General features: G+C 44.0%; 2 protein-coding genes across 4 annotated transcripts; both read left to right on the plus strand.

Annotated features, from left to right (window-relative positions):
* Positions 1–47,695: 47,695 nt before the first annotated feature.
* Positions 47,696–52,318, plus strand: LOC136328823 (ral guanine nucleotide dissociation stimulator-like). Its single transcript, XM_066264814.1, has 6 exons — positions 47,696–47,905; positions 48,677–48,892; positions 49,224–49,327; positions 51,430–51,498; positions 51,906–51,974; positions 52,285–52,318. The coding sequence occupies exons 1-4, from the start codon at positions 47,897–47,899 to the stop codon at positions 51,455–51,457; spliced, it is 357 nt and encodes a 118-aa protein (XP_066120911.1). The 5' UTR covers positions 47,696–47,896; the 3' UTR covers positions 51,458–51,498; positions 51,906–51,974; positions 52,285–52,318.
* Positions 52,319–54,770: 2,452 nt separating this feature from the next.
* On the plus strand, positions 54,771–182,982 carry MERTK (MER proto-oncogene, tyrosine kinase). 3 transcript variants are annotated; one of them, XM_066267665.1, is made up of 20 exons: positions 54,771–55,441; positions 65,573–65,700; positions 85,609–85,969; positions 96,527–96,627; positions 98,451–98,624; positions 117,946–118,032; positions 120,845–120,960; positions 127,989–128,172; positions 134,347–134,498; positions 147,001–147,154; positions 150,359–150,512; positions 154,053–154,138; positions 156,069–156,164; positions 156,832–156,912; positions 168,253–168,345; positions 169,368–169,486; positions 172,209–172,318; positions 173,734–173,893; positions 174,550–174,686; positions 181,936–182,982. In XM_066267665.1, exons 1-20 carry the CDS (start codon positions 54,780–54,782, stop codon positions 182,447–182,449), a joined length of 3,669 nt encoding a protein of 1,222 aa, XP_066123762.1. In that variant the 5' UTR covers positions 54,771–54,779; the 3' UTR covers positions 182,450–182,982. The 3 variants fall into 3 exon arrangements, with proteins under 3 accessions (XP_066123762.1, XP_066123763.1, XP_066123764.1); XM_066267666.1 differs by lacking the exon at positions 65,573–65,700 and having other exon boundaries at positions 55,167–55,441; positions 181,936–182,981; XM_066267667.1 differs by lacking the exons at positions 54,771–55,441; positions 65,573–65,700 and adding an exon at positions 59,070–59,182 and having other exon boundaries at positions 181,936–182,981.
* Positions 182,983–209,135: the final 26,153 nt, after the last annotated feature.

Consider the following 209,135-nt stretch of genomic DNA (forward strand, 5'->3'; position numbering starts at 1 on the left):
TGCAAGACTCTGCATGTGGGTGACCATGGCTTACCACCAGCAATATTTGATCTGTGGCAGGTACAAACATGATGCCTATTAGTGTGTCCTTGTATTTCTTTTAAAAATTGTGTTTTTTATTATGATAATAGGTACATAAATAAAACTTACCATGTAGCCATTTTTAAGTGTACAGTTCGATGGCATTAAGTACATTCTCATTGTGGCTGGAGCCATCACCACTGTCATTGCCAGAACTCTTCCATCATCCCAAACGAAAACTCCTTGCTCATGAAATACTTAAGTCCCCATCCTTCTCCCCAGCTCCTGGTACCCTCTATTCTATGTTCTTTTCTACCTTCACCTTGAGATAGTTTGGTGGGATACAGAATTCAAAAGGAAAATAATTTCCTGTTGTCCCTGGAAATCATTGATAACTTCCTTTTCACTCCCAGGTCTGTTCTTGTGGAATCCAGTGCTCTTCTGACTCATGGGGAGCGACCTGCTTTTCTTCCCTCTGGAAGTTCTGGGTGTCCACTTTGTCTCAGAGTTGTGCTTTCCCTGGGGAAGCCCCTGAGTGGGTCTTCTCTCTCCCACTGTGCTGCCCACTGAGTGGCTCCGTGAGAGAAGACCTTCGTCTCCAGGACTAGGAATTTTCTTGAATCAATGCTCCTCCCTTCTGTGTCTTTTCTGGAGCTGTTTCTCAGTTGTGGGAAGCTTCCATTGCTACTCTGAGCTCAGCTTTTTCTGTTGAGCCTGCATGGAGACTGCCTGCTGCTTCTGCTGGGGACAGGGAGGTCGTCAGGGACAGCAATCCTCCTCAGCCCACCTGACCCTGCCTTCAGCGAGGGAGTCTTTCTTTGGATGTCTAGAAACAACACACAGTATTATTTGTGAAAAATATGTCCTGTGCTTTAGGTACAATGGATGTGGACTTGCTAATTAATGCTGGCATGCAGTCCTTCTCCCCAGACCACAGCTAAGCTCTTCCTGATGTGAATATGTCAACAAAAGAAATGTCCAGACTTGTAGAGAAATTTTTTTAAACTTTAAATAAACTTTTTCTTTTTCAATTATAGTTGACATACAGTATTATTTTAGTTTCAGGTCTTTAAGCCGGTGATCAGACATTATATAACTTCCTAAGTGATCACCCTGATAAATCTACTAGTACCCATCTGACAACCATACACAGTTATTATAATACATATTATGGGCTATATCCCCTCTGCTGTACTTTACATCCTGTGACTGTTCTGTAACTAACAATTTGTATGTCTTCATTCCTTCCCCTTTTTCACCTATCCCATCAACCCTCCTCCCATCTGGCAACCATCAAAATGTTCTCTGTATCTGTGAGTCTGTTTCTGTTCTGCTTGTTTGTTTACTTTGTTTTTTAGATTCCACATACAAGTGAGATCAAATGACATTTGTCTTCCTGTGTCTGACTTATTTCGTTTAGCATAATACCCTTAAGTCCATCCATGTTGTTGCAGATGGCAAGGTCTCATTCTTTCTCATGGCTGAGTCACATTCCACTGAATGTAAGCCCCACTTCTTCTTTATCCTTTCATCCATTGCTGGACACTTAGGTCACGTCCATAGCTTGGTTATTGTACATATGCTGCAGTGAACATACAGGTGTATGTCTTTTTGATTTAGTGTTTTGGGTTTCTTCAGATAAATACCTGGAAGTGAAATTGCTGGGTCTGTCTTTGTCTCTAGTTATAGCCTTGGTTTTAAAGTCTACTTTGCCTGCCTGGGTCAAGTATTGTTACCCCACCTTTTTGTCTGTTTGTTATCATTTTCTTTTTTTAATTTTTTAAAAAAAATTTTTGATTTTAGTGAAAGAGGAAGGGAGAGAGAGAGAGACAGGAACATCGATCTATTCCTGTATGTCCTCTGACTGGGGATCGAACTAGCAACTTCTGCGCTTCAGGATGATGCTGTAACCAACTGAGCTATGCAGCCAGGGCTGTTTGTTATCATTTTCATGAAATATCTTTTTCCATCCCTTTACTTTCGGTCTTTGTGTCTTTCAATCTGAAGCAAGTCTCTTGTAGACAGCATGTGTAGGGGTCTTCTTTTGTTATCCTTTCAGTCACCTTTTATCTTTTGGTTGGGACATTTTAATCTGTTTGCATTTAAAGTAATTATTGATAAATCTGTATTTATTGCCATTTTATTATTCATATTCTTTTTAAGTGAGAGGAGAGGAGATAGAGAGATAGACTCCCTCATGTGACCCAAACCACGATTCACCTGGCAACCCCCATCTGGGGCCATGCTCACCATCAAGCTATTTTTAGTGTCTGAGGCGGAGGCTCCATGGAGCCATCCTCAGTGCCCAGAGCCAATGTACTCCAATCAGTCGAGCCACGGTAGTGGGAAAGAAAGAGAGAAAGTGAGAGAGAGAGAGAAGGGGGAAGAGGAGGGTGGGAGAAGCATATGGTCACCTTTCCTGTGTGTCCTGACCAGGAATCAAACATGGGACTTCCACATGCCAGTTGACACTCTACCACTGAGACAGCCGGCCAGGGCCTGTTATTCATATTTTTAATCTTTTTTTTTTCCTTTTTAAAGGAAAGGCATTTAAACATTTGACATTTCTTATAATGCTGGTTTGGTGGTGATGAACTCCTTTAGCTTTTTCTTGTCTGGGAGGCTCTTTATATGTCTTTTGATTCTAAATGATAGCTTTGCTGGGTAGAATAGTATTGGTGGTAGTTCCTTGCTTTTCATCATTGAATATTTCAAGCAAATCCCTTCTGGCCTGTAAAGTTTCTGTTGAAAAATCAGCTGACTGCCTTTTGGGCATTCCCTTATAGTCAACTAACTGCTTTTCTCTTACTGTCTTCTCTTTCTTAAATCAATAGAAAAATTTTTTAAAAAATTTCTGTCTGTAACCTTTTGTATATTAGTTATGATATGTCTTGGTGTGGGCCTCTTTGCATTCATCTTGTTTGGGACTTTCTGTGCATCCTGGACTTCTATGTCTATTTCCTTCAACAAGTGAGGGAAGTTTTCCATCATTATTTTTTCAAATGAGTTTTTAATCACTTTCTCTCTTCCCCTTCTGGTACCCCATGATGTGAATATTGGTACACTTGAAATTGTCTTAGAGACTCCTTATCCTATCCTCATTTTTTTGGTCTCCTTTTTTCTTTCTGCTATTCCGACTGAGTGTTTTCTGTTTCCTTATTTTCCAAATCTCTGATTTCATCCCCTGCTTCATCAACTCTACTGTTTGTTCCCTGTAATGTGTTTGTCATTTCAGTTAGTATACCCTCCATTTATGACTACTTTTTTTTTTTAATGGTATTGAAGTTCTCACCAAGTTGCTTGAGAATCCTTATAAGCATTGTTTTGAATTGTGTGTCTATTTGCCTCCCATTTCATTTCATTCTTGTCCTGGAGATTTCTTTTGTTCTTTTATTTGGGCTTTGTTTCTCTGTCTCCTCATTTTGCTTGCTTCCCTGTGTTTGTTTCATGTATTAGATAGAACTACTAAGTCTTCAGTCTTAAGAGACTGGCTTATGTAATAGGTGTCCTGTAGGGCTTGGTGGCCAGCATCTATACTAACCTGAGCTGGGGGGCTCTAGATGCGTCTCCTTCCCCCTGTGTGTGCTGTGCACACCCTCCTGTTGTAGTTTAGCCTTGATTACTGTTGTCACATCACTGGGAGAGGATTGACCACCAGGCTGATTCCCTGCAAGGACTGGCTGGGACTCTAGCGGAGGAGCTGCTGTGCAGGGGCCAACCTCACAAAGCAGAACTTGCTTTAGTGGGGCTTTGGTGCTCATCAGATCTATCCCTTGAGTGAGTCACTTGTGGAGCTGATTGAGTTGTAATCCGGTGTGGTCCGAAGCTGTCCACTGGGTGCACTGTCTCTGGAGCAATCCAGGAGGCGTACAGGCCACAGTTTCCCACTGAGTGTAGCCTGCACAGGATCGTCCAGCAAAAGTTATACAGCTATCTGCAGATGGCTGCTACTAGGGCTGGGCTTAGAGGTGCCTGGGTGAGGCTAACTGACAAACAGACACCAGCTGCCATTAGTGCCAGATGTGGGGCTGCTTAGCAAGAGGTACGGGGCACACAGAGGCCAGAAGCTGCTGGCTTGAGAGATTTTAGGGAAGTTTCAAGCATGAGCTGTGAGAGGTCATTTATATGGAAAAGACAGCAGAAATGGCTTAGGTGGGTCCCAAGTTGGGTGGAGTGGGGTCTCAGGGAATCACCTGGGCAGGGAGAACAGTGTGAGCCAGGTTGATGGAGACTCAGATATGGTGCCTGCCTGCTGGCTCTGTGGAGGGGGGGCCCGGAAAAGAAGGAATGGCCTCTGCCAGCACTTGTGTCTGGGAGAAAGCCATCCTTTCAGCTCTCATCTTGATGCCAGACAATTCCCATATATGTCCCTGCTGTACCAGCGCTGGAACTCAGAGCAAGTGAGTCTCAGTAAGTTGTGTGTGGGCCGTTTTTAAGAGGAATGCCTGGGACCCCAACAGCCTCCATCTCACTCGGCAGCAACCCCCTCTGGTTTTTACATTGAGAAGTTATGAGGACTTCTCTTCCCAGCACTGGAACCATGGGCTTGGGAGCCTGGTGTGGGGCTGGGACCCCTTCCTCCTCATGGGGGACCTCCACAACCTGGGCATCCCTCCTAACTTTTATCTGCCACGCGTGGGTGTGGGGCCAGCTCGTTCCATGTCTCTGCCCCTCCAGCCAGTCTCCAAGTGGCTTCCTCTTTATTTCACTAGTTGTAGGACGTCTGTTCAGCTAGATTTCAGGCACTCCTGCCTGATGGTCGTTCTGTAGTTCATTTGTAATTTTTATACGGTTGTGGGAGGAGTCGAATACTTCATTTATCTATGCCACCATCTTGACCAGAATTGTGAGAATTTTTATAAGAATTTACTTGAGTGAAACTGACAACATTCTGGGGAGCAAAATCTCAGATGCTGCGCAAAATAAAACTGTTACAGCTTCTTTTAGGCACTTAAGATTAAGGGGGGAACGGAAAGAAGATCACATGAAGGAAGGAAGATTACAGGAAGGCAGAGAAATTGAGGAGGGATTGGATTACAGGGTAGTTAAGAAGATTATGTTCTGTCTTAGGGGTGGGTACAATTTATTTCAAAGGTGTGTTAACCTAGGTGCACAGAAACAATGGACATTGCTTTCTTAAGGCAAAGATAAAGCTTTAACTAAAAAGTTGTATGCCTGGGGTGTGACTACCCACCATGACACACCAGTTAGGAATTTAGAATTAGGTCATTTTGTGAGGTCACGTTCCATAGAAACCCTTTTTTCATCCACAAATGACTGAAGACAGTTTTGATCACATTCCCTCAGGGTCCCCTTTCTGGTCCTGGCCTGAGTTTTCCTCGCTGTTTGGCTGCAGGTCCTCCTGCACTTTCTGTGCAGTCTGACTTCTGCAGCCCAAGGTGTTCTGCTAACCTGTCATTTGTGCCCGATGGTTTCCTGGGCTCCCTGCACCTCGGTCTGCCTCCTGGGCCCGTACACAGCATCCGTCTTTGGCTGTCATGTTTTCCGTGGTTGCTGGCCCCATGAGTCATCTGTCAAATGTGCTGCATCGCTGGGCTCCCAGGCCCAGAGCCAGGTCTTCCAAAGCACAGGGTGTCCTCAGTTTGTCAGATCTTGTCTTCCACTTTGTGGAATACCGGGCCTTGCCTGAAAAAAGTGTCACCTCTTCTTACGTGATCTTGTGAACTGCATGGAAAAGACCCCCTTTACAGTAACTATGACCTGGTTTCCCTTGGAAATGTGAAGTAGCCCAGACTGAGTAGTCAGCCAGCTGAGTTTTTAGGAGCTGCTGAAACGGGGGCGCACCAATCAGCTGCTCATTCCTGCTCACGGTGGGCAGGACACCACTCCAGACAGAGCTTCTCTGCCTGTTACTTCAGCTCCTTGTCAGCATAACGTCCAGAGAGATGATTGGAGGAGGGTCTGCCCCTGATATGGAGATATGCGTCCTATGAGGTCTCTTTCTGTCTTTTCCTGTTTTCCTGGTGACTTCTAGGCACTGTGACATTCAGCTCCTGCCCTAAAGCATAGAGAGATCTGGCCTTTCCTTGGCCCTGGGTCCTCCCCAGGTCTAATGTTCATTCATTAGATGCGCTCCAGATTTCATTTTCTCCAACACGGCAACGATGAGAAGGGAAGACAGAGTATCCTCAGTCAGTGGGGAACCGCTTGGATGGGCACATCAGGAAATGCAGGTGACAGATGACTGTCACACTCCTGGATCCTAGAAGTACATGGAAATGATGTTAAAACCCAAGCAGCCTGGTCCCCTAGTTCTGACTGACATGGAATGTAGTTGCTCTGTTTAGCATGGGCTAATTAATAGGGGTTTGCAAAATGATGCTGGAAAGATATATTTTAAATGTCCTGTGTTTGTCCTGAAAACTGTGTTTCAACGCCTGGGGGGTTCACTTCCTACCTGTCATTCTGTACCCCTGGTGGCTGCCAACTGTTGCCAAGGTCAACGGGGCCCCCTTTGACCTCGTCATTTTTCCTGCCTCTTTTGAGCCTTAAGCCTCAGCACTTGGTAGGTTGAGGGGTGGGTTTTATGTTGCTTTGGATAAATAAGTTATATCAGGGTGCAGGTTGATAGGTAGGTGGACCCCTCCAGGTTTTTCTTCCTTCTCTTTTTTCTCCAGTCATGGTCTTCTTTGCTGGGTCTGATGAGGCTCCATCTGTGAGAGAGCATCTGAGAGACAAAGTGTCCCTCCTCCCCATCCCTTCCCGCCCCAGCTAAGTACAGGTTTCCCATATGTTGGCTGATTCCTGTTTGTAAACAGCTGGGAAGGTGGAAAGCAGGGTTCTCAGCCTGTTAGAGACAAGGCCATCTTTTAATATCAGATACTTTGTGACATAATATCCAAATGTAATACAAGAAAAACAAAAGGGAAGCAATTTATAATAGAATAATATGAATGTGAATGCATTAATGTGGGGCATGGCCAAACCAGCTATACAGCGACCTGCCTCCCACCCCCCATACACACACACCTGGCAGCTGCAAATGCAGCCTTGATGTCAGTGATCCCTTTTCCAAATGGTGACCGAGTCCCTGCAAAGTTTCTAACAGGCCAAAGAGCCAGTACCACCCCCTCTCCCTGCCGTTTTCATGGTAACTGCAGTCCTGGGAAATTCGGGGGAGGTTAAAACCGGGCAAAATACTTTGTGTGTTTGTAAAATGGAATGGATTCTGCTCACAGAAGGTCATTTGGAATGTGGAACCATTCCGTCTGGTGCTCCCTAGTTATTGTGACCACCCAAAACAACCCTACAAATTTGCCAAAATGCCCTGAGGGGTCAGTCCTCCAATGTAGAATCTACCACAGAAAGCAAGACAAATACCAGCATAGGGATTAGTCAGTCATTTGTTTTAAAGAATTGGCCAGTGTGACTATAAGTGCGAGCCAGTTTGAAATCTGCAGGTATCAGCTGGATGTCCAGGGAAGAGCTGATACTGCAGTCTTGGATCCCAAGGCAGTTTGGAAGCAGAATTCCTCTTCCTCAGAGGACCTCAGTCTTTGCTCGTAGGCTTTCACCTGGCTGGATGAGGCCCACCCATGTTGTAGAGGGTCATCTGCTTTACTCAGAATCTACTGATTTAAATTTAACATCATCTGAAAAATACCTTCCCAGAAGCATTTGAAGTGGTGTAAGACCAAATACCTGGGCACTGTGACCTGGCCATTGTGATCTGTAAAATTAACATCACAGCATATGACAAGGAAGTTGAAGAATGTTCTGTTTCAATAATAGGAGCTTGAAGGGTAGTCACCGTAAATATCTTTATGTGTTTTCTCTGAAGCATAATCAGTGTGCAGCGCTCAGACAGTGGGTCATATATCTGTAAGACGAAAATAAACAATGAAGAGATCGTGTCTGACCACATCTACCTCGAGGTGCAAGGTAAGTGCAGAAGCCACAGAGCAACCGGGATTACCTACTTTGCTTATAACACTCTACAGTTGGCGGCCCTTTATAACTGTGCAAACCTTGCAGATCCATTAGCACTGAGATTTTACAAGTCCATCATCTCTTTAGTCTTTAGGTAATAATGAATTCAATTCTTAAAGATGTAGCTGCATCCTAGGCACTTAGGACTGAGATAAAAGAGACTATGGACTTTGTCCTTAGGTTATTTACAAGAAAAAAGTTACTAACATTTTTTTAGAGAGCACATGCATTCCATTATCCAGCTCTCAGTCCTGGTCAGGTGGCAATTTGCTTGTTGTTCTGCACCTTTTCCTGCCTGTGTAAATGGATGATGAGACCAGGGAGGGCCAGTGGTTTTCCTGGGCAGGGTGAGCAGCTTGTTCAGGGCCCTAGGATTTGTCAGGTGTATGGTTCAGTGCAGTTCCATGGCATGACAGGAGATGGGTTCAGTGGAGGTGACGAGTGAGTGATGAGGAGAAGGCAATCTCTGCCCTGCAGGATCTCGAACTCCAGCTGATGCACAGGTGAGCCCAGGTATCGAGGTCTCTGGGTTTGCATGCCTAGTACCTGTCAAGAAAGAAACCACCCTGGTGCCTGGGTGGAGGGCCTTCCCCACCACCCAGGTGTTGCCCTCAGGATCCCTGCCTCTTAGTTCCTGAGATTCCCATCAGCACACCATTGGAACAGTTTTCTTTTCTACTTTCTCCTGACCCTCCTCATCACAGGCTATAGAGCAGGTGAAATGCGTTTCAGGGAAGTTCAATTGGAAACCTCTTGTAGTAAAAAAAAGGCTCCTCTGCTACCTGTTCTTTTGCAAAGGTGAACCTGATACACACTAATGCTGCAGGAGGCCTGAGGGCGGCGGGCCTGAGGGGGTCTGTTTTAGAGCTTCTTTCGTGGCCCACCCCAGACTGGACAGTTAGTGTTATGTCAGCATTGTGGGTAGAGCGGTGGGTCCTACATTTTGCTGTTTATCTGGGGAAAACATTTAGAAGACACTTGACTTGTCAGAATCTCAGAAAAATGCCCAGGGCAGGGACATGTTAAGGCCAAATGGAGTTTTTCAAACTTTGAAGCAGGAAAAATGTTTTCCCATTTTTTAGGCACCAGGTCTGTGATTTCTCAGTCCCAGAAGAACACAACTTAAATGTGTGACAACAGCTAGTTTAACCTGATAAATTTTTGGCACGTGCCCCACATTAGTGAGCTGTTTGGGTTACCATGACACATTCCCAAAGTGCCCTTGTTTTCTGGCCTTAATCCTGGAATTCGAGTCCGAGAGCTCAGGACTGAGACTGTGCAGCTGTGTCTACCATGTTTCCATGAGACTGTGCTTTAAAAGCATTCAGCCCAATACACACGCACAGATTTTATAACTCATGTCACTCATTTCAAAGCCTCACACACAACAGATTGTCCTCAAAAGCAGGCAGACATTGCGTGGCTTGGTTTTTACTGTTTATTTTGATGAGGAATCCTGAAAAGCTGCCAACCTGCCCTAGAGTGTAAGCAACGCCTGATTTCGAAACGGCCAGGCTTTCCTTCTGGTAAAACCAGTCTAGAGTCACCATTACAGCCCCTTTGGGAACGTGTCCTAGAGGGTCAGCTGGAGCTAGACTGGTAGAAATTAGCCTGTTTTTCTTCTCACCCAGCTTTGAAGTGAGGACGGGCATTTCAGACCTGAGATGGTATAGAAAGACATCTCCTGTAGCCAAGTTCTGGTAGATTCGATCCTCCTTAGGGATCTGGCTTTGCTTGTGGATTTGAAACAATCCTTCTCTGAACTTTCCCTGCAGGACTTCCTCACTTCACCAGGCAGCCCGAGAGCATGAACGTCACCAAAAACACTGCCTTCAACCTCACTTGTCAGGCCGTGGGCCCGCCAGAGGCCGCAACATTTTCTGGGTACAAATGAATGGCCAGAAGAATCCCCGTCTGTGCTAACTGTTCCTGGTGAGTTGTGCTGGTTTCTGTATTTCCTTTTGAGCAGTGGAAGGGAGCACCAGCTTGCTGAGCACTGTTGTGCGCCAGGAGGATGAAAACAGGTGGCAGTTGAGGTGAAGGACCAGTACGTGGGGTGATAGGCAGGCATTTTGTGCATGAGAGTTCCCAGGTCCGGGTTGGGAAGTGGCTGAGGGCACTCCAGGGGTGCCCGTGGGTCAGGTGGGGAAGCCACCAGGAATGCCCCAGCAGAGGCAGTGGAGCCCATTCCCACCTCCCATCACTGCTGGGACCTACCTGACAGGCCTGGCAGATCTGATACTCCAAGAACCACTGATGTTAGAGAGCATTGAGGTTTGACAGCAAGGCAGGTGCATGGGTTCTGAGGCCTTTGTGGCTAGTGAGTCATCGTGGGATTGTGGCTGCTTTGCTGGTCATTTCCATGCAAATAGAAGAGCCCTGATGTTCTCATTGCTCTGGCTGCGTTCTAGCACCAACACCATTGGTGTTCCTGTGCCACGAGAGCTGGTGGCTCCTCTTTGCTCTTCCCTCTGCACCTTTCAGCAACATCTGGCCAGGGTACCACCACTGTGGGGGAGAAGGAACCTTTCCTCTGTCCTCAAGTTCTTCCTGCTGGTCTCATAATCAAATAGACATGAGGCAGATTAGTAAGAGAAAATGACCAAATTTAATGCATACATATGTATAGGGACCCTACATCTGTGAGAGAGTCAGAGGCACCACATGCAGGAGAGATCAGAGACAGAAAGGGAACAATGGAGTAAATAAGACTTATTGAATTAGGGATGAGGTCAGGGGTCTCGGGGGCTTCAGAAGGTTATTGCTGGAAGCTGGAAGAGCCAGATATTCAGAAAATAGAAATTTGTCCTTGCATATGGATAACTCAAAAGAGGTTATCTCTGGTAATCTCTTCTTATGGGCAGGGCCCCTAATTCAAGTTACCTGGGTAGCGAAGGGAGGGGCTAAAATTTCTTTTTATCCCAAGGCTAAAGTTGCTTTTGGCTCAGAACAGTCCACCTACCCCAGAAGCCCGTCTTGGAGTGACTAGTTGTGAACCCACATCCCCAATCCTTCCTTTTCCCTGCATTCTGGACCTCCTCCATATGCAGAGTGTGTCTTGGGCACTAAGAAAGTAGTGGGGGCTCCTGGAAAGGGGCTTTTTACTTCTCCGCACCTCACTGCTCCATCTCTGCCTGTGGCAGTTCTGAGTGTGTGGCGTCCCGGGCTCAGTCTTGGACCCACTTCTGCTTCCTCTGAGACACGTTTTCGGGAAAGTTCTTCTGGGCCGCTGACTTCAGCACCATCTGTGTGAAGTTGACCTCAGACTGCTCCTGCAGACGGACCTCTCTCCTGAGCTTCACGCTCATGTAGCCAACTGTCTCCTTGGCATTTCCATTTGCTGGGTACGCAGGCGTCTTAAAATGAAACTCTTGATCTTCCTCTAGACTTGTTTTGCCCTAAATTCCTCATCTTAGTGTTATCACCATTTGCCTGTCCTTCCTTTTTCTCATTGTTCACGTGAATGCCTCCACAAGTTTCATCAGGTTTGCTTGTACAGTACATACATCCAAAATCTGTCTTTTTCTGTCTCTGCTGCAGTGTCCTGGTGCATGTCACTCCTAGCCCTTGTCAACACCACTGCAGTAGTTTCTAGCTGCTCTTGTTGCTTTCAGCCTTGTCCTCACTCTAATCCTTCCTCCTCATGGCAGATCGTGTCACTTGCCTGCTGGAAACCCTTCAGTGACTTCCTGTTATCTTAAATTGTCACTCAAGGGTCCTTCCTGCTTCCTCCTAACTTTCCAGCCCTGGCTCATCTGCTTACTAAGCACCAGTCGCACTGGTTGTCCTTCATTTCCTCATGCACATCGCCCTCCTTCCTGCCTCAGCACCTTTGCACTCTCTCCTTTGTCTGCCTACAGTGTTCTTCCATCTGCCCTTTGTTACATGACACAACTCAAATATTATTTTTTCAGTGAAGCCTTCTCTGGTCACTCCTAACTATTATAGGTTTTCCCCACCTTTTGATTGATTCTGAGTCACGAACTCTTGTGGACTTCCTTATTGCACTTTTCGGTACAGTGACCTGTTTATATCTTTTCTTAGAGAGAAGGTGCTCAGTAAGGACAAGGATTTGGTCTCTCCCAAGGCACTGCCTGACTCATGGTACTAGTCACTAAATGTTTATGGAAAGAATGGAACAGCCATAAATGCCAGCCCCTAGGTTTTGTCTTTGAATTGCTTTTCTAACTCCTGATTCCCTCAGTAATATTATGGGTTTTTTTCTGCCTTCATCTGAGCTTTCTTTCAGTTTCTCCAAGGAGCTGATCATCAGTGACTTCGAAGTCAATTTTAAAATCACACTTCATCCTTTCTAGGATGGTTGCTCTCAAGTCCCATAAAGAAAATTTATTTTCATTGAGGTAAAATCAACATACAAGGAAATGCATAGAACTTAAGTACACAACTCAGTAGTTTGAAACATGTAAACAGCCCTGTAAGCACTCGTCAATCAAGATATATCACCTCAGAAGGTTCTCATCCTCCCTTCTGCTCAGTCCCCACTTCCCACAGGCAACACTGTTCAAATGTCTGTCATCAGATTAGTGTTGCCTCAATCCATACTTCAAATAAAAGGAATTGTAAAGTATTCTTTTGTGGCCCTGGCCAGTTGGCTCAGCTGTAGAGCATTGGCCCAGTGGAACTCCTGGGTTCAATTCCCGGTCAGGGCACACGGGAGAAGTAACCACCTACTTCTCCGCCCTTCCCCCTTATCTCTTTTCTGTCTCTCCTCCTCCCACAGCCATGGCTCAAATGGTTTAAGCAATTTGGCCCTAAGTACTGAGGATGGCTCCGTGGCCTCAGTGCAGGCATTAAAGTAGCTTGGTTGCTGAGCAATGGAGCAGTGGCCCCAGATGGGCAGAGCATCCCACAGTAGGGGGCTTGTCAGGTGGATCCCAGTTGGGGCACATGCAGGAGTCTGTCTCTGCCTCCCCACCTCTCACTTAATAAAAAAAGAAAAAAAAATTCTTTTGTGTTGTCAGGTTTCTTTGGTCCAGTGTTTGAAATTCATCCATGTTATTGTGTCAGTAGTGCCTTATGTGTTATTGCCAATAGTGCTCATTGGTATGAAGGTGCTATATTTTGTCATCCATTTTTTTGTTGAACATTTGGAATGTTTAGACTGTTGGCTACTGTGAATAAAGCAGCTATGAATATTTATGTGCAAGTATCTTGGGAGAGATATATTTTTACTTCCCGTGAATAAATAGCTAGCTGGAAGAGCAACATTTAAGTCATGTGTTTAACTTTTAAAGACACCAGGAATCTGTTTCCCAAAAGGGTTGTGGCACAGTGCATTTCCTACGGCCGTGGAGGAGTGTTCCAGGTGCTCCATCCACAGCCTTGCCAACACTTGATGTGGTTCATCTTTGTAATTTTAGACATTCTGAGAGATATGGAATGGTAAATTATTGTGGTTTTAATTTGAATTTCATTTCCCTGATATCTAATTTTGAATTAGATTTGGAAAGCATTTTTGTCCTTATTGATCAATTATATATCCTTTTTGGTCAAATGTCACTTTGGGTCTTTTACCTGCTTCTGTATAAATCTTAGAAACAGCTTGACATTTTTTACAAAAATTCTGCTGTGATTTTGTTTGTAGTTGTATTGAATTTATAGATCAATGCAGGCGTCCCCAAACTACGGCCCACTGGACTCATGTGGCCCCCTGAGGCTATTTATCCGGCCCCCCCACCGCACTTCCAGAAGGGGCACCTCTTTCATTGGTGGTCAGTGAGAGGAGCACTGTATGTGGTGGCCCTCCAACGGTCTGAAGGACAGTGAACTGGGCCCCTGTCTAAAAAGTTTGGGGAACCCTGAAGAGGGAAATGAGACTTCCAATCCATGAACATGGTCTGTTCATTTATTTAGGTCTTCTTTAATTGCCGTTGGTAATTTTTTATAGTTTTCCAGGTAAAGATCTTATGTATCATTTGTGAAATTTATTTTTAAATATTTTGTTTTTGATCCTGATAAATATCATTGATTTCATTTCCCATTTGTTCACTATTAATATATAGAAAATAAATGAATTTTTGTGTGTTGATCTTACATTCTATATCCTTGCTATGTTCACTTATTAGTTCTGAATTTTTTGTTGTACATTCCTTGGATTTTCTATGTAGACAATGATATCACCTGCCAGTAGAGACAGTTTTACTGTTACCCTTTATCTCTGGAGCTTGTTCCCTGTCTCCCGGCCAGGACCAATCCTGCATATGCTACATGGACATGGTGACAGTGGATACCTGCTCCCTGTCACAGAGAGGGATGTTAACTGCGGGCTCTTGTAAGGGCCCTTCATTGGGGTGAAGCAGTTTCCTCATATTCCCATTTGGCTGAAAATTTTATTTTTATTATAAGGGGTGTCAGATTTTATCAACTTTGTTTTCTGCATCTACTGAGATGTTCTTTTGGTTTTTCTTTGTTATTTTCTCAGTGTAGTAAATTACATTGATTTGTTTTTCAAATGCTAAGTCAGTTTTTACAGTGTGTCCCCAGGCCACCTGCAGTTTTTACTGTAAATGTGGAGGTTCCAGTGACCACCGACAGTTAGGTAACGTGCTAGAACAGCTAAGAGAAGTCAGGAAAGTGCTAAACTTACCCTTACAGTTTTATTGCAAAGAAGTTTTTTATTTAAAAGTAAATTGCACACGGGGAAGACAGCTGTCAGCCCTTTCCTTACTTTAAACTTCTGTGCACAGAAAGCTCTCTTTGCCAGCTGACACGTAGACAGAGGAGCAGCTCCTCAGTCCAGGAAGGGGCCAGTGTCTGAGATGCTCTGTACATTGCTGGCAGGGGCATTGAGTGCCCTGAACGAGATCAGATCCACCTGGAACCACCGTCCCAGGTGGGTCTTCCTCCCTGCAGCTGACTTGGCTGCTGAGCCTGGCAGCTGCTGCAGGGCATGCAACTAGTAAGTGGCAGTTGTTAAGCCTGGTTTTGTAAATTGCTTTAGGAGGCACAACGGGCCACATCAAGCCTCTGTTTGTCCTGGAACAATAATTACTAAGGCAATGGCTTTGATCTCAGCCGTGTCACCAAATAAAAGAATACCTTAGTGACAGGAGTATGAGCTGGACTACCTTGGAGTGGCTTTCACAGCGCCCTGGATTCTGCAGCCTGCTTTCGGTCTGAGCAGCTGAGAAGGAGCCAGAGAGGAGTCCAAGGCCTTTTCTCCCTTCCCCATGCCCTCCAGTCCACCCCGCTCCAAGCTGTGGCCCGTCCATGCTGCCCTTCTAGTATGAGTGACAGCAACACAGAACGCCTCTCTTCCTTGCCTCTGGCAAATACCTATCCTCCCAAACTCAACCCAAACAACAGAGCTTAGAGGCACCAGGTCAGAGGTTCTCAAACCTTTCACTGCCCAAACCCCTTTTATTAGTTCATTTCCTGGGCCTTGTGTTTTGAAAGAATTTTGTCTTTCAGAGGAATAGCATTTACCAAGTAATAGTAAGATCATTAATAAGATAAAAAAAAGTTAATTGCACACAGGGAGGGTCCTGAGCATAGAGTTTCCATGCCCTCACCTCATGGAACTAAGGTGTGTCACCCTCCTGGTACATCTGCGTGTTCACTGAACAGGAGGAACCTGATGTGTTTCCTTTGTTATTTTTCCTATAAGTATATGTGTGTGTATATAAGCGACTTTCCTTCTGGTAGAAATAACCATTGATATGTGAACACATATTCACTGTAAATTGAAACCGTAGACATAACAAAGCAGATTGTTATGACCCCCTTTTTTCTCTATACTTTCACTGCCCTGTGCAGCAGAGTCCACCATCAACCTTTGGTTCACCTCCGTTCAGGCCCTTCCCAGTTCTTAAAATGTCCTCATATATGTGAGTGTGCATGCACGCACATACACACGCAGGTGGCCAAGCCATATACCTCTTTCCAAATGTCAGTACTCATGGGCCTGTCTCATTGTTTGTGAGAGTTGTCATGAGTGGATGGACCATAATTTACTTAACCATTCTGTTGTTGATGAACAGTTAGGTTATTTTAACTTTTTTGCTGTTGCTTATGCAGACGTATTTGTACCTTTATGTGTTACTTCTCTGAAAACCTCGCTGGACACCCTGCCCTTGTCTGTGCACCCAGGGTGCCTCTTCCACGACTCTAGTGCCGCCCCGACACCTGGGGCAGAGCCATTTGCTTGTCTGTCCCTCAGTTGTTAATCAGTGTGATTACCAGCCATTAATTATTAATTAGCTTAGCTCCATCACCCAGCACAGTGCTTGGAATAAGAGAACTGTCTGACTGAATGAAGGAACTGATGCCCAAACGGATGACAAACAGCCCCATCCATGTCTTAGGTCCTTTCCCTGGAACAAAGGGACACAGTGACTTGCATTTGTACCGTAACTTGCATTCTTGTCGTTATCTTTACACTTCAAGTCTTATTTCTTTTTCTCATTTATATCACTATCCAGTTCTGTGAAATCAATAGAACGGGGGTTTTACATCCATTTTGCAGACAGAGAGGGAGATCTGGACCCAAGTGCGGCTTCTGACATAGGACTTGTGCTGGCTGTCAGTCAGACCCAACCAGCCACTGTGGGCTGTGCCCAAGCACCTGAATTTTGTAATGTCACAAAAGAATGACATAAAACAGTATCCTTACTTATACTTGTTTCTAATTTTGAGGACCTCCCCCCGTGTGATTCTTGAGCCCTGTCAGTAATTCGAGTTTGAGGATCTAAGTGCCGAGGCCACTGTGACCTGAGGTGCCTTTTGGTGGGAGTGGGGGGTTACATGCAGATGTACAGCTGGGATCTTTGCAGGAAGGCACAGTTCTGTCTTGAAATTAAGCCCCAAGTAAACCTTGCTGACCCCTGACTGAGTGAATGCGACCTAAAGAAGCCTCTGAAGAGCCCTGTTTGTGGGGGCTGCTCTGAGCAAACAGGGCTTTTTGCAGGAAGGTCACACACTTCGTCCCTTTGATACCAGGTTTTCCTCTATTGGTTTAAGAGCTATTTTTAAGAGACACAAACCAAGAGGTCCTTTGTCTAAGGGACATTATTCTGAGTCAACAAACCAATCTCAAAGGTTCCATGCTGTAAGATTCCATTTATATAACAGCTTCAAAATGACACCGTTACAGTGGTGGTGGACAGGCCAGCTCTGGCGGGCTTTGGTTGGAGGAAGATGTTCCTAAAAGGGGTAGCAGGAATGAGCTTCTTCTGGGTAAAGGAACAGCTCCCTTTCTGTACACAACCTGTAATAAAATTTCATAGAGCTACACCCCCCCCCCCCTCCTCAAACATAACGAAACAGAAACTGATGAAATCTGAAACAGGTCTTTATTTTAGTTGATGGTATTGTTTGTTAGGTCACCAAAGGAGGGACCCACAGGCCTGATAAGTTTTATAAGAAATTTCTTTATGCATCTGTGAACAGATGGGCTGAGACCCTAGCGGCATCAGCCCAATGGGTCTGGGGATTTAAGCTTTTATACGGTTAGTGAGCAAGGTTTAACCAGGTTAGTTTTGGTGTGAAATTTTGGGGTGAGGTCAGTGGTATATGCTTAATTTTGGGGGTAGGGTGAGGGGATCCCTTCCTGAGGAGGTTGTCTCAGTGGGGGGTGGGGTGAGGGGATCCCTTCCTGAGGAGGTTGTCTCAGTGGGGGGTAGGGTGAGGGGATCCCTTCCTGAGGAGGTTGTCTCAGTGGGGGGTTAGATGAGGGGATGTGGGTTATCAGTTAAGTTTGCTCACGTGAAGAGTTACCAAAACTGTTCTGGTGCCAGATTACTTAAAGTTTAACCTCCTTAGTAGAGGTGTTTTGGTAAGAGGCCCAGGAGGCCCTAACATTGTTTAGGCTCGCCAAAGGAGCGATGCAAAAGGCCTGACCAAGACGTAGCGCAGTGGATAGAGCATTGGACTGGGATGCGGAGGACGCAGGTCCGAAACCCCGAGGTCACCAGCTTGAGCACAGGCTCATCAAGTTTGAGCGAGGCTCACCAGTTTGAGCCCAAGGTCACTGGCTTGAGCAAGGGATCACTCAGTCTGCTGTAGCCTCCCCACATCAAGGCACATAAGAGAAAGCAATCCATGAACAACTAAGATGTTACAACAAAGAATTGATGCTTCTCATATCTCTCTCTTCCTGTCTTTCTGTCTCTGTCACAAAACAAAACAAAAACTTGGAAATGATGCTGAAGTTACCTACTTGAAATACTTTGACTTGTGACCTTTGTCTTATAAACATTTATTCTAATTTTTTCATATTTTTATGTACATTATGTTAAAGACCTAAAGTAGAAAGAAAAGTCATTTTTTTAAAATCTATCAAACAGAATCTTTCTTGTAGATAGAAAATAATCTATTTTAAATTGTGTGTATTTGAGAATGACTTCCATTAATTCATGTTGATTTATAGAAAGTTTTTGTTTTTCTTAATCTCCTATTTGTTCTCTTCAATGATGATGAGGACAGTGCTGATGTTAAGTTGACTTTTTAGGTAATTTTATTCCCATTTTGATATTATGTCTACTATTTTATTTCATCTTTACAAAAATCTAACCTATAATCCTCCTACTATCACTTACAAGGTTGTTGGGCTTTCTGATGAAAGGGTTCATAGAGCTGTTTGACTTTCCTGAGGTTACTATTAATCCAGCCTCCAGCCATTAATCTTGCTTGTTCAGAAGTGATTTTACAAATTTATTGTGGAAAATTATCACAGTCATTATAATAAGCTAGTTGAAAACAACTATTTACACTGTGAGATTTTGTTTCTATTATAAAGAACAAGCTGGCATTTAAATGTGCAATGGAAGTATTGAGGAAAGTCATCGATAATAGCAAGAAGTAAATTCATTTAAATATACTTTTGATTAAGGGAAACTTCATATTGCCCTAATATGTTGGGAAAAAACAGTTTTGTATTGTTTTTTTCAAGCCTAGATTTCTAGGTGTTCAATATGGAAATATAGAGCATCATTTCTTTATTAAAATGTATCAATAAAATTTCTAATAGCTAATATACTCACTTGCTTCACAATGAAAAGATACAAAACAAATATCCAAATAGTAAAATAACACGTTCCCTGGCTAGAACATAAGCTCCATGAAGTTGGCAATCTCTGTTTTGTTTATTAATGATTCTCAAGTGCTTTAAAGAGTGCTTGACATATACAGTGGTACCTTGAAATATGAATTTAATTTGTTCTGTAACTGAGCTCGTAAGTCAGTCAAATCGTATATCAAACTGCCAATACTGGACCCAAGTGCCAATGAGCCAACTAGCGGCAGCTTCCTGAATCATGACTTGTATCTCGGAATTTTGCTCAGGTCTCGAACAAAAATACGACCAAGTCGCAGCTCGTATCTTTAAAAAATCGTATGTTGGTCTGTTTGTATCACAAGGTACCACTGTATATATTAGTTCATGCTCAATATATGCTTGTTTATGACTAAAACAACAACAAAAAAGTAATATATGTAAGAAATAGTACCACCACTTCACTCCTGTATCCCCAGCCATCCAGTTCCCTTTCCCAGAAGCAACCAATGTTATCAGTTTCTAATGTACTTTTCTGAGAGATTGTATACATATGCAAATAGTGTAAATATAGATACCCACACAGTTTGTCCTTTTACCTTTATGCCAGTGATAGCATACTATAGTCACTCTTCTGATTACTCAATTTAAAAGATGTAACAATATACTCTGGATAGAGAGCTCAGTTGATTGTAGCCTTGTCCAAAAGTGCAGAGGTTGCCGGTTCGATGTGTGGTCAAGGCACATACAGGAACAGATTGATGTTCCTGTCTCTCTCTTTCTTCCTCTTTTACTAAAGTAAATAGAAATTTTTTGCAAATCAAAACTGCAATGAGATACCACCTCACACCTGTTAGATTAGCTATTATTAACAAGACAGGTAATAGCAAATGTTGGAGAGGCTGTGGAGAAAAAGGAACCCTCATTCACTGTTGGGGGGAATGTAAAGTAGTACAACCATTATGGAAGAAAGTATGGTGGTTCCTCAAAAAACTGAAAATAGAACTACCTTATGACCCAGCAATCCCTCGACTGGGTATATACCCCCAAAACTCAGAAACATTGATACATAAAGACACATGCAGCCCCATGTTCATTGCAGCATTGTTCACAGTGGCCAGGACATGGAAACAACCAAAAAGCCCATCAATAGATGACTGGATAAAGAAGATGTGGCACATATACACTATGGAATACTACTCAGCCATAAGAAATGATGACATTGGATCATCGACAGCAAAATGGTGGGATCTTGATAACATTATACGGAGTGAAATAAGTAAATCAGAAAAAACCAGGAACTGCATTATTCCATACGTAGGTGGGACATAAAAGTGAGACTAAGAGACATTGATAAGAGTGTGGTGGTTACGGGTGGAGGGGGGGAGGTAGAGGGAAAATGGTAGGGGAGGGGTAGGGGCATATAGAAAACTAGATAGAAGGTGACAGAGGACAATCTGACTTTGGGTGATGGGTATGCAACATAATTGGATGACAAGATAACCTGGACATGTTTTCCTTGAATATATGTATCCTGATTTATTGATGTCACCCCATTAAAAAAATAAAATTATAAAAAAAAGTAAATAAAAAATAAATAGAAATTTTTAAAGATTAACAATACCTTTTAGATATTGTTCTATGTGACTATGTGAGGAGTTTAATTCTTTTGCCATGGCAAAATGCATATTAATGGTTAGTTATTCTATGAGAATAATAAAATCATTTTATTAATTATAGTATTCAACATTTGATGCCATAAAACTTCACAAAAAATGCCTTTAATTAGACATCATAAAAGCTTATTTCTTGGCCCTGGCCAATTGGCTCAGCGGTAGAGCGTTGTCCCAGCATGTGGAAGTCCCGGGTTCAATTCATGGTCAGAGCACACAGGAGAAGTGCCCATCTGCTTCTCCACCCTCCTCCTTTCCTTCCTCTCTGTCTCTCTCTTCCTCTCCTGCAGCCATGGCTCCATCGGAGCAAAGTAGGCTCAGGCACTGAGGACGTCTCCATGGCCTCTGCCTCAGGCGCTAGAATGGCTCTGGCAGCAATGGAGCAATGCCCCAGATGGACAGAGCATCGCCCCCTGGTGGGCATGTCAGGTGGCTCCTAGTCTGGTGTATGTGGGAGTCTGTCTGACTGCCTCCCCACTTTTTTTGGGGGGGGGATTTTTCTGAAGCTGGAAATGGGGAGGAAGTCAGACAGACTCCCGCATGCGCCCGACCGGGATCCACGCGGCATGCCCACCAGGGGGTGATTTTCTGCCCATTTGGGGCGTCGCTCTGTTGCAACCAGAGCCAGTCTAGCGCCTGAGGCAGAGGCCACAGAGCCATCCTCAGCACCCGGGCCATCCTTGCTCCAATGGAGCCTCGGCTGCGGGAGGGGAAGAGAGAGACAAAGAGGAAGGAGAGGGGGAGGGGTGGAGAAGCAAATGGGCGCTTCTCCTGTGTGCCCTGGCCGGGAATCAAACCTGGGACTTCCGCACGCCAGGCCGACGCTCTGCCACTGAGCCAACCACCTCCCCACTTTTAACTTTGAAAAAATACAACAACAACAAAAAGTTTATTTCTTGCTCCTGAAAAAAATAGTCCAGTAGGGTGCCTGGACTGCATTCTGATTAGTGGCTTAGGCACACACACCCTCTCTGACTAATGACATCCCGTTAAGTCGCCCTGGATTCCCAGTATTGAGCCAGCTGGTGAGTCAAGAGAAAGGACGAAGAAGACACATTCGTCACCTGCTGTGGGGCAGGCATGGCATACCTCCCTTGAAGTCAGCCATCGATTTTGTGTCTACTGTATGCTCAGCACTGTACTAGGTTCTTTGGAGAATTAAAGGAAATATGGGATAAAATTTCTCCTCTTGCCTGACCAGACAGTGGCGCAGTGGATAGAGCGTCGGACTGGGATGCAGAGGACCCAGGTTCGAGACCCCGAGGTCGCCAGCTTGAGCGTGGGCTCATCTGGTTTGAGCAAAAGCCCACCAGCTTGAACCCAAGGTCGCTGGCTCCAGCAAGGTGCTATTCGGTCTGCTGAAGGCCGCCGGTCAAGGCACATATGAGAAAACAATCAATGAACAACTAAGGTGTTGCAGCGCGCAATGAAAAACTAATGATTGATACTTCTCATCTCTCTCCGTTCCCGTCTGTCTGTTCCTGTCTATCCCTCTCTCTGTAAAAAAATAAATAAAATAAAATAAAATAAAATAATTTAAAAAAAAATTTCTCCTCTTAAAATAGTTCTAATTCTTGAAAAGTGTAGCTGAATACCACATTTCATATCAATCTTTGTTCTTCACATATTTTAATGCTATTAATACTTTTAAACTAATTGGTTATGAAAAATAGCTTGTGGGTATAACAGTCCAGATAATTGTACACACATATTGAGCTGGGAGAGGCGAGTCGGGTCACAAAACCGAGGTGGAACCGCTGCCGGGTCGCCTAGCCTGGCTCCGCCATAGCGGCCGCCATGAGGGGAGGAGGCCTTGACCGCAGGAACCAGAGCAGTTGAGAAAGCTGCGTATTGGCTGCCTGAGCTTAGAAACTAAAGATGAGAGTTTAAGAGAACATTTTGAGACAGGGGGCACAATCACAGACTGGGTGGCGAGGAGAGCCCCCACACCAAGCGTCCCCGGGCTCCGGTCTGTGACTTCCGGTCGTGTTGAAGCGGTGGCGCGGGGCGCCGACCGCTCGGGGTTGGCGGCGGGCAGCGGGAGTGAGAGCTGCTTCTGGAGAGGATTCTGGAAAGCTGGTGCCAATCTGACAGTGAGGGCATTTCTGTTGGTGGTATTAAAGAAGATACAGAAGAATACAACTTGAGAGACTACTTTGAAAAGTACGGCAAGATTGAAACTAGAGGGGTTAAGGAAGACAGGCAGAGTGGGGGGGAAAGAGGATTTGCTTTTTTAACATTTGATGATCGCGATACAGTTGATAACATTGTTCAGAAATACAATATTTTGAGTGGGCATAATTGTGAAGTGAAACGTACTTTCAGAACAAGAAACGCGGTCTGCTGAATTGCAAAGAGGCCTTGAAGGTAGATCTGGCTACTTTGTGGGTTGTGGAGGAAACTCAGGAAGTGGTGGTATAACTGGTCGTGGTGGAAAGTGTGGTGGAGGCCACTATGGTGGTAAAGGTGGCATCAGAGCTAGTTATGGAGGAGGTGATGGTGGATCTAGCAGGCGTCCCCAAACTACGGCCCGCGGGCCGCATGCAGCCCCCTGAGGCCATTTATCCGGCCCCCTACCGCACTTCCGGAAGGGCCACCTCTTTCATTGGTGGTCAGTGAGAGGAGCACTGTATGTGGCGGCCCTCTAACGGTCTGAGGGACAGTGAACTGGCCCTCTGTGTAAAAAGTTTGGGGACCCCTGATTGGAGGTAATGGAGGCAACTCTGGCGGTAGTCCTGGGTATAGTAGTGGAGGAGGCTGTGCTGATGGCGATGGACCAGGGTATGGAAACCAAGGAAGTGGTATGGTGGCAGTGGTGGAAAATATCATGGTTACAATGAAGGGGGGAATTTTGGTGGTAGCTGTGGTGGTGGTGGGAACAATAATGATTTTGGAAATTACAGTGGACAACAGGAATCAAATTATGGACCTATGAAAAAAGGCAGTTTTGTTGAAGAAGCTCAGGCAGTCCCTATGGTGCTGGGTATGGATCTGGTGGTGGCAGTGGTGGAGATGGTGGTAGAAGGTTCTAAAAACTCAGCAGAGAAGGGCTACAGTTCTTAGCAGGAGAGTGAGGAATTGTCAGGAAAGCTGCAGGTGACTTTGAGACAGTCGTCCCAAATGCGTTAGAGGAACAATAGAAATATGTCACAGAAGGAACAATGACCGATAGTCAGAAAAGTTACCGCAGCTTACACAGAACACCCTTCTTGTTTATGGCTGTCATAGCCACAAACTGCAGCTATTGATTAATGTGATGTAGTGTCAATTAGATGTACATTCCTGAGATCTTTTATGTGTTGTAGCTTTGTCTTTTTCTTTTCATCACAATAGTTATATTGCCCTGTAAGTTGTGGTAGTGGTACCAGGAATAAAAAGTTAAGGAATTTTTAACTTTTCAAAAAAAAGATAATTGTGTATATTTGATCTCTAATGGTTTGTGGCTTAGTTTTAGCTGACCAGAGCCCTGTCTTAACACTGTTTGCTTGTTCCTTTGGCTTTGTCCTTCAACTGTGTCTTTTACTTTTTCCTCCTAAATACAATATTTCATATATTTTTTTAGGTTGTATTTGTTAATCATGTGTTTCAAGTTTTCTATATCATTACTCTTTTGCACCTCTTGGCCATCTGTTTGTCTTTGTCTATTTACATACTCTGCCCATTTTTTAATCAGATTGTTTATTTTCTTTTGCAATTGAAGTAGCTGTATGGGTTCTTTATATATTTTGTATATTAACCCCTTATCAGATACATGATTTGCAAATATTGTCTTTCATTTGATGGGCTGACTTTTCATTTTGTTGATGGATACACTTTCTTGATAATATCCTCTCATGCACAAAAGTTTTAGATGTTGATGAAATATAATTTATCTGTTTTTTTCTTCATTGCTTGTGCTTTTAATTTTGCATCTAAGAATGCGTTGCCAAAACCAAGATTATGAAGATTCCCCACTGCTTTTTTCTGTTACTTTTGTTCTAAACCATATATACATATGCTACGTTTTTTGTTTCACACTGTCTTAATCATTGCAACAAGTTTTGCTATCTGGTAGTTTAAGTCCTCCAAATGTCATTAATGGAACTGTTGCTGCTGTGGCTGCTGCTGCTACTACTAGTGTTAGTACTTCATCATTTTCTTCTTCAAAATTGTTTTGGCTTTTCTGAACCTTTTACACTTCTATTTCGATTTTAGATTCAACTTGTCAGTTCTCCACCTCAATATACACACACTCCTGCTGGAATTGTGATTGGAATTGTGTTGATTTATACACTGGAGATAATATTCACCATTTCAATACCACCTTCTATTACATGAACATGGTATCATAATCCTGAATGTTTGAATTCATGAAGATGATATATGTCCTAGGCAGTATTCAGTTTCTTTGGGTAATGTTTCTTAAATTTTTGTATAAAGATCTTGCTTATCTTCCTTAAGTATGTTCCTAGGCATTTTATGTTTTTTGATGCTATTGTGAGTAACATAATGTTTATTCATTTTCTAATTGCATACTGTTGGCATATACATATAAAGTTACTTCTTTTTTATATTGACTTTGTATCTTGAAATCTTGTTAAAACAATTTTTCATCCTGTTAGTTAATTTTTGTGTGCTTTTGGGTTTTCTCCCTTTACAATCATGTCATTTGTTCATAATGACACCTTCGTTTTTTTCTTTTCCATTCTTAATGCTTTTTATTTTTTTTCTTCCTCTTGCATTGACCAAAACATTCAAAACGATAGAAGTTGTGCCTGCCAGTGAACATTTTTAACTCATTTCCAATATTGTGGGGAAGATGAACTAATAATAACTAAAAAAGGACTTGAAAACTTTCTCTAAATGGCATATAAAGAACAATACACTGAACCCAGTTCTGACATATATTCTGTCAACTTCATCTTTTAATAGAAATAGTCTTTTTACAGGTAATGTAAATAATCATTTGGGTTAATTTGTCATGTGATTTTTATTTTTCAGTTTGTTCTCTTATTTTCATATTTATTTTTCTCTTCTTCCTTACCTTATTTTTTTTTATGCACATACATGCAAAAGAGAAACTGACAGGGACAGACAGATAGAAATGGAGAGAGGTGAGAAGCATCAATTCTTCATTGTGGCACCTTAGTTGTTCATTGATTGTTTTCTCGTATTGACTTCACTGGGAGAGGGGGCTATCGCTGAGCCAGTGACCTGTTGCTCAAGCAATGACCTTGGAGCTCAACTCAGCGACCATGGGGTCATGTCTATGGTCCCCACACTCAAGTTGGCAACTTTGGGGTTACCGAACCTGGGTCCTCAGTATCCCGGGCTGATGCTCTAGCCACTGTGCCACTGCCTGGTCAGGCTTTCTTGCCTTATTTTTGATTAATTTTTTATATTCCTCTTTACTGGCTTGTTTTACAATTTCTGTAGAGATTACAGTATGCTTTGTTGATTTACTGAAGGCCAGTATAATTAGTCTGTTTTCAACTTTCAGGACAGCAGATTCAGGGTTCTAAGGAGCCTTAGAATACTTTGATTCCCTTTATTTCCTGATGATTTTCATGTTCTTGTTCACACAGGACCATTGTCATTGTTATTTTATGCAATTAATATTTATTTAGGTTTACCTACGTATTTGACTCTTTTTCTTGTTTGTCAGACCTTTCAGTCTATGTGATGATTTCATTTCTACCCAAATAATTAAAATAGTATTTCTTTTAGTGTGGGTTGCTGCTAGTGATTTCTTTATTTTTGTTTGTCTGAAAGTATGTTTATTTTGCCTTCATGTTTTGATGGATATTTGTAGTGGAATAACCCATTGCATGGCCTTGGATGGGAACACAGCCAACAAGAAAAGAATGTTTTGCCAAGAAAATTGTTTTGTGACTTGAAGGCAGATCACTGAAACAGGTCTATGTGACTGAAGGCAGTTGCTGGGCTTTTCTCAGTAAAACATTCTCATAAGATTTCTGTACTTTCCAAGGTTATCCCTTAAGATAAGGAGAGGAATGTTATGGGATCCATAGAAGCAATAGCAATTAATGCCTTCTGATATTATGTTGTTACTAAGCTATCTTGCAGGTGCACTCCATGTTTCTTTAAGTAAAAGTTACACTTAATGTTATGCCAATTTCTCAGTAAACGAGCTTTTTGAAGTCTTGTGAATAAAATTAGGACACAGTGTGAACTCGGGGCCATTTGCCTGAGCGAGGGGTGGTCCTTTGCTAGTCCTTGATGATTTCATCTGCTGATCTCTCTCTCTGCGCCCCCGACTCACAACAACAGATATTATTTCCAGATTTAGAATTCTAGACTGATATATTTCTTCCCCTCCATAATTCTTATATGTGCTGCTGAAGTGAGCACGTTCCACTCCGTGATTTAAACATATTATCCCATTAGCATTTTTTAAATCATTTCTCTTGAAGTCTGGTTCCTTTGCAGGTTTTCTGTCTTTATGTTATGAATGCTTTTAATTCTTTCTATTTTGAGTTGGTTTCTAATTTTATTATAATGTGTCTGGGTGTGTTTTTCTTTATATTTATCCAAACTTGGGGCTTGTAGCTCTTCTTGAATGGAGAGAATTTATTTGTCTTGCATAAGTTTTAAATAATTTGCAGCAAATTAACTAAAACAAAGTTGATTCACGTTAGTCTTATGTGTGAAGCGATAGTGTACCCACGGCTACTGATAAAGTTCATTTATGCCACTGTAATTTTTACGAATTGCAACAAGGAAGAAATGCTACAGAAGCATGTCTGTCACATCCACCATATTCCCTGGACTTAGCACCCTTTGACTATCACTTCTTTTTGTCCTTACAAAATTTTTTGAAGGGCAAAAAATTCAAAAATGAAGAAGATATCAAACAAGCACTGGTTCAATTTTTTACATCAAAAGATAAAACATTTTTCAAAAATGGGATATACAAATTGCCCTCACGCTGGCAAAAATTTATTAATAATAATGGCAATTATATTATTTAATAAAGTTTATTGACGGTAAGAAAAATTTGTATTTTGTTTCATTCCAAAAACAGACAGAACTTTCTGGTAGAACTTATATTTCCTCTCTGATCTTCATTATTTCCTTCTTTCTACTGCGTCTGGGGTTTACTTGCTGTTCTTTTTCTAGTTCTTTTAGATACAAAGTTAAGTTGTTTATTTGAGCTTTTCTAGCTTCTTAAGGTATGCCTGTAATGCTATGAACTTCTCTCTCAGTACTGCTTTTGCTGTGTCCCATAAATTTTGAGTTGTTGTATGCTCATTATCAGTCATTTCTAGGAATTTTTTAAAATTTCTTCTTTGATCTCATTGTTAACCCATTCATTATTTAATAACATGCTATTTAGTTTCCAAATGTTTGAGCATTTTTCAGTTTTTCTGTTGTGGTTGATTTCTAGTTTCATGCCATTGTGATCGGAGAAGGTGCTTGATATGATTTCTATCTTCTTAAATTTGTGGAGACCGCTTTTGTGCCCTAATATGTGGTCTATGCTAGAGAATGTACCATGAGCACTTGAAAAGAATGTATATTCTGCTGCTTTAGGGTGAAAGGTTGTGAAGATATCTATTGATATGAAATCCAGTTGATCTAGTGTGTCTTTTAAGTGTGCTGTTTCTTTGTTAATTTTCTTTCTTGAGAATCTATCTAGTGATGTTAGTGGAATATTGAAATCCCCTACTATTATAGTATTGCTGTTGATCTCGCCCTTTGTATTTATCAAAGTCTGTTTTATATATTTAGGTGCTTCTATATTAGGTGTGTAGATGTTTATAATGGTTATATGTTCCTGTTGGATTGCTCCCTTTATCATTATGTAGTGACCTTCTTTATCTCTTACTATAGCCTTTGTTTTAAAGTCCATTTTGTCTGATATAAGTATTGCTTCCTCACCTTTTTTTTCCATTTGCATGAACTATTTTTTCTATTGTTTTACCTTCAGTCTGTGTGATCTTTTGTATTAAGATATGTCTCTTGTAGACAGCATATGCATGGGTCCTATTTTCTTATCCACGCAGCTACCTTATGTCTTTTGATTGGATCATTTAAACCATTTACATTTAAGGTTATTATTGATATGTAGTTGTTTCTTGCCATTTTATTCTTTAAATCTGTATTCTTCTTTTGCTGTATTCTCTTCCCCCTTTGATCTGTTTACAACAGGGTCCTTAACATTTCCTGCAGCATTGGTTTGGTTGAAATGAATTCCTTGAGGGGTTTTTTATGTTGTTGTTTTTTTATCTAGGAAGGTTTTTATTTCTCCTCCAATTTTAAATGATAGCCTTGCTGGATAAAGTAGTCTTGGTTGTAGGCTCTTGTCTGCATTACTTTGAATATTTCTTGCCATTCCCTTCTGGCCTCGAGTGTTTCTGCTGAGAAGTCGGATGTCATCCTTATGGGGACTCCTTTGTAGGTGATAGCTTTTTGATCTCTAGCAGCTTTTAATATTTTCTCTTTATCTCTAAGCTTTGGTAGCTTAATTATGATGTGTCTTGGTGTAAATTTCTTTGGGTTTCTCTTTAAAGGAATTCTCAATGCTTCTTGAATTTTTGTGACTTTTTCCTGCATCAGTTTAGGGAAGTTTTCAGCTATGATTTGAATGAACAAATTCTTTATCCCTTGTTCTTTCTCTTCTTCTTCAGGAATCCCTATGATGCAGATTATATTTCTCTTCATGTTGTCACAGAGCTGTCTTAAAGTTTCCTCAGACTTTATGAGTCTCTTTTCTTTTTGCTGCTCTGCTTCCATGCCTTCATCTATCTTGTCCTCTAACTTGCTGATTCAATCCTCAGCTTCATCTATCCTGCTTTTAATTCCTTCCATTGTGATCTTCATTTTGATATTGTATTTGTCATTTCTGATTCTTTTTTATTATTTCAATGTCCTTTTTTAAACTCACAAATCTCTTTATTTAGGTGTTTGTTATGTCCATGTATTGTTGTTCTTAGATCTTTGAGCATCCTAACATCATTATTTGAAACTCTGCATCTGGTAATTTGGTTATTTCTGACTCATTCAAGTCATTTTCTGGGGATGTCTCTTGGTTCATATGAGTTGTATTTCTCTGCCTTCCCATTCTGTCTGTGTATAATAAGTGTGTGGCTACTGGACTCCAATGGGTGTGGCCTCTGTGTTCCCTAGGTGTGGTTTATCTACAGGCCTGCCACTCCTTCTTCTGCTGCCTTGGGCATTAGGGTATGGGCTTTCTGGTGCCAGCCCACTGAGGCAGTCACTCTGGATTCCACCTCTCTGTGTTCATGTTTCCAGCCTACAAGCCTCGCAGGTTCGGCTTTCACCCCGCCCCCGTGGGTAGGGCTGCAAACCTTGGCACCACAGTTGGGGCCTCATGTACCTATGCTCAGCTGCAGGTTTCTACCTGTTTCCAGGCTTTTGTCCTGCCCACACAGAACTGAGCTCGTGCATAGGCTGCAAGTCCTACAGGCTGGGCTGTGCTCTGCATCTGCACTCAGCTGGCAGGTCTCTGCAGTGCCTTGGCTTTTGCCTTTCCCCTGTTGGTGGGATTGCAGGCAGGACCACTCTTGCTCATCCGACCTACAGCCCGGTTGGACCACTTTCATACACCCCTTCTGCCCTAGCTAGGTGAGAGTGAGCTCATGCCAGGCCTCAGTTGTAGCTGGCCCGGTTTCGGCCCCTGCCGATGGGACTGCGTTTCCACATCCCACCACCATCCACCCTCCTGTGAGGTCTGAGCAGTTTGGAAGGGAGTGCTGCTGCTCAGACCTTAGCACTCAATTCTGTATTCCTGAAGGCTTCCTATTTCTAAGCAACTCTGCTCTGAGTGCCATGAGAGAGCTTGTTTGGCTGGTGTCCTTCTTCCCTTTGCTGGTATTGCTGGTTCCAGGGGAAATATTCTCTTTACATTTCGGGGGTGACTCATCCCAGGGGTTAGGGTAGCTGTCCCTCAAAGTTAGTGGTTGTGAAAGAGGTTTTCTGCACAGTCCCTTTAAGAAGAATCTTGGGCCGTGGCTGGTTGGCTCAGCGGTAGAGCGTCGGCCTGGCGTGTGGGGGACCCAGGTTCGATTCCCGGCCAGGGCACATAGGAGAAGCGCCCATTTGCTTCTCCACCCCCCCTCCTTACTCTCTGTCTCTCTCTTCCCCTCCCGCAGCCAAGGCTCCATTGGAGCAGAGATGGCCCCGGGCGCTGGGGATGGCTCCTTGGCCTCTGCCCCAGGCGCTGGAGTGGCTCTGGTCGCAGCAGAGCGATGCCCCGGAGGGGCAGAGCATCACCCCCTGGTGGGCAGAGCGTCGCCCCTGGTGGGCGTGCCGGGTGGATCCCGGTCGGGCGCATGCAGGAGTCTGTCTGACTGTCTCTCCTGGTTTCCAGCTTCGGAAAAATACAAAAAAAAAAAAAAAAAAGAATCTTGGTTCTGAAAAATCTGTCTCCCTCTCACAAACAGTATCCTGACTTGTTTCACAGCTAAATACTGTCCATACGCTTTTTCTAGGCTCTGAGGCTACAGGCCGGAGCTTTGTTCCTGGGGCCCAGAACCCTCCCCTCTCTGCTTTCCGCCATGCGAGTCACTCTGGGTTGCTGTTTGCTCTGGGAGCTGGGCAGCCCTCTCCACATTTCCACTTTTCCTACCAGTCTCAGTGTGGCTTCTTCAGTGTTCCTTGGTTAAAGGGTCCTCTTAGTTTAGTCCAAAGTTGGTTTTCCCAGATGATGGCTTTTAAAATTAAGTTGTAATCCACTTTGCTTCTGGGAGGTGGAAGTTGGTAGGTCCACCTACTCCATCACCATCTTGCCGCCCCCTTTAATCTTCTCTTAAGCCCATGTATTGAATTGGTAATTGCACTTATATATTTTAATTTGATCATTTCCTTATTTTTATTATAGCTTTTATTACCTTTCCAGAATTCTGTATCTTGTCATTTCATCCTTGAACATCTTTAATTATGTTCAAGTTTGTTTGTTAGCTTCATTATCTAGATTTCCTGGGCTTTTTTCTCCCTTGATTTTGGTCGTCTTGTCTTGTACATATTATTTTTTATTTTTTTGGAATCTTTCTGAAGTGAGAAGCGGCGAGGCAGAGAGACAGACCTCACATACGCCTGACCATCATGTATCCAGCAAGCCCACTAGGGGGTGATTCTCTGCCCATCTGGAGTGTTGCTTTGTTGCCACCAGAGACATTCTAGGGTCTGAGGCAGAGGCCATGGAGCTATTCTCAGTGCCTGGTCCAACTTTGCTCCAGTGGAGCCTTGGCTGTGGGAGGGAAAGAGAGAGATAGAGAGAAGGGAGAGGGGCAAGGGTGGAGAAGCAGATGAGCACTTCTCCTGTGTGCCCTGGCTGGGAATTGAACCTGAGACTTCCACATGCCAGGTTGATGCTCTACCACTGAGCCAACCGCCCAGGACTTCACATGTTATTTTTCATTGAGTCATTGACTTTGTGTACTGAACATTGTAGAAATCACTTGAAGCTCTGGATAATTTTATAATCTTCCATAATAGATTTATTTCCATCTCTGACAGGCAGGCAGCTGAGCTATTGTTAGATCACCTTCCTCCTACAAAGAATGCATTGATTGGAAGCTGGGCTTCAGTTTTTGACAAGCTGATTTTTTTTCTGGTCACCTTTATGTCCAAGGTGTGTTTGTTTGTGTTCATCAGAAAGGCTAGTGTGTTTAATAAGAGTCCTACTCCTTATTGGGTCCAGCCTGTGGCAGGGATGAAGGCTTTGCTCAGCCTCTCAGCCTCTTCCACTGTCAGAGTCAGCTCTAGTGTGTATGAGAAAAGCAGCCAAACACCCAGCTCAAATCTGATTTCTCTCTCCTTTTGAAACTTTGCCTGTTCTTACAGCTTTGGTAGCTCTTTATTGCCTTCACACTGATGTTTTAAAAATACTTTGTCCAGCCTTTCTGTTTGTTCCAATGAGAAGTTAGGTCCAAGACAACCTAGTTGGTTCTCATCAAAAACAGAACTCACTTTCACCTCTTTTAACTTCAAAATTCAGGGTTGTTTTGTTGTTGTTGTTGTTATGTTTGATATGTACAAAGGAATATATGTACTCATGAACTGTTATCTCCTGGTTTTTACTCACCAAACATTTTTTCTACTTTCTTTCCTGCCTATGTCACCTCTTGTTGAATTTTGGATTTATTATTCCTGAACTAAAGCAGAACTCCACATATATCTCTCTAAACAGCATACTTGTTTAGTTTTGCTTATTCTTGAGGTTCATAAGGGTTACATCACACCATATATCTTCTTGGGTGGCTTGTTTTTATCATTACACATTTGTTTCTTAGAATAATCCTTTCATTAAATCTAGCTATCATTCATTCATTACTTTGTTTTATATCATTGTCCAAAATAACTCATTGTTTATTCTCTTAGTGGACATTTGGAATATTTTCATTTCTTCTCTCTTTTGAACAGTGCTCCTGTAAATATTCTTATAGAGGCATCCTGATTCATAGTAGCAAGAATTTCTCTAGGTTATATTCATGGAGTGAAATTAATGAGTCACAGTGTATACTCATATTTAACTTTTAATTTTACTGTCAAATTATTTTCCAAAATGGCTGTTAAAGCTTATTTTTCTATCAGTAGTATACATATTTAACATCAATTATTGTCCGATTTCTTAAATTTTCCCATCTGATTGATATAAATAATGTCTTATTACAGTTTTAATTTGCATTTCTCTGCTTACTAATTAAGTTTACATGTCTAGTCACCATTCATGTTGCCTCTTTCTTGAAATTCCTTGAGATGTCTTTTGCCCTGTTTCTACATTTTTTCTGTTTTTTATTTCCTCAGAGGCAATCTTGACATGCATTCATATTTTTTTTCAGTTACATTTGCAGTGTCTTCATACAATGCATGAAATCTCATTTATGTTGTGTTCTCTTACTCCCTTTATGATGTCCTTTGAACAAAAGTTCAAGTTAATGTAGCCAAATTTATTATTCTTTTGTATTTAATGCTTTCTAGACCTCACTTAAGAAATCCTTTCCTACTTCAATGTTCAAAAAATCATCTCCCATAAGTTCCTCTAAAGCAGTTTCCCAACCTTTTTTGTGCCATGCCCCACCTTAACCTTTCTAAAATTTTTATGTCCCCCCCTATGTAACATACATAATTTTTAACATTAAAAAATTGATTTGTTCACTTAATAAACATAAATGATAGGTTCTAGGAAGAAATCACTATGAAATTGTTAACAAAACACAGTAAGTAAAATTTCAAAACATATAATGAAAAACAGAAATTTAAATTCCAAATAATTTTAATACAGATTTTTCTATATTAATTTATTATTTTAATTTAGTGTGATCCTTGCGCTTGATGCTTGCTGCACAGAGATTTTATATTAGGTTCCAATTTGGTTAGCTTTAGTCTCAAGTCTCCACGTTGTGTTATATCCAGCCGATTTCTTTTTTTTACCAGTAAATCATTTACAGCACTAAATCCACATTCAGCTAAAAATGAAGATGGAAACGGTAGCAATAGTTTTCTTGTACATTTGGTTGAATTTGGGTATTTGATTTCTGTTTCCTCACAAAGCCATGCCATCGCTCCTTTGATATTAAATAAAGCTTTAACTGACTCATCATTTTGCAATTCTGCGAGTTCTTCTTGATACTGCATATTTGATATATCAGACAAATCCACTAACATTGGCTGCATCATCCATGTTGGGAAATCAATTTGTTTTAAATCAGAAAATCTTTCTTTTAAATCAGCCAATAGAATATTCAAATGATTGACAATAACAAGTAAAGCGGTATCAGTTACTTCACATTTTTGGAGCCAATGAAACTGTTTAAAGTTTTTGTTGTTAATATGTTTCTGACATAACTCAATATTGGTAATGAAACCAAATATCTTTGCTTTTGCATCTGCAAGAGTTTTATTTGTTCCTTGAAGTTGCTTATTTAATATATTTAGTTTGTCAAAGATATCGGCTAAATAACTCACAAGTGCTTTACCATCTATTGTTAACAGATACTTCATTTCAGGTTTGTCGCTTAAAAAATCACTAAGAGTATCAAACAGTTCCATAAATCTTTTCAAACAGTTTCCTTTAGATAGCCATCTTACTTCAGGATGAAGTAAAAGTCTCACATGGTCTTCATTTTGTTCTTCACAAAATAGCTTGAAAAGACGCTCACATTTGGCACTAGCTTTAATAGCATTAACACACTTTATTACTGTATGTAATACTTCATTCAGAACAGGCGAGATGTTTTTAGCTACCAAGTTTTCCCTATGAATAACACAATGCACAAGAATCATTTCTGGATTCGCATCTTTCATCAATTTTAAGCAGCCATTTTTCTTGCCCATCATATTGGGAGCACCATCTGCAGCACAAGATGTTATATTTTTCATTGGTATATCATTGACATCTAAGTAGTTTTTTAGCTTATTATATATATCTTTGGAGGTAGTGGTGCTTTCTAATCTTTTACAGAACAACATTTCTTCAGCAAAATGTCCTTTATCAATATATCTTACTTAAGTTATCAATACTGCCTCACTGTCTCTCAAAGTTGATTCATCCATTTGCAAGGAGAATTTTCTTGTTTTCAGCTTTTCAATAAGTTGTTTTTCAATATCCTCACTCATTTTGTCTATTCTTCTGCTAACAGAATTGTTACTGAGTGGCATAGCTTTTACATCTTTGTCATCTTTTTCAAGAACCGTTTTAAGAAATGCTGATATTGACGGTTTTATTAAATTCTCTTCTATAGTGTGATTTTCTCCAGTTTTAGCGATGAATAAAGAAATTTGATAACTAGCCTCAAGAACACGATTATTAGTTGAAGTATGAGCAGTAAATAGAGACTTTAATGTTCTTTTTTCAAAATTTTTCTTTAAAGTTTTAAAGTAACTCAAATCTGAATTAATATGAGCACTATGTTTTGCCTTCAAATGCGCCTCAAGACGACCTCGTTTCATTGATTCGTTGGTCAAGCATTGCTGGCATAAAAGACAAAAAGGAATCCGCTCATCGTGAACAGCGGGTATGAACCCAAATTTTAAATATTCCTCTGAATATTGACGAGTTTTTTTCTTGCTTGCACCACTCATTTTACTATGGGCCATAATAAAAATAAGATCAAGTAAAAACTAATATTAAAATATGTGTTAAAATATATTCAATGTGACATAGAGTAAACGTATACTAAAAATTCATATTTATTTAAATGTATATAACACATTTACTACACTACCACCGCAAATCAAAAGGTATCTATATTTTTTCCACTTGACAAAATTTTCTGGAAAGTTATGCTTCTAAAATTAAAATTGTCGTGCAATTTAAATTTAAAATGTCTTTAAAGAAAAATTTTGAAAAAAGAACATTAAAGTCTCTATTTACTGCTCATACTTCAACTAATAATCGTGTTCTTGAGGCTAGTTATCAAATTTCTTTATTCATCGCTAAAACTGGAGAAAATCACACTATAGAAGAGAATTTAATAAAACCGTCAATAATATTTTATTTATAAAATATTATTGCTTTCTAGCCCCGATGCAAGAAGTACTTAATAAAGAGTTTAATATTGATAAAAATAAAATCAAATACTTACCAATTATATCTATGCAATATATATATGTATATTTATTAAATCAACGAGCTTTTACAACAGTTTTGACTGACACTTATTTCAAATTAACACCAACTGAATGATGTGAAACACTACAGAAGTTGCAATGGGCCAATTAGGTGAGAATAACTGTGTTGTTTAGTGAGTTTTTAAAACGTCCGGGGTTCCCCGCGGCAGATGGCACACCCCAAGTGAACCCAGGACAAAGTTTACTTGACGACGCCAATCACCCAGTTGATATTTTGGTCTCGTCAAACGAAATAATACTTAATAATTATTTACCGCAATTATTTAAGAATTGCATTTTTTGTTAAATTTGGCACCAATATCTAGCATTGCATTTAAATGGCCTGGGGATAAAGAGTTAAAGTGTCGAGTCCATTTTCAAATTGCCCCCCTTAACTATCGAATTGCCCCCCTGTGGGGTGTGGGCCCCACGTTGGGAAACACTGCTCTAAAGGCTTAAAGGTTTTCTTTTCCCCCATAATTTACTTTTTATCACCTGGAATTGATCTGTTTGTTTCCTTTGTGTGCCGTGACTCGGGAATTCCACACCTTCACTCCCTGTCAGGACAGGCCCTCCTCTCCGTCGCCTGCCGCGCTCCCACTCATCACATATCAGCTCTGTTCTTCCCTATTGCGTATCCACAAGACGGCTTGCACTAAAGTTTTATCATTTTCTTGTAAAGAAATTTTAAAAAAAACTTTGTATAACTTTGTTAAGTATTTAGGTTGTTAAAATTAAGTTTTATGTTTGTGGTTGATTTGGAAAATTATTCTGTAGTTTTGGTGTTATATTCATCCTTCTTGCTAAACTCTTTTATCTTTATTTTAAATCATATTTATGAAGATACCAGTTTTGCCCTGACCAGGTAGCTCAGTTGGTTACCACATCATCCCGATATGCCAAGGTTGCTGGTTCAATCCCCAGCCAGGGCACATACAAGAACCAAATGTAATGTGCAGGTGGTTAGACAGACATGAGAAGGGCAAGGACTATAGGCCAGACATAGAAGTCCACCAGGGCAGAAATACCCAAAGGCCTAGCAATGGACAAAACTAGGAAAACAAGGACCTTGCTTCCAGGGTGACCTTTCCTCCCTTAGCTGGTCGTGCAGTTTAGATCCCCTGATTTCCTATCAGCTGGTGGTGGAATTCGGATCCTCCCCTGACCTTTTCTGCCCTGGCATATCACTGGCATGTGGTTTTAGACCCCTTAGAGGTAGAACAAACAAGAAAGCTGGAGAATAACGCTTAAGCATCAACCCTTAGAGGTAACATCTAAGCATCAGTTGTGTTTGAGCTCCAGGCCCAGAAATACAGCAAAACCAAAGGAAAGCCACAGCTGACTTCAGGACCAGCTGCATGGACTAATGACCCTCTGCTCTGGCACCAACCAATCAGTGAAGAATGCAACCCTAAAAGCCACGCCCGGAGAGCTGATGTATGTTCCATTGAGATCCTCCTCTGGGACCTCCCCTAAAATCTCCCTTGAAGTCCCTTAGGACTCAGGTCAGTGTATTCTCCCTTCTGGGATCATGCTGGCCTGTCCCTTTCCCCTCCTTTTTCTTCTCTTCTTCCCCACCAGGCACATTTCCCATGCTCCTCTCTTTCTCCTAAGCTTGAAGGGACCCCAGAAGACTTGGGACCAGGGGAGCAGTGGACAGCGGTAGGTCATCCTGGGCTAACGCTTGAATCTGCCTCCGAGGCCCCCTTTTCTCTGATTTTCTCCCTGTGCGACCAATAAGTCTCCCTTTTCTTGCTGCACTTTGTCCCTTGATTGAACTCTTTCTCTCAAGAAGACAAGAATTCAGGTATGGTCCCTCCCCCTGTAGCACACCAATGAATAACTAAATAAGTGGCTCAACAAATCATTGTTTGTGTCTTTCTGTCTCTCTCTAAAATGAATCAATAAAAAACAAATATTTAAAAAAGAATTCCAGTTTTGATTATTTTCTAATTCTTTAATGTTTTATCTTGATACATTCCTTATATTTCTACATGTATTTCTTATACTTAACCTTTTTCTCATTTCAACTTGATCAGTTTTTGAAAGGTATATAGTCAAGTCTTCTGATGTGATGATGAACTTTTTGATCTTTTTTCAAATATTTTTATTTCGGTTTATTTTGATATTATTCTGCTAGTTGTATAAATGTTCATTGGTTTTACATCTTATTGTGTAAAATTTTTGGGTAGTTCACAAATATTCTGTTTATATCAGTTCCCATTCTGCTTTGCCTTCTCGTGTTTACTGCGACCTCCACGATTGTCTTGTCTTGTCTTGATGTGTGGTTGTCCTCTCTCGGTCCTGGGGTGCACCTCTGATGCTCTTACAGAGCTCATTAGTCACCTCTGATTAGCCTGTGATCTCCTTGCTTTTGGTTCTGGCGCCATCTGGAGTGCTGAGTCATACACAACTCCAGGTAAGAGACACCTGCTGTCTCATTGGGACACATACACACCCACACTGCAAAATTCTGGAACTAATGACGGAAAGGTCTAAATAATGTGCCATATATAAGCCTTTCTCTCAAGTTTAAAACTGTCTGAAAAATATACCACTTAAGGTAAAGCTAATTCTGCTGTCAGGAATGGCTAGAACGAGAGGTTGTGTTATTTGATTGCTTCTTCAGAATATTCTTTATGTAAAGGACACCTTAGAAATCATATGTTCAAATCCTCTGATTTCATAGGTCAGGAAGGTAAGACCTATGAAAGTGTGTGTCTTCCCATGGTCCTTCATGGTCACTACGCCTTCAGCCACCTTGAGAACATGGATGGTATCATTTCCACATAGTACCTCCAGGTTCTAGGCTGGAGCTTTTGAAACAGAAGGTTTTGAATAAATCATGCAAAGTAGAACTGGACTGTTTAAACTTTTAGTAATGTGTTGAGATTTCCTTACTAATACTTGTAGGCTTACCTTAATTTTTGCATGCATTATGTCATAATAAAATTTCTAGAGCACAGTTATGGAAATAAACAAGTTTTGTTTTCTGAAAATGAGCAGAGAAGAAGTGCACTGACAGGTCCAATTAGGTTTCTGTGATCTCTCTCAAAAGCTGTGCCCTCAAATCCCCGTGGCTGTGTGTAGGCAGCCCCAACTGGAATATCACATGCCAGTGAATTAGAGTCATGAATCAGGCTCTCTGCCTGGTCCATCCACCAGCAGTACTCACAGTGCCTTTACCTATCTCCAGGATGGTAAACCCAAATAAGCACGAAGCTCCTTTTTTCTGATGGTCAGTTTGAAATATGACATTACAGAATACTGTATTAAAGAACTTCAAATGACTATGAGAAGGTAGATTTTTCAGAGTATTCAATCCATGGAACTAAAGCGTCATCAAAGAAACTTAATATACACGGCAACAATGAAATGGGTAAAGAAACCTTTACAAGCCTGGATCTTAGTTGTGTTTCATGGAACGATTTATTGTAAACTGATAGCCTAAGACAAGTATGTTTTTTGATCAAATGAACATGCGTGGTGAATTGTGCCGTTTCTCTGAGGATGCTCTAAAAGACTCGGTACACTGCCAAAGTACATAAATTCTATCACTGTCATGCAAGGTAGAATGACAGATAAATTCTGAAAACTTCTATTAATTAGTTTTGTAATAATAATTAAGAAACACATGGGGTTAATACTGGCTTTTCAGAGTTTCTTTTACTAGAGGTGTGATTATTGATCATAAGGTGAGTCTTGTGTTGCTTCAGAGAAAAACTGCCAAATTATATTCCAAAGTAGCTGTACTTGCATCCTCCAGGCGAGGAATGAGAATTTCTATTGTTCCTCATTCTCCAGAAATTGTCATTGTCATTGTTTTAGAGTTTAGCAGGTTCAGTAGGTATACAGTGCTGTCTCATTGTTGTGTTACTTTTGAAGTATCCCAATGATAGAGAGTAGGGCGAGAGGGAGGGGAAAAGAACAGGTGGTTGCCTCTCATGGTGCCCTGACTAGGGATGGAACCTGAAAGATCCACACACCAGGCTGATGCTCTATCCACTGAACTGACTGGGAACTGACAGAAGCTGAGAGTTCTCCTGGAGAGACTGGGTATACCTCAGCATGGTGTCAACCCAATGGTCAACTTTGAAACTTTGAGCAAGTTTAGTAACCCCACTGAGGCTCACATGTGACTCTTGTTACAAGGAGGACATTCAATTCTATTGTAAAGAGTTGTAGCTCTACGCTTTAAACAGTGTTAGCATTCAAAAAGTTATTTTCTATAGACCGTCTGCACAAATATCAGTACTCATAAGACAACACATCACTTCAGGGTCTTAGCACATAACAGCGTTCGGCTGCCTGTCTTACTTTGAGTAGGGCTCCATGGCGAGAGAGCCTAGGAGCCGTGCCAGACTTGCCCAGACTTGGTGGGAACCGCAGAACCACCTCTCACGCAGTCTGTGACTTTGGATAAGTCCCCAGACATCTGGGAACCTGTCTCCTGAGCTATATATTAAGTGTGCAGGAGGTGGGCAGGGATGATGGATGCTAGACCCACAGCCCGGGACCAGGCAGGGATTCCACCCCTGCACAATGATCACTTGTATTATTCTCATTATTCCAGAAAATATCTTGTAAATAGTTTGCTTGGTGATGGAAACTCTGTTTCTTTTTAATAAAATCTCAATTTTACAAAGGCTTATAGGTGCCTCTGTTTTCTTTATTCCACAGAACAGGGAAGTAGTGAGGATAATATTTAGATAATCGGCAAATCTCTTATGCCAACATTCATTGCCACGTTTTCTTTTTCCTCCTTTCAACTTTCCCTTTTTCTTCCAATGTTTAGGTAAAATAAGAGTTTTGAGGCTTCAAACACATCTGCAGCCTTCTTGTCGCAGATTGAAGACTAAGATGAACCCAGGCCGGCTCTGAACTTTTATAGGGCTCAGTAGAATGAAAGCCAGGTCAGAAAAGAAAGAGTGAGTGCTCCCTGGGATCCCTGGGGCTGCCTGGGGCAGCGGATCCATAGGGGAGCCTGGGGAGGACCACAGGGAAGGGTGTAACCCATGCCCCTGCTGCCATGTGGAGGGCCTGGCTAGAGCAGGCCTAGCTCAGTGGGAAGAGCGGAGGTACATTACCCTGGTGGGACCCTCCTGCTCAGCAAGGTCATTCTCATGAGCCCTGAGGGGACTGGCCCTGGGATCCCTCCCAAGAAGGAGCTGAGACTACCAAGCCTAGAAGACCAGAGACCACAGTAAGCCTGGTTCCCAAAAGAAGTAGAGATGAGTCCTGTGGGCCCTGAGCAGGAGTGAAATGTTTGCTGATGAGGGACAGGATTGAGGAGCGGCTTGTGCTAAACAAGGGGGACAGTGACATTGCTCTGCTAAAGGCCCATGCAGTTGGACCAGACCGAAGTGGCCACTTCATTTTAATTCAAAACCCTCAGCACCAGCCCTGTCCACCTAGTGACCACATAATCATCTGGCTGCAGACATGGATGGAACGTGCCGGTATGGGTGAGAAGCATCTGCACTGGGAGAGTGGGTTTTCTCCAAGCAGCTGGGGGCACCGGGGTGGGAGTCAGCAACGTGCAGAGTCAGCAAAGTTCCCTCCTGCTCAGTGTTGCCTGGATGCTGAGCTTACATGCCCACCACTAGATGGAGCCAGTTCCACAGAGCCCAGGACCTCACTCTGGCACCATGCCCCTTTCCACAAGGTTACCCTCAAGCAGAATGCAGCAGAGAGAGGCTCCTGCATATGTGGGCTCTCACCCTCCGACCAGGAACATGGCTTCCCTAAGGGTGTACTGACCTCAGGGAGCTCTGCTCTGCAAATTCCCAAAGGCCTCGAAATCAAAGGCAGGCTTGGGAAGGGGGAGGTGTCTGGTCTGGAAGGGATAGGATGATGAAAACATTAGCTGCAGACACAAAAGATCGAGCAAATTACCTTCATTTCTCAGCTACTTTTATTCAGGCATGACAGGATTTTAGTCCATGCTCGGCTTTGAATAACCCAGCCAGTGTTAGAGATGTGATGCAAAGCCTAGACTTGGAAGAGCCAGGATCCAAGCCCTGGGGCACCTGTACCGAGAGTGGTTCCCAGAACACCAGAGGACCGTCTCTGTGATCGCAGTGACTCGGTGCTCGGGGATGTGGTTCGCAGAGCACTCCTCGGAGGTTAGAGGACCTGAGTGTGATTCCTGCAGTTTCCCTGAGAGACGCCAACTCATTATGTTTCTGAGTCTTCATCTTTCCAACTATAAAATGGGATGGATAATATAATACCAGCCTCATTTAATCATTCATTCACCAAATATTTATTAAGCTCCTGGCACAGGTGAGCATGAGTCTACTGGGATTGAGAGATGAAAATAAATAAGATGATTGAATGTACAATAAGTTGTCAGGTAGTGATGAATGCCAAGTTATTGTCTGGGGTGACTTCAAGTGCCTGTGCGAATCTCTGAGGGTCTCGACTTGTTTTCTGGGCCCTTAGGTACCTATAGGGTGGGGGGAAGACTGGTGACTGCTGAATGTGGCTGTCCTGAAAGCTGGGCCACCAGCAGAACCTGGTTTCGGTTCAAATGGAAGGTAATGTGAGCATCTGTAAGGAAACTGAGTTTTCCAAAGAGCAGAAGTTCCAGAGGTCTGACCTCAGCTCTGTCCTCAAAGCTGGGGACCTGGTACGTTCCCAGGGAGCTGTGGGGAGGGCTGTGTTGGATCTCGGTGTAGAGGTATAGAGATGACATGGGCAAGGTGGATGAGCGGTCAGCAGCCCACCATGGGCTTTGGGTGGTTCTGATTGGAGGAAGGGGCCCAGGTAATGGAAACTTGAGGGGCGACCTCATTTCCTTGGTGACAGGCCCCAACAGAATTTAGAATCTAGTAACCAGGCACCCCTGTCCAGCTCACTTGACTGGCGACGGTCAAGAGAGCAGGATGTTTTGTGGCTGTCTACCGCATTTCCGAGGCTCTGGGCTGAGGAAAGCCCCGAGTGAGGGGTGTTTCTCCTGCCGTAGATATCGGCACAAACCTTGGCTCCGATGCTTCTGGCCATTTGGCATGAGGCAACCTCAGGTAATAGAGGGCAGCCCGGGGCAGGCCAGGCCAGTCCAGGCCCCAACTGGGATCCTCTCTGGGCAGCCCCACACCATAGCCCTTATCCTGGTGTGTGTGCTGGAGGTGGTGAGGGAAAGGGTGGGCTGAGGGGCCAGTCCTGGGCAGCAGCAGGTCATTGGGCGTCCAAAGCCTGGCAGGTCTGTCATGTTCATTGCCCAGGTCATGGCTGGCAGGAAGGGAGGCTGAGTGCTGGGGACTGAGCTCCTCTACTCACTTGTTAATTATTTCCCTCGAGGTGTCTGTCATTTCGTGCCTCCCCCGGCTGGAAATCTTTGCGGAGGCCCCTGTGTGTCTGATGTGAACAGCAGAATCTGTGGTGGGTGTCCCCCAGTGGGAATGCCCAGACAGCTCCTGACCCCTCTGGCCCGGAACCGGGCTCTGTCTTTGTAGAGCTCAACCGAGGAGGAGAGCGTGGAGGAGCTGACTGATGGGTTCACCTACGCCAAATCCTGGTACCAGGTGCAGAAGCACCATGCCCCCAATACCAACCATTACTGGTCTGAGGTGAGAGCAGGCCCAGGAGGTCTCCACACCAGAACCCCAAGATGACCAGGGAGGACCCCAGACTCAAATCTGAGGACTTCCCTGGGGAACCCCGGGGCTTTCCCATTGCCCCATGCACAAAGGAATCTGGGACTCCCCTTCTCCCACCAACAACATGGGAGAGTAGGAAGACACTCTCACATGTTGTGGGAACGTTAGAGGAAAAAAGGATGTTGTTTCACTTCACCGTAGAACACGAGCACATCTGCATTTTGCTGTTTTGTTGTTCTCACTACCTGCCCCAGGTATTCTGTGGGGCAGTCAGCTCCACGATCCTTGCAGACCTTCGCCCAGTCTACACATCAGCACACATATAAAGGGTGCGAATGGAATAAGCTATTCCCTATGTTTCTCAGAACAGATCCCGGGGCCCTGCCAGGTCAGGAGCTGTGGCTTCACTTGTGTTCATAATATTCCATAAGGAAGGACGTTTATCACAGCCTCTCAAAGCCACCGGACTTTGACATAATTCAGCTGAGGTGCCATTTCAGCAGTGCTGCTGGAAATACTTCAGTGTGTCCTAACGGCCTGTGTGAGTTTGCTCAGGCTGCCATAGCACAGGGCCCCATCAGGTGGCGTAAACACCAGACATTCTTGTTCTCACCATTCTGGAGACTGGAAGTTCAGATGAGGGTGTCAGCAGGGCTGTTTCTCCTGAGGGGTCTCTCCTTGGCTTGTAGATGGCCATCTTCTCTCTCTGTGTCACATGGACTGCCCCTCCTCTTCAAAAGACACCAGTCGTATTGGATTAGGACCCACCCAAGTGAACTCACTTAAACTTAATTACTTCTTAAAAGATTGTAAATCCAAATACAGGCATGGTCTGAAATTTGAGGGGTTACGACAGCTTGGAATTTGGATGACACAATTCAGCCCAAAATATATACTGTCCCCAGGTGGAGATATCTGCCCAGGTTTGGAACTGCTCTTGGAAGGACATGACATGTAAAATTTTCACAGCTGCAAACAGCTGCCAAATCAAAAAGGCACTAGCAATAACACTGCCAACGGCAGTTTTTGATGACAGCTGCTGCCTTGCTCCCAGCCTGGCCCAGGGATTTCCCCTCCTTTTACATGTTCACCTGTCTGACGTCAAGCTGTCTGAGGCAATCACAGTGTCCCTTGATTTTCAGTTGCCTCATGGGTACTTTGAGGCACCTCTGCTTCTCAGCCGCCACCTGGGTTTTCTCCTTCCTGAGTCACGGGCTCTGATTCCTGTCTGGTCATCGGCTTTCTCCAGTCTGGACTCTCCAGGCATTTGCTTCTTTGTGGAATCTGGGATCTCGATGATGAGGGTCTCAGGATACCTTTTAGTGTAAAAGGAGGAGAAGTAAATGTCTTTTCTGGAGGCAGTGGTTTTCATAGGCTGTGTCTTTCCTGTACACGCTCTCTAAACTAGGGCGGGACAAGGTTCCCCACACCCTTTCTGTCCCTGTCAGCAGAGATAAGTCTCAGGTAGCTGAGAGGGAACATCCTGCAGGACAGCCCTCACTTCTGACCTGCATGACCCTGAGCAGACTTTCTACATCCCTAAGCCTCTGTGTTCTCATCTCCATAATGGAGATGTCTGTTGAGGACTTGTGGGGACAATGTTTTCCATACATACTATCAATACAAGGAGGTCTGATGTTTCTCGGCTAAAAAGGTGCCTAGAAGGTCACACCAAACTTAAATGGTACTTTTAAAACCCAGAACCTTGTTCCATGTGGGCACTCCTGTCCCTCCTCTTACAAATGTCCCCGAGGCCTGGGAGTTACTGGGTGAGCTCCAGCCTCAGTCCTGCTGGTGATTCAAAGGGATGCCACTGACTGGATGTCCCTCCTCGCCCCTCCACCCCCAGTGTGCAGAAGAAGAATTAACTCTTAACCTACGTGAGTGCTGCAGGATGCGGGCCCTCCAGGAGGGCACTGTGGAGATGGTGGTGGCATCCGTACCAGCTTACCCAGGGGGAGACGTCGACCACATCTCCACCTTCATGTCCATCCACCCGGCCTTCTCCAGAGCCCAGCAGTTCCTGGACCAGCTGTTTACTAGGTGAGCACACGCCCCCTTCTTTGGCACAGTGGTGACTCTGCCCACTGCTAGCTCTGTGTCTTGAAAATGTCACCACATGTGTCTGAGTTTCAGTGTGCTCCTCTGAAAAGTGGGGTGGTAGAGGACGAACCTCATAGGGTTCCTGTAGGGGCCACTGTGGGGACAAGCCATGGCAGGTGCTACCTGCTGTCTGGCTCCGCAGAGAGGGCTGCTGGACGTGCTGTGGTTCTGTGGCCGTTCTTTCTCTCCCCTGAGAACAGTCACCTGTCTCACCCGTCAGTGGCCTGTGGCATCTGAGTTTGGAAAAGTCCATGGGAAACAACCTGTTAAGCAGTTCGACACTTCACCTAGCCGGTCTTGTCCTGGTCCTTGGTGTAGCCAGATTAAGGATCTCTGGGGATCGCAAGGGCCCCGGGCCACTCAGATACCTGGGAGGGCCCTGGCTGGAGTTCACTTCCTCGGCAATGTGTGGTAAGCTCTTACTATCACCAGGCACTTTGGTCGACACTTAGCACAACTCAGTGAATAAGCAGACACAATCCCTGGGCCTCAGTGCTAGTCAGTGAGTCGGACAGTCACAATAGACGTCATTCGCAGGTCCTGTCCACCATCCTTCAGATCTGATGCCATGAGGCTCTTCTATACATCTGGAGGCATACCTCCTTATAATGACCGGGGTGACATACCACAGGACCAAATGAAAAAGTGAGTGGTCCTTGGGTCCAGAAGGAGGCCTCCTGTGACAACAGAGCGAGGACTGGGAGGGGGGTGTGCCTGGCAGAACGGTGATCTTACACACCTGCTGATTCCCAAGGGAGGACTGAGGTCTGGTAGCTGCCACTCCAGGAAGACAAGGGTCAAAGGGAATTGTGAATGAGGCCAAGGCCCCCAGAACCAGAGGGGAGGCTAGGATGAGTTGTCCCCTAAAGTCCCATGCCCACCACAGACCCATCCCGCTCTGCCAGTTCCTCCACATCCATCACCTGACCACCCTCGCCAGGCTCAGAACAGAACTGAGGTGAGCAGCCTGCTCACAGCTGTCTCAATCCTCAGTCCCGATGCCCACATGCAGAGAGGGCTGGGGTGGGCAGTGTACTGGACCTTCAGAACTGGCAGTGGGAGAAAGAGACTACTCACACAGACTCTGTGTTAAACCTGTGGGATCAGTAGGCCTGCTGCTCCCAGGACAGCCACAGGGTTGGGGTGGCACTGGGCTGTCCCCTGGAGAGGCCACCACAGGCTTACAGAAGGGCCCGGTTCCAAGGAAGGGTGCATGGGAGAGCAGTGTGGAAGGACAGACCAGGTATCTGACTCTGCTGCCCACCTGCCTCCCCCCAGGGCCATTGCTTCTGTGATGGGAACCTGGCCGGACCAGCTACAACATTTTGGCCAGCCCCTGCTTGCACCCTGGTTCCAGGTGAAGCAGGCCTTCGTGGAGGTCATCTGCCCTGTCTCACAGCGTGAGGGCCATGTCCGAATTCTTTGCATAGAGCTGGAACATCTAGAGCCCTCGAAGGCAGAGCTGGAAGGTGAGGGGACTGCAGTCTGGGAAGATGGTGGGGTGGGGTGGAGGAGGGCAATGCGGCGGGCTCATGGGCGAGCTCCCCTAAAGGTAAGGGCATCTTTCCTGTCTCTAGAAAAGCACGGGAAAGTCAAGTGTGTGTATGAACCTGTCTCTTTACCCTGCTCCAGAATCACCTCCAGAGTTCCAGAACACAGAGCCAGAGGAAGGGCCTGCTCCAAGGCTAGAGCCTGGTCCAGCTGTGCTAGGGCTGAAGTCAGTGTCACTTCTACCACCCCCTCCAGATCTGGAGCACGCACTGACCTCATCTTCAGCCCCCGGGCCAGCTCTCCAGCTGGGGCCTTCGGGACCAGAAGCTCTGATCCCAGTTCTAACAATAGAGCCAGCTCCATCCCCAGCACCAGAAGACCGCTGTGCTGTGACCACTGAGCAGCTAAGGGAGGAGAAGTGTGACATCCTGACCTTCCCTCCAAGACTGGTGGCAGAGCAACTGACAGCGATGGACGTGGTGAGCACCTGGGCTCTCAGGGTGGGGCGGGACAGGCCTCCCTCTGCAGTCTGCTGCCGAGCCACCTTGTTCTGATGCAGTCTCCTACGATCTGGAAACAAATCGCAGCTCCACCACTCACCACCCATGGGTCCTGGGCAACTTTCTCCACCCCCACGCCTCCACTGTTCACCTGCGGACAGTGGAAGTGGACATTCACAGGATCCATGGGTGCAGAGGGGCTGAGCAGATGAGAGGAGGCAGATCACACAGGAAGCTGGGGGTGGGTCCTGTTCTGCTGGGTGGGGAGGGGAGCTCACTGTGTGCAGCCAGGTCCATGGGTCTCCCAGCCATCTGCCAGGAGACTCAACAGCCTCGGCACTTATTAGGCACCTGATGTGTACCACACTTAACTACAAGGGAGACAGACAAAGCCTGTGGTTGTAGCCACCACAGGGGAGTGTGAACTGACTGGGGATTCAGACCAGAGGAGCCATCGGGATGCTGGAGGGTGGGCCCTTGGGATGAGCAGACTGAAGCTGCATCCTGGAGCTTGGAGCTAGTGAAGATGGGCTGGGGGAAGACACTCCTGTTTCTTTCCAACCTGTCTTGTGACCTGGGTCACACAGTGCTGGTGCCCTTGGTGAACAGAAAATAAATCCCAGGCACTCCAAGGCTCAGGCCTCTTCCTCAGCTTCCTGAGCTTCAGTGTTGACCAGTGGCCCCTGCAGGGGACTGGGGACAGTGAGCTGGGGTGTGGCAGGGTTGGGTGACACTCCCCTTTCTCCCCAGGAGCTGTTCAAGAAGGTAGTGCCCCACCAGTGCCGGGCATCTATGTGGTCCCAGAGGAACAAGCCTGGCAAGGAGCACCTGACATCCACTGTGTGCGCCACTGTTAAACATTTTAATTGTGTGGTCACCTGTGTGATCACCACCTGCCTTGGGGACCCAAGCATGAAGGCCCGGGACAGGGCCAAAGTGGTGGAGCACTGGATTAAGGTGGCCAAGGTATGTGGTGGGTGGCCCAGCGGAGACCCCATCTGGAGCCTTGAGCAACGCCGCTGCTGCTTCCCCAGTGCCCAGGGCTGAAGTCTGAGCTCTGAGCGCCCGGTCCTTTCTGCCAGGGGCATGCTGACCTTGACCCACAGGTCCCATTCGTGGGAATTTCAGTTCCTACTGGCTTTGCCCTTTGGTTGAGCTAAAATCCTCCTGTCTGTGAGTGTTGGTCTTTGGGTCTGAAATGAGCCCACCCTGAGCATCCGTCCACCCAGCAGGCGGTGTGTCAACTGAGGGGGGACGGAAGCGAGAGCTCCCTCCCAGCTTATCTCCCCTCCCCCAGGAGTGCAGAGCCCTCAGGAACTTCTCCTCCCTCCACGCCATTCTCTCAGCCCTGCGGAGCACGTCCGTCCATCGTCTACAGAAGACGTGGAAGAAGGTTTCCAGGTGAGTAGGCCTCTCCCCATAGGAGGATGGGGGTGAGGAACCCCCATATGTCTCCCAGTGTCCCCGCAACAGCTGGCACCTACTGGGGAGCAGCCAGCTCTGGGGACAAGGACTGGGTGGTGGGTGGGGTCGCTCAGCCTCCCTGGGACCTCAGGGTTCCAGTTCTGCTGCAGAAATCAGTTTCCTAAAATGTCGGAGACTGCACTGAGCCAAACTGAAGATCTTCAAGTGTCTATAGCACCAGAACCCTGTGCCCAGTGAACCCCAAACTGGTCAAAACAGAGCTTCCCCATGAGATGGGAATGGAGGCCCAGGTGTCCAACATCAGAGCCCGCCCAGTCCCACGGAGACATTCCTCTCAGAGGAACCCAGTGAAAACCCTCACCTCTGCGGTTTGAAACATTAGACTGCCAAAAGGAATTTACCCTTAAACACTGCCTTCCCGCACGCAGTATTCCTAACTGTCTTTCCCTCAACCCCCCCCCCCCCCCAGGAGGAACAGCTATACAATGCAAAAGCTGTGTAAGGAAGAAGACCGCTTAGGGATCAGGGGACTGCTCATAGAGGTAGAGCAGAGGCTGGAGGTCTGGAAAGAGAGGAGGGTGGGAGGGACGGGGGACTTGCAGGATGTGGCTTTGATAGTTTGTTACTTGAGGATTCTCTGAGAATTTTCACCCTGTCTGTCCCGATTAACAGGTAGAGGGATCTGTTTGGTCTGTGGGCAGGTGGGAGGCAGTTCGACGGGCAGGAGGCCCTGGTCGTGGCGTGAAGCGGTGGTGGCTGAGCTGTCCCAGGTCGGGGAGCACAGCCGGCAGGCTGAGTGGGTCTCTGGCTCCCAAGCTGGGCCCTCCCACTGGCACTTAGCTTCTTCCAGGCTGCTGGGTGGGTGGGGTGGGCGGGGTACTTTTCTTCCCTAAAGCAGCCAGCCTGTCCTCAGGAAGCCAGGCCCCTGTGGCTCCTTCTGTCTTCACCACACCTCCAAGGGCTGGGCCCCCTGCTTGCCCAGGGTTGGGCACTGTGGGGGATTCCCGCGGGCCAGGTGAACAAAAAGACTGCTTGGCCTCAGGCCCCAGTTGCTGGCCCAGAGACAGAGAGTGTGCGGCCTGTGACTTCCCACTGCCCTTCTTGCCCTCTCTGCGTCAGTCCCAGTCAGAATTCTCACCTGGCCCAGTGGGCAATAACACGCCCCAGGTGGCTTCTGAGAGGTATCCAGGGAATATGCATTGTTAGTAGGTCCTCCCTGAACAGACCTCAGAAGCTTCACATCAACATGGAGACCAAGGATCCTGTCACCTCCCACCCGGACAGTCAGATGGGGCACCTTGGGGGTCCCGTCCCTGAGTGGGTGAAGAAAGACTGCTGGGCAGGGGAAGGTCCTGAGGCATTCCTTGGGGAGGTGAAGGCTTGGCATGGCCCGGGGTCCAAACTGGTGGGCAGAGACCCCAGTGGGGTAGGGTGAGCAGCAGATGCTCAGTCAGACTCCTAAGACATCTGTCCATCCACGGTTTGGCCCAGATGGGCGCCTGGCCACAACCAGAGAGCCCAGAGGACAAGGCTCTGGTCGGTGGGGCTGGGAGTGAGGTGAGGTCACATGGGACTGAGCCTCTGCCCCTCTGGCTGGAAGGGGCCGGTGGCCTCTCCTCTGCGGGCCCTGCGCCAGTCACTGTCCCTTGATGGCTTCTGTCTCCTCCTGTGGGAAATGGAGGAATGACCATCCTATGCTGCCGACCTCACAGAGTGATCATGAGGTTCAGGGAGGAAAAGACTGCAGGGCTTTCTTCCCTGTTCCACCTGGACAGTGAGGGCGAGGACAATGATGACAGTAATGGGACACTGAGTCCTCACGAGAACCTGTGAGCTAGGTGGCAGCCTCTCACTTTCCAGAGGAGGAAACGGGTTGGGGAGGCCAGGGCCCAGGCCTAGGGTCCCAGGCCGAGTGAGTGTTGGAGCTGGGAGTGTTTCAGTATGAGTGCATGCTGGAGTCAGAGTGGCACTGGTGTCAGCTGGCTGGGTCAGATGTCCGGGGTCTGAGGTCAGGGCTGGTGTTGGGAAATGGGGTGAGGGGAGTACACCCTCAGTGACCCTGTCCTGGACCCTGGCAGGAGCAGCCCTCCAGGCTTGCCACTCTGATCCTGAGACTCAGGGGAGCTCAGAGGAAGCTGCCAAAAAAGGTGAGCGAGCCTGTCTGCCTGCGGGGGCGGGGGAGGGGGGGGAGGGCTCCCAGCTGGAGGCTCCTCCCTCCTGCAGGCCCACCTCCTGTTCCCACAGAACCTAAAGCCCTTTATTGGAAGTGACCAAGAGGAGGGCCTGGAAGGCCTGGGGCAGGATGGATAAGGAGGTGGGGCTGGGCCCAGGACCACAGACCCTGTCATTTGCATAGAGTAGGCCCTGGGAGGTGATTCTGTGGAGTCCTTGGAGAGTGAGGGCAAGGACAATTGAGGGCAGGGTCAAGGGTCCTGGGCTGCTCCATGTGGGAACCCAGGGGTGGGCCAGGAGGCTGAGGGGGGGAGGCTTTCAGGGAAGGTCTGCGGGGGCAACTGGAGCAGGGGCTCATCCCACCCTCACCTATTTGGCCTAGTGTGTCCCCTTCCTTGGCACGTTTTTGTCTGACCTGGATAAGCTGGGCACTGCCATGGATTGTGTGAAGGTTGGTGACCTGGGCCTGGGCTGGGGTCATCAGCATTGGCATTTGGGGAGAGATAGCCCCTATACTGAGCCCTGAGTTCCCAGCACAGCCGCCCTGGGTGCTGCGGTGTTGTGTCCATTATAAGGGTTTATGTCCCCACACCCTCTGGAGCCCAGAGCCTGGCCTGGGTCCAGGTCCTGTCTTTCTGTATTCCCGCCCCCTCCTGGAACCTGGTGGGAGTGCAACACAAGAAGGGGTGGCATGGAGGCTAGTCATGACCAGGGCGCTCCTGCTGATGGAATTTGGCCATCTGTCTTCGTCTGTCTTCCAGGGGACTCACGTCAGCTTGGAAATAGAGAAGGAGGTGAGAGCTGGGGCCCTTCCTGCAGGCAGGGAGGGGAGGGAAGTCAGAGACCCCCTGGCCAGTACTCTCCTGGGCTCCATCCCCAGCCTCTTACACTTATTGGGAGAGTTGGGTAACAGAGTGGGAGGCCCCTCAAACTGGTGGCAAACGGGAGGGGACAGCATCAGGATAATTTCCTGGAGGAAGCGCTGAGGATGCTCATCTCTGAGCACAGGTAGGGCTTGGATGGAACTAGGGGGATAGGAGGGTGCCCATGTGTGCCAAGTCCCAGGATAAATCCCCTACCCACTCCCGACCCCCACTCAGGCCATAACTGTATCCTCTCTGGTTCCCTCCCACCCCAGGAACAAAATGTCCTGGAGGAGATAGTCCTACGGCAGGAGGTGGCCGAAAAATACAAATTCGAGCCCAAGGAGCAATTCGGGGTCTGGTTCCAAGCCCAGGAGCAGCTCAGCGAGACTGAGAGGTGAGGCCCAGCAGGAGCTGGGCGTGAGCAGGGGTGGACTCCCCCTGTTGACCAGTCCAGAAAACCTGTGTCCATGGTTCCCTGGCCAGCCCCACACCTTGTTGTGTAACAAGTCCTGGGGCACCTGCCACTGGGAGGGACACCTGAGCTGTGCCTCCTGGGTGGGTGGTCACGGGTGTCATTCTGTCCTGTAGTTACATCCTGTCCTGCCGGCTGGAGCCTCGGTCCTAGCCGGCAGCAGAACACTCCAGGCCAAGAACTCTAAAGGGCTTTGAGCTTCATTCTGAGAAGAAAAGAAGTCATCAGAAGATTGAAAGCACAATTGCAAATGATTCTTTTTTCTTTAAACTTACCTATTTATTTTTATTTAATATTTACATTTTAGATATTTAAAGTATTTATTTACCAATAATTTTTTACAGAGAAAAGAGCATGGCAAATTAATATAGAATGCTCCCATGTACCTTTTTACCCCAGACATTTAATGTAATATCACTGAGAGTGATAACATAGTCATTGAACCAATAAATTAACCCTAGGACAATACTATTAAACAAACTATAGAACTTATTTGAATTTCACCAGTCTTTCCAGTAAAACAACACAACTATAAAAAGCTGAAAAATATCAGTGAATATCAAACCTCATGATATATGTTTCTATGTACAAAATAATAGGAGACATTAAGAAGGAAAAATGTTCCATTTTATTTAAAAGGATTTAAGACTGCATATGTCAAAAACATCATAGACATGAACAGAAAGAAAACAGGGAAATTTCTTGAAATTCAGTTTATTGGGGTGTTATTGGTTAACAAGTCCATATAGATTTCAAGAGTACATTTCTATAGTACATGAACTGTGTATTGCATTGTGTGTCTACCACCAACACTCAAACCATCTTAGGTAATCGTATGTTGGAAAAGATTCTTCAAATAATCTCATTGACGGCCCTTGCATTTTTATGAACTTTATCCTCATGGAAAACATGCTTGGTTACAAAATTGTCCTCATGGAAACTCTTAGCTTTTAGGTAAGAGTTTATTAAACTAAGAATCTTCAAAATATTAAGAGTAGCAAAATAAATACCATACTTTTGCTGGGTATGCATACATTTCCACAGAAAGAGTAGGAATACCTTTAATGCTTGTTTAAATGATGAGAAACTAGAAAGATAGTAATGGTAGAACTAGCTCCCTCGGGTCCCCACTTCCAAGATGACCAAGGAGAGAAGGAACAACTGTCATGCCAAAAAAGGCTGTGGCCACGTGCAGCCTATTCTTTGCACCAGCTTAAGGACAAGGCCATTAAGAAGTTCTTCATTCAAAACATAGTAGAGGCCGCAGCTGTTAGGGGCATTTCCAAGGCAAGTGTCTTCAATGCTTGTGCGCATCTCAAGCTGTACGTGAAACATGGCCCTGGCGGAGAAAGGGGGCTCATCCTGTACTCCTGTTATTGTTGGACACGATCTTCTGTGCTTGGACAGTGTCTAGGTTTATTCCAGCTTTGCCAGGGGTGCACACAGGCATTCTGATGTAGACGCTGGCTGGATGAGCGCTCTGTGGATAGAGCAACGGCCAGGGTATGGACGTCTGGGTTTAATTTCCGGTCAGGGCACACAGGAGAAATGACCATCTGTTTCTCACCCCTTCCCTCTGCCTCTCCTCTCTCTCTCTCCTTCTCACAGTCAGTGGCTTCATTGGTTCAAGGGTTCCCACCGCAGCCCAGGGAGATAGCTCGATTGGAGCACATCAGCCTCAGGTGCTAAAAATAGCTGGGTACTAGGTAGAGCATCAGCCCCAGATGCGGGTTGCCAGATGGATCCCTGTTGGGGTGCATGTCGGAGTGGGCCTCACTATCTTCTCTCCTTTCCTAAAAAAGAATACACATATTTTAAATTTTGTATGTATGAGTTTTGAATCTTTTTATCAAGTTCCTTTGGAATTTGGGGAACTCCTTCACTTGCTCCTTTAACAGCTATGTATTGCGCGCCTCCTATGGGCCAAGTACTAGAAGCGCAGTGGACTACCCAAAGAGTTTGTAAGGTGGCAGATTTGCATCCAAGTGTCAAACCACAAGATATAAAACGTGAAGTCAGGACCTACCTACTCTTTTACACTCCCGCTTTGCACTTTTCATTGATGTTCTTTTTCCACACAAGCGTCCAGCTCTGTCTCCCGGGCGAACACGGGTCACTCGCTTTCTCAGGCTGGGGGGGCACTGCACCTTTGGCCGGTGCCCTGGACGCTCCGCGGGGTTGGCGAGAGACTGGCCCCTTTCTCCTCCCCGCCTTGGCCGCGCCTCCCAGCTGTCGGCCTCCATTCCCGCCCCTCTCTTACTCCCTCCCTTCCTCTCGGCTCTCCGCCCGCAGGTCCCCTTTTTTCCCCGGGTCCGCCCCTTCCAGTGTTCCGCGCCTCCCAGCTGCATTCCGCGCTCGGTCTGCCCGAGAGCCGGGCTGTGTAGCTCCGCTGGCGGCGCCGCCCGCCGGTCGGGAAAGATTTCCAGGCCCGCGGCCCCGGGATGGTGCGGGCTCCGCTGCTGCTGCTGATGCTGCTGCTGCTGCTGCCGCTGCTGCTGCTGCTGCCGCTGCCGCTGCCGCCGCCGCCGCCGCCGCCGCCGCCTCTGCCGTGGTTTTCCGTCTCCGGACTTCGGAGAGGGAGTGAGTCCGCGGGACCAGGGATTTGGAGAGGGGGCGGGAGCATCAGCAGTCGCCGTGTGTGTTTGTCTGGGGGGGGGGGGGGGCGGGAGGGGGTGCGGACCGCTGCTGGGCAGCTTTACAGCACCCTCTGCTCCCTAGCCTTTGCCACCAGTCGTAAGGGGAGCAGAGCGCAGGGCGCACACAACCCGGGGTCAGGGCGCCGGGACTGGCGGTGTAGGTGTGTCCCGTGAAGTGGGCGGGGGTCACCAAGGGCCCCAACTCTGCGGTCAGGAAGTCGCGCTCGCGGGCGCTCTTTGAGTCCCCAAGATTTCGGCCGAATGGTTGTAGGTCTAAGCGGGAGTGCGTGGAAAACTTCCCTGGACCCCTCTGCGCGGCTGGACCCGTTCTGGCGGGCGATCTGGAGGCCGCACACCCATCTCCGGAGGGACCGGCGCGAGCAGACGTGTAGGTTGCCAGAGTTAGGGTGGTTGAACCAAGGCCGGAGCCAGGGAGTGGCGTCTCTGCTCCCACCCGGCCCTCGTGAGCAGTACTAGCGCCCCTCTGCGGGACACCTTTTGGCGGTCGTGCAAGGCCAGGAGAAAGGGGCCTCATCCCATACTCCTGTTATTTTCGGACAGGATCTTCGGTGCTTGGACAGTGCCTAGGTTTATCGCAGCTTTGCCCGGGGTGCACACAAGCATTCCCATGTAGACGCTGGATGGACGAGCGCCCGCCGGTCAGTGGGCCGGTTCTGCACCCATAGCTGTTTTGCTAAGGAGGCATACACAGATTAGAAGTCCTATTGCCTATCCGCTTCTCCTGGAAGCAGGGAGAAACTTAACCAGGCTTTACCAAAAAGACAAAGAAAGGGGTGGGGGTGGGGAAAGGTATGCTAAAATAAACACATCCCAGGCTTTGTCCTTGGCTAAACTATTTCCATCCAGAGTGTGGTTTTTTGACCCTCAATATGGCTAAGGAGCTTTCACCCATTCGAGTTAAAAAGATGTTTGTAAAAAAATACCTGCAAAGTTCAAGTTACAGTTAAGCATTTTACTTAAAACTTTTCCTTTTGAGGTTTTCCTTTGGAAGCTCAGTTGGTCAAATGAAAAAGTCTTAAGCAGTGCCTCTTTTTGCTCATGAAATTACATATAAGCAAATTGTAATTTGGGGCAACACAGCAATTTGAAACAAACGTCAAAAGCCAAAACCAGTCAGAGAACTAAAACAATCCTGTTCTTCACCCCCAAGCCCTCAAATATTCCTCAGCATTTCTGCCAAATCCATTTTTTATAATCTGCCAATCTGTTTTTGTTTATTTGTTTTTTTACTAATGAGGGCTGGCCATAAATAGCCTTGGAGGTAGTGAATGTGGTGAAAAGTATAGGAAAACTAATGGAAACAATATTTTTGGTATAAGATATTAAAATATAGCATGTTTTTCTTTTTCTAAAGTAAAAAAAAAACTTTGTAATTGATCATCAAAAGGTGTGCTAAAATTCACCCAGCAGGGAAAATGAGAAATTTCTCCAATTTTTCGATTTTCATAGTGCGTATGGTGAGTCCAAGTGGTTTCCTTTTGAGACAGGAGAGGGAACATGAAGGATTGGTGGGTATGTAGACTCTACACTCCACACTGTAGAGAATGGATAATTAACATTTACCCAACAACCCCCCCGCCCCCCCAGCAGCATCTCACAAAAGTCACAGACAGGCAGAAGTTAAACTGCTGACCCAGGGACATTGTAACCCTTCCTGTGCTCTCAGTCTCTGCTGGGGGTGCTAGTGAGCAGGAAAAACAGGCAAAGGGGTGCTGCTCTTGAGCACTCAGAGAGGATAGAGGAGAAAGAAATATGAAAGTGGGTAACAGTGAAGGTATTGCCAGGACCTGATCCATGATGAAGACCTAGTCCATGACAAGGCTATGTGTGTAGCTAAACTCAACCTTTACGACAATTGGGCTTGAAAAAAAACTTTTTTTTAAGGATTTTATTTATTGATTTTTAGAGAAAGAGGGAAAGAAGCATAAACGCATATGATTGCTTCTGGTATAGCCTTGACCAGGCAGCCTGGTGTTTTGAGCCAGTAACCTCACCATCCAGGTTGACGCTCCATTCACTGCGGCACCACAGGTCAGGCATAAATGTTGTTCCTGGCTGGATAACTCGGTTGGAGTATTGTCCCAATACAGGAAGGTTGCTGCTTTGATCCCCAGCCAGGGCACAGACAAGAATCAACCATGGAATGCATAAGTAAGTGGAACAACAAATTGATGTTTTTCTCTTTTTCTCTAAAAACAAAACAAACAAACAAATGGCCTCAAGTGCTTTTTGGAAGTAAGCTGGGCATATGTCACAACTAATTTTTAGAAAGTTATTCTGATCTGCTTTCTTAAAGTGCTGAATGGAACAAAGATTTTTTATATTAACAATAATGATGTTTTTCAGTCATATTTTAATAAATAATACCTAGATAATCTTAGGAGCAGGGTCAGAGAGTTAGCAACCAGAGTAGGTTCTGAAAGGGCTGACTCTTTTGATGCCTGCGAATTAGAAACCTGTTGCTAGGTGGCGGAGGGCCTTGATAAACTGGTCCCCTCACCTGCAAATGGACACAGGCCTAATGGCCACTTCCCACGTAATAGCCAGAATGAGATTTGAGGATGAGTCTGTGTTGTTCCCTGTTAAGAATCCTCAGGTGGCTTTTCGTTCCTCCCCAGGTTTAAAAGGCGTCACAGGGCCTCTCACTCCTGTTGACTCACTGCAAGTTCCTCTTTGATTTCATGGGGCTTCAGCCACATCTGCTGTGGACGTGCCCTCTGGCTGAATCTTTCCCCTGCCTGCTGCTCCTTCTGGTTTGGCCTTCAGCTCAGATATCCTGAAGGAGCCTTTCCTCACGCCCTCCCCAGCCAGTCATATACCTCTCTCTCTCTCTTCATTGTACATTTCCTAATGAGGCTTCTCAGCATTTGATGGTGGATGGCACAGTCTGAGCCCATCTCAGGTGCTCAGCGGGTGACTGTCTGAATAACATTAGGGCCAGGCCTCCGCAGCCTCACATGTGCTCCTCCTGGTCTCTCTCCCTATGGACTTTTCCAGAAACAAAATCGCTGCAGCTCCTGTGCTCTTTTTCAGGGGCAGGGGGTCGGAGGGTCTTGCTTAATAGAAAAATCAACTCTCATTTCACATGATGTCAAAGTGATTTCATTACTAGCAAAGTTAGAACATTGAGAGAAGTTATAATTTTGGATTCTATCAACCCCAATATAGCAATGTTAGCCTATTTTATATTCTCTTAACTTTTTCAACTGGAAAGAAAGTCAAAAGCTGACTTTTTAATGTTGAAAACACAGATTTAGCTGCTCCTTGCTGGGGGAGGGCAGTTTTTCCTGATGCTTAGAGGCTCAGGTGGTGGCCCTGAGTGCTTAACTTTTCCCATTGTCCCAGAGCACAGGGCTGTGCTGGCATGCATCTCAGCAGGAGGTTAATTATTATAAAAACTGAAAAAAAGTGGTTCATCTGGAATAAAGTGCTTCCAGGGGCTTGGCGCAAGGTCTGGGTAGCCAGAAAGCTCGCTCCTGTCCTGTGTGGCTGGCCTCAGTTTCCTCTCTGGTCAGTGGGATTCTCAGTTATTCATAGAATTGTGGGGAGAATGAAATGGCATGTAGTAAGTGCTCCAGAATATTAGCTCTTAATACCAATGGTTTCCTCCATTGTTCTGAGCTCAAATTTTGGGTTGTTTTTCCTGGACAAACGGTATTGGAAGGTAAGGTTCTTCTCCCCCTAAACTGTTTCCTAAATTGTACCTTGAACTGTGAGGATGGTACTGTGGGCCAAGCTCCTCTGTTTTTAACCTGTGGGGCAGGGCGGTGGGGTGTCCATCCTGAGTTTGAGTCCTGGCTGTGCTCTTTAGTACTTTGTTTCCTGGTAGCATCCGGACCCACACTTGTCTGGATGGGACAGGGCCTGCCCTGACTGCCCTTGCCCAGCCGCCCCCTTACGTTCACTTGCTGGATTCAGACTTAACTTGGTCCAGGAATAGCTTCCTGTCATGTGCTTCTCTGGAAGGTTAAGAATGAAGGCCAATTCCTGCTCAACTCTCCCATTGAACTGTGCCAACATGGGTGTGGTTTGGTTTTGGTTTTGGTTTTTGAGTGTAAACATCCTAATTATGCCTTCTTGTTTTTACCAGCCAATACCAGTTTTTTTTCAAATGAAGTCTTCTGGCTGTAGTAGATGGAAAATGTGGCTTTGTTTCTTAATCAGCCTCTGAGCACCTGCCAGTTTGCACATGCTTGAAATCTTCGTTCTTGGCGTGCAATTACCCGGTGTGTATGTGCTTGGTGTCTGTGTGCTTGGAGTGCATGTGCCTGCTATGTACCTGCAAGGTGTTCTTGTGCCTGGTTTGCATGTGCCTGTGTATATGTGTCCGTGAACCTGTGCCTGGTGTTTTTGTGCCCAGTGTTTGTGCCTGGTATGCACATGCCCACTGTGCGTGTGCCGGTTGGTGTGTGTGTATGCCCGGTGTTCATGAGCCCAGGCGCTCTCTTGCCCGTATACTTTCTGTTGGTTGCAGGTGTGAGCCAGCTTCCATATGTGCCTGAGGAAGCCCTGACCCTCCCTCTCGCACTCTGGGCATTTGCTGACCCCTGACCAGAAGGGAACCTGTTCCCTCTCTTTACCCCTTCTTTGTTTCAGTCTCCTTACCTCCGGCCTGGCAAGGGTTGGGAATCCTATTAGGATCTTGGGCTGGAGTCCTGAGGGGACCCGCTAACCCCCACTTTGTCCCTCCAAGGAGGCCTGACCTGGCTTTGCTGGAACCATGGCTGTGGAACTTCACATGTGGAAGATTCTTGACTGCAGCCAAGACCCTAGTCTTCCCACTTCAGTGAGACTGCACAGCTGGGTAGCCCCTCCTTCTGGCGGCTGTGTCATTCCCTCTCTCAGTCTCTGCTACACTGCATGACTCGGTGGGCCCGATCTCAGGTCCCGAGTTAGAAAGTGATAAAGAATGGGTGACTGTGTCCTCAACGTGTCAATGAGAAAAACCTACACTTAATTCTAAAGCATTTTATTTCACCTTTTGCCATTTTATCCACTGTCAGTTTGGCTTTCTTCACTCTGTGGTAAAATGAATTATCTGTGAATCTTGGGGTGGCAGGGGTGGGGGGCGAGAAATGGAAAGAAACAGATGTTGACATTATGTTTGGATAAAGTCATATAAGAAAGTTTTTACACCAAAAGCTAAAACCATTTGAGAGACTTACCTTAGAGGAAACCTGTTTCATATCTCAGTGTGTAGGGTTTTTATGGTGTTGTGTTTCTCCTTGTACTCAGTCACTAGTCTTATTCTTTGGGTGTTTCTTAGTCTTTTCAAAGGTGCTCCATAGCATCTGTGGAGCCATCTAAGGCTCCAGCAAGGTGTGGTCACGGGTAGTGCCTGCACTGGCTCCCTCCAGGAGGGGCCCATGCTCAGGACTGTGGTCTCAGGTTGGCACTTGGCAGTCAGCAAATGGGACCGATCCCCTCTGAGGGGGTTTCTAGTTACCTCACGTTCAGAAACAGTAAACACCTCAGACTTTGCCTTAGCTGCAGTCTTGCCTCTGTGAGACACAAGAGAAGAAAGCCTGGTTTATTGCAGAGAAGGGATTGCTTTGTTGTTTTAAGCCTTAGGACTTGTTAAAGATTCTAGTAGACTGGACTCGTGGTTTTAGAAAATGACCATTGTTATAAGTCAGAACAGGCTGTGTTGGTTCAGAATGTTAGAACAGGGACCCAGACTCATTGACAAGGGTTTCCTGTCAGGAGTGACCACTGACCGCATACACAGCCCTCCGGTCCATATTCACAGCTCCCACTGTGACCGCTCCTGCAGATGGGTTTCCACTTGGGTTTCCTACACAGGAAGGGGAGACAGCCTGTAAACCTTTCACAGCGCTGGCACATAATTTGCAGATTTGTGATGAAAACAATGTTCTTTGAAAGTTTAGAGCAAACAAAGAAACAAAAAGAAGCTTATTACGTTATCAGAAAGGGGACCTGGTGGTCCTTTGGATAGGCCAGTTCTTGACTTCATGCAAGAACGATTTCACAACACGAATCCAGGTGATTTTGAGAGTACATGTATTAATCTGGGGACAGTGAAATAAGGAAGGGCCTAGAATAGAAGAAGCAGCAAGAGAGAGACTAGGTGGGGCTGGTTTGGCTCCATAGAAAACTTAAGGGAAAGAAATGAGCCTCCACTGGGAAGTCAGAGGAAAGGGCGCCTTGGAGACTAGTTCAGGGGATTAGCCCTGACCGAGCTGCTGCTGCCCATTTCTCCCCTGGCTGCAAATCTATGGGGACCCTTGAAGTTTAGGAGATGCACACCTGTGGGGGAAGGAGGGAGGAGAGGGAAAGGCACGAGGCATTCCCCACCTGCTTTTACTGCTTCTCTGGGCCTGGAGCTGAACTATAAGTGAGGCCTAGATGTTATTTCTAGGGAGGTGGCCTCCTGTATCATATTGTAAATTGCTTGGCCTCTCTGTTCAGCTTTCTGTCTCAGGTCCTCCATTCCACTTCCCAAGGAGTTTTTCTAGCTTTTTACTATCCTGCTTCAATTAGGATTAGCATTAAGTCTGAAGCATTAGTTTGAAAAAGTGGCCTGACATGTGGTGGCACAGAGGATAAAGTGTTGACCTGGAACACTGAGGTCACCGGTTCAAAACCTTGGGCTTGCCTGGTCCAGGCACGTACAGGAAACAACTAGTACGAGTGGTGCTTGCTACATCTTCCCTCCTTTCTCTCTCTCTCTCTCTCCCTCCCTCTAAAAATTAATAAATCAAATTTAAAAAAGTAACCACTGGCCCTGGCTGGTTGGCTCAGGAGGTAGAAGCGTATGGATGTTTCAGGTTTGATTCCCTGTCAGGGCAACAGGAGAAGTGACCATCTGCTTCTCTTCCCTTCCCTCTCCTCCTCTCCCTTTTTCTTTCTGAAGGCAGTGGCACAGTTGGTTCAAGGGTTTGCCCCGGGTGCTTAAATAGCTCGATTGGTCCGAGCATCAGTCTCAGGTGCTGATGATAGTTCACTTGATTCAAGCATCGGCCCTAGACAGGAGTTGCCAAGTGTTTCCCAGTTGGGGTAGATGCAGGGGTCTGTCTCATTATCTCCCCTCCTCTCAAAAAAATCAAAAAAGATAACCACTTTTGGAGCTGTAGGGAAAACAGCTGTGTTAGGCTTGTTCCCTTGGACTTTGCATGATTAGTATACGAGCATGTGGCAGAAAGATACGTGTGTGTGTGTGTGTGTGTGTGTGTGTGTGGCCTGTATAAGGCTACAGATACTTTTCCTAGAGGTGGATCACTTCTTGGACACTATGAGAAGGGGTTTTCCACTGCCTGTTTGCTCGCCCACCATTGCGAGTATCTAATAAAAGGGAAAACTCAAAGCTTTCTGGCTCTGTAGTACCTCTACTATCTGCCTGAATCCAACGTAAACCTGCCTGGCCTCGACCACCAGCATTACAGTGTAGTGGGCAGGATTCGGATCAGATCGGTATGGAGCCACCAACACCCTTAAGGAGTGGGATAGAGGAGTTCTTGAGCATGTGGTTTTCTTGGCTACCCTGTTGAGAATGTAAGCTGGGTGTTTTTTACAGCCCAGCGAGAATAAACTGAAAGCTCTGTGAGAGGCTGTGTGAGTTCAAGAGCTCCAGTGGAAGCCAGAGACTGAGCAGGAACAGTGGCAGGAGCCAGAACAGTAGCTGCAAGGCTAGTATTCCAGTTTGCTCTAGAAGCTGAATGCTGGCAGCACAGTTAGAGAAACAGCTGTGAGTTCAAGAGCTCCAGTTTCAGTTTCAGGCTGAGAGCCGGCAGCCTCAGCAGCTGAAGCGGTTGCTGAAGCAGGGCTGCATTTGTGCCGGCGGAGTGGCTCTGAGTTGGCGGTAGTAGTTGTTTCCAAATCCTCTGAGGAGAAGGAGGAGGAGGTTTGGACTGAGACTGCCATCAGCAGTCAGAAACCAGCTGATGGTCACCCAGCAGCAGAAAGTGCCTTAGGGGCAGGCACAAACGCCCTCTGCAAGTAGTGGAGCACTCTGTGGTCCAGTCCTATGCCTGGACAAAGTTGACGGTGTTAGGGATAAAATTCAGGCAAAATCTCACCGAGTCTCTGGCAGCTTGGTTGTTGCGGTTGTGAGACATAGGGGTGGATGGTATTGTGCTTCCAGAGCAGAGATACAGAAATTAGCCACATTACCACTTGAGGCAGCATCTTCAGTATTGCCATGACAACCCAAGAAATCATACCCTATTAGAATGGGTGAGGGCTGCCATATGTATGATCTGGCAGGATGCTGGAGACTTGCCAGGGGCTGGGGGTCGATGGCAGTCATATACTGAGTTGCAGTAGGTCCTCTGGGAACTAGGTATGAAGAATGCTGCTTTCAACCTGAGGTCCTGTGGGCCAGATGAGGCAGTATTTACGGCAAGGATGAGGGATCTTATCCTCTAGAACTCCATTGGTCCTTTTTGGGTTAGCAGGGGCTATCTTGAGCCCCTATGTGGGGCAGCCCATCAACACTGTTACCTGGACGGTGTCAGATTTGGGGGAGGTGGAAGCAGCATGGCACCATATTGGTGTACTGGCTGCTCCCTGGGCTGCCCGCCCAACTAGGAGAAGAAATAGGCCGGTAAAGTTTACCTGAACATAGATGTGGGTAGATTGGATTACAGCCAGAGCAGATAAAGAGAAATTAGATGGCAGGTGCAATAGAGTCCTATAAGAGCTTTGGTGGCAGTTTAAGCCAGAACAGAGGTTCCAGACGCTGAAAATGCAGGGAAGGCAGACAGCCCCGGCAACGCCAAGAAAATGGCTGACAATTGCACACCATGGCTGCAAGATTAAGTGGTGGAGACAGTTGAGGGAGAGGAGGATCCCCAAGATCTATTGTTTCAGTTTGAGTAGGGGGATGGCTGAGAGATCTGTCTAATGCAGGCTGGCAGGGGCCCCATGTGAAATTGGCAATCCACTGCTCCCCTTCTTTTTATTTTATTTTATTTTTACTTACTCATTTAAGAGAGGAGAGGGAGAGACAGAAAGAGAGAGAGAGAGAGGAGAGACAGAGAGAGAGAAGGGGGGTGAGCTGGAAGCATCAACTCCCATATGTGCCTTGACCAGGCAAGCCCAGTGTTTCGAACCGGCAACCTCAGCATTTCCAGGTCGTTGCTTTATCCACTGCGCCACGACAGGTCAGGCCACTGCTCCCCTTCTAATATGTAGCAGGTGTTGGCCTTAGTAGATAATATGTTCCTATGGCAACAGGTAAGGGAACAAACCTTGAATGTATTTAACCCCTCTAGGCCCTGTGAGCTTGCTGAGGGTTTGGATGGGGTTTGTGGCAACAGACAAGAGTGCTTATGGAAAGGTGCTGAGGTCTGTTAATAAAGAGCTGTATGGCCAGTGGCCTGTAATGAACCTTCAGCTTTGGTGATTTGCACAGATAGCTGGGCTGTCTATCGTGGACTGATCACTGAAGAGTATAATGAATGGTTAAAGCAGGATCTGTGACAAGATAGGGGCATCGGCTCCCTTGCTTGATGGACACGCTGCTTGTGGACAGAATGAGAGACCGTGATAGGGGCGCGTGCCACCTATGGAGCAACGTCCTGCTCCAGGCAGCTGCTCTCATCTAGTTGCAGAGATGCACCAAGGACACTTTTTTCAATGGACGTGGCCCTGGACTGTACAGGCCCCCCACCTGTGATGGTTGGCCTTGTTGACATTGTGGGGTAGGGAGTTAGAGGTAGGCCTCCAATTGATTCCCTGGGCGGAGTGCTCAGGGAGACATTGTGAAAGGCACCATTATAATTATTGTATACATTTTTGGTATAGCTTGTGCTGTTGCTATAGTTTCTGTTTATGTAATGTACCTTACTCCTCTCACAGGGACCATGTGGAAGGTATCTGTTGCATAGATTGTCAGGGGAGCAACCCTAAAGGGGGGAATGTAGGGAAAATGGCTGTGTTAGGCTTGCTTGCTTGTACTTTGCATGATTAGTATGTGAGCACGTGGCAAAAAGCTGTGTGTGTGTATGTAGCCCGTGTAGGGCTACAAGTACTTTCCCTAGAGGCCGATCGCTTGCCCAGCACGGTGAAGGGTGCTTTTCCTATTTGCTTACAGAGGGAGCTGCCACAAGAAGAGGTTTTCCTCCGCCTGTTTGCTTGCCCGCCTTTGTGAGAATCTAATAAACAGGAATGACCTGAGGCTTTCCGGCTCCGCAGTTCCTTTACTGTCTGCCCAAATCCAAGGTGAACCTGCCTTACAGGAGTCTAGAGATGTATGTTCTCATTCTGGGTGGTTTTTTTGTTTGTTTGTTTGTTTTTTTGTATTTTACTGAAGCTGGAAACGGGGAGAGACAGTCAGACAGACTCCCGCATGCGCCTGACCGGGATCCACCCGGCACGCCCACCAGGGGGGCGATGCTATGCCCACCAGGGGGCGATGCTCTGTGCCTCTGGGGTGTCTCTCTGTTATGACCAGAGCCACTCTAGCTCCTGGGGCAGAGCCAAGGAGCCATCCCCAGCGCCCGGGCCATCTCTGCTCCAATGGAGCCTCGGCTGTGGGAGGGGAAGCGAGAGACAGAGAGGAAGGAGAGAAGGAGCGGTGGAGAAGCAGATGGGCGCTTCTCCTGTGTGTCCTGGCCGGGAATCGAACCCGGGACTTCTGCACGCCAGGCCGACGCTCTACCACTGAGCCAACCGGCCAGGGCCTCATTCTGTTTTTGACGTTAGCCCATTTTGATGTTAGCTTGGAGGATGGGGAGAAAGTCAGTCAGAAGCTTTTTCACCACACAGGTGAGCCGTCCCACCCAAGGCCTGTGGATCAGCCTTTGTGGTTCACATGTCGTCACTCACCACAGACCCAGTGCATTGATTCCTGGGGGAGGTGGAGGCCTCACAGACCTTCCCCCTCAGCACTTGGCACCGAGGATTGGAATAATATAGTTACATTTATCCAGGGAGGGTGGCAAGTCTTGGACAAGGGTGTCAACTGCAGGCTGGACGGTTTCTCTAGCCAAGTGTCCTTATGATTTTAGGACCAACAGGTAGAAGAAAGGTGGAGATCTCTCATGGGAGCCACTCGGAGGGATCCTACTCTTGGTATCTGGTGTACCAACCAGTAAACATAGAGGCCTGACTTTTTCTTTTTACTCTTATGTTTTGTCTTTCTCACCTACCCTTTTTCTTTATACTCAAATATTGTTATAAAATACTTAGATAACATTCATGCTGTCTTGCATCCAAGAACTCACCAGGGCTGACCCTGCTTAGCTTCTGAGATCATGCGAGGTTGGGCGCTCTCTGGGTGTTACGGATTTAGATACCTGACAGTGGGCTCCCAGCGGCCCAAGAAGAAATGTCCGCTCTCCAGGACCCTCACCTCTAAGCCCTTTTGCTGCCTGTGAGCGCCAGTCCCCTATTAGGCATCTTCTCTCGCACAGATTACCGAGAATCACAATGTCACCTCCACCGGTTGCAGCGGGCTGCGAAAAGCTGCTCCTGAGCGTCTGGGCATTTCATCTGAGGGCCAAACAGGGGCCCCACCAAGCCTGTTGGGAAATGCTGGAGCAAGGGTCAGGGTTCTCCTTAGCACAGCACTTCTATGGGCGGAGTTGGGGCTGGAGGTTAGTGGGGCTGGGTTCTGTTGCCTAGGCAGCAGCTCAGTGTACAGCCAGACCCTGTGAGGTTACCATGACCACCTCAAAGAGGTGTGACCCCAGCTTGTGTGAGGACACTGGAGTCTATGGCAAGGGTAAAAAAATAAAAATAAAAAAGAAATAAGGGAGGCAAAATTCAACAGCACTGGGCATTCAGAGGCAGTCTCCCAATCTAAGTTGTAACCAGGGCCGACCCTGCTTTGCTTCCCAGATCAGACCAGATCGGGCTCTATCACAGTGGGATGGCTTTAGATGTCTGTCACCATCCTTCAGTGGCCCAAGAACAAATGTCTGCCCTCCAGGTACCTCATTGCACAGGTCCCTTGATGCTGGGCAAGCCATCCCCCTCGTTAGGTATTTTGCCCAGATTCAGAGTGCGACCTGTCACAGCTTCACATTCTCAGGTTCCCTGGGCTGCAATTAACCCCTCCTGAACATGCTGGCATTTTCTTGGATGCCAAAAGTGGTGCCCAACAAGCAATATCATGGAAGCTGGAGCGAGGGTCAAGTGAATTCTTAGCACAACAGCTTAAAGTGTGAGGGAGGGGCCTGGGGCAAATGCGTCTAGGTTCAGCTGCCTATGGGCAGCTTGATGCAAATCCATGCCTTAGAGCAGGGCTAGTCAACCTTTTTATACCTACAGCCCACTTTTGTATCTCTGTTAGTAGTAAAATTTTCTAACTGCCCACCAGTTCCACAGTAATGGTGATTTATAAAGTAGGGAAGTAACTTTACTTTATAAAATTTATAAAGCAGTTACAGCAAGTTAAAGCATATAATAATAATTACTTACCAAGTACTTTATGTTGGATTTTTGCTAAGTTTGGCAGAATAAATCTTTATAAAACAACTTACTATATTTAAATCTCTCCTTTTATTTATACTTTGGTTGCTCTGCTACCACCCACCATGAAAACTGGAACGCCCACTAGTGGGTGGTAGGGACCAGGTTGACTACCACTGCCTTAGAGAGTGATCTTAACTACCCAGAAATTTTGTGAACCTGGCATGTGTGAGTGCACGCAAGCCTGTGGTGAGGGCAAAGAATGAGGGAAGCAAAATATTACAGCACACCTCATCGGCATGTTCTCAAATGTATTCCAAGGGGGCTCATTATAAATAAGAAAGGACATTTCTATCACTCGGGAAATTTCAAGGGTTTTAGGAGCTTTATGCCAGGAACTGGGGTCAAAAAACAAATATACACATTTTTATTACACCACAATCTGTGTATATCACATGGAGGAGAATTGATGACTTTACTATATTGAGTTTTTCAATTTATGAACACAGTATATCTCCATTTATTTACTGTATATCCCCATGTATATGACTCACCATTTTTCAAAAAATTTGGAGTCTAAAAACTGAGTGTGTCTTATACAGTGGTTGTAGATTTTTTTACTTGCATTCACACCTTTTCATGCTTGTTTTTGTGCTCACTGTAGATTTTTTAACTTGAATTTCCCGCTTTTTCAAGCTTGTCCTTGTGCTCACTGTTGCGCACTTGTTACCGGTACATTACGGTAGGTTACATTTTGCCATGTTTTGCCCAGAAATGGATCAGAAAAGATTTTTGTACAGTGTTAAATTCAAGTTAAAAGTGATGCAGAGTCAAAAGTGAATGGAAATTGTGCTGTTGAACATAAGTTTGGTCCTCCTCCAACTGAGAAATCAATCTGAGTCTGGCTACGAGGAAGAAGAAATCCTACTGAAAAGGCCACATCAGAAGATGGCCAGGGCCATGGCCAGTTGGCTCGGTGGTAGAGCGTCGGCCTGGTGTGCAGAGGTCCCGGGTTCGATTCCCGGCCAGGGCACACAGGAGAAGCACCCATCTGCTTCTCCACCCCTCCCCCTCTCCTTGCTCTCTTTCTCCCTCTTCCCCTCCCGCAGCCGAGGCTCCATTGGAGCAAAAGATGGCCCGGGCGCTGGGGATGGCTCCTTGGCCTCAGCCCCAGGCGCTAGAGTGGCTCTGTTCTCGACAGAGCGATGCCCCAGATGGGCAGAGCATCGCCCCCTGGTGGGTGTGACGGGTGGATCCTGGTCGGGCGAATGCGGGAGTCTGCCTGACTGCCTCCCCGTTTCCAGCTTCAGAAAAATACAAAAAAAAAAAAAAAAAAAGAAAGAAGATGGCCAGGGAAGCAAGTCAGCAAAATGGCCTGATTTAGAGAGAGAATTGAAGATACGGATTGAAGAGCAAAGGACAATTGGAATTTCTGTGTCCACAAAAATGGTTCAGTATGAGGCAAGAAGAATTGCTGATGAAAGAGAAGTTACTGATTTCAAAGGAGGACAAAATTGGTGCTTCAGGTTCATGAAACGGAATGGACTAAGCATGCGTACACGCACCAGACTTGCCCAAAAGATGCCTGAAAGCTGTGAGTAGAAGGTCCTTGAATGGCTTTGTTTTGTCATTCAATGTGGGAAGATACATCAGTTTGAGTTGGGACAGATTGCAAATATGAACAAAGTCTCCCTTCAATTTGATGTCCCAAGTACCAGAACTATTGATAAGAAGGGAGTGAAAACTGTAACTGTAAAGACAAGTGGACATGAAAAGAGCCATTATACAGTTGTTCTAGCTTGTTGTGCTGATAGAACCAGCTGCCTCCTTTGCTGATTTTCAAACACAAAACAATGTCAAAAGAAGACATTCCTAGAGCAGTGATTGTCCACGTTCATGACAAGGGTTGGATGGATCAGGATTGGATGAAGATATGGTTTGAGAAAGTTTGGAGAAGGAGACCAGGTGGGTTCGTATGCAAACCTGCACTAATTGTGCTTGATCTGTTCAGGGCACACATAAAAAAAACAGAGAAGATTGCTGCAGAGCAAAAAACAAAACTTGCCATCCTACCTGGAGGCTTGACATCCCAGCTCCAACCATTTGATATCAGCATTAACAAACCCTTCAAAGCTGCCCTGAGAGAAGAATGGAACCAGTGGATGAAGTCTTCTGGGGACAATTTGACACCATCAGGAAGAGCAAAGAAACCAACTATAGGAGAATTTTTTACCTGGGTGAAAAGACACTGGGATAATATCAAGATTGAGATCGTTGTCAAGTCACTTAAGAAGTATGTCGTTTCAGATGCCATAGATGGAATTGAGAACTAGGTAATATAGGAAGACAGTGATTCGTCATCAGACACAGATGAGGACAAGCTAATGGATGGAAGTTTTGACAGTGATGAGGAGTTGTATAAATTTTATGATGAATTAAACTTGAGTTCAATAACTGTATGTAATAAACTTTTTTTTCAAATTTCTGGCCCCCAAATTAAGGTGCATCTTATACGTGGGAGCATCTTATACATGAGGAAATACGGTAGATCTTATTTCATTTCTCCTATAAGTGCTTTGAAGATTTCAGGATGAGTTCTGTGTGTGCTTTGTTAAATCAATACCTAATTGTTTTATTATTTGTGAGTGACTGTAAATGGTATTGGCGTATTCAACTTTGATGTCTTATCTATTTATTGCTTAGTATATAGAAGTTAAGTAATTTTTGTTTGTTTATCTTGTATCCTGTGACCTTGATGAAATTATTTATTAGTTCTAAGGAATATTATTTTTGTCAATTCTGTGGAGTTTTCTGTGCAGATAATCTACAGTGACTTTTATTTTTATTTCTATTTCTTTTCTTTTTATTGTTTCCAATGCTTTAAGCTTTTCTTGCTTTATTGCATTGGGTAGAACTTTCAGCACTATGTTCCCCTAATTAAAGGGGGAAAGAATTTAGTTTTTCATCATAATATATGATGGCAGCTGTTGGTATGTGTAGATGCACTTTATCAAGTTGAAGAAGTTCTAATTTATTCCTATTTTTCTTAGAGTCTTCTTCCTAAATCATGAATGTTGAATTTTGTTTTATAACCAATATGGTCATGGTTTCTTTTTTCTTTAGCCTGTATAATATAGTGGATGACACTGATTGATTTTCAGATATTAAAACAACTTTGTATACATGGAATAAATTCCACTTAGTCTTGACATACAGTTCTTCTTGTATGTTGCCATATTCTATTTTCTAATGATTTGTTAAGGATTTATTTTTTAGATAGATAGAGAGAGAGAGGCAGGGAAGGAGAGTGAGAGTGAGAGGCATCAAATCATAGTTGCTTTCACTTGAGTTGTGCATTGAGCTTCTCTTATGTGCTTTGACCGGAGCTGTGCCAGTGTCCCCTTGTTCGACCACTGACTTGGGCTCAAGCTGGTGAGCTTTGGGATCATGTGGATGATTCCCCACTCAAGCCAGCGACCCTGTGCTGAGGAGCCTGTTCTCAGAGCCAGTGGCCTTGGGGTTTTAAACTGCTGGCCTCAGCATTCTGGGTCAACACTTTATTCACTGTACCCCCACTGATCAGACAAGGATTTTTTTTTCTTCTTTGCATCAGTAATCATGAAGGATGTTGATCTGTAGTTTTCTTTGCCTGTACTGTGTTTGTGTAGTTTTAGTATCAGGTCAAACTAGCTTTATAAAATATATTGGGAAAAGACCTCCTCTTTTTGTTTCTAGAAGAGATTTTGTGGAATTTATATTAATTCTTCTTTTTGTGTAATTCTCCAATGAAACCTTTTGACCTGGAAATTTGTTTTTGGGAGTTCTTTAAATTATGAATTAAATTTCCTTAATAGCTACTGGGCTATTCAAATGATCGATTTCATACTTGGTGAGTTGTGGTGCTTTGTGTATTTTGAGGAATTAGTCCATTTCTTTGTTGTCAAGTTTATGTTTAGAGTTGTTCATGGTATCTAATTATTATTCTTTTGAAGTCTACAGAGTATATATATTGATATTCCCTGTTTCACTCTCAATATTAGTATTTTGTGTCTTCTATTTTTTTATCTGTTTCATTAGTGATTTATTGATCTTTTCAAACAACCAGCTCTTTATTTCATTGAGTTTTTCTATTTGTGTCTTTTTAATTTCATTTCTTACATTTTTTTCTCTCATCTGCTTACTTTGGGTTTGTTTTGCTCATCTTTCCTCGTGTCCTGAGTTTAGATTACAGAATACATTTTCTTCTCGGCACTGGGTTAACTGTGTCCCACAAAGTTTGATTCAGTTCAGCGTTTTGTTTTGTTTTGTTTTTCATTTCCCTTGAGACTTCCTCTTTGAGCTGTAGATTATTTAGAAGTTTAGTTTGCTGAGATTTGGAGAATTTTCTGTTACCTTTCTGTTATTAAGTTCTTATTATTTTCATTGTGGTAAAAAACACAAAATGTATGATTTCAATTCTTTTAAGTTTGTTGAAATGTGCTTTATGTCCCAGAAGTAGTTTATCGTGGTTTATATTTCATTATCATTTAGAAAGAATGTGTATTCTACTGTTGTTGGACTGAATGTCCCAACTGTCCATGTGGCCCTCTGATACCACAGTGTAACTGTTGACGCTTCTTTCAAGCCTGGTAAGAGTGAGGTCCAGGCTCCTCACTGTACCTTTGCCGGCCTTGGTGGGGATGGGGCCATAGGTGTTTTGCCGGGAGGACAGCATTTATTGTCTGGAAGTCTTTTGTCTTGTTGAGCTGCCCCCTTCCTGGTCTAGTGAGAACAGACTTGTTTTTTGTTTGTTTGCTTGCTTGCTTGCTTGCTTGTTAGTAAGATTTTTGGGTTTTGCCCATTACCATTTCCATATTGGGACGCCAGGGGAAAGGGGAACCCAGGGAAATTATCTTTATGGTGTTCTTGGCTTCTGAGGTTCTTAGTCAGTCTGCCTTCTCTCTATTTGTTAGGGTTTTTTAAAAAGTGTTTGTTTTATATATAATGTCCGATGTTTTTGTGGGAGGAACTGGGAAAAATACATCTGTTTTCTTTGTCCTCTGTTACTTAGGAAGGACAAACTATTCTCTTTTTTTTTTTTTGTATTTTTCTGAAGCTGGAAACAGGGAGAGACAGTCAGACAGACTCCCACATGCGCCCGACCGGGATCCACCCAGCACGCCCACCAGGGGCGACGCTCTGCCCACCAGGGGGCGATGCTCTGCCCCTCCGGGGCGTCGTTCTGTTGTGACCAGAGCCACTTTAGCGCCTGGGGCAGAGGCCAAGGAGCCATCCCCAGCGCCTGAGACAGAGAGGAGGGGGGGTAGAGAAGCAAATGGGCGCTTCTCCTATGTGCCCTGGCCGGGAATCGAACCCGGGTCGCCCGCACGCCAGGCCGACACTCTACCGCTGAGCCAACCGGCCAGGGCCAAACTATTCTTGCTAAGGTGTCCAGTCTTCTAGAGATAGTCACATTTTATTTTTATTTTTTCTATTTTTATTTATTTATTTATTTATTTATTTTTAAAGATTTTATTTATTCATTATAGAGAAGGGATAGAGAGAGAGAGAGAAGGGGGGAGGAGCAGGAAGCATCAACTCCCATCTGTACCTTGACCAGGCAAGCCCAGGGTTTTGAACCGGCAACCTCAGCGTTTCCAGGTTGACACTTTATCCACTGCGCCACCACAGGTCAAGCCGAGATAGTCACATTTTAAAAACAAGTATTTTTTTCTTTAAAAGAATGATATTTTAGCCCTGGCCAGTTAACTCTATTGGTTAGAGTGTCGTCCTGAAACACCAAGGTGGCAGGTTTGATCCCTGGTCAGGGCACATACAGGAAGCAACCAATGAATGCACAGCGTAGTTGGAACTGCAAGTGAATGGTTGGTTCTCCGTCTCTCCCTCTCTCTCTGTCTCTCTAAGGTTGATCAACTTAAAATAAAGAAAAAATAGGGTCATCGGACCTTCCAGAGTGCTATAATCAGATGATTGAATTCATTGTCTAGAGCAGGGGATGAATTTAGTTATTGGTGAGATGGGGGATATGTGTTTGAGGATGGTTGTGGAGAAAATAAACTTGGAGTCTGAGAGTTGTTCCTGGGTCTTGGGAAAGCCTTGTCTGGCCCTCGAGGAGAGCCAGTCTCAGACATTCAGTGGGGTAGCTGCTGCAGGACCTTGGCCAGAAAGTATTCCTCCAGTGCCTTTCTCTGACACTTGGTGTGCTGCCAAAGGAGAAAGAGAAGGGAAGCCCTTGGCTAAGGAAACATATATTCCAGTTTCACTGCAAGGGACTGAATAGTAAGGCATAATTGGTTCCATATGGTTGGCATTGATGGTTCATGCATGACTAGTGGCACCTTTGAAATAAGACAGATGGGTGTTTCACGTTATGAAATAGTAACTGCCATTTTTGCGTGACAAGCGCTGTGCACAGTGTTTTGTGTGCAGTCTTCTGCTCTCACCTGAGACAAGTAGGTGTCACCTGTCTGACTATAATGAGGAGACTGAAAGTCAGATGAACAGGTGGCTGTACAAGGTCCTCGGTCTCAGTGGGGCTGAGCTGGGGCTACACCTCGCCCCTCTGCCCCCAAGTTCTTGTACTCACACATTCCCAGGCTAGCTGCATTCCAACCTGGGTCTTCTGCATGGGGAATCTTGGGCCGGACCCTCAGGAGCACTGTAATCAAGGTGATTCGATTTATTCTGTAGAGCAGGATATCTGGTCCTGGTGACATGTGAGAGTCACTAGAAGAGATTTCCTAAAATCCTGATACCCAGCTGTACCCCTGGCTAATGAACTCCAGCTGTGGGTGAAGCCCAGGCTTCCGAGCTTTGAAACCTTCCCTGGAGACACTGGTGTTCTGTTGGTTTGAGAGCGTGGTAGAGTGTGGAGGTGGGTGTTGATCAAGTTCTAGAACTCTGCTCTGGTTGTGTTGGTGCCCCTATGGAAAGAATGGGGCTGCGGCCTGCTTGGGTGCTTTTTCTGCAACATAATTCTACGAAGAAAACGTCAAATGCTCATCAAAATGGGGGTCTAGGCTGAAAGTTATGATAAGGGACTGCCTAAAGCCTTTGGGAGCCTTTGGGGCTCCCACTGCTGAAATGTATGCACGAGGCCCAAGGAGAAACCCAGGTGAGACTTTGCTCTCTTTTTTGAGCTAGTGTGTGTCTACTTGGGAATTGGGAGAGCACCCCCAGATCCATACTTCCTCTGCCTGTGCACTCACTCCCCGGGAGCTATTTCTGCAAAGAGTCGTTGTTTATCTGAAATGCAGACGAGACTGGGGCATCCTGATTTTTATCTGGCTGCCCTGAGCCTGCTGGGGCTTGTGTGGAGACTTCTGATGCCGGGACCGTGTTTTATCTCCAGCTCACTGCCGCACTGTGCAGATCTTAGCAGCTCTCACGGGCAGCCCCCACCTGACAGCTGTGACCCCACAGGCACATGCAGCCCACCATTCCTTTCCCACTAACTCTAGGTGGCTGAGTGCAGTCACTTCAGAAGTTGTTTGCCGTTTACTACTTGGTCATGGGATTTCAGGATAAAGTTATTTTTTTGTTTTCAAGTTTCTTCCCGTTCATTATTGTTTCTGCTCTTTATCGGTGGAGAATTCTTGGCTTCCGTGTAAAGTGAAACAATACTACAAGAAACTTTCTGTTTGTTCTGGGTTTGGCTTCAGTGATCTGGGTGGGGGAGAGTCCTTAAACTGTGACAGAGAAGTGGCCTAGGGACAGGATGCAATAGCAAATATGGGCCAGAATGAAGGGCACCAGTCCAGGCGCGTCCTCTCTCCTGGGGGTAGGAGTGGGGACATAAACTGTACTCTGGAGGCTATAGCCTTACTGTAAACCATGTTTCCACTCCAGAAGGGACCTCTTCTTCACTGCAGGGGCAGCTGGATTGCAACATCTGGCAGGCAGTGGGCTCCGGGAGCACTGGGCAGCGCCTACCTCCAGGTCATCTTCCGCTTCCTGCCCACATATGCTCCACGGGCGGAAGCAGCGAAACCTCGGGAATTCAAGGACACTCCTTCCTCACCCTGCGGGACCCACTCTTTCCCGCCCCAGCCTGCTGATGTTGGAGCTGAGTTCAACTACTGGGCTCATGTCCCTGCCCATCTGGGAACAGGCAGAAAGAGCAGGGCAGAGGTCCCACAGGCTGGTGCTTCAGTGCCGCCCTTCTCCCCCCACTCCCTAGATGTTAACATAAAGCAGGCTGAGGGCACCTACACCTGAGGGCAGGGGAACCTGCTGGGCTGCCAGCCAGCGCTCTCCAGCTGCCCAGTCCTCCAGGGCCAGGAGGGATTTTAGTGCAGCCACTGCATCTGCTACTCTGGGACCCACGGGTTCAGCAGCTGCCGCTTCTTGTATTCTCCCTGAGATCCAAGTCCTCAGGAGAACCTAAGGAGCTCATGCTGGGTGAGAGTGTAGATGCCAGACCTAGAGCTGTCTCTCAGAGTCCAGAGCCCTTTGGTCACAGGCTAGAAGTCTATTTTTTTTCCTCTCATTTGTGGCTGGCAGCTGTCCTGCTCCAGTGTTGCCGTTCCCTGTGCCTTGTCTAAAACAAACCTCCTTGGTGACACCACACTATCTCCCACATCAGCCAGGACCTGCACAGTGTGCTGGGAGGGCGACCTGTATGTCCCATCACTTCCATCCACCGAGGACGTATCATCCTGGTCAGGGATCAAGCAGGTTAAAGTACTTTCCCTGAGGGCACCTCTCAGTGTGAATGACAAGGGGGTCAAAATGCAAAGCTATAGGCCAACCACCAGCCAACACTGCCCCAACCCACCTGCCAGCATGCGTGCTCAGCAGACATTCATGGATTTGGGATATGAGAGTTCATCACTACGAATAGTTTCTTTACCAGCAGCCTCTAATTGACCAGTGTTGAGTCTAACAGACCAAGTTCCTAAACATCTGACACACTGTGGCTGTTGGTGGTTGGTGGAAGTGCTGCTGCTTCAGAGGCAGTCCCAGCACAGTCCCCGAGCAGTGTCGTTGCCTGGACCACCTTTCTTCCCAGGCACACCGTTCTGAACACCACCCACTTCACTCCCAATTATTGCACAGACGTTCCCTGTATGTCAGCTCCATTCCATGCACAATGCTGATTCAGAGGATGCCACCTCCAGCTTTCAGGAAAGCTACAAATCTGTTCAGAAGAACAAGGCAAAGCCAAGTGAAACAGTGGGTAGTATATGTAACTGATTTTTTTGTTGTATGAATAAACATTTGCTACTCATGCCACATGGGCGGAAGGAATGTGATGGAGATGCAATCTGTCTTTAAGAAGCTGGCGTCGGAATTTGGTCAAGGGCTCAGAGATGAGTGGGAACCCAAAAGAACGAGGCAGGGCGCTCTGTCATGTTACTCCAGGACTGGATGGGCATGGTCCCTTAGAGTTGGCCTCCAGCTACTGGAAGACCTGAACAGCTGCCATTGGACCTGGAGGGATGCCCCTTATCCAAGGTTGCTTCTAAGTTAAAGTTTCTACTTTATCTGCTATTCAGGTCACACAAGGAAACACCCTTGGCAGAAGGTGAGAGGGGAAAGGGGAAGGTCTCTTGTGAATGCCAGAGGCAGCCCACTTTTCCACGTGCTTTGTAGAAAGGAGCAAATTCTCACAGAGTCTCTGATGGTGGGTTTTCGTGCATTTTGCACACTGACTAAACGTTATCAGCACAATGGCGGCTGTCACCAAATTTGTTCTTGTCACCTTGAAGATGAGTTAACAAGAACAAGTTAATGAAAATGGAAAGTTGTTAGATTTTTGGTCTGACCTCCTCCTACTTTACTCCCCCTGAAGTAATGTTAAGGTATTCCTCTGCTGGAAGGAAAAGTAAGGGGGAGGGCTACCTACAATTGAAGTAGTCCGAACAGTGAAGAAATGGCAGTTTAAGATGAAATTCCTAATCAATCATTGCCCTTGGTTCCAAAACTTTAGAATTGACTTTCGTTTTCCTTTTTTTCATATGATCCATACTCATTCAACTCTCAAGGACCCTTCACACAGGTGACCATGTGGACAGTAACCCCCCACACACACACACACACATACATGGAACTCCAGTGTGAACTTCACCAACCCTGCAGATCAGCAGTTCTCATGGACTCCGCCATGGCAGGTTTTTTACTGATTAATAATAAGAAGAGAAAACAATGGCAAACAATAACTATGCACTTACTATGACCCAGACATAGCAATAACTTCTTTTATTTCTAATGGCAGCCCTGGGGGGCCCAGTTATTCCATCCCTACCTTCACTATGACCAGACGACCTGAAGCAGCCTCACACCCTGTATTCTCAAGCAGCAACCAGGATAGAGCTGCCAAATGACCATTCCTGAGAATTCCCCTGTACTCTTAGAACACATCCCTCTTCAGGGTTTGGGTCAGACTGACCTGTCTTGTGTGAGATTGTGACAGTGGAGAGAAGGCTGATGTGGTCAGCCCTTCTTCTCTCTCCTGCAACCTTGCCTCTTTTTGACTATTCTCGAAGTTAGATCTTCAGGGTCTTCCCAGCGGGTTTTCCGCTTCCTGGTCTCCTCCTTCCTGGGCCCTGATCCAGCACAGCTCTGACTTCCTCCCCACCTGCAAAAAACTTTTAGGAGTCATGCCTCTGCCACGACTCAGGGCTCACAGCAGCACCATCTGACAGCTGAATTGGTATTCCCCACCTGAGGACCTCTTCTTTCTCTCCATTGTCCTGCCACATCTGGCCCTTGGAACCCCTCATTCATGCCTTTGCTTATTCAACACTTATAGTTTGAGCCCCTGCTTAAACTGGGTGTGGTGTGTGAGAGAAAGTTCATAGGGCTTTCAGTGGGTCCAGCAGGGAGAAGGAACTGAATGGTGATCACAGGTGTTACAAAGGGGGGGTGCTCAGCACCCCCTTGGGAGGGTTGGCAAATCTGGGATGGAGAGGGATCTGAGAAGCCTCCCCCCAGTTAGCCATGTTGTTTCCCTTTTAATCCTGGGGCCCTCTGCCCCTCTTGCCTGGGCAGGTGCCTTTCTGTGGCCCATTAGACTCTCATGGCAACACTGAGTCCCAGGAGGTGCACCATAAATATTTGTTGCCAATTAAATCATTCTACAGTTTGGCAGATCAAATTGTGGAGACTAGGTATCTTTTAAACTGTTCATAGTGATTACAGGGTGGGTGTAGCTGCTCCCCAACTTCAGTGACTCCATCTGAATGGGGGCCTTGCTCAATTTGTTCAGTTCTCTCAGCTTGTAGAATATGAAAGTTTCCCCGAGTGCTGGTGGTGCTGTGGATAGTGTCAACATGGGACACTGAGGACCCAGGTTCAAAACCCCAAGGTTGCTGGCTTGAGCGCAGACTCACCAGCTTGAGCATGGATCATCTACATGATCCGATGATCACTGGCTTGAGCAAGGTGGTCACTGGCTCTCAGGAGAGGGGGGGGGGGGTGGACCCAGTGCCTATCTACAGACCCTGGTCAAGGCCAGTCCAGTATGAGAAGCAATCAATGAAAGGAAGGAAGGGAGGGAGGGAAAGAAAGAAAAAAGAAAAACAGAAGAGAAAGGGAGGGAAGGATAGAGGGAGGGAGGGGAGAAAATAAAATAAAATAATAAAATAAAATAAAATATAAAATAAAATAGAAGTTATGCTTTCAGTGTAGGGATTACAAAACAGGTTTCATTTTACACTTTCCATGCTTCTAAAAATATTAGAATTTTCCACAACAGACTGTTTTATCTTTGTAATTAGAGAGGTCAAATGTTTTCAAGTAAAGTAAACCAAAGAAAGTATTTGCTGGCTCTCTTTGCTCCACTTTTTGCCTCCTGTAAAAGGGACATAGTTATTAAAGAAGAAGAAATAGTGATTTGATTACAACCCATCTTCCTAGGCCATGGAGCTTAGTGAATTAGCAGGACAGAAGTCAGTTTGCCAGTGAAGAGGCAGAGGTGGGCTGGGAGGGCTGCAAAGCCTGCAGAAAAAGAGTGTATAAGGCAAAACTGACAGCCAGAGCATTTTTTACTGCAGAAAGCACCTCAGATCAGAGACATGGGAGCTGGATGGGACCCAGGTACTGGGTTCGCCTCCCCTTCCTACAAGCACAGGCCCACACTTGTGCATCAGGCTGGCTTGGTGAGTCAAGTCACCCTGACCCCCTCTCTCTGGAACAAGCATGCCAGCCCTAATACACTCATCTGTCCGGATGACTGATCAGGGCTGACCCACATAGCCCTCCACCGAAGCATGCAGTGGGCCCTGTATCCTGCAGCCACTGAGACCTCAGTGTAAGGACAAGCAGTGAGTTTTTCCTGGCTCCTTCCAGTGAAATCTCTTCTCCTCCACCATGGCATTCAGCCTGAGGCATTTCCAAATGCAACAGCCATGAGAATGGACTTGGTGTGGGAGAAAGTCATGTGGACAGGACCCAGTGACCAGAGTTGTGGCCTTCAGTTGAAGCATGTGTGCAGTCCAGAGGAGGCAGAGAGGAGGCCAGAGGAATAAAATACATATTCAGGTCCATCCTTCTGTGCCCAGATCTGCTTGTAGCTCCATTAGCCAAATAAGTGCTTAGCTGGATACTTATGCTAAAAATTACTTGCCATCAATCTGAAATTCAAGTTCAGGTGGGTGTCATGGATTTTTTTAATTTTGTTTGTCCTATTAGTTTTTTTTCATTTTTTTTCTTTTTATTCTTTTTCCAAGAGAGAGGAGGGAAGATAGAGAGACAGACTCCAGCATGTGCCCTGACCTGGATCCACGTGGAAACCCCTGCCTGGGGCGGATGCTCTGCCCATCTCAGGGCATGCTCACAACTGAGCTATTTTTAGCATCTGAGGTGGAGGCTCCACGGAGCCATCCTCAGCGTCCAGACCAATGAGCTGGCTGCAACCAATCGAGCCATGGCTACATGAGGGGAAGAGAGAGAGAGAGAGAGAGAGAGAGAGAGAGAGAGAGAAGGGGGAGAGATGGAGAAGCAGATGGTTGCTTTTCCTGTGTTCCCTGACTGGGAATCAAACCTGGGACATCTACATGCCAGGCTGATGTTCTACCACTGAGCCAATCGCCCAGGACGGTTTTATTTCTTAATTTTTTTACTGAATTTATTGAAGCAACATTGGTTAATAAAATTATATAGTTTTTAAGTGTACAATTCTATAATACATCATCTGTATATTATATATATTGTGTGTTCATGTCCCAAAGTTGTGTCTGGTGTCGTGCATTCTTATTTACTAAATCTGGCACAACTCTAGGCAGAGACCACCCTACGCTGCACATTTCGGGAACCCAGGAGGCTATGACAGCTTGAAGATAACAGGAAGCACAGCCCTCAAGCAGGGATGGGGGCCTCGGTGCACTCCCAGTCACTACCTGCAGAATGCCAGGCCTGTGTCTCTCCTACCTGCCTGTCTCACCAGAATCATGGTCAACATGTTAAATACATAGCAATCAGCATAGAACACATGCTCCAAAAGTGCCATTAAAAAGCTAAAAGTACAACCATTGGGAACATACATTTTTTGAAATACTTGAGAGGCAGAGTAAGTGAAAATTTTTCTAGGTCCTTTGCAGCTGGTGAACATTTTGCTAGATGCTTCAAGTCATTCTGTAGCTGGTGACATACGTGCACTTGGATCCTCCGCCCCATACCTAGGGATGGGTCTCTTTGTGACCAGTAGCAGTCATCCATGCTGGTGGCCATATTTGTGGCACATTCTTGTGACCGGGCAGATAGAAAATGCTCTCAGGTGCCATCATCTTCCCACCATGCTGTTGAGTTGGGTATGAAGGACGTGGAATGAGTCACAAAAAACTCTTTTTTGATGGGAGTGTGCAGTTCAGAATGAGTCATCCCAAGATGTGCCTCTGTGGTATGTGGATTATTTGAAGCTAAAGGCAACTTTAGCTCCCTTTAGACTTCAGTTTCTCTCCCTTAACTACCTCGAAGAACTTGAATTAAGGGGCCTTGCCCATAATAATAATAGATTCTTGGCCACAACCTTTTTTAACCTGTTTGTTGTGCAGGACACATCGCTATTTACTAAACATGTGTTCTGCTTGCTTATCACCCTGCAATGGCCCTTGGAAGCCCCCAAGGCACCTTATCTTATCCCTAGCTCAAGTTACCTTACATGTCCATGTTCCCTTTCTGTCTTTGAACCTCTTGTGCATGTGGGGTCCCTGACTCTCTCAGGTAGGTGGGTTTCCATACATACATATATATGTGTCAAATTTGGTTATTGTCTGGTTATTCTGCCTCGGGTCTATTTGATTATTAGCCTAAACCAGTGTTTCCCAACGTGGGGCCCACGCCCCACAGAGGGGCAATTCAATAGTTAAGGGGGGCAATTTGAAAATGAACTCGACAGGACTTTAACTCTTTCGCCCTGGGCCATTTAAATGCAATGCTAGATATCGGTGCCAAATTTATCAAAAAATGCAATTCTTAAATAATTGCGGTAAATAATTATTAAGTATAATTTTGTTTGACGAAACCAAAATATCAACTGGGTGATTGGCGTCGTCAAGTAAACTTCGTCCTTGGTTCACTGCGGAGCGTGCAGTCTGCCGCGGGGAACCCCGGACGTTTTAAAAACTGGCTAAACAACGCAGTTATTCTCACCTAATTGGCCCATTGCAACTTCTGTAGTGTTTCACATCATTTAGTTGGTGTTAATTTGAAATAAGTGTCAGTCAAAACTGTTGTAAAAGCTCGTTGATTTCATAAATATACATATATATTGCATAGATGTAATTGGTAAGTATTTGATTTTATTTTTATCAATATGAAACTCTTTATTAAGTACTTCTTGCATCGGGGCTAGAAAGCAATATTTTATAAATATTATTGGGGCTATAATAGTGCATGCACGACAATTTTAATTTTAGAAGCATAACTTTCCAGAAAATTTTGTCAAGTGGAAGAAATATAGATACCTTTTGATTTGCGGTGGTAGTGTAGTAAATGTGTTATATACATTTAAATAAATATGAATTTTTAGTATATGTTTACTCTATGTCACATTGAATATATTTTAACACATATTTTAATATTAGTTTTTACTTGATCTTATTTTTATTATAGCCCATAGTAAAATGAGTGGTGCAAGCAAGAAAAAAACTCGTCAATATTCGGAGGAATATTTAAAATTTGGGTTCATACCCGCTGTTCACGATGAACGGATTCCTTTTTGCCTTTTATGCCAGCAATGCTTGACCAACGAATCAATGAAACGAGGTCGTCTTGAAGCGCATTTGAAGGCGAAACATAGTGCTCATATTAATTCAGATTTGAGTTACTTTAAAACTTTAAAGAAAAATTTTGAAAAAAGAACATTAAAGTCTCTATTTACTGCTCATACTTCAACTAATAATCGTGTTCTTGAGGCTAGTTATCAAATTTCTTTATTCATCGCTAAAACTGGAGAAAATCACACTATAGGAGAGAATTTAATAAAACCGTCAATATCAGCATTTCTTAAAACGGTTCTTGAAAAAGATGACAAAGATGTAAAAGCTATGCCACTCAGTAACAATTCTGTTAGCAGAAGAATAGACGAAATGAGTGAGGATATTGAAAAACAACTTATTGAAAAGCTGAAAACAAGAAAATTCTCCTTGCAAATGGATGAATCAACTTTGAGAGACAGTGAGGCAGTATTGATAACTTAAGTAAGATATATTGATAAAGGACATTTTGCTGAAGAAATGTTGTTCTGTAAAAGATTAGAAAGCACCACTACCTCCAAAGATATATATAATAAGCTAAAAAACTACTTAGATGTCAATGATATACCAATGAAAAATATAACATCTTGTGCTGCAGATGGTGCTCCCAATATGATGGGCAAGAAAAATGGCTGCTTAAAATTGATGAAAGATGCGAATCCAGAAATGATTCTTGTGCATTGTGTTATTCATAGGGAAAACTTGGTAGCTAAAAACATCTCGCCTGTTCTGAATGAAGTATTACATACAGTAATAAAGTGTGTTAATGCTATTAAAGCTAGTGCCAAATGTGAGCTTCTTTTCAAGCTATTTTGTGAAGAACAAAATGAAGACCATGTGAGACTTTTACTTCATCCTGAAGTAAGATGGCTATCTAAAGGAAACTGTTTGAAAAGATTTATGGAACTGTTTGATACTCTTAGTGATTTTTTAAGCGACAAACCTGAAATGAAGTATCTGTTAACAATGGTAAAGCACTTGTGAGTTATTTAGCCGATATCTTTGACAAACTAAATATATTAAATAAGCAACTTCAAGGAACAAATAAAACTCTTGCAGATGCAAAAGCAAAGATATTTGGTTTCATTACCAATATTGAGTTATGTCAGAAACATATTAACAACAAAAACTTTAAACAGTTTCATTGGCTCCAAAAATGTGAAGTAACTGATACCGCTTTACTTGTTATTGTCAATCATTTGAATATTCTATTGGCTGATTTAAAAGAAAGATTTTCTGATTTAAAACAAATTGATTTCCCAACATGGATGATGCAGCTAATGTTAGTGGATTTGTCTGATATATCAAATATGCAGTATCAAGAAGAACTCGCAGAATTGCAAAATGATGAGTCAGTTAAAGCTTTATTTAATATCAAAGGAGCGATGGCATGGCTTTGTGAGGAAACAGAAATCAAATACCCAAATTCAACCAAATGTACAAGAAAACTATTGCTACCGTTTCCATCTTCATTTTTAGCTGAATGTGGATTTAGTGCTGTAAATGATTTACTGGTAAAAAAAAGAAATCGGCTGGATATAACCCAACGTGGAGACTTGAGACTAAAGCTAACCAAATTGGAACCTAATATAAAATCTCTGTGCAGCAAGTATCAAGTGCAAGGATCACACTAAATTAAAATAATAAATTAATATAGAAAAATCTGTATTAAAATTATTTGGAATTTAAATTTCTGTTTTTCATTATATGTTTTGAAATTTTACTTACTGTGTTTTGTTAACAATTTCATAGTGATTTCTTCCTAGAACCTATCATTTATGTTTATTAAGTGAACAAATCAATTTTTTAATGTTAAAAATTATGTATGTTACATAGGGGGGGACATAAAAATTTTAGAAAGGTTAAGGTGGGGCATGGCACAAAAAAGGTTGGGAAACACTGGCCTAAACTGAAAGAATCTATATCAGTGGTAGTCAACCTGGTCCCTCTACCCATTAGTGGGCATTCCAGCTTTCATGGTGGGCGGTAGCAGAGCAACCAAAGTATAAATAAAAAGAGAGATTTAACTATAGTAAGTTGTTTTATAAAGATTTATTCTGCCAAATGTAGCGAAAATTCGATAAAGTACTTGGTAAGTAATTATTATTATATGCTTTAACTTTCTGTAACAGCTTTATAAATATTATAAAGTAAAGTTACTTCCCTACTTTATAAATCACCATTACTGTGGAACTGGTGGGCATTTAGAAAATTTTACTACTAGCAGAGATTCAAAAGTGGGCTGTAGGAATAAAAAGTTTGACTACTCCTGGGCCAGAGGATAGAGGACATCTTCTTGTGCCCCACTGGGGGAATTTTATTTCTTAGGGTTCTTTAGAAGTTGTTGAATGAACACGTGAATGAGTTTGTGAATGAGACATGTTTGTTAAAATTTTCTCTTGTGTTCTGAGGATGCGGAGGATGCCCCACTTCTCCCTGGTTGTGCCCTCATAAATTGAGAACCTATTTGGAAATTTCTAGTATTTAAAAGGCTAATAATCACTGTTCTGTTTTGCAGCTTTTGCCGTGGTGAAGGAAAAAACCTGGTCTAGGCTGCCATTCCCAGGCGGCCTCGCTGACCCTGTGCTGACCTCACCAGGCCCACCTGGAAGACCCCGCAGAGAAATTGCAGCACTTAGCAGCGTGACCTTGGCCAGGTCCAAGATCAAACCACCTCTTGCATTTAATCACACGGTTGGCCACATAATACTTTCTGAACACAAGGATGTCAAGTTTAATTGTTCCATCAGTATACCTAACACGTACCAGGACACTCATATTTCTTGGTGGAAAGATGGGAAGGAACTGCTTGGGGCACATCACGCAGTGACTCACTTTTACCCTGATGATGAAGTTACTGCAGTGATTGCATCCTTCAGGTAGGTGTTCTTCTTCTCTATTATTAATTTTTTTTTTAATTTTTCTTAAGTGAGAAACAGAGAGGCAGAGAGACAGACTCCTGCATGTGCCCCGACTGGAATTCACCCAGCAAGCCGCCTACCAGGGCAATGCTCTGTCCATCTGGTGCTGTTGCTCCGTTGCTCAGCAACCAAGCTATTTTAGCACCTGAGTTGAGGCCATGGAACCATCCTCAGTGCCCAGGGCCAATTTGCTCCACCAAGCCATGGCTGTGGGAAGAGAATTGAGAGGTGGGGGGGGGGGGCGGAAAGGAGGAGGGGTGGAGTAGCAGATGGTCACTTCTCCTGCGTGCCCTGACTGGAATCAAATCCAGGATGTATATACGCCACGCCAAAGCTCTACCACTGAGCTAACCAGCCAGGGCGCTTCCTCTCTATTTAAATGTTATGCTGTCGATGATGCAAAAGCAAATGTGACCTAATATAAAACAGCCTTTTTTTTTTCTGCGTTTGCATCTCCACGGGTTCATTCAGAGTGTAGATTAATTTCGGAAGGTCTGCACGGTGGATCTTTCTCAGCTGATAGTAGCTGCACTAGAATATAATTAGCTCTCAGGTCTTGTGTAATAGTGACAGCTCTTCAGCTGAGCTGGGAACATTCTGTCCCAGGGAAAGTGTCCAAGGGGTAGAGGAGTGGGGGGATACCTGTCTAGGTACTGGGGGCAGCTTGCAGCAAAACGGGAGTTGGTGGCCCACAGGCGTAGTGATCAGTGATTCTTGGTGAAGGAAATGTTTTTGTGGTTTGTTTTCTGTGCACTTGAGGGACTTTTGCTGGTTCCCATTGCTAAAGGTGGGAGGACTTTGCTTTCAGTCAGTTTTTTGTTGTTGTTTTATGAAGCTGTGAATTGGTCAATTTGTATCCCTCTGGGTTCAGTGAGCCCTAAGTGGCTGTGTAAGACATCCCCCTGCTCATAACTGTCCTGTGGGGGCCTGGTGCCTGCTGCTTCTGGTAGCTCCCAAATGGAATCATACATGAGAAAGAACCAAAATATTTATAAAATAAAGACAAAATTTCCTAAGTAAAACTATCAGCTGGAAAAGTTACCATTAGCTGCACATCACTATGCTCCATGACTTGCATCATACTCAGAAGACTTCCTTTCAGCTCAGTTTATGCAAGACTCTGCATGTGGGTGACCATGGCTTACCACCAGTACCATTTGAACTGTGGCAGGTACAAACATGATGCCTATTAGTGTGTCCTTGTATTTCTTTTAAAAATTGTGTTTTTTATTATGATAATAGGTACATAAATAAAACTTACCATGTTAGCCATTTTTAAGTGTACAGTTCGGTGGCATTAAGTACATTCTCATTGTGGCTGGAGCCATCACCACTGTCATCGCCAGAACTCTTCCATCATCCCAAACGAAAACTCCTTGCTCATGAAACACTTAAGTCCCCATCCTTCTCCCCAGCTGGTACCCTCTATTCTATGTTCTTTTTCTATACATTTCTCTATTCTAGGGACCTCATATAAGTGGAAGTGTACAGTATTTGTCCTTTCTGTATTTCTTTTAAGAAGGCTGTAGATCTTAGCTGCTATGTAAGAGCCATTTCTGAGCAGTCAGCCCCGTTAGGATAGGTCCCAGGGACAGAGAGGTGCTGCGTGTCCCTTTAATATATCATGAGGCCAGTCCAGGTGAGGCTGTCCTGGTGTGACAGGCTCTACAGCTGCTGTCCCTGTAGTCTGTCCAGGTGGTTCCTGTCTTGACATCATGACTGATCTGTGTGGTTCCTTTGGTTCTACCAGGTTTAGATGCTTGTACTTGACCAAAATCTCATCAGATTTTTATACCTTGTTTAAAGCAGTGCGTACATGTTGTAGAACACATGAACTCTTCAAAATTTCTCTCCCCGACTCCAGCCCCCAACTCTTTGGTAGTGGCATCTTTCCAGAGATATTCAGTCCTCAGGTTGTGTGTGTGCCAGGCCCCAGTGTGTGTGTTAATCCAGGAGAGTGATCCTCCCAGCTGTGGTGAGTCAATACCCATGGTTCACATTATGGGGGCTATGGAAATACTGTTTTCAGCTGCATCATGTCATAGATGGTAATCGCTTTTATTTCTTAGCATTTTAATTTTCCTGGCGTTGGTATTGTCTCTTTGCTTGTTAGTTTGTTTAATTTTCTAAATGTCAGCCATGCATTCTTCTCTGAACTCTACAGGAAAATAGGCATTTCTTCTCTAAGTGACAAAATTAACAGCTCTAACTTTGTCCTTGGCAACATCTGTCCTACAGCCATCCCCTCTCCTCTCTGAACTGGGGTGCAGCTGAGCCATCTCTGCTCCTCGTGGGACCCTTGCTTCTCCTGACTCCCAGCTGCTGCTCCCAGAGCCCAGGCCCCTTCCTGGTGTTCACTCCCTCACTCGGTACCAAGCCCATTCTCCACTAGTCTCCAGAGATTTGCATCTCTGAAAATGTCTTTTTTTTTTCTACCTTCACCTTGAGATAGTTTGGCTGGATACAGAATTCAAAAGGAAAATAATTTCCTGTTGTCCCTGGAAATCATTGATAACTTCCTTTTCACTCCCAGGTCTGTTCTTGTGGAATCCAGTGCTCTTCTGACTCATGGGGAGCGACCTGCTTTTCTTCCCTCTGGAAGTTCTGGGTGTCCACTTTGTCTCAGAGTTGTGCTTTCCCTGGGGAAGCCCCTGAGTGGGTCTTCTCTCTCCCACTGTGCTGCCCACTGAGTGGCTCCGTGAGAGAAGACCTTCGTCTCCAGGACTAGGCATTTTCTTAAATCAATGCTCCTCCCTTCTGTGTCTTTTCTGGAGCTGTTTCTCAGTTGTGGAAAGCTTCCATTGCTACTCTGAGCTCAGCTTTTTCTGTTGAGCCTGCATGGAGACTGCCTGCTGCTTCTGCTGGGGACAGGGAGGTCGTCAGGGACAGCAATCCTCCTCAGCCCACCTGACCCTGCCTTCAGCGAGGGAGTCTTTCTTTGGATGTCTAGAAACAACACACAGTATTATTTGTGAAAAATATGTCCTGTGCTTTAGGTACAATGGATATGGACTTGCTAATTAATGCTGGCATGCAGTCCTTCTCCCCAGACCACAGCTAAGCTCTTCCTGACGTGAATATGTCAACAAAAGAAATGTCCAGACTTGTAGAGAAATTTTTTTAAACTTTAAATAAATTTTTTCTTTTTCAATTACAGTCGACATACAGTATTATTTTAGTTTCAGGTCTTTAAGCCGGTGATCAGACATTATATAACTTCCTAAGTGATCACCCTGATAAATCTACTAGTACCCATCTGACAACCATACACAGTTATTATAATACATATTATGGGCTATATCCCCTCTGCTGTACTTTACATCCTGTGACTGTTCTGTAACTAACAATTTGTATGTCTTCATTCCTTCCCCTTTTTCACCTATCCCATCAACCCTCCTCCCATCTGGCAACCATCAAAATGTTCTCTGTATCTGTGAGTCTGTTTCTGTTCTGCTTATTTGTTTACTTTGTTTTTTAGATTCCACATACAAGTGAGATCAAATGACATTTGTCTTCCTGTGTCTGACTTATTTCGTTTAGCATAATACCCTTAAGTCCATCCATGTTGTTGCAGATGGCAAGGTCTCATTCTTTCTCATGGCTGAGTCACATTCCACTGAATGTAAGCCCCACTTCTTCTTTATCCTTTCATCCATTGCTGGACACTTAGGTCACGTCCATAGCTTGGTTATTGTACATATGCTGCAGTGAACATACAGGTGTATGTCTTTTTGATTTAGTGTTTTGGGTTTCTTCAGATAAATACCTGGAAGTGAAATTGCTGGGTCTGTCTTTGTCTCTAGTTATAGCCTTGGTTTTAAAGTCTACTTTGCCTGCCTGGGTCAAGTATTGTTACCCCACCTTTTTGTCTGTTTGTTATCATTTTCTTTTTTTAATTTTTTTAAAAAAATTTTTGATTTTAGTGAAAGAGGAAGGGAGAGAGAGAGAGACAGGAACATCGATCTATTCCTGTATGTCCTCTGACTGGGGATCGAACTAGCAACTTCTGCGCTTCAGGATGATGCTGTAACCAACTGAGCTATGCAGCCAGGGCTGTTTGTTATCATTTTCATGAAATATCTTTTTCCATCCCTTTACTTTCGGTCTTTGTGTCTTTCAATCTGAAACAAGTCCCTTGTAGACAGCGTGTGTAGGGGTCTTCTTTTGTTATCCTTTCATTCACCTTTTATCTTTTGGTTGGGACATTTTAATCTGTTTGCATTTAAAGTAATTATTGAGAAATATATATTTATTGCCATTTTATTATTCATATTCTTTTTTTTTTTTTTTTTTTTTGCATTTTTCTGAAGCTGGAAACAGGGAGAGACAGTCAGACAGACTCCCGCATGTGCCCGACTGGGATCCACCCGGCACGCCCACCATGGGGCGACGCTCTGCCCACCAGGGGGCGGTGCTCTGCCCATCCTGGGCGTCGCCATGTTGGGACCAGAGCCACTCTAGCGCCTGAGGCAGAGGCCACAGAGCCATCCCCAGCGCCCGGGCCATCTTTTGCTCCAATGGAGCCTTGGCTGCAGGAGGGGAAGAGAGAGACAGAGAGGAAGGCGCGGCGGAGGGGTAGAGAAGCAAATGGGCGCTTCTCCTGTGTGCCCTGGCCGGGAATCGAACCCGGGTCCTCCACACGCTAGGCCGTATTCATATTCTTTTTAAGTAAGAGGAGAAGAGATAGAGAGATAGACTCCCTCATGTGACCCAAACCACGATTCACCTGGCAACCCCCATCTGGGGCCATGCTCACAATCAAGAGGCTCCATGGAGCCATCCTCAGTGCCCAGAGCCAATGTACTCCAATCAGTCGAGCCATGGCTATGGGAGAGAAAGAGAGAAAGTGAGAGAGAGAGAAGGGGGAAAACGAAGGTGAGAGAAGCATATGGTCGCCTTTCTTGGTGTCCTGACCAGGAATCAAACATGGGACTTCCACATGCCAGTTGACGCTCTACCACTGAGACAGCTGGCCAGGGCCTGTTATTCATATTTTTAATCTTTTTTTTCCTTTTTAAAGGAAAGGCATTTAAACATTTGACATTTCTTATAATGCTGGTTTGGTGTGATGAACTCCTTTAGCTTTTTCTTGTCTGGGAGGCTCTTTATATGTCTTTTGATTCTAAATGATAGTTTTGCTGGGTAGAATAGTCGTGGTTGTAGTTCTTTGCTTTTCATCATTGAATATTTCATGCCAATCCCTTCAGGCCTGTGAAGTTTCTGTTGAAAAATCAGCTGACTACCTTTTGGGCATTCCCTTATAGTCAACTAACTGCTTTTCTCTTACTGTCTTTTTCTTAAATCAATAGAAAATTTTTTTAAAAAATTTCTGTCTGTAACCTTTTGCATTTTAGTTATGATATGTCTTGGTGTGGGCCTCTTTGCATTCATCTTGTTTGGGACTTACTGTGCATCCTGGACTTCTATGTCTATTTCCTTCAACAAGTGAGGGAAGTTTTCCATCATTATTTTTTCAAATGGGTTTTTACACTTGATCTTAGCCAAAAGGCCGAGAAGCGATCAAATGGGTTTTTAATCACTTTCTCTCTTCCCCTTCGGGTACCCCATGATGTGAATATTGGTACACTTGAAATTGTCTTAGCGGCTCCTTATCCTCTCCTCATTTTTTGGTCTCCTTTTTTTTTATTTTTGCTATTCCAGTTGAGCGTTTTCTGCTTCCTTATTTTCCAAATCTCTGATTTGATCCCCTGCTTCATCAACTCTACTGTTTGTTCCCTGTAATGTGCTTGTCATTTCAGTTAGTATACCCTTCATTTCTGACTAGTTCTTTTTTTTTTAATGGTATTGAAGTTCTCACCAAGTTGCTTGAGCATCCTTATAAGCATTGTTTTGAATTGTGTATCTATTTGCCTCCCATTTCATTCATTCTTTTCCCAGAGATTTCTTTTGTTCTTGTATTTGGGCTTTGTTTCTCTGTCTCCTCATTTTGCTTGCTTTCCTGTGTTTGTTTTATGTATTAGATAGAACTACTAAGTCTTCAGTCTTAAGAGACTGGCTTATGTAATAGGTGTCCTGTAGGGTTTGGTGGCCAGCATCCATAGTAACCTGAGCTGGGGGCTCTAGGTGTGTCTCCTTCCTCCTTGTGTGTGCTGTGCACACCCTCCTGTTGTAGTTTAGCCTTGATTACTGTTGTCACATCACTGGGAGAGGACTGACCACCAGGCTGATTCCCTGCAAGGACTGGCTGGGACTCTAGTGGAGGAGCTGCTGTGCAGGGGCCAACCTCACAGAGCAGGACTTGCTTTAGTGGGGCTTTGGTGCTCATCAGATCTACCCCTTGAGTGAGTCACTTGTGGAGCTGATTGAGTTGTAATCCGGTGTGGTCCAAAGCTGTCCACTGGGTGCACTGTCTCGGGAGCAATCCAGGAGGTGTACAGGCTACGGTTTCCCACTAACTGTAGCCTGCCCAAGACCGTCCAGCAAAACTTATACAGGTATATGAAGATATAAGTGGGGTTAGACTAGGTGCCTGGGTGAGGCCAACTGACAGACATCAGCTGCCACTAGTGCCAGATGTGGGGCTGCTTAACAAGAGGTACGGGGCACACAGAGGCCAGAAGCTGCTGGCTTGAGAGATTTTAGGGAAGTTTCAAGCATGAGCTGTGAGAGGTCATTTATATGGAAAAGACAGCAGAAATGGCTTAGGTGGGTCCCAAGTTGGGTGGAGTGGGGTCTCAGGGAATCACCTGGGCAGGGAGAACAGTGTGAGCCAGGTTGATGGAGAGACTCAGATATGGTGCCTGCCTGCTGGCTCTGTGGAGGGGGGGCCCGGAAAAGAAGGAATGGCCTCTGCCAGCACTTGTGTCTGGGAGAAAGCCATCCTTTCAGCTCTCATCTTGATGCCAGACAATTCCCATATATGTCCCTGCTGTACCAGCGCTGGAACTCAGAGCAAGTGAGTCTCAGTAAGTTGTGTGTGGGCCGTTTTTAAGAGGAATGCCTGGAACCCCAACAGCCTCCATCTCACTCGGCAGCAACCCCCTCTGGTTTTTACATTGAGAAGTTATGAGGACTTCTCTTCCCAGCACTGGAACCATGGGCTTGGGAGCCTGGTGTGGGGCTGGGACCCCTTCCTCCTCATGGGGGACCTCCACAACCTGGGCATCCCTCCTAACTTTTATCTGCCACGCGTGGGTGTGGGGCCAGCTCGTTCCATGTCTCTGCCCCTCCAGCCAGTCTCCAAGTGGCTTCCTCTTTATTTCACTAGTTGTAGGACGTCTGTTCAGCTAGATTTCAGGCACTCCTGCCTGATGGTCGTTCTGTAGTTCATTTGTAATTTTTATACGGTTGTGGGAGGAGTCGAATACTTCATTTATCTATGCCACCATCTTGACCAGAATTGTGAGAATTTTTATAAGAATTTACTTGAGTGAAACTGACAACATTCTGGGGAGCAAAATCTCAGATGCTGCGCAAAATAAAACTGTTACAGCTTCTTTTAGGCACTTAAGATTAAGGGGGGAATGGAAAGAAGATCACATGAAGGAAGGAAGATTACAGGAAGGCAGAGAAATTGAGGAGGGATTGGATTACAGGGTAGCTAAGAAGATTATGTTCTGTCTTAGGGGTGGGTACAATTTATTTCAAAGGTGTGTTAACCTAGGTGCACAGAAACAATGGACATTGCTTTCTTAAGGCAAAGATAAAGCTTTAACTAAAAAGTTGTATGCCTGGGGTGTGACTACCCACCATGACACACCAGTTAGGAATTTAGAATTAGGTCATTTTGTGAGGTCACGTTCCATAGAAACCCTTTTTTCATCCACAAATGACTGAAGACAGTTTTGATCACATTCCCTCAGGGTCCCCTTTCTGGTCCTGGCCTGAGTTTTCCTCACTGTTTGGCTGCAGGTCCTCCTGCACTTTCTGTGCAGTCTGACTTCTGCAGCCCAAGGTGTTCTGCTAACCTGTCATTTGTGCCCGATGGTTTCCTGGGCTCCCTGCACCTCGGTCTGCCTCCTGGGCCCGTACACAGCATCCGTCTTTGGCTGTCATGTTTTCCGTGGTTGCTGGCCCCATGAGTCATCTGTCAAATGTGCTGCATCGCTGGGCTCCCAGGCCCAGAGCCAGGTCTTCCAAAGCACAGGGTGTCCTCAGTTTGTCAGATCTTGTCCTCCACTTTGTGGAATACCGGGCCTTGCCTGAAAAAAGTGTCACCTCTTCTTACGTGATCTTGTGAACTGCATGGAAAAGACCCCCTTTACAGTAGCTATGACCTGGTTTCCCTTGGAAATGTGAAGTAGCCCAGACTGAGTAGTCAGCCAGCTGAGTTTTTAGGAGCTGCTGAAACGGGGGCGCACCAATCAGCTGCTCATTCCTGCTCACGGTGGGCAGGACACCACTCCAGACAGAGCTTCTCTGCCTGTTACTTCAGCTCCTTGTCAGCATAACGTCCAGAGAGATGATTGGAGGAGGGTCTGCCCCTGATATGGAGATATGCGTCCTATGAGGTCTCTTTCTGTCTTTTCCTGTTTTCCTGGTGACTTCTAGGCACTGTGACATTCAGCTCCTGCCCTAAAGCATGGAGAGATCTGGCCTTTCCTTGGCCCTGGGTCCTCCCCAGGTCTAATGTTCATTCATTAGATGCGCTCCAGATTTCATTTTCTCCAACATGGCAACAATGAGAAGGGAAGACAGAGTATCCTCAGTCAGTGGGGAACCGCTTAGATGGGCACATCAGGAAATGCAGGTGACAGATGACTGTCACACTCCTGTTTCCTAGAAGTACATGGAAATGATGTTAAAACCCAAGCAGCCTGGTCCCCTAGTTCTGACTGACATGGAATGTAGTTGCTCTGTTTAGCATGGGCTAATTAATAGGGGTTTGCAAAATGATGCTGGAAAGATATATTTTAAATGTCCTGTGTTTGTCCTGAAAACTGTGTTTCAACGCCTGGGGGGTTCACTTCCTACCTGTCATTCTGTACCCCTGGTGGCTGCCAACTGTTGCCAAGGTCAACGGGGCCCCCTTTGACCTCGTCATTTTTCCTGCCTCTTTTGAGCCTTAAGCCTCAGCACTTGGTAGGTTGAGGGGTGGGTTTTATGTTGCTTTGGATAAATAAGTTATATCAGGGTGCAGGTTGATAGGTAGGTGGACCCCTCCAGGTTTTTCTTCCTTCTCTTTTTTCTCCAGTCATGGTCTTCTTTGCTGGGTCTGATGAGGCTCCATCTGTGAGAGAGCATCTGAGAGACAAAGTGTCCCTCCTCCCCATCCCTTCCCGCCCCAGCTAAGTACAGGTTTCCCATATGTTGGCTGATTCCTGTTTGTAAACAGCTGGGAAGGTGGAAAGCAGGGTTCTCAGCCTGTTAGAGACAAGGCCATCTTTTTATTTTTTTAAAAAAATTTTATTTATTCATTTTAGAGAGAGAGACAGACAGACAGACAGAAAGGAGGAGCAGGAAGCATCAACTCCCATATGTGCCTTGACCAGGCAAGCCCAGGGTTTCGAACTGACGACCTCAGTGTTTCCAGGTCTACACTTTATCTACTGCACCACCACAGGTCAGACAAGGCCATCTTTCAATATCAGATACTTTATGACATATTGTCCAAATGTAATATAAGAAAAACAAAAGGGAAGCAATTTATAATAGAATAATATGAATGTGAATGCATTAATGTGGGGCATGGCCAAACCAGCTATACAGCGACCTGCCTCCCACCCCCCATACACACACACCTACCTGACAGCTGCAAATGCAGCCTTGATGTCTGATCCCTTTTCCAAATGGTGACCAGGTCCCCGCAAAGTTCCTAACAGGCCAAAAAGCCAGTACCACCCCCTCTCCCTGCCATTTTCATGGTAACTGCAGTCCTAGGAAATTTGGGGGAGGTTAAAACCGGGCAAAATACTTTGTGTGTTTGTAAAATGGAATGGGTTCTGCTCACATAAGGTCATATGGAATGTGGAACCATTCCGTCTGGTGCTCCCTAGTTATTGTGACCACCCAAAACAACCCTACAAATTTGCCAAAATGCCCTGAGGGGTCAGTCCTCCAATGTAGAGTCTACCACAGAAAGCGAGACAAATACCAGCATAGGGATTTGTCAGAGTCATTTGTTTTAAAGAATTTGCCAGTGTGACTGTGGGTGCCAGTCAGTTTGAAAGCTGCAGGTATCAGCTGGATGTCCAGGGAAGAGCTGATACTGCAGTCTTGGATCCCAGGGCAGTTTGGAAGCAGAATTCCTCTTCCTCAGAGGACCTCAGTCTTTGCTCGTAGGCTTTCACCTGGCTGGATGAGGCCCACCCACGTTGTAGAGGGTCATCTGCTTTACTCAGAATCTACTGATTTAAATTTAACATCATCTGAAAAATACCTTCCCAGAAGCATTTGAAGTGGTGTAAGACCAAATACCTGGGCACTGTGACCTGGCCGTTGTGATCTGTAAGATTAACATCACAGCATATGCAAGGAAGTTGAACAATGTTCTGTTGCAATAATAGGAGCTTGAAGGGCAGTCACCGTAAATATCTTTATGTGTTTTCTCTGAAGCATAATCAGTGTGCAGCGCTCAGACAGTGGGTCATATATCTGTAAGACGAAAATAAACAATGAAGAGATCGTGTCTGACCCCATCTACCTCGAGGTGCAAGGTAAGTGCAGAAGTCACAGAGCAACCGGGATTACCTACTTTGCATATAACACTCTACAGTTGGCGGCCCTTTATAACTGTGCAAACCTTGCAGATCCATTAGCACTGAGATTTTACAAGTCCATCATCTCTTTAGTCTTTAGGTAATAATGAATTCAATTCTTAAAGATTTAGCTGCATCCTAGGCACTTAGGACTGAGATAAAAGAGACTATGGACTTTGTCCTTAGGTTATTTACAAGAAAAAAGTTACTAACATTTTTTTAGAGAGCACATGCATTCCATTATCCAGCTCTCAGTCCTGGTCAGGTGGCAATTTGCTTGTTGTTTTGCACCTTTTCCTGCCTGTGTAAATGGATGATGAGACCAGGGAGGGCCAGTGGTTTTCCTAGGCAGGGTGAGCAGCTTGTTCAGGGCCCTAGGATTTGTCAGGTGTTTGGTTCAGTGCAGTTCCATGGCATGACAGGAGATGAGTTCAGTGGAGGTGACGAGTGAGTGATGAGGAGAAGGCAATCTCTGCCCTGCAGGATCTCGAACTCCAGCTGATGCACAGGTGAGCCCAGGTATCGAGGTCTCTGGGTTTGCATGCCTAGTACCTGTCAAGAAAGAAACCACCCTGGTGCCTGGGTGGAGCGCCTTCCCTACCACCCAGGTGCTGCCCTCAGGATCCCTGCCTCTTAGTTCCTGAGATTCCCATCAGCACACCATTGGAACAGCTTTCTTTTCTACTTTCTCCTGACCCTCCTCATCACAGGCTATAGAACAGGTGAAATGCGTTTCAGGGAAGTTCAACTGGAAACTTCTTCTAGTAAAAAAAAGGCTCCTCTGCTACCTGTTCTTTTGCAAAGGCGAACCTGATACACACTAATGCTGCAGGAGGCCTGAGGGCGGCGGGCCTGAGGGGGTCTGTTTTAGAGCTTCTTTCTTGGCCCACCCCAGACTGGACAGTTAGTGTTATGTCAGCATTGTGGGTAGAGCAGTGGGTCCTACATTTTGCTGTTTATCTGGGGAAAACATTTAGAAGACACTTGACTTGTCAGAATCTCAGAAAAATGCCCAGGGCAGGGACATGTTAAGGCCAAATGGAGTTTTTCAAACTTTGAAGCAGGAAAAATGTTTTCCCATTTTTTAGGCACCAGGTCTGTGATTTCTCAGTCCCAGAAGAACACAACTTAAATGTGTGACAACAGCTAGTTTAACCTGATAAATTTTTGGCACGTGCCCCACATTAGTGAGCTGTTTGGGTTACCATGACACATTCCCAAAGTGCCCTTGTTTTCTGGCCTTAATCCTGGAATTCGAGTCCGAGAGCTCAGGACTGAGACTGTGCAGCTGTGTCTACCATGTTTCCATGAGACTGTGCTTTAAAAGCATTCAGCCCAATACACACGCACAGATTTTATAACTCATGTCACTCATTTCAAAGCCTCACACACAACAGATTGTCCTCAAAAGCAGGCAGACATTGCGTGGCTTGGTTTTTACTGTTTATTTTGATGAGGAATCCTGAAAAGCTGCCAACCTGCCCTAGAGTGTAAGCAACGCCTGATTTCGAAACGGCCAGGCTTTCCTTCTGGTAAAACCAGTCTAGAGTCACCATTACAGCCCCTTTGGGAACGTGTCCTAGAGGGTCAGCTGGAGCTAGACTGGTAGAAATTAGCCTGTTTTTCTTCTCACCCAGCTTTGAAGTGAGGATGGGCATTTCAGACATGAGATGGTATAGAAAGACATCTCCTTTAGCCAAGTTCTGGTAGATTTGATCCTCCTTAGGGATCTGGCTTTGCTTGTGGATTTGAAACAATCCTTCTCTGAACTTTCCCTGCAGGACTTCCTCACTTCACCAGGCAGCCCGAGAGCATGAACGTCACCAAAAACACTGCCTTCAACCTCACTTGTCAGGCCGTGGGCCCGCCAGAGCCCGTCAACATTTTCTGGGTCCGAAACAGCAGCCGTGTGAATGAATGGCCAGAAGAATCCCCGTCTGTGCTAACTGTTCCTGGTGAGTTGTGCTGGTTTCTGTATTTCCTTTTGAGCAGTGGAAGGCAGCACCGGCTTGCTGAGCACTGTTGTGCGCCAGGAGGATGAAAACAGGTGGCAGTTGAGGTGAAGGACCAGTACGTGGGGTGATAGGCAGGCATTTTGTGCGTGAGAGTTCCCAGGTTCGGACTGGGAAGTGGCTGAGGGCACTCTAGGGGTGCCCGTGGGTCAGGTGGGGAAGCCACCAGGAATGCCCCAGCTGAGGCAGTGGAGCCCACTCCCACCTCCCATCACTGCTGGGCCTTACCTAGCATGCCTGGCATATCTGACACTCCAAGAACCACTGATGTTAGAGAGCATTGAGGTTTGACAGCAAGGCAGATGCATGGGTCCTGGAGGCCTTTGTGGTTAATGAGTCATCATGGGATTGTGGCTGCTTTGCTGGTTATTTCCATGCGAATAGAAGAGCCCTGATGTTCTCATTGCTCTGGCTGTGTTCTAGCACCAACACCATTGGTGTTCCTGTGCCACGAGAGCTGGTGGCTCCTCTTTGCTCTTCCCATTGCACCTTTCAGCAACATCTGGCCAGGGTACCACCACTGTGGGGGAGAAGGAACCTTTCCTCTGTCCTCAAGTTCTTCCTGCTGGTCTCATAATCAAATAGACTTGAGTCAGATTAGTAAGAGAAAATGACCAAATTTATTGCATACATATGTATAGGGACCCTGCATCTGTGAGAGAGTCAGAGGCGCCACATGCAGGAGAGATCAGAGACAGAAAGGGAACAATGGAGTAAATAAGACTTATTGAATTAGGGATGAGGTCAGGGGCCTCGGGGGCTTCAGAAGGTTATTGCTGGAAGCTGGAAGAACAAGATGTTCAGAAAATAGAAATTTGTCCTATAATCTCTTCTTATGGGCAGGGACGCTAATTCAAGTTACCTGGGTAGCAAAGGGAGGGGCTAAAGTTTCTTTGATCCCAAGGCTAAAGTTGCCTTTGGCTCAGAACAGTCCACCTACCCCAGAAGCCCGACTTGGAGTGACTAGTTGTGAACCCACATCCCCAATCCTTCCTTTTCCCTGCATTCTGGACCTCCTCCATATGCAGAGTGTGTCTTGGGCACTAAGAAAGTAGTGGGGGCTCCTGGAAAGGGGCTTTTTACTTCTCCGCACCTCACTGCTCCATCTCTGCCTGTGGCAGTTCTGAGTGTGTGGCGTCCCGGGCTCAGTCTTGGACCCACTTCTGCTTCCTCTGAGACACGTTTTCGGGAAAGTTCTTCTGGGCCGCTGACTTCAGCACCATCTGTGTGAAGTTGACCTCAGACTGCTCCTGCAGACGGACCTCTCTCCTGAGCTTCACGCTCATGTAGCCAACTGTCTCCTTGGCATTTCCATTTGCTGGGTACGCAGGCGTCTTAAAATGAAACTCTTGATCTTACCCTAGACTTGATTTGCCCTGAATTCCTCATCTTAGTGTTATCACCATTTGCCTGTCCTTCCTTTTTCTCATTGTTCATGTGAATGCCTCCACAAGTTTCATCAGGTTTGCTTGTACAGTACATACATCCAAAATCTGTCTTTTTCTGTCTCTGCTGCAGTGTCCTGGTGCATGTCACTCCTAGCCCTTGTCAACACCACTGCAGTAGTTTCTAGCTGCTCTTGTTGCTTCCAGCCTTGTCCTCACTCTAATCCTTCCTCCTCATGGCAGATCGTGTCACTTGCCTGCTGGAAACCCTTCAGTGACTTCCTGTTATCTTAAATTGTCACTCAAGGGTCCTTCCTGCTTCCTCCTAACTTTCCAGCCCTGGCTCATCTGCTTACTAAGCACCAGTCGCACTGGTTGTCCTTCATTTCCTCATGCACATCGCCCTCCTTCCTGCCTCAGCACCTTTGCACTCTCTCCTTTGTCTGCCTACAGTGTTCTTCCATCTGCCCTTTGTTACATGACACAACTCAAATATTATTTCTTCAGTGAAGCCTTCTCTGGTCACTCCTAACTATTTTAGGTTTTCCCTACCTTTTGATTGATTCTGAGTCACGAACCCTTGTGGACTTCCTTATTGCACTTATCGGTACAGTGACCTGTTTATATCTTTTCTTAGAGAGAAGGTGCTCAGTAAGGACAAGGATTTGGTCTCTCCCAAGGCACTGCCTGACTCATGGTACTAGTCACTAAATGTTTATGGAAAGAATGGAACAGCCATGAATGCCAGCCCCTATGTTTTGTCTTTGAATTGTTTTATAATTCCTGATTCCCCCAGTAATATTATGGGTTTTTTTCTGCCTTCATCTGAGCTTTCTTTCAGTTTCTCCAAGGAGCTGATCATCAGTGACTTCAAAAGTCAATTTTAAAATCACACTTCATCCTTTCTAGGATGGTTGCTCTCAAGTCCCATAAAGAAAATTTATTTTCATTGAGGTAAAATCAACGTACAAGGAAATGCATAGAACTTAAGTACACAACTCAGTAGTTTGAAACATGTAAACAGCCCTGTAAGCACTCGTCAATCAAGATATATCACCTCAGAAGGTTCTCATCCTCCCTTCTGCTCAGTCCCCACTTCCCACAGGCAACACTGTTCAAATGTCTGTCATCAGATTAGTGTTGCCTCAATCCATACTTCAAATAAAAGGAATTGTAAAGTATTCTTTTGTGGCCCTGGCCAGTTGGCTCAGCTGTAGAGCATTGGCCCAGTGTGTGGAAGTCCCGGGTTCAATTCCCAGTCAGGGCACACGGGAGAAGTAACCATCTACTTCTCTACCCTTCCCCCTTATCTCTTTTCTATCTCTCCTCCTCCCACAGCCATGGCTCAAATGGTTTAAGCAATTTGGCCCTAAGTACTGAGGATGGCTCCGTGGCCTCAGTGCAGGCATTAAAGTAGCTTGGTTGCTGAGCAATGGAACAGTGGCCCCAGATGGCAGAGCATCCCACAATAGGGGCTTTCCAGGTGAATCCCAGTTGGGACACATGCAGGAGTCTGTCTCTGCCTCCCCACCTCTCACTTAATAAAAAAAGAAAGAAAAATTCTTTTGTGTTGTCAGGTTTCTTTGGTCCAGTGTTTGAAATTCATCCATGTTATTGTGTCAGTAGTGCCTTATGTGTTATTGCCAATAGTGCTCATTGGTATGAAGGTGCTATATTTTGTCATCCATTTTTTTGTTGAACATTTGGAATGTTTAGACTGTTGGCTACTGTGAATAAAGCAGCTATGAATATTTATGTTCAATATCTTGGGAGATATATATTTTTACTTCCCTTGGATAAATAGCTAGCTGGAAGAGGAACATTTAAGTCATGTGTTTAACTTTTAAAGACACCAGGAATCTGTTTCCCAAAAGGGTTGTGGCACAGTGCATTTCCTACGGCCGTGGAGGAGTGTTCCAGGTGCTCCATCCACAGCCTTGCCGACACTTGATGTGGTTCATCTTTGTAATTTTAGACATTCTGAGAGATATGGAATGGTAAATTATTGTGGTTTTAATTTGAATTTCATTTCCCTGTTATCTTATTTTGAATTAGATTTGGAAAGCATTTTTGTCCTTATTGATCAATTATATATCCTTTTTGGTCAAATGTCACTCTGGGTCTTTTACCTGCTTCTGTATAAATCTTAGAATCAGCTTGACATTTTTTACAAAAATTCTGCTGTGATTTTGTTTGCAATTGTATTGAATTTATAAATCAATGCAGGTGTTTCTAAACTATGGCCCACGGGCCTATGTGGCCCCCTGAGTCCATTTATCCGGCCCCCCACTGCACTTCCGGAAGAGGCACCTCTTTCATTGGTGGTCAGTGAGAGGAGCAGTGTATGTGACGGCCCTCCAACGGTCTGAGGGACAGTGAACTGGCCCCCTGTGTAAAAAGTTTGGGGACTACTGAAGAGGGAAATGAGACTTCCAATCCATGAACATGGTCTGTCCATTTATTTAGGTCTTCTTTAATTGCTGTTGTTAATTTTTTATAGTTTTCCAGGTAAAAATCTTACGTATCATTTGTGAATTTTATTTTTAAATATTTTCTGTTTTTGATGCTGGTAAATAACATTGATTTTATTTCCCATTTGTTCACTATTAATATATAGAAAATAAATAAATTTTTCTGTGTTGATCTTATATTCTATATCCTTGCTATGTTCACTTATTAGTTTTGAATTTTTTGTTGTACATTCCTTGGATTTTCTATGTAGACAATGATATCACCTGCCAGTAGCGACAGTTTTACTATTACCCTTTATCTCTGGAGCTTGTTCCCTGTCTCCTGGCCAGGACCAATCCTGCATATGCTACATGGACATGGTGACAGTGGATACCTGCTCCCTGTCACAGAGAGGGATGTTAACTGCGGGCTCTTGTAAGGGCCCTTCATTGGGGTGAAGCAGTTTCTTCATATTCCCAGTTGGCTGAAAATTTTATTTTTATTATGAGGGGTGTCAGATTTTATCAACTTTGTTTTCTGCATCTACTGAGATGTTCTTATGGTTTTTCTTTGTTATTTTCTCAGTGTAGTAAATTACATTGATTTGTTTTTCAAATGCTAAGTCAGTTTTTACAGTGTGTCCCCAGGCCACCTGCAGTTTTTACTGTAAATGTGGAGGTTCCAGTGACCACCGACAGTTAGGTAACGTGCTAGAACAGCTAGGAGAAGTCAGGAAAGTGCTAAACTTACCCTTACAGTTTTATTGCAAAGAAGTTTTTTATTTAAAAGTAAATTGCACACGGGGAAGACAGCTGTCAGCCCTTTCCTTACTTTAAACTTCTGTGCACAGAAAGCTCTCTTTGCCAGCTGACACGTAGACAGAGGAGCAGCTCCTCAGTCCAGGAAGGGGCCAGTGTCTGAGATGCTCTGTACATTGCTGGCAGGGGCATTGAGTGCCCTGAACGAGATCAGATCCACCTGGAACCACCGTCCCAGGTGGGTCTTCCTCCCTGCAGCTGACTTGGCTGCTGAGCCTGGCAGCTGCTGCAGGGCATGCAACTAGTAAGTGGCAGTTGTTAAGCCTGGTTTTGTAAATTGCTTTAGGAGGCACAATGGGCCACATCAAGCCTCTGTTTGTCCTGGAACAATAATTACTAAGGCAATGGCTTTGATCTCAGCCGTGTCACCAAATAAAAGAATACCTTAGTGACAGGAGTGTGAGCTGGACTACCTTGGAGTGGCTTTCACAGCGCCCTGGATTCTGCAGCCTGCTTTCGGTCTGAGCAGCTGAGAAGGAGCCAGAGAGGAGTCCAAGGCCTTTTCTCCCTTCCCCATGCCCTCCAGTCCACCCCGCTCCAAGCTGTGGCCCGTCCATGCTGCCCTTCTAGTATGAGTGACAGCAACACAGAACGCCTCTCTTCCTTGCCTCTGGCAAATACCTATCCTCCCAAACTCAACCCAAACAACAGAGCTTAGAGGCACCAGGTCAGAGGTTCTCAAACCTTTCACTGCCCAAACCCCTTTTATTAGTTCATTTCCTGGGCCTTGTGTTTTGAAAGAATTTTGTCTTTCAGAGGAATAGCATTTACCAAGTAATAGTAAGATCATTAATAAGATAAAAAAAAGTTAATTGCACACAGGGAGGGTCCTGAGCATAGAGTTTCCATGCCCTCACCTCATGGAACTAAGGTGTGTCACCCTCCTGGTACATCTGCGTGTTCACTGAACAGGAGGAACCTGATGTGTTTCCTTTGTTATTTTTCCTATAAGTATATGTGTGTGTATATAAGCGACTTTCCTTCTGGTAGAAATAACCATTGATATGTGAACACATATTCACTGTAAATTGAAACCGTAGACATAACAAAGCAGATTGTTATGACCCCCTTTTTTCTCTATAAAAGAAAAAAGGGGGTCATAACACTGCCCTGTGCAGCAGAGTCCACCATCAACCTTTGGTTCACCTCCGTTCAGGCCCTTCCCAGTTCTTAAAATGTCCTCATATATGTGAGTGTGCATGCACGCACATACACACGCAGGTGGCCAAGCCATATACCTCTTTCCAAATGTCAGTACTCATGGGCCTGTCTCATTGTTTGTGAGAGTTGTCATGAGTGGATGGACCATAATTTACTTAACCATTCTGTTGTTGATGAACAGTTAGGTTATTTTAACTTTTTTGCTGTTGCTTATGCAGACGTATTTGTACCTTTATGTGTTACTTCTCTGAAAACCTCGCTGGACACCCTGCCCTTGTCTGTGCACCCAGGGTGCCTCTTCCACGACTCTAGTGCCGCCCCGACACCTGGGGCAGAGCCATTTGCTTGTCTGTCCCTCGGTTGTTAATCACTGTGATTACCAACCATTAATTATTAATTAGCTTAGCTCCATCACCCAGCACAGTGCTTGGAATAAGAGAACTGTCTGACTGAATGAAGGAACTGATGCCCAAATGGATGACAAACAGCCCCATCCATGTCTTAGGTCCTTTCCCTGGAACAAAGGGACACAGTGACTTGCATTTGTACCGTAACTTGCATTCTTGTCGTTATCTTTACACTTCAAGTCTTATTTCTTTTTCTCATTTATATCACTAAGTAGTTCTGTGAAATCAATAGAACAGGGGTTTTTACATCCATTTTGCAGACAGAGAGGGAGATCTGGACCCAAGTGCGGCTTTTGACATAGGACTTGTGCTGGCTGTCAGTCAGACCCAACCAGCCACTGTGGGCTGTGCCCAAGCACCTGAATTTTGTAATGTCACAAAAGAATGACATAAACCAGTATCCTTACTTATACTTGTTTCTAATTTTGAGGACCTCTTGTGTGATTCTTGAGCCCTGTCAGTAATTCGAGTTTGAGGATCTAAGTGCCGAGGCCACTGTGACCTGAGGTGCCTTTTGGTGGGGGTAGGGGGTTACATGCAGATGTACAGCTGGGATCTTTGCAGGAAGGCACAGTTCTGTCTTGAAATTAAGCCCCAAGTAAACCTTGCTGACCCCTGACTGAGTGAATGCAACCTAAAGAAGCCTCTGAAGAGCCATGTTTTGGGGGGCTGCTCAGCCCTGTTTTGGGGGGCTGCTCTGAGCAAACAGGGCTTTTTGCAGGAAGGTCACACACTTCGTCCCTTTGATACCAGGTTTTCCTCTATTGATTTAAGAGCTATTTTTAAGAGACACAAACCAAGAGGTCCTTTGTCTAAGGGACATTATTCTGAGTCAACAAACCAATCTCAAAGGTTCCATGCTGTAAGATTCCATTTATATAACAGCTTCAAAATGACACCGTTACAGTGGTGGTGGACAGGCCAGCTCTGGCGGGCTTTGGTTGGAGGAAGATGTTCCTAAAAGGGGTAGCAGGAATGAGCTTCTTCTGGGTAAAGGAACAGCTCCCTTTCTGTACACAACCTGTAATAAAATTTCATAGAGCTACACCTCCCCCCTCCTCAAACATAACGAAACAGAAACTGATGAAATCTGAAACAGGTCTTTATTTTAGTTGATGGTATTGTTTGTTAGGTCACCAAAGGAGGTACCCACAGGCCTGATGAGTTTTATAAGAAATTTCTTTATGCATCTGTGAACAGATGGGCTGAGACCCTAGCGGCATCAGCCCAATGGGTCTGGGGATTTAAGCTTTTATACGGTTAGTGAGCAAGGTTTAACCAGGTTAGTTTTGGTGTGAATTTTTGGGGTGGGGTCAGTGGTATATTTTTAATTTTGGGAGGTAGGGTGAGGGGATCCCTTCCTGTGGAGGTTGTCTCAGTGGGAGTGGGGTGAGGGGATCCTTTCCTGAGGAGGTTGTCTCAGTGGGGGGTGGGGTGAGGAGATCCCTTCCTGAGGAGGTTGTCTCAGTGGGGGTGGGGTGAGGGGATCCCTTCCTGAGGAGGTTGTCTCAGTGGGGGGTTGGGTGAGGGGATCCCTTCCTGCTGAGGTTGTCTTAGTGGGGAGGGGGGTGAGGGGATCCCTTCCTGCTGAGGTTGTCTCAGTGGGGGGTTGGGTGAGGGGATCCCTTCTTGCTGAGGTTGTCTTAGTGGGGAGGGGGGTGAGGGGATCCCTTCCTGCTGAGGTTGTCTCAGTGGGGTGGGGTAAGGGGATCTCTTCCTGAGGAGGTTGTCTCAGTGGGGGGTGGGGTAAGGGGACCTCTTCCTGAGGAGGTTGTCTCAATGGGGGGTGGGGTGAGGGGATCTTTTCCTGAGGAGGTTGTCTCAGTGGGGGATGGGGTGAGGGGATCCCTTCCTGAGGAGTTTGTCTCAGTGGGGGTGGGGTGAAGGGATCCCTTCCTGAGGAGGTTGTCTCAGTGGGGGGTTGGGTGAGGGGACCCCTTCCTGAGGAGGTTGTCTCAGTGGGGGGTTAGATGAGGGGATGTCGGTTATCAGTTAAGTTTGCTCACGTGGAGAGTTACCAGAACTGTTCTGGTGCCAGATTACTTAAAGTTTAACCTACTTAGTAGAAGTTTTTTGGTAAGAGGCCCAGGATGGAACCTAACATTGTTATGCTCGCCAAAGGAGGGATGCAAAAGGCCTGATAAGTTTTTTAAGAACTTTATTCAGGTATCTGCAAAACAGACAGGCTGCGACCCTAGTGGTGTCAGCCCGAGCTGTGGGAAGGAGTGTTTGATATAGAGACCACTGTAGGCAGGCATCTGCTGACATGGGGGTTGGTGCACCTGGTTTGCTCAGGTTAACCTATCCTGATTTATGACCGTGATCACAGGCCCCTCAGGCTTTGCCACAAGGACAAGGGAGGAGGGTCTGATGAGGGAGATCCTTAAAGAGGAAGTTGTCCTGCGAGAGGTTGGGTGAGGGGAGTTTGAGTTTAAAGGGGCCCTGGACCCAAACCTAGCAGATATCACACCAGATCACTTTGCTGGTTTGGGTTGGTGTCCTCTGATTATGTAAGATCTTAGCAGCAGGGGAAGCTGAGTGCAGGGTGGACAGGAATGCTGTACTATTTCTGCAATTTCTTATGAATCAAAAATTATTTTAAAACAAAGTTGTTTTATTTATTTGTTTGTTTGTTTGTTTGTATTTTTCTGAAGTTGGAAATGAGAGGCAGTCAGACAGTCTCCTGCATGCGCCCGACTGGGATCCACCAGAGGGCAATGCTCTGCCTATCTGGGGCGTTGCTATGTTGCAACCAGAGCCATTCTAGCGCCTGAGGCAGAGGCCATGGAGCCATCCTCAGTGCCCAGGCCAACTTTGCTCCAATGGAGCCTTGGCTGCGGGAGGGGAAGAGAGAGATAGAGGAAGGAGAGGGGGAGGGGTGGAGAAGCAGATGGGCACTTCTCCTGTGTGCCCTGGCCGTGAATTGAACCTGGGACTCCTGCACGCCAGGCCAACTCTCTACCACTGAGCCAACCGGCCAGGGCTATTTTATTTTATTTTTTTAAAGAACCACTTTGTCAGAGGCAAAACTTAGGACCCCAAAAGAGCAGAACTGTTAAATGCATTGCTGCATGGTGTTTAATGGTGGGATTTATGCATTCTAGGCTAGAGGTTGAGTTCCCCAGCTTTGACTGAGACTAAAGGCACACTTCGTTGTGTGTCGTGAGGCAAGCTACTCAACTTCTTTATATAAAGTAGGGATCATAGCAGTATCTACTTCATGGAACATTTATGAAGATCCAGTAAAATAGAATAATGAACAAAACGTTCCTTAGTACTGAAGCAGTCAACAGGAATGATTTCAATGTTACCTGTTATAAACTTCTACATGCAATAGTTACTGTCAGTTGTGAGTTACCTTACTAAGAAGAGTGGTGGACTCATGTTGATCTTTTTTGCTTTTTAAATACTCACTTTACATTTAAATCTGCATTTAGAGACAGCTAAGCTAGTTTTTCTTTTTAGTTAGTTGGATATAATTATTAATTTTCACTGTAATAGCAACAGTAATGTTACTGAACTCAAGGGGTTTGCCACTTGGGTTACTCTACTCACGAACCAGACATAGTTCTTACATGATAGTTTTATTTACTTGCAGCAAGTAAAGACAAGGAATTCATATCCAAAGCTATGTCTCCCTATGAAGCCAGTTGCCACGGCCACCATCACAGCCGCCTGGCCCATGCAGGTTCGCATTTGATTCGGACAGACGGTAATGAAACAATGGACCCAAGAACTGGTGGGCCATTAGCTTTAATCCTAGCTTGCACCCAGCAGGCAAGAAATACACACAGTGGGAAAACACTTCCCTTTCCGTTCAGGGCTCCCAAAGCCACTGACTGACTTATCCGAGTTTCCTAGAATCAAAGGTTTCTACCTCACCAGCCTTATTCACCTCTGTTCCCCATCTCCTTCTCCCTGCACAAATTCTGCACAAACTGGCTTCTCCTTCAGCACTCTGCCATCTTGGCCGCTTCTCCTCTCCTCCAGGTGGCCTTTCTCTACTTTCCTCCAGCATGGGCTCCTCTGCCCCACTTTATAGTGTAGAAATCAAAACCTTTAATCCAATATACAAACAAGGAAGTCTCTGATACAAAGCCACTTATCTGAGGCATAATGGGATTCCTCATAAGAGTGCACCACCCCCTATCATGCAACAGTCAAGAGTGTGGGGAAAAGCCTAGTCTTAAAACTATAAGCCTTAGGCTACAACAACCCTGCCTGCTTTACAGCCTGTCCCCCACAAACCAATGCAAACTATAAGCGAGCAAACATATATATCATATTTACAAACTTATTTGACCAATACTCCCCAACTCAGGCTTAGCCATTGCTTACATACATTATTTGGTCAATTATATGTTGATTTCTGCTTTGCAGTTAGCTACATTTATCAGGTTGGGTACCCCCCCCCCCACTACACTCCCAAGCTCATCCTATTTACAGCTAGCTGGTCATCAAAATACTGTGCTACATTTTAACATTTAAAAAGATTAACATTTATGTACTAGTAACATCTAGGAGTGCTCAGACCTTGAGACTCTTGTCCTACCTAATGTAACATAATTAGAATATATATAAATCAGTTCATTTTTCTCACTATGCTTTCTATAAAGATTTACTGTGAAGCTTATAGCAAGGTATGATATAGTTGGTCATTTTTAATGCCCATTATACAGATCAGGTATAAAATTGGTGTGAAATAAGAGGGGGTTTTTGTTGTTTTGTTTTTCTCTTTTTTTTTTCTTTGTATTTTTCTGAAATTGAAAACGGGGAGGTAGTCAGACAGACTCCCGCATGCACCCGATGGGGATCCACTTGGCATGCCCACCAGGGGGCGATGCTCTGCCCATCTGGGGCATTGCTCTACCGCAACCAGAGCCATTCTAGCACCTGAGGCAGAGGCCACAGAGCCATCCTCAGCACCCGGGCCAACCTTGCTCCAGTGGAGCCTCGGCTGCGGGAGGGGAAGAGAGAGACAGAGAGGAAGGAGAGGGGGAGGGGTGGAGAAGCAGATGGGCGCTTCTCCTGTGTGCCCTGGCCGGAAATCGAACCCAGGACTCCTGCACGCCAGGCCGACGCTCTACCACTGAGCCAACCCTGCCAGAGCGGAAAAAAGAGTTTTACATGCTTAAGGTCTAGTTGTTGTTTTTTTAATTGATTTTAATTTATGGTGTTTACATAGATTGTAGTGTCCCCCCGAGTGCATCCCCCCTCCCGTGTTCCCCTCAACATCCCCCTTGCCCCCTCCCCCCAGCACCCTACCCCCTTTTCTCCAGGATTTGGTTTCCTGCTCTCTATAATGCTGTGTTATGTGTATATAATTTAACCAATCTCTTTCCCTTCTCTGATCCCATCCTATCATCCCCTTTCCCTCTGTCCGCTTTCCCTCTGGTCCCTTTGATCCCGCTTCTACCTCTATTTCATTCCTTAGTTCACATTGATCATTAAATTCCTCAAATGAGTGAGGTCATATGATATTCTAGTCTTTCTGTGGTAGCTAGCACAATGCTGATAAACACATTAGATCACGTCGGTCTTCTGCTCAAAGCTCCAGATTTCCCATCCCACCTAGAGGACAAAGGAAAGGCCCGTCCCACCTGTTTTTCTGCCTAGACCCTTCCCTCACCTCCAGTAAAAACTTGGCCCATTCCTTCACCCTGACTTTCCTCAGATGACATTTCATCAGGAGCTAGTCTGATCTACATATTTAAAATCATTGACCACTTCACCTACCTCTGGCCCTCTGATCTGCTTCTATTTTTTCATGTTACTAGTCACCTCCTGGGGGTGCATGCACTTACTCAAGAGGTTATTGTTTCTCAGTCCCTGAGAATATGAGATCTGTGAGGGCAGTTTCCTTTTTGTTTTTGTGGACACTTCCCCAATGCCTGGAAGTGTGTCTGACACATAGTAACTACTACTCAGTAAGTAAATGAATTCAGGGCAGACAGTGAGTTCAGTTAGTGAGCATAAGCTCCCTCATGTATGCAGCACATTCTTCTATTTCTTGCTTCTTTTGGCAGAAAAAGAAACAAGGAAAAAAATGAAAGGACAGGATTGCTTAATCTAGAACTCAAAGAATCAGCCTAACTGTGCTCTTAGAAGTTGCTTCCTCAGCAGTTCTGAATGTCCTTCCCTCAAGGGAACATCCTGAAACTTGATGTTCCTTAAAATATCTTTCAGACTTTGTGTCAAAGGTTTTTTTTTTAAACCAGCAGAATACCAAGCAAGAGGGTCATAAGCCATCCTGGAGTGGAGTGGGATGCAACGGTGTAACGAGGGCCACAGGCAGAGGACAGGGCTCAGGGAGATGGGCACTTGGGGCAGGGTGGGTGGGAGGGCGGAGACTGAGGGCTGGCTCATTTCTTCCCTGGAAAGCAACAAGAGTGTGGGTATAAAACCTGCAGGTCTATTCCAGTCTGGTGGGTATTGCTCCTCCAGAGAGAAGGAGCTGTCTCTCCTGTGCACACCCGTCCCTGTGTCCAACCCAGGCTGAGAAGTGACTCTAGTGGAGCATCTCGTACCAAAAGAAGTGTAACTGAATACAGTGAGCGAAGAGAACTGTATCTGGTCTCACGTGCCCACCTCTGTTGGAGGACGTCCACTGGCTTTGCCCAGCTCCACTCTCTTTGCTGGCATCTGTTGGCGTCTGTTGAGAACTGCGGCCATCGTTGCTTGGCTCCTTCTGGTGGTTCTAAAAGGGAGTGGGTGCTGGTGGCAGGGTGTTTGCTACAGCTGGTTTTCCTGACTTTGTGTTCACTCTGAAAGGAAACACAAAGAGGAAAGCTGACTGCCTGCTTAACCTGAAGTCATGTCCCACAATAAGCAGTTTTACTTCCTGCATTGATAAGCCCGCAGGCCTGAAGGACAGTGGGTAACATCTCAGTGAAACCCACCCATCCTCCTGATTTACAGAAGAGCCAGTGCGTCCCACACGGACAAAATGTCACTTGTACTTTGTACTCAAGTATTTACTAAGAGTTTTGGCAACAGTCACTGAACTCAAATGATCGATTTTAGCCTGCAAATGTTTGTTCAAATAAAAAAGAAGAAGAAGAAAGCCACTCCCTGTGTCTTCTGATTGAGCCAAAGCTGATTTTTCTAAATATAGGTCAAGTTTTGCAAGTTCATGGAGCCTGGTGACATGGGCATCTTGTTTGGAAACTTACGACCTGAAAGGTTAAAAGTGGTATAGAAACCAAAGTGTCACAGGCTGACTGTAAAATAGCGATTGGCAGCCTGGGCCTCAGGTGGTGATTTACAGGGGTCAGTGTATTCATCGTCATCCAGGGTGTCTTCTTCTCCGAGATCCAAGACAGACAAAAAGGCCCAAAGTCCAGATGCTGAGCCAGCTCTTCTGTCCCACCTCCTGCTTCTCTATCATTGCTCCCTTACTTTTCAAAAGAAAAAAGACCCCCTCAGACTTAACTTGAGTCATTGTGGGCCGTAGTTCTCAATTGCTTTTCTCTCAAGATCCCTTTAAAATTGTAGTCTTAAAAACTATTGAGGACCCAAGAGTTTTGGGTTATGTAAGTTCTCTCTGTCACTATGTATATCAAATTAGAAATTAGAACTGAAAACTTGTAACACAGAACCACACAAGCACATATTCCAATAGCTAATAGAGCTAATGACATCACTCAGCATACTGCCTCTGGAAAATTACAACACTCATTCCTGCACATGTTGCATAGGAGCCTTTAAAGGAGTTTTACTTCAGAATGTTAGGATGTAGTCAGGGTTACAATATTTGCAGCTGTTTAAATTGGGAACAGTTTAAGATGCAAATCTCAAAAGGTGTGAGAGGCTACATATATTTTTCAAAAATTTTTGGGAGGAAAACAAGCAGAAGATACAAAGACTGCAGGGGCAGGGTCCCCACAGGTGTCCTTTTGTAGATGTGGCTGAAGAGTTTGAAATAAAGGCTTCTCTTCAGGGCAATAAATGTTTTTTAAACACCACACAGACTATCAGTGGTTTCATCCCTCCCCTGGGAGCAGGTGAACAACTGGGAAGAGCCTGGATCTTACCTGGAACTGTCAACTTTCTTGGCACCTGGAATTGTCAGGAGAATCTATCTAGCTCAGCAATATGATAGCATTACTCCTCATCTTGGAAAGTTAAAATACCTGAAATGTCTGTTTGATTCTGATAGCACATTTTAGAGCAGCGGTTCTCAACCTGTGGGTCGCGACCCTGGGGGGGGCGGGTTGAACGACCAAAACAAACCTAAATAGGCAACCCCTGTGTTTTGGTCGTTCGACCCCCGCCGGGGTCGCGACCCACAGGTTGAGAACCGCTGTTTTAGAGAGTAGTAAATGGTCCCCACAGGATGGTAGGACAGAGGCCCATATGTCTGTTTTTTTCTTGAGGGGCCTTGTGTGGTCAACAGAACTCAGACACCAGGACAAACTTTCATCTGGATAGAGAAGAACAGAAACCTTGGGCACTGATTTTTCTCTGCACGTGGAACCACTCAGGAGAAGCACCAACACAAGAGGGACCAGATTTGCACCTCTTCCCAGATCTGCTCCTGGACGCGGTCCTCTGGCCACAGTCCTCGGGCATGTGACCAAGCCTGTCTTGCTTCAGGCCTGGCTGCGTACTCCTTTTTGTTTTTTTAAACGTTTAATTGCTTTGTTCATGACAAGCTTTATATTTTAAAATTATCAGATGGAGCATGCCCTACACAAGTAGATGAATAGAAGGAAACAAAATAAGCTTTTTAAGCAAGAAGCAAATGGTGCTGTATTTTCAAGAATTCTGTCTGGCTGTCTTCCTCTGGTTCATTATGTGGACTCTGTGCCAGAGACAGAGATAGAGAAGTTTACAGATGAAACTAGAGGGCATATATGGCTATGTTTTTCTTTCTTTCTTTTCTTTTTCTTTCTTTTTTTTTTTTATTAATGAAAGTCAGAAACCACCGAATAAACTGAAAACACAAGGCTAGTATGTTCTAAAAGGAAAATTTATTTTAAAAGCACCTGGGTGTAGGCAGGCTGAGACCAGCAAAGGGTGTCAGCCCCCAGGAAGGGATGGGGCAGGGGTGATATGGATTCATCAGAGGACCTTGGGCAAAGGTGGCAGCAGGATAGCTTCTTCTGTTTGTGGTTGGGAGTGGCACCACAGTTCCTCAAAATTATTTGCACTCTGATCCAATTGTCCCTAATCAGCATCCAGCTGCAAAGGAGGTCTGAGCCAGACTACTGAGTGAGCAAGTTCTTCCTCTGTCAGGTCTACTTTGTTCTTAAGAAAGATGGTGGCTGAGTAGCCATTTCATCTATCAATTAAGTGAGAGGCAAGGAGGCAGAGACAGACTCCTGCATACGTCCCAACGGGGATCCACCTGGCAAGCCCCCTAATGGGCGATGCTCTGCCCATTTAGGGCTGCTGCTCTGTTGCTCGGCAACCAAGCTATTTTAGTGCCTGAGGTGAGGCCACAAGCCGTCCTCAGCGCCCAGGGCCAACTTGCTTGAACTGTTGGAGCTATGGCTGCAGGAGAGGAAGAGAGAGAAGAGAGGGAAGGGGGAGAGATGGAGAAGTAGATGGTTGCTTTTCCTGTGTGCCCTGACCAGGAATCAAATTCAGAACTTCCACACACTGGGTTGACTCTCTACCACTAAGCCAGCCAGCCAGGGTGGCTGTGTTTTTCTTAAAATAACCTTTTTAATGGTTAGAATAGTACTGGATTTATAGAAAAATTGTGGAAGTGGTACAGAGGATCCCCTCTCCCCTACTATTGACATCTTACCTTACTGTGGCAGAGTCGTTATAATTAATGAACCAATACTGATACAGTGTTATTACCTAAAGCCTACATACACTCGATTCACATTTCCTTTGTTTTTACCTAACTTCCTTTTGCTATTCCAAAATTTCATCCAGAATTTAGTTGCTATGTCACTTTAGGCTCCTCTCGGCTATGACAGTTCCTCCAACTGTTTTTATTTTCAATGGCCTTGATAGTTTTTTTAATTTATTTTTTATTGAATTTATTGGGGTGACATTGGTTAATGATATTGTATAGATTTCACATGTACAATTCTGTAAAACATCATCTGTATATTGTATTGTGTGTTCACCTTCCCAAGTCATTTGTCCACGCTGTACCCTCTCCTGCCTCCTCTACTTGTCCTCTTGTCCTCACCACACTGTTGTCTGTGCTCATGAGGGGTTTTGTTTATTTGTTTGTTCTTTGAGGAGGACAGGGCAGGTTTTTTGTAGACTGTCCCACCGTTAGACCTGCCTGATGTCTTTTCTGTGAGTACACTTAGGTTACCTGTTTTGGGGAGGACTGCCAGGGGGGAAGTGCCATTTGCATCACATCATATGGAGGGTACATTCTGTCCATGTGACATATCATTGTTGGTGTTGACTTTGATCACCTGGGTGAGCTGATGTTTGTCAGTTTTCCTACACTAAAGTTTTTCTTTTATTTCCTTTTCACACTGCCCTCTCTGGAAAGAAGTCGCTTTACGCAGCCCGCACTTACGGAGGGTGAGTTACACTCCCTCCTGAGGTCTGAGCACCCATGTTAATTATTGGGGAGGTTTGTTTAGTCTCCTCCTTTTATTTAATTGCTTATCTATATCAGTATAGACTTGTGGACATTTGTTTTACAAACTGCTCACAAAAACTAGGGGATATTTCAAAATGAATATTAAGTGATAAAAGAAAGAAGCATTTGATGTTTTTTATTAAACAAGAATATCAGAAAAGCAAACGACAAGTCAAACAAAGTTGTTCAGTTATGCAAATAAGATGCAAACTCAGTTATCGTGATTGAGTAGCAAGTGACATATTGGGGGGGTGAACAGAAGCATGTCAAACTGGGCGAGAGTGCCACACATTGACTGTTCAGTAGGGTGTATGGTCACCCAAGACTGCCAAAGCACACGGATAGCGATGGGGCAGGACAGGATCAGATCGCCCAGCAGTTCTTGTAGGGGATCCTCTGCCACTCTTGCTCCAGGGCAACCTCCAGCTCAAGAAGCATTGTGGGAGGCACTGGACGGTTTGCCGGACGTCTTCCCAGGGCATCCCAAGCACGTTCAATGGGATTCAGGTCTGGAGAACGTGAAGGCCAGTCCATGTGCTCATTCTTGCCTCCTGAAGCGTGTTGTTGAAGAGATGCACACAGTGGGGCCTTGCATTATCGTCCATGAAAAGAAAGTTGTTTCCAACTGCTCCAGCCTAGGGTACCACTATAGGGTGCAGGACCTCATCTCGATTTCTGACAGCAGTCAGTGATCCGTTTCTGATGACGTGGAGGTCGATACGACTACCAATGCTGATGCCAGCCCACACCATGATTCTGCCACCACTGAAGAAGTCCCTGTCTCACATGAAATTTGGATTCTCCCATGTTTCTCGCTCACGCCAGATCAGGACACAAGGATTGTCAGGCTGCAGACTGAACCGTGACTCATCAGATAAAAGGACAGTTGACCACTCATCATGGGTCCAATGACGATGCTCATCAGCTCACCTTCTGTGGGTTCTAAGGTGTTCAGCAGATAACAGAATGTATTCCATTGGTCGCTGGGCATGCAGTCCAACACGATGGAGCCGATTTCGTATGTTCTGGGTGCATATCTGTCGTCTAGTGGCAGCAAGAAACTGTCCCCGCAGCTCTGTTGCATTGCTGCACCTGTTCCTTCTTGTCAGTAAGGTCAAGTTGCGGTCAGCTCCTGCTGTTGTGGCAGATGGGTGACCCTGCCCTCGTCTTCTTCATACTGTGCCAGTCTCTTAAAAGTGATTCCACAGTTTGCTAATCATGCTTTGGGGTGTTCCAAGTGCTGTTGCCACTGTCGTCTGTGTTGGACCAGCTTCAAGACGTCCTGTGGCTCTCCAGGCTTCGCATTCAGGCAAATCGTGTTGCGGGAGCATTGCAAGGGCTGGGAAACTGTAGGATGTGCACTTTCAAGATCAGGGAACGTGCAGATACTCCAGGACTTTCAGCCTTTTGTACAGTGTATTTTCACCAGTGAAATAAAAGTGGGTTTTACATCTCATTTGCATAATTGAACAACTTTCTTTGACTTGTCATTTGCTTTTCAGATGTTCTTGTTTAATAAAATCAAATGCTTTTTTTTATCACTTTATATTCATTTTGAAATATCCCCTAATTATTGTGAGCAGTGTACTTTGTGTTACAATCCAGTGGGCACTTCATTTATTTTTTTGCTTAAATTGTTCCAGTTGTGGCCATTGGGAACACTTTCAGTTGTTCCTGTTGTCTCTGCTGTATCCCCGTGTGTGTGGGTGTATGTGTGTTGCTGTGTTTGTGTTATATTTTGTCCCAGGTTCATCTGACATGTTTCTTGCCCCCATCTGAGAATCATCTATTTCTCAAAGGAACCCAGGTTCCTTTATTGAAAAATGAAATTAGACTTGGGTTACCACCCTTTTTTTCTACTTAAAATTAATAAGTCAGAGGCCTTCATACTTCAGACATGATTTTTTAAAAGTGGTTTTTTATTTAGCACTATTATCTTCAAGTAGTAAAAATGCCTTGTTTGTATAATAATTCCTCATGAGTTGGCTGACTTTTACTATTAAGTAAGAACTTGTTAGAGCAGATCATCTGAAATTTTTTAAACTATCGCTTTTATCTTGCTGTTTTGGAATTGTGATGTGTCCATGGTGTACCAAGTGGCTGAGCCACAGGGGACTGGGGAGCCTCAGAAACCACTTTACTTGATAGTGGGGCCAGCGATCCCACACCTTCTTGTAGAAATTCAAAAATCTAAATGATACTGCTTGTTACCTAATGTCTCACCATCAGGGAAAAAATGATTTGAGTGAAAAACAGCTGCCTTTCAGGCCCCTGGTTACTCTTGGCACCTAGGATTCAATCCCAGGTGTGGGTCCCCACCACCACCGCCACCAAAACATCAGAACACTTTTAAAATTAATTTTGCATTTATGGCTTGAAGCAGTGAGCCAAGGAGGAAAAGCACGCCCAAACACCGCACAGTTTTCTGAGCAGCGGCCTGTTTTTCTCTGCAGCTGGTCTCACGGTCTCGTTCTGCTTCAGGTCTGACTGAGACAGCAGTCTTCAGCTGTGAAGCCCACAATGACAAGGGGCTGACTGTGTCCAAGGGCATACAAGTCAACATCAAAGGTGAGCAGGGCCAGTCCCTTGAGAATGTCTGGGAGCTGGGGGGATGGTGACAGCTCGGGCCCTGACTTCCCCATTGACGGCCTCTGTGATCTTGACAGAAGTCCCTGACTTCTCTGGTGCGTGTTCCCCTCTGTAAAATGGGGTAATTAATTACAGCCTACCTGATATTGAGGCTTAAATGAGATCATGTGAGTAAAGGCGCTCACAAGAGTACCCGGCACATACATTTGGTAAACATTAGCCAGTTTAGCTGTGCTTAGCCTGAGAAGAAAATAGGCTGAACTGTTAACCTTGACTATCTATAAGGCCGGTGGCCAAGGCCAGGCAGGTCCACATTGGATTCGGGCAGACGATAGAGGAACAGCAGAGCCGGAAAGCATTGGGCCATTCCTGTTTAATAAAGTCTCACAACAGCAGGCGAGCACACAGGCAGGGGAAAACCTCTTCTCATGGCAGCAGGCGAACAAACAGAAAAACATCCCCTCACAGTGGCGGGCAAGCAATCGCCCTGAGGGAAAGTACCCATAGCCTTACATAGGCTACACACACGTGGCTCTGCTGCCATGTGTTTACATGCAAAGTGCAAGCAAGCAAGCCTAACACTGCTGTTTTCCGTACACCATCTTAGCCCTATTTTCACTTTTCCCTCTTCTAGCCTGAACTAGTCCCCATTATTCCCAGAAGAGCCCCTGGGGTGGGGGCAGCTGGGGTCCTTGGTCTAGGAACAGGCTCTGTCCTTCCCAGGGCAGCTGGGTGAAGCCTGTCTACCAGCTTCTGCTCCAAGGTGGGGAGAAGAGCAGGGCAAGGTCCCTTTCCTTCCTGGCCCAGTGCTCCTGCCCTTTTGTCCTCACCTCCCTGTCCCTCTTGCTTCCCCTGGGCTGGGACATGGGGTAATAGAGGCTCATACTGGAAGGCCCCCCAGCTGTGGGGACATTCCAATCCAATCAACTGCCTCTTCCTGCATTATCTATGGGATCAAAAAAGCATTTAAACCTTTAAACTTGAAAAGAAAAGAAAACCTAAATGTAAATACTATCTATTTATTCCTTTTCAAATTGTCTTCCTTTCTTGCTCGCTCTCACAGAAACTCAGGCTAGTTTTCTGTCTCAGTACTTTGTTCTGAATGAGGGGGCGTTTTCTGGATCACTGGGTGGAAAACTGAGCAGGAGAAACCGTATAACTTCCTTCCTTTGTGCCGAAACCCATCATTACCACTCCCAAAGGAAATGTGGGGAATTTCAGAAATTCATGAGTAAGCATAAATTTATGAGACATTTCGACAAGCATAGACATCTTCAAATTTAAAAATCCGTAAACGGTGAAGTTCTCCTTTAATTTTTACTTCACACAGAATCTCAGCTTAGATTTTTTTTAATGTTCTGTTTCCAAAACTTATGATTTTGGCTTTTATTTATTTAAAAATATTTGTCAAAGCAACCAAGACTCGCTTCTTCTAGTCTGTTGTTAACTTGAGTATCTGTGGCCAAATTTTGATGTGTAAAGGCAGACATTTTAGGGCAGTTCTACAGCTAATCTATTTACGGAGTGAGTCAAACAAAATACTTCTTTTCCCCCACTCACTAAGCTGCATGTCTACTGGTAAAACTGAAACTCCTGAATGTAGCACCTTGTGTGTGCTTAACATGGCCCAGCCCTCCCGCCATGGCCTTCCCCACCTCCACGCCTCCCACAGACCTCACACGTGTCACCTCATCTCACCCTCACTGCAGCCCCATGGAACAGTGCTGTTACTGTCTCCGTGAATAGAAGAGGGAACTGAGTTTAGGGAGAGCACTCAGCTATGCCCTGGGCCATACAGTGGCCAGTGGGCGATCAGACGCCCTGTTCCTGCTGGTGCTTTTACTGGTTTGCTTGCTGCCCCGTCATCCAGCCTCCCATGTCCTGTTGAGTGACACGAGCTCTGGGGTCAACATACCTGAGTTCAAGTCCCCCATTTTACTGCTCTGTGACCTTTGGCAACTCTTAACTTCTCTGATCCTCAGTGTTGTCATCCATAAACAGGGATGGTAAAATGACCTCTCTGATTGGATTCTAATAATAATGAAATGAGTCGGAGACCATAAAATGGGATGCATTGAAAGCACACACTGTTAGTCATCATGTTTTATTATAAGTATGATTATTACTATTAATTAAGAATTAAATTTAGCACAAGACCCCAGACTTCAGATCCTCCTTAGATTCTAATTGAAATACTGTCCACATCCCTCGTGTGGCCGAGGTCATCATATACTCTATGATACCCCCACCCCTCACAAAGGCAGTGGGCTCTTGCTTGAACTGACCCTCATCTGCTTCCTCCCCCCTCCACACACATACGTACGTATGTACGCACATATGTGCACACTCATGCTCCTGTGGCCTCCTTCTCTTCTCCACACAGGGCTCCCCTAACCTCTGCTCACATGGGTGTCCCCAGCTCAGGCAAGAGCTCCACCGGAGCAGGGCTATGTCTCTCCTTCCCCACTGAGTACCCAGCAGGGTGCCTGCACACAGTAGGACTGAGGTCACAAGGTCAGTAAAGGAGATGGACATCTCCTCATCCTTTTTCAGCTAAAAGCTCTCCCGTTATCAGTGGGCGGGGAAACAGGCTGTGTCCCAGACAGAGCTACCCTATTGCTGGAAGGCCTATCTGTAGACTAATACAGTCACTGTCAGGTATAGGGTGACTCCTCTTTAAAACTTGTGTTTAAGTTTTCTTAAGAAATGGAAACAGGCCTGGTATTAATCTGTCTGATCACTTGGCCTCTTGTGGTTTATAACTGTGTTTGTGTCTTTGTTTTCTGTGTAGCCCTTCCTGCCCCACCAACTGATGTCAGCATTCACAACAGGAGCGCCCACAGCATCCTGATCTCCTGGGTCCTGGGCTTTGATGGATACTCCCCATTCAGCGGTTGCAACATTCAGGTAAACTTCCAAGGTACAGAAGAAAGTCACCATTAGGTGCCCTGTGGGTCTCCCTGACATTTTTTTCCTTCTGCATCTGGGCACTACGGCCATTTGAACACTTCCATTCAGAGCCCTAGCTCACTGTCCACCTACATGCAGTCTTATGATTTTCTGCTCCAGAAACCACCTCCTTCCTGTGCATGGCCAGGGCCCAACCAGAGAGAACCACCAGGCCAGGGAGAATTAATATTTAGAGTACAACCCTGGCCAGGTGGTTCAGTGGATAGAGCCTCATCCTTGGCGTGCTGGTCTGATCCCCAGTCAGGCCATGCATGAGAGGCAATCAATGAGTACACAGCTAAGTGAGACAACTAAGTGGAACAGTGAATCGATACTTCTCTCTCTCTCTCCCTCTTGCCCTTTCCTCCCTTCCCTTCTTTCTCAAATCACTGGAAAATATTTAAAAAAAATTTTTTTTTTTCATGGGCTGGTGGCCATGAAGGATAGGCATGCAGGCATGAGCTGGGTGATTTTTGCTAGTGACTGTTGCACTTTAGTCCGTGACTCCTGGGAAACCTGGGCCTTACAGACCTCGCAAAGTCTTCAAACATTTTTAACCACTACATAAAACTGGAATAAAATAGAAGTTAGCCATCCTGCAGTGAGTTCATGCCATGCTCTGAGTGTTAGTTTTATAAACATGGAAAGTAACCATACTGTTTCTTTCCTGAATGCCCAGAATGGCCCAGGGGCTTTGCAGAGATTCAAAGCCCGGAGTGGAATTCAGACTCAGGAAGTTTATGCAAGAAGCAGTGCTCAGAACCATTTGCCCCTTAATGTGTCAGGAGAGACATTGCATGCAGAACAGGTAGTGAATACATACAGGTTATCTGCTGAAAACGTGATTATGTATGTTATCATACAGTAGGGTCAAGAATTGTTTTTAGTTTCATAAAAAGTCTGGTTTTATTAGTCAAAACATGTTAACCTGACACATGCTATTTATACCCACTCACCTTAAGGAAATGACTTCCAAAGAAGTTTTCAATACCAAATGGAATTAGTTTCCCTGCTTTATTGCCTCCCACTATTGTGTAACAGCTGCTCCTGCTTTGAAAAGTGAAAGCATACATTATCTTCAAAATAGCCTGTACCCTCACCCCACTGCCCCAAGCCTTACTTAGTTCTCACCTAGCTTTATTTGTAACTCTCCCAAGTACTGGTAAGTGTCAGGAATCTTGTTGTGTCTAAAAGTCCTCACCAGGAATATTTTTAACAGCTCTTTTGGGGGGAGGTATTCACCCATTTGACGTGTACAGCTCAGTGATTTTTAGTATACTTGCAGAGTTGTATAACCATCACTATGCATCCATAAGAGATAGTGGGCTATAGTTTTCTTGTGTTGGCTTCTTCTGGTTTCAGTATCTGGGTGATATGGACCTCATAAAATGAGTTGGGAAGTATTCCTTCTTTTCTGTTTCTTGGAAGAGTTTGTGAAAGATTGTGTTCATTTTTAAAATATTTGGTAGACGTCCCCAGAGAGGCCATCTGGCTCTGAGCTTCTCTTTGTGAGTAGTGTTTTGAATACTTGCTCAATCTTTTTACTTGGTATCAATCTATTCAGATTTTCTGTTCCTTCTTGAGTCACTTTTGGTAGTTGTGTATTTCTAGGAATTTGTCCATTTCCTCTGTTTTATCTAATTTGTTGGTATAAAGTTGTTTCTAAGATACAATTATAATTTTTTTCTAATTAAGTAAAAATTTATTCCTGATTTTAATAGTTTGTCTTCCATCTTGTTTTTTCTTGGTCAATCTAGCTGAAAATTGTCAGTTTTATTATCTTTATGAAAAGCCAACTTTTGCCTTTTTGAGGTTTTTTGTTCTGTACTTTACTCATTTCTGTGCTAATCTTTATTTCCTTTCTTCTCTTTGCTTTGGCTTAGTTTGCTCTTTTTTGTTGTTTATTCTTTTTTTTAAGATTTTTATTTATATTTATTTATTTATTCATTTTAGAGAAGAGAGACAGAGAGAGATAGAGCGAGAGAGGGGGAGAGAGAGAGAGAGGGAGGGAGGGAGGAAGGGAGGGAGGGAGGGAGGGAGAAGGCAGGAAGGAACAGGAAGCATCAACTCCGATATGTGCCTTGACCAGGCAAACCCAAGGTTTTGAACCGGTGACCTCAGCATTCCAAGTCGATGCTTGATCCACTGCGCCACCACAGGTCAGGCCTTGTTGTTTATTCTTAAAGTGAAAGGTTAGGTGATTGATTTTAAGTGTCTTCTTTTTAATATGAGTTTAGATGCTATTCATTTCCCTCTTAAGTCCTGCTTTAGCTGCATCCCCTAAGTTTTTTATCTTTTATGGTGTCTTTCCAATTCATCTCAGGCTTTTTGTCATTTTCCTTATGTTTTCTTCTTTTCCTAATGGTTATTTATGACTATGTTGTTTAACTTACCCATGGTTGTGAATTTCTCAAATGTTCTTCTTTTGTTGATTTTGAATGTTTTTTATTGTGTTTGGAGTATACACTGGTATGATTTCCATCCTTTTAGATTTATCAAGGCTTGTTTATGGCTGAGCGTAAGTTCTATGCTGGACTGAACTCCATGTGCACTCAAGAGGAGGTACCTCCAGTTGGGGCTGGGTAGAGTATTTTACGTCCCTGGAGTTGAGTTATAGTTTTGTTCATTCCTAATGCTTCATTATTGATCTTCCACCTGGAGGTTCTGTCAGGTATGCAAAGTGGGGAACTGGGGTCTCAAGTGTTATTTTTAAATTGTCTATTTCTCCCTCCCTTCAGTTCTGTTAGTCTTTGCTTCCTATATTTCAGGGCTCTGTTGTTGGGAACCAGCAGGACCTGTTTCCCTATGTAGGGCCATGGCTGTCCCTATACAGGAGCATAGCTGAAGCATGGACAACCCTTTTAAAAACTGTTACCAGCCTGGCCAGGTGGCTCAGAGGATAGAGCATTGTCCTGGTACACAGTAGTTGTGAGTTTGATCCCAGTCATGGCACATATGAGAAGCACTCAATGAGTGTACAACTAAGTAGAACAATGAATTGATGGTTCTCTCTCTCTCTCTCTCTCTCTCAAATTAATGGAAAATTAAAAAATGAATAAATAAAAACTGTTACCAAGTTGCTGACTGTTAAGAGGACAAGAGCTTCCTCCTACATGAGGATCGTTGCCTTCAGGGGGACTTTGAAGATGAACTGCCCTACACTGAGACAGGAAATAGCACAAAGTAGAGTGGAGTAGTTGGAAGGTCTGGAAACACCTGGTGTTTCAGGCCCTGAAGGTTGAAGATGATGGCACACAAGTTTTACTCTCTCTCTCTCTCTCTCTCTCTCTCTTCCCCTCTCCCTCTCCCTCTTTACTTTGGCTTTGAGCGACATTGTCTAAGTGAACAATCATCCTGTGAGCACCAGATCGGATCCTGTGGCACCAACATGGTTCTTCTATCTCCCCCCGTCCCTCCCAGCTAGCTCTGCCTCCCTTTACCCACTCTTCTCTCCATTTCTGGTTGGTGACCAGATTTAGCAATTAAGACTCGTACTTCACAAGTTAAATTGCACAAGTAATTTGTGTGAGGTACCTACACCTATACTTACTTGTAGTTGATGTGAAATCCAAATATAACTGGGTTCTTTACTTTCTCTTGCCATCCTAACAGGGTTAGTGAGGACTGGCTTGAGAAGTTATAATTTATATTCTGCGGATTAATAATGTATTTCCATTTCTGAAGGAATGCCAAAGATAGTTCTATATTAGGTTCCGGTCCATTACAGTTTTAAACTCTGACTCGGTAGCAAATGAATGTCCTGGCTGAGATTCAGCTCTAGGCCATGGCCAGCTCTAGGCCATGGCCAGACCCACTCACTTCCTTTGGACCTACATGAGTCCCTTTCTTCACCCATTTTTGGTCTGCATACTCCATGTCTATTTTTAACTCTGCCACGTACTTGCCATTTCATTCCCTCTTTCCCCCCAGGACCCACTGAGAAGGACTGTTATAGAAACCCTGCCTTCTTCCAGGAACGTGCTCTCAAAGTGTGTCTTGTGCCTGGAAATGCTTCGCACGTTGCATCCAGAATAGGGGTGGGAGTGCAGTTCAGAGCCACAGTTTCCTCCTCGTTCGTTTGGGCTTGGTCCCCAGGAAGGAGGCGCAGACTCTGAAGTGAAGGAACAGAATGGTTTCTGCCAACAGCCACCACCAAGATGAGCATGTAGCTCATGGTGTCTCCTCTGGTGGCTCCTTAGGCCAACTGGTGCTTCTGGTCACCCAGTGGAGTCTCCAGTTCTTAGAGGCGAGGTGAGGCCCATTACCACCCTTGAGGTGTAACAAGCTTGTCCAGAATTCCAAAATGTTATTTTTGGCCCCTTCGTCTTAATTTCAACACCTATATCCTGAAATAACAGCACTGTGTATCCATACGCTATTATTGCAAGCCCATTATTATGAGGACTAAACATAGGCTTTAAGATTCTTTTCCCAAAATGCTTTTGGTTACTTCTTTTTTTTTTATTCAATACTCTTTTGTCTTTTCTGATTTTATAAGTACTCTCATTTTATAGAAATTTTTAAAGTGTAGTGAAAAAATAAGACACTCCTCAATTTCCCCATTTCCAGACAGAGATATGCTTAAGGAAAAAGGTAGATATACTGCTCACAAAAATTAGGGGATATTTTATTGCTTGATATTTGGCATAGCACTAGACTTTTCCTGGGAATCCCCTCTGGACAGAGATGTGGAGAGACTGGAGGAGTTTATGGAGGGAGGACGAAGAGAAGGAACTCAGAAAGAGCTGATGTGTTTTAAAGGGATTCAGAGAAAAGTTTGTTGGGTGAGGTGCAAATGACGCTTTCCTGTCTCCCCACCAAAAAATGTCATAAAATCCCCATTATTTGTGTATTCTTTTGGAGTGATTTTATATTGGGGTGGAGTGGGGGTAGAATAAAGGACATACTAACATTCACCTCAGGAAGAGCAGAGGATCCACGGGCTATATAATGAAAAGAAATACAGATTAAAACAAAATCTAGTATCCTGTCTTCTGAAGTTAACATTTGGGCCTGCCTGGGCAGTGGGGCAATGGATAGAATGTTGGCCTGGGATGCTGAAAACCCAGGTTCGAAATGTCGAGGTCTCCGGCTTGAGTGCAGGGTTGCCGGCTTGAGTATGGGATCACAGACATGACCCCATGGTCCTGGTTTGAGCCCAAAGGCCACTGACTTGAAGCCCAAGGTCGCTGGCTTGAGCAAGGGCTCACTTGCTCTGCTGGAGCCCCCCAGTCAAGGCACATATGAGAAAGTAATCAATAAATAACTAAGATGCCACAATGAAGAATTGATGCTTCTCATCTCCTCCTTTCTGTCTGTTTCTCTCAAATAAATAAATATATAAATAAATAAAGTAATATTTGGGACGGGTTTTTTTTTGGGGGGGGTTGTATTTTTCTGAAGTTAGAAACGGGGAGGCAGACTCTCGCATACGCCCGACCGGGATCCACCCGGCATGCCCACCAGGGGGCGATGCTCTGCCCATCTGGGGTGTTGCTCTGTTGCAACCAGAGCCATTCTAGTGCCTGAGGCAGAGGCCATAGAGCCATCCCCAGCACCTGGGCCAACTTTGCTCCAATGGAGCCTTGGCTGTGGGAGGGGAAGAGAGAGACAGAGAGGAAGGAGAGGGGGAGGGGTGGAGAAGCAGATGGGCGCTTTTCCTGTGTGCCCTGGCTGGGAATTGAACCTGGGACTCCTGCATGCCAGACAGACGCTCTACCACTGAGCCAACTGGCCAGGGCTGGGACAGTTTCTTTAACGGTCTAAATAGTAAGGTGATCAATCGTCCTCCTTTAGGGAGGACAGTCCTTCTTTTGTAAGTTCTATCCTCTCTCAAAAAATGTCCTCCTACATGTCCTCCTTTTTGATATTGGAAGGTTAATCTGTAAATGTTCGTATTTGATCGATGCAGAGTCGATCCATACGTGTGATGTGACATATTTGTATTTGACATGACGATTCATCAAGGATCAGTACAGTGTGGTGAGACACGATTATGAGACTCATGCACTTTGCACGGGAGACCTTGAGAGAGTGCGCAAATGGCTTTGTGTACTTCTTACTGAAACATAACACGGTACATACGACATTGTAGACTCACAATTATTTTTTTCTCAATGAATATTTAGTCATAGACAGGTAAGCACAATTCATGTTTTATTACCAATTTAATAATTTCCAAATATGTATAATTTTATTTACAAGTATTTTCCCTAAATTTGAGTTTTAAAGTGGAAATCTAACCTCAAACCATATCTATTAATAATGTATTTTGATTAAATAGTTGCATAAAAGAGACATTTTTTAATTAGAAAATGACAAATACAACTGAATATCACTCCAAATTAGTGGTTTTGTTTGATATTTAGTTTTACTAAATGAATACCTTTTTCTTACAATTATTAAAAATTAATAGGCATGTAAACATATAATTACAATATAAAATATTGCAAATGCTTTTATTATGCATTTATCATAGTGTATTATTGTTGCAATGAATAAAATGTTTCTTTTATTTATGATATTCTTTTCAATTTATTTTTGTCCTCCTTTTCATTGTAAAAAAGTTTGTCACCTTATAAATAGTAATATTTTAGGCTTTGCCACCAAATGTTTGTTAACTTTGTTGCGTGTTTTATGAGACAGCTGAAAGAGATCGAGATTGAAGTGGTTCCGAGAAAGGAAGAGCTATTTTATTTTATAGTATGTACTATAATAATTGTTAATTAAGGAAATTCTTTGCTCTGTTCCCTGCCACAATGAGAACATTTACTTTAGGCCTTTACCTCTCAGGTCTTCAATTGTTCAAGCAGCATGAGTAACACTCAGTCATGCTGGTGGGGACATTGATGTGTGGCCTGGACGGAAACAGGCACTTCCCTTTCAGGGAAGAGGAAGGACCACATGCACGGGATGCCCAGGAGCCCCGTGTCTGACATTCCCACCACCTTACTAATACTGGGTCCACATCTTCACTCTTCACTCAGGTCGAGGAAGTTGATCCGCTGAGTAATGGCTCCGTCATGATTTTTAACACCTCTGCTTCTCCACCTCTGTACCAAATTGAGCAGCTGCGAGCCCTGGCTAATTACAGCATTGGCGTGTCCTGCAGGAACGAGATTGGCTGGTCCATGCGGAGCCCTTGGATCCTGGCCAGCACCACAGAAGGAGGTAATTCCTAGCGTTCATAATATTGCTTCTAACGGCGTGTAATTAAACAAGGTCTTCCCAGTGGCCTGATTTAGAGTTTAAATTTTGCTTTGTTTGGTCTTTGTCTTTGGAGGAGAATTTTATTAAGGTGGCCAGTGAAAATGAGAAACTTAAAAACTACATATAGGTAATATGTATCTTCTTTTGCATAAGAAGCTAATAGTAGCATACTCTTTATGCATATAGTATTTTTTAATTAAAATATAATGATATAAAAGTTATTACTCATAGCACCAAACTCAAGAAACCTAATGAATTTGAAGATGGCTAACGTTCACTAAACACTATGTGCACCACTTCCTTAGATCCTCCTAGAAGCTCTGTGGAGTAGGTACTATTATCTCTATAGAATCTTGCTCATAGCAGATTTCATTTGCATCTTTAAACTTTAAATAATTTTCTGTGTGCTGCTATTGAATTCTGATTTTTTTTTTCTTTTCTATGAATACTGGAATAAATACTGTAGTTTTGTTAAATACGAGTCACACAGTTTTCATCCTTTCCCACTTAGAGCTCTAGGTCACTCAGAACCTCCAGTGTGACCTTAACTTGAGCCGTACCCAATCAGTGATCTTGTCTTAATGCAGACCGAGGCAGGTCCTGATCAGAAATTATTAGGATTTAATCCTGCAGAAGTGAAACTCTAGTGCCAAAATTTTACAATCCCCAAATGAGAAAGAAAACATTTGAGAACAATTTTTATATGCTGTGTTGCATTTTCATTGAGTTCAAAATACTTTCTGATTTCTTCTTTGACCCATTAATTATTTAGGGGTGTCACTTAGTTTCCAAATATTTAAGGTTATTTTTTTTTGATATCTGTGTATTGATTTCTAATTTCATTTTGTTGGACCAGAAAACATAGTTTATATCACTTCAATTTTTTAAAATTTATTGAGACTCATTTTATGGTTTAGAATATGATATATCTTGGTAAATGTTTGGTGTGCACTTGAAGAGAATGTGCATTCTGCTCTTATTAGATGGTGTATTTTATAAATGTCAATTTTTTGAAGTTGTTTTTCAAATTGTATTTTTATTATATTCTACCTATTTCTATCAGCTATTTAGAAAGAAGCATTGAAATCTGCAGTTATAATTATGTATTTATCTATTCCTATTTGCAAGTTTTGTTTTAAATGGGGTTTTTTTTTTTGGATTTTTTTGGTTTTTGTATTTTTCTGAAGCTGGAACTGGGGAGAGACAGTCAGACTCCCGCATGCGCCCGACCGGGATCCACCCAGCACGCCCACCAGGGGGTGACGCTCTGCCCACCAGGGGGCGATGCTCTGCCCCTCTGGGGCGTCGCTCTGTTGCGACCAGAGCCACTCTAGCGCCTGGGGCACAGGCCAAGGAGCCATCCCCAGCGCCCGGGCCATCTTTGCTCCAATGGAGCCTCGTTGCAGGAGAGGAAGAGAGAGACAGAGAGGAAGGAGAGGGGGAGGGGTGGAGAAGCAGATTGGCACTTCTCCTGTGTGCCCTGGCCGGGAATCGAACCCGGAACTTCTGCACACCAGGCCGACGCTCTACCACTGAGCCAACCAGCCAGGGCCTAAATGTTTTAGAGCTCTGTTATTTTGCACATGAATGTTTAATTTTGCTATGGTCTCCTAATAAATTGACTACTTTATCATTATATCATTATGAAATTACTTTCATCATTGGTAATATTATCTTCTGTGAAGTCTACTTTGCTATTATAATAGCCATTTTAGCTTTCGATTCATTCTTATTTTTAACTTATTTCTATCTTTATATTCAAAGTGTGTTTTATTTAGGGAGCATATACTTTGGTCTTGCTTTTTAATCTATTCACAATCTCTGCCATTAAATTGAAGTATTTAATTCATTAAAATGTAATGTAATATTCATAGAACCTGCTTCTAACAAATTTCATGTATATCTGTGAACTTTAGGTTTAAAGCATAGGTTTAAATTTGTCACGTTTGTTCCCTTTTTCTTCTTTTAGGCTAATTGAATATTTTTATTCTATCTTATTTCCTTTGTTTGTTTATTAGCTATAACTCTTGCTTTCTGGTTTTCCATAGTTGCTTTAGGATTACTAGTATGCATGTTTCACTTACCACCATTTGCCTTCTAGTGACACAGTACCACCTTATGTATCATGTAGGAACCGTCAAATAGTACAGTTCCATTTTCTCCTCCTGATATTTGAACAATTGTTGTTATCCATTTTACTTTTACATGTTCTAAATCCACTCTACATTGTTACTATTTTTGTTCAAATAATTAATAATTTTAGGTTGACATATAATTAGAAAAAAACATATTTACCCATAAAGTTACCATTTCTAATTTTATTCATTTTTTGGTATGGATCCACATTTTCATGCAATATCATTTTCTTTCTTAAAGGCCTTCATTTTTCATAGTATGGATCTAATAAGTAATTGAGCTTCTGTATGTCTGAGAAAAATTTTTATTTTACCTTTGACATATTTCTGTTGCCTTTGTTTTTGAAAGATATTTTCCTAGATACAGAACTTTAGGTTCACATTTTTTTTTTATTCTCAGTACTTTAAAAATGTTGTGTCACCCTGTTTTCTTGCTTGAATTATCTCTGATAAGACATCTGCGATAGTCTTTATTTGTTCCTCTGTGATGTGTCTGCATGTATTTTTGTCTCCAGTTTTCCCTTTATCATTGACTTTCAGCAATTGTGATGTGCGTTGCTGTAATTTTTAAAATATTACTTGTGCTTGGGGGTTCATTGAATTTCTTGGATCTATGTGTTTATGGTTCACATCTAATTTGGAAACATTTTAGCCATTACTTTTTCAAATATTTTTTGTGTTTCAACCTCTCAGAGGACTCCAGTTATGCATATAACTGATTTGAAGTTGCTTCATAATGCATTGGTATTCTGTTAGTTTTTTACAAACCCTGCTTTTCTGTGTTTTATTTTGGATGGTTTCCATTGTGTTTTCAAATTTACTCCTCTTCTGCAGTATCTAATCAGCCATTAATTCTATCTAGTGTATATTTAATCTCTCACATTGTAATTTTTGTATCTTTTTTGTATCTTTCATGTTTCTACTTAACTTTGGACCATATGAACTGCAGTTGTAATAACTGGTTTAATGTCCTTGGTAATTCTAATGTCTTTGTTATTTCTGGATAGTTTTGATTGATTCATTTACATTCCTATAATGTAGAGGACTTTGCAGTTTATCGGTATAACCGGTAATTTTTGACTGGATTTCCAACATTGTGAATCTTACTAACCTTGTGGGATGCTAGGTATTTTTGTATTCCTGTAAGATTGAGTTTTGTTTTGAGACATTGTTAAACTATTGGGGAAAGTTTGATCCTTTTGAATCTTTTAAGATTTGTGAGGCAGGACAAGAGAACAGTCCTCAGTCTAATGTCAATTATAACCCATTAGTGAGACAAAACCATTGTAGATACTCTGTTCAGTGCTCCTTGACTCGTTAGATTTTCCAGTCTGATGTCTGAGAACAGACACTGTTCGAGCCCTGAGTGAGGCTCAGGCACTGTTCCCTTAAATTCTTTCATGTGTTTCTTATTCTGTCTCCATCCAGAGTCAGCCTAGTGACTCCCCAGCCTTCTCCTGGGCACTTGTCTTTCTTGGTTTACTCTCATTTTCATGAAGCACATTCTCAATTAGCTGCAGGGTAAGTATATGTAAAAGATAAAAACTATGGGAACTTGCATGTCTTTATGTCATACTGGATTGGTAATTTTTCCTAAGAAAATTTTATGTTGGAAATTATTTTCCTTTAAAAGTATTTCTGCATTGCTTTTTATCTTCTTGAGTTGCTGTGGAGAATTCTGATAGTTGAATTTTCTACACGAAGTGTTTTTTAGTTTGTTTTTAAAAGTACTTTTGCTCTTTAACCATGAAGCTGTGATAGGCTGTGGTGTGAAATTTGTTTTTCATCGACATAGCCTTATGTGCCCTTTTGATTTGGAAATGCAAGTGCTTTGGTTGTGAGACATTTTCTTATATATTTTTCTTTCTTTGAAAATGTTATTCTATTTTTCTGTTGAGAAATTGCATTGGACAGTTGTTGGACTTCTACAATTGCTCCCTCAATGATCTCGTCTCAAATTGACCTCCTTTTTTTAATTTTTATTCTACTCTTTTCAAGGTTTATTTGATTTCTAATTTTTCTATTAATTTTTTTTATCATACTGCTAATTTCAAGAGTTTTCATTGATTTTTTTTTCAGTTCTCAAGTACTAGAAATTTTATTTATCTTTGGTATATTACCAGGTTGTTTGTTGTTTTAGTTTCTTCTAGTTGCCTACATTAACTTAGTCTCCCCTGAGCCCTCTGTCTTGTGTGTGGTTTGGGTATTCCAAATGTCAGTGCTGGTTTTCTTTTTTCTGGGACCGCTCACTTTCTCTAGAAAAGAAGTCCCCTGTGCACAGTTTCATGAGTAGAAACATGGCTGCCAATGTTCTAGCAGCCAGGTGAGGAGAATAGGTGAAGTGGAGTCCTCTTCATTCAGGTCACAAACTTGCACTTATTTCCCCATTTGTCAGTCTGGTATCTCATTGTGCCTCCATTCAACTGGTGTACCAAGTCCAGAGGCTTTTCAATTCATAGAATGAGGTATCCTGTCTCCCCTGGGAATTTGAGGGAATTCCTACCAGGTTTATGGAACAGGTTAGAAGAGTCTGAAGGACTGACTACTTCCTCATCAGATTTTCAGTCATCCCATTTTAGTACCTCGGCCCACAGCTTCTGAACCCTTCCTAGTGCTTTTGGGAGAATCAGCTTGCTGAGTTAATTACACCTTCTTCCTCTCTTTTTCAGCTGTCAAACATACGTTGAAATTTATCTTTCATTGTTGACTCCTCTTTACCTTATGAGTTTATATTGTTTTGAATTCCTTACTGTCGTTGTAGAGGGGTCTTAGTATGGAGAAGATATAAAGACATGTTGAGTTAGCCATCTCTCTCCATAAATTCTACAACAGATGCAAAAGAACATGATTCGTTACACAGGTGCAGCCGTAGCTCTGTGACATGTCCTGTGCTGGACTTCCTTCTCCTTGCTCCTGGAATCACAGAGACAGGAGGGTTATGGTACCTTTGTTTTTCCTTTCAGACATCAGAAATATACAACTACAGGCAATGACTTGATCTTTATCTCCCTTGGATATTTTTTTCATGTCAACATACATGATCTACCTAATATTTTTCAGTCACCAGGTAGTAAGTGTGCCATTGGAAAATGTGTCAAAATTTATTATATCACAATTATTGACTAAGTATTACATTTATTCTTTCACTTTTGTGTCAGTAAATATAACACCACCCACAGGAGAATTTTTGTAGATTAAATTCTGGAAATAAAATACTTGGTCAAAAAATATGTTAGTTTCAATTTTAATTGATATAGTCAGTTCTCTCCCCTTTCCCCAAAATTAATGTAGTAATGACCTCAACCTATTTCTCAAATTATATTGTACATATACATAAATACATACTGTCTTTTCCAAAGTGCTCTCACTTTTATTATCCTGTGTCCTTGTGAGAAAGAACAGACAACCTTTTGACATAAAGTGGGCATGTAACTTTGCAGAACTTACTATAAACCAGAGAGTGAAGAGCAGTGCTAAATGCTACATTTTGCAGTTAGCCCAGGAATCTGACCCTCTGATCTCCAATTATGAAATGTCTTTTACACATATATTAATTTTCTGACTGATTAGCTCTGTTCAGACCATCAGTCACCTGCTTCTGGACTTCTGAGGTGTACAGAGTTCCCTGCCTTGTATGTCTCATATGACAGACCTGATCCCCATTCAGTCTGGTTGACCTTCTGCCCCACAGGTTCCTATCGGAGAACCCTGTTCAGGTGCACCTGCCCCGCTTCCCCGGGAGGAGACCGTGCATGCCACTCACCATCTTCCCCTTCTTCCTCTTCCTTGTGCCTTTAGTTTTGAAAGGACTGACTTTTTAAAACCCATGTACTGTTTCAATGGTCCTTAATAGAAAAGAGGGTGAAAAGCTGCAGTTCGTCTCAGTCTCATTTGAGCACTTTCCTAGAACATTCGAACACCAGTCATTCAGAAACCAAGAAGTGAATGAGTCTGTGCTTTTCTCTGCGGTTCATCATCCTTCTCTCCTTTTCCTTTTTAGCCCCATTGGTAGCACCTTTGAACATCACCATGTTTCTGAATGAATCTAGTAAGAAAGTGGACGTCAGCTGGATCAAGCCTCCAATTGAACGGCAGCATGGGGACCTGGTGGGCTACCAGATATCTCACGTGTGGCAGAGTGCGGATGCTTTTGTAAGTTTGAGCGCTAACAGAGTGCACTTGTCTTCTCCAATTTGCTGCTTTGACACTGTTTTAGAAGCTTTCATTTTGTTGAGAGAATGCCAGGTGTTATCGAGCTAGGCAAAGCACCTCTCAGTGGGATATGAAGAATGTCATAAAAATTAGAGGGGACTGAATAGGTATAAAATTCCAAGGAGGCCTTGGCTGGTTGGTGCAGTGGTAGAGCATGGGCCCCACGTGTGGGAGTTCCGGGTTCGATTCCCCATCAGGGCACACAGGAGAAGTGCCCATCTGCTTCTCTATCCTTCTCCCTCTCCTCTCTCTCTCTCTCTCTCTCTCTTCCCCTCCTGCAGCCAAGATTCCATAGGAGCAAAGTTGGCCCAGGTGCTGAGAGTGGCTCCATGGCCTCCGCCTCAGGCGCTAGAATGGCTCCAGTTGCAATGGAGCAACGTCCCAGATGGACGGAGCTTCTCCCCCTAGTGGGCATACCGGGTGGATCCCAGTTGGGTGGCATGCAGGAGTCTGTCTCTTTGCCTCTCCACTTCTCATTTCAGGAAAAAAAAAAAAAATTCCAAGGAATCTTGGGTCCTTTCCTCTCTTATTCATTCATTCATTTATTTATTCAATACGTATTGTAGAACTCTTCTCTGTTGTTACCTGATTCCCACCCACAGGGAGCTTGGGTTCTTGCAGGAAGACGTGTGAACCAACCAGATAACCACAGCAAACAGTCACTCTGTTGAGAAGCTGCAGGCTTAGTGAGCTGATGATTTATAGCCTCTTGGAATTTCAGGGATGCTTCTCTGAAGGAGACAGTCAGAAAAGAGCCCGGCTACATAGGTAATGGCAATGAGTAACCAGTGTGTGAATGACAGGGCTCAGCAAGCACCAGCCGCCTTGACATAGCTCCATAGGAGCCAAAATTAGACAGAAGTCTCAAGCAACCAGAGCAGAGCAGTTGTCACTCATGGCACAGCAGATGGCAGGATCATTAGCCTGGTGGTGCGGGTTCCTGCCCTGAAGCTCAATGGAGCTGTATGATGAACCCAGTGGTGGGTGGTGCCACTGAGGGTCCTCAGGCCAAGAGTTTGGCTCCCTGAGCAGTGAGAACAAACAGCCCATGCTCTGTGCAGGTGCACAGAGGTCTCACTGCCACTGTGACTGCCTGCACTGCCTACCTGACCAGCCCCCACATGGCTCAGGGTCAAGGTGGTTAGGCCTTGCAGTTTGGCTTGCTCAGCCAGGATACACAAGTATGCGTGGCCCGTGCCAGTGCCTCTCCAGTAGGGGTACTTATTGTGGGTTTGGAATTAGCTTGACAGGTGATGGCAGAGGAGAGTTCAGGTGGAGAAAGGTACCATGAGAAGAGGGGATCATGACTCAAGGCCCTGGAACATGAATGCTGTTAGGAGTGTGGTGTGAGAGGATGCTGGACCGGAGAGTTAGGCCGTGTGTGCAGGCCTCCGTATGTTGGCCAAAATGTCAGTTTGGTAGGTGGCAAGGGAGCCAATGAGAGAGAACCTTGAATTTAGGAGTACAGTTTGAGGGTTGTATATTACAAAGATGGCTAATATGACTGTAACCCTTTTATACACAAGAAAATTGAGTTTGTTAAAAGTAACCTTCAAATTGCTTTCTTTCCACCAGAGCATACCCACTGCTAGCTTGCTCAACAGCTTGCTCCCACTGCTCACTGAGGCTGTGGAGAAGGTCCTGCACAGCCCAGTGGCATGATGGGGGAGGGCACACTGGCTGGGAAAGGAGGACCAGGAATCCCTGATTTCTCCTCTTAAGCTCCTGACTTAAATATTAGTCTCATCTTAAAAATACCTTTCATAGCAACATCTATACAAGTGTTTGACCACCTATCTGGGTACTAGGGGCACATTAAACAAGCCACCAGAATTTTCAATGAGTGCTGATTGAATACTAATCTGTGTTGGAGACTGGGGGGTATATCAATGTCAGAATGTCAGATGGCCTCTGACTTACTGAGGAAGTGGCAAGATCCTCTCTAGTTCAGTGAAGACTGTCTGGTGTATATACTAGTTTTATTGCACAATAGCAAACAAAAAGCAAAGCAGTCTGTGCAAAATTTTGACTTCATCCCTAAGTACCTGCTGGTGCTTTTTCAGTGGGAGTGACATTTTTAGCTGTGACTCCCAGTCAAGGCAGAGAGACATCCTACCTTGATTGCTGTGAGGTGTGAAGATCACAGCTGTAGTGGGAACACTTGACTAAGGACAGAAGTGGGGAACACAGCTAAGTGATGAGGCCTTGAGGGGGCAGGGAGGCAGGTCCCAGAAAGGCCTCCTTTATCGCCATCATGGAGAGCCTTCTTCTTTTGTGTTTCATGTTCTCGTCATTCTAACCATGGTGATGGGTCAGATTTTGGCATCACCATGGCATTTGCTCAGGGCATCACATGTAGGTAACATGCTTCTTGGCAGGAGAGAGGGACGGGAATAGCTGCACCCACCAATAATGTCTAGGTTTTGATTCAGTCATTGTCAACCTCACATCATCCAACTTATATCAAAACTGCTATTTCCCAATAGGACAGTTGAGACTTGCTCTTTTTCTTTTGCTGCCTCAGTTTACCTACCAGAAAGCAGACTGTTGGAAGCAGTAGGTGATGGAAGTAGAGGAGACAGAAAGGGCTTAGAAGTCCATGATTTCTCCTGCCTCATAATAACTGATTACAGGTGATTATGCGTACCAATCAGACCTTGTGTTCGAGAGGTGCACCTATGAAAGAAGGAGCCTCCCACTTCCTAGTCTCTTGTCCCAGGACATTGTGCAAGGTGCCTGTGGATTAACTGCATTTGCACCCTGGCTGGGTCAGGGGAATCAAATCTTAGAGAAAAGCTCCCTTTCACAATGCTGAATTCTTAGGATAGTACGTGAGGGCGCAGTCTTCGTGTTGCAATTCAATGGGAATGTTCTCTTTCTCTGGTTGGTAAGAGATAGCAGTATTGACAGACACTTAAGGTGCAAGTCCTTTTTCCTCCTTCTTCTCTGACATGGGTGATAGCTCCTTTTTTAGGGGAGACTCAAGCTGAAGGACAGAGTAATGAAAGCCCTACGAGTGAGTGACGCAGCATGGACCCGATGCTCTCACTGCCACTGCCACTCAGCTGAGCTGTGCATTGTTTTGCCCTTGTTAGATCAGTCCCCTCTGCAATGAGAACAATGCTGCCACAGTTGGGGCTGTGACCTTTCCAATCACTACCTCCTTGGAGTTGCTGGTTCATCCCAGTGAGAAGGTCACTTGCATTGAAATCATGCTAAACTTTGTGCATCGTGATGGTCTTGTGACAACGGAAAAGTTAGTGGCTCATTTTACTTTGTATAAATCCTCTGACGCTGTTGAGCTTCCAGCTTCTGAGCTGCAATGGGAGGCTAATCAAAACAAGAGCAGCTAACCCTGGGAGGAACCTGAGCACCCTTCACCTCTGTTTTTCAACCCCTGTTCTTACACGGCTTCCTTTCATTTCCGTTTTTAGAAAACTTTCACTAAAGCTATGTCTATCTTCTTTTTTTTATTAATTTTTTTTAATTTTATTCATTTTAGAAAGGAGAGAGAGACAGAGAGAGAAGGGGGGAGGAGCAGGAAGCATCAACTCCCATATGTGCCTTGACCAGGCAAGCCCAGGGTTTTGAACCGGCGACCTCAGCATTTCCAGGTCGATGCTTTATCCACTGCACCACCACAGGTCAGGACTATCTTCTTTATGAATGGCCTGGAATTGTATATATACACTTTTTTTAGTAGGAGGAGGGGAGTTAGAGAGACAGACTCCCACATATGCCCCGACCAGGATCCACTTGGCAATCCCTGTCTGGGGCCAGTGCTCAGACCAATCGAGACACTGGCTGTGGGAGGAGAAGGGAGAGAGAGGGGGAGAGGGAGGGAAAGAGAAGCAGATAGTCCCTTCTCATATGTACCCCGACCAGGGATCAAACCTGGAATACCCACATGGTGGGCCAGTGCTCTATCCACTGAACAAACCTGCCAGGGCCTGGAATTAGATATTTTTTTTAGAGATTCCCACTCATGATTCTAATAAGAATAGTTGTTGTATGCACTTTTGAGACTTTTTGGGAAGTGGCTTTTGGGTGGATTGTTGCAGTTTGGCTGAAAACTTGGTTTTCAAAGTTTATAACTTTGTTATTCCACAACTGTGTGTCACTTCCAGACTAGGAGATTCCTCATATACCATGCAAACATTTACTAGATCTTGATGAAGAAATTGACCCTATTTTCTATTTTTCTTGATATCCTTTGCTTTCCCAATAAAAACTCAAAGGTCAGAAACAAGTATAGTCTGTTCTCCTTGAAGCTGGAGCATGTCTTGCCTGTCTTTGCACCGTCTGAACACAGGACCTTGAACTTCCTCTGTAGGCATTTATGGCACTGTGGACTCTCTGTGTGTGGGCCTGGTCAACATCTTGACTAGCAGAATTTCTCTTTGAGGTAGTAATCTCTCCCTCTCTCTCTCTCTGTCTTGTAGACGGCATACATACAGGTCTCATTTTGTTATCCATTCAGTCTCCATATGTCTTTTGATTGAAGCATTTAATCTATTTGTATTTAAAGTAATTGTTGAAAGATATGTATTTATTGCCATTTTATTATTCGTATTTTATCCTTTTTTCTTCCTTTTCTTTTATTTTTTTTTTTTTTTTGTATTTTTTTGAAGCTAGAAACGGGGAGAGACAGACAGACTCCCGCATGCGCCCGACCGGGATCCACCCAGCACGCCCACCAGGGGGTGACACTCTGCCCACCAGGGGGCGATGCTCTGCCCCTCCGGGGCATCGTTCTGTTGCGACCAGAGCCACTCTAGCACCTGGGGCAGAGGCCAAGGAGCCATCCCCAGCGCCTGGGCCATCTTTGCTCCAATGGAGCCTCGGCTGCGGGAGGGGAAGAGAGAGACAGAGAGGAAGGAGAGGGGGAGGGATGGAGAAGCAGATGGGCGCTTCTCCTGTGTGCCCTGGCCAGGAATCAAACCCGGGACTTCTGCACGCCAGGCCGACGCTCTACCACTGAGCCAACCGGCCAGGGCCTCTTCCTTTTCTTAAAGAAGACCTTTTAACATTTCTTGTAATACTGATTTGGTGATGGTGAACTCCTTTAATGTTTTTGTTGTCTGGGAAGTTTTTTATTTTATTTGTTTATGCTAAATGATAGCTTTGCTGGGTGTAGTAATCTTGATTGTAGGTCCTTGCTTTTCATTACTTCGAGTATTTCACACCAGTCCTTTCTTGTTTGCAAAATTCCTATTGAGAAATCAGCTGACAGTCTTTTGGGAGCTTCCTTGTAGGTAACTAACTGCTTTTCTCTTGCTGCTTTTAAGGTTCTCTCTGTCTTTAACCTTTTGCATTTTAATTATGACATGTCTTAGTGTGGGCCATGGGGTTCATCTTATTTGAAACTTCCTGCACTTCCTGAACTGGTATATCTATTTCCTTCACCAGGTTAGGGAAGTTTTCCATCATTATTTTTTATATAGGTATTCAATAACTGTTCTCTCTCTTCTCCTTCTGGCATCCCCATGATGCCAATGTTGATACACTTGAAGTTGTCCCAGAGGCTTCTTATACTATCCCCATTTTTTAGATTTTTTTTTTCCTTTTTGCTATTCTAACTGAGAATAGTACAGACTTGATACTACAAGATAAATTCTGTAAGAAGGACTTACAGGGTCCAGTGGCACAGCCCTCAGGATAATCAAAGCTGGTCATTCTAGGTGTACCCCCCCCCATAGGGCTGTGTGTATCTTCCAGTTGTAGTTGAGTATTGATTGCTGTTGACATGACAGTGGGAAGGATTTACCCCTAGGTCACAGGGCTGCAAGGACTGGCTGGGACCATGAAGGATCAGCTGTGCAGGAGCCCACCCCATGGAACAGGACTTACTTCAGCAGGGCTCTGGTGCCTGCTGAGTCTACCTCTTGAGTATATTGCTTATAGAGGTGGTCAGGTGGTGCTTTGATGTGGTCTGAAGTTATCTGCCAGGTGCACCAGTTCTGGAGCCTCCTGAATAGTGTGGGCCAAGGTCAGCCACCATCTGTGTCCTGCCCGGGGGCCATCCAGCTTGAGCTACAGAACAATCTGCAGATGGTTGCTATTTTTGCTGGGCTTGGACGTGAATGGGACAGTCTCTTGATGTATGTGAACTAGCATTTCTCATCCAGTTCTCATTCTCATAAGGTGTCAATAGACCTTCTGTGAGAAGAGAAGTCATTGAGCAAATAAGTTTATAAAATATTGCATATTGTACTCTTTTTTGAAGAATCAAGTGTCTACTGGAAAATTCTAGGCTCTGTGATATTCTGTGGTAAAGAAATTTGTTTAATTTTGACCCCAGAACTGCCCAACTGTCAGGAGCTCAATTTGATAGACATCATTCTTTTTAGCACTTGTTGTTGCAGGATGATGGCTCTAATGTTGGTTGTTCTGTGGTTGTAAAGGGTGGAGATGTAGATCAGAGGGAAGTTTTATAGCAGAATGTTATGAAGAACCAATTTCTTCAAACATCTATGGAAGCCATAGTATGCTTGAGGGTTCTTTCCCTGGCCTAGAACTCTGCCTTCTGACAAGCCACATTCCTGGGTGCTGGAAAGTGACCCCTTCCTCTTCCTGTTCTCCATGCTCACTGTCAAAGGAAGGCAGAGCATTTGAGCTGGTGTCATTTTTAGATATGAGGAATGGGCATGGTTTTTGTTAGGCCAGACACAGGTCTCAAACACTTCAATCAAATATCCATCAAGGATGGTACATTTTTCTTGGAGGAGAAACCTACAGTGTGTCAGATAAACATCATAGTTTGGGGGGAAAGACAGTCTTGAATGATAGAGGACAACCTTGAGAGATATTATAAGATCAATTCTGTCAAAATGTCAGTTTGACTTTGGGTGATGGATATATAATATAATCAAATGTCAAAATGATATGGAGATATTTTCTTTGAATCTATGTACTCTAATTGATCAATGTCACCCCATTAAAATTGTCTAAATAAAATTTAAAAACAAAAAGATCAATTCTGTAAGAAGGACTTATATTTATAGGGAAAGAAGACCAAATATAGTGCCTTGGGGAACACAGTATAGGAATTCAGAATAGCCTGTGTTGATTACTTACTATGTGCTGGATCATGTGCTCTTCGGTTTACATAAAGGAACTCACTTAGTCCTTGCAAAAATACAGAGAGGAAGATACTCTTCTCACTGTTCATTTGAAGCTCAGAGATGTTGAGTAATTTACCCCAAATCACAAGGCTTGGAATTGGTAGCACTGGGGTCAGAACCCAGGCCTGGCTGACTCCGAAGGTAGTATTTTTCAGAGTCCCACTGGTCTTTCCCAGATACCCATGGTGTTCTTCATAATATAGTGTCTCTTGTTCAAATTCCATAGAGAGGCATCTTAGCAGAAAGAAGAACAGGACATGTTTGAAGAGTAAGATGTGAGAGTTTTGCATTGATGCCTGTGAATTTGAAGCCCTTTTGAACAAATTGTCTTTGTTGTTGTAGCACTATAGAAACTTGTATCTGCTAGTCCTTTCCCCATTGGGTGTTACTATTCTTTGAGGCAATAGAAAGAGCCATATTCCTAAATACAGTTACAAAGATAAGGTTGTACGTTCTCCCAGAGTTGAAGATATTAAAGTTTTTTGATAACTGAACACAAACAGTATTGCGGTCGCCCTGGTGAATTAATGTCCACAATGAGAAACAGGATGTCATGTTTTGGAAGATGTGCTTTACCCCAATAGGCCAGGTCCACTTATTTTATATGTGAGTAAAGTTGTAATCAATGTCATACTATACTTCATTTCCTAGAAACTCTCTTGTATTTTAAGTCCTTGAAGTTATGGGCCTGTGTTGGGTCAATAATGAGAAATATGCAGTCAGCCCATGCCATGTGCACATGAGCAGACCACCTCATGCCAGGAGTACTGCCCGACCTTTGGTGGTCGGCACCTGACACCAAGGGGATAAGGGGATCATCCAACAGGGTGGCTCCTGCGTGTGTGTGATTTTAACTAGGTTTCTCTGTCAGCTTTCAGAATCAAAATTAAAATAATATTTGAGGAGATGGATATGGTCACTCCTCTTTTCACATGGCATCAAAACAGAATGGATAAGTGACATCACCTTTTTAAAATGAGAAAATGGTTGAACCTTCCATTAAAATGTTTATCACAGCCTGACTAGGCAGTGGCGCAGTGGATAGAGCAGTGGTAGTCAACCTGGTCCCTACCACCCTCTAGTGGGAGTTCCAGCTTTGATGGTGGGCGGTAGCAGAGCAACCAAAGTATAAATAAAAAGAGAGATTTAACTATAGTAAGTTGTTTTATAAAGATTTATTCTGCCAAACTTAGCGAAAATCCGACATAAAGTACTTGGTAATTATTATTATATGCTTTAACTTGCTATAACTCTGCTTTATAGATTTTATAAAGTAAAGTTACTTCCCTACTTTATAAATCACCATTACTGTGAAACTGGTGGGCAGTTAGAAAATTTTACTACTAACAGAGATACAAAAGTGGGCAGTAGGTATAAAAAGGTTGACTGCCCCTGGGATAGAGCATCAGACTGGGACATGGAGTGTTGTTATTGTTCAGGGTTTCATGAAGAGGAGCCACAAAGGAATGAGGCAGCAACAATACTGCAAGTGGAGGACCCCAATCTCTCCAGGACTGAGGTGCCTTGGAGAGATCAGCTATCCAATTTATTAAGCAGAAATATGTTATCTTGTGTAAGAAATTAACAACAGAATACAGTGTACAATTTTATTATTTAGTTTTGCAAAACTGATTAGATTTCTCTTGCCCTTTCTGAGACATAACACCACACCATCTGCTGTCTGATTCCTGACCTGCAGAAACCTCCAGTTGGGCCAAGCATCCATGTCCTTGGGCCTTCCCTGGACACGACTGCTTTTAGTCACATAAGTTTGGTCTTGACCTTCACTTTCTCAGGATGGGAACAGAAAGTCACTCGGTGCTTTGGCTTTCCTTCAACAATGGAGGACCCAGGTTTGAAACCCTGAGGTCGCTGGCTTGAGCACAGGCTCATCTGGCTTGAGTGTGGGATCATAGACATGACCCCATGTTCGCTGACTTGAGCCCAAAAGTTGCTGGCTTGAAGCCAAAGGTCACTGGCTTGAGCAAGGAGTCACTCACTCTGCTGTAGCCCCCCAGTCAAGGCACATACGTGAAAGCAATCAATGAACAGCTAAGGAGACTAAAGAGCCACAACGAAGAATTGATGCTTCTCATCTCTCTCCCTTCCTGTCTGTCTGTTTCTATCTGTCTCTCTCTCTCTGTCTCTGTCACACACAAAAAAATGTTTATCATATATCTTTCTAATCACTACTTCAAAATGTGTTATAATTCCACCCCTAGAATGGGATAATTTTTATATGTCTCTGAAATGTGTGACAAGTAAGCAGTGCCTGGCATCACTCCCATCTGCACTAAGGTTTCAGTATGCAACAGCAGCCCTGGTAGTGGCCATTGCTGCGCTTGGGTGACATGTGCTCCAGGCCAGGCGCCATTCCAAGCACTTTACACTAATTAGCTCTTTACTCATTTCAGCAAGGAAAGGAGGAAATAAAAAAGTCACTTCTCTGGGTTTTCATAGTCAGTTTTAGGCCCAAAGCCAGTGGTTCTCAAAGTGTGCGCCCTGGAAGATTTCCAGGTGCAATGGTATTCCAGAGAAATATGTGCCTGTTGGGGACCAAAAAACCAACAGGGTTTTTGGAGTTTGATTTTTAGGGGACAGAGGTGTGGGGAATTGGCTGTAAGCGGACAGTCTGCCCAACCCCCCCACCTCACTTGCCTAATTAGGTTGCAAAAGGCTGTTAAGCTGTGTTGCTGGATTGTTTACACTAGCCCCATGTTCTCCGGAAAGACTGGAGGCAAGTTTCTCCTATCCTTTGTTTGGTGTAAAGTTAAGATGATATGTATGGTGGGGGTTTTCTGCACTCAACACAATTAAGAGTAAAAAGAGAGGAATTCTTCAATGTATTGATGAGGAAATGAGAGTTTGCCTTTCAATTTATGCCCAAACATTGAAGAAATCACTAGAACACATCACACTCATGTTTCTCATAAACACAAGAGTGAATAAACACATTCGTACCAGGACCTGCCGAATTTATTAAATCTTACTAAGAATGTATCTATATATATAAAAAGATAACGTTTTTGTCTTTTTTTATTTTTTAACCCTCTCTTTTATGAATTCTGAAAAGCATAACTCAAAAAATGTAACATAAAAATGTTTTTTTATGTCAGAATAAATTTAATTTTGTCATATTTATTTCATTTAATTACCATAAAAGCATAGTTGGACTTTATATTATTTTCTTTAATATTTGACTTAATTATTATAACATATTTCTCAGAAATTTGTATATAGTGCACCTACAATTATTTGTAGGATTTTAAATGTACCCAACTTCAAAAAGTTTGAGAACCACTGCCCTAAGCCAATAGGTATCATAAAATACTTTTATGTTCATTTTTAAAAGGCTAGTTCTGTTTTTGTTAGGATTTCTCTCCTAAAGATTTTAATTTTTTTTTACAATTATGCGTTTTCTCTTATTTTGAGATAATTTCTCATAAATGATATTTTGTATTTGAGACTTTAGATAAAACATCCAGAACCAGAAGCAGGCCCTGTTCCTGGTCAAACATGGAGTCTGTAGTAAGGTCTGTCAGGTGGCAGTCTCAAAGTGGACATGCTATTCCTTGGCTGTCTGCCTGACAGCAGGGCAGGTTTGGGCCCGGGAGTTGCTCTGCTTGGTAATTTTCTGTCCCTACAAATTAGAGAATGATCAGCTAACCCATAATCAAAACTGAGTTTGGTACAAACTTGCAATGAGTAATAAATATGTCCTACAGCTCTAATGCATGGTACAGTGAATACAGACAACAATATTGTATTATAATCATCACATTTGCCAAGAGAGTAGACCTTAATTGTTCCAACTGGCCCTGGCCAGTTGGCTCAGTGGTAGAGCTTCGGCCCAGCATGTGGATGTCCCAAGTTGGATTCCCGGTTAGGGCACACAGGAGAAGCCCATCTGCTTCACCCCTCCCCCTCTGGACTGACTCTTTCTCTCTCTCTCTCTCTCTCTCTCTCTCTTTCTCTCTCTTCCCATTCTGCAGCCATGGCTCAACTGGAATGAGTTGGCCTGTGTGTTGAGGATGGCTCCATAGCTTTCGTCTCAAATGCTAAGAAGAGCTTGGTTGCTGAGCAACAGTGCAACACCCCAAATGGGCAGAGCGTCACCCCCTAGTGGGCTTGCTGGGTAGAATCGAGTCAGGTCATATGCAGGAGTCTGCCTCTGCCTCCATTCCTCTCACTGAATTAAAAAAAAAAAAGATAATTCTGAGACGTGATAAAGGTGTTAACTATGGCAAGTCATTTTGCAACAATAGAGTCCAATGGACTAGAAAAACCAAGTTTTTAAGCTTGTATTTTCCCTTTTCACCGCTTGTCTGAGGGCATTTCTGGGTCCTGATGGTCACTGCCTGTCAGATTTAGAGACAGATTCTGGGTGGCTGACCCAGGTCCCTCCTTGGTCATGAGTGATGGGACCGGTTCCACCCGACACGAAGTGACTGGCATGAAACAGTGACTGCAGGATAAAGTTACCCCTCGAACCAGGCATCTCTGTTCACTGGTAACTGTGGCATCTGTGCTCACATGACGGGGTAGGTTTCTCTTTCTCTCTGTAAAATTTCATTTCCAGAATTCAGAGATAAAAACACATTAGAGCTTCCACCCCTGCAGTTCCTACTGAAAAGCCAGCCCAGACACACAGAAAATTAGTTCTCTACCCCAGAGAACATCATTGCATTGAGCTTTGGAAACAAAGGGTAAACTGCTACATAAACAGTCCTGGTTACTGTTTTCAAAAGTCATCTCCCCCTGTGTCATAACAGCTCATCTTACATAGCAGTGGCTTTAAAACAAAATAAATAAAAGTAAAATCAGATTTTTAGAAATTGGGCAAATTGTACTTTTGTCACACTGGTAGAAAAAAAATAGTGTCAATACCCTCTTAAATGGAGATTTCAGTCAAAATTTTTATAATTGCAAGGAACAAGCCCATTTATGCTGGTTCATGGGAGGCTGGCAGGTGGGCAGCATCAGGCACAGGGTGGCTTCTGGGCAGTGTCCTGTGGTGGTTCTGAGGGGCTGGAATCATCTGGGTGTGTCGACTACGTGCCCCGTCTCTTCCAGAGGCATCTATCTTTACTGCCAGTCTACCATAACTGCTGTGGCCTCATAACCCTGGTTGCTACCAGCTCATCCTGTGTCCCTCCATCCCTGTATTCCTGTACTTTTGTTCCATTGGCTGTGGAAACATGGCCACTGCTCCCCGGGATGTGGTGCGATGACTTTCCCACAGGAGGAACTACGCAGAGCAGGTGACATGTCCTGGACAGCTTGGTGTTAAATTTCCTTCTTTCTTGTCCATTCCTCAGAAGGAGCTATCTGAACAAGTCGGCCAGAATGACAGCCATGCTCAGCTTCCTATTCAAGTCCACAATGCCACATGCATAGTGAGGATCGCCGCCATCACCAAAGGAGGGGTTGGACCTTTCAGCGCTCCAGTGAAAATATTCGTCCCTGCACATGGTGAGAGCCGGCTCCCCATTGGCTCATGGAGCAGGTCCATCCTGGCAGCATACAGATCGCCAGAGGGCACCTTATAGGGTGGATGGCTGGTTTAAGACTGAAATGCACGGACCAAAGGGAATTTTTGCCATGTTTGAGAGAGTTGATAAGATCACATACCGCACCATCATGTGAGTCCTCCCACTAGGGTGACTGAGAATGGTTCAACTTTCTAGGAGGACTGGTCTGCTCAGGGTAGCTAGTTTAACTTGGTTTACTGACTATAGTTAAATGACATACAGTGACCGAGTGCTGGAAAGGCAGAATGGCTGATCTTTCACTCTCTAGAATTGGTACTGTTTGTTTACTTGCTAGTGTTTGTTTTGCAGGTTTAATCATTGCTGCTTGTCACATTATTGCCCATTTAAGCCTTGGGCAGCGTGCTGCATGATTGGCAGTCCAGACCATGCAGTGTTTCCTGCAGAAGCCATCCTCATGTGGCCCCAGGCTCCCCAAGTGCCCACCCTGTCTGCTGGCTTTTGCGTGTTGTTGGAGTGTCCTCTGGCAGGGTGCTACCTGGGCGCCCCAGGTGGCCTGAATGCTGTGCTTACTTCCCTGGATGAGGGGGGCCATTTGTCCTGTCCTAGACTGTTTGATGTGAAACTGCTGTCATCAACTCCATGCACAGACATCTCTATCAGTGTGACCTGTGCATTCACACACCCCTGTAAACACGGCCTTTGTACTTGTATCAGACAGTGAGCAGATCGGTGAGTTCCCAGCAATCTCTCCCAGTGACCCTCACACATGCTCTCCCTGTAGTGCAGAATTGGAGCTGTCTGACATGTCCTGCAGCCCGCAGGGGCTCTGTTCCTGGGACCATTAGTAACTGGTGATGGGGACACAAGGCTGTCTGCCTGGTAGAAAGTCAAAAAACAAGATTCTGATGCTTAAAGGCACAGGTTAAAAAATTGGACTTGAAGATGACAGAGCTTCTATCTCTATACATAATAAGCTCTCCGGAATTATTAAAGCTTTGCTATACGGGTAGTCCTTGCTTTGCACAATTCTGATACATATATACATTTTAGTTATCACTGTGGAGTTAAGTAACACCATTTTTTTTTTTTTTTTTAGTGAGAGGAGGGGAGGCAGAGACAGACTCTCGCATGCACCCTGACCAGGATCCACCCAGCAAGCCCACCAGGGGTTGATGCTCTGCCCATATGGGGCATTGCTTCATAGCAACCAGAGCCATTTTTTTTAGTGCTAGAGGCGGAGGCCATGGAGCCATCTTCAGCGCCCAGGGCCAACTCACTCCAATTGAGCCATTGCTTCAGGGGGAGGGAGGGTGAAGAAGCAGATGGGTGCTTCTCCTGTGTGCCCTGACCAGGAATCGAACCAAGGACCTCCACATGCCGGGCCAATGCTCTACCACTGAGCCAACTGGCCAGGGCCAAATAACACCATTCTTTTTTTTTTTTTTTTTTTTTTTTTAACCAACAGGGTTTTTGGAGTTTAGATTTTTTTGTTTGTTTGTTTTATTTTTTACAGAGACAGAGTGAGTCAGAGAGAGGGATAGACAGGGACACACAAACAGGAACGGAGAGAGATGAGAAGCATCAATCATTAGTTTTTCATTGCACGTTGCAACACCTTAGTTGTTCATTGATTGCTTTCTCATATGTGCCCTGACCGCTGGCCTTCAGCAGACCGAGTAACCCCTTGCTGGAGCCAGCGACCTTGGGTTCAAGCTGGTGGGCTTTTGCTCAAACCAGATGAGCCCGCGCTCAAGCTGGCGACCTCGGGGTCTCGAACCTGGGTCCTCCACATCCCAGTCTGACACTCTATCCACTGCGCCACCGCCTGGTCAGGCAACACCATTCTTTAACAATATGGTTCAAGTGTGTTACCGTATTGAATATACACTTCACCGCTGGCTTTCAATTCACAAATCTACATGGATGACAGGCTCCTTGTGACCATGACCAGGGTGTTACTTCTAAAAGTCTGTTGGTGGTGCCTGACCAGGTGGTGGCGCAGTACATAGAGCATCGGCCTGGGATGCTGAGGACCCAGGTTTATAACCTGAGGTCACTGGCTTGAGCGTGGGCTCATCCAGCTTGAGTGTGGGGTCACTGGCTTGAGCGTGGGATCATAAACATGACCCCATGGTTGCTGGCAACTGGCTTGAACCCAAGGTTGCTGGCTTGAGCAAGCGGTCACTTGCTCTGCTGTACTCCCCCACCCCCAGTCAAGGCACATATAAGAGAGCAAACAATGAACAACTAAGGTGCCACAATGAAGAATTGATGCTTCTCATCTCTCTCCCTTCTTGTCTGTCTGTCCCTATCTGTCCCTCACTCTGTCTCTCTCTATCTCTCTTGCAAAAAAAAAAAAATTAGAACAAAAAGTCTGTTGGTGGTTGATTACTGCAATTCTTTATTCAGTTCACTTACATCTAAGGCATATCACTGTGCTGTCCCCTTGTCAACAAGTGACAAACCCACATTACATGTTACAAAAATGGATCATTTAAAGAGGGAGTTGCTCTGGGCAGGCGGTTGGTTCAGTAGATACAGTGCCAGCTCAGCCTGGTGTATGAATGTCGCGGGTTCAATTCCCAATCAGGGCACAAAAGAGAAGAACCATCTACTTCTCTATCCCTACTCTCCCCTTTTCCTCCCGCAGCCAGTGGCTCAATTAGTTCGAGCATCAGCCCCAGGCACTGAGAATAGGTTGGTTGATTCTAGCATCAGCCCCAGATGGGGATTGCTGGGTTGATCCCAGTCAGGCTCACATGGGAATGTCTCATTTCCCCTCCTCACACTTAAATAAATAAATAAATAAAAACAAGAAAGAGGGAGTTGGTGAACAAAAATGAAAGTAAAGAAAGGAAAAGTGAGTGTTGCAGTGAAATTGGAGTTAAGTATGTGTGGAATTAGGGAAGAAATAGCTTACAGACTCTACATCACAGCCAGGGACTCAGAGCAGGTGAATTTACCCACATGAATGAAATGATTAAGCCCTAAAGAATGGAGATGTTTTAGAAGAAGTGTCAGCTTGCACCATCACGGCGAGGACTGCCTGTGTTTGTGGGTCACGAAATCTAGAGGGACTCGTTCTAAAGCTTATGACTACTGCTCCCTATGACAAGCCAGTGTTTCGTGAGTGTTTTGGATCCCAAAGAGATGTTCTGAATTGCTTCTATTGGTCTTTTACCAGGTTCGGTAGATTTTTCCCCCTCGTCAACTCCAGCACCTGGCAGCACAGACCCGGTGCTCATTGCCCTTGGCTGCTTCTGCGGGTTTGTCCTGATCTGGCTGATTTTGTATGTTTCTCTGGCCATCAGAAAAAGACTCCAGGAGACGAAGTTTGGGTAAGTGTCCCAGTTAAAAATGTTTTGTTCAGCCTGACAAGGCGGTGGTGCAGTGGATGGAGCATCAGCCTGAGAGGTTGAAGACCCAGGTTTGAGGCCCCAAAGTCACCGGCTTGAGCGTAGGATCATGGACATGGTCACTGTCTTGGGCTCAAAGGTCACTGGCTTGAGTAAGAGGTCACTTGTTCTGCTGGAGGCACCCTCCCCAAGGGCACATATGAGAAAGCAATCGATGAACAACTAAGGTGCCACAACAAAGAATTTATGCTTCTCATCTCTCTCCCTTCCTGTCTGTCTGTCCTTGTCTGTCCCCCTTCTTCCCTCTCTCTCTTGCTGAAAAAAAAATGTTCTGTTCAGTGGTCTCAATGAGGTTGTTATGTCAAGGGACAATGCCTGTCCTGCGGGTCCAGCTCCTCGGTGTTCCAGCTGGGTACTTTGTCTTTGCCCCCGTGGGGCGGGCAGCATCCTTACTGGGGCTGCTGTTACTGAGGCAGCCAGCAGTGAAAGCCTCCTGGAGGGGCTCATTGGCAGAGAAGACCATTAACAGGCTTTCCCTGTTACAACTCGGTTCTGTTAAATGAGGACTTTTATCAGAAGTCTTTAAAATGATCCTAATTATTAACAAAATCAAACATAATAAAAATACTAGAAGGAAATTCACCAAAGCATTAGCGAGTCTGTGATTGTAGGTAATTCTGTTTCCTTTTTCTTTTCTTTTTTTTTCTGTATTTTACACATTTTTCTATAAAGGTCAGTCATTTTTCTAATAGAGAAGAACTTTATATTTTCACATTCAAATTTATAAAAAGCTCTTTTTCTTATATTCTATAGATCTGATTTTTATAATCAAATAGTAGTTGAATATCAAGAAAATAGGAAACCATGTTAAAACTGCTTAGGAATACCAGGCCACATGCGTAAGTGTTGTTTCTGGAGCTCAGGGTTCTTCTGCTCCTGTGCCTGAGCAGTGAGTGGATTTCCATGAAACCCCAGTTGTCACTCACAGAGCAGAGGAGGTACCATATTACCCCATGTATAAGACGCACCTTTATTTTGGGGCCCAAAATTTGAAAAAAAATGTATTACATAAAGTTATTGAACTCGTTTTATTCATCATAAAATTCATACAACTCCTCATCACTATCAAAACTCCCATCCATTAGCTTGTCCTCATCTGTGTCTGATGACGAATCACTGTCATCATAGATTGCCTCGTCCTCAGTTTCATCTATGGCTTTTGAAATGCCACACTTCTTAAATGACTTCACAATGATCTCTATCTTGATATTATCTCAGGATCTTTTCACCCAGGTACAATCTTCTCTATAGTTGGTTTCTTCACTCTTCATGCTGGTGTCAAATTGTCTCCAACAAAGAGCACGAAAACAGCAAAGGTGCAGTGGATAGAGCATTGGACTAGGATGCGGAGGAGGACCCAGGTTTGAGACCTCGAGGTCGCCAGCTTGAGCACAGGCTCATCTGGTTTGAGCAAGGCTCACCAGCTTGAGCCCAAAGGCGCTCGCTCCAGCAAGTGGTTACTCTGCTGTAGCCCCTCCCCCAGCCGCCGCCCGGTCAAGGCACATATGAGAAAGCAATCAATGAACAACTAAGGTGTTGCAGTGAAGAATTGATGCTTCTCATCTCTCTCCCTTCCTGTCTGTCTGTCACTATCTGTCCCTCTCTCTGACATACACACACACACAAAGCATAAAAACAAGTGCAAAAAAGTGGGAAATGCAAGTAAAAGAATCTACAACCACTGTATAAAATGCACCATTTTTAGACCCCAAATTTTTCAAAAGAAAGGTGCATCTTATACATGGGGAAATATGGTATTTTGTAGAAGAGGCAAGTTGTTGACAGCTTGGAGTGGGGCAGGATGAGGGCCAGAGGGGGCTGTGAGTTGTCTTCTGACTCCACAGCCTTAGCATTGGGCACTCCCTCAATGGCTCTTCATGGCCCAGGATGGGGAGCTCACCCGTGGAGGCCAGTCTGCCCATTATCTGTGTCCTTCTCAGTCTCAGTGGTCAGGTACCCTCTGGACTTAACCTCTCTGTCCTTGCAATTAGTGTATCATAGCCTGTAAATTCTAAGAATGACTATTTTAAAGACATGGACAAAATCTCACCTAAATCCGGGACATTGGGTTGACTAAAACACACGCCAGAGTTTAGGTACAGTTTGAGGGCTCAATGTAGAGACCCTCTGCAGAAGGTCTACTATGAAAGTCTACTATGTGCTGGGCACTGTGACAGCTTGGGTACAATGGTGAACAAAGCAGGCACTGCCTCTGCCCTCAGGGGGCCCACAGTTAATGGGGGATCAGGCAGTAATCATACAATTGAATTATCAAATGGCAATTATAGCAAGTTCTATGTAAAAGTATAATATATAACAGTAGATTTGACTACATGTAAAAAGGCAGGGAAGACCTGCCTGCAGAGTTGCTACCTGCACTAAAAGCTGAAGAAAGAGCAGTTGTTAATTAGGTGAGAGCGAAAGGAAAAGCATTTCAGCCAGAAAGAGCTGCTCACATAGAGGCCCTGTGGTGCCAGGAGCCTGGGCCACAAAGGGGTAGCACAGACTGCAGGATGTGATGCCTGGGGCCTGGTATTCATTCTGTCACTTAAACAAGTCTTCTCATTTATCTCTGTACATGATCTCCAAGGTTCTTTCCAGTTTAATTGCCATGACTGTCAGACTCAGTCGTTAAGAGAGCTGCTCGTGTCCTCAAGAATGAGTGGCAGTATGCTGTTTGTGTCACCAAGTGGGCATTCATTGTTCCCATTGATGAAACAATAGTTGATATAGAAGGATGCATAGACATATTTGCATAGGCCACCTCAAAAGTCGGATCAGTCAAGACAGAAACTTCAAGATGATGGTCAAAGCTGCCGTTCCAGTCCTGAGTTCCTGGAGATCTGGAGAGAGCCCCCAGACATGCACCTAAGGGAACCTGGAGGGGAGGGCACAGAAGCACAGGGTGCTGCTCAGCCAAGCATTTAGGAACAGCCTGTAGCAGTGCCACCCTTCCCAGTCTTTGGAAATTCAGTACCGTTTTTGCTTCTTCTGAGGTCTCTAGGCACTCCCTTTCCTTGCTTTCTTTTAGGAGGAAATATTTTCTAGGACAGTACATGTACAAATATTTTTATTCTGGTTTTAAAATACGTGAGACAAAGAGTTGGAATGAAATCCCACCCACAACAGCATGAAAACTTATCACCTTCTTAAGAGTAAACCCAATAGATGTGCAAGAACATTGTGGAAAAATTAGTAAACTCTACCAACAATGAGGAAGAAAACTTAAATGGGGAAATGTGTACCATGCTCATGAATGAGAAGGCTGTCAGATGAGAGATTGATTTTTTCCCCAAGTTAACCATCAATTTGATATAATCACCATCTAAATTGCTGCAGAGTTGTTGATAAAACCTGGCAAGCTGATTTTAAAATAGATGTCGAAGAGTAAAGGATCAGGGGCAGCCAAGACAGGGGGGCAGCCTGCTGTTGTTCCAGTGTGAGTTGTCTCTTCTTCCCCAGGAGCGCCTTCTCAGGGGAGGACTTAGAACTGGTTGTCAATTACACAGCAAAGAAATCCTTCTGTCGGCGGGCCATCGAACTCACCTGTAAGTTGACTTTCATTTCCGTTTTTCAGCAAAAGTTGAAGTAGTTGAGAATGAAGAAAAAATAACAGATTTATTGACTGATGTCTCACAAAAGCCAAACAAGTCAAAAAATGGATATTTTTAATGTGCACCATGTCTTTAGCAAGTAACACGCAGGTAGTCAAACATGGCCCTGTGCTTTCCTGTCGGTGGATATGCTGGAAAGCTGGAACAAAGTAGCTGGGTGAAGGCCACCAAATGTCATGAAACAGAGGGAAAAAGAACTCTGGGTGACAAGAGATGTGGGTAGAGGTCAGGGACTTAAAGGAAACAGCAGAACCACTGACAGTGTCAGAGCTCATTGCTTCCTGGCTTTTGCTGGCACTCAGCTCTGAGAACAATGCTAACACGCTTGGTACCAATTATGGTTTGAGCTTTGCTTAATCAGAGAGGGCACGCTTCTAGTTGAACAGTGGGAATAAACAGATAGTTCTGTGTTTTTGAAGAATTTCAGAAACTGTGTTGAGAGTATGTGCAAAGACTTTCAAATATAAGTTTCTGGATGTTTGCCAAAACACCAAAGCAACAATAAGCCTAATATAAGAATGATGAAATAAATAGTGGTTGCTATGAAATAAAAACTCATGAGATATAGAATGTTAATAATGTCCTTACTTTTTTTTTTTATATATATATATATATTTCTGAAGCTGGAAACAGGGAGAGACAGTCAGACAGACTCCCGCATGCGCCCGACCGGGATCCACCCGGCACGCCCACCATGGGGCGACGCTCTGCCCACCAGGGGGCGATGCTCTGCCCATCCTGGGCATCGCCATGTTGCGACCAGAGCCACTCTAGCGCCTGGGGCGGAGGCCACAGAGCCATCCCCAGCGCCCGGGCCATCTTTGCTCCAATGGAGCCTTGGCTGCGGGAGGGGAAGAGAGAGAGAGGAAGGCGCGGCGGAGGGGTGGAGAAGCAAATGGGCGCTTCTCCTGTGTGCCCTGGCCGGGAATCGAACCCGGGTCCTCCGCACGCTAGGCCGACGCTCTACCGCTGAGCCAACCGGCCAGGGCCAATAATGTCCTTACTTTTCTACTCTAGAAGCTTTGACTTTCAGATGTTCTTACGTTTTTAAAAAAAAAAAAAAAAAAAAAATACTTAATTTAGGCCAGTTTCTTTCCTTTACTGGAGGACTGTTTAGGCAAAATGTGTTCACCAAGAGCTAATATGTCCAGATAATCCGCATTTTTTTTCTTTCAAAGCCTTGCTCATTGCCTAGCTGGCACAAACTGAGTCTTTTGCCAAGCAGTCATTGAGTTGGTCTCCCTCTCCTGGTTAATTGCTCTTGTTGGGAACACTTATTGTCAGTGTTATTGCTGCATGTCTGCACCTTATTACAGAAGGTCTTGTTCTCCGGTCCTCCTGGCGGACTCTTAGTTCCACACTTTCCCTGTGGTTTTATGGTGAGGCTCCATGCACCATGCATGAGCAGTAGCTTGTGCTCTGTTTCTTGTGGTTTTCTGCACCTCCTTTCCTGGCAGGGAGGATGGAAGGTGCCTGATGGCTCCTTTGTATCCCATCCTTAGGGATGTAACAGTAAATACTCTTAGAAAGTACCTATTGACTTCTCCTCCTCTCACCTAGTCAGCTGCAGACCTCCCCAACGGGAATCCGACTGCCAGCTGCTGATACTGCAAATTGGAAGGAGATATATGGTTCTGGTCTTTATAATCCGTCATAATCAATCTTGCCCTGTAGGCTTCATTTTAATCATAGTAGAATTAAGTGTGATATTTTATTACATTTTGGGGAGGGGGGAGCGTTATGGGGTATAAAATGGAAAAAGCAGTTAGCTGTTTTGTGGGACTTTATATATAAAATTTTAATTATATCCAAATGAAAGGAAGTACACTGACAACTCGTATGTCTCCTGACACTTCTTTTATAGTACGCAGCTTAGGAGTCAGTGAGGAGCTGCAAAATAAGCTGGAAGATGTTGTGATTGACAGGAATCTTCTAATTCTTGGGAAAATTCTAGGCGAAGGTAAGCAGTTTAATTTTTTTAAATATGGGGTAAGAAAGTAAACAGTTCAGAGTAATTTTTTAAAATATATATTTATTAAGTAAAGTACCATTTTGTGACTTCAGTGATAATACAAATTGTCCTATTTTATCTAAAATGAAAAAAGTAAATAATGGTGTTTGAAACTAAAATTTGGCATATATGAGTGGAGCTTTACAGTTCCTGGTACACACAGTAGGCCCTGAAAATATGAATTCCCTTGCTTCATGAAAAGCTTGTAATTCACTAGTTGGTTTCCTATATTATTAAACTTATTCTAGTTCTCAAGTTTGTCATTCCTGGCACCTTCCTAGTTAAATAGAAACAGGAGAAAAATGGCGTATTTAATTTTGTCAACCTGCTATTAGGATGAGTGATGATGTTCTTCAGAGTTTGACATTTTCCATGTTGCCCTATAATAAAGTCATGAACTGAGCTGAATCCCGGCCATCCAAGGTAGTGACAAGCAGGAGGTTAGTGCCTGGCCTGGGCCCTGGTTTATGAGTGTGGGTGGCCTGACCGCTCTGCCTAGCTGCCATATATGGGTCACTCTCAGGCCACATGAAGACAGTAGCTACGCCACTGTGGTGTTTCTGTGCTCAGGAGAGATTTTGTACATGGCCCACATAGGTGTGGTTTTACTTCACAGGAGAGTTTGGGTCTGTCATGGAAGGAAATCTCAGTCAACATGATGGGACCTCTCAGAAAGTGGCAGTGAAGACCATGAAATGTGAGTTACTTGGTCACCGGTGGGTCAGAAGGCCATCCAGAGCACCTTTACGGAGGGACAGTTACTGTAATGAGCTCTTCATACCTACATGTATAGTCTTCACACTCAAGGCAATAACATGTCATCCCCCCTCTCTTTCTCTGACTTTTCTTTCTCTCTTTTTCCTTCTCTCATTAATGACTCCCAAGTAAGCCATGAATTCCTGGGCAGCATTAGACTGCACGGTTGTTTCAGTTTGACTCTTCAGGTGTTCATCTGGGTGCTTGTAAACTAGACCTCGGTCGTGCAGCGTGCCGCCTGCAGCTGTCTTCCCGGCACACTCGGAGGGAGAGGATCAGTGCTCAGTGTGCCGATGTTCTTCATGCTGCTTCCTCATCAACCCCCTGTATAAATTCAATTAGTTTTTGATCAAGGGGTAAAGTAAAATCGGTTTCTTTCTAAATGCACTGTTTACTGGGCATGAAAGTGTAAGTTGGCCCTGGATGGTTGGCTCCATGTTAGAGCATCGACCTAGATTGTGGATGTTCTAGGTCAGATTCCTGGTCAGGGCACACAGGAGTGGGGACTATCTGCTTCTCCCCCCTCCTCTTCCCTTTGCCTTCCCCTACTGCAGCCATGGCTCAATTCATTCGAGTGCGTCAACCCTGGGCACTGAGGATGGCTCTGTGGAGTTTCCACTTCAGACACTAAAAATAGCTTGGTTGCGAGCATGGCCCCAGATAGTCAGAACATCAGCCCCAGACAGGGGTTGCCGGTGGATCCTGGTCAGGGCACATGTGAGAGTCTATCTCCTTCCTATCACTTAAACTTAAAGAAAAAAAAAGAAAGTGTAAGTTAAATTACAAGCACATCTTGAGACTTTTTACCAGAATCAGAGACTAACGTTTTGATTCATGTATAAAAAATAAGTATCATAACCAACCAGTCACGTGGGCCAGTGCTTTTTGCTTTTCATATATCTATAATGGCCAGTATTTATGGATGGATACACATGGTGTTCCCAGGACACCACAGCTACTCCCCATTTCATCAGTACCACAGGGCCTGGAAATCAGGAGAGCTGGGAAGGACGCACCTTGAAGTTAGAGCTCTCCCTGGAGCTGAACCCCACAAAGAGCCACACTCAGCACTGGTCCTGCCACATTATTTTATCGGAACCTCACAATGTATCTATGGGGAAGTTTCTTCTATGCATGGGGAGGTTCCTTCCATTGTCCCCATTTTCTCAGTAGAAGGTTTAAGGGACCTGGTCAGAGGAGCTGAGCCTGGAGCCTATTTCCTCTCTGGCCTTGGCTCTGCCATTCTTCAACTTAATTAGAATAATTTACATAAGAATTGGATCCATGCTAATTCTCAAAGACTGAAAGACTAGTCTTCGGCCCCCAATTATGGGTCCCTCTGCTTTTGCCTGGGTGTTGGTCCCTCTGAGGAGGATTTTGCAAGCAGACCACCCCACCCTTTTATTCCAGCTACCCACCTGCTTGTTTGCAGCAGAAGCTAAACGTGTTTTTTTTTTTTTTTTAATGGGGTGACATCAATAAATCAGGGTACATACATTCAAAGAAAACATTTCCAGGTTATCTTGTCATTTAGTTATGTTGCATACCCATCACCCAAAGAGAGATCGTCCTCTGCCACCCTCCATCCAGTTCTCTCTGTACCCCTCCCCCTCCCCTCCCCCTCTCCCTCCTTCCCTCCCCCCACCCCCCTTAGCCACCACACTCCTGTTCATGCCTCTCAGTCTCGCTTTTATGTCCCACTAATGTATGGAATCCTGCAGTTCCTGTTTTTTTCTGATTCGCTCATTTCACTCCGCATAATGCTACCAAGACTCTACCATTCCGCTATAAGTGATCCAATGTCACCATTTCTCCTAGCTGAATAATATACCATGGTGTATATGTGCCCCATCTTCTTCATCCAGTCCTCTATTTTTTTTACAGTGATTAAAAGCCTTTAAGCAAACTCTTGGCCAATACAGCAAGAATCCATAAATGAGTAGTGTCCTTAACATGTTCCCCAAGTCCAAGTTGGCCCCCTCACCATGCCAAATCCCTGAAAAATGCAACCCAACCACAGTTCAGTCTGTTAGGAGCTGTCACAGGGAGCAGGAGTCCAGGAAAGTTCCCCACAGGAAAAGTCCGTATGGCACTGGAATTGTTGTCACCATTCTATACTTTGCAGCTCATGTCCAAGTCCCAATGACCGCTGCTTCTAGCTGGTAATGATTCAGGTAGACTGGAAAAAGCCATTTGCAGCATGCGTGGATATGGAGCTTCTGTTCTCCTCTGCCTGGAGAGTTGAGACCAGGTTGCTTTTCCCTGGAGCTCTGTGACTGTGGCCTGGTAAAGAGAACCTTGGGATACACTAAGCTGGGTGGCAAAGGTAAATTCATAATACAAGTTGGCAAAAGGAGGAAAGAGAGCTCTAAATTAAGAGTAGGTCCCAGCCTGAAATATGAGTGGGGCATTGAGGTAGGAGGAATAAAGGAATCACTATATATTAAGCAAAGCAGCAGAAAATAGGACTATCAACACCCACAACAGAGATCTTTGAGGGAAGAATAAAGAACCTGACTATTCAGGCAAAACATAGTTAAGTGGCCCTTGTTCAAATGAGATCAGTTTACCTGCTTCTTGGAAGAAATACCCTAGGCTCGTCCACAGTGTCGTAGATGGAGTCGACGGCCCTGGGCACCTTCAGCCTTCAGTGGCAAACCCCAGTATTCTGGGCAAGGTTAGGTCATAGGTGGCTGGAGCAGGCCTGGAAGAGACTGAACCCTCCCTTAGAGGAGCGAGGGGGAAGCCCACCTTCCAGTGTCCCTGTTTCCTCACAGCAGAGGTGTGTAAGCCTGGCAGGCTTTAGCTCAATGACCTTCCTTTCCACTATTGAAGCAGGACCCAGATGGCATCCTATGAGACCCCTTTGGGGTGTTGGAGCCTTTAAGGGTGTATCCTAAAAGCTGGTAGTTCCCCCTGATCTCTATTGGGCTTTTTCTGCCTCTAGGTATCTTAAAAGCCATTCTCAGAAGATCTCGCTGAGGGGTTTGAGGATCCCCATCCGCCTATATAAATCTTTTCCATATATCTGGAGCTATTTGGACAAAAGACAGAACAGTGTTATTAGCTAGATCTAATAAAGAAGGTAGATTAGGTGTCTCCTGTTCATCAGCTTTCAAAAGAAATGTAAATTTTTTTTTTTTTAAGTAAAAAGCATGATATGGTAGACCCGTCGGAGTCATTGGCCTGGTGTGCAGGATTCCCGGGTTCGATTCCCAGCCAGAGCACACAGGAGAAGTGCCCATCTACCTCTCCACCCCTCCCCCTCTCCCCCCTCCCGGTCCCTCTCCTCCTGCACACAGCCAAGGCTCCACCGGAGCAAATCCACCCTGGGCACTAAGGATGGCCCCATGGCCTCCGCCCTAGTTGCCAGAATGACTCCGGTTGTAACAGAGCAACATCCCAGATGGGCAGAGCATTCCCCCCGGTAGGCATGCCAGGTGGATCCCAGTCAGGCGCATGCAGGAGTCTGTCTGCTTGCCTCCCCATCCCCATCCTCAGAAATATACAAAAAATAAATAAATAAAAGAAAAAATACAAAAAAAAAAAAAGGGGGGGGGCATTCCCTTGTGCTAAAGCACCAGGAAGCATGGAGTGAGCTTGAGTATGTCCTATGAAACATGAAGCTCTATGTTTACATATAAGACTTTGAAGAAGGAGGAACTGCTGAAATAGTTTATCAGCATTTGTCCCTAAGACAGCAGTCTTTATAGTGGGAACACCATACGTAAATATTTGCTGTCTGTCTATAGATTAAGGGGGGAATATGGCCAATGCTGAAAAGCCATGATCTTTGTGCCCCTCCCCTCCCCCAACCCCCTCCCTCTCCTCCCCCCACCCTGTAACCCCAACACTGTTGTTCATGTCTCTGAGTCTCATCTTTATGTCCCACCTATGTGTGGAAACATATAGTTCTTAGTTTTTTCTGATTTACTTCTTTCACTCAGTATAATGTTATCAAGTCCCATCCATGTTGTTGTAAAAGATCCTATGTCATCATTTCTTATGGCTGAGTAGTATTCCATAGTATATATATACCAAAGCTTTTTAATCCACTCATCCTCTGATGGACACTTGGGCTGTTTCCAAATCTTTGCTATTGTGAACAATGCTGCCATAAACATAGGGGTGCATTTCTTCTTTTCAAACAGTGCTATGGTGTTCTTGGGGTATATTCCTAACAGTGGTATAGCTGGGTCAAAAGGCAGTTCGATTTTTAATTTCTTGAGGTATCTCCATACTGTTTTCCACAGTGGCTGCACCAGTCTGCATTCCCACCAGCAGTGCAGGAGGGTTCCCTTTTCTCCACATCCTCGCCAGCACTTATTCTGTGTTGTTTTATTGATGAGCGCCATTCTGACTGGTGTGAGGTGATATCTCATTGTGGTTTTAATTTGCATTTCTCTAATTATTAATGATGTTGAACATTTTTTCATATGCCTATTGGCCATCTGTGTGTCCTCTTTGGAGAAATGTCTATTCATTTCTTTTGCCCATTTTTGGATTGGATTGTTTGTCTTCCTGGTATTAAGTTTTACAAGTTCTTTATAAATTTTGGTTATTAACCCCTTATCAGACGCTATGTCAAATATATTCTCCCATTGTGTAGTATGTCTTTTTATTCTGTTCTTATTGTCTTTAGCTGTGCAGAAGCTTTTTAGTTTGATAATGTCCCATTTGTTTATCCTGTCTTTTATTTCACTTGCCTGTGGAGACAAATCAGCAAATATATTGCTGCGAGAGATGTCAGAGAGCTTACTGCCTATGTTTTCTTCTAAAATGCTTATGGTTTCATGGCTTACATTCAAGTCTTTTATCCATTTTGAGTTTATTTTTGTGAGTGGTGTAAGTTGGTGGTCTAGTTTCATTTTTTTGCAGGTAGCTGTCCAGTTTTCCCAACACCATTTGTTGAAGAGGCTGTCTTTACTCCATTGTATTGTCTTACCTCCTTTGTCAAATATCAGTTGTCCATAGAGCTGTGGGTTTATTTCTGAGTTCTCTGTTCTGTTCCATTAATCTATGTGCCTGTTCTTATGCCAGTACCATGCTGTTTTGAGTACAATGGCCTTATAATATAACTTGATATCTGGAAGTGTGATACCTCCCGCTTTTTTCTTCCTTTTCAGGATTGCTGAGGCTATTCGTGTTCTTTTTTGGTTCCATATAAATTTTTGGAATATCTGTTCTATGTCTTTGAAGTAAGTCATTGGTATTTTCATTGGTATTGCATTGAATTTATAAATTGCTTTGGGTAATATAGACATTTTAATGATGTTTATTCTTCCTAACCATGAGCACGTTATATGCCTCCCCTTGTTTGTATCTTCCCTGATTTCTTTTATCAATGTTTTATAATTTTCTGAGTACAAGTCTTTAATCTCCTTGGTTAGATTTATTCCTAGGTACTTTATTTTTTTGGTTGCAATGGTAAAGGGGATTGATTCCCTGATTTCTCTTTCTGACAGTTCATTATTAGTGTATAAAAATGCCTCTGATTTCTGAGTATTGATTTTATATCCTGCCACCTTGCCAAATTCTTTTATCAGGTCTAGTAGTTTTTTGACTGAAACTTTAGGGTTTTCTATATACAATATCATGTCATCTGCAAATAATGATAGTTTTACTTCTTCTTTTCCAATTTGGATGCCTTTTATTTCTTTTTCTTGTCTGATTGCTGTGGCGAGGACTTCCAGAACTGTGTTGAATAAGAGTGGTGAAAGGGGGCACCCCTGCCTTGTTCCTGATCTTAAGGGGATAGCTTTTAATTTTTGCCCATTGAGTATTATGTTGGCTGTGGGTTTGTCATAGATGGCCTTTATCATGTTGAGGTATGTTCCCTGTATTCCCACTTTGCTGAGAGTTTTGATCATGAATGGGTGCTGGACTTTATCAAATGCTTTTTCTGCATCTATTGAAATTATCATGTGGTTTTTCTCCTCTCTTTTGTTTATGTGATGAATCACATTGATTGATTTGCGAATATTGTACCAGCCTTGCCTCCCAAGAATAAATCCTACTTGATCATGGTGTATGATTTTTTCCATATATTGCTGGATCCGGTTTGCTAAGATTTTATTGAGGATTTTTGCATCTAAGTTCATCAGGGATATTGGCCTATAATTTTCTTTTTTTGTGTTGTCTTTGCCTGGTTTTGGAATCAGAATTATGCTCGCCTCATAAAAGGAGTTTGGAAGTCTTCCTTCCTCTTGAATTTTTTGAAATAGCTTGAGAAGGATAGGAGTTCGTTCTTCTTTGAATATTTGGTAGAATTCACTTGTGAAGCCATCAGGCCCAGGACTTTTCTTTTTTGGGAGTTTTTTGATAGCTGTTTCAATCTCATTTGTTGTAATTGGTCTGTTTAGGTTTTCTGATTCTTCCAGGTTGATTTTTGGAAGATTATATGATTCAAGCAATTTGTCCATTTCATCTAGGTTGTCTAGTTTTTTGGCGTACAGTTCTTCATAGTATTTTCTTACAATATTTTGTATTTCTGTTGTGTCAGTTGCTATTTCTCCACTCTCGTTTCTAATTTTATTTATTTGAGTCCTCTCTCTTTTTTTCTTGGTGAGTCTTGTTAAAGGTTCATCGATCTTGTTTACCTTTTCAAAGAACCAGCTCCTGGTTTCATTGATCCTCTGTATTGTTTCTTTAGCCTCTATGTCACTTATTTCTGCTCTGATCTTTATTATTTCCTTCCTTCTACTAGCTCTGGGCTTTACTTGCTGTTCTTTTTCTAGTTCTTTTAGATGCAGGGTTAAGTTGTTAATTTGAGCTTTTTCTAGCTTCTTGAGGTATGCCTGTAATGCTATAAACTTCCCTCTCAGGACTGCTTTTGCTGTGTCCCATAAATTTTGAGTTGATGTATGCTCATTATCGTTTGTTTCTAGGAATTTTTTAATTTCTTCTTTGATCTCAATGTTAACCCATTCATTGTTTAATAACGTGCTATTTAGTTTCCAAGTGTTTGAATGTTTTTCAATTTTTCTATTGTGGTTGATTTCTAGTTTAATGCCATTGTGATCAGAGAAAGTGTTCGATATGATTTCAATCTTCTTAAATTTGTTGAGCCCGCTTTTGTGCCCTAACATGTGGTCTATTCTAGAGAATGTCCCATGAGCGCTTGAAAAGAATGTATATTCTGCTCTTTTAGGGTGAAAGGTTCTGAAGATATCTATTAAATCGAGTTCATCTAATATGTCCTTTAAGTCTGCTGTTTCTTTGTTAATTTTCTTTCTTGAGGACCTATCTAATGATGTTAATGGGGTATTGAAATCTCCTACTATTATAGTATTGCTATTGATCTCGCCCTTTAAGTCTATCAAAGTCTGCTTTATATATTTAGGTGCTCCTATATTAGGTGCGTAGATATTTATAATGGTTATATCTTCTTTTTGGATTGCTCCCTTTATCATTATGTATTGACCTTCTTTATCTCTAACTATGGTCTTTGTTCTAAAGTCCATTTTGTCTGATATAAGTATTGCTACCCCAGCTTTTTTTTCATTTCCATTTGCGTGAAATATTTTTTTTCCATCCTTTTATCTTCAGTCTGTGTGCATCTTTTGATTTAAGGTGTGTCTCTTGTAGACAGCATATGTATGGGTCCTGTTTTCTTATCCACGCAGCTACCCTATGTCTCTTGATCGGATCGTTTAATCCATTAACATTTAAGGTTATTACTGATATGTAATTGTTTATTGCCATTTTTTTTCTTTAAAACTGTTTTTCTCTTTTGCTATATTCTTTTTTTCCTTTGATCTGTTTACAACAGGTCTCTTAGCATTTCTTGCAGCCTTGGTTTGGTTGTAGTGAAATCCTTTAGTTTTTTTTTGTCTGTAAAGCTTTTTATTTCTCCTTCAATTTTAAATGATAGCCTTGCTGGATAAAGTAGTCTTGGTTGTAGGTTCTTGTTCTGCATTACTTTGAATATTTCTTGCCATTCCCTTCTGGCCTCAAGTGTTTCTGTTGAGAAGTCAGAAGTCATCCTTATGGGGGCTCCTTTGTAGGTGATTGTCTTTTTTTCTCTAGCAGCTTTTAATATTTTCTCTTTATCATTTAGCTTTGGTAATTTAATTATGATGTGTCTTGGTGTTGATTTCTTTGGGTTTCTCCTTAATGGAGTTCTCTGTGCTTCCTGAACATGTGAAATATTTTCCTGCCTTAATTGGGGGAAGTTTTCCGCTATAATATGTTTGAACAAAGTCTCTATCCCTTGTTCTTTCTCTTCTTCTTCAGGAACCCCTATGATGCGGATGTTATTTCTCTTCATGTTGTCACAGAGCTCTCTTAGAGTTTCCTCAGACTTTTTGAGTCTCTTTTCTTTTTTCTGCTCTGCTTCTATGCCTTTATTTATTGTGTCCTCTAACTCACTGATTCGATTCTCTGCTTCATCCATCCTGCTTTTAATTCCTTCCATTGTATTCTTTATTTCAGATATTGTATTTGTCATTTCTGTCTGATTCTTTTTTATTATTTCAATGTCCTTTTTTATATTTGTTATCTCTTTATTTAGGTTTTCGTAATGGCCATCTATGGTGGTTCTAATATCTTTGAGCATCCTAACAATCGTTATTTTAAACTCTGCAGCTGGTAATTTGGTTATATCCAATTCACTTAGGTCCTTTTCTGGGGATTTCTCTTGGTTTATTTGTGTTGTATTTCTCTGCCTCCGCATTTTCTCTTCACGAGAGTGGCTGTGATCACGTGCTCGGGTGCACAAGGGTTGGTGGCCTTGGCCTTTGCCCCACCCCCATGTGTGATGTTATGCTCGGTCCTGAGGGCCCTGGCGAGCACCTTTGCTCAGCTGCGGGTCTCCGCCTGTTTCCGAGCTTTCGCCCTGCCTTTGCAGGATGATCCCACTCAAGGAACAGCTGCTAGCCTTGGCTCTACCACCAGGAAAGGCTGCGTGCCCAAGCTCAGCTTCGTAGCGGAACTCCGCCTCTTCTGGGCTTTTGGCTCCACCCCCACGGGAGGAGCCTGCTACCAAGTCAGACACAAGCCTGGGTTGCACAGGCGGGGCAGGGATGTGCTCCTCTGCCCTTGCTCCGGGGCTGGTTTCTACCCTTTCTGGGTTTCCTGCCCTTCTCCCGGAGGCTGGATTACAGGCTGCCGGCAGCTGAGCCGCTTTTGCACGCCCCCTTCTCCCTAGCCGGGCAAGATTGAGCTCACACCTGAGCCCACTGGTGGCTAGCCGGCTTCCGCCCCTGCCAGCAGAACCGCGCTTTTGTCTCCCGCTGCCGCCCGCTCTCCGGTGCGCCCTCAGCCGTGTGGGTGGGGGCGTTGCAGCTTGGACCCTAAGACTCACTACTGTAGACCCGAAAGCTCCCTCCTTCTATGCGACTCTGCTCTGAATGCCGCGGGGGAGCTTGTTTGGCTGCTCTCCTGCTTCCCTTTGCTGGTATTGCTGTTTCTGGGGGAAATATTCACTTCAGCTTTGGGGAGTGACTCGTCCCAGGGGTTAGAGTGGCTATCTCCCAAAAATGTTTCTCCCTATGCCTCCTAGATTGCACTCTCTTCCTGTTACTGTGGTTCTCTCCCCTCTCCATCCGTCTCCAGGAGCCCCGGGTGAGTGTTTGTGAGAGAGATGTTCTGCGTGGTCCCTTTAAGAAGGATCCTGGGTCTGAGAAATCAGACTCTCTCACAAACAGTATCCTGACTTGTTTCCAGCTAAATACTGTCCTTACGCTTCTTCTGGGCTCTGGGGCTGCAGGCTGGGGCTTTGTTCCTGGGGCTCAGGACCCTTTCCCCTCTGCTAAACTCACTTCCCGCCACGCGAGTCTCTCCCTGCTGCTGTTCGCTCCGAGAAGCTGGGCAGCCCTCTCCGCGTTTCCGCTTTTCCTACCAGTCTCTGGGTGGCTTCTTCAGCGTTCCTGGGTTGAAGAGTCCTTTTAGTTTAGTCCAAAGTTGGTTTTTCCAGTTGATAGTTCATAAAATTAGTTTGTAATCCACATTGGTTCTGGGAGGTAGATGCTGGTACGTTCGCCTACTCCAGCGCCATCTTGTCTCCCCCCTAAACATGAGCGTTAAATGGCAGGCATTTTGCAGGTCTATAGAATAACAATTATTATTATTATTTGCATGTCAGAAAAAATTTTGCTACAAGAAATGTCCAAGATTTTACTGCCTATGTTTTCTTCTAGGATTTATATAGAATTCTTTTTTATATTTTTGAGACTTGTTTTTATAGGAGGATTAATATATATTAAAGCCACAGGATGTACAGACAGTGTGCGACAGTGTGCTAGATGCTCTCATGTGGCTTTAGTTCATCCTTGTACCCTGTTACAGCAGGTTCCCTAAAGCACACCTGGCTTTATGTGTGTTTTTGTTTGGTTTTAATTGTGGTAAAATACACATAACATCCTAACCATTTTTTACTTAGGTAGCATTAAGTATTTATACATTCACGTTGTTGTGCAAACATCACCACTGTCATCTCCCAAACTTTTTCATCTTGCAAAACTGAAACTTGGTTTGTTAAACAACTCTCAACGCTCCCCAGCAACCCTCCATTCTACTTCTGTCTATGGATATGACTCCTCTACCTACCTCATTCAAGTGGGATCACACAGTGTGTGTCCTCTTGTCACAGGCTTATGCCACTTAACATGGGATAGAATTTTAAATGTCTCTCTTAAGTTGGTTTAATTCTAGAAACTTGGTATGACAGTGTACTTAGTTCACGAGACAAAACCAGGCAGCCAGATTTGCAAGGCACACTGAAAGAGAAAGGCATGTATGTGTTCCTTCTCTTTTTTTTTTTTTTTAAGGCCAAACTGTTATCAATGGATCAGTTGGATTTGGTGTTAGTTTTTTGATTTTTTTAACGAATCTATTTAAAATTTCAGAGCAGTCTTAAACGGTTTATAGAAAAATTGGGCAGCAAGTAGAGAGTTGCCATGCACCCTCTTCCACACGCCCCCATCACTAACATCTTCATCAGCACAGTGCAGGTTTTACTGTATGTGAACCCACATTCATATGGTAATGACTGAAGTCCATAGCTCACATTAGCGTTCACCCTGTGTTGCACATTCTGTGGGTTTGACAAGTGCATGATATCATATGTCCACCATCAGTGTCCTACAGATGTTTCATCACCCTGAAATTGCCCATGCACTCCTCTTTATGCCCGCCATCCAGCCCGACAACCACTCATCTCTTTACTGTTGCTACAGTTTTATCTTTTCCTGATTTCAGTTTTAGAAAACAAAATTGCTGTTGCCCCTCCCCTTCCTGGAGCACATTGCTCGTGCCTGAGGTTTCCCATCTCTTCTTTCAGTGGACAGCTTTTCTCAGCGAGAGATCGAGGAGTTCCTCAGTGAGGCCGCGTGCATGAAGGATTTCAGCCACCCGAACGTCATCCGACTGCTAGGTACCTTGATAAGTGCAGTTCTGGCGGCCAGAAGGGTCAGCGCTGCATGCTGTGCCAAAGGGAAACCTGATACAACCCAAAGTAATTTATAACATGGGGTTTTTCACCCAAAAGGCTCCCCATTACATTTTCAGAGGCTGGTGGTGAAAATAGGTAAACATGGGACATGATTTAATGTCAGAATTTGGCTTTTAGCTCGTTAACTAAAAAACACAAAAGGGAAGATGAAGTTCCAGGGGTCGCCATGTGAGTGGCACTGCCAAGGGGAGAGCAGCCAGAAAATAATTAAATATTCTAATGACTTGTTCTTGCTTCTTGCAATTTAATAAATGCTAAATTCTTTGGGGAACTTTCAAAGTGTCTTTGACACTTAAGAGAGATGTGAAAACTAATGTTTGGATATAATATCATGTCAAAGAAACTTCTGTTACTCATTTGCAACTATGGACCTCAGCCAACTGAGAACAATGGTGCTTTGTAATTGCACCGCAATGTGCAAGAGCTTTGCAAGCCTGGTATCAGGTGACAGGCTCTAGCTGTAGAATTCCATGATAAATGGGGTTGCAGCTTTTCCTGTGTGTAACCGTTAAAATGTAGGGATGTGGATTTTACCTAATGGCTTTCAAAATGATTTTGTAGTTGTAGCATTTGGTTTCAGGGCATGTCTTCATACAATTAAGTATTTAACCATCACATGAAACTAGTTTGCTCTGGAATTCTAATGCAGTCACTGCCCCTCACTTAGACTCAGTATAGCAAAAACTCCACAGGTCTCTCGGGGGCTGTACTTTTTATAGATTAATTTTTGGGAGCTGTCATGCAAAGACTGGCACTGATCTGAAAGGGAAAAAGTACCACGATGTGGACCCATTGTGCATTCCATATTCTAGAAAACAGTGTATGTTTGTTTTTTTTAACTGTTCACTTGGAAGCACATGGTTTCAATTTGGCTGCTCCTGCTGTGCTTTTTCTGGTTGCTGCTAACAAGGGCTCTTTGTAACTAATTCTGCTCTTGATTTCAGGTGTTTGTATAGAAATGGGCTCTCAAGGCACCCCAAAACCTATGGTGATTTTACCCTTCATGAAATATGGTGACCTACATACCTACTTACTCTACTCCCGGCTGGAGACAGGTTCAAAGGTAATTAATTACCCATTGCATGGCCTGACAAGTCCTGAACAACTTCATCATCTGACCTTGAAAATAAAAGGGGGAAGGCAAGGATGTTAGCCTTTGTTTGGTGCTCACTGTGTGCGCCAGGGGTTGAAATGGGGTGTCTATCTTCACAGCAGGCCTGCTCCCAGGTCCCCTGTTCCTGTTTATGGGGAGGAGGCCAGCGGGGAGCAGTCTCATATGCTGGCAGTGGAGTCAGGGGGGCCCTTGTGCTGTCAGTGCTCTCTCTCTTTTGAAGGCGTCTTTTTTTACTTGTTCACTCTGAAGTCCCTGGGTGCATGACCTGTCTCAGTTTTCAGAGGGAAGGTGCCCGAAATGTTTGTCCGAGACTCTGAGGGTGAACTTCCCCATCCATCTTTATCTTTATCACAAGCCCCTCCATCCTCGGGATCAGAATGCGTCTCAATTGTTGTAGCTTTATTATAAGTCTTAGAATCGGGTAGCGTGATTCCTCCAGACTTATCCCTCTTTCCAGAATTGTTTTAGTTTTTCTGATTTTGTTGTGCTCCTGTATAATTTTAGAATCAGCTCGTCTATTCCAGCCAAAAGCACTGCTGTTGTCTTATGCTCTTTTGAACAAAATACGAGCAACAAATAACGCTACATTTTACTGGCTAATGAATAGTTTCTTTTTTTTGCAAAAATACAAGTGTATCTCCAATATTGGAAACTCACTCCCATGTTTTATTAATAGGAAAAAGGAATATATTTCCATATTTTAGTACTTTTGCTACCACAGATACAGCTGGAAGTCACAAAATGCATAGAGAAACTGAAAAATCAAGCTTTTACTCAGGTTTTTCCTTTGCCATTTGCTCAATTTTTTGGAAATAAATGTTTTCCATTCCCTCTAATGTGGCCCAGGACTCGGTCTCCATTACATAATGTGCTCCCATGGGGCCTCCGTGCCATCCTGGCCTCATCTTCTGGTCCAGGAATGAAGCCTGCCATTTTGTTTATTTAGCTCTTTCGTTTCTTTTGTTTTGTTGTTGCCAGAGAGTAAGTTTTGTACTTCTTTTGTTAAATTTATTCCTAAGTGTTTTATCTTTGGTTCTTTTGTAGATAAACTTTCTCTATTTCATTTTCAGATTGTTCATTGCTAGTGTATAGAAATACAGTTGATTTTTGTAGATAAATCGAGTGTTCTGCAACCCTGATGAACTCATTTATATATTAGTTCTACCACACAATTATCTTTTAAATGACTTTTGAACACAGTTTGCAAGAATAAAATCGTTGTTCAAGGAAAAAAATAACACAAATGAGTAGTATCTGACACTTACTATACCTTTATAAACATCAGCAGATTTGATATTTCTCAGTACCCAAATCCATTCTTGGAAATGAGCATCCGGACAATTAAAGCCCCAGATATACACAACATAGGCATAAGACTTTCCTCCTGATTTGTTTACCTTTTTTTAAAAATAACTCCATTATGTAAGGGTGAAGGATAATTACAGTATTTTGTTGTATATACCATATGTGATTGACACAGGTCTTGGCTGGGAAATATAAATCATTAAAAATTCAGTGGCGCCTGACCAGGTGGTGGCGCAGTGGATAGAGCGTCGAACTGGGATGCGGAAGGACCCAGGTTCGAGACCCCGAGGTCGCCAGCTTGAGCGCGGGCTCATCTGGCTTGAGCAAAGAGCTCACCAGCTTGGACCCAAGGTTGCTGGCTCCAGCAGGGGGTTACTCGGTCTGCTGGAGGCCCACGGTCAAGGCACATGTGAGAAAGCAATCAATGAACAACTAAGAGGTCGCAACGCGCAACGAGAAACTGATGATTGATGCTTCTCATCGCTCTCCGTTCCTGTCTGTCTGTCCCTGTCTATCTCTGCCTCTGTAAGAAAAAAAAAAAAAAAAAAAAAATTCAGTGCCTTTGTTAGTACCACTTTGGAAATCCCATGCCAAACAGAATAAGCCATGACAAATCCAGTGTGTTGGGGAGGGGATGTCATGGACGGACCTGTTCACGGTCGCTGGGAACTGGTAAAGCCTTCTCTAGAAACTCTGATTGTTCATACATGCAGCTACTGTAGGGGGCTGTTTCCTTCCCAATCCTCAGGATCACCACCCTGGATAGTCACAGCAGTCTCATGTGCTTTTCCAGCAAGGAGAAAACACTAGACTGCTGAACTTACAGGAGGGTCCTCGAGAAACGAAAATGAAAACTCCTGTGGTAAGGGGCGAAGAACCTCCTAATTGCTCTCTTAAAAAAGGAAGTATCTTCAAAACATTTCAGGCATAAGGGATAGCAGATGTGGGTGCACAGTTGGAAACAGCTCCATCAAAGTGGGCTTTTTCCTCAGAATATTAGAAGTCCCTCCACACACATCCCCCTGCATGAAAGCCAGGGCACCCTGTGTCTCCTGTCTGTGCTCTCGGGTCCCATTTCATCTTGTAACTTGGGAAGTGAATGTTATTCACTGTCAATACTTTTAAACATGAGGAGAAAAATTGTGATATTTGCCAAACTGTGTCAGGGCTTGTTTTTTGGTGGGGATTTTTTTTTCATTTCTTTTTTAAAACCTTATTTGTGCTATTAGTGATTTGGACATGAAAGGTTTGTTCCCATGTTTTACAGCCAAATATTTAAGAGGTAAAAACACGGTGTTTCCCCAGACAGAGATATCTTGCAGATTTCCTCTTAAAAATTAATCTTGCTTCTTGCTTTGTCCCCCAGCACATTCCTGTGCAGACACTGGTGAAGTTCATGGTGGACATTGCCCAGGGAATGGAGTACCTGAGCAACAGGAACTTCCTTCATCGAGACTTAGCAGCTCGAAACTGCATGTAAGGGTCCTGGTGCATCCGGAGGGGTTGGACTACACGGTAGGGGGGGGGAGGGTGTTCTAATGTCCAGTTACTGTTCCAGTAGGAGGAGGGTGAGGTTCTGGAGATGGAATTCCTATGGCTCTGATGTGTGCCTGGTCTTGTGCTCGGAGGTTTTCACTGTCTCCAAAACATTTTCCTGTGACTATGTTTTTATTTTCACACTCATGACCTAGGAGGATGGGGTAAGACCCTTGTCATCCTTGCTTGTAGCTATCAGCTGGCTGTGGGCCCAGTTATACATGCCAGCTAATCATGAAGACAGTAATAAAAGTCACAAAAGTCTGCCACTAAGTTCTCGTGATGCTGCCTTGTGAGCATGCTCTGTCCTGTGGACACGCCAGCCAGAGTGGCAAGGACCTACCTGAGAACTTTGAGCCCGAGCTCTCCCTGCCTCTTCACCCTGCCCAACAGAGCCATGAGCTGCTGTAAATCTTCAAAACAACAACTATGCCTTGATATTATGTTTACTGTTTCAGAAAGGGGGAATGTTCCTTAAATGTGTTGCTTTTATTTGCTTTTCCTGGTTGGAGAGGTGACAGTGGGGTTTGCCATCACTCGTGACCAGCCCCACCCTCAGTCCCCTGCCACTGTCACCTCATTTTTGAAAGCCCAGAAGGGTCTTGTTGTTGTTTTTTATTTAAATAATTTTTCTACCACGGAGGAAGACCTATGAAAAAAATTTTACCCCTTAATTCCTTCATGTTTTTCCTACAAGGTAGGGTAGCCAGCGGTCAGTGTGCCCAGAACTCTGGGTGTCCTAGGACATGGGACATCCAGTTTTAAATCAGTGTCAGGTCAACAGGGACAAGTCGTCTCCCTCTTTCTAGACCACTCATTTCTTCTCTTCCTACTCCTTCTTGTCTAGGATCTATCTTAACAAATCAGGCTATAAATGTGATTGTATCACTTTAGTAGTGTTCTGAATAACTCTTCAAATACCACCTGCCCATCTTTGCAGGGAGCCCAAGGTCCCCCTCTTATGGGATAGTCTTGCCTTCCTCACCCAGGCTGCCAGGAGCCTCCCTTGATTCACAGAGCCGGTGCTGCTTCTAGACTTTAGGCAGGAAGGCTGCTAGGACACTCATTGAGTCACCAAAGTCACTGGATTTGAGCTGGACTTGTGCTTCTGCTGTACAGCTAGCTCCTCTGTCCCCTCCACAGGTGGCCTTATCACCACACAGTCCAAAGGGTACATGATTCTGTCTCCCCCAGCCTCCCTTGCTTGCTCTGCTGTTGGTCCCCAAGCAGGACCCTCACAGGCTGGCGGGCTTTATATCTTTGGGTTGCTTACTGTGCGTGTTTTCACCTGCATGTGGTGCAGATGCTCTAGGGCTTTGCCTGTGATGTCGCTGAACTTGACTCCTTCTCTGTAGGCTGCGAGATGACATGACTGTGTGTGTCGCAGACTTTGGCCTCTCTAAGAAGATTTACAGTGGGGATTATTACCGCCAAGGCCGCATTGCCAAGATGCCTGTGAAGTGGATTGCCATAGAGAGCCTCGCGGACCGAGTCTACACCAGTAAAAGTGACGTGGTAGGGACAGTTTTGATTCGGGATGTTTAGTGTCAGAGATGAACCCCGCTGAATGAAGTGACCTCGCTGGTGTTGCCAAACATTTTATTCTGATAAACTGAGGATTGGGAGTGCGCTCACATCTCTCTTATTTATTGCTGGACACTAATTCAGGTGGCACCGTTAATTCTAGGGAAGTCTCCTGGCAGTCAAAAGATCTGTCTTTGCACAGGCCCTTAATTTATTTCCATTTTTCTTTGCTACAACATAGTGACTTACCAACCACTGCTAAGATATTTCATTTTCATACTAAATTCAATAAATTCATCCAGTGGCTCTAGGGGACCAAAATGCTCATAAAAGGTTCTGTGTAGTCATCCCCTCAACCAGAGATGAGCAAGAACACTTGATGACAACAGTGGCCCAAGCGAGCATTGACATGGCGGGAGATTCTCTCTGCCTTTGTCAGACTTCCTGGAACAGCACTATTAGAAAATGGGAACTGTGATGCTCCCACCCGCGTTACTACCGTGTTGGGAGAGCAGCGTGTCCCAGACATAATTGTCAGCTTTGTGTGCAGCCATCATGGCTTAAAGGAAATGACCTTTCGGAATGAAAAGGTCCATTCAGCTGTTCTAAAAGACTCACATTTGAACTTCTTGCCACTTTGTTTTCAGTGGGCATTTGGCGTAACCATGTGGGAAATTGCCACTCGGGGGATGACGCCCTACCCCGGTGTCCAGAACCATGAGATCTATGATTATCTTCTCCACGGCCACAGGTTGAAGCAGCCAGAGGACTGCCTGGACGAACTGTGAGTGAGCTTCTCAGTGTCACCATGCAACCTACAAGGGCCAGCCAGTGGGTCTTCAGAGACCTGGGGACACACAGTCACAGGGGGAGGGGACACATTTAGCTAGGCTGTGTGCAGAGGTGGCACAGCCAGGCCAAAGCCCTTCCAGGTGTGAGAGATGGTGCATGCACCTGTGCAGTGACCCCACTTTCTCCAGGTCTGCGGGCCTCTCTGAAATGCATCCTAGAGAAATAGGTTGACTTCATAGTACATGTGGTACCTGCAGGAGCATCTACCCTCTTGTGCTGCCATCATCCTTCTCTTCCTGTTCAGCATTTCAAGCAAACAAACCACAATAATGTCCTTAATCAGAAAATTTAGAAACCTGAGCCCATAGCTCTGTGCCAGGCTGGTCATCAGAATTGAGTGGGGGATATTCTAACAGTGCAGTTCCTCAGCTCTATGCCTGGACATGTCTTTCGAAACAAAGTGGGCCCTTAAAACTGTCTGAGCCTGACCAGGTGGTGGCGCAGTGGATAGAACATCAGACTGGGATGCGGAAGGACCCAGGTTCGAGACCCCGAGGTCGCCAGCTTAAGCGCGGGCTCATCTGGCTTGAGCTAAAAGCTCACCAGCTTGGACCCAAGGTCGCTGGCTCCAGCAAGGAGTTACTCAGTCTGCTGAAGGTCCCTGGTCAAGGCACATATGAGAGAGCAATCAATGAACAACTAAGGTGTCGCAGTGAAAAACTGATGATTGATGCTTCTCATCTCTCTCCATTCCTGTCTGTCTGTCCCTATCTATCCCTCTCTCTGACTCTCTTAAAAAATAGTAATAATGTGCCTGACTTGTGGTGGTGCAGTGGATAAAGCCTCGACCTGGAAATGCTGAGGTCGCCGGTTCGAAACCCTGGGCTTGCCTGGTCAAGGCACATATGGGAGTTGATGTTTCCAGCTCCTCCCCCCTTCTCTCTCTCTGTCTCTCTCTGCTCTATCTCCCTCTCTGTCTGTCTCTCTCCCCCTCTCTCTCCTCTCTAAAAAAAAATGAATAAATAAAAATAAAAATAAAAATTTTAATAATAATAATAACTGTCTGGGAGACCAGGTGCTCAACTTGGCGTGAGAGCCCCGTTCTGAAGGTGCACAGCCCGTCCCTGACAGGCCTCTCCTCTCCAGGGTGGGTGGTATGGGGAAAGGCCAGGCCGACGGGTCACAAAGGCCATGTGCTGCCTCCAGCTTCCCACAGGGGAAGCCATTGCAGCTTACTTGACCCCTCTGTGCCTCATTATCCACCACAGATAAAGTCTAGTCATATATTCCTCAGGGGTATTAGGAAGGTTAAAGGAAGTGTATAGAGTGCTCAGCCCACAGGAGGCACAGAGCAAGTGTCACGTCGTGGTGCCAGTTAGTAACAGAACATCATTATAGACCAATCTGCCCAAACACCTTGCTGACCTTCTGAATAACTTTTTGTGGCATTGCCTGGAGCTGGTAATGTGACTCTTCCTAGAGTTGAGTCGCTTTCCACATAACAGGAGTTATATTTTCTCCATATTCAGCAAGATTTTACCATGTTTTCCTGAAAATAAGACAGTGTTGTATATTAATTTTTGCTCCTAAGGATGTGCTAAGTCTTATTTTCAGAAGATGTCTTATTATTCCATGACCAAGAATTCACATTTATTGTTGAACAAAAAATCAACATTTATTAATATACTGTAGTCATGTCATCACAAACGTCAGCATAACCAGCCAAACTGAATTCCATCAAGAATTTCTTGTGACTATTTCCATGTACAACAATCTACCCTGTTTCCCCCAAAATAAGACAGTGTCTTATATTAATTTTGCTCCTAAAAATGTGCTAGATCTTATTTTCAGGGGAGGCCTTATGATTCTAAGCTTGAAAAAAATTGCACTAGGTCTTATTTTCAGGAGATGTCTTATTTTCGGGGAAACAGGGTAGAACCTTGGGCCTGCATAAGCTCAGTCTTGGAAGAAATGGGTGGGCATGTTTGGGGACACTTCTGCCACTGTCACACATGCACACACTCACACACAAACCCTTTTTGGCCCTGCTTCCTCACACGTGGGAGGGCTAGGTGAAGTGGTATGTTGGCCTCCCAGGTCTTGTCCAAGACAAACAGAAGGAAATGTTATTTTAATTTTATTTTTTTTAACAGGAGAAAATCAAAATTTTTATCATTATCTTTGTTTTTTATTAAATGAGAGGTGGGGGGGCAGAGACAGACTTCTGCATGTGCCCCAACTGGGATCCACCAGGCAAGCCCTTTACCAGACGGAGCTCTGCCTCTCTGGGCCACTGCTCCATTTGCTCTGCAATTGAGCTATTTTAGCACCTGAGGCAAGGCCATGGAGCCATCCTCAGTGCCTGGGGCCAACTTTGCTCAAACCTAGAGTCATGGCTATGGAAGGAAAGGAGAGAAAGAAAGTTGGGGGTGGGGAGAAGAAGCAGATGGTCGCTTCTCCTGTGTACCCTGACTGGGAATTGAACCTGGGACTTCCACACACTGGGCCGACATTCTATCACTGAGCCAACCGGCTAAGGCCAAAAATCAAATTTTGATATGTGGGTATGGGAATTCACATAAGCATGAAAATTTTCAGAAGGAAACTTTATTGATCAGAGCTTTGTCCTGCTTGGCAGTGGTGGCTATTGTTATTGTGGTTGTAAATTATAATATTAAGAACAAAAACAAAACATGTTAAGCCTTTAAAAACATTCTGAAATTCTAATTAAATTAGATTTGGGGTTTCATGGTGGTTTCTGACAGGGCCACGTGAGTGAAGTGTTTGCTTCTGAAAAAGGAGGAAACTGTTTTAGCCAAACAATGTTGAATGAAGAGTTTTGTGGCCATTTCTTTCTCAGCTTCTGTTGTGTGCTACAGGCAGTCGGTATTTGCAGTGACTATCTGGGGTCTTAACAAGGTCTAAGCTGGGTCACACTGTGGTTTTTCAATGTTTTACTCAGAGTCAAACAAAAATGCTGACTCGGTTTTCTGTAAAAAATTTTAGTTGAGAGTTGCAGAGCCAGCACATGCCATGTGGCGGGGTGGTCAGCGGATCAGGTGGCCCTGTGGTTTCCCCCCAGCTGGCTCTGCACCTCAGGCTTGAACCAAGACCTCCTTCTTGGGTCCCCGTCATGTCTGCATGCTGGTCAACAAAGAGGACTCTGTTTCCATATCTGGGGCATTTTCTTTTAAAAATGAGACACACTTCTGAGCTTCTTACTTCCACTTGCTGTCTAACCTTAGCTGAGACAAGTTCACCCTGTGTTACTTGCCCGTTGGTCTAATTCTGAGAAATGTAATGATGTAAGAGAGTGCATTTGTGCCCTGCTCTCTGAGGCTGCCTCTTCTCACACTGTCACCTACCTCCGAGTGACCAGGCGGCAGGCCTGTTCCCCTGGCCCAAGAGGGTGCTCTGCATGAGGTCCGTGTCCTTTCTGTAGGACATTTCCTCAGCTGAGTTGATGGCCTCCTGGATGTAGCCTTCAGACCATCTCCACAGCTGACCACTGTGGCTCACTGGCACTTGTTTCCTCTTCCTCCAGTGACACTGGGAAGCCACCTTGTTCTTTCTGGGTCTCATCAACCAGTAGATGTCCTTCAAAGTCCCCTGCCCTCTGATCCCACCCCTAATACCATCAAATCAGAGAAGCCCAGGCTGGGGGCCTGGCATCAGCTGTTTTTACTCCCTTGTCACATATGAGGAGGTGATGACAGTGACATCACAGTGTGAATAAGGACCTCAGCTCACTCCCACCTTCCCCTGCTCAGAAACCCTCCTCTACTTACTGATCAGTCCCTTTGCTTCCTTCTGTGGCAGCTCAGGCCCCAGGAAGGAGAGCAGTGGGGGCTTTCCGTTGGCCGAGCGTCAGAGCTCAGACCCTGCTCAGCTCTGTGGAGACACGGGCAGTAGTGACGCCTGCCTCTCAGGTGTCCTTTCTCTGAGAAGATGTGACACACTCAGACGTCCTCAGAGCCAGGGAAAAGGGTGCCTGACATATACGCACAAAATTATAAATCTATAAATTTTATAAATGTCTGTGGTTGCATCTTAACTCCTTTTTTAAAAGAAATTGTGTTAAAAATGCACAGGATATAAAGTGTACTATCTTCACTGTTTTTAAGAGCACAGTTCAGTAATGTAAGTGCAGCCATCACCACCGTCATCCCCAGAGCACTTTTCATAGAAAGCTGAAACTCTGCCCCCATGAGACAGCAATCCCCATCCTCAGCCCTAGCGACCTGCATGATGACATCTTTTATAAAATCACAACAGAAAAACAAAAATGACCATTTACAAAGGCAACTTCCAAACAGTTTTTTCTTTCCTTCCCTGAGATTGAATCAGTGACCATCCCAGCCCTCCTCTTACTGACCAGAGCCGGGCCCTTGCTGTTCACCTTGGTCCACCACCAAGGAGTTGCCGTTTGTGGGAGCAGCTTAGACAGTGTACATGCTATCGTGTATTCACAATTATATTTATATTGTTACATATCTGATAACATATTGAGAGTAAAATAAAACTTAACTTTGAAAGAGATGTTGCTACCATGTTATATGAAGAAGAACATAGATTATGTCAGCGATTTTCAACCTTTTTCATCTCATGGCACACATAGACTAATTACTAAAATTTGGTGGCACACGAAAAATATGTTTTTTGCTGATCTAAACAACAACAAAAAATAGGCATAATTTTGATTCATTCATACCAGACAGATATCATGTTGGCTGTTGTCATTTTTTAATTTGGCAATCTAAGGGAAAAAAGATCAGAGTCCCTGATTAAATAGCCAGGTATTGCATGTTTTAAAAATTCTTGCAGCCCATGGGTTGAAAATTTCTGGATTATGTAAACACTTTCTCCTAAGACACGGAATAAGTGAAGGTAAATTAAATAACAGCGCCTTCATGGCCCAATGAAAAGGCCTGTGTGGCTATAAGGATGGAATTCCTCCAAGCTCATCTCAGACTGCAGACAGTCAAGGCTCTGTGGAAAACAAGAAAACCATGCAAATCAATTTGTACCATAAAAACCTCAATAATAGAAACAAAAGCTGTTTTCCAGGTCTCGTGACCGTCTCATGGAGATAAAACAGGGAGAACCTAAAAGCTGAGCTGACGTCCAGGTGGGAATCGGGCTCCTCAGGGAAACACGCCTGCCACGGGGATGTGGGGAGCTCGGCGTCCTGTGCGCGGGCAGAGTGCTGGCAGATCCCACTTTCCAGAAGCTCGTGCTTTGTGGCTTTTTGTTTGTTTTTGTCTTTTTTTATTTTTTATTTTTTTTAGAGAGAGAGAAACATCAATCTGTTTTTCCACTTATTTATGCATTCATTAGTTGGTTTTTATATGTGCCATGATCTGTTCAGGGGATCTAACCTACCATCTTGGCATATTAGGAGGACACTCTAACTAACTGAGCTATACGGCCAGGGGCATGCCTTGTTGACAGAAGCTGAAAAGTAAACAAATGCAGATATTGATTGTCAGACATCTACGTGAATGAGACCTATCTGTACATGTTAGTAGAATTCGCCAAAGTCCTACATGACGTGATTTCAAGTGAATATGGGAATTGCATGTTTCTGTTCACAAGATATCAGTAATCTACAACATGTGTCAGATGATTAACATTTGGGTCATTACCCTATCCAGCAATATGAATATCAATTTCTCAGAGCAAGACAGAATCCAAATGAAAGGGTCATATAACTCACTCTTCCTAATTCAGTCATCTCTTTGTTTTACTCTGCTAACATCAGTGTTTCTCCTCTCTCTCTCTTTCGTTTTTTTTTTTTTTTTTTTTTTTTTTTTTTTTTTTTTTTGACAGAGACAGAGAGTTAGAGAGAGGGACAGATAGGGACAGACAGGAAGGGAGAGAGATTAGAAGCATCAGTTCTTCAGTGTGGCACCTTAGTTGTTCATTGATTGCTTTCTCATATATGCCTTGACCGGGGGGCTATAGCAGAGCAAGTGACCCTTTGCTCAAGCCAGCAATCATGGGGTCATGTCTGTGATCCCATGCTCAAGCCAGCAACCCCATGCACAAGCTGGTGAGCCCACACTCAAGCCGGAAGAGCCCGCGCTCAAGCCGACAACCTCAGGGTTTTGAACCTGGGTCCTCCACATCCCAATCCAATGCTTTATGCACTGTGCCACTGCCTAGTCAGACCCCTCCTTGTCATTCTTAATTGCACAGAGAATGAGGACATACCCCAAAGGGAGTCCTCCATACAGAGTGCAGCAGAGGGAATCATTAGGAGCCCCGATTGTAGGACTTGTCCAGCCAGAGGCCAGTTCCCCTAATGGCCCCCGCAGTCCACGTAGCCACACAAACACCCAGTGCAATGAGGCACATGCTCTCTCACCACCCTGGCCCTTCTAACGTAGCTCTCTGGTGACAAACCCTGTTTGATGGTGTAGAACAGGACTGGACATGCTTTTTCTGTAGAGGGCCAAATAGTAAATATTTTTGGCTTTGAGGCCATATGGTATCTGTTACAACTACTTAACTCTTTATGTGTGGAAGCAGCCATAAATAAATGTAGCTGTGTTCCAAAAACTATTTACAAAACAGACAGTGGGCTGGATTTGGCCCATGGTGTAATGCAGGAGGTCCAAACCCAGAAAATGTGTCTGGTGTTGCTGTGGGATCCCAAAGAAACCACGAGAAGGACCAGATGGAGCAGGCATAACCTTTCATACAGGGGCAGCACCAGTGATGGCCGGTTGGTGGAAGCTCTGTGCTCCTCTGGGTGGGGCCATAGTTTAAATTGCTAAGCTCTGGGCAGTTACTGAAGCGAAACTCTTGTCTGTATGCAAGCAGGCAGGTGAGCAGGGGGTACAGGAAAGGGTACCTGCCTGTTTTGTATTGTCTCTCCTTGATACAAATATACTCAGTTCCATTGTTCTTAATAAAAACCTTAGTTACAGTTTTACTACCCTTCATCTCATCGCTGTGGTCAGGATCTGTGAGGTGAGGGAAGGGCCACGTCTAGCATCAACGCTCCACATAGGCCATGGTCTGTCCTGTATTCCTGGAAAGAGGAGCATTCTCACATACCCATGGAACATTAATAAAAGTTGAACAAATATTATGCCCACATAAAACCTCAGTAATTTCCAAAAAGTAAAATTAGTGTGGATTACAATGTGATAAAATCCAAGACAAGGTGAAAACAAGGGGTGGCCTGCACGGAGGGCTCGGAGCAGCAGCAGATCACTCCTTTCCTCTACTTGCAGGTATGAGATCATGCACTCCTGCTGGAGGGCCGAGCCCTTGGACCGCCCCACCTTCTCCATATTAAGGCTGCAGCTAGAGAAGCTTTTGGAAAGTTTGCCTGATGTGCAAGACAAAGCCGATGTCGTTTACATCAACACACCGTTTCCAGAGAGTTGTGAAGGCCTGGCAGAGGGCCTGCCACTCGCTCAGCTGGACCTGGACATTGACCCAGACTCGATCATCGCCGTGTGTGCGTCCAGCGCTGCTGTCAGCGTGGTCACAGCACAGGTCCATGAGAACACACTCCAGGAGGGAAGGTACATTCTCAATGGAGGCAGTGAGGACTGGGAAGACCTGGCCTCTGCCACCTCAGCAACAGGGACAGTGGGAGAGAGCAGTGTTTTGCTGGAGGACAGGCATGTAAGGAACGGGTTCTCCTGGTCCCAGTCCAGCACGCTGCCCTTGGGGAGCCCTCCGCCCGATGAACTTTTGTTTGCAGACAACTCTTCAGAAGACACAGAAGTCCTCATGTGAGGAGAGCCAAGAGACATTCCCAAACCAGGGAGGTTCTTCTGCCTTAGACATCTGCACACACTCGAGGTTTCTGACTCTGTCTTCCTTACCAAGTACAAGCCGGCTCCAAAGCATGTTGCTAAGTATATCATCATTAAAGATACATAATATATAGTTATTTAAAGAGAAAGATATATATGTATATGGTGGAGAGAGACATAGATATTATATTTTAATAAAAGATGCCTTATTTCATGTCACTTATCTTGCAGATTTTAAAATTTAAGCTTTAACAGCCTCATCTCTACAGCTACTCATTGATGTTAACATTTGCACAAGTTATTTTTTAAAGTTTTTTTCCCTGACTATTAAATGTAAAAATATTTGTAAAATGAAATGCCATATTTGATTTTTTTTTGGTATTGTGAAAAATGTGATATTTTCCTGTTAATCATGTTTGATAAGAATGACTTTTTGATATTTAAAATTTTATAACTGATTAATTCTTTGATATGACTTCCTAATAAAATCTGAATGAGGAAGGATGTGCTGTGCTTCCTTGAGACTTGGAAAGATGGGTGGCAAAGGGATTCCCATGCCTGACCCTCAATGCACTTGCTCTGGCCATATTTGGATGTTTTTTTCTTTTCTTTTCTTTTTTTTTTTTTTTTAATTAAGTGAGAGGCAGGAAGGCAGGGAAACAGACCAGGATCCACCTAGCAAGCCCCTTACCAGGCAATGCTCTGCCCATCTGGGGCCGCTGCTCCATTGCTATTTTAGCACCTGAGATGAGGCCATGGAGCCATCCTCAGCACCAGGGGCCAACTTGCTTGAACCATTCATGCCATGGCTGCAGGAGGGGAAGAAAGAGAGAGAGGAGGGAAAGGAAGGGGTAGATAAGCAGATGGTTGCTTCTCTTGTGTGCCTGACCGGGAATCGAACCTGGGACTTCCACACGCCAAACCAATTATCACTAGCCAACTGGCCAGAGCCAGATATTTCTTAAAGATAAGAAAAAAACATTCTGGAGAAACCAAAAGTGAAGGACAGAAAATATTAAAGGGTGGAAAAATACACTGTGAGTGGAAAGAATGGAAATGAATCATGTTGTAGAAGAGTGTCAGGCACTCGGAGGACTTCTCTGTTTGGGAGGCAGGTACGGCAGGGAGCAGGCATGCCCAGCAGCCCATGTTTGCATCCTGATTACTCTGGGTCACAAAAGCCATTGTTTCTTGAGCATCTGTTATGTTTCAAACACTTTATGTGAACTGACCCGTAGAGTCTGTGCATCGTGACCATGGGTGCCAGGGCCATCACCATGTGTAGGCTGTGAACTGAGGCTGCAAAGGTTGAGTGGCCTGTGGTGGCCCATACCTAGAAAGGGAAGGGGCAAGAGAATTCAGAACTAAGGGATCTGCTTCTGGCTGGTTCACAGCATGTGATTTGGAGGTCTGCTCCAGAGCCTCTTGACTTTTCAATGCTGTCTAATAAACACATAGATGGCACTTACTGTGTGCCAGGCATTTAGTCCTCATTTAGTCCTCAGTACAACCCTACCAGGTAGGAACTGGTATCTCCACAGATGAGCACCCTTAGGCAGGAAGAGGCCACCTTACTCTGTTTGTAAGAGCAGGAGCTTGATGTGGTCAATTGCTCCCTCAGCCTTCAAGGCAGCATCGCTGGGCCAGGCCTCCTGTCATCGTCTGGCCTGTTGCTTACCACTGTGAGTAGCCTCACCGAGGCTACCACAGCCTGTGAAGATCAGTTCCTGTAGCCAGCCCTGGTGCCCCAGTCTCCAGTGTGAGCAGCTGCCCTGTTACTGTGAAGTGCCCCACACTAGAAAGTTCTGAGGGTAGGAAAAGAATCTGCTTTGTTACAAGAAATACCAGCATCATATTTTATCAGTAACAGAAAAAAAAAATACTTCTACTGATGGAAATTTTTGACTGATTGTTTTAAAAAATCAATAAACATTTTAATATCATCTCCTTCTGCAAAGTTTCTTGTTGATGGTGACTATAAAGAATGTAATAACTTGAGAAGACAAGATGGTGCTAGAGTAGGCAGACGTATAAACATCCACCTCCGAGAAACAAAGTGGATTACAAACTACTTTTAAGAACTATCATCTGGTACCACCTCACACCTGTTAGATTAGCTATTATTAACAAGACAGGTAATAGCAAATGTTGGAGAGGCTGTGGAGAAAAAGGAACCCTCATACACTGTTGGTGGGAATGTAAAGTAGTACAACCATTATGGAAGAAAGTATGGTGGCTCCTCAAAAAACTGAAAATAGAACTACCTTATGACCCAGCAATCCCTCTACTGGGTATATACCCACAAAACTCAGAAACATTGGTACGTAAAGACACATGCAGCCCCATGTTCATTGCAGCATTGTTCACAGTGGCCAGGACATGGAAACAACCAAAAAGCCCGTCAATAGATGACTGGATAAAGAAGATGTGGCACATATACACTATGGAATACTACTAAGCCATAAGAAATGATGACATCAGATCATTTACAGCAAAATGGGATCTTGATAACATTATACAAAGTGAAATAAGTAAATCAGAAAAAACCAGGAACTGCATTATTCCATACGTAAGTGGGATATAAAAGTGAGACTAAGAGACATTGATAAGAGTGTAGTGGTTACGGGGGGAGGGGAGAGAGAGAGAGGGAAAGGGGGAGGGGGAGGGGCACAAAGAAAACTAGATAGAAGGTGACAGAGGACAATCTGACTTTGGGTGATGGGTATGCAACATAATTGAACGACAAGATAACCTGGACATGTTATCTTTGAATATATGTATCCTGATTTACTGATGTCACCCCATTAAAAAATAAAATTAGTTAAAAATAAAAAAAAAGAACTCTCATCTGGAAAAACCAACTTTGGACTAAACTAAGAGGACTCTTCAACCAAGGAACACTGAAGAAGCCACACCGAGACTGGTAGGAAAAGCGGAGAGGGCTACCCAGCCCCCCGGAGCGAACGGCAGCTGGGAGAGACTCGCATGGCGGGAAGTGAGTTTAGCAGAGAGGGGAGGGTCCTGAGCCCCAGGAACAAAGCCCCAGCCTGCAGCCCCAGAGCCTAGCTGGAAACAAGACAGAATACTATTTGTGAGAAAGAGACTGATTTCTCAGACCCAGGATTCTTCTTAAAGGGACCCCGCAGAAAACTTCTCTCACAACAACTCACCCAGGGCTCCAGGGGATGAGGAGAGAGGAGAGGACCAGAGCAGCAGGAAGAGAGTGTAATCTGGGAGGCACAGGGAGAAACATTTTGGGAGACAGCTACCCTAACCCTTGGGACATGTCACTCCCCAAATATGAAATGAATATTTCCCCTGGAAACAGCAATACCAGCAAAGGGAAGCAGGACACCAGCCAAACACACTCTCCTGCGGCCCTCAGAGCAGAGTCACTTAGAAGGAGGAAGCTTTTGGGACTACAGTAGTGAGTGTAAGAGTCTGAGCTGCATCGCCCCCATCCACACCGCTGAGGGCTCGCCAGAGAGCGGGCAGCTGCGGGACGTGGAAGCGTGGTTCTGTCGGCAAGGGCAGAAGCCAGCTGGCCACCACTGGGTCCAAGTATGAGCTCAGTCTTGCCCGGCTGGGGAGGAGTAGGCCTGCAAAAGTAGTCAAGCCCAGCTGCCGGTAGCCTGTAATCCAGCCTGCGGAGAAGGGCAGGAACCCTGGAAGGGGTGGAGACCAGCCCGTGAGCAAGGGCACAGGAGCACAGCCTTGCCCCACCTGCAGAACCTAGGCTTGTGGTTTGACTTGGGAGCCAGCTCCTCCCATGGGGGTGGAGCCAAAATCCCAGAACAGGCAGAGTCCCACTACTGAGCATGGGCACGCAGTCCCACCCAGCCTGTGGAGCTGAGGCTTGCAGCCGTCGCACGAGCGGGCTCCTCCTGCAAGGGTGGGGCAAAAACCCGGAAACAGGTGGAGACTTGCAGCTGAGCAAAGAGGCTCGCTACTGCCCTCAGGTCTGAGCATAATGCCACCCTCAGGGTTGGGGCAAAGGCCATGACCATCGAGACTTCTACACCTGAGCATGTGATCACAGCCACTCCTGTGAAAGAGAGGTGAAAACTACAGCAACAGCCCCAGTGGGCAGGCACCGACAACGCCCATACCCAAATGCCCTAGGCAGCAACAGCAGAGGGGGTGGCAGGCCTGCAGACAGACCATACCTAGGGAACAGAGGCCACACCCAGTGGCCAAAACTTTCCCTCACACAGAGATGATTAGAAGGCAGAGAAATGAAACACAAATGAATCAAGAGAAATCCCCATAAAGGGACCTGAACGAATCAGATATAACCAAATTACCAGATGCAGAGTTTAAAATAACGATTCTTAGGATGCTCAAAGATATTAGAACAATAGATGGTCATTACGAAAACCTAAATAAAGAGATAGCAAATATAAAAAAGGACATTGAAATAATAAAAAAGAATCAGTCAGAAATGATAAAAATAACATCAGAAATGAAGAAAACAATGGAAGGAATTAAAAGCAGGATGGATGAAGCTGAGAATCGAATCAGCGAGTTAGAGGACACAATAAATAAAGGCACGGAAGCAGAGCAGAAAAAAGAAAAGAGACTCAAAAAGTCTGAGGAAACTCTAAGAGAGCTCTGTGACAACATGAAGAGAAATAACATCCGCATCATAGGGGTTTCTGAAGAAGAAGAGAAAGAACAAGGGATAGAGACTTTGTTCAAGCATATGATACCTGAAAACTTCCCTCAATTAAGGCAAGAAAACATCTCAAATGTTCAGGAAGCACAGAGAACTCCATTAAGGAGAAACCCAAAGAAATCAACACCAAGACACATCATAATTAAAATACCAAAGCTAAGTGACAAAGAGAAAATATTAAAAGCTGCTAGAGAAAAAAAGACTATCACCTACAAAGGAGCCGCCAAAGGATGACTTCTGACTTCTCAACAGAAACACTTGAGGCCAGAAGGGAATGGCAAGAAATATTCAAAGTAATGCAGAACAAGAACCTACAACCAAGACTACTTTACCCAGCAAGGCTATCATTTAAAATTAAAGGAGAAATAAAAAGCTTTACAGACAAAAAAACTCAAGGAATTCACTACAACCAAACCAAGGCTGCAAAAAATGCTAAGGGACCTGTTGTAAACAGATCAAAGGAAAAAAAGAATATAGCAAAAGAGGAATACAGTTTTAAAGAATAAAATGGCAATAAACAATTACATATCAATAATAACCTTAAATGTAAATGGATTAAATGATCCGATCAAAAGACATAGGGTAGCTGCGTGGATAAGAAAATAGGACCCATACATATGCTGTCTACAAGAGACACATCGTAAATCAAAAGATGCACATAGACTGAAGATAAAAGGATGGAAAAAAATATTTCATGCAAATGGAAATGAAAAAAAAGCTGAGGAAGCAATACTTATTTCAGACAAAATGGACTTTAAAACAAAGACTATAGTTAGAGATAAAAAAGGTCACTACATAATGATAAAAGGAGCAATCCAAAAAGAAGATATAACCATTATAAATATCTACGCACCTAATATAGGAGCACCTAAATATATAAAGCAGACTTTGATGGATTTAAAGGGCAAGATCAACAGCAATACTATAATAGTAGGAGATTTCAATACCCCATTAACATCATTAGATAGATCCTTAAGAGAAAATTAACAAAGAAACAGCAGACTTAAAGGACATATTAGATCAACTCGATTTACTAGATATCTTTAGAATCTTTCACCCTGAAATGGCAGAACATACATTCTTTTCAAGCACTCATGGTATATTCTCTAAAATAGATCACATGTTAGGGCACAAAAGTGGTCTCAACAAATTTAAGAAGATTGAAATCATATCGAGCACTTTCTCTGATCACAATGGCATGAAATTAGAAATCAACCACAACTGAAAAATACTCAAACACTTGGAAACAAAATAGCATGTTATAAAATAACGAATGGGTAAACAATGAGATCAAAGAAGAAATTAAAAAATTCCTAGAAACAAATGATAATGAGCATACATCAACTCAAAATTCATGGGACACAGCAAAAGCAGTCCTGAGTGGGATGTTTATAACATTACAGGCACACTTAAAGAAGCTAGAAAAAGCTCAAATAAACAACTTGACCCTACATCTAAAAGAACTAGAAAAAGAACAGCAAGTAAAGCCCAGAGCTAGTAGAAGGAAGGAAATAATAAAGATGAGAGCAGAAATAAATGACATAGAGGCTAAAGAAACAATACAGAGGATCAATGAAACCAGGAGCTGGTTCTTTGAAAAGGTAAACAAGATCGATGAACCTTTAACTAGACTCACCAAGAAAAAAAGAGAGAGGACTCAAATAAATAAAATTAGAAACGAGAGTGGAGAAATAACAACTGACACAACAGAAATACAAAATATTGTAAGAAAATACTATGAAGAACTGTATGCCAAAAAACTAGACAACCTAGATGAAATGGACAAATTCCTTGAAACATATAATCTTCCAAAAATTAATCTGGAAGAATCAGAAAACCCAAACAGACCAATTACAACAAATGAGATTGAAACAGTTATCAAAAAACTCCCCCCAAAAAGAAAAGTCCTGGACCTGATGGCTTCACAAGTGAATTTTACCAAATATTCAAAGAAGAACTAACTCCTATCCTTCTCAAGCTATTTCAAAAAATTCAAGAGGAAGGAAGACTTCCAAGGAAAACTATAGGCCAATATCCCTGATGAATTTAGATGCAAAAATCCTCAACAAAATATTAGCAAACCGGATCCAGCAATATATGAAAAAAATCATACATCATGATCAAGTGGGATTTATTCTTGGGAGGCAAGGCTGGTACAATATTAGCAAATCAAACAATGTGATTCATCACATAAACAAAAGGAAGGAGAAAAACCACATGATAATTTCAATAGATGCAAAAAAGCATTTGATAAAATCCAGCACCCATTCATAATCAAAACTCTCAGCAAAGTGGGAATACAGGGAACATACCTCAACATGATAAAGGCCATCTATGACAAACCCACAGCCAATATCATACTCAATGGGTAAAAATTAAAAGCAATCCCCTTAAGATCAGGAACAAGGCAGGGGTGCCCCCTTTCACCACTCTTATTCAACATAGTTCTGGAAGTCCTAGCCACAGCAATCAGACAAGAAAAAGAAATAAAAGGCATCCAAATTGGAAAGAAGAAGTAAAACTATCATTATTTTCAGATGATATTATATTGTATATAGAAAACCCTAAAGTTGCAATCAAAAAACTACTAGACCTGATAAATGAATTCAGCAAGGTGGCAGGATATAAAATCAATACTCAGAAATCAGAGGCATTTTTATACAGTAACAATGACCTGTCAGAAATAGAAATTAAGGAAGCAATCCCCTTCACCATTGCAATAAAAAAAATAAAGTACCTAGGAATAAATTTAACCAGGGAGATTAAAGACTTGTACTTGGAAAATTATAAAACATTGATAAAAGAAATCAGGGAAGATACAAACAAGGGGAGGCATATACCGTGCTCATGGTTAGGAAGAATAAACATAATTAAAATGTCTATATTACCTAAAGCAATTTATAAATTCAATGCAATACAAATTAAAATACCAATGACTTACTTGAAAGATATAGAACACATATTCCAAAATTTTATATGGAGGCCCTGGCCGGTTGGTTCAGTGGTAGAGCGTCAGCCTGGCGTGCAGAAGTCCCGGGATCGATTCCCGGCCAGGGCACACAGGAGAGGCACCCATCTGCTTCTCCATCCCTCCCCCTCTCTTTCCTCTCTGTCTCTCTCTCCCACTCCCGCAGCCGAGGCTCCATTGGAGCAAAAGATGGCCTGGGCGCTGGGGATGGCTCCTTCGCCTCTGCCCCAGGTGCTAGAGTGGCTCTGGTCGCAACAGAGCGATGCCCTGGATGGGCAGAGCATTTCCCCCTGGTGGGCGTGCCGGGTGGATCCCGGTCGAGCATATGCGGGAGTCTGTCTGACTGCCTCCCCGTTTCCAGCTTCAGAAAAATACAAAAAAAAAAAAATTATATGGAACCAAAAGAGAACACAAATAGCCTCAGCAATCTTGAAAAGGAAGAATAAAGCGGGAGGTATCACACTTCCAGATATCAAGTTATATTATAAGCCCATTGTACTCAAAACAGCCTGGTACTGGCATAAGAACAGGCATATAGATCAATGGAACAGAACTGAGAACCCAGAAATAAACCCACACTTTTATGAACAACTGATATTTGACAAAGGAGGTAAGAGCATACATTGGAGTAAAGACAGCCTCTTCAACAAATGGTGTTGGGAAAACTGGACAGCTACCTGCAAAAAAATGAAACTAGACCACCAACTTACACCATTCACAAAAATAAACTCAAAATGGGTAAAAGACTTAAATATAAGCCATAAAACCATAAGCATCTTAGAAGAAAACATAGGCAGTAAGCTCTCTGACATCTCTCACAGCAATATATTTTTCAATTTGACTCCACAGGCAAGTGAAATAAAAGACAGGATAAGCAAATGGGACATTATCAAACTAAAAAGCTTCTGCACAGCTAAAGACAATAAGATCAGAATAAAAATACAAACTACACAATGGGAGAATATATTTGACAATGCGTCTGATAAGGGGTTAATAACCAAAATTTATAAGGAACTTATAAAACTTAATACCAGGAAGACAAACAATCCAATCCAAAAATGGGCAAAAGAAATGAATAGACACTTCTCCAAAGAGGAAATACAGATGGCCAACAGGCAGATGAAAAAATGCTCAACATCACTAATGATTAGAGAAATGCAAATTAAAACCACAATGAGATATCACCTCACACCAGTCAGAATGGCGCTCATCAATAAAACAACACAGAATAAGTGCTGGCGAGGATGTGGAGAAAAGGGGACCCTCCTGCACTGCTGGTGGGAATGCAGACTGGTGCAGCCACTGTGGAAAACAGTATGGAGATTCCTCAAGCAATTAAAAATCGAACTGCCTTTTGACCCAGCTATACCACTGTTAGGAATATACCCCAAGAACACCATAGCACTGTTTGAAAAGAAGAAATGCACCCCCATGTTTATGGCAGCATTGTTCACAATAGCAAAGATTTGGAAACAGCCCAAGTGTCCATCAGAGGACGAGTGGATTAAAAAGCTTTGGTATATATATATATATATATATATATATATATATATATATATATATATACTATGGAATACTACTCAGCCATAAGAAATGATGACATCGGATCTTTTACAACAACATGGATGGACCTTGATAACATTATACTGAGCGAAATAAGTAAATCAGAAAAACTAAGAACTATATGATTCCATACATAGGTGGGACATAAAAATGAGACTCAGAGACATGGACAACAGTGTTGGGGTTATGGGGTGTGGGGAGGAGAGGAAGGGGTTGGGGGAGGGCAGGGGCACAAAGAAAACCAGTTAGAAGGTGGCAGAAGACAATTTTATCAATGTCACTCCATCAACATTAATCCAAAAAAAAAAGAATGTGTCTCATGGCTAATTCAGGCAGTTAGAAGAATAGTATAAGGATGCTAATTCTGCTTCTCAGGCCACATCATGCAAAAGGGACCCCAAGAAAATTGATGATTTGGCTCCTCTGATTTTGCCAATTGGATTTTAAAAAAATAGGTCAGGAATGCCCTGAAATGGAACTAACAATACATGAGCATAAATTTAAAGGACTTTTAGATACTGGAGCTGATGTATCTGTTATTGCTAAGCTACATTGGCCTCCTTCCTGGCCCACTCATGCAGCAGCCACAGAATTACAAGGTATGGGGCAGAGTAAATCCCCTCAACAAAGTTCTAGTTTTCTACATTGGGAAGATTAAGAAGGTCATTCTGGATTTTTTAAGCCTTATGTGCTCCCTGGGTGGCCAATTAATTTGTGAGGTAGAGATGTTTTGAAAAATATGGGAGTGTTGCTTGTCAGTCCTAATGGTTTAGTCAGTACTCAGATGCTTGATCGGGGAGTTTTGCCCACCAAGGGACTAGGGAAAGAACAGCAAGGAATCCTCACCCCCATAGAAGCGGCACCCAATACCAGAAGGTGTGGATTAGGATATCAAAATTTAGCATAGGGGCCTTAGTAGCTCCTGCTACCTCAATAATGCATTGTGAAGACCCAATTACTTGGAAATCAGATAATCCTGTATGGGTAGACCAATGGCCCCTTTCTCAGGAGAAACTTAGGGCAGCTGCTCAATGGGTACAAGAGCAGCTACAGCTTGGGCACATTGAACCATCTAATAGTTTATGGAATACACTTCCATATTTTGATCTTGTTGCCTCCTGGATTATCAAGGGGCATAGGCGACCCTTACATCTTATAGGTTTTGAGCCTTAAAATTATTGTTGTTCTTTTTTTTCAAAGGATCAACAACAATGGCTCTGGGAAATTTCCACTAAATGGCAAATCACTCTTACAAATCAATGGACAACTTTGTACTGAAACTGTCAACTTAAAATCAGCTCAAAGTCTAGAATTATATGCCATTATCATGGCTTTTCAGCATTTGCCATATTCCCCCTTTAATCTATATACAGATAGCAAATATTTACTTATGGTGTTTCCACTATAAAGACTGCTGTCTTAGGGATAAATGCTGATGAACTATTTCAGCAGTTCCTCCTTCTTCAAAGACTTGTATGTCAACATAGACCTCCATGTTTTATAAGACATACTCGAGCTCATTCCATGCTCCCTGGAGCTTTAGCACAAGGGAATGCCCTCTTTTTCTTTTTTCTTTTCTTTTTTTTATTTTTTATTTTTATTTTATTTATTTATTTTTTAATTTTTCTGAAGTTGGAAATGGGGAGGCAGTCAGACAGACTCCCACATGCACCCGACTGGGATCCACCTGGCACGCTTACCAGGGGGCGATGCTCTGCCCATCTGGGGTGTTGCTCTGTTACAACCAGAGCCATTCTAGCGCCTGAGGCAGAGGCCACAGAGCCATCCTCAGTGCCCGGGCCAACTTTGCTCCAATGGAGCCTCGGCTGCGGGAGGGGAAGAGAGAGGCAGAGAGGAAGAAGGGGAGTGGTGGAGAAGCAGATGGGCGCTTCTCCAGTGTGCCCAGGCCGGGAATATAACCCAGGACCCCTGCACGCCAGGCCAGTGCTCTACCACTGAGGCAACTGGCCAGGGCCTAGGAATGCCCTTGTTGATCAAGCTACCCAAAAGAAAATTATTTGGAGCAACTATGACAGATCGAGCAATTCAGTCTCATACTATTCATCACCAGAATGCTACAGCCCTGTGTAAACAGTTTCAACTTTCTCGGGAAGCAGCACGGCAGATTGGGAAATCCTGTCCAAGGGATCTATACTACAATCTGCTCCTTCATTTGGAGTTAATCCTCAAGGACCCTTACCAGGACAACTTTGGCAAATGGATGTTACTCATATACCTTCATTTGGCGAACAGTCCTATGTCCACGTTACAGTGGATACTTATTCTGGATATATAGTAACCTCTGTCAGAACAGGAGGGGCTGCTAAGCATGTTATAGCTCATTGTCTGTATGCATTGTTCTATTATTGGATTTCCTAAACTGGTTAAACTGACAATGCTCCTGCATATGTAGCAAAAGCATTTACTGTATTTTGTCAAACCTTTCAAATTATGTGTATTTCTTACAATCTTTAAAGTCAAAGTATTATTAAAGTGTATTCAGCAAATATTTTAAGGTAAATTTAAAACAATTTAAAAGGGGGGAGTCATATCCTGGAACTCCTACGTGTCTACCATATCATGCTTTTACTTTTAAAAAAATTTAAATTTCTTTCGAATGCTGATGAACAAATCTTTTTCTCCTGCAAACTACTACCCTCTTTTATTTGATCCAGCTAATAACACTGTTTTGTCTTTTTCCAAATAGCTCCAGATATATGGAAAAGATTTATATAGGCAGATGGGGATCTTCAAACCCCTCAGCGAGATCTTCTGAGCATGGCTTTTAAGATACCAAGAGGCAGAAAAAGCCCAATAGAGATCAGGGGAACTATCAGCTTTTAGGATACACCCTTAAAGGCTCCAACGCCCCAAAGGGGTCTCCTAGGATGCCATCTGGGTCCTGCTTCAATAGTGGAAAGGAAGGGCATTGAGCTAAAGCCTGCCAGACTTACATGCCTCTGCTGTGAGGAAACAGGGACACTAGAAGGTAGGCTTCCCCCTCGCTCCTCTAAGGGAGGGTTCAGTCTCTTCCAGCCCTGCTCCAGCCACCTATGACCTAACATTGCCCAGAATGCTGGGGTTTGCCACTGAAGGCTGAAGGGGCCCAGGGCCGTCAGCTCCATCTACGACACTGTGGACGAGCCTAGGGTATTTCTTCCAAGAAGCAGGTAACTGATCTCATTTGCACAAGGGCCACTTAACTATGTCTTGCCTGAATAGTCAGGTTTTCTATTCTTCCCTCGAAGATCTCTGTTGTGGGTGTCCTATTTCCTGCTGCTTTGTTTAATATATAGTGTTTCCTTTATTCCTCCTACCTCAATGCCCCACTCATATTTCAGGCTGGGACCTACTCTTAATTTAGAGCTCTCTTTCCCCCTTTTGCCAACTTCTATTATGAATCTACCTTTGCCACTCAGCTTAGTGTATCCCAAGATTCTCTTTACCACGCCATAGTCGCAGAGCTCCAGGGAAAAGCAACCTGGTCTCATCTCTCCAGGCAGAGGAGAACAGAAGCTCCATCTCCACACATGCTGCAGATGGCTTTTCCAGTCTACCTGAATCATTACCAGCTAGAAGCAGCTGTCATTGGGACTTGGATGTGAGCTGCGAAGTATAGAATTGTGACAACAATTTCAGTGCCGTGCAGACTTTTCCTGGATGTGGACTTTTCCTGGACTCCTGCTCCTTGTGACAGCTCCTAACAGACTGAACTGGGGTTGCATTGCATTTATCAGGGATTTGCCATGGTGTTGGGGCCGACTTGGACTTGGTGAACATGTTAAGGACACTACTCTTTTATGGATTCTTGCTGTATTGGCCACGAGTTTGCTTAAAGGCTTTAATCACTGTAAAAAAAAAAATAGAAGACTGGATAAAGAAGATGTGGCACATATACACTATGGTATACTACTCAGCCATAAGAAATGATGACATCGGATCATTTACAACAAAATGGTGGGATCTTGATAACATTATACGGAGTGAAATAAGTAAATCAGAAAAAAACAAGAACTACATGATTCCATACATTGGTGGGACATAAAAACAAGACCAAGAGACATGGACAAGAGTGTCGTGGTAATGGGGGAGGGGAGGGAAGGAGAGAGAAGTGGTGGGGGAAGGCGAGGGGCACAAAGAAAACTAGATAAAAGGTGATGGAGGACAACCTGACTTTGGGTGATGGGTATGCAACAGAATTGAATGACAAGATAACCTGGACATGTTTTCTTTGAATATATGTACCCTGATTTACTGATGTCACCCCATTAAAATTAATAAAAATTAAGAAAAAAAGAATGTAATAACTCATCATTTAAGTCTGATCAGAAACTGACTGATTAGTTCAAGCAAAAACAAAACAAAATAGCCCTGGCTGGTTGACTCAGTTGTAGAGTGTTGGCCCGGCGTGTGGAAGTCCTGGGTTCAATTCCTGGCCAGGGCACACAGGAGAAGCGCCCATCTACTTCCCCCTCCTCCCCCCTCCTTCCTCTCTGTTTCTCTCTTCCCCTCCCACAGCCAAGGCTCCACTGGAACAAAGTTGGCCCGGGCACTGAGGATGGCTCCATGGCCTCCACCTCAGGCACTGGAATGGCTCCTATTACAGTAGAGCAATGCCCCAGAGGAGCCAAGCATTGCCCCCTGGTGAGCATGCCGGGTGGATCCCGGTTGGGCTTATGCAGGAGTCTATCTCTCTGCCTCCCTCCCCCCTTCTCACTTCAGTAAAATAGAAAAAAAATATAAAAAGGTGTGTTTATATCTGAGCAAATGGAAAAACTATTATTTGGAAGTTTTATGTACATTTCATATTAATTGTTTAACATAAAACAGGTTCTTGAATAACATCATTTCATTATAATATTGAAAAGAAAAAATTGATTTGGGGCAGGAGCACTACTGTGTGGACTTGGCACTTTCTCCCCATGTCTGCATAGGTTTTCTCCGGGGACCTAGTTTCCTCTCACATCCCTATGTGCATGTGAGATGAACTGGCGTGTCCACACTGTCCAGCCTGAGTGAGTGTGGCTGTGAGTGGCCCCTCCATGGAAGCAAGTTCTGCCCAGGCGGGTCCTGCCTGCTGCTGAATGAGGCTCCAGCCATGGCAGTCCTGCACTGGAGTCAGCGGGCTGGGGAGTCAGCACCTTACTTGTTCTTATTCATTTCTCTTAAATGTATGTACCACTCTCATTTATTTCAATGTTTATTAGGAGTGTTTTGGTTTTTATTTAAAAGTTTGGTGCTGTTTCTGTGACCAGAAATAAGACATACGAATTTAACTCTTGTTTATATCAATTAGTCTCTGGTAGAGATAGTTTCATGTCATTGGACCTCATTTTGCTTAAGGTCACAGTTTCCAAGAACCTCTTGGGGACTTACTGTACTCTGTGTTTTATATTTCCACTTTTAATTATTTAATGTAAACAAACACATAATGAATAGTTTGTCATGTCCCCACATCACCTGTACTCCTGTCCCATGTGCTCAGTATGTGCGGTGTGGCCTGGGAAGGCCTGGATGCTAGGACCAAGTCTCTCCAGAAAGCAGAGTAGTGAGCCACCAGTGGCTTCTGGCTTTTCTGAGATGTCAGTAAACAAAGAGATGCCCATCCTCCACCCACAGCAGTACACCAGGACCTGGGTTACATGGGGGAGGGAGAGTGAGGAGCAGCCCCTTTGCATCCCACTTGCTTTTTCCAGGAGGAAAGCAACCTGGACTGCCATTGTTCAGATATTTGAAATCTGAGAACTTTGCAACCCGAGTCCCCTCAGCCACATTCGAATGTCTGAAAGTTTTGAAAGAATGGACTTTTGGAGGCTCCAATCTTTGGCAAACTTTAGTGACTGTCTTCTGATTATGAACTAAAAATAACCTTTCAAGTTCTTTTTTGTGTAAACTTAAATTATTTCATAAGTGGCTCTTATGGGCCAACTGTGGGGGAGAGAAAGTAGAGAAACAAGTTGGGCCATCGTCTTCAGCCAGGGAGGAACAGGGCGGAAAGGCCAACCAAGAAGGCAAGAAAAATACAGACATACAGAAACATGCGTGACCCGCAGTGGAGACCAGCTCTGTCTTGTGAGGGTTCTTTTCACTTGCTTGTTTGCTTTTCCTCTCCCTCTCTCTCTCCTTTCTTCCTTCCCTCCTTTTTTCTTCTCTTCTTCCCTCTTCTCCTCCTCTCCCTTCCTCTCCCTTCCTCTCCCCTCCTCTTTCCTTCCCTTTTCCTGACTTCTTACTGAATGAGAAGGAGAAGTGAGGATCAAGATCCCAGGGGGACACAGCCAGCTGCAAAGGCTGGACAGGAACCAGTCTGCACAGTGTCAAGTAATCTTGGGCAGGTTGCTCGACTCTTCTGGAGCCTGAGTTTCTGTGAGTGCACAGTGAACACCTTCTGCACCCCCTGGGTGGCTGTGTAGGAAAGGGGGCAGGCAAGCTCTCTGAGAGAACTTTGTACTTGATAGAGGCTTTCCCAATTGCGAGCTTCTGTTACTTTCATTCCTTCTGAAGCACAAACTCACTATTGTCGTATCAGAAATACTTTCCTTGATTATGTTACCAACTTGCTGCAAAGTAATACAAACTATAAAGAAAGGAATTTCAGCTTTGCCAGTGAAGTGCGCAGCTGGAGTAGTTGGCAGCAGGAAGGAGACTGGCCCCATCACTCACCTTAGATGGCTGTTGGGCTCAGAGGTAGGCAACTCTGGACACATCAATGCCCAAAGATGCCCTCCTATCAATCTTGTCCTGAGTTTAGTTACTGTGAGCCTCAGGGCCCATCCCTACCCAGATGTGGCTGATGCAAGCAGTGGTAGCTTTCAACAGGATTTTGGGAACATGAAGGGAGTCAGTGCCGTCCGAGGAGGGCGAGTTTCTCTCTCTGCCTCCATGTCCCCAATCCAAGCAGAGATTCCCTGCTCAAGAAACAGGCCAAACCAGTCTCTTATCTTACAAATCAGATTAATTCTGGCCAGACTCAAAGTTAAGTTCTTTGTAACTTCTGGTTATCAGCAAAAACAAGCTGGAATTTCTGTGAACTCAATGGGGAAATAATCCAAAATAAATCAGCTGTAACAGCAACTTCACTTCTCTAAAGATGGTTCGTGAACTTGAGTAACAAATGGAAAACAGGAAGTTTTGTTTTCTTTAATGAATATTTCAGTATTGCACAATGTATCTATGTGTGGATTTCATTTTCTCTCTTTAAAAGCTCTAAGAACAGAAGTAAAATTGCCCTTCTATTTAACTTTAAAAAGCATGTCTAAGTGACTTATTTGTATTTAAATGTAATGATTATTTCTAGAAACGGTAACCTGTAAACCACTACTTTAGGATATTTTCATTTATAATATTTTTTATTGCAATGGATTGCACATACAGATATTTGAAAGAAATTTCAGTTGTAACTGTAACTCGTACTACCTCTAAGGATGCAATAATTTATCACTGATTTTTGGGGTTATTGAGGCTGCACAATTATAAATTCTAATCAGAACAACAGTCACATGAGGAAACACAATCAACTCACCCACTCACATTCATGGAGAAAAAGACTCTGTTCTGGACATGGGGTTTGCCAAGAACAGCAGTCGAGGCCTTGCTGTTTTGAGTCACAGCCTAGAAGAGGGAACAGATGGTGTCTAAGGAATATCCTCAGAATGCCCTGACTTGTGCATTTTGTTGAAGTTTGTTAGTACCATGAAGAGGACCAGCTGAGCCTCAGGTGCTATTGAGACTAACAAACCTCAGAACTAGAGACCAGGTGCTCTACCTGGAAGCATCTATGGCCCTGTCCCAGAGGATGTAAATTTATTGGAAAAAGAGAAAGGTTTCCAGGTTGGTAAAGAAGCAGTACGTTGTCTTTATTCATGGATGAGATGATTCTGTATGTAGATAAATCCCAAGGAATCCATGTACAGAAAGAAAATCAGAGGTAATCAATAATCTTAGCAAGGTCACAGGATATAAGATCAATATGCTAAAATCACTGCATTTGTATAATACTATGAAAAATCAAAATATGAAATAAAAAATTCTAGTTCTGTAGCATTTAAAAAATAGAAATAAATTTAATATCTGAAGTGCAAGATATAAATAATGAACACTATAAAACGTTACTGAGAAAAATTTAAAAAGCTCTAAATAAATGGAGAGACACTTCATGTTTGTGAATTAAAACACCCAAGCTGACAATTCTCCCCAAATTGATCTATAATTTCAATATAATTCCAATCAAAATTCCTGCAGCAGTTTTTATAGAAATTGAGAGGCTGATCCTAAAATGTATTTGGTAATGCAAAGAACCAAAATATTTTGGAAAAAGAACAAAGTTGGAAGGCTTAAACTATGAAATTTCAAAACTTTTCAAGAAATGCAGCTGTGACAATGTGCATCCATCAGCAAGGAAGAAAAAAAAAAAAAAACAAATGAGAAATTGACTCAAAATGGATTATAGACCTAAATGTAACAGCCATAACTATGAAACTTCTAAAGATCATAGGAGAAAAATCTCTGTGACCTTGAGTTAGGCACAAGCCATAAAAGGATATTGTCAAAATTTTAAAATTTGTCTGTGAAAGACCGTTAAGAGAATGAAAAGACAATAATGCCCAACATCATTAGCCATTTCGGAAACACAAATTCAACCACAGTGAGATGCCACTCCATGCCCACTGGAATGGTTATAGTGAGAGTCAAATACCAAGTCCAGGTGAAGATATGGAGACCTAGAACCCCTGATACATTGCTATTGAAGAAAATAGAGCCACTTTGGAAAAACAGTTTAGCAGTTTCTTAAAAAGTGAAAAATAAACTTGTCATAATCCCAAGAATTTCCACTTCTTGGAAACTACCCAGCAAGTAAAAACATGTCCATACAAAGACATGTATGTGAATGTAAGGAAGGAGAAGTCAGGCCCCCACGCCTCTTCCCTGAGTTGGAAGAAACAAGAATGCAATTGAAAGGATCCTGCAGGGGTAACTGAGTCAACCAGTTATAGATGAACTACTTCCTATAGTTCTCTGAAAGGGTGCCTGGAGCCACTTGCTACAGAAAGCAAGGAAAATAGAACTTGTACATATCTGTGACCAGTGGTCTGAAAACCCCTTACCCTTTTCTGACCCCGCCTAAACTCATCCTCCCATCCTAGAGTCATGAGAGTGATGTATATACCTTTAGACAAAGGGATCATGAGCCCCTTGCATGAAACCTGTATTCTGTAAAAGGTATATAACCTGTAAGAAAATCATCTTCAGGGAGCACATGTCTTTGGAGCTACTACCGTGTGCTTAGCTAGCTTTTAATAAATTCTCTTTTCCTCTAATAAAGTTATCTGAGTGTCTGTCCTCTGTTGGGTTGCTTCCTGCTACAGATGTTCACAACAGCACTTGAATATAGACTGTGTAGATAGTCTATATGAGTATATATATGAATACAAAACTGGAAACAACTCATAGGTCCATCAACTGGTATGTGCATGGTATATCCAATGATGGAACACTGTTTAGCAACAGAAGGGATGAATTACTGATATGAGTCTCAAAATGTTATGCTAACATATACATAATATATAGACACAGATAACAGTGTATTGGTAGCCACAGGGAAAGGCGGGTGGTGGCTAGGTGGTGGTAGGCAAAGGGGCGGAGGGAATAGTGACAGAAAGAGACTTTGCTTGGGGTGATAGGCACACGATGCAGTGTGCAGATGATCTTTTATTGAGTTGCACTCTTGAAAGCTGTATGGTTTTGTGAACCAATGTCACCCCAATAAATTCAAATAAAAAATGTTATGCTAAGTGAAAGAAGCCAGATGCTAGACTATGTAGTATTGTATAATTCATGCTGTGAAATGTCCAAAAAGGAGCAATACAAGTGATCTAAAAGTAGGTTGTAGTGACAATTGCAGAACTCTGTAAAGTTCACTAAAATGGTTGACTTTTAACTTATAATGGGTGAATTCTATGATATATAAGTTATACCTCAATAAAATTGCTTTTTAAAAACTATTACTGTCTCACTCAAATATCTGAAATCCTCCTTTATCCTGTATCTTTCTGAACATGGTAAAAAGCAAGCTCTCTCATAAGTACTCCCAAAATGATCAAAAGATAATTTTTTATTTTTGCTTAACCTTACAAAGATTAGACAAAAGTTGACATTTTTACAATGTTTTACATTAGGACATATTTCCAATATATAGAAAAGTGTACTTATTAATATCACTTAGGAAATTAGAATTTGCCAGCCACCTCCAAATGTGCCACTGTGGCATAAGGATTATTTTGAGCTGAAGGCAAATGAGAATCAACAGATGAAAAAAGAAGCTCTCTCCAGGCTCCCTTATCTGACCCAAAGCAGAAACTTCTGAAAAAATGAAGACTGCCATAAATTTCCTCTCCTGGGGAAATTTTATGACAATAAAGAAGATGGTCAGTCAGCTTCAAGATAGACCCACACAAACACATCTTATTGCATTAGTTTCCCCCCATGTATTCACCTTCCCACAGTTTGCCCCCGTTGGAAGCCTAAGGAAAACCACTTTTCTGTGTTTGCCTCTACAAATACCTCGGTCTTTGTTAAGATACCATATAAGCCCAAGTTCTAATCAGCCCTTTGAATTATTCATCACTGAGTTCTCCCAAATATACACATTACTTAACTTTTTTCTCTTGTCAATCTACTTTTTTTTTCCTGGTCAGTCTAATTTACAGGGTGCCGGCTAGAGAACCTAGAAAGATGGAAAAAGTTGTTTTCCTCCCCTCCAATGACAAACACTCAGTTACTCACTGCTCTAAATTCCCCAGTGAGAACATTCTCTCAGAGTATTGTCTATCTAGCAAATGTTCTAAGTGAACTTGAAAGAGTGTATATTCTGCTGTTTTGGGGTAGAATGTTCTATTATGATTAATCAGGTGAAGTTGGTTGATAGTGTTATTCAAGTCCACTATATTATAGATTTAGGGTTTACTTTTTCTATTATTTAGGGAAGGCTACTAATATCTCTGACTATAATTGTGGATTTTTCTAAATTTCTTGCCAGCTTCTGCTTTATTCAAGTTCTGTTATTAGAGACATAAATGTATAGGATTTTTATGTCTTTCTTATATGAAGTGACCTCTCTCATTATGAAGTGACTCTCCCTAAATCCCTCATAATGTTCTCTGTGAAATTTACTTTGATGTTAATATAGTCACTCCGGCTTTTCTTATTGTACTGTTTGCATGCCATGTCATTTTTTTCTTTCAATTTTGAACCTATTTGTGTCTATATTTAAAGTGCCTTTCTTGTAAGCAGCATATAGTGAGATATCGTTTTTCTTAACCAATCTGACATTGCTGCTTTTTAATTAGGATAGACAATTTACATTGAATATGGTTATTGATATGGTTGGGTTTGAGTCAGTCATCTTGTAATTATTTGTTTTCTGTTTGTCCTATCTGTTATTCCTTTCCTTAACCCACTTTTCTGCCTGTTTTTGAAATAATGAAATATAATTTATGATTTCATTTTATCTCTATCTTGGTTAATTACTGATAACTGGTTTTGTTCTTCTAGTGGTTGCTTTAAAGTTTATAGTACATATGCATACCTTATCACAGTCTATATTGAAGTGATAAACCATTACAAATATAGTATAAAAACCTTTCAATAATGTATTTCCACTTCTTCTTTCCTAGGCCTTATTTTATTGCTGCATAGATTTTACATGTGTGTGTGTTGTAGGTCTCAAATTAATGCTGTTAATTTTGTTTAAACAACAAAATACCTTTTGAAAATATTTCACTTATAAGAAAAGATCTTATATAGAGAGTGGGGCAAAAGGAGGTTTATAATTGTTCTCATGGAAAATAATAATACTAATAAATAATAATACAAGAATAAGCTTTTATGTGCTCACAACTGTAAACCTACTTTTTTGTTTCCATTTCCAGTGCTCTTCACTCCTTTGTGTAAATCAGTTTTCCATCTGGAATCCTTTTCTGAACATATCCTCCAAGGCTGGTCTTCTCATGATGGAGTCTTTCAGTTTTTATAGATCTGAAATGTCTTTATTTGTCCTTTGTTTTTAAAGATGTTCCCGCAGGCTATTGAATTCTAGGTTGAAAGATTTTTTTAAAGTACTTTTAAAAATGTCTCTCCACTGTCTTCTTGCTTGCAATGTTTCTGACAAGAAATTGATGTCATCCTTATAATTCTTTTTCTTGGCATTTAACATGTTTTTCCTCTGACTGCTTTTAAGATTTTTTTTTTAATCACTGGTTTTGTGCAATTTACTTATGATGTGCTTTGGTGTAATCTTTTTTGTATTTCTTTTTTACAGCTTTAATGAAACTTCTTGTATATGTGGGTTTACAGTTTGGGGAATTTTCAGCCATTATTGATACAAAAATTTTTTCTGTTCTTCACTTCTTTTGGGGATTCCAATTACACATATATTGGATCACTTGATGACTCACTGCTATGCTAAATTTTTAATTGTTTTTGTTCTCTGAGATTTTGGTTAGTTTTTATTACTACCTCATCAAGTTTACTGATCTTTTGTTTTTCAATACCCAATCTGCCATTAATCCTGTCCAGTTTTTTGGGTTTTTTTTAATCTCAGGTACTGTATTTTTCATTGCTAAAAATTTGATTTTTTTCTATTTTCTATGCCTCTACTTAAATTTTGAATAAAATATCAAATAAAGTTACAATAACTTTTAATGGCCTTTTCTGCTTATTCTGACATGTTGTTTTAAGTCAATTTCAATTGATTTTTCTCCTTATGTCTCATATTTTCCTGATTCTTTGCACACCTAGTAATCTTTGATTAGATGACAGACATTGTGATTTGATCTTATAGGGTGAAGATTTTTATATTTCTGTAAATACCCTTGAGCTTTGTTCTAGGACACAGTTAATTGAAAACTATTTGCTCTATTGGGCTCTTGCTTTTAAGATTTGTTAATTGAGATCAACCCTGTTTAATCTAAGGTTGATTATTCCCCACAGGTGAGACAAGAAGCTTTCAAGTACTCTACCCAATGCCCTATAAATTGTGAAGTTTCCCAGGTTAGGGATAGGAACAGGCACTTTCCCAGCCCTTGTGGTACTATCATGTCTTATTTTTTGTGGTGACTCTTTTTGGGGGCCTCAGTTTGTTGACATGTAGAGGCAGATCAGTTCTCTGCTGGAGATTTAAGGAGAACTTTCTGTAGATTTCAGGATTCTGTCTCTGTGCACCCCTCTCCTCTCCATATTCAGTCTTGAAAACTAGCTACCTTTCTTTACATTGGACTTCCAGCTTGGTCTTCTAAACTAAAGGGAATCAGCCAAGCTCTGCTTTGGTTTCTCCATCCTGTGTTGTGGCCTGTAAACTTTCTCAAGCCAGTGAGCTGGACCAGTCATAGGGCTCACCTCTTTTCTTTCTTTCTTTCTTTCTCTCTGTGTTAACTGTCCTTCACTGCCTCTTGTCCAGTGTCATATATTTGGTCTGATTTTTTTGTTGTTGGTTTAGACAAGAGGGTACATTTGGTTCCTATTACTCCATCCATGGCACAGAAGTCTGTAATGCACCTTTTATAAGCTCTTTATTATGGAAAATGTCAAACCTACACAAAAGGGGGCAGGATGATCATGTAACTGCCCATGTATCCATCTCCAGGCTTTTTTCTTTTTAATTTATTGATTTGAGAGAGAGAGAAAGGAAAGGAAGAGAATGAGTGAGAAAAGAAACATCGATTTGTTGTTCCATTTATTTATGCATCATTAGTTGAGTTTTGTATGTGCCCTGGCTGGGGATTGAACCCACAACCTTAGTACATTGGGGCGACACGCTAACCAACTGAGCTGCCAGGCCAGGGCCCCATGTCCAAGCTTTAAAAATGACCAGCTCATGGTCAATCTTCTATCTGTGCCCCACTCTTCTCCCCACCCTTATGTTTTTTTGAAGCATATCTCAGACTTCATGTAAGCTCAGGTGTAAACCTTTCAGGATGTTTCTGCATGGTCCCTGTCAGGGCCTGGCCCATACTCCTTCCTGGTCTTGTCACTCATGTGCCTGGAGCTGACTTCTAGCTCTCACAGCTGCATCTCTCTGAGTAAAGGCTTTCCTCCAGTGGGGAAAGCTACTCTGTCCAGCTCCAGACAGGCTGAAACTGCCAGTGTCACTGCTGCCCCCCTGGGGACAGCCCTCACCCAATGACATCTAGGTGTGAATGTATGCCTCACCTAGTGACACCTCTACAGGTCATGTGCTTCTCAGCTTCCCCTCAGTTTCTCTGTGTGACTGCATTCACCTTGTCCGCAGTGGTAGCTGACTTGACAATGCCCATTGTTGTCTGCATCCCCTCCCTGTCACATTTGTTCACTCCCTGTATCAGTGTGCCTGGGTCATCATTACAAAGCACTGCAAACCAGATAGCTTAAGCAACAGAAATTTATTTTGTTGCAATTTTTGAGGCTGGAAGCCCAAGATCAGTGTCAGAGATCCAGTTGTTGGCAGGGTTTTCTCCTGAGGCTTCTCTCCTAGACAGCCCTCTAACTGTGTCTCATACGGTCATCCCTCTGCATGTGTCTGTGTCCTAACCTCTTTTTATTGGAGTAGGGCCCACCTCCATGATTTAAATTTTATTTTAATTACCTCCTTAAAGGCCCTTTCTCCATATATAGTCACATTTGGAGGTCCTTGGGGTTGGGACTTTAACATATGAATTTGGTGGACACAATTCATCCCTTAGCACTCCTCTGCTGGTGTTTACTGCATCTCCTCAATAAACTACTTCAACTCAAGTCCTTAGTTCAGAGACTGCTGCTGGGGGACCTCAAATGAAGAACTCTTGAACAAGATAACCACATTAGCCTTAACATGCTCTTCATATCCATGCTCCAGGCTTTTGCCATTTTGCCTTCCATTATTGGCTCTGTAGATGTGCATCTCCTTGTAGTGATGGGAAGGCCTGTGCCTTATTGATCTTATCTCTCCCTATCCAGGCAGAACCTTGGATATAGGAGATAGATACCAAATGCTGTTTGATTGCTTAAATCGGTGATAGTAGTTCTAGGTGATAATAGCAAAAAAAAAAGAAAAAAGAAAAAAAATCTAAATATTGAATGTAATTGCTCTTTAATAAGATAACATACCTGCTAAGTCTGTTATGGGCAATCTGCACAAATATGTGATACTCAGCACTGAGTAAGGCATGCAATGACTGCATTAAGGTTTTAATGATTTAAATTAAGAGGCATATACAGGTATAGAGAAGCTGTAAATTCTGGGGTAAAGACACTTAGGGTAAACACTCTTTTATATGAAATACAGTCTGCTAGTGTCACCTGCTGGTGAGAACTGATCAGTGTTCTAGAAACAATTCTATTTCTCAGTGCCCTTGAATTGGATGGTTGCATAAGGGTCTGTAAAAGCCTTCATAAACAATGAAAATTTTACACAAAGAAAATTTATGTAATATATAATTGCAAGTTTCTTGTGAAAAGCAAATACCAGAATTTCAATTTTCAATTTATATATACCTGAGCCTCAACTCAAAACTAAAACCATTTATGAGAATATTAACAACAAAAAAAGTTGAATGAAGGCAACTAGAAGTATGTGAAAAGGTCCTTTGTGTAATAATCTTTCAATACTTCTCATATAACCCAAATATTTTAAGTAAAAGTAATAAATAAATGTAGTTTAATACAAAATAGTGCTTAATCATTTTTGCTGTTAACTGTTCCCTGAAGCATCTAATTAACAGGATTAACAGAATTTCAAAGTCACACGATGCCTATGTTCTCAGATTCCTTTTTGTCTCCTCCCACAGCAATCTCCAGGCCATGACCGTTTTCCATCAGTTGCAATAAACTCCACTACAGGAGCTGCTGCTGGTCGCGTGTACAGTGTTGACCATCTTTTCATTCCAGCCCACAGTCAGCTCTTCACAAATATTTTTCTTTTAAATTTATTTTTATTGATTGATTTTTAGAGAGGAAGTAAGGGGGAGAAATAAAAAATGAGACAGGAACTTCAACCGGTTCCTGTAGGTGCCCTGACCGGGGATCAAACCAACAACCTCTGTGCTTCAGGACAATGCTCTAAACCAACCAAGCTATTGAGTCAGGGCCACAAATTTTTTTCATACTTATTATTCCTTGGAAATTATATTGTACAATTTAAAATTATAAATCAAAATGATATTGTAGCTTTAAACTATCCTCTAAGCCCTGGCTGGATAGTTGGAGCATTGACTGATACGCAAAGGTTGCCAGTTAGGTCCTCTCTCCCTAAAAGAATCAATAAATATATATTTTTAAAAATCCTGTAAGACTTCAAAGAGAATGAACAAAGCAGGCTGGCAATTGATCATCAATACATTTTGACTAAGAAATCATAAATCTTGCATTCATTGTAGACACTAAGGTGGATGTCCCTGTATGGGATCTGGGAAATGTGAGTATCCATACTCTTTTAGTTTTAGAAAATTTTATTTTGAAATGACTTCAAACTTATAGAAAAGTTGCAAGACGGAAGATCTAGATTTCCCAGTGGTTAACATTTACCTCATTAGTTTTATTCTCTCATTGTGTGTGTACTGTTTCTCAACCATGAGAGAGCAAGTTCAAACAAGATGTCCCCTTCCCCCTAAACACTGCAGCCTGTAATTCCCAAGAATTAGAACATTCTCTTGCACTGTGATAATAATATAGTTTTCACATTCAGTCACACGATGCCCATGTTCTCAGATTCTTTTTTGTTTCCTCCCACAGCAGTCTCGAGGCCATGACCATTTTCCATCAGTTGCAATAAACTCTACTACAGGAGCTACTGCTGGTTGCGTGTACAGTGTTGACCAAATTCAGGGAAATGAAATTGATAGAAAACTATTTTCTATTGTATAGTCCTTATTCAAGTTTCACCAGTTGTCCTAACAATTTGATGGCAAAAACAATTATCTGGTTCAGGATCCAATCTAAGATCCCAAGTTGCATTTACTGATTATGTCTCTTTAGTTTCCATAGTCTGTAAATGTCCTCAGAGTCTGTCCCATGCCCTTGACAAGTTTGAGCAGTGCCAGATAGTTACTTGTATAAGTTACCAAATGATTTTCAAACTCTGTCATTCCTTCCATATTTATTTGTTGGTGTTCTGCTATAAGGAAGAGGTTTTCTTACTTTCCTATTTATATCTTTTTTAATCATTTACTTATTTATATCAATAAATATGGATTCATGGATTCTTATTTGATTCAATGAGTTAAAATCCATTGCTATCATTACTTATTTTGGTGCTCAAATTGCCCCAGGTCTGAGTCAGTGAGAGGGAGTTCCTCCAAGTCTGTGTTCTTCTAAGATCTCTTCGTCATTCTTTGACCACTTCCTCACTTTCTGCAAAACATGGTGCTCCAAGTTCATTGTGTCCTGCTTGATCCCATTTCCAGAATTAGCCACTTCTCCTGGAAGACCTTGTTTATTTTAGTGGAGAATGGAATT

This window comes from Saccopteryx bilineata, chromosome 3 (assembly GCF_036850765.1).
Source record: "Saccopteryx bilineata isolate mSacBil1 chromosome 3, mSacBil1_pri_phased_curated, whole genome shotgun sequence".
In the NCBI taxonomy this organism is placed as follows: Eukaryota; Metazoa; Chordata; class Mammalia; order Chiroptera; family Emballonuridae; genus Saccopteryx; species Saccopteryx bilineata.

Excerpts from the sequence above, each read along its gene's own strand:
- LOC136328823 (XM_066264814.1), top strand. Across the intron at positions 48,893-49,223 it reads ACTGGATTAAGGTGGCCAAG|GAGTGCAGAGCCCTCAGGAA; the intron begins GTATGTGGTGGG and ends CCCCTCCCCCAG. Across the intron at positions 49,328-51,429 it reads ACGTGGAAGAAGGTTTCCAG|GAGCAGCCCTCCAGGCTTGC; the intron begins GTGAGTAGGCCT and ends GGACCCTGGCAG.
- MERTK (XM_066267665.1), top strand. The coding sequence starts at position 54,780 with ATGGGCCAAGTACTAGAAGCGCAGTGGACTACCCAAAGAGTTTGTAAG. Across the intron at positions 118,033-120,844 it reads CATACAAGTCAACATCAAAG|CCCTTCCTGCCCCACCAACT; the intron begins GTGAGCAGGGCC and ends TTTTCTGTGTAG. Across the intron at positions 172,319-173,733 it reads TTAGCAGCTCGAAACTGCAT|GCTGCGAGATGACATGACTG; the intron begins GTAAGGGTCCTG and ends CCTTCTCTGTAG.